Below are 251478 nucleotides of genomic sequence, written 5' to 3'. Positions count from 1 at the left end.
TTCATTTTAAATAGAAGTCAGTATTTGTGAGGAAAACCGAAGGGTCCCGTTGACAGAAGCGTTCATGGATGACAACTCCAGAGGTCTAGGGAGCGCACCTCAACCTTGCATTCAGAGCTAATCCAGATCCCGACAGCTGATTATATACACGGCATATAAGGAGTTTGGAGATCCCAGTTGCATTAACTTGATGGGTGTTACTGTAGGCCCAGGCATTCGCCTTGTCACGGCGACAAGGAGCGTGTCGGCCAAGGTAGGAATGAAAGGTAATGTCAAGACAATGTTGATGTTGAACCCACAACATTCAAATGGCATATATTGGGTCTCGGATTCGGCCCCAGCGAAGGGTACTTACCTCGCTCATCTCATCTTGCAGACGTCCTGTTGCAGGTTGTCATGGCCATGAGACAATGAGACGAGGGTATTCGGAATGTCAATTTGTATGCTAGGGAGCCAATTTTATGGATACTCCGTTCTACCTCTTGGCTCCAAATCCATAAAACAGCTACTATTGTTGTATTACATCCTGTCGCTGCCGTGAAGCTTCTCAAGTAGAATGTGCTGCGTTACTTACCAGCAGCCATTTCGTCCTAAGAACCCGGGTTTCAAGCGGGATCCATCAATGATGGATGCCATGTCTAAACACCTGGAATGGCCTCTCATAGTTGCAGTACGTGACATTTACGTCAAGAAATGGAGGAGACGATAGAACGGCAAAGGTGATCTGGCCCTCGTAGCTAAGTTTATGTAAATATACTAAATTAACATCCGAGGATATTCAAGATATGAGGCCTCTTTTATATACTATTCTATCATTATTATCACATCTCCATAGTTAGGTTTAGTAAAGAATAAGCTCGTGTATCTCGCGTCTCGTTTTTTTTCCTTGGCCGACGTGTATAGTTAGCAATGTCGATGTTGTGATGTCTATTATCTCGTTACTCACGAGGTCAAGACTTGGTGTTGGACCGCTCGCTGAAGCATCTGCGCATGTCAGTCAGTCGTCTCAAGGTTAAAAACTATGTTTTTAATATCCATAGTTGTACTAACCTGTGGTAGATGGTGCTTCTTCGTTGAAGTAAATGCATCTCTCTATACGGAGGCTCTGCACTGCCAGGAAGTAATTCCATTGCTGGTGGTTCAAGAACCTAGGACTTTCTAAAGGAGAGCGCAGGCAAATTACTCGTATCAATATAAGATATCCAACTCGACTAGAACATGGTAAATGCATAAGAGTTTGGTTACTGAGCAAATGCCCCGTACACGCAGGAGGAGCGGCATTGTCCTAGGAACGAAGGGATGTACTTAAGATCCAAGTAACGCTTATTCCAATGTCTATGACATCTACTAATTATCACCAAGGCTCGAATAGTTGCGAGAGTGAGCTCATTCGTAACGCAACATTCGCGAAGCCCTCAGGAGTTGGCCGTCTTCCAATTATTCATGTCCATTCAACCAGCCTTTCTTTTGTGGAAACACAAGCGAAGAGCAACACGCCTGCTACAACTAGTCTCTACAGAGTAACAAGGCAGTTCCCGGTTACCATTGGCGAGAAATAGCAAATAGAACTGCGCGAGCTTCACTGCTTCACTCAACTTAGGAACAAATGCTTGGCACCACCGTGACAACCAATGCCCTTCCCTGGCAATATAGAATCTAGCAAGCTTCAAACATTATGTTTGAAGAAAATGAGCCGAATTCATCCTATGTGGTCTGCGTACTCTAACGCAGTGAACCTGTTGTTACCCACACGCTCGACGATCCAGGATTCAATGAGGGTAATACCACTAACTAGGTATGCAACTCACAGTGAGCTCAGTGGCTCTCCCTGGAACTGTTTCATTCATTAAAGAGAGGGATTTCGGTGAAAATGTGATAAAACGGCATCCACAGATCCTCGAGGATTACTATTGTTCCTTTAGTGGCTTGGACGTTCTCAGCTTGGCCATTACACCAACATACTCACGGTCTCACTGACAGATTGTGGCGTATTGAATGAGTGCAACTTTGAAACCAGAATAGACCACAATTCCTTTCAGGTCCGAGTCGGTAAGTCATCTACATTTTATAGATCATTTTGTTTCGTATCTCGATATGTGAGGAAACTTGCCAGCCCGCCTCGTTCTCAGCCCATGTGTAGGGTAGCACATACACCACGGGCAAGCAAAAATCAAGATGATGGTTCTAAAGTAGCAATTCTTTCATGATATTATTTTACTATTCTTGGACGAATTCATATCAATATTCGAACAATGCTTTATAGAAATGAGTCTATCTTCATTACTGTTCTGGCGTCCTGGTCGTTTCTCGACCTGCGTGCCATGTTCGTTCCAAGATCGACTTTCAATAGGATTCAAGACCCACGAATTGCAAGACTGTCCAAAAACGGCGCGGACGCGAAGTTTACAGTGACAGGCCTCAATGGCGATTGGGGAGCACCAGTAGCTCAGATTGTGGTCCCCATGGATCCGTCGCACCATCGAAGCTGCGGAAACTGCCGTGGCCACACCTCATATCATGAGACCTCACGATGGCCGGCGAGCAACGCTTCATACCGATCGTGAAATTGGCCTGTTTCTCGCCGGCGGGGAAACCAGCCCACCAAACATTGTTTCCCTGGAAGAAGAGGGATGACAACAGCGCCCGGGGCTGACTAGGTACCAACGCCACCCCTTCCTTGTCTCTGAAGAGGGGCATTCATGGGCTCACATGTTGTCTCCCATCACTACTGCGCACTACGGAACTGGGTTCACTTATTCTGAGCTGAAGACGTGGGGAGGCAACTAGGGCTGAGCTGAGGGGGAACCAGTCAAACAACGCAATTGATGATGTTGGGGTTAGTAATTCATCAAAGAGACAGGGACCTCGCGTCCAAGGCCGCGTGGTGGTGGCGCTTGTTGCGTGGGGACTTTTCCAGTTGCAGCGGGATTTGTCTTGCCATTCATCGCCTGAAGATGCTGCATGAGATGATGCAGGCCCGGCGGCCACTCAAAAAAGAGGCGCCCGATGCGATGGAAAAATACCAATCCAGTTAGAAAGGAAGAAGATATGCAAAGTGATGGACTAGGGGCGGGGGTCACAGAGGCACGTCTTGGACGATATGACGATATCGTGAGATTGTTTACTGGTGAAAGTGGTGTCATGAGGTTGGGTACGTAACCCTTCTCTGATCAAATATTGGGACTGGGGGGTAGCTTATACGAATAATAATCAATCGGTGGAGTAACGAGATGAGATACACGTCTTCTTTCGTGGGGAGATATTACATGGTACCACGTAAAAAGAGTCAATGGGGATAAATGATATTGAGATGGATCTATCCGACAAGAGACATGTATATCCTTGGACCTTGTTGTTGGTGGTGAAGGATTAGGAACAGGCCTCCAACACTCTAACCCTCCTTCTTCACTCACCTTGGAGCATACCGTGCTTCGACGCTCAGATTCCAATGCCGAGTAAAAAGAGGGAAATGAAATACAACTGTGACAGTTGAGACAAAAATGCAGCCATCGTCACTCGCGTCTTCAAGCCTCAACTAACTCCGTGTATGCACTGCACCGCACAGCCGGGATCGCGCGCCTACAGCTACAGTAGCGTAGCCGCCTCCCATGTGCTCTGGCTTCCCTCCAGGGGTTGGTTCCAAGGTGAAGAGGGCCTGTCTTCCAGGGGGGTCCTCATCGGTCAAGGACGGGAAGCCCGGATGGTCACCCGGTGGCCGTTGGTCGTTTGGATAATGCTGCATGTGCAGGATCAGGATCACTGACAAAAAGATGGTTCTGGACTGCCGAAGCTGAAAGGATTTCCCCATGGCAGTTCAGTTTGGTTGGCCTCACTGCACACGCCCTCTCCCACTTTCACCCCCGGCAGGAGTGCCTGCTTTTGGATATCGGATGCGCTGCTTGCTGCGGACGCGGGTGCGCTTCTTTTTGTCTTCGATATTATTTGCTTTTTGCTTCCATGCGTACGCACACGCACACGCACACGCATACGCGCGGGATGTTGAAAGGTCTCTCGGTGTATCGGTGACTTACGGGGAGGGGGGGGCTCAGCTGAGCTTGAAAGTGGGTGTCGTGCCCGGAGGAGGCATTTCGGTTCGGAGGGAGGGCGGGGCATCGGTCGACCCGACCGGGATGCCGAAGACGGTCCGTAATCCGGAGGAGGTTAGAGGAAGGCGACGGTGACGTCGACGTTGGCATCTCGTTCCTTTGTTTTACCATGGAAGAACCGTAGAATAGAAGAAATCGATCCGGTTCGGCGATTTCGGTGTTACCGTCAGCTACGGGCAGGATATGGCGGGGCTTGATGGAGGGGATTGGATGAACCCCGCCTTGAAGAAACAGGCTGTATCATGATTTGTTTAGGGTTCGAGGTAGAAATAGACAGTTGGAAGTATCAAACATCAAAGGGAAAGCTGTGATAGCTACGAGAAGCTTGTAAACAACCTCGTTGTACTGACAAACTGAGCAATATGGCACCTATCGGCGTAGCCATGATTGGCGGCGGCCTGTTTGCCAAGCAGGAACACATGGTGCGAGACCTCAGTGAAGAGAATACGGGAGAATATACTAAACGTCTTTAGCCTGCCCTCATGAAGTGCGACAACTTTGCCCTCAAGGCCATCTACTCCCGCTCCCTCAAGTCGGCCCAAGAAACGGCAGCCCTCAACACCCGGGAGTCAACACCGGACCTCTACTCGGCCGACGCCGGGCCGGGCAAGTCCTACGATGACCTCCTCGCCCGCGACGACATCGCCGCCATCATCCTAGCCCTCCCGATCATGAGTCAACCCGCCCACATCGAGGCGGCACTCACAGCCGGCAAGCACGTCCTCGCCGAGAAGCCTCTCGCACCGACAGTCGAGGCGGGGAAGAAGCTTCTCGAGTTCTACCGTCGCACCGCAGAGGCCAACGGCGCGACGTTTGCCATTGCCGAAAACTTTCGCTTCAAGCCCTCGTTCGAGTACGCGGCCGTCGAGGCGGCCAAGCTGGGTAGCGTCCAGCAGTTCAACGTGAGGGTGCTGGGCTACATGGGGGCCGACACGCAGTGGTACGCAACCGCGTGGCGGGCAAAGCCAGAGTACCAGGGCGGGTTCCTGCTCGACGGCGGAGTGCACTTTGCGGCGGCCACGAGGATGCTGCTCACCACGCGCGCCGCGGACGTGAGGGCGCAGACGGCGCTGACCCAGCCTCACCTGCCGCCCATCGACACGGTCAACGCCGTCGTACGGCTCGAGTCCGGAGTTAGCGGTGTCTACCAGCAGTCGGCGGGTTCGAGGTTGAGCGCATTCGACTTTGACTTTTCCTACGAAAAGGGCACGGTGAGTGTGTCTGGGGACAAGGTGACGGTTACGCCCCTGGAGGGTGAGGCGGTCGTCAAGGAGTTTGAGAGGACCAGTGGTGTAAGCGAAGAGGTTGAGGCGTGGGGAAAGGCGTTGGTGGCAGGGAAGCCAGATGAGAGGCAAAGTGTGGAGAAGGCATTGGGAGATTTGGAGTTTTTGGAGCAAATGTTTGAGAGCGGTTCCAATGGGGGTGAAACCAAAAAGTATGAGCTCCAGTGAGAGTCTTTTGAATACGCAAAATGGCTGGATGGTGTATGCTTGTTGGTAGGCCTCAACTCAAGACCCGTCATCCTGGTTCATCGTTCCTCTAGTAAAGGACATCTCACTCACAGCTTCGACTTGGCCACATTAGCTTCCTCATCCACAACAAGCAGCTTCTCTAGCTCCCGCCGCAGCGTGTCTGCCATGCCCGCCTTGAGCGGCCTGCCCGACTCACGATCGACATAGACCTGCACAAACTCTCCGACCGCCTTGACCTCGTCGACGCCCTTCTCAAAGAGGGCCATCTCGTACGTGACGCTCGACCGCCCGAGCTTGTTGACGCGCAGAGTCAGCTCCGCAACGGCAGGGTACGCGATGGATGCAAAGTAGTCCGTGTGGGTGTGCACGCACAGGCCAAACTCCTTTGCCGTTGGGGGATGAAGCTTGCAGTTCTCGATGAGATAGGCGTTGAGAACCGAGTCAAACCTGGTTTCTTTAGCAGCTTTTCTCTCGCCTGCCTTTCCCTGGAAGGACCACGAGACCAGGCCAGGGATCGTCACTTACAGAAAGTTGTAGACGGAATTGTTCATGTGGTCATACATATCATTGTCGTTCCTATTGGTAAAGGGAGTCAGTCTATTGAAACTCGTCTCCCAGACCCTTCATTCCTCTGGGGCTTTTTCACGATGCTACTCTGGCAACATTCCGGAGATGCCAACCACTAGGTCAAGATCATGATTGTTCCATGCATGCAAGGAAAAGTGCAAAGATGCTCTAGAGCAGGAGGCGTAAACTCACCATCGCGTGCGGTACTCGAGCATGAAGCGGTAGTCCTCTCTCCTGCGGGCCTTGAGCTGCGCCGGCGATGCTGCTGTTGGAGCCATTCCTGCAGAGGCTGTGACCGATGACCTTGAAAAGCTGGCAAGTCCCGTTCTAGGCCCGTCGGATCTGACAATGTCCGATGATAATGTTGACCAAACGTCCGGTGGTGCCGTCTTGGCTCTTAGCCAGAGAGGCGTGAAGTTAATCGACGATACAAAGTAAAACAAACACCAAGAGACAGAGATCCCAAGGACGACGCGAGGGATCTAGATGTTTATCATTTGAGATTGAGAATTGTGATAGATGATCAATTTGAAAGGAGTGAAGGGGTAACCGAGCAGAGATGCCTGCTAAAGACAAGAGTACCTAAAGACAACAGAGACGATGCGCGTATAGTAGCGAAACAGAAACTTGGAAAGGATGAGGTTGGCCATGAGCGGGAATTCCGAGGTTCTGGACATGTGCCCCGAAAGGGGAAAGCCGAGGCTCATGGATTGAAGCTTCTTGAAAGCTTGGATGAGATGCGGATTTACAGCGGGTTAGCGGCAGGCATTTCCTCCTCCACCCACTGACCTTCCCCCTACAGAGCCTCGGGGGGCTAGGCCGGGCATGGCGGGAGGGAGCCTTCGCCTGGGGAGGCGGGCTGCTGGGAGCGCCCGATCCAGCGGTAGGGCGCTGCATGGCCAGCGCTACAGCACGCCATCAGTGGGCTCGGCGGGGGATCTTCCAGCGGGGGCAAGGCCTAAAACACATCTGCCGGGCCAGCGACGGCGATAGGCCTCAGCGTCTGGCTTGTTTCAGAGAGCGGCATGACTCCTCTGGCAGAAAAAAACTGTCATCCAATCTTTTCTCTGGCAGATCCAAAATACGTACCCGTGACCGCCCGTATCTACCGGGTGTTTATTCCCGAAAAGGGTTCAGGCACTGGTTCTGCCACATCCCACCGCCTACTTTTCTGCCGTAACCTAACCCACAAACTGCGATATCTGATTATCACCAACAATTTGCGCCCCAGGACAGGACGAGACCGATATCCGCAGGGCAGAGTTGTCGGGCCCACGAATTTCACATTCAGGGCAGATCTGTCTTTATTGTTTCTTACATTTTGACTTTGGCGCAGCACTCCCTTTGCGCCTTTCGCCCGCATATCTCCCGTCGTTGCCTGCCGCAGAGCGCCGGCGTCCCTCGTTTCGTCCCCCGCTGTGGAATGAGGGCTGCTGTTGTCCGCCTCGGCCCGTTGTCGTCCACTCTACACAGATCAAGGCATCTTCCCAGAGACTCGTTTCTTGCTCGACGCGGCGCGCGCCCCATCGCAATGGTCTCGTCCTCCCCCAAGCCCTCGTCGCCCTTGGACGAGCTGGATGTCGCAGCCGTCGTGCAGGGCTTTGATGCCCAGGGCGAGCAGGGTCTGAACCAGAGTCTCAGACCGACCCCGGCTCCGAACCACCCAGACTCCGAAAAGTCCCAGTCCCAGACAACCACCAACGGAACCACCAACGGCAACGCTCAGAACACCAGACGGCCCAAGCAAAAGAAGCCGCAAAAGGTCCCGCCTACCGTCTCAGACCCCGACCGGCCCCTCATCACTCCCGTCGGAGACCCGTGGCCCCGACCATACCATTTCGAAGGTGATGGTCTGCGCCGCGTTGCCCCATACCACTTCACCTACAACACCCATTGTAAGGAGCGATGGCGTAACCGGCCCCTCCTTGAGATCTACGAGGCCGAGTTCCGGGACCGACCCATTCAGTACTACTACGATTCCATGGTTCGCGGCACCATCTTTGTCAACGGTCGCCGTGTTGGCCCTGACTATGTTCTCCGAAACGGAGATCTCATCTCTCATACACTCCACCGTCATGAGCCACCCGTTACAGAGGATCCTCTCCAGGTTATCCACGAGGATGAGGACATGATTGTCATCAACAAGCCGGCCGGCGTGCCTGTTCACCCAGCTGGCCGTTACAACTACAACTCGGTCATTGAGATTATGAAGTCTGAACGCGGACAGGGGTTTCTGCCCTATCTCTGCAACCGCCTGGACCGTCTCACAAGTGGCATCATGTTTATCGCAAAGAATCCTCCCGCCGCTGAGGCGCTCGGCATCAAGATCAAGCAGCGAACAGTGAGAAAGGAGTACATTGCACGTGTTATGGGCAAGTTCCCAGACGGCGAAGTTGTCTGTGACCAGCCCATTCTGCAGATCTCACCAAAGTTGGGTCTTAACCGGGTTCGCGCAAATGGAAAGACTGCCCGAACAGTGTTTAAACGCCTAGCCTATTACCCCCCTCCGGACGGAGAAGAGACAGAGGGAGATGGGCGACCCAAGACACCAGAGGAGGAACTGGACGAGAAGCATCACCCTTGGATCAACAAGAGGGGTTATTCTATCGTCCGATGTCTTCCAGTTACGGGTCGGACTCACCAGCTTCGTGTACACCTTCAACACTTGGGACACCCTATCCAGAACGATCCCATCTACGCCAATAGGCGAGTCTGGGGCTTCGATCTAGGGCAGAACGATGCGGATGGAACACTCAACACTGACGAAGACGTCGTGAGTCGCTTGTCTCGTATGGGCAAGGACGAGGTTGCAGATGCAGTAGCCTACTACGATACCATGGTGGACAAGTATGAGCAGCGGCGGGCTGAGAAGATGACGGGCGAGCTCTGCGACGTATGCCAAACGCCTCTGTACTCAGACCCTGGCAGCCATGAATTATCGTTGTGGCTCCACAGTCTTCGATATGAAGATGCGGGCGGAAGCTGGTCGTATGTCAGCCCGCTGCCTCGGTGGGCGCTCCCGCCAGAGGGCATGAGTGGGCCAACGACGGTTGGCGGGATGGAGGAGCTGGTGGAGGCGGTAAAGGACGAGAATCCCGAGATATCATGACAAGACAATTGTCTTTAGGGCCATCCATGCAAACAACCTTACGGAACTACAAGGCAGGGCAGCGCCACCAGATAGACCACGAGGACGCAATCTCGTAGACGCGGAGCTGAGCTCCACCCCTGACAAGACTTGTCGGGATACGGGGTACTCTATCGGTTGGGGACTCGCTCGCTCGCAGCCAAGACCCCATCCATGATGGACTAGAGGACGAAATCCGATCCTGGCTCCAGGAACCGTGGACCGGGTTGCCCAGTGGATGCGTGTAAGCCCCTGCAAGCGCCGCAGGATACGTGAGCGGAGCAGACGACGGCTCTGCCCCATCGCCAAGCTATCTAGTTTTGCGCAAGCATTCTTGCCCTTGAGCCCTAGGGTGTTGAAGGTTGAGATAGGGCAGACGGGCAGTCGGACAAGAGTTGGTAATCAAAAGCCTGGGCGGATAATTGTGGCTTCGGATTTGAGCTGGTCCCGCGCTCGCGGTAATCGGGGAGCGAGGTAGACAACTTGAGACACGGCAGTGGGACTGGTGATGGCAGCAAAGGGCAGATCTTAGGCCAGATGGACGTGAGAGGCGCATTGTGAAGCAAGCCAACAGAGATGAATGCCGCTGGCCCGGAAATGCTATGCTCCGCGAAGGCGTCTAACCTCGCGGAGCGGGACCAAGCCCCGTCAGAGAAGAGACAGAAGGAGGCATCTCCAGGATCTGAATGGATTGGGCATGTCCAGATGAAGAAATACTACGGGGCCATTTGAGAGAGAGATCAAATCTCCAAACCCACCGGGACGGAGCCCGCGTGGCCCAACGCATTCCACAGTGACCGTGAGCCAAGGCCAAGACAATCCGGGCCGGACACGGATGGGGCATGGACGGGAACCCATGGGAGATTTGACGAGCGAGCGAGCAAAAGGGCATTTGCCAAGACCACGATGGACACGACCGACGATGCCATGAGGATCAATTCAATAGACCAGAACCGGGCGGACGCATCCGCGGGCGGCCGTCTTGGCCTAGAGACTTGCTGGCGTTGAAGCAGAACGGGGGTTTCTTTTAGGTCGAGACTTGAGGCTGGACCCTTGATGATCACTGACTGGGGGGGAGACAGACTGGACTGGATTAGACTGGCTAGATTCCGAGTGAGATGTGAAAGGGACAGTCAAAAACGTCCAATCAACCCTGAAGCTGAGCCATCACGCTGCATGAGGCATTGGTCATGGGGTTGGTTATTGCGCACGAAGCAGGGCCATATCATGACTGTCTACAGACTGTGATTTTAAAAACAAGCAAGGGCAAAGGTTCCCAAAATGGGCAATAGACCCTGAGAGCAAGGGCCCCGTCTAAAACAAAACAAATCAGAAACTTGGTAGCACATGGGTTTAATCAAGCCAGGCAGGCAGAGAGGCAAGGGGCCCATGGAATTGTGGCGGGCGATCAATGGACCACGCTTCCCAAGCACGCAAGCCCATCAAGCCCTCCGAGTGGTCCCAAGGATTCTTTTTCCTGTTGGAGTCTTATTTCCTGGGGTAAGATACAAGTTCAGCGAGAGAAAGAATTGTTTGCTTTTTTCTTTCTGACTCCACGGATCCGCCGCGCGCGTGCGAGAAATGTGGACTTTTTTTTCTTTTCTCGGGCAGGGCACCGCGCGCACCACCCACCCACCCTTGTTCGCAGAAAGCCGATTTCGTCAACGGCAGCCATCTGGGCAGGTTACCACGTTGCCGGGTCGCCTCTATGTTTGAGGATTGTGTGTCTTGTGTGCGTGTGTGTGTGTGTTGGTGGCGCATCTCATCACGGAGGTTTCAGCTCTGTCTGGTTGGGCATCTAATAGCCCCTGTCTCTTGGTTGACTATTCAAGAGGACATTCACCTCTTTACAAAGACATGGAGGGCAGACGAGGGGGCGATAGAAGCCAGCCATGGGAACAAGGGACCCTACAAGCGAACGTCATGATGTACGGATTTATCCATGGAAGCGGCATTGGACACGGCAGAGATAGACTTAAAAAGGTACGGAGAGCCGTCCTGACCTACCTCAGCTGAACCTCGCAGAAAATGGCTGCTCGAGGCGACCGAAATTACCGAAATCTGGTAAAGCATCCATCCTCCACCTTCTCCCGTGCGTTTCGGAGAGGGCGTCGGATTACTATTCATTTCCATCAAAAAGGGTGCTTGCTCCGTCCCGTGATGGATGACGCCGCACCCAAACATGACGCGCCATGAATGGACAGTTTGCCGTCCCGACAACTTGACGGGAAAAAGTAAATCAAGCAGAAGCAAGCCTGAGCGGGCGCCCCCAAGCCCCTTTGGCGAACAAAAAGAACATTCTACTCAAGCGCAGCCATCATGCATGGAAACAAACTTCCCAATCAGCGTGAGAGGCGGTGGGGGGTTGAATTTTCTCTTTCCATCGAAAAAAACGGGGGCTACAAGACGGTTACCTCCCCACGATGGACGATGGATGATGGATGATAATGGTTGAGGCTTTGCCTGCAACAGTAAACTCGAGTCCGGTGCCGTCTTCGCCATGTGCGATGCCGGCCACCCGCCGGATCTCCGACCCAGTCGCCACGAGGACCAAAGACGTAGTGCAGTGGAAGCTGGATAATTCCGAGCTTCGTCCAGCGTCGTTCTGAAGGAGGGGGGCGCACATGGCTGATGGTAGGATGGAGGTGTTTCGGGGACTTCTGTTGTATGGATGAATGGATGGATGGAGGGATGGATGGATGGATGGATGGACGGCGGGGGGCCTACTGTACCAAGGGAGGAGGCAATCCCTTCGGATCACTGCCATGCGTTATCAAGAGGAGGAGGAGGAGGAAAAAAAGCCTGCTTCAGGAAATGGGCGCGGCAGAGCGCTCGCGCGTGCATGAGGCAGGGGAAAGACAAAAAAAGATGGATGGATGGATGGGCCATGACTGGCTGTCACTCTGTACGTATGATGATGCCTGATCTGCAAGGAGATGCGGCTGGGATATCTCTGGCGCGCCTGTCCCTCTTTCTCTTTCGCGGGGAATCCGAAGAGGGGATGCCATGGGAGATTTTCCCCATCCCCTCCTTGGATCCCAATGCCATGTGCAAAGGCAACAGTTAGACCGCCAGATGTGCAGTGATGATGACATGGGGGAGGGGAGGAGAAAGATCGACGTCCTGGGACTGGCTGCCTTTGCCGGGGGACCGTGTTCATGCTGGAGAGTAAGGTAAAACCATGGAAGATTGTTATCCGTAGGTAGTTACTTGCATCTTTGACCAGACCAGACAGACCGCAACGCTCCCACGTTTCTGCTGGTGAGATGGCCGATGTGTTGCATGTATCTCTGACTTGCAAAGCGCCTCACGCCTCACGCCTACGCGCGCATGGCTTTACGCCCTACACGCTAACGAGTACAGTACCGCCTGGTGTTTCCTACTGCAACTCAACTCCCCTAGGGCTCTCTCTCTCTTGCTCATCAATGCTACTGCTCGCAAGGCCCTCTTCCATGCTCCCCGCTATGCCCTCGAGGGAATGGTCGACCTGCTATTCCCCCTGGTCCAACGTGCTCCACCAGCTAATTCTCATCCCAAAACTCCACTCTTTTCTCCTCCCCTCCTACAAGGATAGGCCGTCGACCGCACAGCGCGCTACTCGAAAGCCACTCTTTGGTAGAGACACGGCCCTCCTTCTTTTCTGACGACCGACCCACGCCCTCCTCGACTACGCCGGATATCGGCTAGGTCTCCTGCAAGCGGCCCAAGGCCAAAGTTTATTCTCGCAGCGCTCTCTCACACCTCCAAGAGGGGGGCCGCGACGGTGTCATGGCATTGCCCTGGAGTTCTCCGCTAGGCGCTGTAACCCGTCGACCATGGATCCTGATGGGCTTCTAGGGCTACGGCCTGCCAGCCCCGGTCTACCTCCAGGGCAGCCCTCCGCACGCCCCCCGGGAAGGCCATCAGAAATCTGAGACATTGCACGCCCTTTTCTGCCCTTCTTTCTGGTTGCTGTTTCTTTTGTCTCCACCGCCCAAGTGACATGTAGCTTACAGTATTGGGTTAATTGTCGGCTTCTACAGAGAAGCAATCGAGAAGCGGCGAACTGAACTCTCTCTCTGACTGCGGTAAAGGACGGACATGCGCGGAGGCCTTGTACCTGGCCGTACTGCATACGGTGACAGGAGAGGCCATGGCCTGCAACCAACGTGCCTTGTCTACACCTACGGTACAGCGAGCGAGGGGAGCGAGAGCCCAGGACGAGGATGCGATACCCACTTCGCCCACGAAGCCTCCAGTATCCGTGGTCCGTCGAGCGGAGCCTCTCTTCTGGAGATGCGAGAGGAAGGGAAGGGTCCGTGAGCTTCAGTGGGGACTCGACTCTGCTCAACCTCTGGAGCCATGATCCATGGAGGATGACCCAAGTCCCGCCATGCCCATGGTCCGGATACATCCCCAGCCAGAGGACAAGCATTGTATCAAGACGCGGCCAGGCCAGGCCAGACCAGGCGCAGCCAATTCACCTGGGCATAACAGAGCAGGTCTAAAAGAGGGCAGGACAGGCAAGGCAAGGGCAAGGACAGGGCTGTTGAGTACAGAAAACAATCAATGGCTTCAGAGACACTCAAGCAAAGACGACAAGAGCTGAAGTCTACTGCTCTGTCGCCTCCCCGTCCGGGCTTGATCCGGGAGACAGGACGACGCATCCACAGAGATACAAGCCACCCCCGAAGGTTGCAAGAAGGTTGGTCCAGGTTTCTGGTCTGGCTTCAAGGGACACACCACAGACACCAGACACATGGGGAGACAGTACAAGCTCGACGTATCTGGTACACTGCCGTGGCGCACCGGACCGCGCTCGCTCAACCAGACTGAGGGGACCCACGCTGGACCTAGCCTTGCCCCCGATGGGCGATGGCGCATGGCCATGGCACACTACTGGGGTATACCCATGGATCCAAGGGTCTCCGAGGATGGTCCACCACCACGAGAGTGCCGTAGGTACTCCAACGACCAGAGACTACACACCAGAGGCGCGGAGGAGGGAGACGAGGCCAAAATGCTATAACTAACACCCCTGGCCCGTCGAGGAGCCCAGGTCGATCAACTAGCTGGGCCGATCTCCATGCGAACACTTGCTCCAAGGCTCTTGCTCCACAGCTACGAATACCCTGCCTGCATCATCTAAATACTCCAACCTGGGACCTTTGTTCTTCTCTTTGCTTTTTCGCCAGGAGATCTCTTGGAGACTTGACATCTCTTGTACACAACACACCTTGCACACCTACCATCACCATCACCAACACCAACACCAACAAGCCTTGGCTTATATCTAGTCGTCTGTCCCCGGGACTTGATATGACCCGGCAGATCCCCATGTCCTTTCGTCGAACAACCTCAGACCTCTCCTCCCCCGTCGGCGACTCTTCACCAACACACTACCACAACACCAGCAACACCGACAACATGGTTCGCTCATCTTCAGCAGAGCCCGCCAAGACCACCAAGCGGAAGGGTATGTCGATTGACCTCTGCTCGTTGCTTTTGGTGTCAAGCAAAAGCAACGAGGGACAATCACCATTGATCAGCACTAACACGAACCCCAATTGCAGGCACCCGAAGCGTCTCTACCCTCACACCCTCACAACTCGCCCGCAAGCGAGCCAACGACCGCGAGGCTCAACGAGCTATCCGCGCCAGGACCAAGGAGCATATTGAGCGTCTGGAGCGCGAGCTGGAGGATCTCAAGAGCAAGCAGAGCCGCGACCAGACTGTTCAAGAGCTTCTGCGCCGGAATAAGGCGCTCGAGGAGGAGCTTATGCGACTCAAGGAGACCATGGGCGTGTCCATGACCTCGTCTCCCTACTCCGCACCAGGTATGAGAGAGAGGTCGCGGGTGTATGGGCATGCGCTGACAGCAGCAGTCTACGATGACAACCTCAGCTCCGGCAGCGGCGCCATCCCCAGCCCTCGCGGTTCACCCTTCCCCTCTGGCGACTACAACTCCCTCCCCGACTATGGACAGCAATATGTCCCCCTCCCCAATAACTGCGAGTCATGGGCCAACACAGTTCCCTGCCCCGTCCCCTCCAACGTCTCCAGCCCCTCATCATCAGCCGACGACTACAGCGCAGGCTACATCCCCACGAGCGTGCCGGCTTCGATGCTGCCGTCCAACAACACAAGCACATCCAGCATCAACGCAGTAGGCCACAAGGACGTGATCAAGATGGAGTACGAAGAAGTGGACCATCACGGTACGATCCCCCAAGGACTACCTGATGTGCGCCTAGGAGAGGAGGCTAATCACGCTCAGTGTCTAGACGCCGGGTTCCGCCTCAGCAATCCCTCGCTTCCGCCCGCCACCCCCCATACCTACATGCAGCAGCAACACCACCACCACCACCAGCATCAGCAGGCCGCGTGGAACATGTATCCGGTCTACTACCCCCAGGCGCAGTCCTCGGTTCACTGAAGGGCCACCACACGCCGAGCTCCCCCGGCAGCTGGCCGGTGCCGGTCCTGACGACAGCGCCGGCCTGCCGCTTCGACGAGCTCCTGGTGGGCTTCCTTCAGGACTGCCGCCGCATGACAACCGCCGAGTCCATCTACCAGACGCTGGGGCCGGCCGCCGTGGACGTGCGGTCTCTGTTCCGGAGCCACGACGCTCAGGGACAGCTTCCGTGCTCGCCTCACCCCATCACTGACCTGATCCGCAGCCTGGTGGACATTGCGGGCATGACGAGGCTCACCGAGAGGATTGCGATTTTTGCGCCTCTGCAGACATTGGTCTGCTGGCTGGCTCACCCCACGGCCGAGAGGCGAGCACGCGTGGGCGACGACTACGTACCGCAAGAGAAGCAGCTCTCGATCCGGCACCCTCAATGGGTCGACCTCGTCCTCTGGGGCGGACTGCGCGAGGCCATGATAGACCAGCAAGAGGTGTACGCCACGGAAGAGTTTCAGCGGGTCTACTTTGACTCATTGCGCCTCATCAACTGGCCCTACCAGCCGCTCGACGGGCTAGTGACGGATCCCCAGACGGGCCATGTTGGGCTCACGGATGCCCTCATGGCGCACGCCATGAACGGGGCCAACTGGCGGCTGAGCGAGGCGTTTGCCCAGCGGTACCCTGAGCTTGTCGAGCTTGTCGAGGTGGAGAGTCAATGACTCTTTTGACTCGTGATCCGATCTTTCTCTTCTCACGACATGTTTCTTTTTTTGAATCTTGACATTCTATCTCTCTTGATAATGACGGATCACATGCCTCGGCAGACTCTGTGGGAGAACACGGCACCACATTGTCGATCAAAGGAGGCTGGACTCTCCACCGCGGCAAGCCTCTTCTTGTTTAGTTGATGAAGCATCCACATAACAATTTCCTTTCTGTCAAGAGGCCTGAGCAACAAGAGGCCTCTACTGAAAAGCATCCAATACTATATCATATCATATCACGAAACTAGATAGAGGAGGAAGACCCACTACTTACTACCACTACCAACATCAACACACATCATCACACACTCTCTCACCGAGAACACACGGGAACACACACACACACTTTTAACGGCCGGAAACATGTATTGCATCTTACATCTCATGCCACTTTTATGCTATGGAGTTTTCTAGTTTTGGCGCGTCTTTGATCTACCGGGACGGGGCGTGCATTGGGAAACAACACTACGGGAACGGAACTATGGGACCCTTTGGGGGAAATTGGCGATACGGGGTTTTCTTAGAGAATTGGATACTTTGTTACTCTTACGAATCCATTATTTTGTTGATTACGAACTTTGTTGGTTCTTACTGGGGGAAACACCAAAAAAACAAGGGTAGACCGACAAATGAGTAAAAAAATAAAAATATCATGGGTACTCAATCAATACCGGAATCTTGACCCGGGTCCATCCATCCTCCTCCCCCCTTGACGTGAATCTCGGTGATGACATTCCAACAGGCGGAACTCGAGCCAATTGGTGAACATTGTAGGCAAGGTGTAATATCAAGACCAGAGAGAACGAGACTCTCTAGACCCAACTGCATTTTCAACCCCGGTCTCTTTCATCTCGATCGTCTACCGTTGGCCGAAAGGACAGGGATTCTACTGAAGAGGGGGATCCCCCGCCGTCTGAACTTGTTTCTGCTTCTTTGCTGTACAGTAGCAGCAACTTGTAATTGTCTCCACTCCGGCAGACCGGGATGTTTACAGTAGCAAAATTGTTAAACTAGACAGGATAAGGAAAGGTAGAGCGAAAGCAAAAAGACGCTAGGGCTCGTGGATTGCACGAGCTTGGAGGACCGGGGGGATGATCAAGAGGGAGGGGATGGACATCAAGAGTGGGGATAACTATTGTTATTGCCCTTTGAATCAAGGGAGAAATCATTGGGGGCTAGTTTCTACAGTCAAAAGTATTAGATAACAAGAGGGTAATGTGAAGCTGTACTACGTACCAAGGGAACAACACACGTAAGAGTCAAGAAGTTTTGGGAACCCCCATCTACGACGCTGCAATGTTACCCACGAACACCTTCCTTCGAAGCTTCCATTCCTTTCGCCCCCCCCCCCCCTTTTTTTTTTTTTTACGTGTTCGATAAACGTTTTTTGTCTCTGATGTTCGCCTCTCACATGGCAAAAAAAAGAGAGATCGATGACAGGAAGCGTGTGCGCACGCGCGCGTGGCGAATATCAGCACGTGGCCATGCCGGATCTGAAGATCATGACATTTGTGCCACCCTTTTTACAAAGAGACGGTGACACATCTGAGGGTGTTGATACGATCCCGCCTTTTCTTCGGGTACCCCAATTGAAACGAGGGAGAATCGAGAGACACGATGCAGAGAGACAAAATGTTCAGGGCGTTGAGACAACACCTTCTCGGGATGGACGCAAAAAGCAAGACGCCCAACTGTCGGCGCGACAGTTGTTGCACCTCCCAAAAGTAATAAAAAAACGGAACTTGGAGAAAAGCTGGGGGTTCGGGCAACCTAGAGGAATTAATGCCCCGATGGGGTAGTGTACGGCGTCAAGGGTTTCCAACGTTGTTGGCTGATTGACTCCTTCTGGGCGTTTACCGTATACGGTAGAACAAAGCTGAGCTTGTCCAAGCCATTGCCATCTAATAAACGGCATCTGCCGTTTTGACTGTACTTTGATAGAGTACTCCGCGTATACAGCAGAGCGCCGTAGACACAAGAGCCAACGCGGGAAGCGCCATGGCGTTATTGTCTCTCTAGATTATCTCGACACCCAGAGTGAGAAAAAAAAACGCAAAGTAACGCCGGCGGCAACGGCCCTGTTGTCGTTGACCTGTTTGTCACTCACTCACTCATTCGGCGGTAATAGTCGGTCTAACATTTCAACAACACACACCGTTTCTTCGTGTATGCAGACATTCAATATGCAAGAGCCATTTTCCACCAGACACATTCTCTGTCAAGCACAAGATAGGGGATCACCGAGAGGAATCGGGCAGGACAGTAACGAGGGAGAATAAAAAAATCAGACCGTCAACTGAGCATTCTCTTGCAGCAACGCTCGGTGCCATGTGCGTATGTGGCTTACAGGGAAGCACACGAGCATTTTGTGAGTTTGCGTTCTTTTTTGTTTCGAGAGAGAGAGACAGAAGAGATGTCAACCTGCATAATCGCGGTGAAAGATTCCGGGTACGTACACAGCAAGGGCTAGAAAACCTAGAAGGAGCCTGGAAAAAAAAAGGGTATTGGGGGGCGTGTGAGATTTTTTTGCTTTTTTGTCCAGTTTGAGGATCGAAGCCAATGCAAGGCGAATCTGCAAGTTAACGACGCGCGAGGATGGCATCGGCACGTGTTGTGTGGACTGAAGAACGGTAAAAAAAGGGGGGGGGGGGGGGGGGGGAGGGGCGTGTGTGACTTTTTCATCGCAATAGATTCATCCTGGTTGGACCATGTGTGTGGGAACAAGAAGCAAAAGAAAAAAAGAGACTCCAAAAGAGTTGATGAGGAAGGGTCGTAGAGTTTGACGCTAGAAGGATTGCTGATGCTTCCATGGAGAGGAGAAACGAGGGAGAAAGCGTCATTGAGCAAGGAGGGCGGGGAACGGGCTGAGTGAGACATTGGCTCAAGCTACGTCAGGAAGAAGAAGAAGGAGAAGAAGGCAGACAAGATGATGATCGAGAAGAACAGCAACAGAGAAAATGGTGATGGTGTGCTCATCAGCGTGGTTTTCCGCCGTCTTGCCCTTTTAGGCCATCGTGAGGATGCAGACACACAGACGCTTCTTCTGCCTCTATATTTTGTATCTCTGTCTGTCTCCCTCTGCAATTACCAATGTAGAAAAAAATGTCGGGCAAAGACGGACGAGACGGGGATAGACGGCAAACGGCAACGGGCCCAAGATTCGCCGAATCAGGGGGGCGTGAAGTCGGTGATTCCCCGACACAGCAAACCCAGACCGGGGTGATTCTATATGTTTTGTATCTCAGACGCCATCCCATCGAAAAGGACAAGACAGAGACTAGACAGAAAAGAGAAAGACGGCCCATTTGTCGATCATCGGCCCAGAGCCGACATGCAGTAGCATCAGTTGCAATGACAACGACACAACAACAACTAACGTCAAACACCCCCTCAGAGAGAAGGGAAAGCAAGTCATCCGTACTGTAGGATTCAAGATGGGGATCTCCTCTGGTGCTGAACAGTTGGGATCATCCCTGGCCGACTTGTGTCCCCCCCCCTCTCCACTGACCGGGCTCAGAGAAGGCGTGGCTTACAGGGATTGCCTCTCCAGGGATGCCGTCGATCACGGCGCTAGGCAGGGGACGAGTTCACTGTCTGAGGGGGGTACCCGTTTCTGTCTCGCACGCGTCAGGCAGAATCACGGTGAAGAAGGATGAGAGTAAGATGCATTGAGCGAGGGATTGACAATCTCTCACAATAAGCATGTGAAGTCTTCATCTGCCGAACCCGCCCCCGGTTGAGCGGCCGATTTGATGAACCCTTTCCCTTCTCAATGCGTCTGACGCAAGACTCATCAGGGGTCAGAGGGGAAACGCCAGCGTCCTGCAAGCCATGGCAGCAGGTGCTGAATCTGGCAAAGGGGAGCAAAGAGTTGCGGTAGAGTAGCAGTGAGCAGGCGTGTGGACCGATTTCTCGGAGAGGGACCCAATAAGGGACTCGGGTCAGGGCTCCAACGACGTAAAAGCCACGAGGCAGTCATGGAGCAGAAGAGGGTCAGGTCAGTGACAGAAGACACCGAGAGAGACAAGAGAGTTGACAAGGTCCTGTTCAGCTCGGGCACAGACAATTGGGTCATGGGGTACTCTGCAGCAGCCCCTTCATCTCCATCTCCATCTCCATCTGCATGCATGCATGGAAAAGTCCGTGGAAAAATCCATTTGCATCAACCCCCAAATATCCGCTACGTAAAAGCTTGAGATAGAAAATCCTCCATTGGTCGTCATCTGATCCCGCGAGATGAGGTGCTTTGCGCCCGGTGAGGCTTGAGAGTGACGGTGACGGGTGGCTTCAAGCTTGTTCGAGAAGGAAAGCCCAAGACAGAGTTTCTTCTGTTGCTTCTCCCTTCCTTCGCCATGTCCATGTCCATGTCCTTGGGTTGCGCTCACACCCTCGCCATCCTCTCTCCCAGCACGTGGCCAAGCGACGCTTGGCTGCAAGCCACGAGTTTATTGCTGCGAGGACACGGAGAGAAGGGGACTCAAGTACAGGATACAAGTGCAACACTAAGGTCAACATGGCACCTCGTAGTGTTAGACTTCAGGTCCGCAACATCATGTCTGTCTCTCTGCCACCACACCCAGCGGCAAGCCATGTGGACGTGACACGCGTGTGTGTGCTGCGCTGCGTTGCGTTCGCGCTGGGCAGACCCGGCTTGGTCTATTGCTTGCTTGGAGCAAGCTTCTCACGCACGGCACGGTGACGGTGACGGTGAGTGTCGAGGTGTGGTCGGTGACGTGACCCCTTTGGCTCGGGGGAAGGTCCAGGCGGTCAAGGGGGCACGGAGCAGATAGAGCGTAGCACGGAAGACGGTGAGTTTTCCGAACCGTCGCCGTTTGATTTGGAGCCTGAATTTGAATTCCGAAACTCGTCCAGATGGCTTTCCCGGTTCCCGGGTTTGTCAAGTCACCTTGGACGGATTAGCCGCCAAAGGCTTCGAGGCTAACAGTCATGGCTGGAGATCTCTCCTCTCAAGCTTCCCCGGTTGCGAGGCGAGGGAGGACATGAATTGATGATTCTCCTCCAGGCGCCTCCTAGACTTTGACTCGGGGCAGAAGCCTCATGCTGGCAATTCGAGATTGGGCAAGGCTCTCCAGTATCCGAGAACCCGATCACCAAGACGCCCGCCTGCCTCTTGAGATCATCTCAGGTGGATTCCTCATGCCCCAGCCTGGATACAGAATCCACTCTGTCTGTGGCTGAAACCCTCTTCACACCCCATCCTCAACGGGGACGAAGCAACACAGGCAACGCAGGGCATGCTCAAGAACCGCATAGCCGGGAAGCTGGAGAGCCTTGTGCAACCTCACTATGCCACAAGATGTGAGAGCCGGGTCGGCGGGTTGGACAGCTAGCGGTTTCATTCAGGGCGCCTCTGCGCCAGCCCAGCCCGGAGCAGTCCCCGACCAACTGACTGATACCATGCCATGCCGGCTCAGTGAGAACTTCAAGTCAAGTCGGCTCGGGTAGCATCATCGCGGGTCTCTTCCCGGAGCCAGGCCAGGGCGCCCGCGATCCGGGGTTCATCCTGATTTAGCCTTGGGACGCTGTGATTTTGTGATCTATCACGTCTCTTCGCTCCTCATGGCTTTCAGCGAGACCTCTTGGCGCCGCGACGGACTCGGGCGCGAGGACCAGCAGGTGGGACTCTAGCATGAGATGGGATGGCCAATGCATGGGGGTTTTGCGAGCTGACTCCGAGCTGCCGGGGGTTGGTGTCTGTCCGAAGGTGAGGTGAGAGTGAGACCGATACAGAAACGATGGATTGGATTGACTGAATGAGCCTCGTTGGGTTTCATTCCGTGGCCGCTTCCGTGACCCGACCCTGCCTTGCTAGCTTCGAGTGACACTCTTGTAAAACGTTTGGATCCATGGCCATGCCATGCCATGCCATGCAGAGAAGCCAGCAAGGTTTGGATCGACCGCCGGAGCCACGCGCTGGGCGGGACGGCGTCCAAATGAATGCCCGTCGGCGATCAAATCAGGGCTGTCCAATGCCTCGCCTGGCTCTGCCCGGTGCCGTCATTTGCCCGGAGTGTGTTGCGCATGTCACTCGGCGGCCCCTCCGCTTTGGATACTTTGGGCTGATCCGGCCGTTTCTTCCTCCGTCGACAGGTGAGCACTTGAGTGCAATTCCGTAGTGGCTTCGGTAATTCCTCCGTTCAGGAAGGATGAAGCGCAGAGACACGGCTCGGTAGGGCGCTTCTGGCTTGTGGTGGCGCCTAGGCCACCGCCGTCGCGTTTCCGGGCACACAGCCAGAGGCGTGGAATGCACGTTGCAGGACGTCGACAAATGGCGGTAATCAGTAATGCCTGATACCACCCATGGCTGCCATTCAACTTGACCCTTCCCTTCGTGTAGGGGTCTTGGCAGACGTGGCCCATCAAATTCCCATGACACGCCAGGGATCAAGGAGCAAGGGAAGCTGTGAAGGCGGACGACCCAGGGTATGTACATACATATGTACACATTGAATCAAGCTAAGGCAAATGAAACCATGGGCTCTTAGTTTCCAAACTAGTCGGTGCCGCGGGGGATCTGGACTTGGTCTAGCTCGCGTCGTATCTGAACCAAGGATCCAAGGATCAAGGGGCTGCTTTGACTTGCCGCCGGCTGGGACTCTTCCGGTTTGCCTGTGGCTACTTTGAGGTGCACTCCAACGTCGAAGAAGGTGTACCGTGCTGTGTTGGTGTTCGTTGCTCCTTCGCTTCGCTTCCCTTCCACCTTCGCGTAGACGTTGATGATGATGTAGAGTCTTGGCAAACGTAGCCACGTCGTCTGATCTGCGACATTGACCGGGCAGAGGGAAACACAATCGATGCAGAATCGTGATTCAAGCATACGCATATCGTCAATCACGGATTCATCTCTCTTTGCTTTTTCTGCTGCCATTTCGTTTCGCATTTCGCCGCATGAACTGGTGGGCCCGGAATCTACGGACCAGCTCCGCGACCTCCGGGCTGTTGTCCGTCTCTTTCGGACACGGCGCCGCTGGGCTAGATTTCCGGGTCTATCCGGCCAAGACCAGACCCAGGTCACAAACTCCTCCAAGAAGTCGATGGCGAGATGGCCTCACGCTTCACGATTGCGGTTACACGAGCCTCAGCCGGCTCCCGGCGCAGCGGGACTGCCCTTGGTGATCCGGCTCCTTGGGTAGCCCTTCCCGCCCCAGCTACCATGGCCTTGGGAGCGGAACCTGTTGGTGTGGGAGGGATTCACGTAACGGTCGACGGCGGCGGAGACGGTTGGTTCCAGCTGTGATTGTTTGCTCCCTCGCCAAGTCTTTGTGTTCTCCGTGTTGGTCACAAGCCTGAAGAGCAACTGACCAGTGTGGGTGATGGTCGCTGAGCCAAGCTGATGCGAAGAAAATAGGCGCGATATGATATCCCACGTTTCGATACTGGAGTTGCCCTTGTCAAACTCATGCCAAGCTCTTGACAAGTTCTACCCCACGACTCCGGATTATTCCCACTTTCCTCTTGACGTTAGCACGTGATCTATCACCTGACTATCACCTGACTTTCACCTTCAACTTCAACATCAACCTTCACCGTGATTTACAGCTCGTTCCACTTTAGCACGAACTGACGAACATAAACGCCATTCTCCTATCCGACATTCCGCGTAATCTTCCTTCCCCGCTTCCTTCTGTTGTTTCCTTGCTCTTGGTTTGCCTGGCGGAATTTCGTGCCGACGAAGCGACAAGCCTGACAAGGGGTAAAGGAAGGAAAACTTCTGATTGGTCGAGTGGCCGGTTAATCGTCGCTAGAAATCGTGAGAGCTGCGGCATCGTGGGGCTTCACCTCCAACTTGATGCTCTTCTGGCATCATGAGACGAGATTCTTGGGTTCAATTGGCAAATGATTTGCCTGAATCGACGATTAATACAGGCCGGGCATGCATCTTGTTCCGGCAGAACCGTCAGCCAAGCGGCTGCGGGGTTGGTATTTAACCTGGTGCCTTCTCCAGAGAGATTTGAAGGAGGGCATGCCTCCTTCGTGGACCAGATTGCAGGTCCTCAAGAATTGACTGATATTCGCCGTTGAACCTTTTCTTTCGTGACCGAGACCGTTTTACTGGTGAAAATGGCCGATTTCGACGTCGAAGCGGTCCTCAAGAAGCTCACGCTCGCAGACAAGGTCGCTCTGCTTGCAGGTTTGTGACGCAACACCATAGACAGCAACCCAACTAACTCTCCCCCAAGGTGTCGACTTTTGGCACACCAAGGCCCTTCCTGACCATGGAGTACCCTCCATCCGTCTCTCAGATGGTCCCAACGGCGTGAGAGGCACCAAGTTCTTCAACGGCATCCCCGCAGCATGCTTCCCCTGTGGTACCGGCCTTGGTGCTACTTTTAACCAGGAGCTGCTCGAGGAGGCAGGAAAGAAGATGGGTGAAGAGGCCATCGGAAAGAGTGCACATGTCATTCTGGGCCCAACCATCAACATGCAACGTTCTCCCCTCGGCGGACGTGGCTTTGAGTCTATCGGCGAAGACCCCTTCCTCGCTGGTCTCGGAGCTGCTGCCATCATCAGGGGTATCCAGAGCACAGGTGTTCAGGCTACTGTCAAGCACTTTGTCTGCAACGATCAAGAACACAAGCGCATGAATGTCCAGGCCATCGTCACGGAGCGTGCCCTCCGCGAAATCTATGCCCTTCCCTTTCAACTTACTGTGCGAGACGCCAAGCCCGGCGCCTTCATGACTTCATACAACGGCGTGAACGGAGTCTCGTGCAGCGAGAACCCCAAGCTGCTCAAAGATCTTCTCCGAGGGGAATGGGGTTGGGAGGGTCTTGTCATGAGCGATTGGTATGGAACTTACAGCGTCTCTGATGCCATCAAAGCTGGTCTGGACCTTGAGATGCCTGGTCCTAGTCGCTGGCGAGGTGATGTCCTCAGCTTTGCTGCTTCCACCGAGAAAGTCTGGGCACACGAAATTGACGAGCGTGCCCGAACAGTGCTCAAGTTCGTCAAGAAGTGCGCTGCTTCTGGTATCCCTGAGAACGGGCCGGAGAAGACGCTCAACACCCCCGAGACAGCGGCTCTTCTGCGCAAGATCGGAAACGAGAGCATCGTCCTTCTCAAGAACGAGAAGAATACTCTTCCCCTCTCAAAGGACAAGAAGACACTCGTCATTGGTCCCAACGCCAAGATCTCAACCTACCACGGTGGTGGTTCTGCCTCACTCGCTGCTTACTACGCCGTCACGCCTTATGATGGCATCACTGAGAAGCTTGGCAGTGCGCCAGCCTACACCGTTGGCGCATACACCCACAAGCTGCTGCCACTTCTTGGAGACCAGACCAAGGGTCCCGATGGCAACTCTGGCATGAGCTGGAAGGTGTTTAACCAGCCTCCAAGCATGCCTGGTCGTGAGCCCGTCCAGGAGCTCTGGCTGACCAAGACGGAGATGCACCTAGTCGACTTTTACAGCGATAAGGTCGATGACCTGTGGTACGCCGACCTCGAGGGCACGCTCCAAGTCCAAGAGGATGCGACTTATGAGTTTGGCGTCATCGTATCCGGAACCGCCAAGCTCTATGTCAACGGCGAGCTCGTTGTCGACAATGCCACCAAGCAGTACCCCGGCGAGGCCTTCTTCGGTACCGCCACCCGCGAGGAGCTCGGTCGCATGGACCTCAAGAAGGGCGAGAAGTATCAAGTCAAGGTCGAGTTCGCCTCCGCGCCTAGCTTCACCCTCAAGTTTGACAGACGCGTCGAGGGGCACGGCTCCCTTCGCGTGGGTGCCTGCAAGGTGATTGACGCCCAGAAGGAGATTGAGCGTTCCGTCGCTCTCGCCAAGGAGCACGACCAGGTCATCATCTGCGGCGGTCTGAACGCGGACTGGGAGACTGAGGGCTCGGACCGCGCGAGCATGAAGCTCCCTGGCGTTCTGGACGAACTCATCACCGCTGTCTCGGCTGCGAACCCCAACACCACTGTCGTCATGCAGACTGGAACTCCTGAGGAGATGCCCTGGCTCGATGATGTTCCTGCTGTTATCCAGGCCTGGTACGGCGGCAACGAGACGGGTAACTCGATAGCAGATATCCTCTTTGGAGACGCCAATCCCTCGGGCAAGCTGTCCCTCAGCTTCCCCAAACGTCTCAATGACGTCCCAGCCTTCCTCAACTTCCGTACCGAGGCAAACCGGACGCTCTATGGTGAAGACATCTACCTGGGATACCGATACTACGAGTTTGCCGACCGCGAGGTCAACTTCCCCTTCGGCCACGGTCTCTCCTACACAACCTTTGCCTTCTCAGACCTCTCCGTCTCTTCCACCGAGGGCAAGCTCACCGCAAGCTTCAAGGTCCGCAACACAGGCTCCATCCGCGGCGCCGAAGTCGCGCAGCTATACGTGAAGCCGCTGGAGGCAGCCAAGGTGAACCGGCCCGTCAAGGAGCTCAAGGGCTTCGCCAAGGTTGAGCTCGACGCGGGCGCCGAGCAGGCAGTGACTATCTCTGAGCTGGAGAAGTACGCCGCCGCTTACTTTGACGAGGAGAAGGACCAATGGTGCGTCGAGGCTGGCGAGTACGAGGTTATCATCAGCGACAGCAGCGTCGTTGGTGACAAGGCGCTCAAGGGGACGTTCAAGGTTGACGAGACATACTGGTGGTCTGGTATATGATGACGGAGCTTTTACGCCTGTTAATGATAGATTCCTGGATAGTTATGAAGTACTTGATTTGATACAGCATCTCGCCATCCCGTCGTGCTCTCAAAGGATAAAGTTGTGGTCTTTATTGTTGCTCTCCACAGCTCGTATGTTACTCCTCATGATACGGCATATTGGAAACTGGTCAGTAAAACTCTACTAAGTTCCTAATACACAGCTCGAATGTCCCAGACAAAGATACATGGACGCCTTCGTTGACGAGATTCTCGGTTTCTTCTATTTGACCTCAATCGCCCTCATACATGGCGTGTCCATGGGCAGCGACAAGATAACTGCCTGATTTCCTGGCGATACCAATGCGTCGAGTAGTAAGAATTCTGGCCATTCGCCCTCTCTGGGGCTTCATTGACCTTCCTATTAGCTTTTGATGAATGCGGCTGGTTGATGCTAGGGATTGGTTGGATCCAAGTAATGATGCATTGGATGATTCCATCCGACTCATGAAATGAATCGCCACTTGTGTGTAGACTGAGAGGGATGCAACCATAGGCTGCCATGAGTCTTGATTGCCAAGTCTCCAGTAAACAATCTGGAGCTCCGAGCGAGTCGTCGAAGCTTCATGTTATTAGGGCTGTTTCGATACGCTGGGTCCGAAACCCCATGAGCGAATTGAAGCAGTCTGCTTAAAGCCCAGGGAGTTCGCCTCAGTTGTCCGTGACTTGACCTCACTTATGAGGGGGAAACACCTTGTCATCAACAAGAAACTGATCAACACGCCTCTTCCGGCCTTGAGCCCCAACTTCACTCAAGTTGATCTCCTTGGCAGAGCCATTAGAAGCTTCATCAGGCAAAGCATGAACACGGCCACCAACTCTGGCCAACAAGAAGCGCATCCTCTCGAGCTCCTTTTCGACGGGGCCGTTTCGCGTGAGCAGGTTCTCCTGGATACCGGCTCCGTTGTCGCTCGTCTGCAAGGGCTCAACGACGGATTTTAGGCGGCTGAGTCTCGCTACTTGCTCTTTCAATTGCTTGCGCTGCTGATTGAGTTCGGATAGCTGAGCGACGGCATCGGTGTAGCGCTTGGCTTCTGTTGGGTAGTCGTTGACATCCTTATCTGAGGGCCAAGTTGGCGGAAGAGATTCAATAGCTTTATCTCCAGCTTCATTCATGTTAGTACTTGAACCCTACAATAGATGCAGTGAAACTCACTTAGATCAAGTTCTCTGCCAATACCGCCCTCGACATCAGCCACTCCTCCGACCCTACGCGCAGCATCTTTTGTGTAAATATCATCAATCTGCTCAGCAATATTGCGAGTAGCCTGCGGAGCATAGACGCGACGGCAATGCTGCTGAATAGTGTGGTTGAGATTGAGCAACGCTTCTTGAAGGACGCGCTCAGGTATAGCTTCACTCGACGCGTCGTTAGCCGCCTGCCATGTGCGAGACGGCGCGAGAGGCTGTGCGAGCAGCGTTGTCTGGTTGACGAGGAAGGATTGCTTCAGCGACGGGATCGTCGGGGCAGATGCACGGCTAGACATGATGGATTTTTATCAAGATGTGTACGTTCCTTTGGTGTGAGGATATCTCGGTCTTGATGCTTGGTGTTGTGGTGATGTTGTTGCGGATGTCACATGACCGCGCTGAGCAGCATTCTTTCAGGCCGATGCCCCTGTAAAACTCGCTACAGCGCTCCACCGTAGATCCAACATCAATCATACAAATCGGGCTCTCAGCCAACGACATGTCAATGGCCTTTTACAACGTCAACATGACTTTGTTGCCATCATATCCAGCTCAAGCCCGGGAAATATCCTCTGGCTTGTCTCCGATTAAAGACCAGTTTGTATCGCCAAGAGACTCCTCCTGCAGAGGATGCAGTAGCGGCAACAGAGCAAACACCATGAACAGCCAGAATACCTCATCGGGCTTGGCCCTGGGGTAGAATTCCGCGATTGCCAACTCGCGGTCTGCAAATGGTCAGCCTCAAAGTCCATGACTGCTTTGAATAGCCGAATCCTCATGGCCAATGTCTTTAGATTGGCTATAGATCTGGCACGCGTTAGCGAGACATTCAACACACCATTGAGATCTGTCCAACGATGCCCGACTCCGGAGAATATCGACACTGGCTTGATAGCCTATGCCTGCCAAAGTCACACAATAGCGGAACACCTCGAGGTCAGCTCCAAGTCACACATTCCGATAGGGGCCTCAATGCAGTGTGACAAGGTTCTTTTTCGTAGCCTTGTGGGTTCCTCCATGACCAGGAGGGGGGGTTCAACTCGTGTGTGCAACAACCTGGCGCTTTTCAGCCGTTGCTAACTAGTGCCCTTCAACCTTGCAAAGGAGAGACGAGAGTCCCATATCTAGTGGATTCATCAAGCGAGGTCCATCGGAAATTGCATGGTTATTTCTGTCACCTATCGACTCTGATAGGTTGACAGCGTGCGACGAGAAGCGAACTGGGCGGAATATCACCGCGGCTTGTCCTCGAGGGCGTTCGCCTACTTCAAGAAACCTGGAGTAGAATGCACGTGCTATGCGAGTGCGAAGCGAAGTTGCATCTTGGCTGAGCCTGTCTACACCATTAAGAGAGCGAAAAGGTGTGGTGGGGCAATTATTCCTCAATCAACACCCCGAGGTTATTGTCCAAAGGCTGGGCTGGGCTTGCTTGGCTTGTTCAATTTGAAAGGGGGCTTTTCCTATTGGGTTCCTGCATGAATGAATCCATCATGCTATCGAATCTTTCCTTTGTGCATTTTCGCGGATGCGAATGCGAAATTGGGTCGTCATTGACTTTGACCTTCTATACCATACAACGTCCTTCAACACCGGGAATATCACCAAAGGATTCTTGACTGCGACCCTGACATGCATCACATACAAATGGGGAAGTCGATTCGAAGCTGTCAGTGAAACGGTGCCATTTCTTCTTACACGGGGAAAGCCATTCGAGTTAAGATCAAGGATTCTTTTTTCTCTCTTCGCAGTGGTTGTCAGTTGCAGCCACTTCTCAACACTGCAGCAAACACCAACACGAGAGAAACCCGGGAGGAGCAACGCCCGGCATGGTATAAGGCCATCGCCATTGTCCTCGGCCGTGAATCGCAGTCTCTTTGTGGCATGTTCAAAAGGGCACGCCTTGGTTTCTCTGTTCTTTGATATCTCGGCTTCCGCTGCTACACAGCATCTTCTCTTTCAACCCGGGCACAAACTTCCCTTGTGTTGCCTGTTACTGCATTTCAAGAGATCTTGATACCTGTCATGGCTCTCAACGGGTCTGGTACCTTTCATCGCACTCGCGAGCACGAAGGAGAGGATCGTTCGCAGATCACGCAAAACATCTTGGACGAATCGTGGAAGAAATGGCCCAACGAAGCCGCTGTAAGTGCCTCCCGCAATCCTTATAACACTCCCGTTCATGTACTGATGTCTCTAGTTTGACCACCTTGAAGAACATCGCGGTCCCCTCCGCCTCAACCTCAAAGGCTCCATCCCCTCATGGGCTGCTGGCGCTCTCTTCCGCACCGGCCCCGGCCAAAGCCGTGTCGAGAACACAATCCGCGGCACGCACTTTACCACACACTGGTTTGACGGCTTTGCCCAAACGCATCGCTTCGACATCGTTGTCCCTGATGACGGCGGTGATGTCCAGGTGTGGTACTCTTCCAGACGCCAAGCCGAGTCGTGGGTCGAGAGCGTCAAGAAGAAGGGATGGCGAGCCGGCATAACGTTCGGACAAAAGGCAGATCCCTGTGTGGGCATCTTTGCCAAGTTCATGAGCCACTTTGAGCCCAAGTATGGAAACAACAATGTCACCGTATTGCCCAATGTCCCAGGCCTATCCAACGCCGGGAACTCCAAGGCTCAGGAGAACTGGCACATCACCGGCCAAGGCAAGCACAAGGCTGATGCGCCCCAAAAGAATGGCCCCGCAAACGGAAACGGGGCTACGCCTCCTGCAGCTCCTCTCGGCCATCGTGCGAATCTATCCAATGTCTTCACTGCAACCGACTTTGCCGGCATCCGTCGCATCGATCCCACCACCCTCGAGCCCCTCGGCCTCGCTATGCAGAGCGCCCTCGACCCTCTCCTCAGCGGACCCTGTTCATGCGCCCACGCCCAGCGCGATCCTATAACCGGAGACTTCTTCAACTACAACCTCGACTTTGGTCGATACCCGACCTACCGCATCTTCCGAGTCGATGCAGCCTCGGGTAAGACGGAGATCCTCGCTACGGTGACGGACCCGAACGTCCCGCCTGCGTATCTGCACAGCTTCTTTCTCACGGAGAACTATGTCGTCATTTGTATCCCATCATCGCACTATGCGTGGAGTGGACTGAAGATGTTGTGGAAGAGCAACATCCTCGATTCTATTCTCCCATTTGACGAGGGCAAGAAATGCAAGTGGCTCATTGTTGATCGACGGCATGGAAAGGGGCTTGTGGCTACTTTTTCGACGCCTGCTGCCTTCTTCTTCCACTCAGTCAACGCTTTCGAAGAACATGTCAAAGATGAAAATGGCAAGGAGCACACTGAGCTCTGCTTTGACCTGTCCAAGTATCAAAACATGGACATCATCAAGGGATTCTACTACGATGTAATCCTCGACCGCAACGACGCCACAAAGAAGTACTGGTTTGAGGGCAAGCGATACGAGAATTCGTTCCCTATCTTTACCAGATACCGCTTCAGAATGCCTACAGGGGGGGCGGACATGACATTTTCGGCCACGGCGAAGGAGGACCTCTGCATCCCAACGCCCCACGCCGGCGAGCTCTCAACCATCCATCCTCTCCGTTTGGGGAAGCCTTATCGCTTTGTCTACGGTGCGACTCTGCGTGGCCTCGGCACCATTGTTGATGCGCTGGTCAAGACGGATGTGACTACAAGGGAGGCGCTGATCTGGAGTGGACCAGAAGGGCATACACCAGGAGAACCTGTTTTTGTTCCACGGCCTGGGGCAGAGGATGAGGATGATGGCGTAGTTCTAAGCGTGGTTGTTGATGGCGTTACAGAGACCACCTATCTCTTGTGCTTGGATGGTAAGACGATGGAGGAGCTGGGGAGAGCCGAGGCAGACTTTGCCATCGGGATGGGATTCCATGGCGTTCATATTCCAGTTGCACAGTGAAAGGGTCACGATTTGAATGATTCGCCTGGTGGAAGCAAGCGTGTATACTGTCACCCCTGAATTGGGGGCACGGAGGATTATCTGGCATGGAGGACGTTTCGGGAGTAGGCGAGCGTATATCATGAGACGGTCGTTTATCTGTAGTGTACGAAATGGAGGGCTTATCTAAGCAAAGACAAGCACACGGCCCCTCATACATGTACGCTCGAGCGTACAAATAAGGTCACGTGATATACTGTACGCTCGAGGCGTACAAATAAGATCGGTTATATAAGAGGCATATATGGCCTGATTGCAAAGGGGCCACACATCGCAGATTAGCCCCTTATTTAGCGATTAATAGCTTCTACGGTATTAATTCTCGTTGCCGCGCCTTGCTTCTGCTATAATGGATCTAATTGGCGACTCTTATGGCTTCCCTAGGGATATTTTTCCTCCTGAAGGCGAATTTAGCTCACGAGAGGAACTGGTAATAGCAATTAACGCCTAGGTAACGCCACGAGGCTATGCCTTTATCTCCTAAAGGTCTTATAAGACTACTAATAGGAGAGTTAGGGTTACCTTTATATATGACCGCGGAGGAGGGCATGCCCCTTCTATATTCCCTAAGAAATAGATACGTAAGACCGCATTATGTTATATGGGATACCTCTTCTCTATGATAGCAAAGGAGAGCCTATGCGGGACTCAATAGAGTCTAAGGCATCGTCCTAGCCTTGGCTTTGATTAATATAATTACGAACTAAGTTTCCACTAAGTGGCATATCTAGTATATCGTCAATTATTACGCTCAGATAAATCAATAGTCCACTAACTCGCTAACGCCGGTATTACGCCTAAGGAGATTAGATCCTATTTATGTACGACTTTAGATATACTTACCACATAGTAAGATATCTATAACTATATTGCATAGGGCAAGCGAGATCTTACCAAGGGTCAGAGTAACATATATGCCCTTGCTAATTAGCTTAATAGCGAGGGCTTCTAGAGCGAGATTCGCCTCGATAAGGGTAGCAGGGTTATAATAGTATTATTTGCATATCCGCAGTTACTAGAATACCTTAAATTATATCCCGAAGTGCTTCTATTAGATTGTATATATAAGACTAATAAGTATAAGATGCCCCTTCTCGATATAGTTAGTATTGATGCTTATTAATGATCCTTCTGTGTTGTATTTGCCTTCCTTAGCGGCGAGGAAGAGAATGACTTTATCTGGGCTCTTGAATAGTTAAGGCATATATATAAGCTTCACAGGGTAGCTATTCCTTCTGTGATACTCATAGATCGCTGCCTTGCTTGTATAAATGCTATTTCCTCTTCTTCTTGCTTCCCTAAGTTAGCCTTACTCTTATGCCTATGGCATATTAATAAGGCCGTCCTGATATATTGTATGCCTGTATTTACTCGAGATAAGGGCAACCCTAAGGGGCAAGAAGAGTAGAAGCAATTCTATGACCTATGGCATGAGATCGTTGCCTCGCTAACCGAAGATATATATAACGAGAGACTCGAGAAGTAGAAGAAGTATTACCTTCCTATACATATTAAAGAGGTAGGCTATATCATAGAGACCTAGCTAGATCCCTATAAGCAGAGATTCGTTAAGGCTTAGGTTCACCAATATCTTCACTTCGAGCAATTTATTACCTCTCGGGCCAAGGGCATTTATTAGCTTATTAAGAGTTATTTAAAATACTCTTAAGTTAATCTCTTTGAGGCCTGGAGGATTATTAAGCTTATTCTATTAAATTAGCTTTCCGAGCTTAAGGCCAACCAGGCTAAGCAGCAGATTACCATACCTCTCGATATATCTAGGGTGTTATATGGCAATATCCGCGGCTGGATCTCACACGAAGCCCTGCGGAAGGTTGATAGCTAATGGGCACGGCTATTGAAGGAGCTTCCCGCGTATACAGGGGTCTTCGCGAAGACTCTCAGTCTACCTTACGCTCATAACCTTTAGCCTTTACTAGCGCAAGGTCTGCCCCTTTAATTATACTATTTCCATTTATATTAGCACCTCCAACGCTTAGGAACCCCCCAGCTTATTATCGAGCCTCGCAAGCTATTTGATCGCCTAGTAGCTAATTCGATACTGCTACCGTTAAGCACGTAGCGTAAGCCTTCTGCATTCGAGGCCATTGAGAAGGCATTGAGTTGGGGGAGAGGCGTGCTAGGCCGTTTTGGGCCATTGGGCAATTTCCTGTACGTAGAAAAGGGCCAAGGCCGCGGCCCTGACCATCATCACCATCATCTTCTTCAAGGATCGGATCAAGAACGGGGAGCTTAAGGGCTCTTTTCTTGAGAAGATCTTCATCACTATCAATTGATCATTTGCCCTTATTATTTCATATGGTATTCAATTCACGAGAAAGTACGTGAAATCTCTTTTTCGAAAGTCATCAGAAGAAAGTCATACAAGAAGTTTTGGCTGTGGTTGGTGTGTTCTGTTTCTCCAACAAATCTGGTGCCCCCACACAGGATCTTTCGATACTCTTGCTTCTGCAATCACTAGGATACGTCACTCGAAGGCGATTCAATTGATCAGACAAGAGAGTGCACTTCTATGCTGCCAATCGATGAACTATAAACACAACCACCACCATCAGGCCAGAAGAGAACGAAACGCCAAAAACCATCACGAGCAAGAAAAGGGTGGGAATCAGAGAGACCCCGAGAAGTCGTTCAGTCAAGAAGGGAGACCGATTACGAATGTACCTTGCTCTCCCTTGACCCCGGATTTCGAGACATCATTTGATCAAATTCCCTTGAAGAGTCGAGGCCAAGATGGACCCCTGGAATACCCCACAAAAGGCGAATACAGGGAGACGGAGGTATCCGCCCACTACGGATGAGGAGAGGAACGACAGCAGTGGCGCATGGTTAAAACGGAAAACCGTATTTCCCAACAAGACCAGTGGTTCAGCCTCACTTGAGATGCCTGGAGGACTCCTAACCAAGCGGCAATGGAAGGTCTTGGTGATAGGAATTCTCATTTGGATGGTCACGAAGAGCGAGGCTCTTACTGCCCTTATCCTCATCCTCACGACATTTGAGGAAGCCTCTGTGGCCAACCTATTCTGCACCATGACGACCGAGAATCTCAAAGCAAGAAACCAGCCTTACCAGGAATCAACTGATCAAACACCTACTACCACGACCACTGTCACCCCAACTGCAAAGATGGCCCAGAACGACAAAAGCGCTGACCTCGGAAAGAGGTCTAGCAACATCCAAGGCCAGAACCCAGAGACAGGAGGCAACAAGGCCGCCGAAGGCAATGACGAGGTCAACAAACTCCTTCTTGAGATCCTAACCAAGGGATCAAATGGTCCCTCTTTTGCTGTCCCTCTTAACCCCCTCCCCCTCTTTAAGGGAAAGGATGTGACTGAGTACCTCCGAAACTTCAACCAGCAGGCGGAACTCACGAATGTCTCTGAGGATAAGAAAGTGGCTCTCTTTGAGTCATACACTGATCAGGAGATCAAGAGGGAGGCCCGACAAGCCATGGATGGACTTGACTGGGAAGCTGCCCAAGAGAGCCTGAAGGAAGCCTTCGCGAATGAAGATTCTGATCAATCAGAGACTATTGAGGAGAAACTGGAAATACTCAACGAAACCCGTCTGAAGGCAGACTTCCATGCTATCATCAAATGGCTGAACGAGCACCAATACCTCTTCCGGCAGATCGACGGCAACTGGAAGACATCCAAGAGCCAATCCAGAGCGGTTTACAAAGCACTCCCTGAGGAGATCATTGAGGGCATTTGCGAAAGACACGACAAGAACGTCCGCGAGCTCACGGCTATGGAGTACCATGCGCTCACCCAAATGATCAAACGATACTGCGAAAATAAGATCGAGATTCGGAAGACTCATCGCCCCCGGAGCGAAGAGGATACCCACCGGGTCACCTGGGCCCCGACTCCTCCTAGGAGCCCGAGCCCTTCCGTGAAGACAACCAAGACCCCAAAGATCCTCAAGAAGGAATCCGACGAAGCAGCAACCTCGAAGATCGACCAGTTGACTGCGCAGCTTGGCCAACTTGCAATCAATGTGGCAAAGGGGCAAGAATCCCAACTGCAACTAGCTCAGATCCTCGAGAGAGAACACAATAGGCAGGCAGCCTCGGGAGCGCCCCAGGCTTTCAGGACAAACGCGGTATCACTTGATCAGATGCACGACAGCCAGAACTTCTACACGACTGCAGCGTACGGATCTGGGCGAGGCAGCTACCAGAACGACATGGCATGCTGGTATTGCAGCGGAAAAAACCACTTCCCAAGCAACTGCGCAGACCTTACCTACGATAAGAACAACGGGATCGCAAGTTATGACCCACAAGGTGGCGCGGCTCTCCTAGGAAGGTCTGACAAGATGTTGCCGCCGAACCTGGTCTACGCCTTTAGGAGGTTTGGGATCCGCAAGTTAGTTCACAACTGGCTAAGCCGCTTCCCAAAATCGGATATGTTTCCCTTGGTCAGGAGGATGGAACAATGCAACCGCGCGGGAATCAACTTCCAACTGACCCAACAAGAGAATATTGTGATCGACGATTGGATCAGGAAGAACCCTGAGGCCATGAACCTCTACCGACCGGCGTATAAGTCCCCAGCAGGGTTTGATCGATTGCCCACGGACGTCACAAAGGGAAACCGGGACATCCTGGACAGCCAGAACCCACCGACAGGAGCCTCCACCAATGTCATTTTAGTCAATGAGGAAACCACGCCTTCTGATCGCGCCGGAGAACTCCAGACGATCACTACGACCACTGTGGCTGTCAACGCCAACGCAAGGAAGAGGGTCCACGTTGAGGACATCGCTGAAGCCCAAGAAGCGGCGCAGCCTATCCGGAGGTCTATATCGACAGAGAAAACACCTATGACAAATAAGGAAAAGAACGAGAGATTTCAGACACTTGAAGAGAAGCAGGCCTCTATCCTACGAGAGCTAAGAGATGAGTATCGAACTAAGAAGATTTCAGTTGCAGCTGACAAGCTTTTTACGTTACTGCCACAACTCGGAAGAGAGGTGGCGGAAGATTGTCAAGACATTGCTGATAGCGTCGAACAGATCACCTACGTCGAACCCGCCCCGCACACTGCTGGAGAGACGCGAGGATCATCTGATCAGAAGCCTCAGGGCATGAACGCGATCCAGATCGGCGAACAAGACTGGGGGGAGTCATACTGGGCAGAGATCAGCGAGAGAGCCGGAGTGAACGCAATCCTCATTGACGACGAGCCTCGAATCGAGCGAACCGACGAAGTCACAAAGGATCTTCAACTCGGCGACTACATTGTCACCACCAATGTAGGCACAAAGGATGAGGAAACCGGGACTGTGGAAGTGCGTCAGGATGAGGCAGAGGCCATAGGAGGGAGCGAGACCACCACCAAGCACGACGAATCGACTGATCAGATGACCAACACCGTCGAACTGTCGCTAGAAGGTCAGGGCAAGGCTGTTGCACAGTCACAAGAGCTGCCCCGAATTCTAGTCCGACTCGACAATGCGGAGGGCAAGGTCATTGAGGCCATGGTGGACACCGGTTCTGAGGGGAACATTATCTCGGAAGAACTCGCGAGGGCGTGTGGCCTCAAGGTTACGACTACGAGGGCTTCTACGACCTCCTTTTCCCAAGACAAGGTCACCATGCTCGGCCAAGCAACCGTCCGGCTATACCTTGGAAACGTATGGATCCAGCAAAGGATGTATGTGGCGCCCTCCAAGGGGATCTCAATTCCCTTCATTCTCGGCATGCCATTCATCCGCTCGGCAAGGGTATCATTTGATCACTCGACTAGGGATGGCTCTATGCTTCTTCGTTGCCAACTGGGCAGCACACGAGTGGTTACCCCTGCTGCCGGCTCTATTAAATGGGAAGCGCCAAACTACGGTATGGACAATGGCATGTCGTTAAAATAAACGTCAACCTTCTATCCAAACCTGAGGTTGACTGGGAGAGTGGTTTGGGACCTGACGACGTCCCGACGTCACTACGGTGGTTGAGTCGGGAGTCGGGGGAGGAGGTGATCGGTATCGTCAAAACAGAGACGATCAGGCAGTACCACGTGGCCCTTCAAGATGCGAACCGTTTGATCAAAAGATGGGCGACAAAGAAACATGAGATACGGAAGGGAAAAGACCCACCCGACCGGAGCAAGTTGAAGGAGATTTTGGTCAACACTCTTTACAAAAGGAAGGGTATCAAGATCCACCCGAGGGACGATGTCCCATCGGACGGCTCTACCCCAGAGGGCGACCCTGAGTGGAAAGCCAAGAAGTGGGAAAGAGTGAAAGAGAAGCTTCAAGAAGATTCGAAGTACCGAGATTGGATCACGCCAAAGTTCTCAGATATCAAGCGAGGAACCCGGATTTACAAGGAGCGACTCCAGGGACTGATTGATCAAGTGGATGGCACCCTCACACGCGAAGAATTGGACGTATTCCTCGAGATTATGTACAATAGAGAGGCGGCACTTGCATGGGAATTTTCAGAATGCGGGAAACTCGACCCACTCGTCGCACCGCCACAGGTCATCAGGGTGGTCGAACACAAGGCCTGGCAAGCAAAAGGCATACCTATTCCCAAGGGATGCGAGAAAGAAGTCATCAAACTTCTGAGAACCCGGATGGAGAGAGGAATCCTCGAAGAAGGCCATGGCCCCTACAGGAACCCGTTCTTTCTTGTTCAGAAAAAGGATGGTCAGTTTCGATTGATCAATTCGGCCACATTGATGAACAAGCACACAATCAGGGATAGCCTCATTCCTCCGGGCTGTGACGAGTTCTCTGCGGACTTTGCCATGTGCAAGATGCTATCACTTCTGGACTTCTTCTCAGGATATGATCAGATGGAGCTGGCAGAGGTCAGCAGGGACCTGACTAGCTTCATGACACCAATTGGGCTACTAAGGATGTGCACGTTGCCGCAGGGAGCCACGAATTCAGTCGCCCAGTTCACCCGGAACATTCTTCGAATCCTGAGAGACCTCATTCCTGACGTATGTCGATCCTTCCTAGACGATATTTGCGTCAGGGGACCCACGACGGACTACGACGGGGAGGAGGCAGCGCCAGGAATACGCCGTTTCGTTCTAGAGCATTTGATCAACCTCGACAAGGTGCTGGTGAACATTGAGCTATCCGGTTGCACAGTTGCAGGCCAGAAGTCTCAATTTTGCAGGACGACAGCGGTAGTGACTGGATACCTCTGTGGAACTTACGGGAGGAAACCGGAGGAAAAGAAAGTTGTGAAGATTTTGGAGTGGAAGGTTTGCCTTGATGTAGGGGAAGTAAGATCCTTCCTAGGCATCGTTGGGTACTATCGTCAATGGATCAAATGGTTCGCGTGGATTGCGAAAGCCTTGACGGATCTACTGAAGAAGGACGCTGAGTTTGTCTGGGGAGCGGACCAAAAAGAGGCCATGGAGACGTTGAAGAAGAAGATCACGGCACCGCCGATTCTTATTACTCTCAACTACTCCGAAGAAGCTGGGGAGGTGATCCTTATGGTCGACGCAAGCCTCCTGGGCTGGGGAGGCGTTCTGATGCAGTTGATCGATGGAAAACGGAAGCCGATTCGATTCGAATCCGGATTGTGGAACCCAGCCGAGACCAAGTACGACGCAACGAAGAGGGAATGCAGGGCAGTCCTTTACGCATTTCGCCGCCTCAGAGGCATGATATACGGCATCCCCTTCGTCCTCGAGACCGATTCGCAAGTGCTGGTCCACCAAATCAACGGCAAGGCAGACGACGTCCCCGGATCCCTAGTTCTGAGATGGATCAGCTACCTTCTTTTGTTCGATTTCACGGTTAGACATGTACCTGGAAAGAAGAACCGCGTGGCGGATGGGTTATCACGAAAACACGCGGGACCATCTGATCAAATGGATGCCCAGGTTGAAGGGGATATTGAGGACTTCATTGACCTCCATCTCAACTCAGTCCACGTCAACAACGAGCCCAGCGTCTTAGATGGCACCTACTCGCAGGGGCACAAGGACATAGCCAAATACCTCTGCACGTTCGAGAAACCTGAGGGGCTAACACGCTCGCAATTGCAATGGTTCAAGAGAAAAGCCCTTACATTCTTTGTCCAAGGGCGACGACTCTGGAAACGAGCCAAAAGGGACTACGACTCACCCCTACTAGTGGTCGATGATCTACCAACGCAGAGGAAGTTGATCAAATCATACCACATCGATAGCGGCCACAAAGGGAGAGAGGTGACCTACAACCTCACGAAGAGGAGATACTTCTGGAATGGCATGTGGAGCCAGATCTCGGAAGCGGTGCGGTGCTGTCCGACTTGTCAGGTACACGCCCCTTGGAGGCCATTGGAAGCCGTCCAGTTCACCCAACCATTTGATCCTATGATCAAGGTTCATTTCGACTGCCAATACATGCCCCTTGACCAAGGATTCAAGTACCTAGCAGAAGCAAGGTGCGACATGACAGGATGGGTGGAAGCAATTCCCTTGAAAAAGATCTCGGCTGCGGCGCTAAAACGCTTCGCAACCAACCTTATTTACCGATTTGGCATGATTTCTGCGGCTGTTGTGGATGGTGGTCCCGAATTTAAGAAGGAGTTCCCACCCTTGCTTGAAGAATTGGGAGTACAAAAGATCCAAATATCTCCATACAACGCTAAGGCCAACGGCATCAACGAACGAGGACATTACTCCCTTTCGATGGCTTTGAGGAAGTTGAAGAAGAAGGGGAAGGCAAACTGGTACAACAACCTGGAGAAAGCACTGTTTGCCGACAGAACAGCTGCGAAGGCACCACATGGACACTCCCCTTTCTACCTTATCCACGGCTGGGAGCCAGCGTACCCTCTGGAGGTTGATGTTCCTACTTGGCGATTGATCAATTGGGATGACGTGGCTACAACAGAAGACCTCGTCCTAGCGAGGATCAGGGTCCTCGAAAGGAAAGGCAAAGACGTAGAGGCAGCACGACAGAAGATCGGGGCATTCCGGGCGAAGGTCGCGAAGAAACAGAACGAGAAGAATGTTCACAGGCTGAGAAAGACCCCCCTGAAGGTCGGGGACTTGGTATTGAGATTCGATGTTCCCCGATCAATTGATATGTCGACAAAGATGAAGATGGCGCGCAAATGGTACGGTCCGTTTCGCATCTTCAAACATCACGACGGAGCGAATTACTATAAGCTGGAGACGCTTGATGGCTATGGGGTCACTAAATCTATCCACGGAGATCACCTGAAGAAGTTCGTGAAGGACGAGAACGGTTGGTGGGAAGGAGAATCAGACGAAGAGGAAGCCCTCAAGAAGCTCCAGGAGGAGAAGGAGAATTCCAAGGGATGCGAAAGGGAGGAGAATACACGAGTGACAAGGAGCATGAAGAATTCGACTGATCAAATGGTTGATCAAGAAAACGATAGCGAAAGCGACAGCACAGACAGTGGGGAGGAAGATCTTGGTGAGAAGAGTGAGATACAGTACCCGAAGAGACAGACTCCAGTGCGCATGGAAGTTCAACTCCCTGGCCTCACTGCTGAGCAAGCTGCTCAGTATGAGAGTCTCTAAGGAGAAACGGCGAGATGGGCAGCTGGCACTAGAAACCTGTGAGGATCCTTAGGTTTCTAGTGGGGGAGGAGGAGAGGAAGGAGAAATTTTGTACCACAACACAACCACCGGAAATTTTCAACAAAACCGGACATTTCATTTTACGAGGGACACGCAGAACATTTGATCAGACACCAGGGACACCGCCCAAGACACAGGGGACGCTGTCCAGGACAGGCTGGACACAACAAGAGACAGCCACGACACCATCCACGACATTTCAGACACAACACTCAAATTTGCCGTTTCTCAGAAAACAGGCTTAACACAAGGGCAACAGAAAGCAGCCAGGAATAGACGAGGGTCCCGACAAGAACATTGGAAGCAGCTGGAAACAATTGATCAATTAAAAAGCAACTACGGACGCAAAACCAGGCCTCGCCATGAGGTGGGCCGAAACAACAAAAACGCCATGCCACGCCCACTCAGAATCCACAATCACTCGAAACGCATCGCCTCCCAAAAACCAGTCTCATCAGCCCTCTCCTCAAGGGCAGGTCCTCGCAACTCATCAAGAAGTTGACGGTCCGTTTCGGCAGACCCATCAATTGAAGGGTACTCGCAGGAAATACGAGGACAAGACATTGGATTCAATTGATCAATTGAAACCTCATCCGGTGGATTCGCTGGAGTCTCCTTTCCCAGAAGCGGCCATTCCAGAGGACCCTCCGTAGCGGACTTCGGTTGGTATCCAGTCATGAACTCCCACTCGCAGGGCTTTTGGTGCCAAACGCAGTTGGCGCACTTCCCATTCATGAAGCCCTTAATAGAGACACAAGTCGAGAAGGGATATAAGATGTGCTCCTTGTTCCAGCTGATGTTCGTCAAGTACGACTGACAGCAATGGCGACAAAGAATGGGGTTGCGGTGACCGAGAAGGGCGATTCCAAGAGCCTTTCGGTGCTCAGGGCGTGAGATCAATTGCTTGAAGAACCAACCGCGAGGATGGGCGAAATCAGCGGGGATGTAGATGGGCTGAAGAGGACGCTTGGAGATCAGGGAGACGAGCTCCCCTATGACCTTGTCGGGAGTACCGCAGCGTTCGAAGAACATTTTTGCATGCGCCTTTGGGTTCTCACCCGGGCTATCGTTGAAAGCGAGCTCCACGTACAAAGGATAACCATCCCGGTCGAGAGCGAAGCGAGAACAGATCCAGACCTTCAGACACTCGCGGATCTGTTTGATCATTTGGTCAGAAAGAGCATCAAGGGCAGAAAGGATTTGAGAACGAGCCTGGGGAAGACGGGCGTTCTTTGCCTCCTGAGGGGTGATCTTGAAACCTCCGCGATCGCTCCATTGCGAAGAGGTGCCCTTCTGGAAGTCGGAATGCGAAATCTGAGTCTCGGCGACAGCCTGAATGTTGGGAAGAAGATTCCGCCGCTTGGTGGCGAGAACCTCATGAGGAAGCGGCACAGACATGATGAATCAATTGATCAGAAAGCGCAGAGGGGTGTGAAGTTGAAGAGGAAGAGGAGGGAAGAATGAGGAGCACGGAAGGTTAAGTATGTGAGAAGGAAGAAAGACGCGTTGGAAAGGAGTGGCCTGTTCGGGTGACCTCCACGCGTGAGACTGTGAATCACGACCAACCTTCGCGGGCAACAAAAGAACCGTTCAGCACCGAAGCAGTTGAACGGCCGACCTTCTCTTTTCACACCCACCGCACAGGTAGCACTCTGCCTCTTCTCTTTGTGCAGACAAAGCCTGAACTCACTTTGTTCCCTCCCGCCTCTTCACAAACCAACTGATCAAACCACAAATGCCCTTTTGTTCGTTTCGCACAACCATAATCGACGCTTGAACAGACGAGAATCCTTTGTCTGATGACCCTCGGATCAGGACGAATCCAGTGACCAGTTTCATTGCGACCCCTACACCTCTTCGAAGATCACCACTATAAAGAGCATCGAGTCCTTCCACATTTGATCAGACAAGACGACACCACAACTACATCACATACCCGCCACGAAGACGAAAAAGAACCGCGATACCCTGATCTATACCCCACGAGTCATCAAGATGCCACCAAAGACCGCATTCTTTGCCCCCAAGGGCCCTCGCAGGTACATGAGCACACGGCCGAAGCAAGCTTACCTGGTTGCCCGGGTCAAAGGCGTTGGCGGGCAAGGAAGCTTCCTTGAGAAGGACGAGACCATCGCTGACACAATTCCCGAATTATACGACAACGAACAACCACCATTCTTCCAGCCTCGTGAGGAATGGGACCACTGGGACCCGGCAACCTTCGAGTACCCTTGCACAACGGACGATCGGCAATTGATCAATCGAAAGCTGGGTAAGACTGAGCTCCAGCGAAGCTACTTCGAGAACCCAACCTTCGATATCTCCTGGGCGGACCACGTTGAAAGCCTTTGGTGTCTGCACCAGGATCTGGCTTGCGACGACAAGATGCTGCTTAATATCTCGATTGGAGGAGTACTGCGGATGCTCGCGAATGGGCTTGAGAAGGTCGTTACAGTCACCAGGTGCGAGATTGAGATCCCCGGGAAGGAGTCAAAGTGCAATTCCCATTGGAATACCCCTACGCCATACCTGCCAGATCATTACGACCGGATTAAAGCCTACTTCGACATGGGGTTCTACGGGCCCAGGAGATGGCGTGAGTCCCTTATCGGGAAGAGATTCTTCGCTGGCTTTGTCCGACACCGATACAATAGCCACTTCACAACCTTCATTTGGGATAGGAAGAAGGCAGACCTCTACCACTTTGATACCCTACCAGATGATCAGATGATTCGAGCGAAGAACGTCTCCCTTGCCTGGAGAGAGCACCTTGCAGTGGCCGGACAACCTTACGACTTCAACTTTCACGCAATCCCACTGACTCCGCAACGGGGAGCCTGGGAGTGTGGCCTTTTATCTTCGTTTTGTCTCTTTCAGACCCTTAGAGGGTTAGTAGGATTGAGTGCAGACGCACTTGCCCAACTTTGCCCCCCCACGACCCTGGAGATCGACGGAGAGGAGAACGAACCAGTGGGATCATTTGATCTATTGGTCCGTGACTGGATGCTAGACTCCTGGACCCGCGTGGGAAAGTCCAAGGATATCGCATACGACGACAATGTGGAAGTGATCAAGGGTATTTTTCAGACCATGATCATTGACGAGATCGGGATCCAAGACGGCTACTATTTGCACAGAACCGGAAGAGGACCTTTTGCGAAGCACCAATCGACCTACGCAGACGAAGTCAAGTACAAACCAAGCTTCCCCGACGAATTGAGAGCCACAGAATGGCTCTACACTGACATGGGAGGTTACATGCCCGCAGAGCCGGAATCCATCGGTACTGTTAGCAACTGGACGATTGATCGCTTGATCCCAGCCCCAACGATAAATCCTGGCGACAAGGCACTTCTTCCGCGAGGACCTGGGCCATTATCAGCCATTGTCATGGCTCCGGTCCTTGCAGACATGCCTGATGATCTGATCAGATGGTACAAGCGCCAGGACTTCGAAATCAAGGACAATGTGCCAATTTTTGAAGGCGGGGAACTCATCTCGTCGGATTCTTCGTCGAGTTCTGAAGTACCCGACCCGGGGTCGAAGGCAGCGGTGAAGAAGCCAGTGAACCCAGTGTCGAACCGCAAGAAGCAATTGATCAAACTCCCACGATTCCCCCCGTCAACAGCGTCAACGGCGACAGGCAAGCCTGTCACCCCGGCACCTCCCGAGAAGACGAAGGACCCCTGGACTCCGAGCGGGCCTCTGAAGTCCCTCTCGCTGGGCACCCCGAAGCGCCCACGCCCCTCCTCGAAGAGTAGCTCTGAGTACGTGCAGTCGAGCTCGTCGTCAAGCTCTGGAGGAAAGGAATCTAAGCCAGGGGCTCAGGGAGGCGACGAACCAGTTGATCAAACGATGACAGGTTATGGTTGGGGCGAGTGCAAGGACGGGCGGCCCTACGTTGCTGATATTGTACCTGACATTCGGGGCGCCGAACAGTTTACTTGCTCGACTTTGGAGAGCGATGATGAATGCACTCCGGCAAAGAGAACAGTGGGCCCGGCCACGAAGATCATGTCGACATTTCCAGGGTTGAAAGGCTGGCTTGGGGAGGTAGGAAGCCGGCCTACGCAGCGACTGCTGACTGGGAACTACGCAACTTACGTGCCAGCGGGTCTTGTGAGACCGTCCCAGTGGGATGACATTATACGAGCAGCCGCGCAGCCATGGGCCCCTGCCACGGCTTCGAAGGAGAGCAGGGACGAGAGAATGAAGAAGCGGCAGAGAAGCCGAGGCGAATGATCAAATGGTTCATGAGCACTCTAGTGGGTAGGAAATCGAGTTGGGGAGGTCACGGGCCAAAACAGGCGAAAGAAGTGTCTGGGATTGACGAGGCTTTTGGGAACCGTGAGGACAGGTGTCAAAGCCTCGTGGGGAGCTGTGAGTTGGGGGAGAGGCGTGCTAGGCCGTTTTGGGCCATTGGGCAATTTCCTGTACGTAGAAAAGGGCCAAGGCCGCGGCCCTGACCATCATCACCATCATCTTCTTCAAGGATCGGATCAAGAACGGGGAGCTTAAGGGCTCTTTTCTTGAGAAGATCTTCATCACTATCAATTGATCATTTGCCCTTATTATTTCATATGGTATTCAATTCACGAGAAAGTACGTGAAATCTCTTTTTCGAAAGTCATCAGAAGAAAGTCATACAAGAAGTTTTGGCTGTGGTTGGTGTGTTCTGTTTCTCCAACAAATTATATATCTTCACGATAGTATTTAATATGGAAATAGAGAACTCTTACTAAAGGAAAAGGCTCTGCTTTATATACTATACGCATTGAGGCGATTCACTTATACCGCGATAGCTATAGTAATATGAGGGGGCATTATCTATTCTTTACGGCCACGGGCAGACTCGTGCCTTGCTAATAGATAATATATCGTGTATTGAATAAGTATATATATGAAGAATTATCCCTTTCCTTTAATTATATATATAAATAGTGTTGTTATTAATTAAAAAGGGATCGTTATGGCATATACACATATGCCTCTTATATAACCGATCTTATTTATATGCCTCGAGCGTATAGTATATCACGTGACCTTATTTGTACGCTCGAGCGTACATGTATGAGGGGCCCAAGCACACAATGCTTGAAAAAGGTCAAGTAGCTAGTATTACCCAGAGAATTGAAAGTAATGAAATATAACAAATATGTACATATCCAAACCCCCCTCTACATCTCGAAAACACCATGAGCACAATATCAAGATCCCCCACCAAATCCTTCGTACGAAATACGAAAAACCCCACAAACTCTCCTCTCACCCTTCCAAAACCACCGGAAAATGAAATTCATCTTGCACTTTCCAAGCCTTGCCCCGCGAAATGCAACGTGGTGGCTTTTTCCAAAGGTGTGGATTATGGCCTGATGTTTTGACGCTCTACCCCTGCCCGGATATAATCCACGTCTCAAGGATTTATTCCCCCTGGGAAATGTATAGATAAGATCTCATGACGCAGGAGAGTAGCATCACGGAGTTGTACCTCCTTTTTTTTATTGCTGTTCAAAGATCAATGCACGACACGCATGGTCAGCACATGGCTTCTCCAGGTGGGGTGATTGACAAGGCGCCGCGAGTCTGGAATCGCGAGATGCCGACCGGGGAAGGCATCCAGGCCTGCCGATTGGAAAGAGGATGGCAAGGCAAGGGGATGTGACTTTATTCAAGGTTGAGATGGCGATGGTTAAACATGAGTTAGGCTGACGCTTGTTAAGGGGAGGATGAGCGGTGACGGGGATACTCTGTGATGACACAAGAGTCAAAACTCGTGATATTGGGTCGAGACACGAGATCTGTGGGCTATTCACGGTGAGCACGTCAGGCATCGGTGACTGGAGAACCAAGGATTCGGCACCCTAGAACTCCGCGGACATGAGGCTGAACGTGAGCCATCGTCTCGGTGCTCGGACATGAGAACCCTCCCCGAACCCGGAGATGCTCATCTGATAACCAGCTTATCAATCAGCAAACACATCACATGTATCACATGTTGTGGCGACATTCTCTTGCGTTGTTGAAACATTTGACATTTCATGCTCCCGTGGCTAATAGTTACAGTTGGTTCACAACAACTTCTCTCATTTCCCCCTCTCAACTGCACGCTGTCCCCGTAAAATGCATTCGTCTCAACCGTTCCCCCCGGTTCCCCTGTAGAGCCGATCACTCCTTGTGTGATTCAAGCAAAAGTAAACATTTGAACCCCTGACTCCCAAAGTAAAAGTTCCCAAGTGTGCGCGAGAAAAAGAAGGAGAGATGAGATGGGGGCCTCCATCTGATGCAGCCGATGTGCACTATTCGCCTGGCCGGCGAGTTCCCTCTCCTATGTGTAGTCTCATGCTACTTTTTTTTCATCCAGCCTCAGTGAGGGTATCATTCCAGTAGTTCCCAATCGTAGCGACGACGGCGACATGTGATATATGTTGGGTCGTATGTGCGCGCATGTACGCTTAGGCGGTGGCGGCGGCAGGCTCGGCAGTGGGCATCTTCATGCCGGTGCCGCTGAGGTTGCTGATCTTGGCGTTGGGGTTCTTGGTGTAGTAGTCTGAGATGGCAGACTTGATGGCATCCTCAGCCAACATAGAGCAGTGGACTATATATCAGAGTCAGTGAGCTGTGAGTGAGATATGCCGCAATTGAGCGACAACGTGAGTGATATGAGGGTATACATACGCTTGACGGGGGGTAAGCAGAGCTCCTTGGCAATCTCAGTGTTCTTGACCTTGCCAGCCTCATCCAGGCTCATGCCACGGACGAGCTCAGTGAGGTAGGAGCTGGAAGCGATAGCCGAACCGCAGCCGAAGGTCTTGAACTTGACGTCCGAGATCTTCTGGGTCTCGGGGTCGACACGGATCTGAAGCTTCATGACATCGCCGCAGGCGGGGGCGCCGACGAGGCCAGTGCCGACATCAAGATCCTTCTTGTTCATGGATCCGACATTTCGGGGTCGCGAGTAGTGGTCGAGCACCTTCTCATGGTAGGAGCGAGAGGCGTTGACGGCGACGGCGGGAGCGAGCTGTCGCGCAGGAAGGGCAGGGCGGACGAGGGGAGCAGCGAAAGCAGCCCGCCGCGAGACAGCGCGAAGTCCTCGAGAGAACATTGTGAATATATGAGTATGTGGGTGAGTGTGCGAACGGGATATGTGCCGAGAATTGACAGAGGAGAGCTGCGCTTGATCCGACGGAAAGGAGTCGAGGGAGTAGCTGCAGTAGTGTAGTCTGTGAATTAGGATCGGAGTGAATTCGACGAGTTGTCGTTGATATGGTCGGTGCAAAGTTGGTGATGCAGGATCCAAGTTTGTCGGGAGGCGAAAGGGCAAAAAGGCGATGACGGAGGGAGGAATTTCAGCTTCTCAGAAGGCGTCCGGCTTTGCTCAAAAAAAGAATGCGGGACTTGCACAGGATGGCGATTTCGGCCAATGCATCGCGGTGGTGTGGGTCTTTACTCAGCCAATCACCAAGCTTCGATTGCTCGGCCATTACGTCTTTGCTGGCTCGGTCCTCCTCGGAGAAGAGAGCCAGAGGAAAGGTAACGACCCACATCGCGCTTCCCCTCTCCTCTTTCCTCTCCCAGTTGTTTTACTCTAAGAGGAATAGTCTTGCGGCAATGTCAGTCTTTTCTCCATTTAGTTAGACCTCCAGTATCTGATTGGAGGGGAAGGGGCAAGCGTGGCGGGGAACACGGACCCAGCCTGCATCTGATAAGATGGGCTGTGGGAATATTGTGGATGCAAACATTTGTCATGACTTGCTAGACGAATCACCGCCCGTCGCAGCTTCGGAGCACCGCATCCCTGGCCGTCCTCAGAAACCCGCTATTCACCGGTATCTTGCGCCGTGGTCCCTCCAACCCTAACGATGATGATCGGTCGCGGATCTGGCCAAATGGAAGTCGGCGATAGTTAATAGAGACGGTCACGTTCAATGCCAATGTCCCAAGTGTAAGCGACCTCGGTACTCGTTCTCCGAGGAGTTGTGCTCTTCAATAACGGTTACACACCTTTATCAGATAGATAAGCCCTACCTCTACAGATACAGATTGATAAGTCGGCATCCATCCCGTCCTCCGTCCGCGGGGGAACGACCACGTCCGCGGGGAACGGAGACACGGTATTGCTCCGGGGGCAGGGGAGATGCAGACGACACAAAAACTAGGATTTAATGATTATATTCAGAGATGAGGCTCGATTTTTTTTTCCCTCTGTTCCCTGTCCCAAGGTTCAACGACAGGCCTCGTCGGTGGATCTCGGCCGTTCGGCGCAGCGAATTCGCCGGTCGCCCAATTCACGGAGTCGGTGTTACGGCGCCGGACATAACACGGAAGCCACGGATGACAAAGTCAATGGCGAATACAACAATTACGTTGCGTGGCCAATGCTCGAATTTACCGAAGGATGACATCCTTTTCACATGAACAAAAACCGTTGCAAACCTGGTCTTTTTCCCATAAAAAAGGTCGGTAAATACTAGCGTTCGGTCTTGGCTCGCCGGACCCTCGGGGATACCCCCAGACGATGGAATTCGGGGCTATCCTCCGGCCAGCCGGCATTTGTCCTAGAGACAAGCCTTTCCCTGTCCGGATCCATGCAAACGCAGATGGGGTATCATGCAGTTATCCCTGGAGCTCCTAGTCTGACAGCCAAAGATTTGAAATACTAGCCTGCAGGTTTGTTTCGCTTGACTATTCGCTTCAACGGACTATTCTCAAATGTTGGGCCGAATCCGTGCCTTGGCTAAAACATATCGCTCTTCTCCGCTTGGCGCATCTCAACCCGAACTTTAAAGTCCAGCGGCTTCACGAACCAGTAGTTTTGCGTGTGCCACTTCTCCCGCTGTAGCGATGGATCAAGCCCAAAGTCAAAGTCTCGAACAATTCGGGGGATGAGCTTGGACATTTCAAGCATCGAAACATGTCGCCCAATGCATGTTCGAGAGCCCAGTCCGAACTGTGCGAAATGTCAGAAGGATCATCAATGCATGTAGTTGGGGCTCTTACAGGCATATAATAACGGTTCATTATGGATAGTCTTGCTGCATCGTCCACTAACCATCGATCGGGGTTGAATGTCTCGGCATCATCACCAAAGACTCGATGATCGCGGTGTGCTACCCAAGTGTTGATGCCAACTGTGGTCTATATCATGATTGACTCGTTAGTCTCTTCTCATACAGTACCAGATCGTCGCGTTGACTCACGCCTTCTGGGAAGAATCGTCCGGAAATCGTTGCTCCTCCTTCAGGGACCACGCGCTCCAGTGGTAGTCCCGTGGCGGGATGCATCCGCAACGCCTCCTTGATGACGGCTTGAAGATATGGCAGCTGCTGGCTCTCCTTGAATGTTGGCGATTTAGACAGGCCTCCCTTGGCAGTTAGGCCATCAATCTCGTCCCTCAGCTTCTGCAGACAGGCAGGGTGCTTAAGTAGATAGTAGAGGACTGCTGAAAGGCTGATAGCCGTGGTATCAGAACCTGCCACCATATTTGATGTACACCCAGCCAGTACATGAAAAGACGTAAAGACATCCGGGTCGGCTGCATGCTTTGCCAAAAACTTGGTGAGAAAGTCTTCCATGGTGACTGCGCTCTCTTCAGCCACAGGCTTGGGAGTGACCTGCGCTTCACGGATTCTCTCGTTAGTAAAGCTCAAAACATAAGCTCTTCCGGCACCTTTCGCGCCTGCAAGGTAATTTTTCAGAGGGAATAGATATCGGTGCAAGCTTGGGAAGATGCCAACGAGCGTAGCATAGCCCAGGTGCTCTTCCAACGCGCTGATGACACCTCGAATATCGTCACCACGATCTAAAAAGCCAAGTCTTTTGGCATAAGTGATCAAGCCGATGACATCAAACGCGTAGCACTGGAACCAATGTCTCATGTCCACAAGCATATTGGACCTTGACATCTCTGCGAGTCGCTGTGTGAAGAGGTCGGAGCATTCGTCTACAAAGGGCTCGTAGTGAACCAGAGACGACATTGCATAGGTCGCTTGATAGAGTCTTCGGTTTTGGGCGTGGCGCTTGATTGACTGATCACTGAAGATGGCCCATTGCCCAGGGCTTGCCCATGATGAATACCATGATGACTTGGGGAAGTGGTTGCCGAGGCCGTAGATGATCTTGGCTGCTTCTGGGTCGTTGAAGCTGTAGCGGTTTGGGCCGTAGCGGACAATTGTTCCTGTAGCAAACTCTCAGCGTCGAAGGCTGAGATGAAAGTCCAAGTGAGCCTACCGTATTTCTTGTGTAATTCCACATTTACATCCTGAAAAGACCCTTTCCGGACGTTCCAGAAATACCAGCCATCGGTAAATCGTGCCAGAAACGGACCTGGCACAGTCCGAAGCGGGGATCGGATAAACTGAACAAGGAAGCGGACAAGAAACGCGATGAAAAGGACGGAGAGTACATATATCGAGATTGAGGACTCCATAGTAGCAGTCAAGTTGAAGGGCCAAGACCAGATAGACCAGAGCAGAGTTCAGTTCAGTTCGTTATTGAAGATACGATGACGTTCACAACTTGTATCAACGCATTCGGTACAATTTACCAATCATGGCCTTGCCGATCTCCTCTGCCGAATACTTTGGAGGTGGTGATCCCGGAGTGTTCCCTCGAGCTCCTGCGGGGTTGGCTGCCACTTCGGAGAGAAACGCGGGGGGTAGCTCAGCGTCTGACCAACAGGAACAAAATGATATGAAATGAAAAGAGATTGCTCAGTTCTTGAACATGTTTCCTTGTTATAATGCTTGCTTGACCCCGCAAATTCGTGGCGTTTTTTCTACGATCGGCTCGGGAAGTGGACGAGAATCTGGGGTATCCGGGGCATTTGTGGACATTGACCCGAGTTCACAATAGCCCATACTTACTTACGTTGTGTTGGCTCATCCGATGAAACCTTCTATTCCCATGAGGCCTTCAGAAACAATTATAATAATTCATGTTTCTTTAGCTCGTCGAGATTTACTTACTTTATTTCTTGCCCAGTTGTTGCGACGGAATGAGATTGTCCGCCTCAACATCACCAGGCTTGTAACTTACTCTCTCACACAAACAGCCTTGTTATCTACACAAGATTGCAAAGCAACTTTATGTGATTTTTAGGGAATACAGCACAATAGTTCCCACATGGCTTCAGAAAGACCTAATTTAGTTTTTCTAGTCATGCAAGACCCTTACTATAGAAACTGCAGCAGTGCCAAGAGCCAGGTAGTGAAGCTAATAAGGCGTTTCGGCTTACACGAGCATAATCTCAAACTTCTGCATTCTTGTTCCACGAGAATTAAATCAGCTAAGCTATCATTAAAATTTCACTTATGGCTGCGAGCGGCGCTGGGCTTGTGTCATTACGATTGTAATGTAATGGAGCAGATAAACTCGAGCAGGGATACTATCCACTGTGGCCTGCGAAAGACTGTTACTACGCAAACTAAACAAGATTCCAACATAGCCATAAAGTGGTGGCCATAAAGTGGTGGCCATAAAGTTATGACTTACTAAATGTCTGGTAGTCGGGTGCAATTGGCCTCCCATCTGACATACCAAAGACTTGACTTACTTGAGAACATCTCGAATGGCTTGGCCCAGCATCCTCCAAGATATGTTACTTTGAGTGGAGATTCCCTTTCTTAATTGCATACATAAAATATCATGCTCCTGAAAGATTTCTCGAAAACCCATATCGAAATTACTTATGATCTTCTCCCCTTTCCCCCCCTTCCTATCATTGTTCCTTTGTGTTCGTGGATGTTTTAGCACTTTCTGAGTGATAAAGTACAACTCAAGCTCCACCCAATGTTATTCATTGAAGAAAAAAAAGTGTTCAAAATCAGATGAGCTATCCTTGCCACCAAGAAGCTTAAATACCCGATATGACTTCTCAACATCATGCATTTGGAATCAATTCGACGCTCATAAGCCTGGAAGAGCCGGTCACCCTGGGGTGCTAACCTACCCCAGACCAGTCAGGGTCGGCTGCCGCAGCCATGCGTGAGCTGACTGACCAGCGAGAAAAACGCACACTTCCAGTTGGACTTTTTCCATTCATGTGATACATGACACGTAAAATGTAACCCTTCAGGAGGACAAGACCTCATGAGCGAATGTTCCAGTGCCATCTTGCATACAGAGATCTGGTACGCCACACCCGCGCCACAGGTCGATGCAGGTTCGTGGCTAAAATGCCCCGCCTTTACTAACACTTCCCCAGGCAGAACCGAGCTCCAGTGACGTGTGCTACCGCCCATCGCTGAGCTTCCCTCGTGGCTAAGGATTGATTCCATTCAACATCGCCTACTTCACAGAGGATAACTGAAAAATTTCTTCTTTCCTCCTGTCACTCCTCTACCCCAAGCTGCAGAGAGAATAACCAGAGAAGCCCGCCTATCATGGCTTGCCCTCATCTCGAGTCGATCGGTACGTGAGCTCCTGAAAATGACCCCGCCATTTGATCTGCCGTTGATCGAGGCAGCTCTTTAGCGAGCTTCACGAACAACCTAGAGTTGGGATGAAGACGACTAACATTACCTCTAGGGCTCAACCCCCCTACGCCAGCTCAATCTGTCTATCGCGAAGACTGTACTCAGTGTTTTGACTCGATTGTAAGACCTCCCACTCATAGCTTTACGTCGATCCTTTGCTTCGGTTCCCATCTTGTCCAACGCCTGCTCACCTCAGAATCTGCAATAGGATGACCCCGCCGGCCTCGATGTCTGCCTCCAGTGCTTCAACGGCGGCTGCGCTGGCGACCGCATGCACAATAGACTCCACGCTGCCTTGAAAAGCCACCCTCTCACCCTCAATATCCGCCGAACTCGAAAAGTCGTCGAACGAGATGAGCCACCTGCCAAAATGTCCAAGCTGGCCATCGCTGCCGAGACCGAGGAGGATCGATATGACACTGCCTTGTCCGTCAAGTGTCTCGAATGCAATACCGAGCTCGACCGAACAAACCCGAAGCTCGCCCCCATGGTTGACAGCATTCTCAAGGCCAACACCTTTTCCCGAAAGGAGGAGGTCAAGGCTTGGGAACAGGAGTTGACTAGTTGCGAGCATATCCTGATGCTTCAGCAGCACCCTTCGCGAAAGATTGAACAAGGTGCCTTGGGCCATTGCTACGCATGCGACTTGAATGAGAACCTCTGGCTGTGCCTGGAGTGTGGCAACCTGGGATGTGGTCGCAAGCAGATGGGCGGTGTTGATGGAAACTCGCATGCTCTGGCTCACTCGAACGAAGCTGGTCACGGAGTTGCTGTCAAGCTCGGATCCATCACTCCAGAGGGTACCGCAGACATCTACTGCTACAAGTGCGACGACGAGCGAGTCGATGACAACCTGGGCGAACATCTGGCCCACTGGGGCATTGTACTAGCGGAGCGCCAGAAGACCGAGAAGAGCTTGACAGAGATGCAAATTGAGCAAAACCTCAAGTGGGACTTTAGCATGACGACCGAGGATGGCAAGGAGCTCGTCCCCCTTTTCGGCCCTAGCCTGACTGGCTTGAAGAACCTGGGAAACAGCTGTTATCTCGCCAGTATCACTCAGTGTCTTTTCGACATGCCCTCATTCCAGGAGAGATATTTCCGACCTAACGATGACCTTCCCATCGTACAGGATCCTGCAGAAGACCTTGAGACTCAGCTACGAAAGTTAGCCGATGGACTTTTGTCTGGCAGATACTCCAAGCCCGATTCCGACGTTGGGGGAGATGGCATCACCCACCAGAAGGGATTGGCGCCGGCCATGTTCAAGCATCTCATCGGCCGAGGACATGAGGAATTCTCCACCATGCGACAACAGGATGCATTTGAGTTACTGCAGCATCTCTTCAAGCTCATCACCCGATCTCAACACCAAGGTGGTCTCAAGGATCCTACAGAACCATTCCGTTTTGCCCTTGAGCAGCGTCTTCAGTGTTTGGGCTGCAAAAAGGTTAGGTATAGCAGCACTGAGCAAGACAACATCTTTATTGATGTTCCTCTGGAAAAGCTCCCCGCCGAGGAGGGCTCAGATGGCCCAGCAGCTTATAAGCCCGTGACCTTGAAGGAGTGTTTGGACAACTTTACGGCTACCGAGAAGGTCGAACTGACCTGCTCTGCTTGTGGAAGCAAGGATGGCTTTGTCAAGCGATACCTTTTCAAGACCTTCCCTGATACCCTGGTTGTCAACGCTCGAAAGATGACGGTGGTCAACTGGGTTCCGATCAAGGTGGATGTGCCAGTCATCGTGCCCGATGAGCCTTTCCCCTTGGATAGCTATCTATCACAGGGGCTCCAACCCGGAGAAGAGCAGCTGCCTGATGAACCAGAGGCCAAAGCACCAGCCTTTGAACCCGATGCGACAGCGCTGGCACAACTGGAGGCCATGGGCTTCCCTCGTAACCGATGTGAGCGTGCTCTGCATGCTACCGGAAACTCGGATGCCAACGCCGCCATGGAGTGGCTCTTTGGGCATATGGAGGACCCCGATATTGACGCTCCTCTGGATCTTGGTGGACAATCTGCCGGAGGTGATACTGCTGATCCTGAAAAGATTGAGATGCTTGGAGCCATGGGCTTCGGCGCTCCTCAGGCTAAGAAGGCACTGAAGGAGACAGGCGGTGACGTCGAGCGCGCTGTTGAGTGGCTCTTCAGCCACCCAGATGATCAGGGAACCTTTGACGATGACGCGCCTGCTGAAGGGGCCACATCGGCGTCAAAGGAGCCTGCCGGAAGTGCAACACTGCCAGCAACTTTCCAGCTTCGGTCGATTGTGTGCCACAAGGGCACAAGTATCCATGCTGGGTGAGTGATGACTTGTGCACACACCTAGAGAAGACTAGCTAACTGCATCTAGACACTATGTCGCCTTTATCCGCAAGGCGTTGGGTGACGCCAACACCCCAACCTGGGTGCTCTTCAACGATGAGAAGGTGGTGGAAGCGCACGACGTTGAGGAGATGCGCAAGTTTGCCTACGTGTACTTTTTCAAGCGGGTCTAGTCGAGACGTAGTATCATGAGAATTGGGTGATGATTGTGACGAGGCGTAGACGGTTTTGCTGATAGGCTGGATGGTTGCATCGAGACGGTGAATGGCGTGTTGGTGATGAAGGGACAAGAGTCAGGATGAGGTTCATGGCATCAAAATTTGAGATGACCATATTTAGACAGACTTGTAGAAGCAAGAAAGACAATTCGCGAGGATAGTTGATATTTGCTGTGTGGATTAGACGGCAGAATATCCTTATTATCTCATATCGTACATCTATCGCTGCCGTTGAATGTTTGTATAAAAAGCCATAACGTCCCTCGCGCCTTGAAACGCCTTCCAGGCCACTCCCTGGAGTATACCAAAATCCTTTGAGCCAATTGTATCCCCCTCTTAATTCGGGAGCATCCTCCTCATTACTTGGATACATCGTACCTCGCTATTCCGTAAAGCGATAGCTCACCAAGGTATCAACGCGATGGTTGGCAGTGCTGAATCCCCTCAGCTGCACCTTTTCGCCGTTCTCAATCTCCTTTGCGTCCGAGTCACCCCACTCGACGGGCACCTCACTATCGGCGTCGGCGTAGACGAGCACGTTGAAGGTGCAGTCGCCGTTGAGCTGGGGGAGGAAGGTGACGGAAGCGGTGATCTGGCGGAAGATGGCGGCGATCTCGGACTGGATCTCGGTCTCGGTCTTTTCGGCGGCGAGGGGGGTAGCGCCAGCAGAGGCTGCGTTTTCTTGATCGGCCGAGGAGGACTTGGATTTGGACTTGGATTTTGTCGGCTTAAAGATTTGGACCTGGAGATGGGTTAGATGTGTTGGGGATAGGGGGTATAGGTGTCGTACGTCGAATTGCCAGCGCTCAACGTGTTCGCCTGTGTCTTTGTCTGTAATGACGATGACGAGCTTGGAGATCTTGCCGCCGACCATCCACTTGTCGAGCTGGGACATGATCTTTTTGATGTAGGCCTTTACTTGGTCATCGGCCGAGACTTGTTCGGGTCAGTTGGAGCGGGACGAGTAGGATATCGAGGAAGCTGTACCTAGCATGTTGAGGCCATATTTCTTGACGCTGGCAAGAGTTAGTCTGAGTAAAGAATAAGGGGTAGAGGAGGACGCACGCTGTAAAGTCTTCGGCTGGGTAGACTCCTCGTTGGAAGCTGCAAGCTGGTTAACGAAAGAACCAGGTATCGTTGTAAGGTTATGCGCATACAGGATGGTATGAATTGAGTATTGGAACTATTACCAAGCCGCAAAGTTAGTGATGCGCATTGCTAAATGTGACCTTTATGCAGACGTACGAATTCGGCAACCAGTCGGGCGCTACCCTTGAGGGAGAGCTTGTGGACTTTGGACTTGTCCTTGTCCTTGCTCTTGGACGCTTCCTTTGATGACATTTTTTCTGCGTTGTAGAGGGAAGTGTCGGTATCAAGGGCGTCAAGCTGGGCGGTTTCTTTGGGTTGATGGCGGGTTGGAGTTTGGGGATGGTCGGCTTTGTTTACTTGCGGTTGCGGGGTGGAAAAGGGACCAGATGGTCTGTGCGGCGGGGTTCACCGAGCTCACCGAGATTCACCTTGAAACAGGAGACATGAGTGTGAATTTGAGCAATTACAGATGCAGCATTAACTAGACCTTGCCGAGTAGTATACGCTAGGAGGCCACTGAGGCAGATGCGGCCAGTAATAATCCCAACCATATTCACCATAATCAACAAACCGGCCATAGTACTCCTCCATTGGATCAATGCTGCTCGTTGCAACAGAAGTCGACCACGAATCATCCCAATCCTGCTCTTGATTTCTGTCGCGGATGACCCACAGGGCCCATGACCTGAAGAACAGCCCAATGCTGAGAAAGAAGGGAATCAATTGCGCCAGTGTCTCAAATTCAGTGACATTGTCGATGTGATTCCAGTAAATGGGGAGTTCGATGGCGAGAACCAAAAGGGTAAAGACAACAAGGCCTGATACTACACGAAGAATGCGAAGACGCTTGATGTGCTTTCTTCTAGAGACGGTCAGTGGGGCTAGCTATCAAGTGTGAGTATGAATGTCCTCACCTGATCCTCCGTTGAGTAGTGCTCGAAGTGTCCGGAGCATCGCAACATGAACCTAGAAAGATGAAGCCCGCGAGCATTACAAGAATGCCAATGTAAAATATGGCACTTGCAATGACATAGCCCCTATTCTCCAAGTCCACCTTTCCAAGCACAAAGACAACCTCCCAACAATCACGATCCAACCGCGGCAGAAACGTCGTATAATACCATGCCCCCATGGCTGTGTTGCCCGCCAGGATCGTCACTGTCATCAAGTTGTAAAACACCCCATGATCCTCCTCTGATAGAAAGAAGGGGTCTAGATGAGGCTGACACCTCGTGACAAGCTGCCAGGTGCGTAACGGTATGAGAAATAGGAAGAAGCCCATGGCGAAGAGAAGAAGGAAGTACACATCGAGAGGATGGAGTTTCCCCTGTGCCGCGCCAATGATGAGGGCTGTCAGTGCCGCAGCGGAGGAGAATACGCTGATGAAGCGCATGTCCATGAGGTGTTCTTCCGAGAGGAGCTCGATTATGAGGGAGCCGAGCCATTGGATATAGAATGCAGTGCGGATGCCAACGCCATATAGTTCTGGCCGGCCTGGAAGTAAGCAAAGATTTGAAATATTCTCATCCATGGGATATAAAGAGCAGCTGCATCAACTTGAGACAAAGAACCCAGGCCAGGGTGCAGATGGCTGGGGTCTGGTATACACTTGTATGTCATCTTCCGTATTGGCGACATATTGCAAGCTCTCATATGCGCTGCTATGCTGCAGAGAGCAAGATAGACATGTGCATGGCAGCTTCCACGACTGACGGGCCGATGCGATTCAGAGGCAGTCCGACACTAAATGCCAATAGAGCACTTGCTCGCGAGAGGCGTACATGAACAACTGCGGCGCTATCACTTGGTGGGGCCAGAGTCTCCAGAACCGAGCTTCTTGTTTGAGGTGCGTGAAAGCCTAGAACCCTGAGCCTTCATCCTGATAATCTCGTTAACAAAGCGGGCGAAGGTCTGCCGTTCCCAGAGTCGACGTTCCAGCGGGAAGATGCATTCACGGAGAGGCCTTGTGACAGCTCCCTAGGTATGACACCATGCCATTCTCGGGTGCCGACTTAAGTGACAGATACGGGGCATTGTTACGCATTCGAGAGCCCCAGAGTTGCGGATTCTCGTCGTTGAAGTTGTAGGTTCCTAGACTCAAGACACAACAGGGCACACGTGTCGCGGAGTGCGTGAACTGTGAACCCAAGCCGGTCGCGTCGTGGGGTACGGTGAGAGTAGAGCAAGGCAGCCGATGTAGCATCTGTGAGAACAGGCAAGTCTTTGCTTAGACAAGTCAACGATGTCTGACTATTCTTGTCGATATCCAAGTCTGGCACTCCGGGAGAGGAGGACGGCGAGGAGGTACGTACCTGTCCGATCGGCGGTGGAAAGTGGGCCCAGATAACGGCTCGCTTATCGATAAGAAACTTTTTTTCTGCCGCTCCAAGAACAATCCCACGCAGTTTTTCGCGGCGCATCCTTCTCTGCGACAACTCGACCGCCTTTCAATAGATTCCTCCACCAAAGGAATTTACCCTCTTTAACAATGGCTGCAACAAAGCATCTCCTCGCCGAGAGCGAGGAGAACGGCGTCGACCGCCCCTCCAAGAAGACCAAGATCGCCGACGCCGACGAGAAGGCCCGCTTGAAGAAGGAGAAGAAGGAGCGCAAGGAGAAGAAGCGCAAGACAGAGGAGGAGGCTGCTGAGGCTAGCGCCGAGAAGGCTGAAGACTCCGAGGCTGAGCGCGCTGCTGAGAAGGAGCGCAAGAAGGCCAAGAAGGAGAAGAAGAAGGAGAAGAAGCTCAAGGCTGCTGAGGCTGAGGTTGAGGAGTCTACTGAGCAGAATGGCGATGTCTCTGAGGAGGCTCCCAAGGAGAAGAAGTCTAAGAAGGACAAGAAGAAGTCCAAGTCTTCTTCTGTGTCGAATGGCGACGCCTCCGGCAAGGGCGCCTACTCTCAGACCATCAGCCTCTCCAGCGTTCCCCAAGCCGACATTGACAACTTCCTCTCCACCAACCAAATCGTCATCACCGACCCCAAGTCCGAAACCGTCTCCCTCCGACCTGTCCTGGAGTTCTCCCACCTCCCCGCCACGAACCTCCTCGAGAAGAAGCCTTCGCCTTTCGCCAACTACAAGACCCCCACCCCCATCCAGGCCGCTTCATGGCCCTTTACTCTGTCTGCCCGTGACGTGATAGGAGTTGCTGAGACGGGTTCCGGCAAGACCATGGCCTTTGCGCTGCCTTGTGTTGAGGCTGTTTCGGCAATTGGCGGAAAGAGCACCAAGGCGGTTATTGTTTCGCCTACGCGAGAGCTTGCCATGCAGACCCATACTCAGATGGCTCAGGTCGCTGCTTTGAACGGTCTCAAGTGCGTGTGTCTCTTTGGAGGTGCCTCCAAGGATGACCAGCGTGCGCAGCTTCGTCGTGGTGCCGACATTATCGTCGCTACTCCCGGCCGTCTCAAGGACTTTATGTCTGATGACACCGTGGATCTTAGCCAAGCGGCCTTTGTCGTCCTCGATGAGGCTGACCGTATGCTTGACAAGGGTTTCGAGGAGGATATCAAGCAGATTCTGGGCAGCTGCCCTCCTCGTGAGCAGCGCCAGACGCTCATGTTCACTGCGACATGGCCCCAGTCGGTGCAGGCTCTTGCTTCATCCTTCATGGTCAGCCCCGTCAAGATCACCATTGGATCCAGTGGCAAGGAGACCGCGGGTGGAGCCGTCGAGTTGCAAGCCAACGCACGAATCTCACAAAGCGTCGAGGTTCTTGAGCCCAGAGAGAAGGAGTTCCGACTTTTGCAGCTCCTCAAGGAGCACCAGCAGGGCAAGCAGAAGAACGACCGTATCCTGGTGTTCTGCCTGTACAAGAAGGAAGCCACCCGTGTGGAGAACTTCCTGAGCCGCAAGGGAGTCCGCGTTTGTGGCATTCACGGTGATCTGCGACAAGAGCAGCGGACAAAGAGTCTCGAGGCGTTCAAGACTGGTGTGACTCCTGTTCTTGTTGCTACTGATGTTGCGGCCCGAGGTCTGGATATCCCCGAGGTCAAGCTGGTTATCAATGTTACAGTATGTTTTCTTTTTACACGTCTGCTAGCGGTTCTAACAGTTTTAGTTCCCCTTGACCATCGAAGATTACGTCCACCGTATTGGACGAACTGGCCGAGCTGGCAAGACTGGTCAGGCCATCACCTTTTTCACAGTGGAGGACAAGTCGCACTCTGGCTCGTAAGTATATGTACCCTCACATGTCGACCAATGACTTACACTCTGCAGTCTTGTCAACATCCTCCGAGGTGCCAACCAGCCCGTGCCTGAGGACCTCCTCAAGTTCGGAACCACCGTCAAGAAGAAGGCCCACGACATGTACGGTGCCTTCTTCAAGGACGTCGACATGAACCAAAAGGCCACCAAGATCACGTTTGATTAAGTTTATTTACGAAGCAACTATTGTTTGGTGGCCTTGCGACCACGGATAGAGTGCAGACACTCGAGGATAAAACGGCGCTCAAAGAACAAACTGCGATGATTAGATGTGTCCAAAAGTGTTTTTTTTTGTATGGGCTGTAGACATACATGAGGAGCAATAATGGGACAGCCGAGGCGGCGACTTTGATGAGAGATTTGATGGGTTGGTCTTCTGCGCTGTCGAGGACCTTGAGTTGCTTAAGAAGTATAGCCGTAGCAAGGGAGAAGGTCACTGAACCCTCCGGGAGCAATGTCTTGATTTCGAAATCGGTCCCGTGTTTCTTGAAGTATCGCTTGATGAATGCGCCGCTCCAGACGATGCGGCATGCCATGTTGATGATGTTGGCTAGCACGAGGCCGACGGCACCAAGAGGGAATACCCACATGAAGAGAAATGCCGAGGCAGCAAAGGCGACGGAGAATACGCCCATCCAACCAGATTGCTGGTGAACTTCTGCTTCTGTGGCGACGGATGCAACGAATGACTCTGTGAGGCCGTTGAGGGCGAGGAAGGGGATGTAGAAGCAATATGCTGCGAGTACGTCGCCAGCCCCTGAGCCGATCCATCGCTTGCCGGCCACGATGGCGAGGAGAGGTGGAGCGGCAAATGGCCCGATGTTGATGATGATAGATGAGAGAAGGATGTAGAGTCGGAGAAGAGTGCGGAGGTTCTGCTTTGCTTCATTCACAGCTGGCGAGGGCTTTGTAGATTGCTTTTCACCATCTCCAGTGGGAGGGCTTGCTGTAGGAGATGACAGGAGGCGGGAGAAGTAACTGCGGCTGCTCTCCTCTACCGGTTGAAAGAGTAGACGTGCTAGAAGACCGCCGTAGTTGTTGGCGAGGGCATATGCGCCTTGGACCTCGGCGGTGGCGAGCAGAGAAACGAGGAATGTGTCGCCTTGTGTTAGGAGATGCTTCACCACGCTCTGAGCCATCATGCTCCCAGCAAGACTCATAGTTTGCCGGTCAAAGTAGGATCCCCAGAAGCGGCCATCCTTGGTTGAAACAGCCTGGGGAAGAATAGAGAAGCCGATTGTAGAAGCAAGTTGATATCCAGAGATGAGGTAGACGAGGAGAAGAGATGCGCCATAAGTCATCTGGCCGAGGGCAAAGGGGAGAACACCAACATCTTTCTGCTGCTTCGATGCCCAAACAGCAGAACCAAAAACAACAATGCATCGTAGAAACGTGGCGATGGACTCTGCGGCTGCTCTCGTGCCAAACTGGAGACGCATCTGCATAAGGACAAAGCAAGGCTCAGAGAGAAGCTCAACCATTGCCGCCAGACCGTAGAGATACAGCGACTCGACGAGATACGGCGTTGAAACAGCTGCACCGCTCGGAAACGCGAGGTACATCCATCCTAGGACGAGACTCACAACGCTTCCTAGGCCAATGGCGAGATATCCGAGGTTCACGACAGCCTGGCTCTCCACCTTTGCTGTGTCGCTGGCTTTTGTGGTACTTGCCACTGTGCCTTGCCGTTGAATAGCCACGCGGAGACTCTCACGTGCGAAAAAGAGGACAGAGAGGTAGTAGACCTCCAACTGGGTTGATAGGCCTAGGAGTGGCGCGGTGAGGTAGCGCAGAAGGAGCTGGTTAGCGACAAAGGTGATGAGGCGCGATGCAAGCTGGAGGATGATGAGGAGAGAAGCGCCCTTGAGCATGGACGCGCTCTGAGGAGGCGAACCCGCATCTTGGGACTTTGTAGATGGTGACATCTTGAGCCTATGGTGAAAGGTGGCCGTGATGATGAGTTGAGGTTTGATGTCTTGAACACGTGGAGGCGCGATGGCTGTGGCGATGGATCCATGGTGTTTTGGGGCTTCAGTGAGTGACCGCTAATTTACAGGGCTTCCCCTTCTAAATTTTAGTGGGCTGCCATCCATGTCGCCGGGTCCATGTTCAACCTCAACCATGATGAAAATAACCCATAGACAATATCCTATGGCCTCTAGTTTTGATTTACATGAGATGTCTCTGTAATGTGTCACTCAAAGATACTTAGAGCATCCTCAGAAGCCAAATCCAAGTGGCATGAGTCTGTCTTAATAACCCGGGCGGGTTAAACGAACCGTCGAGTTACATAATGCCTTTGTGCTTCACCCGGTTACCCAAGAAGTCACCACCCGTGAATTTGATGTTTATGGTCTTGTGTCAATGGGACTTTTGTCAACTGAGTTCTAAGAATGTTGCAATCACTCCTAGGCAGAGAGGTTCATAAGCTCTAGCGGTCTATCGCGTGTGGCTTACGCCATGCATTGAGGCTCAACGCTCACCAGGGATAGGTAGACGACCCATTTTCTGGCCTCACTACAGGGATTGGTTTGACTTCAAGTATTAATTCCGTCGCATGTTTCTCTCACAAAGTATCTGACTGACGACGAGGCATATAAACCAGAACTCGCCTGACCATATTACCAATGCTCAAAGAACAGCAGAGTCAAAGCCTCTCTCGCTTCTGGTTAAGCGTTGTTTGCTGTTGGGAGACGTCAGACTGAAGGATCGGCGGTCTAAGCCATGATTTCCGTTCTTGGGGGCGGAAACCCCATAAATAGCACTCGACAACGCCACAGAGATGTTGAATTGCTTTCTGAATGGGTGAGTTGGTACTTGATCATGTCTCGTGACGTATTGATCTAGATTATCTAGACGCGTTGAAACAAAAAAGGACCCTTGAGTTATGGGCAAACACCAAAGCTGACGAGGTGAGATGAACATGGATCGTCGGTCGATGTCAGCGGCGATCCACCCTCTCGGGAACGATGGGCGATTTTTTACAAATGGAAATGGTCAGCGAGGATGAAGCAGATGGTCTCTTATTGTTTTGAATACCCTGGGCAAGGTTCGTGTAGTGTAACATAGGCTGAAACTCATCGTTATGAACCCATGATTGAGATCGGCATATTATCGACTTGACCTTATGAACTTCTTCTTCCTGTGATGCTATGCCTATCTATTGGAATGAATTCGATCTAGATTAGAGGTAAACAGGCAAACAAATTATCTATTTTTATATATCTTTCCATTCGCCTCTCGTCACGCACCTCAGCCTCTTTCTTTGTCGACCCTTAAACCCACAACGCGGAAACTCAGCCTTACATGTCCCCGATGGTCTCAAACCCCTGTCCAAGTTCCCTGTCATTTCCATTCCTAGACCTCTTTACTCAGCAAATCCTCCCTCCGCCTCAGAACTTGATTCGTTGAATTGTGTACTGACGAAAGCGGGCTTGTCAGAGCTCTCTCTCCCTTGCAGTAAAGACCAAGAGCTTGGGGCAAGACATTGTGTTTCTGTTTTTCCTCATCCGTCGTCTTTTTTCACTCCCCTTCTTGTTCTCATTCCTTTGAGTTGCTCCGTCACCCCCTGCTTGCGCCACACTTAGCAAACTGAATTGAGCGATCCCTGCGATTCCCACACCTTCGCAAAAGAAGTCTGACATGGGACCAACGCCTCAGCTTCGACTCGACGAAACTTGATGTGTGTTTGTAACAAAAAGAGGGCCTACTCTCTTTCACAATGGCCGATCCCTCAAGGCCTCTCACCTCTCCCGACGACACCGTCCCCCCATCACTGTCGTCAGCTTCGAGGAGGGTGGCGTCCCCGAGACAGGCGGCTCTGAATCTGTTTCGCGGAAACAGTGGATATCAGCGCATGCCTTCGGGCGGTGACCACGAGATGGTCGATCTCGACGATTCCGGCCCCTCGTCATACGCATCCGGACTCGGCATCTCAATGAGATCGGGCCCGCCTCCGGCTTCAAGATCAAGTCCACCAGAGACACCTCTTTCGCACCACGGTCTTCTTGGTTCAACTTCTTCAGCTGTCGCTTCACCGAATTATCCCCCAGAACCATATCTAAGTCCCAATATGGTGAAGACCAGCAATCAACAAGGTACGCCGGAGCCATTTTCAGAGATTTGGACTCCGGCTGTTCCTCACCCAGCTTCATCACTCAGTGGAAATACGGCAGAGGAATCTCATAATCTCAAGGATTCACCTAATACGGCCCGTGGTTTCAACTCGCCGGCTTCAAACTTGGATGGGGAAAGGACGCCGACTATTGTAGGACCGAGGGGGGAGGTGATAGATGACGACTTTGACGACGATACGTTTTATAAGAAATTTGGTAAGAGAGATTCAAGTGTTGCGCTCACACAAGGCTCACCAAACCAGGCGAACCTCCAAGTCACTGCTCCTCCGACCAAGACATTCACCAAAGTAGAAGGAGATGGCTCTCTATTACGATCTACGTTCTTTCACTTTACTCCACCATCATGAGCAGCATCTGGCTTGTCACAGCTATTGTACAGCCCAGATGGGGTCACGGCATCTCATCGAAACATGGCCTTGTGCCCTCGACAGCGACAACTGTTGCCGCGCTTCTCGCAAAAACGATTGAAATGTCTTTTGTGACAGTTTTTGTCTCCTGCCTGGGTCAAGTTCTCACACGAAGGGCGTTTATCCGCAAGGCTCAAGGAATGACACTCGCAGAAATGACAATGCGAAATTGGGTCATTCAACCAGGCTCTCTCATCACTCACTTTGAGACCCTCCCTTCTTCGTCAATGACTATCCTCGGTATGCTGTCTCTGACGGCAACGTTCGCTGCAGCATTCTACACTACCGCCTCCGACGCCATGGTCTCTCCGAAGCTCAAGTCCGGGGGCTGGGAAACTAAGGAGCTATCGGGCTATGTGCGCGCGTCGTATGCCAACGCACAATACGTCTCTCACGACTGTCCCTATCTCTTCAACATTGACAAGACCGATATCCACGCGGCCGAGTCCTGTATGAATGTGCAGTTTTCGGGCCAGTCGTACCGCAATCTCTTGAGTTTTATGGGCACATGGACAAACATCAACCAGAACAGCACCAGCGTTGGAAATGATCTATCGAAACGACCGACGGGTACGACGCTTCTCTTTGACAACACGACTATGATGTCGACTTGGATCGAGAGGGAGCATAGCAACGTGACGGCGCAGTTTGAAGAGACGGGGAGAATCATTAATAATGTCACACTCGCTCTGCCTCACCCCGGCGTTTACGGCGCTGCGACCCTGCCAAAGAATGGCATCCTTCAGCCAGATGACCTCGCCGGAGTTGGAGAATACGCCGTCAGAGCTGGAGTTGTCTCACCTTCAGTCAACGTTCTGTGTGTCGACGCGGACAAGAAGGACCTTGCCCCGCTCGTCTATACGGAATGGCCTAATGCACTGGTCAACGAAACGGATGTGGGCGATCAAGTTACGGGGTGGGATGGTTGGGCTGGTGAAGTACCTCAACCGACCAAGAAGGGAGGAAAGCCGGAGTATCTCAACCGAACGGTCCTTGATGACATTTTCAAATGGGGGCCAAAGTACGAGCGAAGGCCTCCAGTGTTTCAACTCGTATGTTGCTATCCACCTTTCGATGATACGACTTCCACGGCTAACTTCTGCAGTACCCCTACGACTACAACCTTCTCTCCAACGGCACCGTTTACGAAGGTGACGCCATCTACATGCTGGGGAAGTCGGCCGGAAACAAGAACTACACGATCTGCCAGCTACGCTCCTGGGTCTCTCCCAACTGCTCCACGCAGTTCAACATCTCTGGCACAGCTGGAGCTAACATGGAGGCGCACTGCGAGGATGACGAGGACGAAAATGCCTACCGTCGATCATTCCCGCCTGACCAGGGTTGGTCTCTTCCTTCTCTGGACTGGAAGGTGAGTTTTACTTGGCATGAGGCCAGCAAGATGCTAACATAAACAGTGGCTCGCTGATCAATGGCGATTATCCATGGACCTCAACGGCGGTGCCATTAACAACAACGCCTCCAATGCCCGTATCCTGACCCAGCTTGCCCTTCACGAGCCCAAGCTTCCATCGAACCTACCCTCAATGGCTGAGGCTGTCGCCGTTTACTCAAGCGCCCTCATCATGATTAGCGCCATCGATACCCCCTTCCGACACTACTGGGACTACAAAGCGCCCAATAACTGGGTCGAGGACGGCCCAGGGTTCCTGCAAACATTCAACGCATCGCTCATCACGCAACAGTACACGTCAGGCCATACAAACGACTGGCAAAATATCTTTTACGTGGTCCTCGTGCTCGTCTTCGCCATCAATCTCTTCTGTCTATTCTACTTCATCATGCGGTCTGGTTTGGTGACCGACTTTACCGAGCCGCAAAACATGTTCTCTTTGGCCGTCAACAGCCCACCGAGTTATGCGCTCAACGGCAGTTGCGGAGGAGGACCTGAGAAGAGGCATCTTGTGGTGCCATGGAAGGTGGCATTTGCTCCAAGTGCGAACCACTACTTCTTTCAGGATACAGCAGGTGGCAAAGAGCCATCGCAAGGGTTGAGCACGGCGAGGGAGTATGGCCAGCCAAGAGCGAGCAGTTACAAGAGACTGAGTTCAAGCAAGGGATGGCTATAGGAGTTTTTCTGGGAAGCATTGTTGGGCGTTTGGGTGTTTGAACATGGTGTTGTTGGGTAAGGATTCAGGGTAGTCGCTGTCTGTAGCTCTCCTCGCAGAAGGTGCCGTAATGAATGGTGGCTACTTCCTCAGGAGATCAACTCTTGTTGGCCTCCTATTCCTGAGATTCCCTCCTCTTCCATCTCTTGAACTTGAATCTTTCATCAACCCAACATTCTTCATCGCTTGAACTTGATTGCTCCATCAACTCAACATCAATCCAACATTTTCTTTCTATCACAAGAACCACAACATCATACATCATGTCCGACGTCCAAGGTTTCCCCCCATCCGCGAGTGACTACGTCCTGTCCGATGAGATGTTCAACGACGACATCCAAAAGGCAACCAATCCCAAAGACCGCGCCAGGCGTCAAGAGGCAGTGCGAAGAGTCATCGGGGCTTTTAACAGGGCGAAGCGTAGCATGTCACTCTGGAGCGTTTCGATGCTGTGGAACTACCTCCGGACTACCGACTGGGTCTGCAGCGAGAGGCATGTTTCGAAACACCCCGAAGGAAGGTTCTTGCTTGAGCAAGATGCGTCAACAAGGTGGCCCATGGACTGGTACGGCCGCCTCTTTGTCATCCAGGCAACCTGCCACAAGACGGAACAGCTCGACAGGATTCACAGAGAACATGCCAGTCATTGGGGCTGCGCGTACCACAAGGGCCGGCCGTTCTACCCTGACCTCTACCGTGACAACAGCAGAAATAGTCGCCGTTCTGGTTCTCCCGAGCATTCTATCGCCCCGTCTACGTTGACCCAGGACTCTGTCTCCTCTCTGGAACTCGACCGGGGTAGAAGTCCGCCTCGCGCCAGATCTCAGTCTTCAACCCCTACTCTAGCCAACTACGACATCATAGACCCTCACCATCTTGAAGTGGCAATACCTCCTTCTGCAGTGAACCGACCAACACGATCTGATCGGAGCAGCCCTGAGGGCCCGCCTGCCAAGGTTAACCGGGTTATGTCTCCCCTCAAGCAACAAACACAACCAGTTCACACGAGCCGCAAGGCCTCCCCACGGCCTGGTCACTCCAGCTCAGCCTCGTCTGATTCTATCCTCAAACGAACCCAACCTACCAGCACCAACCCTGAGGTCCCACAACCAGGCTACACCGGCGATGGGGTTGTGAATCATGATCCCCCCAAACCGTTTCTCAGTACATTTCCGGACCTGTCTATCCCAGCCACTTTCCAGACCAGCCAGGTAGGCCCACCTGCTCGCACCGGCCCTGAGATCTCACATCCTATCCAGGCTGATCCGACTGTCCCTCCTCTAAAGAGCCAAACAGCCGGTCCAGCTTGCACCAGCTCCGAGGCCACCTCGATTCCTGCCCGCGTCAACCCAGCATTGCCTCCTCACGATCTGTCCAACCAACCAAGAGGCATTCCTCCAGAAGGCATTCACCCCTTTGGGCACACCATGAGTCACGACGGAAGAATTATTCCTGCAGGCATGCCTCTGCCAACTTCTCGCTCCGTCGGCCAGCCTATGCATTTTTTTAACCATCACACTGGGCGCACCATGGGTCCTGGCGAATGGCCTCACCATGTAATTCCAGACATACATCTGCCAGCCTGGAACTCTCACCCCCTCACCCATCCTATGCCTCTGGCACCCCCTCAGCCCTTCGCCCATCCTATGCATGCTCATGGTCCTCACAGCATTGTTGCAAATCCTCAAAGCCCACGACCGCGTTCTCCTCGCCCCATCGTCCAGCCTATGCCTGTTCGTGGCCGCCGTCACAGCATTATTACAAATCCCCACAGCCTACGACCACGTTCTCCTCGCCATGGCATCCCGCACTGGTCTGGTCGTAATATTGGGCCTGTCAGTACAGTGCCGGATCTACAATCCTGCATGATCCAGGCCATGCAAGCTGCACAACAGGCAATCGAACTATCCCAAAGGTCACTGCATCACGTCCGGAGATTGGAAGACTTTTCGAACACCATGTCGGACTATGTCCAGCAGTCGGTGATTCATGCCCACCGATCAAAAAACTACATGGATGAGTCTGCGGCCGTTACGAAGGGGATACAGGAAGAGATCCGCGGATCAATGGCCAACAACGAGGCAGCCGTGACCACAGCGAACCGGGCCTTGAGTCTTGTTGAGAGACTGCGTCAATATTTTTCAATTGAACCATGAGAATGAGGCGATGCGAAAGTGGTCTGCTCATGGAACCTCAGTCATGTACAAAAGTGTGGAACATTTCGGTGCATCCGAGGCTCAAATTGCCTGGAGTGGAATCAAGTCTTTGTAAAGCGTGTATTGTCATTAGCGATTTGAGATAGAAGAATAGCCATAATGTACTGTTGGCCGTGGGCTAGCGCTCATTTCATCCTGCCTTTGGCCTTTGTCCTCCTGGAGCTCTCAGTCGCCAGCCTCCATGATCCCTTTCCCTTTGAATCGTTATCGTAGATTTCATGCCATCAACTGTGCCTAGTAGCACAGACTCGTCTTAAATGTAGCTAAGCTCTTCGAGATGCTCTCACGCAGTTCCCTGCATCGTTGGGCAGGGTTGGGGCTGGGCCTGAGCCTGGTTTGTGTTGACGCTCTCGGGTCTGACTGCTCCTTGGACAACACGGGGCAGGTTGACGGCATCGACGCGACTGGCCTCTTGTTTGATTTCATCCTCGTTCTGTCGTGGTGGAGCTGGTGTGGCGACTTGGCCAGTTGCCTGGGCGTTCTGGGCTGGCTTCGGAGGTTGTTTGCCAGAGGGAGCGCCTGCGCCTCCAGTGGGCTTCAATGGAAGGGGACCTCGATCATGTCTTGGAGCCAATCCCATCGCATGAGTGCTGCGAGACATGGACGCCTGACTCTCGCCTTCAGACTTGACGGGAGTCTTGCCGAGGAAGAGGAGATACTCCTTGTTGGGATCGTCAATCTTGGGGTACGTGAGCTTGTCCATGTTGAAGAGAACACCCCAGTGAGTCGAGAACTCATAGAGAAGTCTGACAACCCAATCTTCAGGTCCCCAGATGGCATGACAGACAAACAGATGAGGATAATACAACCGTCCATGTCCACGGGTAGGTATCTGACCTTTGAGGCTGCGGTACAGGGCGTAGTTGGACGGGTTGCGGGCGCTTCTGATCCATTCGCCGCGACGGATGTACGTGTAGAGTTCCTGGCGGGTCGACGGGGACATTGAGGATTTGATTTTGCCGTAGGCTTTCAGGACCTTTTTGACGCATTCGCGGCGCCATTGCTGGGCGCTGGGACGGGGAGCCATCATGCCGATCTTGGGCTCGAAGTGCTTCATGTTGAGGGGTTCCTCGCCTGCGGGGGAGGCGTCGGTTTTCTGCGCCATTGTGGGTAATGTTGGCTTTGATCTTGTTGATCGATGGTGGGAAGGGGAGATTAGAGGATGAGATGTGGGTGTTGAGGTGAATTGGAGAGAGAGATGGAAAGAGGGCTTTTGAGGCGAGTGCTCAACAGGGCCTCTGAATCACCATCACTGATGCTTTTCAGCGTGCAAGAGATATTGAGCAAGGTTGAGCAATGGAATTGCCCTTGGTCGCATAGCATAATGCGAATCGCGACTGATCCAGAGCACGAATAGCAAAGCATTTCTGAAGTCATGACAAGAGAGCCCGAATAATACCGTGGGCGCAGTGGCGGATTTTTGGCAATTAAGACTTCCGATTCGAGATTCACTTTTTACACGTATTAACTCAGACAAGACTGGATGATGTCCGTATATGTTGGTGTCGTGCAAGGCCTTGGCGAGCACTTACACCAGAGTGTGCCAAGGACTTGGCAGGGCGATCACCACGCTACAACCCGGCGGATCAGGTGTAACAAAAGCTTGAAGAAACAACGTCAAGTATGCTCAAATGAGAAACCAAGTTCAGAGTTTGTTTGGTACCTACAAGTTGTACAAATTCCGACTCAGGCCTGGATTGGACGCTAGCGAGGCATTTTTATGGTGTAACTTGGCGATATGGTCTGAGTGGGCATGGCTGAGAGACAGTGCTGCAGCCCAGGGAGACCATGAAACAATCCCAGTGTATGAGTGTTTAGTTGGAGCTATCCGTCAACTCACGTCAAGGTGCTGTCCCTCAAGTCAGAGCAGGTACTCTAAGCTCCAGGGCAGCTGAGCAACGTCGACACTGTCAATGCCTTGATTTCCAAGGGGATCACATCTAGGAACGGGGAATTCGCGTACCAAAGAGGAGATTCAAGGGGGGGATGGGGAATTCCACTCCACCATCGATAAATCGAGCGAACAACCTCGCCACCGCGTTCCGATTCCAAACACAGTCAACCAACGGAATTGGCTCGACGTTGCAAGTAGATGAACGGTAAACTCTATGATGGCGGAGAAGTTTCTCTTTGTTTCATAGTCATGGCTCCATAGTTACCAGCGTCAAAAGGACTTATAATGTAATCAAGTCAAGTCAGGGGCTGAGTGCGATGGATGGCCGAGCCAAGGCGGGAAGAAGTTTCACGCAGCTCTCACTCAGCAGTAGTTACCTCAGTGTCTTTTTGGATGAGAGAGTGGCCGTCTAGTACTGGCCCTGTTGATATGATCTTATCAGCGGGGTAATGAAGCCGCTCCAATCGTTGGGCGGATACAGTAGGGGGTAGCTTCGTCACCCCGATGATGAGATTCTAACAGGAGCGATGCTCTACAACTCTCTTTGACCGAGTTAGCCACTGGCGAGAATAGCTTCATGCGAGCCCTGTGCTCATCTTTGCTCGGTTATGCATCCACGAAACCATCGGGGCAGCTTCATCACCTCGATGACGAGATTTTAACAGGACCTGTTCTCCTGGTGAGCTGGAGTGGAGTTGGGGTGATATGTATCCAGGCAGGCAATGATGAGGCCTCTGATAATTCGGAGCCCGCGTGCTTACCAAGTTCTTCTCATACATGGGCCTCCAGATGATTTCACGGATGCAGCGGGTGATGAAGTCCATGTGACGAGAAGAACTTGACAAGCACACGAGACTCCCAATTCTCCGAGGCCTCGTAATTGCCTGCCTGGGTATCAGCCTAACTCCACCTCAGCTCTCAAGCAAGGGGTCGTATACCTTGACAGTCCAGACTGCGGAGTGTGGAGGTGTTGGGGATAGCGTCCGAGGCAACACCGAAGCTGTCGTCCCATTCCCATGCGCGGCTCCGCAAGTTGACAGAGCTACAATCATGTCAAGCATGACGAGATGTCTTGAAACAACATGGAGTATCACTTCAGTGGTGGTTTGTGGTCAACGGGCCGACCTCGAGAAGGAGGGTTGGAGAACTCAACAACACCATAAACTCCCATCATGCAACACTTCTCCAACAGACATCTAGTAGGTTGCCCTCCTCAGTTTCGAGTGCCGGTCTAGACGGGCCTGACCCCACAATGCCGCCGAGCCTCAAGGACAAGGAGGTCCTTGATCGGATGGTTTATCAAGATGCTGTTGACCTCGGAGAACGGGACCCACGAGTAAGAGACTGTCATAGGCTACGAGACCCTTGCGCCCGTCGAAACGGTGCGCCCTCGGAGCCTCCGTCCCACACTCGAGAGGAACAAAAAGAGTCGTCATTGGTGTTTTGACGACATGTCGGCCCGACATGTGATTGGAAGGGGGTGATTTTGAGTTTCGCGATCGCCAAGTTTTCGATCCATCGTTCAAAATTTTTGGAGAGAATGCAACCCAACCTACAGAACTTGGAGATCCTCTGTGTTTTCCCCTCTTCTTTCATCTCCAGGATAATAACAGGTTGCGGGGGATAAGACAGCCCATGGGGAAAAAATCAAGGTCTGGGGATGTAAAGTGTCAAAGGGTGTTGGTCGAGGTTAGGATGCTCCCTTGATCGGGATGGCCTAGGTACTATCTCGCCACTTACGCCAACACTTTTTGACACAGAGGATGTCATTTCTCAACGGCCGTGATGAGACGGATGCTTCGATTGTGCTTGAAGCATCAATGTTGAAGTTGGCTTCTAGAGTTTCTTCGAATGTCTTGCATGCCCTGTAAATCAAACGTCTATCGTTGATCTGTCTCAACAATGCCATTGTCTTAGGAAGTGTCTCTTCACCATGAGAGTCAATCCCAAGTTAGAGTTGACGCCATGGATAAGGGTTTCTCTCGGGTACTCCAAATCCAATGCCTCCTCTCTCTTCCCGCCACCACACAAAAAACAAGAATCTTACAAACCTGATGGGTGTAGACAAACTCCCGCTGACTGGACAGCAAAGCGCTCGACAGGGCCTACCACACGAAAAAGCTAAATGAAAATATGACCTAGTGGACGTGGCCGTAAAAGGGCCGAAACGGTCGTTGGTCCTCGCGCGACGCTATTCCGGAGGGTTTTGGCCTGAGCGGTTAGACTGACATGCATACTCTCATACTCTCACAACTAATTCATCACTTGGACATGTTGGAAAGCATCAAATTGCTCATGAGAGTGGCAAATTAAGTAGTTCATAGTTCAATGCCAAGGACAAGATTCTCCCACAGACGATACTACAACTTGGCGTTTGCCCAGCCGGCCTGGCCCGGGGGAGGTGGGATCTCGGGAGACCCGCATCTCGCCCCGACATCTCGACTGTGGGGATCTTCATTACATGGTCATGGGTTTTATCATGATGGAGATCCTTACTTGACCTCGTGGTTAGGAGCATTCTGTTTCATCTGCCGAGGCTTTTCTTCATCCGAGTTATCCGTGAAAGGTCATGCATTGGAGCTGAGACCAAGGATTAAGCAATGCTTCTCATACATGCAAACATCAAGTATTGTTGAGTCTGTATTCTATCATGTATCTCCCATATGTTGAGTGTAGTATGGCACAACACCCTCTTTCTCCAAAGAGGCGAGACAATTCAACTCTCAAAACCATCAACAACCCATTCAAAACATCAGATCAATCCTCCTAGTTCACCACCGCTAGGCAATATCACGGCGAGGCGTCAAAGGAAACGCCCGCGTGGAGCACTCCAAGTTTGACAATGTGACACTCTCCTAACCCTTGAATCCCCCACAAAACACCCTTCCCCGTATCCATCCTCTGTCAGGCCATCTAAAAAAGCCAATGTCATCGGTGGCGATCCCCCAGTCCTGGTGGTGGTGCGGCTGCTCCGCATCTCCAAATTCCCCCTAGTCGCGGTCAGCCCGGGGTCGAGAGTCTGGAGCTCCCCGAGCTTTAGCTTCCCCCCTCGTTGTAAGCGATGGGGGAAATTCGTGTAAGAAACGTCATGTTGGAGTGGGTTCTTTTTACTTGCAGACCGTTGGTCATCTGGCAAGCTCAACTTTAAGCCTTTTACTTTAAAAGCACGAGCTTCCCTCCTCGAAATCATGTCGTTTTTTTTCTCATCAGGCTTATACCCAATAACCATTGAGCTCTTTGCTCTCTTCTCTACTATTCACAAACTCAACTCGCCAAGAGTCGATCTTCATCAAGACTCAGGGGTAGATCCCAATTCAGCCCAACGGCTCCTCAACACAGCTCCTCACTAGGAACAAGAGCAATCGCCATGAATACTATTCGAAGAGCTTCCCTCAACAAGCCCACGGAGGAGGGCAAGGCATGGCCTGCCATCGCCATTGGCATGTTTGTTGCCTTTGGTGGTGTCCTCTACGGGTATGTCCATGAACTGAACTCATACATCTTCAATACTGACTGGACCTAGTTATGATACTGGTACCATCTCTGGTATCCTTGCCATGCCCTACTGGCAACGCCTCTTCAGCACCGGTTGGAGAGATTCGGACGGCGACCTCAACATCACCACATCCCAAGAGTCTGGCATCGTCTCCATTCTCTCCGCGGGCACCTTCTTCGGCGCTCTCTCTTCTCCCTTCATGACTGATTACATCGGTCGTCGCCCCGGTTTGATGATTGCCACCTGGGTCTTCAACATAGGTGTGGCGCTTCAAACTGCTGCCACTGCTATCCCCATGTTCCTTGCTGGGCGATTCTTTGCCGGCTTCGGTGTTGGTCAAATCTCTGCCATCATCCCCCTCTACCAGTCCGAGACAGCCCCCAAGTGGATTCGCGGCGCCATCGTAGGAGCCTACCAATGGGCCATCACCATCGGTCTCCTCCTCGCCGCCATCGTCAACAACGCCACATCCAAGCGCAACGACACAGGCTCCTACCGCATCCCCATCGCTGTCCAATTCGCCTACTCCCTCGTGCTCTTCGGTGGAATGTGCATCCTCCCCGAGACGCCCCGCTTCCTCATCAAGCAAGACCGACACGACGAGGCCGCCAAGGCCCTGGGCAGGATTCGAAGGCTGCCTCAGGAGCATCCTGCTATTCAGGCTGAGCTTACGGAAGTGAGGGCGAACCACGAGTATGAAAAGACTCTTGGAAAGGCTTCTTATCTTGACTGCTTCCGACCTCCTATTCTGAAGCGCCAGTTTACTGGTATGGCTCTGCAGGCTCTTCAGCAACTTACTGGCATCAACTTTATCGTATGTCCCCTAATTCACTTCATCTGTACATAACTAACAAGAGTCCAGTTCTACTATGGTACCAAGTACTTTGAGAACTCTGGTATCTCGAGCGGCTTCGTCATTTCCATGATTACATCAGCCATCAACGTCGCCTCCACCATCCCCGGCATGTACGCCATCGACAAATGGGGTCGTCGCCCTCTTCTCTTCTGGGGCGCCATCGGCATGTGTGTCTCCCAATTCATCGTCGCCATGGCGGGTACATTCTCTACCGGTCAGAATGACAACGGCACAATCTTTGTCAAGAACCTCGCTGGACAAAGGGCCGCCGTGTCGTTCGTGTGCATCTACATCTTCTTCTTCGCTTCCACATGGGGTCCCCTTGCTTGGGTCGTCACCGGCGAGATCTTCCCTCTCAAGACCCGTGCCAGGTCTCTCAGTATGACTACTGCGACTAACTGGCTCCTCAACTGGGCGATTGCCTACTCAACCCCCTACCTCGTCGACTTTGGTCCCGGCAAGGCCAACCTCCAGAGCAAGATCTTCTTTATCTGGTTCGGCTGCTGCTTCATCTGCATCGCCTTTGTCTACTTCTTCATCTACGAGACCAAGGGTCTCTCCCTCGAAGAGGTTGACCAGCTTTACGACGAGGTCAGCGTGGCGCGCAAGTCGACACAGTGGAAGCCCACGGAATCCTGGGAGCACCGCCAGAGCGTGTCTGGACCCGGTGGAAAGATGTTTGGAAATGAGCACGGAGAGGTCACACACGATGAGAAGAACGAGAGTGTTTGAGATCAATAAGCAAGAGCATACGAGTCATGTATTCATAAGTTTACCGATATCCGGTTGAGGATCGGCGAAAGCGACCGAGAACCCCACAATACCCGGCCCCACACGGCCCGGGATCCTGTACATAATATCCCGAAATAGTCCAAATCTTCATTTACAGCGTAAAAGTCCTACGTCCCTCTCCCTTGATGAACCTATTCTTCTCCTTATCCCCGATGAGCGTAGCATCCTTGGCACTATCATCCACATCCAGGACCTGTGTGGCACACTTTGCCGACTTGCCCTTGTTCTCCACGTCGACCTTGTCGTTGTCCTTGCCGTAGGGGATGGGTCGGATCACCTTGAGGTTAAGGGAGCTGCCGTCCTCGTCGTCGTCGCCGAGGCTCTTGTGGAAGATGCGGATACCGGCGACCACGACGGCGTTCCAGGGGTCCTTCTCGGCCTCGTCACCCTCGTTGGTGTCAGAGTCGGAGGAAGAGTCGCTGGACTCCTCCGAGTCGGAGGGAATGTCTCCGGTGTACGTGTCAATGGCGATCTGGAGTTCCCGTTCGGAAAAGTCACGGAGGGAGCCGACGGTAGAGGCCGCGCCGTCATCGGTGTCGCTCTCCTCTTCCGATTCGGGCTCCGACTCCTCGGCCTTCTCCTTCTCGTCATCTCCCTCTGCCGCCTCTTCCTCGGCCTTCTCCTCCCCTTCCTTGGTCTCCTCTTCACCCTCAGCCTTCTTCTCGTCCTTCTCCTCGACATCATCGTCAGCAGTAGATTCGGGGGTCAGAGGCTCCTGTGGCTTCGACTCCTCCTCCTTAGACTCAACCTTCTCCTCAGAGCTGGGAGTGGCCTCAACCTTCTCAGTCTTTTCAGTAGACTCGGCTTCCTTCTCTTCCTTCTCCTTCTTCTCTGCGGCCTCCTTCTCCGCAGCCTCAGCAGCGACCTTGGCCTCCTCGGCAGCCTTCTCAGCTCGAGCAGCGGCCTTCTCAGCCTTTCTGGCCTCCTTCTTGAGCTTCTTCGCAGCCGCCTTAAGCTTAGCCTTCTCCCTCTTCTTCAGTCGTCTGTGCTCTGCCCACGCCCACTCCTTGGTGGCCAAGTAGTGAGCCGCCTCTCGGTCCTTGATGAGCTTCTTCCTGATTCTGTCCTTCTTCTTCTTCTTGAGCTCCGCCTCGTGCGCCTTGCGAGCTGCCTTTTCCTCGGCGGTCTCGACGAATCGGCCCTTGCAGTGGCCGAGGTCGTAGGTGAGACCGATCCGCAGGAGCTTCTCACGGCGAGACTTGGCGTTTTGCTTGATGACCTTTTCAATGGGGAAGAGTGACTCGTTGCGAGTGGCGTTGATCTTGACGCGGACTTCATAGTCGCCAGCCTCGAGTTCAAGCTCGACGTTGGCGGATCGTGTCATCCGGTAGGGTGTCTGGCTGCGGACAACATAGTCAGACTTGCCAGCCTTGTGAACACGGAAGGCCAGCTCAAAGCGGTACTGGCCCTCAAGACCTCGGAAGTATCGGTCGTCGAGCTGGGCCAGGACGATCACGACGGGGCCTGGCTTGGTGACAGTGAAGGAGAAGTGGGTGTCGTGGTAGTCGAGAGCCCAGGGGACGGAGAGAGTAGTCCAGACCTGAGTGACGCGCCACTCAGGGGTGAACAGACGGGTTCGATCGAAGGACTGGTACTTTCTAAGAAGGTCCTCGTACGAAATCCAAAAGTCTCCGTCATCGCCGAAGCGGTGGTCGAGCTTGGTAAGCCACTCGGGGGTCCATTCCTTGGATCCATCACCTGGAACTGTTAGCATCTTCTGGTAGCGAGGCATCGACGAGGTTACGTACTCCACGGGCCGTTCCATTCTCCCTTGCCCCAAGGGTTCTTGAGTTTGAGCAGACGTTTTCCGTCAATCTCGACAGCCTTCTGGATCGAGTAGGCGTGAAGCTCGATGATGCCCTTTCGGTCGCCCCAGCCATTGCCCCAGACGCCAGTCCAGCAGCTGAAGAGGAACTCTTTGTTCACCTTGAGGAGTTCCTCATTCCAGAAGTAATCCTGTCAAATTCGTTAGTTGATGTTGTGAAAACGCACGTGTGTTGGTCCCACCTTGTCTAATATATCATTGGCAAAGAGCTCACTGCTGACACCACCAGTGAGATCTTCAATACCCTCACCACCATAGCCACCTTCGATGGCGGCGTAGTCTCCGTGGGCCTTGGCATAGCACTTCTCGAGAAGGGGCAGCCAGGTCTCCTGGGGATGCTGACACTGTGCAAAGTAGAGAGAGCCGCTGTTGGACTGATAGATCCGGCGGTATGCCTCCTCTGGGTCAAGTCGCTCAACATTATCAAACAAGACTCGATCCAGATAGCTCTCGTCATAGTCGGGCTTGGTCAGATAGAGCTAAAATGTCTGTCAGTTGCTGTATCAAGCACAAGATGGAGACACGTACATAGTCATCGACAATCTCCGAGATCCACTCGCCGTCGCGGAAAAAGACGAAACCATAGACACCGACAGCTTGGTCATGAGCAACGCAAAGCCTCTCAATGAGACCAGGCTTGTTGCTCAGAGTGCAAAGAGCAGCCATGAGCCAGCAGTCACCATTACGGCCCTGCCTAATGTCACTCGTAGTAGGTCCATCAATGTAGAAGCAGGGCTTGTCAAAGATGTCACCGACACGCTTGACGCTCTGAGGCTGCATGTCAAGGCCAGGTGTGTAGTCCTCGACGTTTGAGAGCGATTGAAGGCAGTCATTCTGGCCAAACTTGAGATCGGCTTCAATGTCAAAGTGGGGGTCGCGATACTTCTTGTTGATGCGACGACACTCCTTGACAATCTTTTCAACCTTGGCACGGCACGTGGCCGCAGCCTCTTCATAAGAAGCATCTGTGGTGCTGGCGGTGACTCTGTTGCCTCTCTTGGCAGCAGCCTGGATGTAGGTGTTGGAGGGGATGACAGTCGTAGCTGTAAATCATCAGTTTACTGCTCAAATTGTTTATGGGGGCACAAAGACATACCCTTGCCCGGGTTCTTGGTGGTGAATTTGCCCCAGAACTTGTCAATCACATGCTGGGGTGTAACCTTTGAGCGGTCGACCGAGTCAACACCAGCAGCGATCTCTGCAACAGATCTGTTGGGCGACGATGACCTCGAAGAGGAAGAAGAGGAGGAAGACATCTTGTCCAATGTGGAGTCGACACCCTGTTGTGTAAAAGTACTAGGCAGGTCAAGAATTAACAACACCACACACAACTCTCACTTCAAAAACGAGAGTTCAATGGTGAGCTCTCAAGAATCTGAGAAACACAAGAAACGATCAAATGCAAAGGAAGAAGCCCGCCTTTTATCCCTCTCGTGTCCCCCTCTATCACATCCCCCATAATGCACGCCGAGCAAGCTTGCGTTTAAGCGCCGCTTCAGCTCGTCAGCCCGTCAGCAATTCCATCAGCCGCCAGCTCATCATCCCGGTCTCCATTTTGATACATCTGCCTCCTCCCTCACAAAAGTGCAAAGACCCCATGTCTCGGGGTCTATGGTTTGTGGTCGTCGTTCCCCTACATCTTGGACTCACAAAGTCGTACAGCCACACCGGTTCCCCCATCCTCAAGATGCATCTTGTAACCAGAATAGGCCGTCTCCTCCGGTGCTGCAACTGCAAATGCCCGAGACCTGAAGCAATAATCCTCCCCAACCTCTCTTCACATCAGCCAGCGGCAGCGCCCGGCCCCCAACTTCCTTGGCGTTTGGTCGAGATTCCCCCCCTGCCACCCGTCAGCCCACCCCGGGTTAGTTTGCAGCTCTGACCCCTCCTCCTCCCGAAACCTCGTAGGGCTGGGAACTTTGGTGGAGATGAAGTGGTTGGTGATCATGTTTGAGCCCGTTGCGGCTGACGACTTTTGTGACTTGGCACCATGCAAGGCCGGCCATGGCGACTATTCACGGCAGTCTATTGCCTTGGCTTCCAAGGATACAAACGTTGGCTGCGGGGTTGATGTTCGTCCTGTTTGAGCTCTATTTCGCGCTCATGCTGACGCGTAGCATTCTATCTGCATATTGATCCAACCACGACTGGGCCGTCTCTAGTCGTATTTTCAAACATGACTGCATTCGCAATGTGTAACACGGCTGCCTATGGTGACCTCTGCGGTTCAGATGCTTGATAGGCTGTAGTCATCCATACAACTACTTCAGCCACATGCTCTGTCCGTCTTCCTGAGTGTAGGGCACAACCTATCCCTTTTCAACCATCTAATGCCGTCTCCGGAACCAACTCCGAAGCCCGTTGCACAACCCAAATAGTCACGGTTCATGCTGTCTAGGCCGCTGTCACTCTTGTGGCACAGTGAAAGCGTTTCAACAGCCGATTGCTCTAAGCAAACAGAGCTATTTGAAGAGCCTTGGGGTCGTGCCGTGCCGTCCGCTGCAAGGTGATCGCCAAGATGTTCAGCTCATGCAGGAGGGCACCCAACAGAGGCACGTTTGGTCATTGTAATACCTCATCACCTGGTACCTCCTTGATATCATCCAAGGACAGCTCTTGATTACCAGCACACATTCGACACCACCATACAATCTGTACTAACCTCATAACTCCGCTGATCGCAGCCTCATCGAGATAACCTGACCTGAGCCCGAGCTCATTCCCATTCATGCCTTAGCATACAGTTCTGTTAGCCTGTCCAGTCCAGTCCTTACTCCATAAAGAAAAACAGTTTGCCATCCCAACGCCATTCCGTTGTACAGTGCCAGCATCGTAACACCTCATCTCATCTCATCTCATCTCATTCTTTGCTTGCTGATGCCACTTCGCTTCATTTTTTGTAATGCTTGTGTATCAAATCGTTCGTTTACAACTCTGCCGCAACCACAACTTCACCCCCAACCATCAGACCCACGCTCAACCTCAACTGCAACCGCAACCACAACCACCACATCTAGACAGCCTTTCAAAGACGAGGGGTCTGGGGACACCTTTACGCTCCCAAGGCTCCCCACCATGACTTCTCTCCCACTCATAAAAGTCTCTGTTGTCTGTCTGTCTGTCTGCTGCTCTGTGGAACGTTTTCTTCCGCATCGAACAGGGCCTCGAGTGAAACACCTGTCGTCCACAACACAAACAACATCCTATCCCCCAATTGTCATTGTCGTCGATCAATCTGGCCTTTAGCCCACCACTCCACTTCTCACGCACGCGTCCACTGATCTTTTTGCCGCCAGGCGACAACACAAGCTCTCCCGAGGCTTGACCTACCCGCTCTGGGGGCTTCTTTCTCTCGTCAAGCCTGAGTCTCTGCGCTTTTTCTTTTCCAAGCTCAACAACCAACACATCGCCTCGCGGGGTATATCCTTCGCAGGGTGCCGTAGAATTTTTTGAAAGTCGTTAAGAGCCACGTGACAGCGTCTGTCGTTCAAATCGTAGTAGTAGTCCTTGGGTGAATGATCCAAAGTTCCGTCCGAGGAAAGGTGCCAGATGCGGAGAACCGCCCAGAGACCCCCTAGTAACCAAGGATCCATGCAAACAAGTCTAGGTGAAAGATGGAAAAAGGAAATATCGTTGGTAGATGTCTTTTCCTGTCACCCAAGGCTTTCCTCGTTCTGGACTGTCTGAGGCAACAGTCACGTAGATGCCGCCCAGATAGCTTGGACGAGGACTCCGTGGGATATCCAGGTCAAACAAAGAACGAGGTTCAAAGATGAATTTAGACGGATCGAAGATGCCGTAAACCAGACCAACCAAATGGTGCCGGCTGGCATGCTTCAGATCGAAATAAACAAGAACCGGAACAAAGAAATAAGACGAGGGTAAGAGATAAAGGGATAATATGTTCACGTGTCGGCATCAAAAAGAATAAATAGGCAAGAAACACATCTGGCGGCATCCTCGGTTTAATGCCTCAATGAGAGACATCATGCCCGAGGGGCCGCCGTTGGGCCAGCCTTTTCAGGCACGACCCAAAACGACTCCGTATGGACTTAAGCCACGGGGGCAATAGGAGCAACAGGAGGAGCAGGGACGTTGCTCATGTCAACCTCGGGAGGGATCTCGCCAGGGGCGTTCTTCTGAGGGCAGTCCCGAGAGATGTGACCGGCCTCGCCGCACTGGTAGCAAGTCTTGCCAGCAGTGTTAAGAGGGCCACCGTTGGGAGCAGTGCAGTCCCGGGAGATGTGGCCAAGCTTGCCACAGGCGTAGCACTTCATGGCCTGAGCCTGGCAGTCACGGGCAAAGTGGTTGGGGCCACCGCACTTGTAGCAAGTAGCGGGACGAGGGCCACCAGCGAAACCACCACGGCCGTAACCACCGGCGAAGCCACCGCGGCCCATGGGGGCACCACGGCCAAGAGCAGGGCCAACAGGGTTGGGGCAGGCGCGCTGTTAATCCGCTGTTAGTATATGGAGCTTCGAGATATGGCGACAAGAGCATACAGCAAGGTGACCGGGCTGGCCGCAGTTGTAGCAGCGGCCGCTGGTGCCAGTACCGCTCAGGCGGAGAGTAGGGCAGTCAGCCTGGACGTGGCCCAGACCCTGGCAGTGGTAGCACTGCTTAGCCTCGGTGGTACGGGGAAGAGGGCAACCGTTGGACTCGTGGCCTAGAGAATATTAGATGCCAATGACAGTTGTCGAGGTCAAGATGCATACCAGGCTGCTTGCCTATGAGATGTAAGTTAGCGCCAATAATAGTCCAAGAGGGGGGTAAATCCTACAGTTGTAGCAAAGGCGCTCAGCAGAGGAGCAGACCTCGGCATAGTGGCCAACATTGCCACACTTGTAGCAAGCACGTCGAGAAAGAGAAGACATTTTGAGAGTATGTGTCTGGTATTTCGGTTAGTACAAAGGGCTCGTCGAGCATGTTGCAGTTGCAATGCGTGGTTGCGGCGCAGAAACCAGCCCCCTCCGGTTCGTCCCATGGTGGTTCGTATCCAAGTTGATATCCAGATCTCGATGCGCGATTATTAGGAACCTCGGTATCGGATCCTGGAAGACAGTCCATGGCGCTGACGTGAAGCCAAGCTCATATTGTCGATCAACCACGAATGCGATCCTTGGTGGTAATCCCAGGCGACAATCGCAAGCGCAATATGAGGAAGCGAGCGGCGAAGTGTCAGACCATGTTATCCAGTGCGGCAACGACGTTCGGGTAGAATATAATCGCATCGCATTTGTAACATCGAGACAACGGTTGATGACGGTGATGGCGCGATGCTTGGACGTTGGTGTTATCGGCCCTCTTTGATGGTTGATCTTGGTGCTAATGTCGAAACCCCGCACCTCATCTCGCTCGGAGGGGCAATCTGAGCATCAGGTCTCGCCGTGAAGGCGCGACGACGACATGCGACGCGACATGATCAAGCGCCAACGCGACGGACGATATCATGAAGATGTCGAGTCGCACACAGCGACAGCCAAGAGCGAGAGCCATGTGTAGGTGAACCGATGCTTGAAGCTTTCGAAAACGCGTGATTTCTTGTCGGTCGGAGGGGAAATTCGAGTCCAGACGAGTACACTCAGAATGCGACAAATAACCAAATCGAGTCGGTCGTTTTTTTTTTTCGGACGATAAAGATTCGAGAACAACCGTTGCGACAGGAAAGAGGTCGTCATCCAGAGGCTTGTCGCGCAACCAGAGGGGGACGAAGCGAAGGAGGGGCAGCAACACACGGCAACACAAAAAACGCAATGCAGTAGCAAAACCACGCTTTTACCGGTTGTCACATACCTTTATGGCCTGAAAAGGAGCTTGATGGTTAAAGAAGGGAAAAAAGAGTATAATAAATGTATATCCAAGCAGTGGATTATGGATGTTGAAGCTTATCCAAGGATGATGATGATAATGATAAACCAAGAGATTTGATTTTCCCTCGAGGGTGTGTTTTTCGTTCTTTGTTCCCAAATGGAAATTTATTTTTTGATTAAAAATTTTTCGCACGAAGGAAATGAGGGGACGACAGACACCACACACACACAAAATCAGCCAGGAGCCAGTGGACGGACGGAGCTGGAGCCCGCGAATGACTACGACTCTTTGACTGTGCCCGGCAAACTACCTAACAGACCCTACGGGCGACCAACGGATTCCATTGTGGGTAGATTGTGGGGAGGGGGCGACTCGGGCATCAGGCGCAAGCGCGTGGGAGGGGGAAGCAACCGGCGCGGGTTGGTTCTCTTTTCCCACTCATCCAGTGGATTTGCTCCTTCGGAATCACGCGCTGAAAGAGAGCACTGACTTTGGGGGGGAACATCCTATCCTCTTGGGACGGAATCACGGAAGCAGAGGGCGAAAGGGGAAGGCGATTCATCGAGTCAAGCCGGGGTCTGGAGTCCCCGTCCCGAGTCAAGGCAAAAACGGTCCAATCACTAATTGCCTAAAGGCGCCCTTGGCCTCAAACCTTCCCCCTTCCCTTGGGGGCATCTCGTGAGTCGTGGGTGTGTGTCTTGATTAGGGAAAGGTTGAGTTGAGTTGAGTGGTCTGAGGGGAGAGAGAATGGATGTTTTGTGTGAGGGTTATTTCTGCCGCTAGGGAGGATGGAAGCAGGAACAGTGTCTTGCCTTTTGACCGTGTTCCTGACATGGGTGGGTGATGTTTGACTCGGGATATTCACGTGATGAACCTTGGACTTGATCCAACCTCCATCGTTGATCTTGAATATCACACAGCTTACTTCTAACTCCGTCATTCTCATACCCAACGACTCAAAATAAATCCCATCTCTACATCACCCAAGGATATACCAAGACTCACATCCGGTCGCAGGGGCAAACCGCGTGATGTCTTCAGGATAACAATAGCCCGCAGCCCGGGCCATTTCCGTCACGTTGGATCCAGTCCCCCGAACCTCGATGGATGTTAATATCCCCTACCCGGCCCGGTCATAAAAAAAAGATAGGCTGATTTCCGGGCGCTCACCGATCGGGTTCCATCGTCACTGGATCCTCTCAGCTCAACCCCAGTCCTCGGCTCAGCCTGGGTGACCAGACGCTTACACGATACTGATACGAGTGGAATTCCTTTATAGAACAATGCCCTTGTTTATAATTGCTTTTGTTCTGTTAAATCATGTGGTATCTATTCGCCAAGTTTGGCTCGCAAGACTCCCTATCTATCTACGTATTTTTCTGGTCTCTAACATGTTGTGATGCTGTTTAAACTCGCTAACAAGCTGTCATATATGCCGTGTAAAATCATGTACGCTCAATCAAGAGCACCCTCGCTAGGGCTCCTAGAATCCAATCCCTCGCATGTCCCTCCAGTGCCCAGCATGACGCTTCCTTCAACCAGATTCCGTTCCACTGTACTTGCGCAAATAGCAGACCCCCGGGTCGACATTAAAGATTAGGATCGCTGGCTCATCGATTCTCTTATGCAGTTGGCATTCGAGCTACTCGTCCCACTTCTGAAGGATGCGGTGGGAGCGGCACGTCAGTCGTAGGCGCAGTTGATCGAGGAGCCGCCTCGACCACGTAAGAAATGCCGTCCTCGGACACGTAAGAAGGCGGCCGGGGTCCAGAATGAGCTCCAGGTCGCAGCTGAGAGAGATCAACGTCCTCATTACGTTGCCAGAATAAACGGTCGGGGTCGACTCGCTACACATGGTCAGCATCAACAAATTCACCGCAACTGCAGGATCAAGACATAAACATACCACTGTCTCTCGCCAACGGCCATAGGCTGGCGGCTGACACTTTGTCACTTCACTTTCTATGCCGACCGCTTCTTCGTCTCGAGCAAGGACAACCGGGATAGGCACAGGAGGCACGGCGTATCGTGGAGGTCCACGATAGCGTGGGGGTCGGTTTGCGCGCATGGCTGCTTCTCGGTTACTCTTTATAACGAGGATGCAGAGTCGAACAAGGCCGTGGAAGAAGAAGACGGTGGCAAAGAGGATGACCATGATGAGCATGATGGACATCTCACGAGTGTTGACCTTGTGGGTCATTGAGAGGGTGAGATCTGAGCAATTGATTAATACCCTTTCTCTGGTCATGGAAGTACAATTCATGAGGTGACTTACAAACAGTGACGAGAACAATGAGAAACAGACCAGACGCAAAGCATCGAAGAATCTGCGCTCGCATACGTCTTGACCGAATCCATGGCAGACAAAACATGAAATGCTTCGGATGCCGTGTCGCATTGTTCCTACGAGATCGGTGTCGAGATCGAGATCGATCATGGTGATGTCGTCGCCTTCGTCGTCGGCTAACAACAGATCCTCCAAGAATCTCAGCAAGTTGTGCCTCAATTGGGTCCATATGTTCACGACGATCCCTGCGCTCACGGCGTTCTCGACGTTCACGACGAGCCTGTCTCGATTCTGCTGAAGGCGTAGCCACGGGGTCTGGTATCGTAGGTGAAGATAGTTCCGATGGCTGGGTAAGTGGTAGCAGCGGCGCGGGAGAAGCAGTCGTGTTGCGAGTCTCATTTGTTAGTAACGCATTGTTGTTTCCCCATGGCCGGAGGAAGTTTACACCAAATACCCGAGAATATCGGTTCGTCTGATTCGGGTTCGAGTCTTGGGATTTGATGCTCTCGATTTCCGCCAGCTGAGGTTGCGCATTTGTCGATTGGGGTTGACCGCGACGGAACAGTCGAGAGAAGGGGTTATTCGTACGAGACTCTTGCATATCGGGCTGGCCTTCGATGTCGACATTGCTCCCGTTAGAGTCTCCCTGTCGCTCCATATGAGCCTGTCGAATGAGGTCGGAGCGCAGTCGCTCCATGGCAGGGCTATTCAAGTTCATCGTGTCTTGTAAACGCGAGGCCGCTACGTCTGGAACAAACGACTACGCGGACAATGTCGTGAGATTAATTCGATAGCAGACAGAGGTAACACTCTCAACGCAAAAGATGTTGTCGTAGCATCAGGGGTAGCATCTCGTTCATGGCTTGAGAGGGCAGGGGAACAAGATAAAGACGGTTCAAGAGCCCGTCTTGAACCTGGCCTGGGACACTATACACAGAGTGTGAACGAAGACGGCGATGATAACAACAAGAGAGACAAGAAATCAATAAAAAAGAGGGGACAAAAGTTGACGACCAGCGCCGGGTCGAGATGATCTAATTACCTAGTGGGCTCTCGAACGCCCCGTCGAAGGAGGTTCATGTGTTCGTACGAGACCACGGACCCTCCACCACCCCCCTAGCCAAGCCTAAACGACCCATGATAACGGGTCCCCCGACGAGAGGATCAGGGACCGTGCCAGGGCGAACCCAGGGATCGATGTCGCGATTCTGCGACATGGGGCCCTGTTTTAGAGGCTCAGAAGGTCTGAAGACGGAGTGACAAAAGCAAGGGCCATGACGGGCTTGAACAAGGAACGTCCCCGTTTTCTGAAATGTGATTGATTGCAGAGACTTTTCACTCTTGTTTGCTGTTCCATCGACTGGTTGCGGGAAACGACATGACTCTCTCTTCTTTATCCCTTGTCAGTTGCCCCTGGTTTTTTCTAACAGATAAACACGCCATGCCTGCAACCGGCCTAACATCAACGAACGGCGCGCACCGTAGGCAAGAAAACGTGGGATGTGGAGAACAATAGTCGAAGCTTTAACACATCCAGGGGCAGGTCTCCGGAGTAGGGGTGACAAAAAACGTGAGACTAACTGAGTAGCGTCAATACTGTCTTGATAGGCTTGAAGATATGCAGCATAGTACTTTAAGTCTTGCACATTCTTTTGATGTTCTTTGTAAGTAACATGTCTTTCATAAAGGTGGTCAACTGACGATTCAAGTCAACACTCTCGTTACGATCTGGTAGTGTCAGTCTCGCGTTTTTTGTTACCCACAGACACACCCAAAAACTAGTCTAGATCCGGTATCCGTGGCTCTGTTTGTCCGTCTCGGGTAAAGGCACGCCCTCATTTTCTTGCCGCGGCAATTGGCCAACCACGACCTGCAGAGGGAGCACCTGAAACCTGAGCTCTCACTTTTCCAGCTGGACAAAAGCAAACCACACGAGGAGCACGATTGGATGGTGATGAAGGGATAAGTTATCGAGGGGCGTCACAGTCTGTCGATGATACAAAAGACTATTGGAAGACGTCTATTCCCTTTGAATTTTACGTTCCCCTCGTGTTTTGCCGTGGCTTTTTCTCAAGGAGACGCAGGGACCTACTATCCATCAACTATTTGCAGATAGTGAGATTGGATTGCCTCGACGACGATGGACATGATGATTGCGACACCGTGCCCCCCAGCTCAAGCTCCTCATGTAATTACAAAGTCTTACATGTCTCATACTTGATACATCCACCTGAACGCCTCCAAGCCCTTCCCGATGCTTTCAGAAAGTAAAAACAAAACAAATTATACATGCAGGCTCCAATAAGTTGCGCTTTTCTAGCCCTCACGAAACACCTCTGTCCTGTCCGCCAAGACGACAAGTGTTGCCGCTCCCTGGCAATAGTTGACAGGTTAAGCCACGTCAAACTTGCTTCACGATCGAGTTTGCTGGAGATGTTGCCAAAAACGATTGCCCTTCGTTGGTTGGTTTATTGCCCCTCGACAAGGAGTTGTATCAAGGGCAGACCATCGTTGGCAAACCTTCGTGTTGTTGACACGCCATTATCTCGAAATAGTTCAGACACGGACAGTGGCAGAATTAGGATATGGCCCAGCACGTGTTGCCGGCTCATTTCAGCTCGCCAAGAAGCATCTTGCGGTCCGATGATGCAGAAAGCACTGAATTCTCCGTTAGCTCACAATTCACAGATTCTGCCGGCACAAGAGACTTACAGATGGGTTCCTTTCCTGGCGAGAATTCGGCGCAGTTTACAGTACCCTTGTGACCGGGAAGCTTGTAAGCGAGCTTGCCAGTCTCGCTCGACCACACCATGACTGTACCGTCACCTGATGCTGCTGCGATTCTCTTGCCCTCAGAGTCCCAGCTAGCACCCATTAGGTTCTTCTCCAGGCCCATTGTTGCACCATCAAAAGTCCGAATGTGTCTCTCTGTGGGAGCAAACGGTCGAATATCCCATGTCCGTACAGTCGAGTCCATGGCATAAGACACAAGTGACTGAGAGTCGGGTGAAACTCTCAGTGACATGATGGTATCCGAGTGTCCCAGCATCGAGTAGACCACCGCCTTCTTCCTCAAATCCCACACGCGAATGTCGTTGTCAATACCGCCTGCGTATATTTCGTTGCCAGCTTCCGAGACAGCCACGGCAGTGATTGGGAATTCGGTCTGAATGTAGTCGACAGCATTCTTCGATCGAGGATCCCAGATTCCGATGGTTGAATCATCGCTACCACTGACCAGTAGCTCCTCTCCTCGCCTGCTGATGCCCACTGTGTTGATGATTTCCTCGTGTCCAACGTATCGACGAATGCGTGTTCCAGATGTCAGATCCCAGCTCGCCAGGTGCATGTCGGCAGATGCGCTGTAGAGGATTTCCGAGTCGCGCGACCATTGTAGATCCAAAATCGCACCGCGGTGCCCGTTCAGTATTCCGTAGTTCTCGCAATCGCCATAGGTTCGCCAGAGCACTAGAGAGTCAGCCCATGTTCACGCGTCACGTCACTGCGCTCTTACTCAGAGATCTGTCCATTGATCCAGACGCAATCAGGTTTCCAGTAGGATCAAACTTGGCTGTAAAGATCTCGCCCGAATGTCCTGACAGCTCCATAACAGGAGCTTGAAGGGCACTGGTTCTTGGGGCCTATTCAAGTCAATATTTCACATCTCCACGGTTTCGAGATTTATCAACTCACACTCTGAACGAGGGCACTGCTCGACGCGTTAAGACGCGCAAGAGCGCCAGTCGAAGAGCTAACATTTTGTCGCTTCACGAGCGACTGAGACGAACCCGGATCGTCGTCGGCGGGACGCTTCTCTGCGGACATGTTGGGCTCGGTGGGGTTTCGAGGGTCAACTGTGATGCAATGCGACGCTGGTTATCCAAATGCGCTCGACGCTGGCAAACTTTTAGAGCTGTAAAGTGAGCTTGGAGCTGCCTCTTGCATGCAGCACGACGATGGTGGTGGGCATGGAAAGCAAATCGAGTAGCAACGATTGATTGGTGGCCGGGCCGAGAGTTGTTCCTGACATCGGCGCTTCAACACTCCGTCCACCGACTTCCAGGGTGACGTTGGGAACTGGCCTTCACTCCTGTACTGGTGGTCAAAGATTAACGATTCACGGTATTCCTTACGGCTTTGAGTCTGGCGTTGTCCTAGCTAGCTTCTCTTACTTTTGCATTGTCCATATCTCCTCCGCCTAACTACCGAGCTCGTCGCACGTCCTACATTCGGTGCGCCCCGCCAGATTCCATCCCCATCCGCAGCAATGTCGGCCAGCAAGGCGTCCCGCGTAGGCGAGGAGTATGTCGACCCTCGGCGCCATCTTTATCGCAATAATAACATGTATACTAACATCGTGGTAGAATCTGGAAGTACGCGAAAACCGAACGATCCTTGGCGCAAATGTTTGTCTGACTTGGAATCACAGAACCCGAATCGACAAGGTCAATGCTGAGCTGGTCACATTAACATACGGAACCATCGTCGCACAACTCTGCAAAGACTACGAGAGCGACTATGTTGAGGTCAACAAGCAGCTCGAAAAAATGGGCTACAATATTGGGCTGCGACTCATTGAAGACTACCTTGCCAAGTCCAATACCATGAAGCGATGCGCCAACTTCCGCGAGACGGCCGAGATGATTGCTCGCGTATGTGCGCATCATAAATATGGAAAAGAAGATATCTAACAGGATCTCAGGTCGGATTCAAAATCTTCCTCAACATTACACCCCAGGTTACAAATTGGACGAGCGACAACGACCAGTTCTCGCTTGTGTTTGAAGAGAACCCATTGGCCGACTTTGTCGAGCTTCCCGACGACGGACGAGCACAAGATCAACTCTGGTACTCCAACATCCTGTGTGGCGTACTCCGTGGGGCTCTAGAGATGGTGCAGATGCAAGTGGAGGCTCACTTTATCAGTGATATTCTCAGGGGCAACGACAGCACCGAGATGAGGGTTTCGCTGATTCGATACATCGACGATGAGCTGCCGCCTGAGGATGACTGAGCCTGTCAAGGACAGCCAAGACAATGATTGGATGGAAACCGCGCAGAAGACGATCGGCAGGTCAAGCCCTTTATTCATAACGGAACTATGGAGGTCATCTACGACAAGCCGCTACACAGCATCTATGACGATCTGGTGCCGATCAGGGCAATATTCTAAACAACCTGAGATGGATGGGCAAGATGCAATTTTGAGTGTAGAGCTAGGGATCATGGCACGTGTAGATACCCATAGAAGAGGCCGGCTGTCAGCCACGTGCGAGGCTAAGGAGAGGCGCATACCTCACCCTCGAGCGCTTCACGCTGGCGCATATCAAGATCAAGTTATTTGAAGTCATAGAACAACTTGATGGAATTCATTGCAATGCCGGAACAGGAAGAGCAATGCCAAGTCAAGTAGACAATTCAGCCTGGTGCGAGCAATCTCAACCCCGCCGGATAAACAGAAACAGTTGATGTCAGGTTGCTTCGGATTACACGGATAGATCGATAAGGACCCCCGCGAAAGGGGACCACGATACAACACAAGTGGGTTAGAGCAGCCCAACCGACGGGACGGGATGGATTGTCAGTGAGACAAGATTTGATAGTGGAGGTACATCTCAGAAAACGGACCCAGTGGAAACTCATGCCAGAATGACGGCCACTCAATGTGCCTGCCTCAGGCAACTGGGGCTACTTTTCACCTCCCTTTTCACCTGCAGTCTCAAGAATACGCACCCTGGTTTGAGATTTACGTACCTGCGCAAGCAGGCATGGCGTCCCAGCCGCATGGGAGACACCCGCCTAGAAGAGCCTAGAAGGCCAGGCTCCATCAGGGTCCTGTGGGGTGACGCGATTGCTGGAGCGTCAAGCCCCTGAAGAGCGGGCCTCTTCCCGTACCAAGCTCCCAGGGCCAAGCGCGCTGAATCCCGTGCATCTCCCACTGAAGCTCACTGGACTGGATGAGCCTCACAGGGCAGTCACGGTCGGGTCGGCGTCTAAAGCTCCTTCCATGCCGGCCGAACGCGGGTCTGGAGAGTCCTGGGGCTGATCCAGCCTCTTTTCTGCATGGGCTTGTATCAGCTTCAGCCTTGGAGTCTAAGCGATTGTCAATCCGCAAAACAATACTGAAAGAAAGGAATAAAATAAAAAGAGATTGATTGAAAGATACACATCAATGGCTTCAGAAAATGATTTTATTGTCTTCAATTCACCCAGAGATCTATCGGAAACCATCCCGATGTCTCCTCCCTTTAACTGCATCTTCTCCCTTAAACTCATGATCGACCCGACCCCTTAGCTGCAAGGACTCAGAGGCTTGTGGATCTGCCCCAGGCCCAAGGCTTCAGCAAGTCCAGCCTTGTCATTTCGCCTTTTGCCTTTTTGGCGCAAGTATTTGTGTACTTACTTGTAAATTGCTTGCGTCTAGCCGTTTAACGGAACGAGACGCATCACCACCGTTCCGGGTCAAGCCAACAATTAAAATGTAAAAAGTCGTTCAAGAGATGCCGTAGACAGGACGACCAAGAGAATCATCCAATTGGGAGGCCAAAATAGGGAGGGAATGGAAGGGAACAGCGAGCAAAAAAGTTTCTCGTCCTCCCACCGCCCCAACCCAACCAGCGACCACGTTTTTTCGCCCACAAGTGTCTTGCTCCCTCTCACACCCTCTCCCCGTTGATTACTCTCCTTCTTCCTCCTCCATCACCTCACTTTGCTCGGCTTAGTGCCGCCTCGGATTTTGCGACTTATCTGCGAGCGCGAACCTCCTCAAGTTCCCCTCGACCTCAGATCAGACAGACGAGACAAGGACGGCTTTGACTGGGTCTCTCGTCTCTTTCAGCCGCCCTCCACTCAGTGCCCGTCGGCAGCGTTTGAGCCTCTCCGTTTGCTCCAGTCAGTGCCGGTACGGTACCTTCGCGCTCAGGTACCTTACATACGGTAGCGAGGTACCTGTCCGACCTTGGGGGCGGTTCCGCTGGCTTCTCCGAGTTGCGCTACGGACCCAGAAGTACCTGCGATTCGCGTGCGTCTCCCGCCGGACCACAAGTACCCTCCCACCCCTGGCAATCGCCCGACCCCAGTCACGTTCTTTTTTTCTGGCAGAACCCAGCGCTGTCCTGCACTGAGCAACTGAGGCAGGCCATCGCCTCAGGCAAGGGACAAGCCCGGCGCCCACTTTCCACTCCCAGTTACCTCGACACTCCGCCAAATCCAACCTACACCACCACCCGACACCATACCTACTCATTCTCATACTCCCCCCCAACTCATCACCGCGACATCGACTCTCGGTCGACCATCGCATCGCCGTTGCGGCTTCGCTCTTTTTCATTTCTTCTCTCAGCTCGCCCTTCATCATCGACGATTGCCGACACGAGACACGATCCTCCCAATTCCCGCTTCCTCCCACTCGCCTCTCATCTCCCAGTCTCGCGATCCTCGCGACCCTCGCCCCCCGCCCGACCGCGCGCCTCACATCTTGGACCGCGTCCACGGGTCCTCAGCTTGGGACTCCTCCGCGCCTCGTGGGATCGCTGCCCGTCACGTCCACGTCGGGAGGCTGCCCAGCGCCGCTCCGCCTGGTGGCACGTCCCCGTGGCTACACGAGCCCCCGACTGCTGCTGCCGCCATCGTCGCCGCCGCAGCAGAGCCTTTAGGCCTCTCACTGCTTCTTCTCCTGTCGTCTCCTAACCTGCCATGGCCATGAATCCAAACGTTAACATGGCCAACATGAACCCCATGGGCGGCCCTGTTGGCGGTGCCCCCATGCCCATGATGAACAACGGCGCCATGAACCCCCAGGCTGCTGCTGCCGCTGCCGCCGCCGCCGCGTCTCGCCAGCAGCAAGCAAATGACAACCAGCGCAGTATTCTCAACACATACATCTACGAGTACTTTATCCGCATGGGAATGTACGACTGTGCCCGTTCGCTTCTGTCGAGCGACCAGCAGGTCAACGTGCTCAAGGATGGCGCGAACCGCCGTCGCGACGAGAACGGCAATCTCATCAACGGAGTCGGCGACGACCCCATGGACACCGACTCCAAGGACGATATCGACGCCAAGCTCCCCGACGATCTGCCTCCGCCGAAGCTCCCCATGCCCGCCTCCGATACCTCCTTCCTGTACGAGTGGTTCTCTGTCTTTTGGGACATTTACTACGCGCAGCGCGCCAAGAGCAACAACAACACCATTAACCAATATGTTGCGCACACCCAGGTATGCTTGTTTTCTTGAGTTGTCTCCGTCAGTTGCTGCCATACCGAGCATGCCATCGTTGGTTGTCTTGCCTCCTATCGAGAATTGAGTCAACCGCGCTGGCTGCTCGTGTCCCCCTAACATTTGGTAACCACTTTCGCTGGTGGCCAATGCTGACCCTCGGTGGCGATGTAGCAACAGTCCCGGCTAAAGCAGAATCATCAGCAGGAACTTCTGCGCCAGATGCGACCAGACATGGCCCAACAACAATACCAAATGATGCGAAACATGCAGAATGGCAACATGGCTGCCATGAACATGAAGCAGCCTCTTGTCCGCACCGCCATGGCTAACGCCAACAAGTAAGCATTTCTGTCTGTAGCTTGACAACTAAGCTGACTGTTTCACTTAGCCCTCAGATGCAGATGGTCCAGCAGGCCAAGCAAAACCAGATGCAACGAGACCCCTCCGGCATGGACGGCCGAGACAGACCCTCCTCTCCGGCTTCTGGGGAGAACGCTCCGTCGCCGTCCAAGAGACAACGTCTCGAAGGTGGCCAATTCAACCCTAACCAGCCCGGCATGATGCCTAACGGCCGTCCGGGTCAGGGTATGCCTGGACAGCAGATGCCCGGCGGTCCTAACGTCGCCGCCGCTCAGCAGATGCTTACCGCAAATGGCATCAACCCCAACACGCTACATCCGCAGCAGCTGCAGACATTTGTAAACGCCCCTCCCGCCGCCCAGCAAAAATCGATTGCCACTTACTCTCAGAACCTCCAGCAGCATCACGGAACCCAGATGGGAGGCAACAAGATGCCTAATGCCCCTCAGGGACAGGGATCACCGATGATGGCTCAGGGCCCCGACGGAACCGCTCTCAACGCATTCTACAACCCGGGTGAGATGGGTGGCCCAGGCGGCATGCGGCCGGGGCCCAACGGTCCTCAGACTGCCGGGGGCAGTAACCATGCCCTCCAGGACTATCAGATGCAGTTGATGCTCCTCGAGCAGCAGAATAAGAAGCGACTCATGATGGCTAGGCAGGAGCAGGATACTATCGGCAACGGTATGCCCAGAGAAGGCGGCCCCGGCCAACCAGGTGGCCCTCCAGGACCTAACGGACAATTCCCAGACACATCTCCTCAAGCCATGCGAGCCGGCGCCTCACCCAACCCTGCTGAGCAGATGAAGCGCGGTACACCCCAGATGAACAACTCTGGCATTCCTTCGCCCGTCCCCGAGGGCGGCCAGTCTCGTGGCTCTCCCAACCCGGCGATGAACTTTATGAACAACCACGTGGAACCTGGTATGGCACCTCACTTCTTTAAGGGAATGGAGGGCGGTATGGCTGGTCAACCACCTATGAACGGTAACATGCGACCTCCCAGCTCGCATCCTGGCCAGCCTTTCAATGGACAAATGACGCCGCAGATGATGGCACAGGCACGTCAACAAGCAGCCCAGCAGGGTCAGCCAGGACAAGGACCTCAGGGTCAGCAATGGCAACAGGGGCCAAATGGTCAGATGGTACCTCAGCAGATGCAACAGGCCAGCCCTCAAATTCAAGGAACGCCCCAACAGCGATCAATGCCTCCTCCTCAGGCACCACCGGCGAACGCCAACAACCGGACGACAGCTTCGCCTCAACAACCAGCGGCTGCTCCGCCTACCCCTAGTCAGACTAACAAGGCAGCACCCAAGAAGAAGGAATCCAAGGCGGCCAAGGACAAGGTAATTCGCTTTGACTCTATGCTTGTGATTTATACTGACAAATCTTGTAGCGTACTGCTGCTCAGAAGAAGTCGAATCCCAACCTCAACAACGCGGGTGCTACTCCCTCTGGTGACAACAATGACCAACAAGAGACGCCTACGCCTGCAACTCCCATCAACGCCAACGCCAACCTCAAGAACGGACAGGCTGGGAACAACCAGCCTACCACAGCACCTGCCCCTGCTCCTCCCGCAGCTGCAACCAGTGCTCCTCCAGCTCCGCCAGTGGCTCCTCAGGGCCACGACCCTAACCAAAACATGGCCATGGATAACACCTTTGGTGGCATGGTATGTGCAATGTTGCGAATAGTGTCAGATAAGATTGCTAACCATGAATGCAGTTTGATATGGGTCCTAGCATGGAGCTGGCAAATCCCATTGACGGCAGTAACGTGCTCAACGACTTTGACTTTGACTCGTTCCTCCACGATAATGACGGAGACAACGGGGCCTTTACCTTCCCGGAGGCGTTCTCGATGGACAACGAGATTGGAGCGGATTAATGGCACTTGCGAAAGAGTTGGGTCGGCATTACGCATCTTGGGTCACACTTAATCAGGCATCATTCGTCACGGCGTTTTATGTGGAAACTATATCATGGTCATGCGGCGATAGGTCTTGGAGGATTTCCCTCCTCCGTGGTGGCTTCAGGGGAAAAGAGCCTCTATTGTTTTTGTTTTGTGATTTGTTGTCAGTTGTTTACGTTGGCTGGGGTGGTAGTTGATGGATGGATGGATGGATGTATGTTGTGGTGGTGGTGGCGGAGGTGTTGTTGCCGTCAGTCGTTTCGTTGCTCAAGCTGGTTCCCTACTAAAGCTCGTTTCGACACCCCCTTTTGCGTTGGCTTTTCCTTTGGGACTCATTCACACGCTCCTCGCACGTCTCCTTTTCTTTCTACTTGTGTGGACCTTTTTTCTTGTCTCTTGTCACTGGTTTGATTTGTTTTTTTTTTTGGGTTCGTTTGGGGTGGTCTCTGTGAAGAAGAGCAAGAAAGCAAGAGATGAAGTCAGTTCAGTTGGTTGGGATTCATGGCTGAGAGCCATTTTGTGTAAAGTGTTGTTGGTTTATTACTGGGTGTATCGATGTTGGCGAAAAATCACATACCACGTTTGCATTTTATTAGTTGTTTTTCTCTCTATCGTTGAAGCAGGAATAAAAACTTCTAGTTTCACTACTTGTTCGTGATGCAGGTGAAGTATGCATGACGCATTGAGAGTCTGTCACTGATTCATGCTGTAATGACACCATCTCAATGAGTCAACGATTATGCCTCTGCTTAATTGCAGTCATAAATTTCGTGGTTTTTCTTTACCATCTACCTAGATATCTACACCAATTCCGTTGCGCCAGCGTTTTCATGTGGGGGGGTATCTATAAGATTCTAAGACAAAGAAAAGAAACATGACAAAAGCTGGTTATAAACAGAGGCGCTCAAAACACGGTAATCGTGAGCTCTTGCAAGAGACTTGTCAACGATGTACTGTGTACTCGTGGTAATACACGAGTGTGAAGAAGAATCAAGGAGGCGCAGCCGAAGCTAGCAAGAGAAGCAGAGACAATATCGGCCGACGTGCTCGTCTATGTGGTTTCGTAGACGGCGACGTAGGCAACTTCGAGCATGTTTTCGTAGCCATCCTGAGTAGCACCGTTGGGGTCACCCTATATCTTTGTTAGTGTAAGTCTTTCGGATGTGTCTTTGCTGAGAACTTACAGGCCAGTTACCGCCAACAGCAACGTTGAGAAGGATGTACATGGGAGAGTGAGCAAGAGTAGCCCAAGTTCCCTCGTCACCAAGTTGAGCACCAGTCAGGGAGTGGAAGGGAGCTCCGTCAAGCAGCCAGTGGATGCTCTCCTGCTGCCAGTTGCCAGCCCTCCTGTCCACGACGATGGACCAGGTGTGGAAGCTATTGTCGGGAATGGGAACAGCCTGTCCGAGGCCTTCGGGCTCGTTGCAAGGACCGCCGCCCTCGTGGCCGCAGTGGACAGTACCGTAGCCGGTGAGGTCACCGTTGACTCGCTCAAAGATGTCAAGCTCACCGCAGAGGGGCCACTGAGTACCCTTACGCATAGAATCGCCGAGCATCCAAAACGCAGGCCAGATACCCTGCTTGTTGGCAGCTTCACCGGTTCGCAGAGCAGCTTCGACACGCATGGCCTTGCCCTCGGGGGCATGCCATGCCTTCTTGGACTCGAGACGTCCAGACGACCACTCGCCGTTGGACTCCTTCCAGGGCACCAGCTGCAGTGTGTGACCACCCGAGAGTTGGATGTTGCGGTTGGACTCGGTGTACTCCTGAAGCTCGTTGTTGGTGTTGATGTTGAGAGCCACGTTCCAGTTGGACTGACTCGGGGCACAGCCCTGGCATCCGTTGAAGTCGTCCTGCCAGACCACCTTGAAACCAGGACGGTTGGGGCATTGAATGGCCGAGGCGAAAGGAAGGACGCTGGCGAGGAAGGGGAGGAAGTTTCGCATGTTGATTGTCGATCTTCGGCTTTTGTGGTGAAGGTCGTGTAAGTCGGGAATGACTTAAAGGTGAAACTAGCCCGTGCGGAAGAAGGTACAGATCGACTGTGTAAGAATGTCTTAAGAATAGACCAAAAGAAGCTAAATAGCCTGAAGAAAGAAGCAAAAGAGTCACAGCCCGTGAAAAGATGTCCAAGTTGTTGAATGAGGGTAAAACGCCTCCTGGGCTAAAAGGAAGGTAAACCGAAGAAGGCGGTTGGATATTTGTTTGCAAAAGAAAGGAAGGGAAGGGTCGAGATATGAATATCAAGACCTGGTCAAGGTAGGGAACGTATGAAAGGAAACAAATCACAAAAAAATGGGCTGGACTCGAATGGTGGTGAAGCGAAAGAGTGGCTGGCGGGGGAGGCACTGGTATGTGGATGTTTTTATATCTACGCTACAAAGATGGGAAACCTTGAAATCTACCAACAAGTCTTAACCCCCGAAGAGGAGTGGAGAAGGGAGATGGGCAAACGAGATGCAGGACCAGTCCAAGGTGTTTTGGCCTTGGTTATAGAGGCCCCCCGGCGCATAACACATCGCCCCCCGGAGCTAGACATGGGGGGGGAGGAAGAAGAAGGGACGATAACAAGGTCCCCCGGGAAGAGAAGGCATGAATGGATAAAAGTAAACTGCTACCCAAGCAAGTAGAAGTGGGAACGAACGTTCGAGGTCCAGAATGAAAAAGCCAAGCGCGGTAAACTCGTGCTTAGCGGGTGATGATCAGGGACCAGACCTCGGACTGTGATATGATACGTACGATACGCACGATACAACAACGGAGAATAGGCCTTTAATTCGTCAAGGGTGTCTTCCGGATTGGGCTTGTAAGAAACATCCCAGCGGGAACGGAGGTTCCGGGGGTGTGGACCGGAGTACACCAGTGTCTTTGGGAATAAAACCCGGGCATTGTGTGTGGCGACGCATGATTGGAGAACTGGCGCTTTCTCTTGGGAAATTTCAATCAGGGGCTGCATTCATGTAGGATTCGCCATGAGTGCACAGCAGTTGAAACGCCGCCAAGTGGGCAAACACAACGACTCAATTCATGCTCTCTTTTCTTCACTCTCTTGGCTGAAGCATATTACAATCTTGGCCTGATCTTGGCCTTGGAGACAAATGCGTAAAAGAGGCGTTCGCAGGGGAGCGCTTTACCGCCGCCACCCCGTTCCCCTCTGGAATGGGCCGCGCAATTAATTTGTCTGGACCTACAGGGACATGTCACTCCTCCACGATACCCATGATGTGAAACGGGACAAGAGTCTTGTCAAGTGTGCGCGGCTTAAAAAGGGGCGCCAGGGGTTGTGTTGGCTGATGTGCAGGCGCGGCTTCAATGGCATTGTCAAGCCAAGACCATCAAAACGTTTGATCATGGAGAGTCGAAGCGTAGATATGAATAGTTAGCTTAATCTATCCTTTCCTTCTTGAGCATCTGTTTCTTTAAATATTTTAAAGTCTTTATTTTTGGATCTGCTTTGTTCCTGTGCCTTTTATCGTATCAATCGATTCTATTCCCCTTTTAGAAAAGCGCCATCTCACTCGCCATGCACGCTCTTTGGCTCGAGGTTCCTCTACCCTACAGAAAATCGGGCATTTGACTTTTGTAGCGGTAGATCCTCCATGATTTATCCCGGTAAACTTTCTACATCGCCAAGAGAAAATAAATGAATCCTGTAGACGATCGACAGGTGTCAAAGTGGACCACGTTGAACTCTTTCTTTTGTGCTTAATCTATTGTATGTGTGATTGCTTCTTCAACAACTCACCCTCCCCGAATGTTTCACCACTAGTGTAAATGAGACTTGAAGCGGTGTAGCCAACCAGAAGCTCAATATACCCTGAGAAAAAAACCTCTTGTTTGACCATTGATGCTGGGTGAGTTGGCAGCCTTAACCCCCACCAAGAAACCTGAAACAATGCACCTCTCGCCACCTTGACTTGCAGCATTAAGCATGCTCTTTATCGCTTCGCACGTGTCCCGGTGAAAATGGTTCGAGACTCTTGGGTTTGTCTCTTTCAGGTTGGTCAAGTGTGATACCTGTTCCTCGGCACTGCAGCCAAGCCTTCACCGTATCCAACAGCTCACAGGTCGCCCTGTCATGTCGCTGCCACCTGAATTTGCCTTTGTACGTCGTAGGTTGAGTATCCCCGGGTCTTAGTCGTCAGACATTCGGATCGGGTCAAGCTCACCGAGTCTCTCGTTGAGCTGTACAATCGTCTTTTCAAAGACGCGAGCTGCATCCATCTGCAACCTCATCTCGTCGTCATCCTCGACACCGCCCCATCCGTTGACTCCAGTGTCTGTATCCGCGTCCGCATCCATGTCCATGTCAGTATCGCTTTCTGACTCTTCCTCTTCTTCGTCGTCCTCGGCGGGGTCGGTCATCATCTCAACCATCAAGACACGACACTGGTCGACAAGGCTTCGGCAGCGAATCATCTCTGTGGTTGTCATGCCCCCACGCAACCCATTCTCAAAACCGGGTAGTGACTCGTTAGTCTCAATGTCCTTCCCAACTAAAAGACTCGAGAAGCAGTGATCTAGCTTGCGAAGAAGCGCGAACGAGGCCTTGGGCGAAGGTGGAAACCCTCGTACGTATCGCGTAAAGTCGCTTGTGAGACGTAGCAAGAAAGGTATTTGAAGAGTTGCTGCCCAATGAATGTTAGCATGTTTCAAGCAGAATGACCAGTGAACTAACGTGTGCCCGATCGCCACAACACATTGATAACGCTGTCCAGATTTCGGCAGACCTCGCTGAATTTCTTATAGCCAATAACCGAGTCCCCAGCCGCAGGTGTGCTAAACTTCTTGACGTATCGTCTTGAGGCCAGCGTGAGTTGCTCTTCCGCGAATCTCCGAACTGTGTACTCCTTGCGGCCGTTAGGCACTAGAGCTTTGGTCCTTGGCGAAGGAAGACCGGGGATATTTGTCGCAAAGGATGATGCTGAAGAGGGAGCTGGAGAAGGAAGGCCGCCGACTTGCGGCGGCAAGAAACCACCTGGGCCGGGAGAGTTCATGTCGCTGGACATGATGTTGAGTGACGAGTATTAAGTAAGTGTGTCGAAGAAGAGAGGAAAAGTGAGAAGCCGCGATGTCGGTGTCAAGATTGAGATTATTAATGGATACGCGATTGATGTAAGAGGAGAGAGTTGGAGGGGAGCGGGAGGAAGGTGTTCCTTTAATGGTCCATCTTTCTTTGTCCTTGTGGTTTGGTTCAGAGTTTAAAGTTGGTTTTTGTGAAGCAAGGCGACCAGTTTTTACAGCGAAATTCGGTTGATTGGGAATATGTAGGTCACGATATCGGAAAACCGTCTTTCTAAAGAGTCGTAGTTCACGATCGCACCCCGCGAAGAGGATGACGGAGGCCTTGATGATGCTCAGTCATGGTGGGGTAAGCATGAGTGAAACGGTACGTCCTCCGGTGACTCCATCCAATGATATGGGTGATTAGGCGCTAATCATGTGACTTTAGCCGCTATCGCCCATAGCCGCGTTATCGGCCCTCCGCATTGGAAAAGCTTCAATCCAAGTGTATCCGAAAATTTCCCCCCATCGACGAACATCGAAGAATCTCCATCACCTCCGCGCGAATCCTCTCCGACACCGCAGTCGCGATAACCTTTGTCTCCTCGACACGTACCGACACACTTAATAAAAATGCCTCCCAAGCGAATCTACGTCGAGAAGGCCTCCCGCCGGGCCCCCAAGGGTGTCCTCGCCTCCACTTATGACGCTCTTACCTCTTCCGAGAACGCCGCCTTTGTCCGCAGCATTGCCATCTTTGGTGTAAGTTCTGGTTTCCCTCGCTGGAATATGAGAAAGCGACGAGAAGTAAGAGACTGACGCAATGGTTCAGGCCGCTGTGACATTCCTCTCTAGCTCTTGGGGCGAGATCCTCCTGCCTCCGTAAGTCGGCCCTAGCCCAACAGCTTCGTCAACGAGCAATATCTGACCCGAGCGCAGCCAGTAAATAGCTCGCACCAATTGCGCGATCGATGAATTAAAAGAGGCGGATGATCATGACATGGGGGTCGCGAGGAGACGTGCTCCCCCACCATGAGACAAATAATCAACAACATTGTACATTAGATGCAAACGGGGTGTCCGCTTAGACAGATGGGATTTCACGACGACCCTGTGCCTGTGCCTATCGGAAAGGGAAAAAGGGCATTCATGATATGAAGGGCAAGAGAAATCAACATGGCCATTGTGGCTGACTTTTTGGTTATGACACAAAACAAACAACAATTCTTCTCTTGCTTTTTTGCTTTGTGTTGGAAGTTTGTTCGCGACAAGCTTCACATGTTGCATCTTCACCGTGGTAACCTAACGGCGATGTCGGCCGTTGAGAGAGTTCGTGCCTGCCAAAACAACACTTTCTATGGGAGGCAGGGGCGATTCTGTCCCTCTTATCGCAATTACACTGCACCCTCACGCTGGCCATGGAAAACTGATTCTTTCAGCTTCATGTTCAATCCTCATCCTTGCAATAGATTTTGACGGCATCACACTTGATACTTTCTAGTATCACCAGGCGACCATCTTCAGCAGCGTTATCAATCAACAACAACACCTTGAAAGCTGTACTTGAAGACCCAACATGGCTACGCCGACGTCTCCTTCGATGCCCCCCTCGCGCAATATCATCTCTGATGGCTCAGACGATCGCAGCCGAATGGCTGGCAACACTTTCGCTCAACTTGTCTCGAAATTCGAAATCCTCGATGCCATGTCTTCGGCGAGTACGCGAAGGGATTCGCATGTTCCTCCTAGGGCCGTACCAGTTGCTGTCGCCGCTTCTCCAGCAATCACCGGACACAGTCCCATGAGATCATCAATTTTCAAGGCTAGAGACAGAAGCTCTACAGACTCTAGCCTCATATCTCCAGGCTGCTTCGTCCCTCCAAGACGAATCTCTCCTCGTCCTCGTCGTGCCCAAACGTTTGACAAGATGCCTGTTACTCCAGCCACAGTTGAGAGTACGAAACCAAGACAGAAGTCTGTGGCAGAGAGAAGAAAGATGTTTGAAACGCAAGAAGATGCCCCTGGTGAGCTATTGACGTTGACCCAACTCTTGGGCATTAATGTCACTGACTGCGACATAGCTTCCTCAACGCCTGTACGAGCATACGCCGGCGCTCGCTCAACTTCAAAACTGGCCCATTCCAAGAGCTGGAAATCCATCAAAACAAGCCGGTCTATTCCAGAATCACATCTCGAGAGCACGACTCCTCCCCCGCCTTCCAATGCGACTGACAAGGTACAACGACACATACCAAGTCACGATCAAGATTCGGCTTCAACACTTCTTCCAGCATCCTCGGCAGATGAGCACCCTTACCGTCATTCTCTTGCCCCTGAAGAGCCATTTGGCACATGGTCAAAGCCGATTATCCACCCGGACGAACGATGGATGGCCCTAAAGCGTGAGAGCTTTGCTGTAACCGCACTCGATACGAGTCCCAGCTACGTCAAGTCTCAGTACATTGAACCAGAACTGGACTCCCCTCGCTCCTCGTTGAAGAGCAATGGCAATTTCAATCCTGACCATCGCCGTGACGGACCGGAGAATGGGCAATCCATGGACCAGACCGTGCAGCATGGTTGGATACAGAATGCTCAGAAGATGGCACACTCCCTATCCAGCCCAGCATTAGCCGGAACAGCCAAGTCAGGATTGTCTCAGCCTCGGGAGAGTCCTCGAATTTCTGCAGACGCCATAAGTGCGTTCAGATCCTTCCAGTTTACGAGAACCGGTGCCTTCAGACGATCCAACTTGCCCCGGTCCAGAATATCAAGCCTTCGAAAGAAGTTTGACTTGCCCAAGAGCGAATCCGTTTCTTCTCTCCCGGCTCTTGCAGCAAAACGACGAGAAACTGACTCGAACAAAACTGAGAACTCCGACTGGCCATCAAAGCTCTCTCTCCCCAAGTCGGCTACTAATCCAAACCTTGGCACAATGGCTTCACTCGCGTCACGATCCAAGAGCTTCGCTCCTCGTTGGAGAGAGAAATCTGTCCGTCAACCACAAACCCCTCCCCAAAGGCGCAAAACGGAGCACAATGTTTCGCCATTGAAGCAGAAGATTGACCTGTTTGAATCCCTCGACCGCAAAAAGCCTGCCTCAAACCCAGCAAAACTGAATCCTGCAAAGAAGCGTTCTGTGTTTGGTAGCCCCCGAACAAACACATCTGGCTCAGGCCCGTTCAAGGGGCTTCGGAAAACTCTGCGTCGTATCTCTACTTCTTGTCGCAAAAGCACATCTGAATGGAGCACCACAAGCTCCAGACCTGGAAGTGGCTCTCAGCACAGCATACAAGACATTCCTGGGGATTCTATCAAGCATCGCGCCATTGCAGACTCTGAGCTAGACTCTCTTTCACCTGGCACTATTGAGTCCATTCCCGAGCGACCAGTCTTGGGTCAAACTCGCCTGGAGAACGAGATCTCTCCCCTTGATCTGGGTAAGAGATTCTCAGTGCAACGCACTACTGTGCCTCTTACGGCATACAACATTGATGGTGAGCCTGGCCTAAGTCCTGTGGCAGCGGCACCAGCCCCTTTGTTCTCAGAATCCCAAAGCAGCAGGTTCTTTAGGACAAAGATGCCCCTTATTCGAAGTTCGGACCGATTTTCCCTTCCGGAGTTTGGAAACCACTCCGAAGAAGCTGATGTTTTCGGGCCTACCCATTACCATCACCTTGGAAATCACGGTTTGCTGATCTCAAAGGTGCATTGCCGATTGGAGCAGCCCAAGCCGGTGCGTGCTAGTGAGTTGAGAAGACTGGTCGGAATATGCAAGCAAAAGGTTCGGAAGTTGTCGGCTGGTGGAAGTGAGTAGCTACAAAGACAAGGCGAGTTGATTGGGTATGGATGGCATTATGTAGGCGTGACTGTGATTCTGCGGTTGTACTGCACCGCTTATGTAGTAGATAATGAACTCTTACAATTAATGTCCCTGTTCTTTCATCCACATTGATGTTATGACTGACATTCACGATCATTGAGAGTAGTGATTCCATCAAGGATTGTATTGGCGCCTGCGCACTTTACTATGTATCTTTTTGACTAAAGCAACAAATGTTAAACTGCGATATCCCTCAAGTAAACATGAATGCATGTGCTTGCGAATGAGAACAAAGAACTAGAGATGCGACAAAGGTCGAGCATCAGGGGAATCAATCTGAGATTGTCGCATGTCATTAAAATGAACAAAAAAGAAGAAACTGTGAGGTCTTGGGACCTTCCGATACGCCGCGCTACTTGTTTGTGTCCGTTGAGTGTGCAACACGCCCAACGCCAGAACGAAAAAGACAGTGTGTGTGTGTGTGTGTGTGTGTGTGTGTGACAAAGCTCGTGGTAGACGAATCTACTAGACTCGTTCCTCGTGCTGCGTGAGGTTCCGATCGATACGAACATGAGAGTCCGAATCATACTTTCCGAGCTCCAGATCGACGGGGTTCATGCGGTCACGAGACGACATGCCAGCCTCGCAGCGAGCAAAGACAGCCGGAGCACGCTCGACGGTGGTTGCGGTGCGATGGGTGCTGAAGCTGGACGCCTTGAGGGGGACCAGGGAGCTTCCGGCGCCGCGTCCACTAAAGCTGGCGTTGTAGCGGACGCTCGAGTCGCCGGCGGACGAGTAGGAAAAGTTGGAGCCGTTTTGAGCCATGCGCTGGGCTGTGAGGGTGCCCATGGGGAGGATGATGGCGACAGAGGTGAGGGTCAGGGAGGCGGATTCGAAGTTGATCCAGTGGCCCCATTCCAAGCCTGCAAAGATGACTGTACGTTTGTTAGTTACTAAATCATACTGATTTAGGAAGCAAGTAGACTTACCGGGAACAATCATAAGGATTCCGTTGGTCATGACGAGCACCTCCATCGGGGTCAAGGCCTTGTAAGAAGGGAGAACACCACGGTTCGAGACGAGGTGCCAGATGAGCTTGATGTTGAAGATGACGCAGAACCAGCTGATGGACAAGACATTCATCACCACCATCCAGTGAATAAGCCATAAATTGTTTGACGCCGGGGCGAGGCTCAGGTTGGCCTTGTTCTGGTGGACGGTAAAAGCGATGCGGGAAGCGATAGTGAGAAGCGTGATGATGCCCGAGGACACGGCAATGACATACTTCCAAACATCGGGCCAGAGGGAGACCATGGTCCAGGCCTGGTTCATGAGTGCAAGCTCGATGATGATGACGAGGAGGAGCGACATGACATTGGCGGCGACGCTGCGAGCAAATTCACTCTGGGGAATGTGAGAGTAGTCCCTAGCCCAGAAGTGGTAGAAGTCGGTAAAGACGGAGGGCCAGTAGAGGCCCAGGAGGAGCATGCGGATGGCGCAGACGACGAGGCCCAAGACGTGAAGGATGTTGGAGGCTCTTTTGAACTTGGCCGCGGGGGTCATGATGAGAAGAGTGATGAGCATGATGACACAAGCGCCAAACTGAGTGCCGTAGTTGATGCAGATGCTGGTGATCTCGCGGCGGAATGCATCGAGCACGGGCATGGGGATCTGCACCTCTGTCTTGCCGTCAGCAAGGAAGAAGGTGACGTTTTGCGTATATGGGTCAAAGCCGTCCATGGTGTCTGTTGTTTGCTGATAAGAGTCGGTGATGTCGAAGCTTGGTGGTTTAGGTCCGAGTGATGATGGGGCATAGACTCTAATGAAGAAGCTCGGAGGGTGCACGACAAAGAAGGATGGTGTTGAAAGATATAAAGATCAAAGCTCAGGGGGTAGGGGTAGAAGTAGAGGGGGGCAGTGAGAAGGGAAATATCTCAAATTGTCAGACAGATAGGTCCAAACAATACCGGCTGAGGCGATTCAAGAGCTTGAAGCGGTATCATTCGGGCGTGGCAGCGGTCGTGGCATCTTGGTTGACGACGGATCACAAAAGCCAAGACGAGGGGGGGAGAGGTTCTTGTCCCGTTCAGGACAATCGCTAGCGAACATATTGTTAGCAAGCAGAAAACAGAGGTATATCAGATTCAGTTTCATCACATCTCCCAAGCAAAAAAATGGTGCATGCCAGGGTCGGCGGGGGTGAGGTTGGTCTTAGTATTGTTCCTGAGTTTGGTGGCGTTGCTTCTTAGTATTGTTCCCGTAGTGAGGCTTGCTGCGAGGCTTGAAACTAGCCCCTTTTGGTTCGATCGCGGGCTTAGAGATGGGACCGTGCATATCTTGACAGCCATGGTGCCTCAAACTGACAGGTCCAGAGCCTCTTGTGCCTCAACGGCCCTCTCGAGATGGGTGCGATGCGTGCTATTTGCAGCTTTGCTCCGTGCACGCCAACTGCCGAGATCAGTCCAAATCGGGGATCCTCCGTTGCTGGAGGTCTCGATCGCCCTGCCGCCTCTCCGACCGCCCTGCAAGTGCAAGCCCTATCGGACATGGGCTACGCCGACAGCTATCAACCTCTTCCATATCGCTTCAGCCCCCTTCGTCGACAAGATGCCATCTACCCGGTCATCACCAAGTCGGTTGAAATCAAGGTTTTTCGTAATTCGCCTCTTTCTTGTCGCAATCCGCCATTCGCTTGTCCTCCCCGATCATCTCCTATCTTGTCCGCCTCTCCCTCTCCCGCACCTCCGACATCCAGATCTCGTTTCAAGCCACCAGTCACTGTCACCTCAACAATGCGAAGCGCCTCTCCACAGGGGAGCCTCATGCATGACGCTGCGCGCGGCTCGCATGCATCACGGGGCCAGGCCCATCCCCTGTCCAATCTTTCGTACCAAGGCCTTTTTCAGATACCACTCACGCGCAAGTGATCTCGTCATCTTGGCAAACACAGCCGGAGTGATGCGCCCGCGCTCGACTGCCCGCCCAAGCATGAAGATGGCGTCACCAAGAGCTCTCTCTTCAGCTACTAGCGTGTAGAGCTGGTTGGCCACCACCGTCGGCGCTACAAGCAGCTCATCCACGTCCGGCACTGGGTGGCTCTGTGAACCTTCGATAACTCCGTCGGCCTTGTGAAGTGCCTCGCGTAGAATATTGGAATTTGATGTAAGCACATTCGCTAGCTGGTTCAGTTGCCCAGCCTCGGCCTGGAAGTTAGGTATAGTCGTCAGCATCGCCGTACGCTGTGCTTGTAATCCAGCCATGCTAGACTCATTTTGCTGCCGACTGCGCATCCTGATTGCATGTAGGGTTTGAGCTAACTGCCGGAGAAGGGCATCCTTCTCGGGATTGGGGGGTATGGGAGGGGCAGCGACTGTCGTACTTGGCAATGCCAATTCTAGAGGCTCATCGAGCAAATCAGGAGGAGGAGGGGGGTTAGCAGGGACAGGCGGCTGAGGAGGTGCCTGGTTCCATGCTGGGGGTTGCGGAGGTTGCTGGTATTGCTGCTGTTGCGGCGGCATCTGCCATTGTTGCTGTGGAGGGGTGTATGATTGGGCTTCGTTCATGTATGGCGGCTGGGCAACCCTTGTCGGCCCAGGAGGTGGCATATGATGAGGTTGATATTGTTCTGGAGGCCGCGCAAGTCTTGGATCTTGTCCATTCGCGCCCGCAGCCTGGGGCGGTAGAGGAGGCGCAGAATCGTACCGTGACATCCGATTAGACTGTGCAGGAGATTTGCCCGGGATGGGAGGCAGCGGTGGCCCAGTTTGATGAGGACTAGCTGGGGTAGGAGATGCATTCTGAGGGCCCTTGGGAGGTGGAGGAGGTGGGCGCGGCTGCTCTGGCGTATGCGGATCTTGGGTTGGTGGTCGAGATGTTGAGCTCATGCCTGGAGGCAGAGGCGGGACAGGGGGTGGTGCTGTGCCAGCCTGAGGAGCTTGTGGGCGTGCTTGCTGTCTTGATATGACAGGAGGCTCTTTTGCAAAGATGTCGGTCAAGATGGCAAGAAAGTCTTGAAGGTTACTCTTCTATAGTTCAAGTCAGCAGCTGCATCGTCTATCATGAGCGCAAGTTGGTTTGTAAGGCAACGTACATCCCAAAATTCAGCCCATCCCACAAGGTACGGGTGATATACGAGACCCTGGGGGTCAACATGTTGGCCTGGGCGGATCATCATAGTCTCGGTCGGCACAACGTAGATCATGGGTGGCTCGCGCGGATATGCATGGGGGACCCATATCGAGACCGGGAAACGGTAGGTGGTTCCGCGGAAGTTGACGGGTAGGGTTCCCGAGAGATGGAGGAGCAGGGCATTGGCGCCGTGCGAGAAGGCTAACGAGGTCAGTCCGGGCATGCGACAGGTCGAAGGCCGGCGCGGAGCTGGCAAACATAGCTCTCGAAGCTCGCGTGCGCTGGAGGAGACGTACTGTGCACATCGGTCCGAGGCGATAGCGTGGGATATCGGGTGAGGGCTTGTGCTACATCGTTGTAGGCGCGATTCACGTCGTGATATTCCTGTCAGGTCGCGTCGAGTGTCAGCCCTTGGACTTGGCGGTCCGGTTATGAAGGTGGCTCAGGTCATGAGCGGGGGAGCAGGAGATGCGAGGGAGGGAACAAACACTCGTGAGGACGCTGTAGAGCCAGTTCAGCACATGCTGCTGGACAGGCATCGTGACCCTGGCCCTGGATTATGTCGGCGCGTGGTGGGAGGTAGAGGTTGAAGGGAAAGGGAGCTATTCACACCTGACCTTGGAGGTCGTCGTCCTTGTCGTCGGGCGTTGGTGCGTGCGTCCTGTGGTGGTAGGAGCGACCTACGTAATTGAGTACGTACCGTGCACCTTCCTAACTAGAACCGAACCGCGGATAGTGGGGGTGGGGGTTGGAGTGCGGAGATGGAAGCGCTGGACCGAAATGCTTGGAGGGACCGTTTAATTATTTTTTATTGATCTGTGAGCTAATTAAATATGTAATCGAAGTCTAGATGAACCACTCGAGTTGCCAAAGTGGTTATCTAGTTTCCATCTCTGAAGTTGGCCTTTTGGTGTGGTCGTGATGTGAAGCATCGCGATAATGTCAACATCTAAAAAACTAGTAGTGAGCAGAAACTCAACTGTGACGTGACACACAAGCATCATCACTCAAATGTAAAGAAGTTTGCCGTCCACACATAGAAGCACTTATCATGGAGCCCAAAGAAGAGATTGCACATGGAACATCACGAAATGCTCATGCTCCAGGTTTCTTGTGTAAAGCTACAGGGTAGCCGCCTTGGCTAAAATGCGCTTTGGCTTAATGTCTCGCATGCAGGCCGCAGCATGTGAAAGTCATTGAGCCTAAAAGCCATACCTCGCTTTCCCTATAAGCGATGCTCTTCCGGATTTACCTCTTCCCTTTGCTCAAACCTCAATCTGATTTGTAAAGAAGTCTTTGTCATCGCGCCGAAGACGGAGTCACGCCACCACAAACCCCGTGGTCACACAACCTCCGTGGAAACCGGCCCCGGCCGGTCCGCGAAAACGGACGAGTTTCTCTCCTACTAGTGTCGCATTCTTCAAGGTGGCTGCTAGAAAAAAACCCATCAAGGTTTCGCGAACCAACCAGAGCAAATGGTTCCATTTTTTCTCTCTGTTTCTTGACCTGTCCACTCGACCGGACTGGCCAATCGCCGTCTTTGCTGAACCGTTTCGCCGCCAAACTAACACAGGATAGAGAGAGTCATTTATTAATAAAACGTCTTTTTTTTCTGCAACTCGTAGCCTTTTCCCCATATTCCCCCCCTCCCCGCCCGTTTCTTCCTTCTCCTCCATCATCTCTAGTCTTCGAGCTTGGCTTTACCAACTTCCCCAGACTTTTCTGAACCGGTCTCTGTCCTTGTCTCTCCGGGTGCGGCCCCACTCTTCCGACTCCGGGAACCGGATCTCCGGGTCTTTCTCTTCTCAACTTGTTTCGTCTTCGTACCCCCTCTTCTCTTCCTTGCAACTCGTATTTTCATTCAGCGAAAGAGGCAGCCGTCTCAAAATGTTGCCTCCCATCCCAGCCCTCGCCGACTATGGCATCTCTCCCACTCATGGGTTTCTTCCTGATGTCCTACCTTTGACTCGCTTGCCGGATCCTTACTACAACAAGTGGGAGGCCATCGCTGCCAACCTCACGGCCCTCATTCTTAGCCGCAGGTTGCGTGGTGTCATCGACAGGTTGCCAGTCCTCTCCACCATCGGCCTCGAACATGATGCCGAGTGGCGACGAGCCTATTCGCTCCTCGGCTTCATGGCCCACGGTTACATCTGGGGAGGCGATTCTCCAGCTGACCGTCTTCCGCCGTCCATCTCAGTACCTCTCCTCGAGATTTCAGAACATCTAGAAGTTCCTCCCGTTGCCACATATGCCGCAGTCTGTCTCTGGAACTTTAAGCCCCTCTTCGTTGACGAGGACATTGACAACCTCGAGAACCTCGCCACACTCACCACATTTACCGGTGGACTCGATGAATCATGGTTTTACCTCGTTTCGGTCGCCATCGAGGCCCGCGGTGCTCCGATCGTGCCTCTAATGCTAACGGCTATTGCGGCTGCCCGCCACGGCGACGCGGCTGCTGTGACCCGTTGTCTGCGCACATTTGCAGAGCGTCTGACGGACTTGACAACCATTCTCCAGAGGATGCACGAGAGCTGCGACCCGACAATCTTTTACCACCGAATTCGGCCTTTCCTGGCTGGTAGTAAGAATATGGCCGAGGCCGGACTCCCCCACGGCGTCATCTACGAGACTGGCTCCGGCAACGAGACATACCAACAATACAGCGGTGGCAGCAATGCCCAAAGCAGTTTGATCCAGTTCTTCGACATCATTCTTGGCATTGAGCACCGTCCTACCGGCGAGTCCCGTGATCCTTCTTCCGACTCTGACCGTGGCCGCTCTTCTCCCCGACACAACTTCATCATGGAGATGAGAAAATACATGCCCGGCCCTCACGCACAGTTCCTCAACGACGTGTCCCTAGTGGCCAACATCCGCGAGTTTGTCGAGGAGAACCAGTCTGATCGCCAGTTGTGTCTCGCGTATGATGCCTGCCTGGCCATGCTCAGCGCATTCCGCGACAAGCACATTGCCATCGTCACGCGTTACATCATCAACCCCTCCAAGCAAGTCCGCGCCCGAAGCCGATCACGAAGTCCTGAGGCCACTCGACAGAAACTCAACCTCGCCATCGCATCACGCAAGAACCAGCAGAACCAGAAGGGAACTGGTGGCACTGCTTTGATCCCCTTCTTGAAGCAGGCAAGGGATGAGACAGGAGAGCCTGCGGTTGAGGAGTGGACGAGGCGCTTCATGAAGAGGAAGCTTCAGACAGAGGGCAAGAACGATTTCTTCTTGGGCAAGACACCCCAGGGGCAACTTAGCCTGGATAAGGAGGACGTAGAAGTCAAGGGTCTTGCTGGATCATGGACCATGGACGATAATGTTGGCGGTATTTGTCTTTACTAGATCTGTTTAGACCTTGTCTTGAAAAAGAGCGTTGTCGGTATTGCATACACGGCTAGTTGTGCCACTAATAAGCAAGTTAAATAACACAGATAGTGCTGATGACAGGTTAGTGGCGTGATGGAGGCTACGACAAGTGTTTAGCATAAAACCCTTGTATAAAGTAAAGTAAATGTGACCCTGACCTGCTAAGCAGCCAGGTAATGGAAGTGGGACGCATGAATGTTCAAATCGCAGATATAGACGAACTCAATCAAACGTTTGAACAAGCTTGTCAAATCTTTTGTAGTCAGCTCAAAGGCCGAAGAGAAGAATACTAAAAGTATATACAGAAAAACAAGAAGATGGTCTATGTACAACAGGGCGGAACGCCAGGTTCAGGATGCCATGTCCTACAATGGACAAGCTTGCTCGTGAGATGACCCCCTTCCAGGAAAGCGTTTCAGCTCATGAACCCCCTCCCCTTCGTATCCAAACACTAAAAGGATCTACCTCTTAGTTGGGGACGCACTGAGCGTAGTACTCGTTGTGCTGGACGCAGGTGCTGCCGGAAGCACAAGGGAGGTTGCCGTTGGGGTAGGCGGACTTGGAACCGCCGCACTGGTACCAGGCAGCGACGGCGGACTGAGCGGTGGCGGGAGCCGACTTGGTGGCCGAGGCCTTGGCGGTGGCCTGAGCAGTCTGTTTAGTCTTCTTGGGAACGGAGCAGCCAGATCGGGTCTTGGAGGCACCGACCTTGGTGGTCTTGGGAGTCGCAGGCTCCTTCACGGGAGCTTGGGTCTGCTGGGGCTGGGAAGCAGAGTTCTGGACCTGAGTCTTCTGAGGGTTGGAAGCAGAGTTCTGGACCTGGGTCTTCTGAGGGTTAGAGGCAGAGCTCTGGACCTGGGTCTGGGGGTTGGAGGGCTGCTGGACCTTGGTGGAGGCAGGGGCCTGAGTCTTCTGGGACTGGACGGCAGCCTTGGAGGTGGAGGCCTTGCTACCGGTGCTGCCGGAGGAAGAGGTGTCGCCCTTGTAAGCAGGGAAGCTCGAGTCGTCGTTGCGCTTGCAGCCGCTGATGTCGGTGAGAGCCTTGGGGCACTGGACCTGCTCAAAGGTGAAGTCGGGGTTGTCGGCGTTCTGGAACCAGTCGAAACGCCAGTAGCAACCGTCCTTAAGGAGCTCGGGGAACTTGTCGCAGTCGCTGCGGGAAGAGATACCACCGTACTGAGCACCGCCGAGGCCGCTGCCGCCGAACTGGGAGGAGCAGCCGTCGAAGATACCGACACCACCACCGGGCATCTGGAGATCGAAGTGGTTCTCACCGAGGTCGCCTCCGGTGTTGGTGGACTGGACAACCATGGTCTTGCCCTTCACGGGACCAGTGGTGAAGGTGAGACTGTCAACTATGGTCAGTATCAAAAGCAGGACTACGAGGTGTAAGTGGCACTCACGCATAGCAAGCGCAGCACCAGGTAGCCTCGGAGCCTCCAGAGAGCTTGGTGGCAGCGAAGCCGTAGGCGAGGTTGTCGTTGACGGCGAAGGGAGAGTAGTTGGTGCAGGCGAAAGCAGAACCGCCATCACAACCGCTCTTGGCGTCGGCATCAGAGATGGGGTTGTCGTTCTTGTCACAGGTCAAGGCGGGAGCGCTGACCGAGGCCTTGCCGCTCCAAGAGCAAGAAGGCTTGCAGCAGTCCCAGTATCGAGTCGAGTGGCCGTTTCCAGAAGCGGCGTGCACGGCGAGAGGGCCGACCAGGGCAATAAGAGTAGAGGATCGCATGGTTTCAAACAGCGGTTAATGAGAGACTGGTAGTTGAAAAGAGTGTATAGCTAAGAGAACGGTAGAAGAAAGAACGAAGACTGAATGAGAATGAAGTGCTCGAGTGTCCAAGCATCATCTGGAGATGCAGCCACCATCTTATATACTTGCTGCACACGAACCATCCCACAGGGTTAGGCCTTTCTGCTGCGGCACCCGTCGCAGAGTCCAAAGCATCATGAGCATATTCTTCGAAGTGGTCTGTCAGTCTAGGGCGACAGGCATGCTTGCGAGAGTCGGTAGAGGTCAGGGATCATGGAAGTCAAAGAACAAGAGCTGATGATCGTGCAATGTCACGACCCAGTGAGCATATTGGGGCGGGCTAGGAAACGGAAGCAGATCCTCCACTAATAGGGCAACTCGGAGCTCGTCTGACGGGCCGGGGATGCGTGGGCTGGACCGCACGAGTGAGAAATGAAGGCCAGGCGGCTCTGGTTTCAGGAACAGTTGTGGGGATACTCGGCCGTGGCTCCGAAATTGAGTCCCGATAAACAGGGGTTGATCGGGGTACGACTAGGGTTTCGAAAGTCAGATTATTCGATCCAGACAGGTTTGCCGAGACTAGCAGCGGTGGCAGAGCTGCACGATACAGGTGAGCAACGAGAACCGTGCCGTTTGCCGTGGCTGTTGAAGTTGAGATGAAATGAACCCTGCCCCTTCTAGAATCCACGGTGGTTAGCGCTGGATCGCAGTCGTACCCGCGCGGAGCTTTGCTCTCGGATGGTACTCTGGCATGTCACTCCGGAGCTGAACCGACTGGGGAAACGTCTTGAACAGTTTCATATGAACAAAAGGACGCATAACACGGCAGAGCGTGCCGATGGTCAGCGTGCCGATAGTCCGTAGCTGGGTTGTGTAGTATGTTGAGGTTGCGATAACCACCAAGCAAGCATTGACGTGAATGCGACCAAGTGCCGGCGATTGAGTGACGGGCCATCTCGCGCGTATCCCCTTTCCCCCTATATTTCATGTTAATTAGCTCGTCGCCGCTCGCCTGCATCCCAAGCCTTTCCTTGTTGGTCCCTTGAGAGGGAATGAGCTGATTTCCCAAAGAAGCGTCTTACAAAAAGCATGGATGTTACTCCATTGGGACCAGCTGGGGCGAGATGGAGTTTTGGGAAATCTGGGTGCCTAGGATGTGAGGCAGAAAGAATTAGCCACAGAGAGCAGAGCTCCAGCCACAGGCCCCTGACTCATCAATGTGGCGCTTTCCGATTTCAAAGCTGTTTCTCCTGATGGAAGAGACTAAGCCACTTTAGGATTAGCCTTTTTCAGGCGCGTCTCGTCGCCTCAACCTGAGGCTGCTCAACTGCTCAAGGTTCGGCCTCACGCAAATTCATCACCACTCCACCACGTCTCCCTCATCTTGCGCCTCCGCATCTCTCGCTTCATCGCCTACCCGGAGTGCGTCGTCGAACCATCGAATTAATCGCCGGATGATCACGGGGTGCATCAGGCGCCAGGTCCCCAACTGACCGCCCTGACATTCGCCATCGCATTCGCCAGCGCTCGCTGAATAGTCTTTGTTCTCTGCGCTTCATCGCCGGAGCAACCGAACCCTCGTCGCCAGATCGCAACACCAACGAATAGATATCGATAGCCATAGGCATTGCCGACATCATGGCTGACTACGAGGAGGAGCTCTCCGATTACGACAACTACGACGACCAGGAGGAGGGCATCACCCCCGAGGATTGCTGGACCGTCATTTCATCCTTCTTCGAGTCCAAGGGTCTTGTGTCGCAGCAGACAGACTCTTTCGACGAGTTTACGCAAACGACCATTCAGGATCTCGTCAATGAGTATTCTGTCATCTCCCTAGACCAGCCCAACCCTCCTTCGCCCCCTGGAGTGTCGATCGCTTTGCGCCGATATGAGATCAAGTTCGGCAGTGTCATGGTCTCGCGACCAACCATCAGCGAGACTGACGGAACCGTTACCTCGCTGCTACCTTACGAATGCCGTGACCGAAACCTGACCTACGCGAGTCCTCTCTATATTAAGATTACGAAGAAGGTGTCCGTGGCTGTCGAGAAGGAGGTTCCTCTGCACGAGATGGACGAGGATCAGCAGGCAGAGTACAAGCGAACTGGTGAAAACCCCACCAAGCTTGTCTGGGAGCTCGAAGAGAGTGGTGACGATGAGGGAAAGGCCGACGATAGTTGGAAGGATATGGTCTTTGTCGGCAAGCTTCCTATCATGGTCAAGTCCAAGATCTGCCACTTGAGCAGCGAGCACGATGATAACCTCTTCCTCGTCAACGAGTGTCCATACGATCAGGGTGGATACTTTGTCATCAACGGCAGTGAAAAGGTACTCATCGCCCAGGAACGATCTGCTGCCAACATCGTCCAAGTCTTCAAGAAGGCTCAGCCCAGTCCTTACACATACACCGCCGAGATTCGAAGTGCGCTTGAGAAGGGTTCACGTCTTATCTCGAGTATGATGCTGAAGCTCTATGGCAAGGGAGACTCTGCACGAGGAGGTTTCGGTCAGACCATTCACACCACTCTGCCATTCGTCAAGGCGGATCTTCCTGTTGCCATTGTCTTCCGAGCTCTCGGTGTTGTCTCTGACGAGGATATTCTCAACCACATCTGCTACGATCGAACCGATAGCCAGATGCTTGAGATGTTGCGTCCCTGTATCGAGGAGGCCTTCTGTGTTCAGGACCGAGAGGTTGCGCTCGACTTTATCGGAAAGCGTGGAAACCGTGACCAGGCTGGTCTCGGTCGCGAGAAGCGTGTGCGTGTCGCCAAGGACATTCTCCAGAAGGAGACCCTACCACACATTTCCCAGTCGGAGGGTAGTGAGACCCGTAAGGCTTTCTTCCTGGGCTACATGGTGCACAAGCTTCTGCAGTGCGCCCTGGGCCGTCGTGAGCCCGATGATCGTGATCACTTTGGAAAGAAGCGTCTGGATCTTGCTGGTCCTCTGCTGGCCAAGCTGTTCCGTGGCATCGTGCGAAGGATGAACACGGAGCTTTCCAACTACCTCAAGCGATGTGTCGAAGGCAACAGACACTTCAACTTGGCTGTTGGTATCAAGCCCGGAACCCTGTCTAACGGTTTGAAGTACTCGCTGGCTACCGGAAACTGGGGAGACCAGAAGAAGGCTGCAAGCTCTACTGCTGGTGTCTCTCAGGTGTTGAACAGATACACCTTTGCATCCACTCTTTCGCATTTGCGACGAACCAACACCCCTATTGGACGAGATGGAAAGCTCGCCAAGCCCCGTCAGCTACACAACACCCATTGGGGCCTGGTCTGTCCAGCCGAGACACCCGAGGGTCAGGCTTGTGGTCTGGTCAAGAACTTGTCCCTGATGTGCTACGTCAGTGTCGGTTCTCCCTCCGAGCCTCTGATTGAGTTCATGATCAACCGAGGTATGGAAGTCGTGGAGGAGTACGAGCCCCTGAGATACCCACATGCCACCAAGATCTTTGTCAATGGTGTCTGGTGTGGTGTCCACTCGGACCCTAAGCATCTCGTCAGCCAGGTTCTGGACACACGACGAAAGTCGTACCTGCAGTATGAGGTGTCGCTTGTTCGTGACATTCGAGATCGAGAGTTCAAGGTCTTCTCCGACGCTGGCCGAGTCATGAGGCCGGTCTTTACGGTCCAGCAGGAGGATGACCACGAGTCTGGTATCGCCAAGGGAGCTTTGGTTCTGACCAAGGACCTTGTCAACAAGCTTGCTAAGGAGCAGGCGGAGCCACCAGAGGACCCATCAATGAAGATTGGATGGGAGGGTCTGATCCGAGCCGGAACTATCGAGTACCTCGATGCTGAGGAAGAGGAGACGGCTATGATTTGCATGACTCCTGAGGATCTTGACCTCTATCGCATGCAAAAGGCTGGTTACGTCGTAGATGACGATAACACGGACGACCCCAACAGGAGATTGAAGACCAAGACGAACCCCACAACTCACATGTACACTCATTGTGAGATTCACCCCAGTATGATTCTTGGCATTTGTGCCAGTATCATTCCCTTCCCCGATCACAACCAGGTATGTGCCCTTGTTTCAACGTGATGCTAGCACAGCTAATAATATGTAGTCACCTCGTAACACCTACCAATCTGCCATGGGTAAACAGGCCATGGGTTTCTTCCTGACAAACTACTCTCGACGTATGGATACCATGGCCAATATTCTTTACTACCCGCAAAAACCTCTGGCGACAACACGATCCATGGAGTTCCTCAAGTTCCGTGAATTGCCAGCCGGTCAGAACGCCATCGTCGCTATCGCTTGCTACTCTGGTTATAACCAGGAAGATTCCGTCATTATGAACCAGAGTAGTATCGATCGAGGCCTGTTCCGCAGTCTGTTCTTCCGATCCTACTCTGACCAGGAGAAGAAGGTCGGCCTCAACTACACGGAAGTGTTTGAGAAGCCCTTCCAGCAGTCGACGCTTCGTATGAAGCACGGTACCTACGACAAGCTGGACGAGGATGGTATCGTGGCCCCCGGTGTGCGAGTGTCAGGTGAAGACATCATCATCGGAAAGACCGCGCCGATTGATCAAGAAAACCAGGATCTGGGTACCAGGACAACGGTGCACCAGCGTCGTGATATCTCCACGCCGCTGCGAAGTACCGAGAACGGTATCGTCGATTCGGTCATTGTGACTGTCAATGCCGACAACGTCAAGTACGTCAAGGTCCGTGTGAGGACGACCAAGATTCCTCAGATTGGTGACAAGTTTGCCTCTCGTCACGGACAGAAGGGTACCATTGGTGTTACCTACCGACAGGAGGATATGCCCTTTAGCAGGGAGGGTGTGACACCAGACATTATCATTAACCCACACGCCATTCCGTCGCGAATGACAATTGCCCATTTGATTGAATGCCTCCTCAGTAAGGTGTCAACGCTCGAAGGCATGGAGGGTGATGCCACACCTTTTACAGACGTCACTGTCGACTCCGTTTCGGAGCTGCTCCGAAAGCACGGCTACCAGTCTCGAGGTTTCGAAATCATGTACAACGGCCATACTGGACGCAAGCTTCGAGCACAGGTGTTCTTCGGACCTACCTACTATCAGCGACTTCGTCACATGGTAGACGACAAGATCCACGCCCGAGCTCGTGGTCCCGTTCAGATCATGACTCGACAGCCTGTCGAAGGTCGTGCCCGAGATGGTGGTCTCCGATTCGGAGAGATGGAACGTGATTGTATGATTGCCCACGGTGCAGCCGCTTTCCTTAAGGAGCGTCTGTTTGAAGTTTCGGATGCCTTCCGAGTCCACGTCTGTGAGGTTTGTGGACTCATGACACCGATTGCGTAAGTCTTGCGACTCCGATAACGATGAACCAAAGCTAACATGATATAGCAACCTTTCCAAGCAGTCGTTCGAATGCCGACCTTGCAAGAACAAGACCAAGATTGCACAGATCCATATTCCTTACGCTGCCAAGCTGCTCTTCCAGGAGCTGCAGTCCATGAACATTGCGGCAAGAATGTTTACCAGTCGCTCCGGAGTTTCAATTCGTTAAGTGAGATTGATTGGAAGGGAGGCGTTTTTCGAAAAAGGAGAAAAAGAGAATGAGGCTACATGGATATCTAGAATGGAGAAGCCTGAACGGCAGCTGAGGCGGATGCCAATACCAACCGTCCTTGCCGATAGCCAGTTAACGCTTTGTAATGTTGAGACGGGGGTTTGGCCATGTACAAAACTAGCACGTCGTTCAAGATTAGGATAGTACAATACCGAGATGCTTTATTGCGATCACGTTTGAAGGTGAAATGGAATGTCTTGGAGGGGAGGGTATCTTTTGGTCTACAGTACGTTGTGTATCATGATGCTCATGTTATCGATTCGGTAAACCCTTCTCTGCGGCTGCTATCGAGTCATGCACCGTCTGCTCCCGCTTATACTCTGCCTCCAGCTGCCTCTGCATATCAAAGTCCAACTGTCGTTCGCGCTTGACTCTCTGCTGCTCCATATCTCGGATTACACCCTCGTGCATGGCCTGTTGTGTGGGTTAGTTTCGGAGTCTTCGGTTTCAACGGTCGAGAATCGGTCGCTTGGGGTCAATTGACCCGGATGATAGACGTACATCCTTCTCAAACTTTTGCTGGAAGTGGACGATGACAATCGTGCCGGCCGCGAAGAGCGACGTGGCCGCCAGTGTGAGCTTGGAGGCGCGGGACATGGCGCCGGGTCGTTTCGACACAGGCTGAGTGAGTATTCGGGAGTCGTAAAGGGAGTCGGAGGTGGTCTTCGATCGATCGGGTAGGCGGTTAAGTTGATCTGAATATCTGGCCACCGAATTGGCTCGTCGGAGGGGAATTAAGCCGACTTTCTGAAAACCCGAGAAAAGAAGGATATAATCGTGAAGCCTGAGAAGAAGGGACTTGTCGGCCCATGACGTGAAAGCGCATGGCGGCGGCAGCGCGGCTACAGGCGCCATGCATGGCTGCGCTAAGCGCCAACCGGGGTACTTTCATCCGCTGTAGCTCCCTGTGCTGCAGCACTCAGAAACGCGCCAGAGGTACCTGGGCGGTACTTGGCACCGTCCGGCAAGGCAGCTGGGGCGGCGGGCACCTGCCCAAGCTCAGACGTAATCCTCCTTGGAAGGTACCTGGGCAAGCCAAGTCCAATCCCTCCAACCTTAGCATCAACAGCTTCCATCGCAAACCGCATCGGCATTCGCATCTCCTCCGCACCGACCTCGCATACGCACCACCCGATCGTCCTTTCGCATACCTTTCTCCTATATCATCATGGTTAGCTGGTCGGCTTCGCACCGCATGGCATTTCGCTAACCCGCCTTGGTAGTCTGCCCAGAACTCGGCCGGCATTCAGACGCTCCTCGACGTATGTTTGGTCTCTGCTAGGTGCTCCTCGTCGTGTAGCTGATTTGTGTTGATTAGGCCGAGCGAGAAGCCTCCAAGATTGTCCAGAAGGGTGAGCTTAAACTTTCTACCTGTTGTATAACCTCCTGCTAACACAACGATAACAGCCCGAGAGTGTAAGCTATTCCGACACCTACGATCCCATGACGAGTCCATCTAACACGCATCATCACCCAGTCCGCACCAAGCGCATCCGTGAGGCTCGCGATGAGGCCAAGCAGGAGATAGCCGACTACAAGAACAACAAGGAAGACGAGTACAAGAAGTTCGAGGCCGAGGTACATACATCCTACACCGTCCCCGACCGCGTCGAGATAGCTGACTGAGCGTGTGCAGCACAGCAAGGGTAACCAGCAGGCCGAGGACGAGGCCAACAAGGAGGCCGACGCTCAGATCAAGACCATCCAGGAGGCCGGCAAGAAGGGCCAGGCCCAGGTCGTCAAGAACCTCCTCAACGCCGTTTTCGAGGTCCAGCCCGTTGCCCCCACCAAGGCCTGAACGACCCGGCGAGATGTCGATGTTTGATGGGGAAATGGCGAGAGCGACACTCGATCCGTTGGCTTCGTGATTTGCACATGATAGAGGAGAAGGATTGGTACAAGAGAGCAAGGCCATACTGGTCACCCTGCGGCGTCTCACCGAGGACGCCTTTTTGATTATATTAAGTTTACTGAACAAACTCGACTAGAGTGCTCAACATATCCCTCAGATCCTGGTTTTCCTCTGCCGTGTCAAGTCCATCCAGCTGCTCCTTTAGCGTCACGCCGATGACGGATACCTTCTCATCGCGCTCAGCCAGGAGTTGTCGAATCTTACGTGCTGCTCCTGTGTCCTCTGCCACCAACCAAGCCAAGACGACGTCAATCGTCTGCAGTGTGAAAAGCCCGGCGTCAATCCTCCGGGATAGCCACTCAATCTCGGCTGTTTCACGACCCTCCTTGGATGCCACAGCCCTCTCAGCCTCATTTTGCTGCTCAGCTAATGAGATCCGAGCGACGTAATCTCTCCGGAACTTGACGAGCTTTGATATCTTCTCATAGTCCTTTTCCACAAACTTTGCCAGTGTCCGTATCCGCTCTGCAGAGTTGGCTGGTAGTAGCCGCAGCATGGATGCAAAGATCTCGACGAGGTGCTCTGCTAGACGGTGATCGTTGGTCTTCATGAAAAGTGTGAAGAGAGTCTTGAGACCAGCAGCTTCAACAATCTTCTGGCAGACTTCTGTGCCAGTGTTGCCTCCCGCCGCATGATTTAGGAGTCGTAGTGCTGGGGGTTTGCTCTTCTTTCCCTCCTTGAGCATGATGAGGCATAGCTCAACTCCCTCGGCCTCGATGAACTTGGCCTTGCCTGAAACTTCGTCCACGAGAGATGTCAAGGAAGCAAAGATGTTCTCCATGTACTCTTCCTCCTCGCCTCCCTTGTCTGGGTCCCGTCTTCGGTAGGGGGCTGCGAGTTGGAGTAGGAGGTCGATGGCATCGAGACGGATGAGCTGTGAGCGGTTGGCGACGGCCATTTGAGCAATGATGGCGAGGATCTCGGCTGCATATTGCTTGTTTTGCGAGACTGGGCTCTCCTTTCGCTGGATGCGCTGGAGCAACCATAGCAGTAGCTTCTCATCTTGGCCGACACGTTCTGTGACAGATTGCTTAGAGCATAGGTTCTCAATGACGCCGAGGGCATGGTAGATGCCGTTCCGATCTGACTCGTCGTCCTCGTTTAGGCGGGAGAAGTTGGATACCAAAAGACCAAGGACATCCGCCTCCATCATGGCATCTACCAAGCCGTTCCAATGCTCGTCCTCGGCGTCAACGTCCTCGTCCGTCAGCTCGCCCATGATCTCGATAGCATCGATGGCAATATCTGTGTTCTCGTGCGCCAGTAGGCTGACTAGACTGGCGACGCATCCCGTCTTGACAAACTCGGGGTACAGCTCAGGGTGCTCGGATAGAAGGGAGAGGCCCTTGATGTCGGCGTCGAGATCAGCTTCGCTGCTGATGAACTTTTGTGGTTCGTCCTCAAACTTGGCGCGAAGCTCGGCGTTCTTGTTGATGCGCTTCTCAAAGTTGAGTGCTGTCTTGCGCAGCCAGGCAGCATCAATCTTTTCGGGTGCGGCGCCAGCATCAGCTTCGTCTACGTAGTCGAGGATCTGTTCTTCCTGTTGTGTGATTCCTCCTCCAAAGAAACGACCCTCGTCATCGTCAGGTGGTAGCTCGGGGCCAAAGTCTTCATCGTCGCCGGGAGGGAGTGCTGGTCCTGCCTCTGTATCGTCATCGTCTTGCGGCGCATCGTCGACTCGGGCATGTCGGTTTGAGCTGTCAGCGTTGAGCTTTGCAGACTTGTAGATCTCATCTTTGGACAATCCATGTTAGCGACACGTGTTCTGCGACTCTAAGATTCGAAAAAAGCAGAAAGAAAAGCATCAACTTACTTGGATCTCGAATGGGATCAAGCTTGCGCTTCCCTGAAATGCCTGAGCTCTAGAAGCTGGTTAGCAACAAAACAGATGGAAATAGTTGCTTTTAAACAAACCTTGAAGATATCGTCGACGCTCGCCATGGTCAAAGATGCAACCTGGCACAAATTTCTTTGTTACTGAGAAGCAAAGGCAATGATGCACTGTTCGCGATCGTGGTATGAGACGACGCGCTTCTGCTCCAAAGCTGTGCCAAGCTCAGCCTGCATCTTATGACCCCGATTGATGCATTCCAAGTCGGTTAAAGGCAATGCAAAAGACCCGGAATGAAGAATTCGCGACTAAGACAAAAGGGGCAAGGGCTGATACATTCCGCACAGTGCTCCCGGCGAACTCGCTCGCAGCCAGTCATGAGTTGATACTTGGCCGAAGCGCACAGACAAGTACCTCCTTTTCGAAACGCCAGCCTTGCAGCCCAGGCTAAGCTGAAATCGGCCGAGACATCCACTGGCTGTCACAAGTTGGAGAGAGGGGAGTCACGGTCATGTACCGATACACTTCAACCACCAACCACAGATGCAGGTACGGCTCCTCCCTCCCCTGACATGGATGGGCGATATGGATTGGTCTTTACTGCGTTTCGTTCCGTCTGAGACCAACTTGTTCATGCTGCACCTTCTTCTCCTCGATATCTAGACGTCGACATACGCTGCTGCATTCCAACGACTGAAGAGCGACGCGGCCACGATGCGCAGCTGCCATTGACCCATCCATCGAGAATACTTGCACAACCGAGCGACAAGGACCCTTCTGAACCCCCCTGTACCGACCGCCCAAGTCACTGCGCCGTACTGAAAGCGGGCCTGCCATTAGCCCACGGTCCACGCTCGACCGCCTCAAAAGTCTCCACGACTAACTTACCACCATCACTGGGACGGGGGCTTCCACTAGCTGTCCCCTAGTCGCCAGAGCCAGTCAATCAACCCACCGATTCGAGCTCGTTGGCCGACTGATAGACGGGAAAGGGGGGAAATTGTTCGCTTGGGATTGGATCCAGTCGCATCGCCGGATCCGACTCGGGGCTTTTGAAAGAGGATGCCCGACGGCCAGATCTCGTCTTCTCACTCTCGCCATCACCATCACCGTAACCAGTCCACCGCGTCAACGTCGTCCCGCTCATCTGTTGCCGTGGCTGCAGTTGCTGTCGCAGTTTCGCCGTCGTGGCTTCGATCTTCCACCTCCACAAACACTGACTCGCGACACCAGCATCAGCATCGGCAATATCACGACCCCTCGAGGCCCGCGCCCTCGTTTTCGCCCTCGCTAAACGCGCAGCCTCACGTACCCGCGACTGCACGCCTTCCCCGGACTTCGTCGCTTCTTCCGCCGCCTAACATCACACCCGCTTCGAGATCCAACCCTCACGAGCAGTCGAATCATCTGTCACCGATTTCTGCTGGACAAGAAGTCCCCCACAACGCTGCCGAGAGCTCGTGGCTTCTCAACCGCTGGTCGACTTCGACTGTGTCTAGCCGTGCCTCGGCTGCACCTCACCGCGCGCCCGCTTCTCGATTCGGTAGTCGCTCCAGTATCGATGCGACGAGCCCCAGTAGCCGTTCTTCACCGTCATCCAAGCCATCGCCCCGGAAATTACAGAAGAATCGACGACCTAGCGCTTCATCCGTCAACGCCGACGTTTCCGTCCCTAAACCTCAAGAACAGAGCACTCAGTTACCGCAAGCGCTCCCGCCAATTGTCACCCTATCACCTTTAGAGCCTCCTGCGCTCAGCGAACTCCTCGCGGTCAAACCCAAAGGGACTGGCCCTGGTTCACCTGAGCCTGGGCGATCGACCATCGCCCGCGAGAGTCAGTCCCTGATAAGTCCTGGAACGACCGACTCTCCAATCAAGTCTGTGACATCGACACCAGCAAGTGCGCGCTCTATGGCTTCATTTAGACCCACCATGCCTTACGACCAGGACCACGAGGCATATGCGCCTCACCGAGGCCATTCTCGGAGCCGCTCTGGGAAGAGCAGCCATGATAAAGGACGTGGACCAAAGCCTCCGTCGCAGAAGGCAATGCTATCTCGCGCCCTGCAAAAGGCCAACACTGCAGTTCAACTAGATAATGCGCAGAATTTTGAAGGCGCCCGGGAGGCGTATGCGGAGGCTTGTGATCTTTTGCAGCAAGTACTGCAGAAGACGACAGCAGATGAAGACAAACGAAAGCTTGAAGCTATTGTAAGTTGGTCAGCTGTAGGCTTAAAGCAGTACTAACACGTAACAGCGACGAACTTACACGAGCCGTATTGAGGAATTGGATCAAATGACGCCTTGGCAGCCAGAGGAGGAGTCCAAAGCCCTACCAGCTCGCCCCGAGAGCCTGGCACAACACTCGGAATCCGAGTCTGTACTAAATCTCGACGAAGATGACGACAATGACGCGACGCTTTTTGAGACATCAACTATTACGAGAGTTATCAGAGATGACAGCCGCAGTCCTCAACCCCCATATCCAGCTTACTCACCACCCCAAGACAATGGTGGATATAGAAGGAGGAGCATACAGAAGCCGAAGCCGATAGTCACTACTCTTACACCGGAACCTGGACTCCTTCAGTCTTCCTTCTCGCGGTCCCCTATTCGGCTCCGGACGCCTGACCATCTTCTTTTGCAAAGAAATGCAGACCCATACATGCCAGCTCCATTGTCACCACGCCGTCCGATGTCACCAGTCAAGCCGGAAGCAGATGAAATGGATGAGCCTATTCGATCTGATTTCTCCATGGTCCCAGATGCTCCGATCAATCCAGTCGAAAACGCGGTACCTCAAACTCATTTCCGAGACGACAGTTTGAACTCGTGGCTCGACCCTATTGACGAGTCGGGAGGCTCAACCTCTTCCTCTGTTCACTCTCGCACATCTTCGCTTGGTTTTAGGAGAAAGCATATACGGGGTGTTAGCGGTGAAACTGAGGCTGAATTCGACACTGCACTGGACGCAGCTATTGAAGCGGCATATGATGACGGCTATGAGCCGATGAGCCCAATGGATTACGGACGACGACCTTCAGCTGAAGCGAGCGAGGAAGCAGTAGTTAATGCCTTGCGCAAAGTTGAATTGGCGCGCCAGCGGGTTCGGGAGATGGAGGAAGAAGAGTACGGGATGGCCCTGGAGATGGGACGACGAGCACAGCAACAGCAGCAGCAGCAGCAGCAACCTCTCCCCTCGGATGATCATGGTATGTCTCGGGACTTCTACGACGATAATTCATCAGACGATGAAGAGAGGATACTGGAAGAAATTACCCGCGACTATGGCCTTGGGCCGTATGTTGCGAGTCAACGGCAGCCACCAGTCCCTCGCGAATCCGATTCGAGCGGCGTCACCTCGCGCACCTGGCATAGTTCACAGGGATCGAACCCTCCGACAGCAGCGACATCATTGTCTACGGTTACGGAACTGCCACCAGCCTTTACAAATATCTCGCAGGCGCCTGCTGCACCGCCACCAACGCAGTCGCTCCCTGAGCTACCCCAACGGCCCGGTTCATCTGCTCAGAGTGTGCGGAATCGTCGCATGTCTGGACAGAATGCTAAGCAGCTCAAGATCGAGACTTCCAAGCTGGTGGCTCCTCTCCAGAACCACCCCGAGGATCTGGCACAGGCCAAGTCTGCTCCTATGGAAGGCCAGGAGTCACACTTTCCCGCTGATACGGGTATGAGAGTGACAAGCGCGCCTCATAGACCTTCATCGCCCCCCTTATTCGAGGCCAGTCCTACCGATGTATCGGCAACTAAACCCACACCATCACCTTTCGGCCAACCGGAACAAGCTGAGGGAGATGAAGCTGCTCCGGCACAGCATACTGGATCTCCATCCGCGACACGGTTGAGGAAGAACTTTTCTTCGTCGAGTTTGAGAAGCATGAAGAGCCGCAACATGTCGGTCACTCACCTCGAAGATGGCTCTGACATGTCTCCTGGAACCCCAGGAAGCAACCCTTTTGGCAGTCTCCATGCTCCCTCTGTCCCGGCACTCCCTACTCCCCTTATGACCACGTTCCGAGAACGATCAGACACCAATGCTGCTGGACTCTCTCTGTTCGACGATCACTTTTACTCCCCGACGAGCCCTGGGTCACCGAACGAGCTCTACCCGGACCCGCCTGTCCCTCTTGAGCCCTGCCCGACGGACTTTATGCTTCGGCCGTTCTGGTTGATGCGATGTCTCTATCAAACCCTGGCTCATCCACGTGGTGGCTATCTTAGTCACAAGCTCTTCGTACCAAGGGATGTGTGGCGAGTAAAGGGAGTCAAGCTTAAGAATATTGAGGAGAAGGTGGCAAATTGCGATTTCCTCACAGCTGCTCTTCTCAAGATTGAGAGGGTCGACACGTGCGATGCTGATGCAGTGCTCGAAGAAATGCAGTCTCTGGAGGGTATTCTAGAACAAGTCCAGACTGCCTTGAGCCGCAAGCTTGGCAATGAGGTTGGCGTACAGAGTTCCGGAACCCTGTTCAAGGATGCGACGAATGGCGATGACAGCGCAGCACCTGGCGTGCCACGATCTTCCAGCGTTTCAGGGAAATCATCATTCTCTTGGCGGCGTCTTCGTTCCAAGAACTCTGCCGTTGGGCTTGGTGGCTCATACACAAGCCGCCTGGTGGCAACAGACACGGGCAAGGATGTGCCAAGCATCGCCAGCCTACCCATGACACCGAACCCGACGAGTCGCCCGGCTAAGAGGGATCTGACACAAGCCCAATTTACGGGCCCGAATGCGATGTACATGAGCTCGCTTGCTCGCCTCTTTGATGCGGCCCAGGCTATTGGTAAGTTGATTGGCTTTTTGGAAACACTAGCAGACGCTAACCGCTACATAGATCAAATCGCAAGACAAGTAGAAGATCCTGGGTTACGACACGCAGACAAGACGCAGGTTGGACTCGAGTTGTGCACACGGCACGCTGCAGAGTTCTTTGGGTTCTACATTTGCCGGTTTGTCCTGGCAGATCTGGGGTTGCTACTAGACAAGTTCATTAAGCGTGGCAGCGAATGGGTTCTCACATGAGGCGAACAAAGAGATGGATGGGTTATGCAAGGAGTTGGACGAGGTGCATGGAGGCATTACGCATTCGTTTTTGAACCAGGCGGAGTACTTAGAAGTTACTATGTATCCCACATGGTGGGAAAGGCTCGATACCCAAGCGATATACATGTTTCGGTTTGTTGAATGCTGGTCTCCATTAAGCATTGATGACTTTTCGGTTCGAGTGAAGCGAGTTTCTGACTATGTCAACCGAGAGTTTATCATACGAGGTGAACAAGAAGTCTTAGTCGACGTATTATTCGTTGCATCTCTTTGTTCTACTGGCTTATATCAAGTGTATTAAGTTTCGTCGTGTTTCAACGCAACCGCTGATGCAACCTTGGTGCCTTTCTTGGCGCCCGGGAAATTGATAAAGTGTACTGCCATGTTAGGAATAGCGTCTTTCATCCCCAGTCCCACCGTTTAACTGAATAAAGCCAAGTGGGATGAATTGAGATACGTACCTCCACCAAGCCGGAAGGATTTCGTGCATCATGGGGAAAAAAAGTCTGGAGAAGGATTAATTGCATCTCCCTCAATTGTCGACCAATTCTCGCCGCGTCAACTGCCCGCCTCTGCTCGCGGACCGGCTTCGACGAAACCTTTACCGAACGATTCGCCAAATGTGCCCGGGAAAAGTCTAGATGAGCCTGGCTTGGAGCGCTGGCCGCGCCTGGAGTCGGCAATGTCTCTCGCAAGCTAGACGGCCGACTTGGCCTGCCCAGCTCCTCCTCTCGCGAATACCACCGTTCCGAGCGTACGCTGCTCCCCCAGCCGCAGCAAAGACTCCGCCGTCTGAGCTCGAGGCTCGTATCGCTGCCATCCCGATCGAGCGGTATCGCAACTTTTGCATCGTTGCGCATATTGACCATGGCAAGAGTACGCTGAGCGATCGGTTGTTGGAGTATACGGGCACGATATCGGCTAGCGATGCGAATAAGCAGATTCTGGATAAGCTTGATGTGGAGAGGGAGCGTGGTATTACTGTCAAGGCGCAGACTTGTACCATGATTCATAACCACGAGGGCGAGGACTACCTTTTACATCTTGTCGATACTCCCGGCCACGTCGATTTCCGCGCTGAAGTCACTCGATCATATGCCAGTTGCGGTGGTGCCTTGCTGCTTGTGGATGCGACGCAGGGTATCCAGGCGCAGACTGTGTCCAACTTTCACCTTGCGTTTGCGCAGGACCTCGCCTTGGTTCCCGTGGTCAACAAGATCGATATGCCGGCTGCGGATATACCCCGTGTGCTTGAGCAGATGCAGAACAGCTTCGAGTTGGATCCTAAGGATGCCATCATGCTGAGCGCAAAGACGGGCAAAGGTGTGCCGAATGTGCTGCCTGCTGTCATTGAGCGGATTCCCCATCCTGTGGGTGATGAGAAGAAGCCATTGAAGATGCTGCTCGTGGATTCATGGTATGACAACTTCCGAGGTGTTGTCTTGCTGGTGAGACTCTTTGACGGAACCATCAAGACCGGCGACAATGTTATATCTCTTGGTACGGGCATGAAGTACACAGTTGGACAGGTGGGCATCCAATATCCTCACGCCACGCCGACAAAGGTCCTCCGCGCTGGTCAAGTCGGATACGTCTACTTCAACCCCGGAATGAAGAAGATCCAAGATGCCAAGCTCGGCGACACCTTTACCTTTGTTGGCGCTGAAGACAATGTTGAGCCCTGTCCTGGCTTCGAGGAGCCCAAGCCCATGGTCTTCGTCGCTGCGTTCCCCACAGATCAGAGCGACTACAGTCGATTGGCGGACAGTATCAACCAGCTTGTGCTCAATGACCGCAGCGTCACGTTGCAGAAGGACTTTTCTGAGGCGCTGGGATCGGGTTGGCGTTTGGGATTTCTGGGAAGCTTGCACTGCTCCGTGTTTCAAGACCGTTTGAGACAGGAACATGGAAAGAGCGTCATCCTCACGGAACCGACTGTGCCGTCCAAGATCATCTGGCCCGATGGTTCCGAAGAGGTTGTGCAGAATCCTGCCTTGTTCCCTGATGTGAGCCATCCCCGGATCAGGGGTGCTCAGCTGTTTGAGCCGTAAGTCTACATCACGTTACCGGGACTTTTCAATATTGATTTGAATGCAGTTTTGTCACGGCTACTATCACCATGCCTGAGGAGTATCTCGGTCGAGTCATTGAGCTGTGCGAGGCCAATCGTGGAGAACAAAAGAGCCTCGAGTTCTTTCACACGACGCAGGTCATCCTGCAGTATGAGATTCCGGCAGCTCAACTAGTTGATGATCTTTTTGGAAAGCTCAAGAGCGCAACGTATGTTTTCAACCCCCCCTTTATTGACATATTTTCTGACGCACGATTAAACAGCAAGGGATATGCTACTCTGGATTATGAGGATTCGGGCTGGCGACAAAGTCACCTGGTCAAGCTCCAGCTTCTTGTGAATAGGCAGCCAGTCGATGCTATCTGCCGTGTTGTGCACTCATCGCAGGTTGACCGTCTTGGACGCCAGTGGGTGACCAAGTTCAAAGAGCATGTCGACCGTCAACATTTCGGTAAGTCTATCCCCAACCCTAAACGTAATCTCTTGATTATTTTGCATGTTTGCTAACGTCGCCTGCAGAGGTCGTCATCCAAGCCACGGCTGGAAACAGAATCGTGGCAAGAGAAACAATCAAGCCCTTCCGCAAGGACGTGCTCGCCAAGCTCCATGCCGCTGATGTCTCCCGAAGACGCAAGCTGCTGGAGAAGCAGAAGGAAGGTAGAAAGAGGCTGCGTGCCGTTGGAAATGTCGTCATCGATCAGTCGGCATTTCAGAGCTTCATGTCTAGATGAGTGTTGGAAAAAAGCGTGTACAATATGGTGTATCATATCCTGGCATATAAGAGGAGCATGTTTAGATGGTTTTTGAAAAATAGGAGATACCCAGCTCATCACGTCTATTCAGGTGCATATATCTTGTCTAGGATTCTATCCAAGTCTCCATCTAGAGGTCTGCCCGATGAATCAAGCAACATGAGAATTCCGGCAAAATCACTAATTGACTCCATCAACCTCGACGTCCTCGTCAGGAAGACCATCTCCAAGAAGAACCGGGTCTGTCCATGACAAACCCATTCCACCAGAGAGAGTGGCCTCGCTCTGCTTGACCTTCAATCTCCCATCCTCACCCCGCTCAGCCTCAAAGTCAAACACCCTGTAGTCGCTGTTGAAGAACCAGTAGCCCACGACGCCGACGCGAAGGAAGCCAGAGTGAGAGACTACAAAGATGATCTTTTCGGGACGACTGTGCAAGTCCTCGAGGGCACGGTGGCCACGGGCGAGGATGTCACGCTTGGTGTGGGCGTATCGCTGAGCTGCGGGGGATGTCTTGTCTGGCCAGAGAGCATCAACAGTATCAAAATTGACCCTAGCAAAGTCGGGCGAGACTGAGTCTATAGGACTTCCAGTATCACAAGGCTTGTCCGAGTTTTCTGTTGATGAAAATTCTATGAGTCACTGGATTCACGGTGCGGAGAGAGAACTCACCCTGCCAATCAGCGCTACCCTCAATCTTGACGCCGCGGTCGACGAGCCAGTCGAGAGAGAGCATGGCCGTCTGAAGAGTACGACGCATGGGGCTCACGATGATGGCGACATCTTGATATTCAAGGGTTGAGTCGGAAAAGGTAGAGATGAGGTTCTTGCGGAGGGCGGAGCACTGCTCGACGCCTAGGTCAGTGAGGGGGGGATCATGAATGCTGTAGTCCTGTGGGATATGTTAGAAAAGTACGTATCTATAGAGAGAGGAGAACGTATTGTGAAGGTTGTGAAGGGCCTGCGCGTGGCGGATGAGGACAATGGTGGGTGGCATCTTGAGTGGTGGTGATGTGTAGTTGGAGGAAGTGAGAGTGAGCGAGGTCCCACTTTTGGGAGGCGTTGACCGCATGTTGCATCACGAGGAAAATGACAAAGCTAAGAATGGGCGAGTGAGGAGTATTCACATAATTGACGTGGTTTTAGATATGTATGACTGGGCATGTTTGCGTGTTTGAGTCACCATGGTCTTGCTGTAGGTTGTCTGAAGGCAGGACAATTGGCAGGTCTGACTGATCGCCTTTGTTTGGGGGGAGAAGGTCTCATGTGTCTAGTAGGTAGCTGAGGATTGTTCCTGTAAGAGGTGCATACGAATAATAATATCTAGAAATATAGCAGGATCTCGCTCGGTTGATAATCATGGCCTTTGGGTAGGTACCTAGTAGTCTTACGCATGGTCCCGCAAGGCAGCACAGCTAACAAAGAAAGTAGTCAAAAGAGCCCTTTGTGCTTTTCGCCATAGCTACGTTGATCAAACCAGCTAGTGAGAAACAAATAAAATATGAAATACATTATGAGGCAGACATCGCTAGCGGGTATGTGAATGGCACCTGTGAATATTTCCATGTTATGTTGCCCTTCTCACGCCGTCTAGTTGAAATAAAAAACAACACTCATAATGCCCAAAGTGAAGCTATTTTAAACGCCAAGTCTAATGAATCTAGATCTCACATGGAAAACAGCCACAGAGAAAGAGGCGTCTGTCAATGGTAGAGTGGCGTGGCTAAGATCGACCCGCCGAGATGGCTCCATTCGATAATATCCGACGATTCCGAGCATAACGATGGATAGTAAATGGTTAAAAAGAGATTAAATGAGCCAAAATAAGGATATGTACAGGAGGACACGACAAGTCATGAACTGTGGCATTCTATTGTGTAATCATGCCTGAAGATGGTACAGCCTCGCCCACTCTTCCACCAAGGGGGTTGAGAAATGCTACCCAGAGGGGGATGAAGCGCCTCCAACTCTGCTCAAGTATTCGTGCTTCTGAAGATGGAATTTTGCAAGAGAATAGTACACTTATAGAAGAAGATGTTATAGTAGGAGATCATTCAAATGGTTCTCTACGAACTATTTTACTGCTCTTGTGATACCTTCACCCATTGAGCAAACTCAAAACCCCCTCGTGCAAGGAACAAAACAAGTTCAGCTACCAAGCGGTAACGGCTTCATGCCCGATTAAGTAGACGCTATCGAAAATCCTTTATCCAGGGGTCTACCAACAAACTCGTGTCTGTGAGATTATCCCATGTGGTTTCCGCATGCTGTGGGGTTGTAAAGCTCCATTTCTCTCCCATGCTAACCTGTTCGTGATTGGGATACCCGCTTGGCAAAGCAAGACTATCTAGAAACTATCGAAAGAGCTAACCTAGTTGAATGACCAACGGCTTACACGGTTGTTTCTTGGCAGGGGGAATGGAGTATAAGGTGCAATCATCTCCTGTTGATGTGATCATTGTTTGCTCAACCACATTCTTTTCTCTGACCGTATTCACTCTTTCAAAATGATGTCGCGAAGCCTTCTTGTCGCCTTTGCCGCCCTGTCCTCGTTGGCAGAGGCGCATAATTGCAGACCTACCGCTGTGTCCACCACTCTCATCACCACCACCGCTGCCCCAACCACTACAACCGCAGAGGCCACCACCAGCACCACCATCAGCGTCTGCACAGCGACCGAGACGCCCTCCCTCCTCGTCAAGAACGGCAACTTTGAAGGCCCACCCCCGAGCACCGAACACTGGAGCCTCCTGCACAAGGATGGCTCGTGGATTAGTGTTGGCGGCATCTCCAACGACTGGAGCTACTCCCTCGGCTTTGGCACTGGCTCCTTCACCGACGACTACGTCTACCAGGAAATTGACGCAGGCTGCCTTATTCCCGATACAGAGTACGAGCTCTCGGGATGGGTTGGCTTCAACAAGGCTTCCCCGGTTGGCGAGAGCGGCTGCCACGACGCGCGCCTGGCCTGCTCCTTCGGCGAGGATGGAGCCTTTGCGGGATTGGGCGATAAGCTTCAGGCATCGGACGCTGTCAATGGGGCCAGTGGATTTAAACGAATTACTGCGACTTGCCAGTGGACTGAGGAGCAGCTTGCGCAGGGACTTGCTCGTGTCTTGTTCAACTTTCGGTGCACGCAGAACTTTGGCTGGATTGACAACATCAAGTTTGACTTTAAGACACATGATCCCGAGAGACGCTGAGGGGAGAACTTCACTTGGGGTAGCGTGCTCCTTCAGCATTCTCCTAGGTGTGTTTGTTGGATGCATCTTGAGACTACCTAGTAATACCACCTTTGTCTTTCGTCTATGCCGAATCTACCCCGTGCTGGCTCACTCGGCTTTGTCGGCCTTCAATTGACATATACCCTGCATTTAATTGCGACCTTGTATTCTTCAAGCAGTGACACTGGATCAGTAGATGGCAGGGAGCTCTTGTCCTCCCACACCAATTGCTGGGCACATTCGCACTACAGGTTGGCGACCAAGACATGGAGAACAACATCAAGACATTAAATTTTACCAGTAGACCTACCTAGTTGTACCATCCTGCCCAAGTTACAAATTGCCAATTGAACTGCCCGAGCCCTCTCGAGTATCTTATCCTCACCCCGATAACCTGTTGCTTTACCATACCTACCCAAGAACCTTGACGCCAAGAATCGTCCAACTCGAACTGAGCAAGACCATCACTGGACAATATGCACAATGTCATACGTCTGATGGTCAGGGTCACTCTCCACCACCTTGATCCACTCATCCTTCTTGTTCTTCTCCTTGTGCTCCTGGAACTGAACCTCATCGCTGCCACGCTTGAGGCAGGGAGCAGTGTCTGAGCCATGGTTGTTAGTCGGCCAGTAGTCGGGGTCCTCTCTTAGACGCTTGACCAACGAGGCGTGAAGGACCGCTTTCTGGGGAATGTCTCGCGCCGCACCCTTGTTGAGGGGGAAGCGGACGTTGACCCAGCCCGCTTGCTCCAGCTCCCAACGAGTGATGAAGGGGAGGTATTCTACAGAGGTTAGTGTTGTGAACTCAAAGACATGGTGGTAAGGCTTACCCATAAACTTCCACATCAAGACCTTGAAGAAGCCAGTGCCGTAGCCAAAAGCAAGCGAGTCATGCATGAACCCTTTGAGGGCCTGTTCCTTGTTCTCCTTGTTGTTGATGTGCGCCTTGAACTTTTCCAGGCTGTCGCACCACTTGACGGCGGCCTCGGGCTCCTTCTCACCCACGAGCTCAACCTCGCGGATCATCCAGGCGAGGGGGATGTCACTCATCTGCAGGCGGTCGTCGTTGATGTTCTTGCTGGGCTCCTTGGCCTTGCGAGAGGTCCAGAAGTTCTTGACGCGCTGCCAGAAGGACATGTCTTCCGCCTTGTTGTTATCAAGGGGGTTGTCCTCAGTTGAGGGCCAGCCGCCACCTACATCACCATGGCAGCCAGCGAACCAGACTTCCTTGATGTCCTCATCGTCATGGTTGTGCTTGGATACGCGGATGTCTTGGGCCAGGAGGGCTGGCTTGAACTTGACACGTCGCTCATCGACGGCGACGGCATGACGCACATAGCGAGCTGTGCCTGTGACGGGAACTGGGACTGGAGTCTTGCGCTCGAGAGGAGCGACAGAGTTGACGCAGTCCCAGATGCCAAGGAAGAAGACCTTGATGTTTTGGTCTTCTTCCTGGTCACCATCACCATCATCATCGTCGCAGGGCTTGGCCTTTTCCTTGCGGCAAAAGGTCTGGCTAAACGCCGTGATCTCGTTCAGGGCAACCTCAGTGGTGTGACTTCTGTGTACCTTGGTGTTGCCAGCGAGCAGGGGATCGGCGTCCGACCCTGTGTCTGTGTCACCGTGGTCCTCCTCACACCTCCCCTGTGCGTCAACGCGGTCCTGGATGTCACCAGACAGGTAGCGCTGGTAGAGACGGAACGCGAAGGGGACCATCTCCTCGTTGCCCTTGCACAGGAGGCCGACCTTGTTGACCATGCGCGCCAGGAACTTTGCCGTAAAGGCGCCGCGGCTAAAGCCAAAGATGTAGATCTTGGCGTCCTGCGAGGGTCAGTATACGGTATTGTGAAGTGGAAGGATACTCACAGATTCGTAGTAACGCATCAAGAAGCGGTACCCGGCAATGACATGGGCGTCAAACGTCATACCGAATCCCTGATCGAGGGTCTGCGAGATGGAGCTTTTCATCTCCCCAAAGTACGACTTGTTGACGGATGTCTCCCCGATGTCATATGTGCCAATACCAGCTGATTGAAGCGTTAGAGCCTGCATTCTGATTGGAAAGGGTGTTGAACTCACTCTGGTAGTAATGGTATTGTCCTGGGTGGTTGCGATCCAACTTGCTGAGGATCTTGACAACATTGGTGTCGGCATTGGAGCCACTGAAGGTGTTTCCCGTGCCATCAAAGCAGAGAATGAGCTTCTTGGGCTCTGAAGCCTCGGTATTCTCCATGTAAGGCATATTGAAGCAAAGAGAACGCGAGTGAGGATAGAAGGACAAGAATCTGGGGGGAGGATATCGTCTCGCTCAGCGTCGGGGCTAGTTAAGAGATTTCGGCTCATCGACATCCTTTATCAAACCAATGCACATGTCGTGGAACACAATGACAGGCCGTCTGGCATTCTGACGGTATGTACAGCGTCCAATCGGGGAAGCGAATTGGTGTCTAGGTGGTGAGAGAGGCGTACAAGGGGTGACACTCAGCCAGCCACGAGGCGTCTCCCTACCGCTCCAAGCGGGCAGAAAGAGACACGGCACATCAAAGCGCGGGGATGATCTTTTGCCGTTTTTTCTACTCTGGCTGTTTCTCGCTTGGGTGCTCAGCAGCTCGTTTTTGAGGCCAATTGGATGACATTACAGGTCACAAAGCTCAGCAAGCCACAAAGCCTTGAAAGCGGGGAAAATCTCATCGTTTACGGGACGAGCTGAGCTGAAGTATATGTATGCGGGCGGGGAAAGAGAAGGAGGAAAGACAAGGGACTTCTGCGGTGACACGGGCTGCGACCTACCTTGAAGGTTGCGAATAACCTCAGCGAGGTACAGTACATACCTCCTGTAGGGCAAATCCACTGCGGGCGCTTGGCCAGATTTTGACAGCGGGGAAACACTCGAGATGGATGGATGCGAATGCAAGATGCCGTCTTTAGCGGAGACAAGCAGCAGGGATCGACGGCGGCTAAAAATCCCTATCGTCAAGGTCTTGATCGGGGTTGAATGTCTTGCATGTGTCAACAGCTGAAGGTTTGCCAAGGATTGTTGCGTTTATTTTCCTGTTTGTCTACGGCGAGGCATTCCAGCTAATTATCAGATGATTATAGACTCCAATTTCCTTGTGAAGATGGGAAATGGTCAAGAAACTGATGGTGATTGTTTGAGCGGTCAATTGCTGCTTGGTTCAGTGTTTGGTGGGAAAGGAAAACACGTGATGCCTATCTCAAACATGGCGGCGATGTAGGTCTTGGAACCCCCTCACTCTCAACGTCTCTCCTCTTCTCTCTCCCTACCTACTCATCCTCCAGGTGGCACGGCCGGTCTCTTTGACATGGTACAATCGGCTTAACCGATTCAGATGGATCCTCGTCGGCATATGCATCTTTTCCTGCATGATCCAATCATTGCTCCTGCAATGTCACCTTGTCTGACCTGTTTGGTCCATCTGCCTCTGTATCACCAAGCCTCAACTCCGACCGGTCAGCACTTTCTGAGACAAAGTTACCCCCTCGGCAGATGCTGATCTCCCACTAATTCGCCGCCGGTATGTGATGACCATCCGGATCCCCCGCCTCCAACCTCCCGGAACGGGCCGTCTGCGTCCACGGTGGCGGTCTCCATCAAGATGACCTCAAGTCTTGGAAGATAGTCCGGCTCCCCTCGAGTTACGACATGTCAACAATGCGGCGCATGTGAAACATGGCCTCTCAGCTCTTCTGTTGTTGCCCAGCCCGTGCCCAACGAATCATGGCCCCGGCGAATCAAATCAACCTCGACGCGACGCCATTCAGCTCTGAATTGTTGAATCGTGGATCGTCCCAGCGATGCTTCAGCGCGCTCCGCATGAGCCCTCGTATCACCAGTAGCCACTCGCCTCCGGCATGCGAGCTTGGGAATGAGAGTCCCTCTGATCTGAGGACCCCGCGGAGAGAAGAGGGGTCATGGTTGGCGTCCTTGTGGTATAAATGGGCGAGTTGAAGGAGCTTAAGTCTGGCAGAATCAGGACTTAGTTCCCATCTTCTCATACACTATACACTCCTTTCCCTACTCCCAAAAATCAAGTCCTGAAGCTTCATCATGTCGTTCAACGAAAAGTTTCAGGCTGGAGAGTCGTACGGTGACGCCAGGACAGGCTCAACCAGCCTCTTGGATGATCCCATCAAGCTCGCCACAGATATCATCAAGGAATATGGTGGTATTCGAAGCCAGGCCTCCATCCCAGAACTCGCCGAGCTCATCAAGGAGCTAACCATCGAGAAGGGAAAGCCCCTAGATGACAAGAAGGGGTAAGCTTTGATACTCACACCGGCATGAACACTGCTAACACCTCCAAGAACTACAGAGCTCCTCATCGGCATCCTTACCTCCCTCCCCCGTACCTCCAAGGCGAGGACCCAGCTCACCAACAAGCTCATCGACACCCTCTGGGGCAACCTCCAGCACCCTCCCCTGAGCTACGTTGGCGGTGACGTCAAGTACGAGGTTGTCAACTCGAACGAGCCCGCACACAAGCACAACTGTGAGCTCTACGACACCATTGAGTTCAAGGCCCCAGACAGCGATGTCATCCTGCGAGAGCAGGTCCCTCAGGCTCCTGATGGTCTCCACCAGTACCGTATGCCTGACGGTAGCTTCAACAACATTCTTGAGCCCAACCTGGGTCGTGCTGGTACACCCTACGCCAAGTCAGTCAGGTCTGAGAAGCGTCTTCACGGCGTGAAGCCTGACCCTGGTCTGCTCTTCGACCTTCTTCTTGCTCGTGATGACAAGAACTTTACCGAGAACCCGGCTGGTATCTCCTCCATGCTTTTCTACCATGCTGCCATTATCATCCACGACATCTTCCGCACTAGCCGGACAGACCCTAACAAGTCTGATACCTCATCGTATCTCGACTTGGCCCCTCTGTACGGTTCGTCCCTCAAGGACCAACTTGAGATCCGTACCATGAAGGAGGGTAAGCTGAAGCCTGATACCTTCCACGAGAAGCGTCTCCTCGGACAGCCTGCTGGTGTCAATGTCATGCTGGTCCTCTACAGCCGTTTCCACAACTATGTTGCCGATATCTTGCTCAAGATCAACGAGAACGGTCGCTTCACCCTGCAATGCCCTGCCAATGCCTCAGCAGAGGACAAGGCCAAGGCTGTTGCCAAGCAGGACCACGACCTTTTCAACGTGGCCCGTCTCATCACTGGTGGACTGTACATCAACATCTGCCTCCATGACTACCTGCGAGCCATCACCAACACTCATCACTCCAAGAGTGACTGGACCCTGGACCCCCGAGTTGCTATTGACAAGCAATTCGATGGTGAGGGTGTTCCCCGAGGTGTTGGCAATCAGGTCAGTGTCGAGTTCAACCTCTTGTATCGGTTCCACTCGTGCATCTCCAAGAGGGATGAGGGCTGGATCAACAACTTCTTCCTTAAGCTCTTCCCCGGTCGCAAGGCCGAAGACCTCCAGGATGTAAGCTGGAACGAGCTCGGCCAGGCCCTCTTCAACTTTGAGCGCAGCATCCCCAAGGACCCCAGCGTCCGCACCTTTGACGGCCTTCAGCGTCAGGAGAACGGCACCTTCAAGGATGAGGACCTTGTTCGCATCCTCAAGGATGCCATGGAAGACCCTGCTGGTACCTTTGGTGCCCGCATGGTTCCCAAGGCACTCAAGGTCGTTGAGGTCCTGGGTATAATCCAGGGCCGCAAGTGGCAGGTCGCTTCTCTTAACGAGTTCCGAGAGTTCTTTGGACTTAAGAAGTACGACCAGTTCAGCGAGATCAACTCGAACCCTGAGATTGCCAACATCCTCGAGAAGCTGTACACAGACCCTGACATGGTTGAGCTGTACCCTGGCCTGATGATTGAGGACATCAAGCCTGCTCGCAACCCAGGCAGCGGTATCATGCCTACCTACTCTGTTGGCCGAGCTGTGCTGTCTGATGCTGTCACACTTGTCCGCTCAGACAGATTCAACACCATCGACTACACAGTCTCCAACCTGACAGCCTGGGGTTACAATGAGGTCCAGCAGGACTACAAGACTCTTGGTGGCTCGATGCTGTACAAGCTTATCCAGCGTGGTGTCCCCAACTGGTTCCCCTTCAACTCGGTTGCCGTCATGCAGCCGATGTACACCAAGAAGGCCAACATTGCCATCGCTAAGGAGATTGGCACCTATGACCAGTTCAGTGAGGCCGACCCCAAGCCCCCTGCCAAGCCCATTGTCGTCACAACCAACGAGGCTATCAAGAAGACTCTCAGCAACCCCAAGCAGTTTGTCGTGCCTTGGCTCCAGGCCCTCAACACTCTGTTCCCTGGCAAGAAGGACTATGGCTGGTTCATGCTTGCGGGTGATGAGGCCAAGAACTTCAAGCACCGTGCCGACTTCCAAAAGGCCATGGGCAAGATTCCCAACCTCCACGCTGCTGTGCACAACATGATTGAGCGTGTTGGTGCCAAGCTCATTGAGAAGGAGACCTTCAAGCTCAAGGCTGGTCTCGAGCAAATTGACATCATCCGCGATGTTGCCATCCCTCTCAACACACAGCTTCTGGCTGACCTGTTCTACTTTGACTTGCGGACTGATGAGAACCCTGACGGAACTCTTGGCGTTGCCGAGCTGTACCGACACCTTCTCAACATCCGCGTCTGGGGCGTCAACAACAACGACCCCGGCCAGGCATGGAACCGCCGCCGCTGGGCCCAGGAGGGTGTCACTGCCGTTTACAACTCGTCCAAGAAGCTCGTCGACGAGGCTGTCCTCGGCCGCGGCATGGGTCTGGGCATCGCCTCGGCCATCTCGAGCAAGGTTGGTCGCAAGTCGTACCTTAAGAAGGACTCTCTGCGTTCCTGCGGCCTGAAGCTCGTCGAGGAGCTGCTGGCTCAGGGAAACAACGCCGACCAGGTCACAGACAACATGTGGCTCACTGCCTTTGGTGGCATTGGTGTGCCGGTTACTTCAGTAAGTACCCTTGAACTTTTTCACCATGATCAAGTACTGACCTCCCTGCTTTAGTTCTACGAGGTGCTCGCATTCTTCCTGCGACCCGAGAATGCTGCCGTCTGGGCTGAGGTGCAGGCGATTGCCCAGAAGGGAGATGATGCCACCCTCCACGCCTACGTCACCGAGGCTCAGCGTCTGACGAGCTCTCAGCGCAACGTGCGCATTGCCACGGCGCCAGCCGAGCTCGAGGGCAAGCCTGTTCAGCCCGGCACTCCTGTTGTCATGATGCTTGTAAGTCCATGTTTTCCCACCAAAAGCAAGAAAATCACTGACTGTATTACAGGGTATGGCTGGCCGCAACGACAAGGAGGTTCCCGACGCCGGCAAGTTCGACGCCCAGCGCAAGACGGATGCCGTGACGGCCTTCAGCTACGGACAGCACGAGTGCATCGCCAAGGATATGGCCCTTGCTTACGTCACCGGCCTCATCAAGCTGGTGGCTGACCTCAAGCAACTCCGACCTGCACCAGGTCAGATGGGCGAGGTCAAGACCATCCAAGTCGGCACTGAGAAGGCCTACCTCAACGATAGCTGGTCGTACCTCGGCTTCGATGCCAGCAGTAAGTTACACAGTACATCTGGATTGAATAGCGAGCTAACAGTCGAACAGCCTGGAAGGTTCACTTCGACGGCCATGGAAAGGGTACCTTTGAGGGTGACAGGGCCCCTACAGCGACGACACCGCTGCAGCAGTACTACTACATGCTCCAGAAGCGCAAGGAGGAGATCCTTGGCTAAGCTAGTTTCTTGCGTGAGAATGGAATTGACACCGAGAGATGGGCTTCCAATTGTCTGTAAACCTTGGCTACTATACCGATGAATAAACCATACTTTGCCGAGACACCCGAGAAGATGCAATGAATACGTGATGACATTACCGTGACCCAAAAAGAGTGGGTTTTAGGTGGGCGTGTTGGCACCTGGTCAGAGGTGGATTTAGGTCTGCGAATAGAAGAGAGAGTTTATAGGAGCGGGATTAAAGAGTTATACCACTTGACCAGGTGCCCGCTGAGCACTCATGTGCTTTTAGGTGGGAGATGAAAGGGTAACCTTACTTATAAAGCTCTAGACTGGACATGGTAGCCTGGCAAAAGAGTGGTTTTTAGGTCTGCGGAAAGAAGATAGAGTTTATAGGGGCGGAAGTAAGGAGGAGTTAACCACTCGACTAGGTGAGCACGCGGATGTGCTTTTAGGATGGGAGGGATAGGGTTGAAGTTTATTATAAGACTCTCCCAGGCAGTCAATGGTGTTGTCTGAACTCTATCCACGTCCGAATTCTTGAAGAATCTTTGGAACTCTCACTGTCAGCCAATCACAAACCTCGGTTCCGTGGTCTAGTTGGTTATGGCATCTCGTTAACACCGAGAAGGTCCCCGGTTCGATCCCGGGCGGAACCACTCTTTTTGCCCTTGGATGCTCTGGAGATTCATTTTTAGTGAAAGGTGATCCTAAACTTGTTCGGTATAGATACGTTAGTCCGCTCAGCATGTGGTGTAATCTTTAGACGCTGTCCACTGAGCCCTTCGAGACGTTTTTGGTCAGCTTGGGTGGGTTGTTCAAGGGGCTCCTCAATGGCGCCGTGGGGGCGGCCGTGGAGCACCAACCCCAATGCTTCTCCCACGCACAGCCAGGGAACAATTCACTGCCACCATGGTCTCGGCACGTCTGAGGCTATTTGATAGTGTAAGATTCGTGTGTGAGAAGGAAATGGGGCAAAGTTCTTGACCACGGTTTAAGGGTGTCTCTATACGAGTCGTTGGCTGCTTTCCATCGTCGCTTGCTAGGACGCGAAAATACCTTAGCCAAGTAGTCTATATTTCTAACTATATAGGTGGCTACGGAAGAAGCCATGGCGACTTGGCCTCAGACCACGACTGCAACTTCCGTCACCATCAAAGGATTACAAGCTCCTGCGAGTCTCCTTCTTTTCAAGTCCTCTGGACGCAATTAGGGTCCTATGGCTTCTTGATTCGACCATAATTAGAAGCTCCCTCAAGCCTGACGCTCTAAACCTGGACGAACCACATTCGGACGACCCTGCCAATTCCTGTATTGGTATTGGGTGGTGAATTCTTCGGGGATGAAGATCGTGGTGATGAACGAAAGAGAACTGCTATAGCAAGAACCCCGACACTCACGTAGTTGCGGACAACATCCGCCACGGCAAGTGCCCAAAGCGACTTGGAGCAGTGCATCCGTTGCGGCATGGTTCCTTCGAGCCTTTGAGGCCGGGATGAGAGTCGGATGGTCTTGACCTTTGTGCGTTTGTCTCCTTTCCACTTGTAGATGTTGATGTGATCTTGGAGGAGATTGAGTGCCCCAGGTGCCTGGACCTGGACTTGATGGAGAAGTTCACTCGACTCTCTGCTAGGCCTTGTTGGTGGTCGACTCTTGACGCTCATATACAACCATCTGCCCCCGAATGCTAGAACATCACACTAAGCTTTGGCTTAGAAGCACTCTCTTCTTCTATGAAACCTCAATCATTCTACGCACTTATCGACGAGGCCTGGAGAGCGCGCGATAACCATCTATATCGCTCAAAGATGCCGATAGTAACTCTCTCTTCTTGGAAGAAGAGTTTAGAGGAGGTGATTGTGTGGTGTACTTCATCCTCAATGACTCTGATTGTAAGTGTTGATTAACTGACTACTACTATCTAGCCCTGTGTATCTGAGACCACTAAAGGTACGTGCCCGTCCAAGTACCGATGGTTGACGCCGAACAAGGCCGAACCTCTAATTGTCTGAGACTCCTGTGAAGAGGAGACGCCTCCGTAGGTCCAGAGACGGCTCATTGCGTAGATAGGAAGAGATAAAACAGGGATCGGTAGGCAAGGGGCTATAGGGAGGCAATCAACTCTTCTTCTTACACGCACACACCCAACTGTGGATCCATGGTGAAGCTTCTCTTTGGCGACCGAGTCAGAATGAGGCACTGAGCTCATCCGTAAATTCACTTCATCTTACAGACTCACGCTTTTCTTGGCATACACCCTCCGCGACCTTTTTGCCTTGAGCCCCTGGATGACGACAACAATCACCAACGCGAAGGAGGGGACGGCATTGAAGAAGATGAGAATGCCACAGATTATCTGCATGATGGATGCCTTGCAGACTTTGCGTATGGGCCGATCCCCTACTATCACGTCGGGTCCTTTAACGCTCTGGGTTGATAGTGAGAGGATGCGGGACATGGAAGTCGACTGAGCCATGTCGAGAGTGAAAGCCATTTGCCTCAAAGATTTGAAGGCAGAAACAAAATGACTAAATGGGGAAGAGAAAGCTTATACTTTAGCTGTATTTTCGTTGTTTTCATGCTTCGTAAACTCCCTTGGTTCTTTGTTCTATGTCGAGAACATGGAACAACAGCTAAACAGTTTAATAATACAACAGAGATGAACAATAAAAAGAACTTGTTCTTTTAATTGGAACTTAGTAGCATAAACATAGCCGAGATTAAGTCATACTGAATTTGTTGTAATTTATGATCGGCGTTTGCTTGGAGGGCCCCCTATTTCATCATGGTGGTCGGGTGATGCACAGAGCGAATATGGGACGGCAAGGGTTTACTTCTACAGTTGCCTTGAGATGGGATAATAAATTTTTATATATTTATAGAAACAGAGCGCTCTTTATGTACCATGTCATGATATACCTATGGACCTGAAACCTGCTGGGCTTCCATCCCAGTGCTCACCTAATCTCGAGATCTACGCCTACAGCACCAGATGATGAAACACACAACCACAAACAATAGGAAGCTCAAGAAGACGATAGCGAAAACCTTGTCTGGAGTGAGCAACTTGTTCACCTTATCAACAGTCTCCTCCCTGGCCAAAATAGCCGTCATGGCAGCGGCTTCTTGGAGGGCAGACCAGTCGCCGGAGTTGTAGCCGCGAGGAGCCATGGTGTTTTACTTTCTGTTTTGGGTCAAGAGTTATGACTGGTATAAATCTGTGGATGTGCTTGAGAGGGTTGATCTAAGTCTGGGCTGTTGTGTTCGAGCAGTGGACATGGGGAGTGTGAGCTGGATACTTATAGAGACACTGCAAGACCCGTTCTGTATTCTTCTCTTGGTAGTTTGAATATATCCTTTGTGGTAGTGTTTTATGTTTAGTTTGGATGTTGAACATTGTATGAATCCTTTGAAATGACTCTGTGAACAAGGATAAGACTGGTTGCCATTACTTGCCTATGATGGCTGTAATGCTGCATCTGAATGAATCTAGATTCTTCCGCCGAGACCGCGATGCCTTAACAGGGTTTGACATCACTCTGGCTAAGACTGGAAACTGCCAGACTAGCGGCAATAGCAAGCAAAAGTAGCGATCGGTGTTGCGGTCATTAATACAGCCAAGTCATTCATCCTCCATTTTAATCTTGGGCGTGAAATATCATTAATCCCGAAGCACGACAGAATCACGTTGACTAAAGTCTTGGGACACGGGTTGATAGCTGTAGATTTTAAGTTCTTGACTCTACTACTTGCAAGGTAGCCATCTACAATCTTGCATATATCAGATCATCTACGGACCAGACGTCTTAACCCCTCTGTGTCCAGTCTCTGTTCTGAATCTTTCGGCCTCGAAAAGTTCGTCTGAGGCATCCCTCTGAAACAAGCAAGATGAGTACGAGAACAAGAAGCCCAGCCATGGCATATAGGAAAATAAACGGGCCGGACTTGTACCTGTCGGCATCGGATTCCTGCCCTTGCTGAGTTTCATTGCTGGCCAAGGCGCTGACTGCTTCGTGAACAGAGGGCCAGGGGGTAGGGATAGGGCTGGCAAAGGTCGGGGGAGCCATGTTGTAACTCGTCTTCTTGTTGTCGGTCGAGAAACGGAAGCAGGAAGACGGTTCAGAGGGATCTGATGCAGACGTGAGTAGCCGATTCAAGCTTGAGAGTTTGAGTACAAAATCTGCTGATTGTGCTGGTGTTGTGCTGACAAGTGAACAAGCGAGAGAGACGGGGATATTTGTAGGAAATCTGTTCAACACACCGATTCTTTGCTCTTTGTGGGCTGTTTCGTTGTCTTCTTTTGGTGTTCAACTTGTGCCTTTGTTTGTTCACACTGCGCTTTGTATCTATGGAACAGAACAGGAATCATCAAAACAGACAAAAAAGGGTACTAAGTAACTCATTAATCAAAGCAAAACGCTGGAGAGGGGATTAGAGAAGGATGCTGAGGGAGGACAGGTTGAGAGGTGTCATGTGGCGGGGGACAACAGGGCTAGTCATGGTTTCCTTTGTCTACCTAGGTCAGAGTCTCTACCAGCGAAAGAAAGCGGAAGTCTTTGTCAGCAGACAATGAGATATGACAAGGCTTTTTTTTAAGTCTGTAGGCAAACTGCTGGGAAATTAGTTAGTGACTCACGCGAAAGCAACAATGCCCTGGTTGAGGTGAATGTGAATGCGAGCAAAGCCTCTTCTTTCAGCATGAATAACGCAATGTCGAGTCTGAAAACAAGAAGAGTTTCTCAGACGAGTTTACGCCCTATCGCTAAACCTTTTTGATACTGCTAGAGCACTTAAAAGCACGCCTGTTACTGGGGGGCACATATGACGTGCATTATAGCGGCATCGTGTTCAAGTCTGCAGTCTTGACACAACCACATCAACGCTTGATCGATTCAAAGGACAAGGTAAGAGTTTATAGATGTAAGCGATATGGACTGTTTAGTCCACCTCTTCTAGGCATCCGAACGTGTGGACTGGAGATACTCCATCAAAAAGGCGATCCGTCTGGCCATCAATGTCGCATTCTTGAAAGGATCACTGACACCATGTCCGCCTGTGCGATCCTCGTACAAAAACACATTTGATGCCCCTACATCCTTCAACTTCGCAACAAGCTTCCGCGCATGACCTGCACCGACTCGATCATCCTTTGTCGAGACGGTGACGAGAAAGGGGGGATACTCTACCCCTTCGCGAATGTTGTGGAAAGGCGAGTAGGCTCTGAGAACCTTGGCCATTTCAGCATCTTGAGGGTCTCCGTACTCGTATATCCACGCAGCTCCCATCCCCATCAGAGGGTATCTCAACATGTCCGTTAGAGGCACGTCGCTCACGATGGCGCCAAAGAGGTCCGGTCGCTGTGTGCCCATGACAGCAGCTAGCAAGCCGCCGTTGGATCCGCCGACAACGCCAATATGTTTTGGGGTAGTCATCCCATCCTTGACGAGTGTCTCAGCAACGGCGATGAAGTCGTCGTACGAGTTTTGTCGCTTCTCCTGTCGTGCTGCTTGATGCCATTCCTCGCCTCGTTCGCCGCCGCCCCGAATGAATGGAATCACCAACGACCCGCCACTCTCTAGCCAGGGGACCAGTGAGATGCCGCCCAAAATCATGTCCAGGTATGACAACGGGACAGAAAGCCCAAAGGCGCCATACCCAATCATCATGACCGGCTGCTTGCCTTGTGGATGTTTCGACTCCTTGGGCGAGAGGACAAGATAGTCGATTGAAGTGCCGTCCTTGCTTGAAGTGCTCTTCTGACCAAGTTGAAAGGCCTCGGCATTGAAAACCGATGGCTGGGTGTACAAAGACTCCTTGGTCTCGCCGCGTTCCAGCCAGGTAGTCGATGGAGAGAGCAAGCCAGACTCGGTCACGACTGTGTCGTTGCTGTAAGGGTCACCGCTAGTCGCAGCCGCATGAGACCCGATACTCGTCTCTATGCTTCGAATGATTCTCCATTCATTGGCGTCGTATTCCAGAGTCAAGCGACGCTCTGACTGTCTCTTGTTCATTGTCAAGTAAACCCTTGTCTTGCTTGCCTGGATTCCATCAACAAACAGATGAGCATTAACCTCGTCTGGCTCTGGAATGTAAACAATCGAGGTCCTTTCGTGGGCTGGTGTGTCTGGCACCGTGTTGTACGCAATGACGGAACCAACTGGGACCTCTCGACCACAGACGGTCGCCTTCTCACCCAGCACGGCCACCACATGCTTAGATGTGGTTTTGGGTGGTAGCGACATGGACTGTTTCTTTGGTAGATCAAGCTCTTCCACAGTCCCATTAAGGGAAACAATGCTGTAGACAAGGGTGGAGTAGTCCACGGCGCAGGTGATGAGGGCACGGCCACTGTTGGTTTGGCCCACCGAGGAGATGAGAGAGAGTGCACTGGTTGAGGGTATTTCTTTGACAGCCTTGGCCTCCTTCAAGTCGGTACCTCGCTTCCAGATGTACGAAGTGGTTCCCCAACCCGCTGCCGTAGTCGGACTGCCGTAGAGGTTGTGGTTGATCAAGACGTGATCGATGTCCAGCCAGGCAACAGCGATACGGCCCAGCCCTGTGCGAAACCCGTCTTCAACGAATTTGCCTTGTTTGGTATCAAGCTCACGCAACTCGACCAAGTCAGAGCCTCCATCGGACAAGAGGACAAGGAGGCGCGAGGCATTAGGCCCAAAGATACGACTCTTAAAGTCAAAGTCGAAAAACTCGAGCTCTCTACTCTCCTCCTGGCCCAGTTTGTCGACGTCGAGGACAAGTCGCCAGTTGCCCAGTGATCCATTAGGCTGTCTCTCAGAGACTTCGAGAATGCCACGTTTGTTGGTGGAGTCCTTCCTCAGTCGAAAGAGGTTACCGGCGATCCAGTAGCTCGGGCGATTGACGTCAGTTGAAGATAGGGCCACTAGCTTCTCCTGGATACTCTTGGTGTGCGGCAACGAGTCTAGCTTGCGCATGGCGAGCTCATTCTGGCTGTCGACCCACTCCAGGGCCTCAGGAGACTCTTGTGTCTCGAGCCACTCGTAATCACTGTCCGACTTGATGGGCCTGCCGGATGATTGCTGTTAGTTGTCGTGGCCCATCTTTCAGCCTAAGGGTGAAGGAACTTACATGTTTGTAACAGGGGCAGACTGAACGTAAATGGAGATTTCTTTGCTTGACGCTTCGAAGTGCAATCACTGGGATGTTTGTGAAAGGGAGAAGAACAATCAGAGAAAGGGCTTGTTGGAGGCTTTTATGCAAAAAGGAGGATTCCAGATGATGGACATTCCCCTCCTCCGAGAACTCATCTCACATGGTTTATCCCTGTCCATGGTGATCTCAAGCAGCCAAGGATGAGCTCGCGCTTGTGCTGACCCGATTAGGAAGTGGAGGAGTGGAGTGAAGGATCGAAGAAGCTGGGGTCCCGATGGATTGACTGAGGTTCCGGGTGGGGCCGGAGCCGGGTTAAGGTGAGGCTCCGTTCCCGGACTTCAATGAATGCATCCGGTCTTACGTTGCCCGAGTCGTCAGCCTACCTCTTTGTCTACCTGCCTAGCCCTGATGACTTACTCAAGACAACTATGGCATTGGGACATTTACCCTTAGCCAACCATGTATGGTCCCGCCCCCCATCGGCCTAAGAAGACCAACTTCCGACGAAGCCGTACTGGCTGTGAATCATGTCGTAGCATTAAGAAGAAGGTACGGATACACACGGTTTCTCGGTTGTTTTATTGGTTCATGTTGCTTACTTGGATCGTCACACTAGTGTGATGAAGGCAAACCGACATGCCAACGCTGCGAGACAAAGGGAACAGTTTGCTCATACGACAGCACCCCGTTGCAGTTCCGCGATGCCAACGCTTGGGCGGCGCAAAAGGTCAAACAAGTCAGAGGCAACAGGGTTCAAGGTATCTGTCCGCCATTCACCCAGAATCGAATTTTCCCGAATGAAAGCACTGGCGCAACTGGGCACCAGGTTGCAGACCCTGTCCTAGAATCTCAGCCTGAGACTCGCCAGTCTGCACCAAATCACGATCTAGCCCAGATGCCACATCTCAACAGGTCTCAATTGAAGGCTGTGAAGAAGACCGATAAGCAGTCATCCCGATACCTTGCACTTCATCCGAGGCCAAGCCTCCTCGGGGGGTCCAAGGAGGAGTTATACATGACTCATTTTGCCATCCATGTGTGCGACATCCTACCATCAAGCCTCGAGGCTGTGAGCTCTGCTGCCAAAGGAAAGACTGTTCTTCACAATGCCGCTATGGCTATCGGAGCGGCCAATTTGGCCAACTTACAGGGAGGCTACACCCGTCACAAAAGCACCGGGCTGCAGATATGGATCCCCAATCCTCGTCACAGGCTTGATGCACTGAACTATGCTGGAAAGGTATTATCATTGGCAACAAGAGGCCCGAGTGTAGGAGTCGATGTACTTGTGTCAGCCCACATCCTACTATCGTTCGTTGAGTTGGAACTGGGGACCTTTGACGGGCTACATCGATATCTCGGCATTCTGGACGATCTCATCTACAAGACAAAAGACAAGCTCCTTGGCTATGAAAAGGGCCAGGATTTGTTGGTTGCTGCAGTTAATTCTCGCACTACACAGAGGTACATAGTTGGACCTTGGAGCACCTCGACAGCTCCTTCAGAGAGAGAAACCTTTTGGCTTGGACTGGAACGTCAAGTGTTGTCTGACTCGGTCTCTTTCCAAAAAGCGGGCTCTGACGCATACCTTCTTATACAGCGCATCTATTTGATCGTCACGATGCAGCATAACCGGAAAAGGCCAAGCCCCGTGATGGAGGCCTTGATCAAGCAATTCTTGCCGCTCATAGCACCCGACCTGGTGCCACGCCACGGCGAGCAACTATCAGAGCTGACCCTCACACAAGCACACGAACGGTCAATCGCAGAGATCAGACACTTGTCGAGGTTGCTCTCAGTTTTGAAGCCTCCTTCGGAATCTCTTTCCAAACCGGGCTATTTTGCAGAGCCTGAGGCTATTCGTTTCGAGAGTCACAAACGCGCAATGCATGCTGCAGATTATGTCTTCTTCCAGATTCTATGTGACGAAAATCTGGTACGAAATCGCGCTCAACCGCTAGGGCCCTGTACTCTGGCGAGCGATGACTGGGTGATTAATGACCAGGCGTCACATTGGCTTCAAATCCTGATGCGAATCACCCGAGGGTTGGATATCGCCAAGTGTGCTCACCGAAACATGTACCGGAGAGGCATTTGCTCTATACTTTTCCTAGTAGGGCTCCTGCGTCAAGATATGAACGTCTTTGATCTTCTGGAAGAGGTCCTTGACAAGATATTGGCCCGAGGAAGCGGCTGGGAAGATGCTACTTTCCCGACCCTTCTGGCACGACCCACGATCCAGGTAGTTCGGGATCAGCTGAAGCTGGGGAGGGTAATTCTCTTGGCATCGACAACGACCGAGGACTTTGACAAGTCTCGCACGATTGTCTCTAATCGATTGGGGCAGGTCCTGTTGGTACACGGGATCGAAGCCAACGGGGAGCTGTTTGACGACGCGGTGCCGTTGGGTGATGAGTAGTTTTTCAATTACCCAACAGCAGAGAAGTATTAAATCTGCTGATTTTCTCGTCAGTGTGTATCCTAGAAGGCCATGGAAGCAAATCTCAAGGCGGCTACATATGGTTCGCCAAGGCGTTTTCTCGATCAACAACTGCCACACAAAACAATAGCGATCTGCCCGCAGCTGCAAACAAAATCTCTCCTTCTAACATCACTGAAGCCACAGAAAATCTTCCAAAATGAGTTCAGAATCCATCTACACGTCGCTGAGTGACCCCGACACTATCAGAATACTCGAGATCGGCCTGCTTCACCCGGGTAGCAATCAGCTAAGCGGGCGCCTCACTATCGAAAGCTTGCACGATCAGCCCGATTATGTCGCCTTGTCTTATGTTTGGGGAACTTCATCATCTGATGACCCGTTGATTGACATCAATGGTCATTCATTTCAAGTCACACAATCGCTCTTTCAAGCTATCAAAGCCTTGGTATCCGACACCAAAATCAGGATCTGGATTGACCAGATCTGCATCAACCAGAATGACAACACGGAGAAGGCACACCAAGTACAGCTCATGTCCAAGATATATAGCCAGGCTCGGCTGGTTGTAGGCTGGCTCGGCCATGAAGCCGACGAAAGCAACCTTGCCATGGCGTCCCTCAGCTACGTCAATCGCCTTTCAAGAGAGATAATGGACGAGGATTCCAAGCAGAGTCCGCCGCCCTATGAGTTGAGAAATGACAAGGATTCTTATTCCGAAATCTACCACGATATAATAGACCCTACAGGAGGAAAGCTAGGGACCGCCTGCCATACTCTTGTTCAACGACCGTGGTTTTGCAGGCTGTGGATCGTCCAGGAGGTGGCTCTGGCTAAAGAACTCGAGCTTCGCTGCGGCTCATCATCGATTTCTGGAGAGGAGTTCTTTAGAGCAATCCAAGTACTGTCTTCTGGAGTCACAGATCCCGCTATGACTGTTATCGGACTCATTTATGAGAACGCCCGGAAGCTAGGACAGCTTCGAGCACAAACATTCACCAGGCCTTGTCAGTCCTTTCCTCATCTCCTCCAGAAGATTTGCACCTGGGAATGTGAGAATCCCCAAGACCGCCTGAACGGTCTTTTCGGGGTTGCTTTTCGGCATGATCCAGTTAGCGCGTGGTTCAAACCTAGTTCCTCCATGTCTGGGCCCGAGCTATTCACCATGTTTGCGACAGAACACATACGCGTTACTGGAAATCTGGACATATTGCATTTCACTGGATGTGAGAATGCTTCCACTCAAGTTGAACAAGAGGCAGACGTTTTACGGCCCTTCCCCGTTATAACCCCATTGAATGATCTCGCTTCTTGGGTGCCAGACTGGCGAGTGAAAATGCGGCCATTGCCACTATTGACCAGCGTTCAAGACAACATCTGGGTGAATTTCTCTGCTACGGCTTCTGAACCAGATTATTCCCTCGATCGAACTTCTCAGACGCTTCATGTCCGCGCCATCGAGGTTGACAAGGTCAAGATGAGAGGTCTACAGTATCATCCGTTTAGCAGCCATTCGGCTGATTTTGTCGATGGGTGTTTTCTCGAGTGGCTGGAACTAGTCAAGAACTACATCGGTAGTACTCAGACTGAGTCTATGTTCCCTTTTACTATGACGATGGATAGAAAGGTGGCCATACCAGGACGGTCCCCGAACTGCTTCGACCCCAACACCATCCTGGACCATCTTGAACGTCATGCCCAAGAGGTGGCGTCTGGAAAATATCATGAGAAAAATAAAGACTGCTGGAGAGAGACGATTGGACCGGTAATCGAGTTTCGGTATCTTGCCGAGGAGCTTTGTCGCTACCGCGTCTTATTCGTTACTGAAAGTGGGAGGCTGGGCTTAGGAAGTAGTCAGATTGAGGAGGGGGACTCAATCTATCTTATTCACGGGCTCAAGACACCATTCATAGTAGATTCAGGCTCAAAGGAGGATCGTTTGCGGGGAGAGTGCTATGTGCATGGGTTGATGGATGGGGAGGTTCAGTGGTCGGATGAGGACACTACGTTGCATCTGCATTGACTTTGTGGATAGTACGATTTCGTATGGGAACATGCGTTATTTCTGAATGTTTAAATCTTATTCTTGCGCTATCTGCATCGTGTTCTATGTCTAGGCAAGAGGATTGAACCACTTGTCTGTAGTGCACGCCAAGGTAAGGGGGCCAATTTTCCGCACATGTCCGCAACTCCGCATCTCTTCTTTGTTGAAACTCCGCAGAGATTCAACGTTGAATCAAGGGTCAGGCTCTATAATAAGCCTATGTCGATACCCCGGAGTCTTGTTGCAGCCCGCAACCCGAGCCGGCTCCATCTGCCTTACGCACCATGGCCCCAGAACTGAATCAATAGTCTACGGTGTCGGGATAGCTATAGGCTGGCTTGAATTTGTCAGATCGGAGTCTAATTGATACCGTATGGTGTGTGCAGCTACCCATGGCATCCTGCACAGCTGTGCATAGATGCCAAACTCCGCAGCCCAGTCGTCCCACGTCCGCCACTAGCTGATCTCTCTCGACTGCGTTTAGTAGTGGCCCTAAACCTAAAAATCTGGGTCTTTTCTATACGGCTTTATATTTATAGTTAAGTATCGTTCGTCGATGGAAGGCAAGAAACCGTTCAAGGAACTCTCATTCCCTCGCATCTACTTCCAGCCAACCTTATTCTTCCTTTCCCACCATGGCCCCAGAAATCCCATCTGAGCACCGCGTCCTTGTTCTGGCAGAGGCCGGAAAACCACTGAGTCTCGAAGTGCGACCCACACCCAAAGCCGGCCCTGGGAGCGTACTCGTCCGCGTCCTCGCCGTGTCACTCAGAGCCAACTCCCCGAGAGTCTACCAAGACCCCCAGAGCGGTCATCCACTACCCACTCCGTTTATCCCTGGATTCATGGCCATCGCCCGCGTTGCCGAGACTGGGCCTGATACTACACGTCTCCAACCAGGGGACCTCGTCCTCTTTGACCCCTATATCCTCGGCCGTGACGACCCAAACGCAAAGTACATTAGTGGACTTATGGAAGGTTTCAACGAAGGAAGTAGAAAGCTTGCACGTGGAGAATGGCGAGATTCGACACTTGCCGAGTACGCCAAGTTGCCTCTGGAGAACTGCCATCCTCTGGATGAGAAGAGACTCCTGGGTGATGTCAAGGATGGCGGGCTTGGATACACCCCGGATGATCTCACTCATTTCTTTAGCATGCTGATCCCGTTCGGTGGTCTTGCTGACGTCGATGTCAAGGCCGGAGATACGGCTATCATTGCACCCGCAACGGGTCGATATGGCAGCGCCGCGGTGCATGTAGCGCTAGCCATGGGAGCTCGAGTAATTGCCATTGGTCGCAATGCTACTGTACTCTCTCAGCTGGACAGCATCACTCCCACAAGGCTGAAGACCGTTCAGATCACTGGAGATATCGACAAGGACACCAAGGCACTCGGCGAGGCGGCTGGCCCCGGTGGTGTGGATGTCTTCTGGGACATGTCACCCCCAGGAGCTGGAAAGTCAACGCATTTTGCCAGCAGCTTGAACGTCTTGAAAGAGGGTGCTCGTGTTAGTCTCCTGGGAAGCGTCTCATCGGGTGTCAGTTTCGATTACATGCAAATCATGTTCAAGGCGTTGACTATCAAGGGGACTTGGATGTGCACAAGAGAGCAGACAAGGAGGCTCATTAGCATGGTCGAAACGGGTGTTCTGCCGCTGGGATCTCGAGCTGGCATGGGGCCTGTGAGTAAGTTTGGATTGGAAGAGTGGAAGGAAGCATTGGATCTGGCTGCTGAGAGGATCGAGCCCGGAGAGATTGTCGTTGTCCCATAGATTGATGTCTGGGTCAGGGTGATGATTTGGTACCTATATCTCAGTAGAATCGAAGTTGGGTGACATTTCTCTTAGAGTGGTACTTGATAATGCCTATGAAACTGTCTACTAAGACGACCCCATCTTTCTCCCAATTGCCTGAAACCATCTTTGGGCTCGCTCGAGAGTGGCATAGTCCGAGATAACGCGCTGTTGCTGGAATTCTCTCGCCTTGGTTATGAAGCGGACCAGTTGGTCTATTAGTTGGTTGGTGTCAGGTTCCGGAAGGTCTTTGAGGGCGACCGCTTCTGCGATGTAATGTAGGAATCGCATGAATGGAGGACCTTGGTTCTTTGCTGGATATGGCTGGAATCCCCCGTTAACCAGACGGCCAAAGATCATGCTGTGTAATTGGTAGTTGTCAACTTTCGAGCGCTGATCTCGGCTGTCCCACAAGATGCAAATCTCTCCTCCTGGCTTTGGAAGCCCGAACGCCTCAACCATGTAATCGGCAAGCAACCCCAATTCCCACCGGAAATAGATCATGCCAGCGATCTCCTCAAGCTCATCTGCGTCCGGGGTTCTTTCTATTGCCTCTCGTAGCATGCCCTGCACCAAGGGGCCCCAACCGCTGTTCTCATCGCCGGGACAGGTCTGAAGAAATAGATGTGCCATAGAAGACACGCGATTCCGACAAATGTTGCCTGTATTCTCATCGATGAAAAAGGTTCCTCCGGAAATCTTTGCTAGTTCCGATAGTTCGGGAACCCTCACGAAAGCTTCACTGCTCGGATGGGTGTCTGCGTTCAATCTCTCCTCAAAGGGCCCGTTCTTACAGACGTCGAGGATAGATTGGCAAAGCTCGTTGTATGTCTCGATTTGTTGAGAGGTGGGTTCCTCTGGTTGGAGTGATTCCTCCTCTGTGCCCCCAGATCGATCGTCGAGGAGTGGGCTTGACGTTGACGTTAGCGTTTTAATGATGGCGCGCGCGAAAACCATTCCTGGGCAACGTCCCTGCCATGAGGTTGATATGTCGTCTGCCTGTGTGGCGGTGGCCATAGTTACGGTGATCAGTATGGCGGAATCTGGATGATGAAATAAGAGAATGTGAATCGGGCGTGATGCTGCCAGAGAGAGCCTTGTTGAGGAAGAAGAAGGTGATGACGGAGAGCGGCGCGAGGCATTCGTTTTATAGATCACATCTAGATCATGTGATGAGATTCTTGACTCAGTTCGGCCAGTGTAAAAGGTTTGAGTTTGAGTTTTGTTGAGTAGGTCTCAGCAAGGCCAGCTGCATCCCCGAGACACGCCATAGACGTGGGTCAGGAAAAACAGGACGCGTGTGAATAGCCTCCTCTACGGGTACCTATGAAGGTAGAATAAGAATGCAATAATAGGCAGTTGGAAATAATCTAATATCTTGATGAGATTAGGATATCACTTTCATAGATTTTTAGCAAGTTGCTTGTAAGTCTTGGAGGGCTTGAAAACTTTTTGCCGTTCTGGCCCTTGCTGAAGCGGAGTGTTGGTCATCTAAGCCCGAATGAGACGTGTGCGAAAGCTGTTAACAAGAGCAGACTTTTTTCTATTATGATTCCTTTGATGTCTCTATTTCTATCTAGTTGCCAATTGTTGCTGATTGTGTTCTAGTAAGAACATGTTGACAGGGGTCCACCTAAAGAAGAGACCTAAGCAGCAGAGATAAATCGCGAATGTAAACTAAATAAAGTTTTACTTTTGTGATAACTAAATGCTCCATGCTGGAATTCAAACATCCTCTATTCTCGTTGAATATCGTGGTGTCTAAAATCCCTATAAGTTGCAGGTGAGCCATCTAGAGAACGATACTTGACAGGTATGAAAGCTGATGGCTCATGTGTCGAGGTGATGACTAGTACCCTGTTCTGTCGCCCCTCACAGCATCTACAGGCTCGACCACACCAGATGGAAGAACAGGATTGAAGACGAAACCGCCTTTCATCTCGTATGGAATCTTGACAGCCTCTTCCTGAATCCTCGCCGACGATTGCTGAAACCTCGCCGTGACATTTGCTAGGTTCTCAGCAACCAGGTTTCCATTCCTCTTGACAAAACTCCCACCAATCATGACATCCCTCACATCGCCAACGTTGGAATGCAGTATGATGGCCGCAACTGGATCTCTCCATCCAACCATGTTTGCCGACTTTCCGTCAAAGGTGACTATATCAGCCTTGGCTCCAACTTGGAGGATACCGAGGTCAGGACGACGAAGAGCCTGAGCACCTGCTCGCGTGGCTAGGTGGAACGCTTGGTTAACCGACATTGGGCTATAGCGAGGGATCTTCCACTCGTCGAGCGTCTTTCTAAAAGATCGTAGTCTTACGCTCTGCAGCCACATCCTAGCCTGAGTGACAATGTCTCCAGAGTACGTGGCGTGGGTGTCGACTCCTAGAGCTGCCTGGTCCATTATCAGGTCGCTCTCCTGGTTTGTGTGTCCAAAGTGCATCTCGGACTCTGGCGTGATGGAGACGTAGTGGTTGTGTTCCTTGAGGAGCTGATATTCGGCCGGGGTGATGAAGGTGCCGTGGGAAAAAACGATCGGAAAGCTTTGGTTCAATATTCCCAGGCCTTGAAATAGGGATGGGCTGTGGCGGATGTTCCACTGCCCGTCTAGCCAGTGTGTTGTCAACACCGAGAGGTTGCCGGTCCTTGAACCTTGTTAGTGGAATGTAGAGAAGAATACACAAAGCACCTACTTGAGTAAATCAAGGACCGCTTCTAGGGATGGCTCATCAACTCCCGTCCAAGTGTCAAACGCCATGCCCATCTGGACCAGACCTGTTGACAGCCGCTGATCCAAGGCCAGCTCACGGACATGTGCGGCTCGTTCTGGGATGGTAAAGTTGCCGGTAGGGTCGAAGCCGTAGCCGAACCAGACTCGGGCACCGCTGTCCAAGTACGCAGTTAGAGCAGCTTCGGCGACTTGCCGGGAGTTAATGTTGTGTGAGTGGTCAAGCAGTGACGTGACACCTGCGTTGAGCGCTTCCCAGAGACCAACCACTTGAGACAGGTAAAAGTCTTGGGGAGTGAATAGATCAGGGACTCGAGAGAGGGGACTGTATCGAACAAAGTACTCGGACAGGGTAATGTTGGAAGCGATCGTTCGGTAGGTCGTCTGCCAAGTGTGTCGATGCGTGTCAATGAAGCCGGGCGAGATGATCAAGTCTGCACACGGAACTATTTCTGTCCCCAAAGGTATCTCGACAGAGTCTTTTTTGTTATCGTTAAATATTGCCGTGATGGTGTCTCCGGTGACCAAGATGGAGGTGTTGTACAGAGGCTTGGGTGTCTCAGTCTTGTTGTCAAAGCCAATAACGGTTCCGCCCTGGAACAATGTCGACGCTGCCTCGGTTCCTCTGGCTACACCGAGGAGGAGGATCGAAGTAATGAAATATCTCATGATGATCTGGTTTAGAGGCAAATGGGCAGGATGGTGAATAAGGATGAAGTCTGTGATGGAGAGAAGCTGCCTTGACGGGTATTTATATTCGGCAGCGCAAGGCCAAGACCAAGGTCAGATGGCATAATAAACATCTGTTAATCCTGGCATCATGCAAGAAAAGATCACGGAAGCGTCAAATTACACGCCCCCCTCTGGAGTTTTTGACAGCCCGACCCGCGCGGGACGGCAACAGGAGCTCGCCATCACCCGACAACTCTCTTGGCATTACCCAAGGAAACGATTACTCACTCATACAAGGGGGCTAAAATCTTTCAAAATTGTGCGGAAAGGCTGAATACCGATTCTCCCCTGAATGAGGTCCGTTTATCCCCTGATTTCTTTCTACCTGTCGCCGCCGTCCATCGTCCAGAACCAACCTTCAGGCAGTTTGACTGATACGAAATGACAGGTCTTGGTCGAGATGCCTCGGGCTAGGCCTAGAGAGAGGATGTTTATGTCGATGAAACCTGTTTACGGGAAGCGCCTTATGCCCTAGAGACTTGGACCGAGTATGTCGTCTGTTCAAGGTTTGTGATTTATCCGATCGCGCGCGGATCGTGACTAAGAGCTGGCATTCGCGCGAGATACGGTCAAGTAGGAACCTTGACTAAGCGGCGTTTGGGTCATCGTCGATCCGAAGGGCGGGGATATTTGTATCATGGGTACTTGGATGCCTGTGTTGATGCCGTCGTATGTTATTGAATGTGTTTTTTTGTGCTCTTGTGGCTAATAGCTTCTTATAATGACTGCGGACAAATATAATACTGCGTCGTATATTAATAATTGTATCTTTTGCTCTTGTCGCTGACGGTCTCTTGCGGACGCGTTATTGAAGACGATAGTCACAATAACACTTAAATGCTTCTATTTCTTTGCATTTGTAACCACATCTCGTCGATATGTACAGGCTCAGAGGAGCAAAATATGACAGGGGTGAAGCAAGCCTCCATGTATCGCTTTTCTCCAAAAATTATCAGGTCGTGCTCAGCAAAGTCTCGAAGATCCATACATCCTCTAGGCAACCGACTGAATGGCCTTGTCGCTTGTATGATGACTCGCCACGTCATGAGGGACCCAATCGTGGGGGAGACGACCAGACCATACATCGATATCCTTGGCTCGAACAAACTAGAGCGAATGAGTCAGAAACAGTCGCCGGTTATTGGGTCGAAAGAGAAAAGCCTCACCTTGGTGCCGAATGCAAGCTTCCATCCAATGATAGGAATGATAAAGATGGGAATGCCGATATAAGAGGCGATGAAATCAGTGGTGGACCAGTTCCCCTTGAGGAAGACGGGGAATCCAGCCACCAGCGTGATAATGATCGATCCGATGGCTCCATACCAGGCCGTGTAGGGCATCCATGGGGCCTTCCACGGGAGAGTGTCACGGCTGACACCCTGGACCTTGAGGGCGTGGTGGAACCGGATATAGCAAACACAGAGCGTTCCCCAAGCGATGAGGCCTGCGACTGTGCTGAGGTTGAGAAGCCAGGTGAAAGCTTGGGCAGCACCGCCACTACCAAGACCTAGAGAGGTTAGCAAGGACACTTGGCGTATAAGGTTTAAACATACTGAGATAGGCCAGAGGCCCAAAGAGCCAGGAAGTAATGACTGCGACCCAGGGGACACCGCTCGATGTCGTGCGGCCAAAGAATTGAGGCAGCTGCCTATCCGTCGTCATGGCGAGAATGATACGGGATCCTACCCAGCAGTAAGAGCTGCCAGCAGACCAGGCAGACACCAAGATGCAGGCGTTGACGATGGAGGGGAGGGCGGTAATGCCGGCCTCTCGGATGGCGATGACCCAGGGCGAGCTGTTGGCATTTCCAGTGCCAGAGACGAGGTCTGCGTTTCGAGGATCGACAATTAATCCAATCAAGAACGCGCCGAGGATATAGAAGAAGCCGATTCGATATGTGACTCGGTTTGCCGCCTTGGGGATCGACTTGTGCGGGTTGACGGACTCGGCGGCAGTAATGACGACTGTTTCAACGCTCACAAACGAGAACGAAGCATTGACAAACGCTGAGAGGAAGCCCAGAAAGTGACCGGCCGAGCCAGTGATGCCGTTGTAGTTCACCCATGCACCAGGGTCACGCCAGTACCGGAAACCAATGGACTCGTGGTTGGGACCTCCTCCGGCTGTGATGACAATGGCGACGATGACGAGGCCGATGAAGCAGAGAACCTTGATGGCACCAGCAACTACTTCCGTCTCTCCGAAGAATCGCACGTTCATGAGGTTGATGGCGAGAATCAGAACGAGACTGACTGTGATTACAACAGCAGGGTTGAGATCTGTCCAGTAGCCCACGAGCACCGCAGCAGCTGAGCATTCTGAGGCGAGAGCGATGGTATAGCAGTAGCCATAAGAGATTGCCAGAGAGAAGCCGACAGCAGGGTCAATGAAGCGGGTTGCCCAGTGAGGAAAAGAACCAGCCGTGGGAAGCTAGATGCAGTGTTAGCTATCGACATTGAGAAAGGGAGCAGTTTGGAATTACCAGGGTGGCTAGCTCTGAGATGCTCTGCATGACACACCAGAGGACAGAACCAACGACGATATACGCGAGCAGCAAACCTGCTGGTCCAGCCGTGGCATAGGCAGATCCTGCTCCGATGAAAAGACCAGTTCCAATGCCACTGCAAAGACCAATCCAGGTGATGTGGTAATCCTTCAGCCGTCGCTGCGTAGGTCCATGACCGCCATGATTAAGCACAGGCTTTTCATCCTCTGCAAAATCCTGAGTGTCATCCACTCGGGGAGCGGTTTCGACAATGTCGTCTTGTTGTTGAGCCCCCATGATGATCTTACAGTGTCGTACAAGACATCAACAGAATAGAGAAAGCCAAGACGCGAAGTTGGCTCTATATCTACCACGCGTCCAGGCCGATTGCGCAATTCGAGGTTTTCACCACCAAACCATTTTTTTATGTAATGGCTCCAGACCATCGACAGATGAATGGGGCAGATGGCCGGGGTGGTTTGCGGGTTCTGGCTTGGTGTCTATTGCAAGTGGAACTCTAAATCTTGCAACAGACAGGGGCCGGACCGGGCCATGACACAGAGAACAGACCTTATCTTTTTTTTTTCTTCTCTTGATCGTTGTGGGTTTTGTGGATGCTGTGGCGAAAATCGGGGACCCCGAATACAGCTTTGACCAGGACGTGGAGTAGGCGTATAGAGCGTATAGAGTCGAGGCTCGGTGAAGAAAGACCGCCAATAATGAATTATTGCGAATGTAGTTCCTAGGTGAAAGGTTACGTTAGCTTTGGCTTTGAGGGGTAACATGATTGGTGATTGTTTCAAGCACATTAGCAACATTCTGTCCAAATCTTGGTGGCTGCTGGACTTGCAGACTCGCGATCTACATCCACGCAGCCAATCAGGATGTGGCATAGTCATGAGCCAACCAGTGACGTCTCTTGGCGAAGCTGTTCGTCCAATGACACAGTTCAGGGTGAAAGTATCTGAAAATTGTTGGAAATATCGGGTCGGTGTATTCGAGTCTGAAGATAGTGCAACCATGCCCAGAGCGAGACTCAAGTCCACATGCTGGTTGAGTGCAAAGTTGGCATGCCGCCAAATCATCCGCTATGAAGTTCCCCCAGATCCCCCCTCCTTTAGTAGCTCCGGCGATATAACGCCTTCTCCGCCTAAGCTCAGATGGAATGGCCTCCTAGCCTGAACTCGTGCCTCTTCTGTCGATGATGCCCTCACAGACGACGTCTCATCGTTACCTCGATTTTCGACAGCTCCCACCAGACCGCATACCTGACTTCGTGACATGATTTCGTCCAAATCCTTGAGCTGGGCTCCTATCTGGGTCAGGGCATCGGCATCAAAGTCGTCCGTCCAAGTCGGCGTCGAGTAGATGAATACCATCAGGAGACAAAGACCAACGGCCTGTAGACCGACGAGAACGGTGATGACGATCAAACCGGCCAGACTTTTCTTGGGTTTGGATACCATATGGCCTGGGTGGGAGTACAGGGACCGATCAGCGGCAGTTGTAAGGAGGGCCTCGTTGGCAAAGTACATTGCAATGTTGAGAGCATTCTGTGTCGTGTTGTCTGAGCCGAAAAACGTAAAGTAGCGTGCCAGGAGGTCCAACACATTGGTATCCCGGTCTCGCTGGAGACTCCAGTCATCGCAGATTGAGACAGGGGCGGGGAACTCCAAAGAAGTTAGACGGGTGAATGGCAACCTCACCTGGTCGCATATCTGTCGGGCTGTCTGATTATTGGATTCTTCTGCTGATACATTGGCCAGACGAAAGAAGGATGTATTGCCGAATATGGCCAGTCCTGCTGTCATGAGAGGGCCAGGCGTTGGCTCCGAGGTCTCGAGCCTGTACCATGTTTAGTCTTGTCTTCTACATGTTAATAGCTCAAGAACACCTACACAGAGCTGTTGTAAATGTATTCATTAAAGTCTCGGGCAATCTCCTCTTTTGAGGGCCAGACGTCCAGGAGAGGTCCAGGCTTGTAGCCGTTGTGGTGGTTAGGAAGCTCAAACCAACCCCTTCTCGAAACACTCTCGCACCGAATGGTGAAGTTATCCGAACCGTCGTAAGGGTCAGGGTTCGATGAGGACACTCGAAGCCACAGGGTCTCTTTGATTTCTTGTTTATCGCGACTGATCGCCCAGGGGGTGTTGTCCTGGTCCCCATCCACACAGACCTCGACCTTTGTATAGGGGAGCGACAAGGAGGCTGTGAAGGGCCAAGTCCCTTTACAGCCGCTGGAGCTTGAATTGCCCTTGGTACATGTGGCCTTGGAATCCATTCTGACTGCATGTTGTCGGAGCATCCCGGTCGAAGTGCCATTGGGAACTGACGAGGCGAAGAAAAGTGGCTCGGGGTCGTCGTCGTGCTCCAACCTTTCCAATCCCAAAGCCCATTCGAAGTCCCCTCTCTCACGGCTTTGGGCCGAGGAGTATCCGGTTTCAGGAAACCAATAAGGGATGTCGGACCAGAGGTATTTTTGTGTATCTTTCGTGTGCACGCTGATTATCTTCTCGGAAGTTCGTTGGATAATCCACATCCTCCGAGTCTGGGCCAGGGCTTCTGGGTCGGCATCGTTGCCAACGATCCACGTATCACGATCACCGGAATAACATGTATTTGGCGTGCATGTCACGATGGTTATGGTTTCATCTCGAACAAGGATAGACTGCAGAGGCGGCTGGACAGCGGCTTCGAATGCATGGTTAGCGATAGGGTGACCACACGGAAATATACTCACTCACTGATGAAAATCAGAACACCTGCCAACCTGAGGTATGTGGATGATGAATTCCAATATTTTGGTAATGTGGTCAGGGATTTCCAGACGTGTCGAACGTTGAGCCACTGTCTGTCTGCTAGTGTAAACATCTGCAACAGGCTGAGATGCTGGCTCGGCCTGCGACGCTGCGTGTATACAACGGCCCCGTGAGCAAGCAGGGTCGAGACGATGGGGATGCCAAGGGTGGCAGCAATTTGTGTGAGGACATAGACGGCGACGCGCAGTCTCTCGAGATTCGCAACATCCTTGGGCGTGTATCCTTCGGCCTGGTTAATGTAGGAATGCAGGTTGATGGGTCGGAACATCAAGATGGCGGTGAAGATCCAGGGCAGAACGAGGAGGGGAAAGTAAAAGGCAAATATCCATGCCGACCGCTGGCGATAGCGGAGGAGTTGCTCATCCTTGGCCAAGCCTGTTTGCCGACGAGGCGCGTCGTTTGTTACGGTGCGCACTGAATGGAGCTCAAAGTTGTCGCTGGGCGGCCCCATGGTGAAGATGGGCGAGTTGAACCAGCCAGGCGTAAGAGAGATACTGTTGTTTGCCGCGCGACGATGCCGTCAATCGATAGATACCGTATGTTTGTTGCGCAGTCACTAAAATGACATAGGCAACTGATTGTTGCTCTCGCGCTGAAGAAGCGAGTTTGCGTCGGACCATGCATAGTGGGCGGGGCTCCTTTATCTCTGCCTCAGTCTGGACGTCGCCTGATTTACCGACTTTGAGTCTTGGCGTTTGATTGTAATTTAACCAGTGTTGCATTTGGAGAGAGTGAGTGAATTCAGCCGCTCGCGAATAAACAACGCCTATCCCTATCGATGGTCCCACGTGACAACCAACGGTTTCAGCCTGGTCTTTGGCGACAACCAACCTGGGACATGGCCACTGTGCTGTGTTCATGATGTAGGGATTTGATTTAAGTTGATTTTTTTTGTAAGAATTCTTCCAGCTTCCATTTGGGTTACCCGCGTATTCAAAAGGCCACTGATTGCCAACGTTGCACGGAACCAATGCTCAACTAGGGAGTAGTACGATGACAACTGGGAGAGTTACTTGTACAGGGATGACTGATGTGTCATATCTAAGTAATGAGCAGCTTCGGAAAGCCGGGCCGCAGGTTAGCCAAAACAGCCCAGGTGTTGGATTACAATAATCGAGTTCCTCCAAGACGAGAGACAAAATGGTAACACTCAACACTTGGCATTCCATAAATATATCTACTGTTCTAGAAATTGTGTTAACGTCCAGTAGAGCTTTTGAATAGTTAAATATAATTTACACCCAAGTAAGCGACTATGACGTAGCTGTGGCTCTTTCTTGAAGATGGTCTGGTACTGGAAGTATGAACGGTGTTGGTTGTTTCCATGTTGCATTCGGATGGAGGGATGCATGCTAAACTCACGAACCATGTCCGGTTGGAGTCCTTGAAAACTCTGTTAGAATCTTATCATGTTTAGATGAAATGAGCGTAGGTCTCTATCTTGGTTACATTAAATCTGTCCTTATTCAGGACACTAACTCAGCTATTTGGCACTCTTGCTGATTGTTGCCTATAACACCTGCCATGATGACAAACTCCCCTCATTCTATCTCTTCCTTCGACACCAATCGACTCCTACCATCCTGGCACTCCATCATCACCTTGGCCTTCCTTCCTACTTCCTGAATATCATCAGGGGTAGCGGCCTCTCGCAATCTTTCCCTCAGCTCTCCATCAGGAGCATGCGAAAGAGCCGCCAACATGCTACTCTTCCACGCCGGTCTCTTGAGAGAGTTCGTCTCCCAGATTGACACAACAGCAAATAAAACCCCCAGCAAGTGCACAACTGCCGGAAAGACAAGAAACTCCCATCGGACCCGATTGATGACCATCATCACAGTAGCTTCTCCATAGACGGGGGATGACGCCAGTCCTCGGTCACGCATCCACTTGGTCAAACTCAACTCCACCTTTTTGACGCTCGCAGAAACGTTCCCCGCTTCTCCCAGACCAAACACCATTGCAGGCGGCAGGCTCAACCCGAAGGAAGGGTAGATGAAGCTTGTAGTGCCATTCCACCGTGTGGAGCCACGGCCGTCGAACCCCTCTAATCCCTTTCTGATATTGTCAAACAGTAGGACTATGCTTGGCTGGGTTATGTTGAAGGTGTCCTTGGCCAAGCTCTTGTTGTGTTCGTCAGGGACGAAAAGTTGGAGGTCCGTCAGGTTGACGTAGTAAGGGAACAAGTCCAGAGTGTTGTTGAGGTACTGGAGGTATTCGATATCTGACGGGGAGGGTGGATTATGAGAGTTGGAAGTCTTCTCCGTCCACGAATTGACTACCTGTTCCTTAAGAACTCCTTGCTCAAGGCTCGTTTCGTATTCATTGACGCAAAAGTAGAGACCGCATTCTTGTGTCGTAACTTGTGTGTCTTGCCACGTCGTTTCATTCTCCCTCCACCTTTTATCAGCTTGTAGGAACTGAATAGCCAGAACCAGGGTCGAGGAGTTGGAAAAATTGATGGTACGTCCAGGGTTTGTCGTAAATGTGACGGACAGATATGTGTCAGGGCATCGAACATCCCCAGAGCCACATTTCCTCTTTCCGTCATAGTTTGTCAGACTCAGTCCAAGCTCAGGAATCTCGTGCCTTGTCCATGCAATTGGTTCCCTCTGAATCACATTCAGGTGCGCAAATAAATCCTTGCTACTGACCTCTGGGAGTGTCTCGTTCTTCCGAAGTTGCCAGCCTCCAGGCACGCCGTACCCCGCGGGGAACGTGTAGTTTCCCGAAGTTCTCACGGCGTGTTTAGAAAGGCTGATACACCTGGAACATATCGCGAGAGATGTGAATGGGGCCCACGAACAATTGCCCGATGCGCACGAAAAGGCGGGCCAGAGGTTCCGCGGTGTGACAAAAGAGGAAAAGCCGTTCCAGACGGACCCTGTGAGGCCCATATCTTCGGGAGTGCTGAGCCTATCGTCTGGTCTGAAGAACATCTCTTTGCCGTCTGGGCCGGGGAAGGGTATCTGCCGCGCCGGAGCACCGGGGTTTACGTTCCAGTATCCAGCATCCAAAATAGACGACCTCCCAATGACAGGTCCAGCCTCTGATGGCCGGTTTGAATCTAATTCAATTGCCGATAATTGGTTATAGTTAGTGTTGTCCAGGACCACGGATACATCTTTGAGTGTTAGAACTGCCTGGATGAAAGGCTCGTAGGCTAGAAGAACTATCACAGTGAAAGCGCCGACTGAGGCCCAGTGACTAAGATGAATCAGAGTTAGTCGCATGAACCTGTTCCACTGGGAGAAGATAGAAAGATACTCACGGATGCCGTATCATGCTTCTCAATAGGCGTATGCTTCCCCAAGCACCTCGGCTTGCCGCATCGAACCGATCAAAATCAATCAGCGGACCAACAAACCGTCCGGCCCAGTTCCACTTGCCCTGAGAGAGACAAGTGCTTACAACGAACGCGAGGCTGGCCCTTGAGGTACCTGCAAGGATAGAAACGATGGCACTTGGTGAGAGGCCAGCCCATGTCGATACCGGCTGTCCGTCAGAGATGGACAACAGAGCGACGAGCGCACCCAAGGATGCGAGACTAAGGGTCAGTGCGCTCAACTCAAGCCACCACGAGATGTGCAATTTTTGGGTGTTGGCATTCTTTTTCTTTTCGAGAGATGCAGTTCTTGAGCTGCAAGATGTTTGAGCAAGGGGCTCGCCTTGACTCTCATCCAAGAGAGGCTGGAGCGAAGGCTTTTGGGGCTGGGTTGATTCCGCCATGACCACAATAGGACAGAAAGAGTTTGGTTGAGAAATAATGGCGGGCGGAATTGAACAGCTTGAAATTACAAGAAGATGACCACGCCTCCTCTATAAGCCTATCGGTCGTGACACGAGTCTACCCGATCAGTACCTGGTCGAGAATTACGAGCTGCATCAACAGCGCCACTTCTTTGTGAAACAATAAGCTTCTTTCAATTGGAACATCCCAAGAAGGTCGTTTCACCACAAAGGCTTAGCCGTACGGTGGCACCCGAGAAAGTGGCTTGCAAGGGCTGAGCGCTGTAACTGATAAGCCTCCTCGTGTCTTCGGTCAAGAACCAACACGCGAGGATTCTTGTACCATCACGCACAAGGCATAATATCATCAGTTCAAGCTCGTGTGCTCTGTAAACTTGACGAGGACGATGAGGCTGAGTGACACAAGGCAAAGATCGGGGCTATGCCATGGAGCAAATAGACGGAGGAGAGCCTGAAGCCAACCAACCCGCGCTATGGCGATTATCCGTTCATTGTTAAACCAACCGGTGGCGTGTGCGTGATGAAGTGAGGGAGCATTGTTTCTTCCTTGCGCGGGGACTGGTTCACTTGTTTTCGAACTGTTGCTTGCCGGCATCGTGATTGCGCATTAATACCACTCAAAATAAATGGGGAGAACATGCTGTGGTTTCCATGGATGTTGAGAACCGGGTGACGGCATCGAAGTGAGGGAATGTGAGGGGCAGGGTCTTGCTGGAGAGCCTTATCGAGGGAGAATAGGGGTTGAGATGGTTGCGGGAGAGCAGGATATGTATCTGGTGAGCTTCTCTTGAGTAGAGTTTTGTTAAATGAGAGAGTAAGGAAGATTAAGGGGAAACTTTCTTGGGCCGAGAGAGGGGAGGCGTTCTTACATACCTAGATCAGATCTTGGTCATGTGATGAGGCCATTCTGGCTCCCATACCAATACTTGTCCAGGGCAACTGCTGCATTCCCCAGGTGCCAATATCACAGAAGTTCAACACGAATTGACGGTATTAGATGTTGATACCTTCATGTATCAATAATTGTATATTTTACTAGTATGGATCGGATTCTTTTTCAGAGACTACATCGATATTGAAAAAAAAGGAGAGATCCGGAATACCCGATGGAGGTTGTAAGTTTTTGCTCACAGTGAAACGTTCAGGTTGTAGAGTGCTCATATAAAGTATCGACCATGGCCATGAACAAAAGGTCTAAAGTATAAGTAGGACAGGCAGAATGAAACAAAGCAATCCCCAAAGAGCTCAACATTTGAACCATAGTCTACCCCTATTTCTCAACCTCAACATAGCACAGCACCCATCCAAACTGAACAGTATTCGTACTCAATAGCGCAGGTCGATTAATAGTAAACTCCCTGCTACCAGGATCCAGGCCATGCTCGTCCTTGTACATCTGACATGTGATGTCCTGAATGTCGGGTTCGATGGCGCCGCCGGGGAGCGTTACGGCGATGCTCTCGAGGCGGAGCTCGCTGATGGCCAGGTCGTAGTGAGTGAGCTGGCCGAAGGGTACGGTGACTGTCTTTTCTGTGTGTTGACCGCCGGATGGACCTGTGATGGCGAGGATGTTGGCGACGCCCATGTTTCCGGCTGAGGCGGTAGATGCGAGGGCAGCAACGGCTGTGAAGAGGGAGTTGGTGAAGCGCATGATGGTTGAGTGGAAGGTCTTGATGAGTTGTGTTATAGTTTGGTCAAGGTTATTCGAGTAAGCCTGCTTGATTCAACATCAATCCACAGTCCCCAAGACGTCCTTTATATATTCCTACAGGTCGCCGCATATGCCTCTTCCTAGAACCTCGTATAGCTCTCACCTAATTATAGTAATCCAGTGACGCAGATATATCACTCGCCCCCATTCCGTGGGGAATGACGCGCTCCATCAGACCTGTCAGCTCTTGGCTCGCTCTCCACTTACATGAATCATATGACACGCAGGGAATCTGTCGATCCTAGATCTAACTTCCCCACATTAGGTCAGATCAGAAAACTCCGACGGGCCCATAAGGGCGAATGATGCGACGTAGGATTGCAACATCCCATCGGGATATAATTGGCTTGGTAACTTGCTCAGAGTCAGCTCAGTTGGAGGCCTCAAGCTCGTATAGATCCCCTTCCGTAAAGTTCTTTAGAATACCACTGCTGGGTGTCATGCGTTGAGATAGGGGTATAAATGTGACCTGCTCGGGAAGCCGGTAAAACCTCTTCGAAATCGAGGCCAACTTGACTTCCTCCTTGCACCACAGCACTGGTCTTACACTTGTTCCTTTACCCTCATCAATCGTTATTTGAAGCAGAGGCGTCCAAAAGCATGTATCGCGGGGTCTGGACGTTATTCCTCCTAGCATCATACGAGCCCGCCTGCACGTTTCGTCTACGAGAAGGATTTGTTTTCTCACAGGTGGCTTTATTCCTTCTCGTATCCAACATTCGAAGGTTCTCGGCAGTTGTTAAGAAACGGTGCAAATAAACAGTATGTCATTATCTTGCGACACCATGGTATATTTATTCCAACTTTTGTCTCATAAAGCCATTTCTCCTCAAAGGCAACCCATGCCACGTACCACCTCGTACCAACCGTCCATGTCTAGTCGATTTTCTCAAGCCATGATAAGACACTGAACCTCTTGCCCTCTTCACATTTCCACCAGTACGCCTCGTCAGATCTCCACCAGTATGGCTCGTATTCATGCAGCATCCCAGGCGATGTAGCGCCGCTCAGAGCTGCCGCGGAGATGCAGGCCCATTGCAAGTCAATCATGGCCTTGAAGCTGGCGGCTTCTCTCCTTGCCATCCGGATGTCGATGCGCTTCCCCGATGGAATTGACAACCCTGGTGGAACGTTTTGGGCTGCCACTGGCAATTGCGAGGCATGGAGTTGGTTCATGACATGGACCATCTTGGTCCAGTCATTCTTCTTCCCCCCAAGCTCCGCGTGCACCATTGGCTTGGTGTTCTCCAGTTTCGGCATCCAGTGAAACTCGAGAACGACGACAGACTCGCGGTGGCTCAGGTGCTGAACTCTGATGCCTTTAAACGCACATAAGCCACGTGCCCAAAGTTCATGAAGCTTTTCGTTGAGACAAAGCATATTCCAAATTCTGTCCGCGTCACGAATGTGTTTATCGTGTTGATGCATCCAGTCGGTTCCCATGAGGGCGTTTATTGATGGACGCAACAACAGAGTCTTCTTCATGGCTGCCTTGCTGTGGCCCCACGAAGGAGGGAGTATATGGCATACTCTCGGGTTGGGATTTCCTGTGAAGACGCAGACGTTTCCATCTCGCTGGAGACACAGGTTCTTCTCGGGCTGGCTGGCTGGGTCATCGTTGCGGCTTTGAGAAATGAGGGACTGTTCCAAGACTAAAACCTGTTAGTTTTTGAACATACTATTCAAAGGTATTCAACCAGCAGGACTCACAGTGTCGAACTAATGGAGGGAACGTTGTCAGACCAAGATGCAGGAACTCCTCTGTCTGGTCCACTGGCGACAGGATCCGACCCGGCTGGAAAACAGACATCGGTGCCATCATAAGGAGGGCGAGATGGACTGTACTGAGTCGAAAAAATTCTCCCACGGTCCATGTCCGGATCTTAGACTGAATCTCTTTAGCGTATTCGAGTCGCTGGTTCGCGCGGTGCAGGTTCTTTGAGCGAGCCATGATGTCTTGGACTTGGAAGCGTGGGAGAATAGGTCGGGGTGATAGAAAGGGTCAGAGTTGAGTGAGCCGGTCTGGGATCGTCGAGAAGAACATCTTGTTATTTATACCTGCGAGTCAAAGTCGCCATTTTATCAGCTCATAACAAACGTAGAGGATGGGGCGCCTGAATGGGTTCCTGAATGTTCTACAAACGCAACAAAAGACCTTGTTACGGACACCGAGAGAATCCTAAATTAGTGCTCGAAACTCTTGTTCAGTCATTCGCGTTCGGACCTGGCTAAATTACCTTTGTCGGAAACCTCATGACGGCCTAGGCAGCGATTCATGTCGATGATGGACGAAAGTCTGATCAAAGATCGTGTCGTTCTCTCGGCGCGATTCATTGGGCAGGTAATATTGCACATATTCGACTTACTGGAGGCTTGGACTCTTATTTGCGAAGGAACTCGAAAGACTTGGATGTCTGTATTTCTCCCTGAAACTAGTCAACTACAACCACCATCTTCCCACCTGTGTGCCCGCTCTCCATAGCCTGATGAGCAGCCCGAATGTCTTCAAAGGCAAAGACTTTCCACGGCTTGGCGTCAATCTTGCCCTCCGCCACCTTTTCCAGGACACTCTTCAAGGGTACATCAGACACAGGAAAGTCTTTGTTCCCAAACACAAAGCTGCCAAAGAAGCTAAAGTGAACGCCACTCGCCATCTGTAAGAGTGGGTTAAAGCCTCGTGATTCCTCAGGTCCTGCTGGTCCTTTGATCGGGTCGAGCCCTCCGAGCCAGCCGGCTAGACAGAGCCGACCGTCACGGCGGACAAGTCGCAGTGAGTCAACAACAGTGCTGTTGCCTACCAATTCCAACACGCAGTCGAACTTGTTGAAGTCACCGCCCTCGCTAAGACGTTCGCTGAGGTTGGGTGCTTCGACAACGCATTCAGTGACTCCGAGATCTTTGAGTGTCGCAAACTTGGCTTCACTGCGACTTGTGGCTGTGACAATGGCACCCGCTTCGACAGCTAGGTTAACAGCCGCTCGGCCAAAAGAGGAGGTAGCACCTCTGATGAGGATCCTTTGCCTTCGTTGAAGGTTCAGGTTTCGGAAGAGGCAAGTCCAGGCCGTTGCGTAGCTCTCCGGAAGAGCAGCAGCATCAGCCCAAGAGATGGGCAGCTCTTCATCAGGGTTTCCCAGAGCAACAATGTTGGCAGTATTTGCAACCGTATACTCTGCGTAGCTGCCTGGAATCGTGCGACCAAGTCCTCCCATGAGCGCTGCCACAGGTGTCCCAGGGGCAAACTCGCCACCCGGACACTCTTCAATGATCCCAACGCATTCGATGCCGCTGATAGGAACTGATTCAGCCCATTCTCCGCGACGCATGTGCATCTCGGCATGGTTGATGCCAAAGGCCTTGATGCGGATGAGGGCTGTGCCTGGTACTGTGGCAGACGGTTTCGGGACTTGCTTGATGACGAGGTTTTCGACGGGACCAAACTCGGAGATGACGATAGCTTTCATGGTGGTCGACATTCTGGTGATTGTGAGATGCTGTTGCTGGTTTAGTGATGAACTGTGACTGATGGTTGTGTGCTGTGAATGTCAACCAGAGGAAGGGGATGTAGCATACCTATATAGAACTTGGCATTGCCAATCGTCAACCATCTTTCTGTACCACTGTGGTCACTTCAGCTGCGGGTGAATTACAAAACTTTCCGACATTTGAGTTCATGGCATACCCAAGACGCTCACATCAGCGTCGGTTTCTATCAAGGATGGTGTGCCAGCCATCTCAAGTTGCCGGGAGGATGCTACTATCGCAGCAATAAAGATGATTCCAAAGGATGCCAAGCTCAGGGCGCGCCTTTGAGGCTCTGGCCTGACAAATTCAAATCAATATTGACTGTCGGGACAGTTACGTAGCTGGTCCGCGATGCTTGTTGGCTCGTATTGTGCAACCAATCATGGCTCGCCGGATTGATGCAATCTTGACACTTACGGCATGATGACCCAAGGGCCTTTGTAGGTGCTGCAGGTTGATTGTGTCTGTTTCCTTTGTCCGCGGAGGAGTTGTTTAGCATGATGCAATTTGTCTTCGGGAAATTGTCCGTTGTTATTCCCGTCATGGTTAATGCTACGGATGTCGGTTGGGAGTCCCGAGTCAACGCCAAGGATGCTGACTCAGCTATCTTGGTGATCCGGGGTCTCATACATGTACGGGTAGCCGTACAAATAAGATCACGTGATATTTTATACGGCTACCCGTACACATAAGAATCTAATGACTCAGCCCTAGATAAGCCAATCAAAAGCCAGGTTCTATCAGCCACCAGAGCCACACTTAGCCACAGGACCTTGAGCTTATTGCAAGGTGGTTGCAAGCGGCCTTTGCAAGCCGTTGCAAGCTGCCTTTGCAAGCCGTTGCAAGCTGCCTTTGCAAGCCGTTGCTCTGCCCGGCTTCAGCGCATTCAAGGCCTATATTTCAGTGGAATTAAGGCCTATAATTTAGCACGCTCAGGGCCTTCAGCGCAACTTGTAGGGGCTTACATAATAGATCTTGTTTGTACGCCTAGCCGTGTGATGATCACGTGATCTTATTTGTACGGCTACCCGTACATGTATGAGACCCCTGGTGATCCAGATCGGATACCGGTTTCAACTTTTCCGATGCCAAGGCTCGGGGTGAAATTGGTGGTTTTACTGACATATGTTGATTGTGTTTATTTGTTTGAAATAGAGAATAGTTGTAATAATGATCCTAAAGCCTTGTAACTCGTGGATGACTCTTGAACACCGACGATCCGTCCTGTATCCGTTCAGGCTATTTGACTCGGCCCTCGGCGCTCGCTGGCCTCTCCCTCTCCACTCTTTGATACCGTATCCGTACAAAATAATCGGAAATGTTTATCCCCGCAATCCTTTATTTCCCATTGATTATGAATCCGATCTCCAGTTCTGTTGCAGCAACGAACCCTTCGTTGCACATAGCAAGACAGGTTTCAGCACGTTACGAGGAGAGCTTTCGCACCGTAAAGCGTTGAAATGGATGACATCACTACCTCGCGTGGCCAATCGGCTTCGCGTTCCGTCTCTGAAACTCAACGGGTATGCGCCCTGACCAAGCCACCAGCCCAGTAACTGACACAGCCAAGGTCGATGAGACATCCCCGGGAAACAACCGTGACGAAAAGGCTGTGTATACCGAGGCAGAGACCGCGTCTCAAGCAAATCGTCGGCAAGATGTGGAACAGCAATACCAAGACCCAGGCCCTGCACCAGACGGAGGATGGATAGCTTGGATGGTCGGTGAGTTGACACTCACGCACAACATCACGGAGCTCATATCCTGACAGACCGAAAGTCGTGAGCGGCCATTTCGTCGTCATGAATAGCTGGCAAGTATACTCTCCCATCTTGTGTCACGCATCTAACCTCTCCCAGGGGCATCATCAACTCGTTCGGCGTCTTCCAACCATACTACGCCCAAATGCTCAACCGCGCCCCCTCCGATATATCCTGGATCGGCTCCTTCGAAGTCTTTTTCCTCTTCTTTGTCGGAACCTTTACCGGCCGCATGACGGACGCGGGATACTTTCGACAGCTCTTCGCTCTAGGCTTCCTCCTCGTTATCGTCGGTTGCTTCGCTACCTCCTTCTGCAAGACGTACTGGCAATTCTTCCTCGCTCAAGGAATCTGCATGGGTCTAGGCAACGGCTTCATCTTTTGTCCCTCGATGGCTACCATATCGACATACTTTGAGAAGCGCCGTGCTCTAGCCATGGGGGTCGCTGCCGCCGGGAGTGCTACTGGAGGTTTGGTCTACCCGAGTATCATGAGGCAGCTCCTACCTTCGGTTGGATTTCCTTGGGCCATCCGTGCCATTGCCTTTGTCCAGCTTGGAACTCTGGGAGTAGCAGCTTGCTTCCTCAAGTCTCGGATCCCACCCCGTAGGTCGGGGCCATTGGTTGAATGGTCTGCGTTTAAGGAACTTGAATACTCCTTCTACGTCCTTGGTTCTTTCATGGTGGGTTCTCTCTCCCCTATCAACTTAAATATCCAAGGGCTGACTAACAAATCCAGGCTTTCTGGGGAGTGTACTTTGCCTTCTACTACCTCGCAGCTTATGCTCGAGACGTCCTCGGCGTCAGCTTCACCAAATCCCTCGACGTCCTCCTAGTCCTTAACGGAACTGGCGCAATCGGCCGTGTCATACCAAACTACATCGCAGACCGCTACGGATGCCTCACAGTCCAGATCCCGTTGGCTCTCGTAACCGGGGTAATGATGTACTGCTGGGCAGCCATAAAGTCCACCACAGGCCTATTCATCTGGGCCGCCATCTACGGGATATGGACTGGAGGTGTGCAAAGCATGTTCCCCGTCGGCCTCAGCAGCATGACATCCGATCCTAGCAGGCAGGGCACCAGGCTTGGCATGGCTTTTACGATTGTTAGCTTCGCGACGCTGACGGGCCAGCCAATCGCTGGGGCTATTATCAAAGCGCAGGGTGGTCAGTACGTCGGGGCCCAGGCTTTTGCGGGGAGCTGCTTGATTCTTGGCAGCTGTTCCTTTGTTATCGCCAAAGGCATCAGGGCTAAGAAGCTAGATCAGGGTTGGAAGGCAAAGGTGTAAGCAAGGGGGTACAGTTCTTTGTTCTCTCTCGCTGCTAGGGCTCTAGTTAGAAATCAGCCCAGTCCCGTCAAATTGAAAAGATGTCTCCTCTCCGTTTGTCATTCAGAAACCACAAAAGCTGGTTTCTCGGATACTTCAAACATTGGAGGGTTTTGTCGCCGTTTGGCCGAGTATTTATAATGGACAGTGACACCGCATTGCCACAAACAAACAGGGACTACAAGGTGAACTAGGCAGTTCTCTATCAAAATACATCTAACCCTAACCAGAATGCCATCGATATTCTCAACACTCGGCGCCGCCCGAAGAGACCAAGCGCAAAGCCAGATTGCACTGTCCCGGTTCTCGGTGGTATTCCGAGCAAGGGTGGGAATCCCGACCTAAGAGGAACTCCAAGCATAGCCGGAATGAAGGAATGGCTTCATCGTATTGGTCACTCGGTATGTCCTTTTCGAAAACCTCGGAGCTACTCTGACCAAGAACAAAGACAGCTGACATCGACCGCCTCAACGTCATCCATGTCGCCGGTACCAAGGGAAAAGGCAGCACCTGCGCCTTCATCGAATCATTCCTCAGAGCTTACGGGAAACGAGCCGGCTTCCCACGCAAGACGGGCATCTACACATCGCCGCATCTCATATATCCTGAGGAGAGAATCCGCCTCGATTTCCAACCCATTGACCAGAACCTTTTCGCAAGATACTTCTTCGAGGTGTGGAATGCACTGACTGGAAGTTCAGAAACCTTGCCACGTTACCTTCAGCTTCTCGCCCTGGTCTCTTTCCATACCTTTATCAGAGAGGGCGTTGAAGCAGCCATCGTTGAGACTCATCACGGAGGCGAGTACGACGCTACCAACGTCATCGAGCACCCCATCTTGTCCGTCATCACTACACTCGGGATGGACCATGTGAAGCAGCTGGGGCCTACCATTGAGGACATTGCCTGGCACAAAGCAGGCATCTTCAAAACCGGATCCCCTGCACTCTCGTCTCTCCAAGAAGCTTCTGCGGCCGAGGTTCTTAGGAGTCGCTCATCAGAGAAAGGGGTTAACCTTGAGTTTGTCGAGTTGAACTCGACTCTCCCGGAAGATGCACCCCAACTGAGGCACTATGTACAGCGTATTAATTGCTCTGTTGCACTGGCAGCTGCTGATCGTTTTCTCCGGGAAAAGAACGCTGGACCATTGTCATCCTCGGATAAAGCCCAGGGAATAAGTCAGTTTTCGTGGCCGGGTCGGTTCCAGCATATGGTACAGGATAAGTTCAACTGGTTTCTTGACGGTGCCCATAATGAGATGAGTGTTGTCAAAGCTGCTGAGTGGTTCATTGATAACACACAGGGCCAAAGGTGCCGTGTCTTGATGGCTGCTGCCAGTATCACGCTGACCCCTAGACAGAGCCGCCCCTACGCGTATGTTGATCTTTGGTCAAGTCTCAAACCAGAGGGATGAAGTATCAGTGCTCAAGCGCTTGGCCAAAGTTCTCTGCCGCGTCCAAATTCACCACGTCATCTTCACTCTGTACGATCCAAGGCAGGGGTTCGATGCTGAACCCACCCCAGGTCAGAGCCAACCTCTTCCTTGTGAAACCATGATCTAATTACCGAGTAGCCATAATTTCTGGTCCCGAAATCGTATCTCAGAGGGCATGTGGTGAAGCATGGAGGAGGTTGCACCAGAATTCCCGTGTCATCTATACACCTAGCGTCAGCCATGCCCTAGCTACTGCTAGGAATCTTGGGGTAGCATCTGGAGTAATGCAGACACTTATCACAGGAAGTCAGCATCTTGTCGGTGCCGCACTGTTTTGCCTCAATGGTGGCGCTTTGGCTTAGGAGGCCCGAACCACCCCGCGGGGAGACATAGTCACTGATACGACACCACCCTTCAACAAACACCCGACAAGCCGTCATCGTATAGGGGTTAGTACATCAGTTTGTGGTCTCTTGAAGCACTGAAAACGCAAGTTCGAGTCTTGCTGACGGCAAGCCATTTCTTTTTGCCATTTCTTCTTATTTCAGGGGCGTTCAGCCTGCATCGGTCATGAATCATGATGATGTGACCACGAACACGCCATGCATCAGCAGTGTCCCCGGCCAGGATTCTGAAAGTGCGTTGATGGGTAGGCAAGACAACGCTGCCAGGCCGGGTTTCTGTCAGAAGGCCGTTGGTCTGTCAAATCGAATGGGATCACCTAGCCCCGTTGACCCATCAAGTCGAATGGATGGTTGGGTACATTATATTTAAAGATAGATTAGATTCATTAACCTTTTTGACTTGCTACATCATCTCATCCATGTCGTGGCGGGTTGTTCATCCCAAATCCCGTCGATGTGGTGAATTGAATGGCTGCTTCACGGGGTGAACTGGGCCACTGGAACGGCCACCCTCAAGGACATTGGCGTTGGGACGTAAATGCCCCTACACTCCCTCTTCCTAGTCTCGGGACGTTTCTGGGAGCCATTCGCAGCCAGTCAGGGCAGTCCAGAAGCCCTTCGAGGGGAAATCCGGGCGGTTTGTGTGCGGAAAACTAACGGGGTGGAACACCCCCAGCCCAGCGGACACCAAGGCTGGCGACAAATACCAGATGACACTACCAATCCAAGTCAGCAAAACAATCATAGTCAACGGTGCTGTGACGGCTAAATGTGTTTGGCAACCAGAATCCCATCAACATTTTCAAAGTTTAAAGTGCTCGTGGTATTCAAGACCCATTCTATTGACATCCCCAAGGTGGTCTCTTAGGACTTGAAAGAAAAAGGCCGTCACTAGTCCCCCTTCTTCTATTTCTGACTTCTCCAGCACCAGTAGGACGGCGCCTCTTCAACAGGTAGCTCTTGATAGGACAGCACGGACAAGCTCAACGGTCCTGCGGTCCCGTTTCAACGTTTCAGGAGATTCCAATGATATTGATATTCAAAATAAATCGATAACGAGGTCGTCTTCCTTGCTGTCGTTCTCGTAGGTGATGTAACGTTGGTAGGGGGGGCTGGGAACGGGGATGTTTCTCGCGGGGGGCACAAGAGCTCGAGGGCTTCTCTGATTTCAAAGATGTCTGGGAAGCTGTGTTAGCAGATGACGAGATCAGGCAAAGAAGGGAAGGTCCGCCACTATCTGGGGCTTACAGGGAGGAGTAGATTGGCCAGTGATGTTGGTGCACTTCCTCAGAAAGTCAATTTGTCTTGGTCTCTCCCTGAATCGTTTCGCCTAGCTGTAGGAAGCTGACGAGCTTTTCAAAGGTTCATTGACAAGTGTGAAACTAGATACGGTTAGAAATGTCTCTCTAACTTCAGATGCAATGGATGCAGATGGGCGGCCAGGTTGTAGAGTCTTCGAAGACAGAATTTTCCAAGGTGACTAGTAAGGGCCTCTCGTCCTCTCGTCGCACAAGAATAAATCAAACAATATCCTCTTTTTCAAGAACAAAGGGTAGCCTGCTAGAAGCAAACGTGATGATCCTCACCAAACCATCCGCACTGATGAAGTCCAAATCAGCCCTTTGATGACTCAGCTTCGAGATTTCCCGCGCACCTCGTCGGGGCCACGGTAGCACACACTGCCTTTCCGGTCAGGTCGAAGATACTTTTGTTATACCTAGTTTGATAGTCTTTTGTCAAGCCATTTTGTTGCTCTTTGATTTGACTGACATTCGTTGTCAAAGGGAGAGTACTTTTCCCGGCCCAGCTTCTACATCTCGTCTTCCCCTGAGCCTTGGTCAATGGTGCTCGTACGAGCAACTGCGAAAACATCCAAGCACCACCACCACTTTGAGTCCAACACTCTCTTCAAACGCAAAGCTCATCTGTGAGTCCGACTTTCTGTTTCAATCATCGCTTTGTCCTTAAGGCCCAGATTCGCCATGCTTTCAGGGGGCGAGGATGGTGTCCACCGGTTGCTTAGAACGACTGCAGATTCTCCAAGGCTCAGGTCTACAATTCAGGTCTCTTCATTTTTCCCTTAGATTTCCCAAAGATTGTACTGACTTTTGGTTCTCCTCAGGGAGTCAGATTACCAAGAATCGTGCCAAAACCTCTCCCTCGAGCCCACACCTTGCCTCCCAGGGCACGACCTCCTCAACGTTCTGTCACTCTACGAAGCCCTCGAGGGCATTATCTGACACCCATCTCCGTTTCTCAAGCCTTTTGCTATATCTCAGACAGTTTCTCCTTGTAGAAGTCTCTCGGCAGAAAAAGAGTAACTGGTACAACGGCCCTGCAGCACAGATTGGAAGACTCAAAGCTTAGGAAAGCCACGGCGTTGGGATAATGTAGTCAGAAGTAATTTGATTTTATATTCTACTTCTGCTCTAACGCATGGCTACATGAGAACTTCAGTGGTCCCTGAGAGCGAGGGGGCCCCCCCTTGGAGAACTATGAGAGCCAGGGGCGTTCTTGGACTGGAACTCGGGCACTGCTGGCTTGACGGGTATCTGGTGAACTGCAGGGAGGTATCAAGATATTAAACAGCATGAGCCTCTTTTTTCATGGAGTTGTTCTACATAGAGTACATAGTCTGCCTCAAGATCTAGATCCGAATACCGTAGTCCCAAACCCCCTTGGCCCGCCGACTCTGAAAATCCCACCAGACAGCCCCGGAAGGGTTTCTCCGGTAGGCAGCCATTTTCCAGCAGCACGCTGCGTCGGATCTTTGACAGACAAAAAGTCAGGTGACCGTGATCGCGTCTCCATGGAGACGCGTGATGTTCGTATCATTTGCCACAGTTCAGACTACGCGTGGCGGCATCTAGAGAAACACGTCTACAAGGCATCACGAGCAGAGACGAGAAGGTTTACAGAGCGAAATTTCATTCTGTACTGTGGATGTTACAAAAAAGCTATCCTGCCCTTAGGGCAGTGGCCCTCGACCGGCCTCGAGTCAGATTCCTTTCCATGCTGCTGCTTCCATCACCCGCAGTCAGTGACCATGTTCCCACCCTCATCAGCTGTGCTGATTGTTGAGTGACAGTTCCTTGAGTCCTCCATTGAATGGATCATCTCGTCAGTTGTGAAATGATGGTGCAAAAAGTGAGTGGCGTGTCAAGTGTTCCCCGTAGAACCGACCCTCTACGTGCGTCCAGGCCACTTGGATCGCACTTGAACTCGGATGAGTTCTTCAGAGGGCGATGTTGGTGTAGCCGCGTTCCTTGGGGGGGGCGGCAAACTTGAGGCCAAACTTGAGGAAGTAGAGCTTCCAGCCCTCGAGAGAATTGACGTCGGCCTGGGTGAGGCGACCCGTCTTGGCATTCAGGAGAATCTTGTCGACGATCTTCTTCGCCTTGCGAATCATGACACCCAGGAGCAGGTGAACCACGGTGGGATAGAAGACGTTGATCAAGTGCACAACAGTGAATCCCAGCAGGAGACAGCCGAAGGAACCCTCGGGGGTGACAAATCCAGAAGCGAAGCAGACGATAGCGCTGTAGTCAGAGTTAGGACAGCCATTCCCGACGAAAAGAAGCACGGTTGATACTTACATGCCAGTGCCAAGGTTGAAGTAGTCGATGACAGGCTTGGTGATCTCGTGGTGGTCCTCAATGATGGAGATGATGCGGCCCAGAATGTTGAGCTGACGGGTGGCGTCAAGGGAGCTCTTGATGTAGAGTCTCTCCTGAACGCGACCCATGTAGCGAGCCAGATACCAGAAAGCTAAAGAGAGTACAGTTAGCAACGTGCCATGAAACAGACGCAAGGTGAGGAGTGGCTTACTGCGAGAGACGCCAGGCTGGCTGGCAGAGATCATAGCACGAGCGTAAGTCTCGAAAGCGACGAGATGAGCAACCATGAAAACCTTTGCAAACCCGTGGCGGGACTCGAAGTCGGCCATGAGGTCAGGGCCAAGGCTGACGATCTCAACGTCGGTTCCCTCGATGACCATGCCGCGGGCGAAGGCTTCGCCGTTGTTGCGGCGGGTGTCGACAAGATCCTCATGATGAGCATGGGTGTAGCGCACAAGGGCGCGCTCGCGCTCGTACTGGGTCATCAAATCCATGGTGATGAGGAGTCTCTTGAATCTTGAAGGGAAGAGAAACAAACAGTCAAGCGACTTGGGAAAATCAAAGAGAGGATGCGGGTGATAGCAGATGCTCAAAGGGCTTTGTGATGATGCGTGCTGGGGAACGATGCGCTTCGCGACAAACTCTTCGACGAAGAAAAGAATGCTTTGAAGAAAAGGATACTTGAAATAGTCTTGACGACTCTTTCGAAGAAGTGAGGGTGCGGTTGCAAAAGGGAAAAAGTGAGGGTGAGTGGGAAGATTCTCCTGGGGAAGAAGAGAGAGAAGCGGGGAGAGTTTTGTTTTTCTGAGCTGGCTCTGTTTATATGCCCGCGTGGGAACGCTTGACACTGACGGCTGGCACTGGCAGGATTTGGGAACTTATCAGCCAATCTCGAGCGTGTCCCTCTTTGGAACAGTTCCAGGGAGTTCGGCCACTACGGACGGTTAGGCCCAGGGGTTTGATATTGGATTTTCAGTGGTCTTTTGCAGCTGCACTACCCGTATGCCGACAGCCAGAGCAGTACCTAGCCTCTAAATGAAGCCCTGGTGATGCATCATGCTCCCTAACTTGCTTGTGCATCGTTGATTGTTCCGACGTATTACACCCTCCCAAGTTCTCGAGTCCTCGAGTCCAATACACCTCGACAGAAGTCATTTCTTTGTTCTATTCACTTCTCTGCATGCCTGTGAGCGTCATCTAACACTCTGCGTTGCAAGGTAGTCGTGGTGCATCGAAACCCTTCATCCCCGACCAGGTGCAGCACCCGTCAGTCCGCTTCAGCTCTCTTCCACGACTCCAATCTCGTCCCAGACACCACTACGCTCCTCCAGAAGGACCTCTTCAAGCTCTACATATACATACTTGTCTGTCATTGACAGTGCTTCCGACTGAGTCCAGCGAAACCTGCCGATCTAGACGGTCGCTACCTTGAAACTCGACCTCTGCACATCGCCCGCGCAAGCTACCCAGGTATAGCATCTCTCAGGGACAGAGATAGATGCTTTTTACTGCTCCTTTGAGTCTCTGGCTAACTAGCATCCTGGTTTCGCTTTGAAGAAATCGTTTCGCTACAAGCTCCGGTGCTGCTGGCTGTACTCCAGACCGACATTTCTCTCCCTCGCCCTCTCCCATGAAGATCCGACCGTTCAATCATCACATTATCTCAAAGAAAAGCTTCTCAACTACTTCTTTCCATCAGGGGTAAGTTCCCCTGTTCCATCAGGAGGGACTATGAAGCAACCGTACTGACTTACACTACCAAACAGTTCCTACGATCGACACCATGAGAAGATTCCAATTCCCTCGAGCCAGACCGTGGCATTCTTCGATCGTCTCCAACTTCCTGCTCAAGATTTCTTCCTTTGCTCTGGGAACCGTTGTCGGCGGAAAGGGGGTCGAAGACCTTTGGTACATCAGACACCATGCCAGCCCCAAATACTACTTGCTCCCCGTCCCCCAGAGCTCTCGCCGGATACCTGTCAGAGCCAGTATGGCAGCTATAGCTTCCTCGTAGTACAAGAGTATGTGGGCGTTCTTCTGTGAGCTGGTTCGAAACGTGCGTCCAAAGGCTATCCTGGTCCCATTCGACGCTTTCCATTGCCGACGTGGACGAAGGGCAGTCAAACTACCACCAGGTATTTCAGGGGCAGGTCAAGGGCATCTTCAGGAGTCAGCTTTGATCTTCTTAATATTCTTGCTTGGCATCTATAAGTATATTTGAGTTGGAGTGGAAGGCATGTCTTACACAGCAAGTAACAGCCGACCTCACACTTCTGAAGCTTTGCTAACGACTATGCAGTTACCAATCCCATACCTTTCCTCTCTCGAGCGTTCCAAGATTCCAAAGCTACATTCGATACGGTTTAATAGACTTGAGTCGTCAGGATTGCTCTTCCGTCGACGGGGAAGGGGGAGAAGAGATGCTAGTTGACGAATCTCAGGGTAGGCACGGCGGGATCTTGGGAGTCAGGTCTAGAAGAAGAGCTTCTCTACATCAACATATGCGGTTCCTTAATCATATACTACAATTTTGAGGATTTACGGAGGGTAGAGCAGACGAGAACAGGTTTGACAGTGTAGAATCAAGCTGGTCAGCACCATTCGAGCTGCGAGCTGCGAGCTGAAGCAGACGAGGTCTCAGCTACCCCTGAAATCCACCTGGAAAATCAAAATCAATTTTGAACTTCATAAATAGTTGATTTCTATTATCGTCTTCGAGCGTAATTTTCTGTTTTTTTTATGTTGGAATTCCATGTCTCCTCGTACGCCTATCCTGATTCATCGTAAGTGGCTCTGCAGATGGTTTTCGCGGGGCGCAGCGGCATCGGCTTTCGACAGATATGTTGCGTCACAGCATGGATTTCCCGGTAATTTACAGGGGCCGCGTCCACTGAAAGGCTGTTTCCCCCACTGCCTGTCGTAAACCGTATTGCTGCAGTTTGCGTTGCCAACATCTCCCTCACCCACCACAATCATGACCAGTCCTAGCATGACAGCCGCTATTTTCAAGTCGATTCAAATGGTGTGAGCTTGGTACGCCTTGAGTATGTATAGCTGACCTGTGGACAGAAATCCAACATGTCCTGCAACGAGCCTCCAAGTGCAAACCGCCAGCCGCAGAAGCAAAAGAATCCAACATGAAGCCGTCGACACTCTCCCTCCTCTGGCTTCCTCTAGTCTCTTCATACTTTCCCCCAACTGTCCCAGTCCTCCGTCCTCCAAAGTTCTCATCAGATGGAAACCTCGCCGGCTCCTTGGCCAAAAGCCTCAGGGATCTCGTGCAGTCAGGCGAGCCGTGGAACGCTTCGACAAATACCTTCTCCATCAAGATGACCAGCAAGGAAGAGACTCTCTCCAGATTCTACCATACCTCTGATAATGTCAACAAGACTGGCCTCAGCAAAGTGACCAGCGGTTCCATCTACCGCGTGGCCAGCGTCACAAGAGTCTTCACCATCCTGGCTCTCATACTCCGCTTCGAAATATGTGCCAGAGTTAGCCAGGTTCAAGCAATACAAGCGCATCAGGCTCATTGTGTTGGCTAGTCAGCTTAGTGGTGTTCCTTGTGAAGGCAGCCAGTCCTGCTCTGCTGCTTCGACTCGTTCCAGCCCCTAGTTGACTAACACGTTGTAGGACACGCTTTCGACCTAGCTACAGGACTTGAATCGAAAACTCTCCAAGCTCTAGGCTTCCCAGAAGCACCTCTAACCCTTGATTCTTCTGTCTGTGGCCCTACTGACACTGGACTGTGTAGTCGCGCTGGTCAGTAGGGTCTGTTGTCAGCCATCTCTACGCTTCTTCTAATAGTATCTAGACAGAATTCTTCGAATCCCCCAAGGACAACAACCTAACCTGGCAGCCGGGCCAGAGAATATCCTACTCTAACGGCTGCTCCATCGTCCTGGGCTTTGTTCTAGACAAGATGACTTCGATGAAGTTCAAAGACATCACCTACGAGAAGATTTTCAACCTCCTGGACCTCTCCCCGGCCACTGGCCTCAAGCTTCAAGACCCGCTACGGGCAGTACTACTCCCTCACGGTGGGTTCGAGCTGGTGTCTGTTCCCCTAGGTAGGGAACTATGATCAGTGAGCTAAATCCTCTCTCTTCTATGAATCAACTACTAACTGCTTTCGAAGAATAGCTGGGTTGTACACAACCCCTGAAGACCTCGCGAAGTTCGTTCGAAGAATCCTCTACCACAACCTCCTTTCCGTCCCCCGAACCGACCTCTGGCTCAAGCCTACCTCTTTCCCCTCGACCGCTAAAGATGCAGCTGGCATGCCCTGGGAGACCTACCGAGTTTCAGATCTGACAGCCTCTCCTCGGCCTGTCGACGGTTACTCCAAACGGCGATGGCGACCTGTACGCTGCCTACATCGTCATTATCCCCGAGTATGATTTAAGAGTCACGATCCACGTCTCAGGGCCAGGCAGCTACGCAGTTGGAAGAGTTCTACTGAATCTCATGGTTCAGGAGGTAGTGCGTTACTTCAAGAACCTAGCTCGCGAGCAGGCACACAGCAATACACCGTGCAATACACGAACGACAAAGACTCCCTGGCTCTCACTGCTACTCAAGGTCATGGAATCAAGATCACAGAGTCGACAAGTGAGGCCAAGTCTATGCCGAAGGCTTAGGCAGCGATGAGTAGCAGCAACGATCCCAACGTCGACGCACGCGCCTGTCCAGTCGGCGAGAACGAGCGTTGGAGTGTACTATTCGAGTCTATCACCAACTGGAGGTCTGTGACTGATATTTTCAAAGATTACTACGGCAACTGGTTCTCAGTTGACCAGTTCCGGTATCAGGGGTCGCCGATGGACGAGATTGACTTTGTCACCGAGGATAGAGTGATCAAGGGGCTCAAGGTCCCAGGCATGAGGCAGGAGCTTTCAAAGAAATCTCAGAATATATTAGAAGCTGTATATGAGTGCATGCAAGAGACAGTAGGGGCACAATTCAGTGTAGAGCCAAACATCATGGTGATTTTTTCAAAGTGCGCACCACGGGCACCACGCACCACGACGTTGATTTCTCTAGATTGCTTCCGTGCATTTCAAAGGGCATAGTGAGAATTGCATCATACAATAGATACAAAGGATCTAGCATCCGGCTGTTTGTCCATCAAGGTCAGCTGCCATTGTCGAGTCCCCTGACTGAATAGCTTGCAGTGCACGCGGGAGCAAACGACAGTGGATATTCGGCCAGTGCTGTTCAGGCACCGACTCACCTATACGGTGACTGTAATCTGCGGCACTGTGACTGGCCCGTTGCCTGGCAGCACGAACTTGGAATTGTTCTGCGCCGGATTTCAACTTCTGCTCGTCAACCCCTCCTCTACCAAACACCAACGGCATTCGATATCAAAGCATTGTATTTGAGCATTCTCTACGACTTTAAGCCTTCCGCATCTCCAGGTATGATATTCTTTCAGGTTCCGAAGGTATCATACTCATCTTCCTCTTCAGTTTCTTCAGTTGCGCAAGCATCCCCGAGTCTCCTTCAGTTCACCAGCTTCTCCTATCGACACCAACCACCATTCTACTACCGGTACAGTCACTCCTCACTCCTCATTGCATCCTAAGCTCAGATAGCTAACAAGTCTCTCCTGCAGAAAATGTGCTGGTTTGACGTTGCCCCCTCCAGAATGGTCTGCGGCCACCGCGGCCCAGACGAACTCCTCCGCATGCGTTGGTGCTGCGATACCAAGCCCTGCGGTGATTATCACCTGAACTACTTTGGGCTCACTCGAAAGCGAGACCCCTGCGTCGACTGCATTCTCGACCGAAGCTGGGTTCTGGTGAGCGGTCGTTGGCGCAAGTTTTCCATTCTGATGTGAGAGGAGAACATGGCCAGGGAGAGTTGACCTACGCCTCATCTTTGCAAGCAATGGAGGATACTTGATCACAATGGACATGCCATGGATTTTAATGGGCTTTGAGGCATGATTTCAAATTACTTCTTTTATGAAGCCAAATGGTATTACTGGCACTGGCACTATTATTCTGTAGCTGGTAGCCAAGCATCTTCTGAGTCACACTCCACCACCATGCGCCACACCATGATGCACTGCCAAATCTCGTGATGTAGATACAATTTCCTGTCCAATCCAACATGCTTCGTTTGATTTTCTAATTCTTCTCAAAAGGAATGAGGAGCCTATTTTTTGTCGCTTGGTAGTAAGTGCTCATTAGTATGCTGTCTCTGCGCCTCTTTTTCATCCGCCCTCTGCTTCGCCTGCGTTCCGCAATACAAGTGTAAGTGCAAAGACACAACACCAAGAATTAGACAACAATTACATCTCCAATCTCTACCTTCATCAACCTTCCCTCTATCAATCCCAAATAAAAGGAGTTGAGCATTGTTCCCTGCACGTCTATAATACGACGCTGCCAGCCAATCAACGCTGTGGACACGTCGGTGGGTCGAGAGATCGTCGGTACAAGTCTCACCCACACCAACGTCCATCCATCAACGTCGCCCCCCGACGAGCGAAAACCCGCCTCAACGCAAAGTCCCAATGTCCCCTCGACCATGTCTCCGTCCTTGGGCTCGACTGTCCTCCGCCTCCTAGCCATCTCGTCAGCCTGGACGCCTCCGACCCAAGCCCAAGCCCAGAACCAAGAGTCCAATCGCGCCGACTCGTCGACGTCCACCACCGTTTCGTCCTGCGATGCCCGAACCATCAACTACATCACCCATACCCTCCCGCAGTCCTGTCTGACGAGCTCCTGGTCGAGCGCAACCGCCTCGGCAGCCAATGCGACCGCCGATACTCCGTCCAACGTGACCAGCAGCGATGCGCCGCAGTCCTCCAGCGCAGACGCCGAGTCCCAATCGCCCACCCCCGCCGCCACCGCCGAGGGCGAAAAAGATGCCGCAGGCGAGGAACCATCAAAACCCTTCATGTCCTTTGAGGACTGGAAGGAGATGATGCTTCGGAAGACAGGTCAGGACCCCCAGGACCTGCGATCTCGAAACAACCAGCCTCGTCGCGCAGAGGACAGGATACCCCCGGACATGGGCCACGCCGGCCTCGGCGAGGAGGACGAGATATCTCTCAACTTTGACAGCTACCTTGATAACGCCGGGGAGCAGAAAAATCGCCCCTCTAGCGGCGACGTCGAGATTCCCAGGAGGGACGGCGCAGGCAAGGAGGTCGTGTACGAGATCCACAAGACCAAAGACGCCGGCAAGACATGCAAGGAGCGCTTCTCCTACTCGTCGTTTGACGCCGGCGCAACCGTTCTCAAGTCGAGCCCCGGCGCAAAGAACGCCAAGGCCATCCTCGTCGAGAACAAGGACTCGTACATGCTCCTCGAGTGCTCGGCCCCTCAAAAGTTCGTCATCGTCGAGCTCAGCGAGGAAGTCCTCATCGACACCGTCGTCATTGCAAACTTTGAGTTCTTCTCCAGCATGGTCCGCCTATTCCGTGTCAGTGTTAGTGACCGCTATCCCGTTAAGCCCGACAAGTGGAAGGAGCTCGGTTCTTTCGAGGCGAGGAACTCGCGAGATATCCAACCCTTCCTGGTGGAGAATCCGCAGATCTGGGCCAAGTATGTCCGCATCGAGTTCCTGACTCAGTATGGCAACGAGTATTATTGCCCGGTGTCATTGATCCGTATCCACGGTTCTCGAATGCTTGAGTCGTGGTTACGTGATGATGAGAATCATGACGATCATGAAGAGCCTCAGCAGCTACCCAGTCCAGAGGATGAATCTGCAAAGCCCCAGGAGATTGAGAAGCCTCAGGAATCCATCGTGCCAACATCGACTGAAAAGATGCCGTATTGTGAAGTCGAGGACCCCACGATGCTGTTCCTGGCCCCATTGGTCTGCCCTGCCTCGTTCAACGCAACGACAGGAGTTCCCAGCCAGCCTGATACCAGTTCTATCGAGGGAATTAGCGCAAGCTCTCAGAACGTATCAACGGAGGATAGGGAAAGGAGTGGTGCCTCGACACCTCACGTCCGTAGGGCCGAATACCCAGCGACGGAAGATGCCACATCCTCGTCATCTTCATCAACCGCATCCCCAAGCGCAACACCAGCCATTTCACCAACCAGCCCTTCTTCCATCTCTTCATCGAGCGCCAGTACCGGCTCAAACTCGACAGCTCCAGCAACAAGCGCCAAGGCAGCTTCAACCTCATCCACCTCGACCTCTAGTTCGGCCTCCACATCCATCGCAAAACCCTCACCAGCAAACACGGCCAACCCCAAAAACCGCACAACCGCCACGACATCGAATTCTCCCGCATCCCCCACTGTCCAGGAAGGCTTTTTCAAAGCCATCTCCAAGCGTCTTCACCAAGTCGAATCCAACCTCACACTCTCCCTCAAGTATGTCGAGGACCAGGCTCGCCATATGTCCGACACCCTCCACCGCACGGAGCAAAAGCAAATCTCCAAAGCGACCCTATTCCTGGACAACCTCAACCAGACTGTCCTTGCCGAACTGCGGTCCGTCCGGGAGCAGTACGACCAGATATGGCAGTCTACTGTCATCGCACTGGAAAGCCAGCGCGAGCAGTCGAACCGCGAGATCGTTGCTCTCAGCACCCGTCTGAACCTTCTCGCCGACGAGGTCGTCTTCCAGAAGCGCATGGCCATAGTGCAAGCTGTGCTTCTTCTGTCCTGCCTGCTGCTCGTCATCTTCTCTCGGGGTGTATCTCTCCCTTACCTTGCGCCCTTCATGGACCAGGCCAGCTTGGCCTCGTATGACGCCTCAGCTTCGTCACCAGGTCGTGTTCGCGCTCTGTATGGGAATTCATACGATACCGATGGGGAAGATCCGTCTCTGTTGACGCCTGGGTCGAAAAGAGGCTACATGCCCCTGTCGTCATCAGCTAGAGACGTGTCTTCTGCTGATCTTCGTCGTCGCACTTCGTTCGTCGACGACTCTCGTCTTGAATGTGAGCAGCTCTCGCCGCCTCCAACACCCGGGCCTGCTGATGGTTATACCTCCTCGACGGATGCCCCTCTCTCATCTCATGAATCCCAGCCTGCTGTCCTCAGGCGCTCCCCTGCCATGCATCCAAACAGCTCACGTAAACCCTTACCTGCTTTACCTGAGAATCCCTCATCCCCATAAATCGCGGCTGGCCGCATAGATAGTAATGGCGTATTTTCTTCGGCTACTAGATTGTTAGAGGTACTTTTCACAACGTGAAATGCTTCGTAGTGACGTGACAGGGACGCCAGCTGCCAAGCACTGACATGCACACACATGCATCACTGCCAAACTCTTGTTGACCCATATCATTGATTCCATATAGCTACGAAGAGCTACTTCTTCCTGTGACTATTCGAGACGACCAACCGAGATAATGCAGACCAGGCCATAGCCTTCAAACCCTGGAAAAGCCTCCGAAATCGAATTCTGTGCGTCAAGCCAATGGGCGTAGTGCCAATGTGCCTCAACGACCACTCAAGGAGCAAAATGACTTTTGAAAAAAATCAAAAATCAAAATGACTTCTGAAGAGGAAGAGTGATGTGATCCAAGCCTCAACGACGCATGTTGAGGTCGCGGGCGTAGTAAGGCCCGATGGTAGTCTCGTGCATCTCCTCCAAGACGGCGAGACGAGTACCCCGGTCGTACTGAGAGCGACGACGGCGCTGCTCGTCGCGGTAGTGCTGGCCAGCGTTGGGAGTGAAGAGCCCTGTGGCAAGTGGAGTCAGCATATGAAACAAGACTGGGATAGAAAAACACTTACCGACATGCTCAGCATTCTCGCAAGATCGCTTCATCTTAGAGTGGTTGTCAGGACCGGGGAACGGCTCCTCACGGCCAATCAACTGCTGATCCTCGCAATGCTCAGTGTAGAACAACTAGGCACGTTAGAGAAGGAACAGAAAATGGTGGAGGAAACAGCTTACCTTAGGACGGTAGTGTTCCGCCTCCAACATCACCGACGAGTTTCTGAACTTCTGAACAAGGCAGTCCTTGCCTTGAATGGCTAATTCGTGTCAGTTGCTGCCGCTTCATCAAAAAGAATGTAAACTTACTGGCATAAGACACCTCAGCCACCTTGTCGGAACGGAAAAGGTTCCTATCGGGTTATTAGATATGATGGGACCAGACTCACTATTCAGATACTTACCAGCGCTTGTTGGCGCGGTGCTCAACAAACTGCGTCACCAAGTCAGTTGTGCCTACACGTAGGCTCCATCATGGACGTTTGACATACAGGAATGATGTACTCCGCCTAAGGTCATCAGCATGGAACATGAATAAGAGTGTGTCGGAACTTACCTTGGCGAAATTGATGAATGCATATCCGACACTAAAAAGAATCAGCACTGATCATGTCCACAAAACAGAAGTAACTTACTTGCAGTCATTCGCGAAATCGATTCTCAAATACATGAAATCGTATTTCCCAAAGCTCGACTCATCAACGAAACGCTTGAGCATGGGCTGATCGACCTTGTTGGGAATGTTGCGCAGCATGATCTGTTCACACATCAGCATCTGAAGGAGTCTGCGAGACAACGTGAGGAAACTTACGGTCGTGCGACAGTCGCGACCAGAGATGACTTCCTGGAGGTCAACATGGTTCGTGCTGTTAGCGTTACGACCAGAGCGGTGGGGACGAGGCTGACGACGAGGATCCCATCGCGTGAGCATTCCATTATGATACGCGTGATTGTAGTTATAATGGTTCCCGTTGCGGTAACGGGAAGGCGAGTGGATGTTGGCACCATGACGAGAAGTCATAGCAGGCGAGGGAGGAGCCTGGTAAACAGGACCGACAAGGTGCATGCCCTGCATCCCATACTGCATGCTGGCCGGAGCAGTTGGGATGAGGTAGGGAGCATGAGCAGCGCGGTTTCCACCTCCAGCTCCCTGTTGGCGGTTGGCGACATGGACAAGAGCGAGTCCATGCATGGCGGGATCGTTTCCACCATTGGGCTTGGGCCCAATAGGCGCGGTAACCTCCAGGTGGAGTCCCTGAGAAGCAGCGTTAGGTATCGTCTGCATATTTTGAATCATTGGGACGAAAGGAATACTTACGTGCGGAGTGACACCGTTGAAAGTTCGAACAGCGTTGATGGCGTCCGCGACCTTGCAAAACTGGCCGATGGCTCGGAAAGATCCATCAGTATACCCGAGCTGCTTGACGAGTCCAAACAGCTGGCCATGCGCATTCAGGATGGCCTTGGCTACCTCAACAACCTGGGCATGATCGGCGGCAGCACCGAAAGGGGGAGAGGCGTAAATGGCAACTTGACCCAGGTGAGTCAGTCGCTGATCGCCGGCATATTCGTAGCCGTTCTGAGAGACTATGTTAGCTTATTGTCGAGTGAAAGCATTTGGTAAGAAGACTAACCTCGGTCATGTTTCCGTGAAGAAAACCGTTGGTCCACCCGTGTCGCTGACGAAGGGCGGTAGAGGCCCAGCCAGCGTCGCGCAGGTCCTCGAAGCTGACATACACCTTGCATTCAGTGGTCGAAAGGGTTCGACCGCCATGGAGCTGGACTCCATCTTCCTTGGCCTTTTCCTGACGGTATGTTAGATTCTTCGTTCACTCGTCGGCAGGAGATGGTACTTACGGTAAGGAAGCTTCCGACTTCAGCGACGGTGACGGTGACACCCTCGCCAGAGACCTCGATCAGACGAGAGATTCCCAGGTCAGTGCTGAGAAAATCATCACGCTGGGAAAAGGTGGGAGTGGGCTGAAAAGCCGAGGCCATGGGCGAAAGACCGACGTTGTTAGACTGTCCGGGGACAGTCGACGGTCCCGCGAAGGGATCCTCTTCGACGTGACGGTAGAAACGCGTTTGAACAGTAGCGGTACCGGAAGAAGCGTCAGCGAAGCCGTTGGGGAGGTCGACGGCACGACCCTTGCCCTTGGCAGCGTTGGAAGCTCCCTCGTCGGTGGAGTACATGGCAACGCGAGTGGCCTCAGACGAGGTGGGAGAGACCTGGAACGAATCAACTGGATCATTGTCCGAAGGAGGCGAGATGGCCTTCTCGAAGGCGGGATCAAGGCGATGAGCCATGTTGCCTTGGTTCGCGATGATACGAGATATGAACAAAATGACCAAGTGCTAGATCAAAGAGCAGGTGTTGCTGTATGCGATGCTCCCGAAAGGAAGCTGAGAGAGAAAGAAATACGATCAAGATCAAGATCAAAGAAACAAAGATCCCGGGTTCACTCCCATGCGGGTATGGTGAACCAGGAAGATGTTGTTGATGTTTGATGTGTGGGTGAGGGAGGGAGGGTGAGGGTGGAAGGGAAGAAAATCTCGGAGGGGAATCAGGTTGGGGAGGTGATGGGAGAGAATGTTGTGGAAGGGGAGCGAGGGTTGTTGGGAATTTTTGCCCTGACCGGAGCAAGAACTGCGGGAAGGGAAGGGGCGGCTCACGAGCGTGGATGCTTTGTCACGGCCACGTTCGGACGGTCCGTTGCCAGGTTATCAGACGGAAGGAGCCACGCCCATTGGATAATAAGGACAAAACCGACCGAGTCCAGTGCGAGACAGACGTACAGCATAGAGTTTACAGGGGTGATGCGTCTTGGCACGCATTTATTTTGATATAGGGAGGGCGACTGCTATCCTGGTCCGCTGGGACGAGGTCTACCGGCCTTGCACGTCCCCTGAGGTCACTGTAATTCCCTGAGATTCCATTGAAGCATCCCGCCTAATTAATTTTGATCCATTTGATTTGAATTGCGATTTTGTGTGCTCGCCTCGCTTGGTGGCGAGGAGGTGATACATCGTGGGTTGATATCAAGGTGCAGCTGGGCCGTCAGGGTCACGGCTACGGGTGCCGATTCATCCACGCCAGGCGCGCCCCAACCTGACGCACGCCCTCCCAGATGAGCCCTCGCATCGAGTCACCTCATGCCCGTGATCCTAAAATCTTGGTGTTGATGATGATTGATATTTCGTAGAGTGTGTCACCTGGGCATGGACATTTACATATAATGCACTCGAAGATGTTTGAAAACTATGTCACAGTAGAAGCATCTCTTCCTTCATGGATTAATTCTACATTGATACCGGATGCATGCCAATCCATTAGACGTGTCGTGCTGTCTTGGTTCTTCTCAAATGTGCTGTGCTGGCGTGGCCGACGGGACGGGAGGGCATTCAGGATCCGTCGGCCCCTCCAAACCGCTGCCATCACTGTTAGTCCCCTGAAGTTTTGGCACCAAGCCGCGTCCCGTTCGTCAATGATTCAGGCCCCATTCTTTATTATTTGAAACATACGGTCAACGCCCTTGGTGTTCCAAATCAAGCCCCTTTGTCCACGTTTGCTTCGTTTGATTTCCAGCGCGTCCCCCTTTGACGGTATTCTTCCTCGACCTGCATGAAGCTTTGAATAAGGTTCATGCACGCAAGCAAACATCTGTCTAGCTGTTCCAACGTCCCCGATCTGCCCCACTGGATCTATGTGCCAGGGACGGATCACCATCCATGCATCCCCGGGTGGGGAGTGAAGGTTCACAAGTACCGGGCGGCGGGAACGAAGCCGGGTCTGATTCCATCGTCGCTTTGTTCACATTTTCCACCTACCAGGTCTTGTGCCAGCTAATCTGGCAGACAGGAATACTGATCAAACCTGACTCTTGCAGTAGAATTATGTAGGAGGCTCCAGCATGCTCAGCCCATCAGGTCGGTCATTAATTCCCCAGTACCCTTCTGCTGCTCTCTACTGATGGTTCTCCCCAGTTATGAAGCCTTTGAAGCGTTGCTACAATACTCGTGGCATTTCAGTCATCGATCGAAGACATCCAACATTGTCCACGGCCCTCCCAGCCCCTCAGGGGCTGTCTCACCAGAAATATCGACGGAATTGTTCCATGTTCATTGCCTCTCCAGCGCGCTTGATGAGGTCCAAGCCGTGAGGTTGCTCTTTGAAAGGAAGAAGGTTGGTGCTGGATGGTTCGCCTACCTGGAGAAACCTTCGTCAGGCACCAGCCTACTCGTTCATCTACCCAGACTATCCAAACTGCTGACTTTAGTATCATATTAGCATCGCAGAGTCCATCGATCTCGCTCTACACTCTTCCAAGCCTTCTTTGACAACCGAACCGAACCTTCCACCTTCCATCGAACTATCGATCCCCATTTCCGAGCCAGACTGTTGTTGAACAGCAGCGATCCTTACCTGAAGAGGATGACTAGACAAGATCAAGGAAACGCACAAAAGACTTTGAGACCATATGAAGTCAGTTGAATTAAAAACACTGAAGACTGGCGAACTGACAGGCCCAGGGGAAGAAGCTTGAGCCTCGAGACAAAGCGCCTCTCACAGAAGACGCTATGAGAAGCAAAGACTCTCGAGTGGTACACCTTTTGAATTCATCACTCACGACGATCGTTCCCTCGTCTGAGAAAGAACATTCTCGGGAGGTACCACGCTCGAATGAATCCTCTCAAAGGGTTCTACTTTCGAGAGGGGGCATTCTTAGTGGACAGCGCCCTTCTGAATGGTTTCTCGGCGCTTTCAGGGACAGGGAAAGATCAGAGTCTCTACAGACAGGATATGTTACATTTCATTCTTGTTTCTAACTTCAGGGGACATGGCTAAGTATGCTTCGAGAGGTCACCAACTACCAGTGATCTTGTGGTTCTCCTCTGGGAGTCGCCTACAGCAAGGTTTCGTGTTGGTTGCTGCGCTGGAGTCTCCCATACTGAAGAACCACCTGTGAGTAGCATAGGAGTTTCCTAGATTCTATCATACTGACATACTTTGCAGACTACGGTGCCCTTCCTCACGAGAAAACGATCCTCCCACGGCCGTTCCATGTCTCCATTTTATCCTCCCAAGAAGCCTACAGTCAAGTGTTCGGGTACCCAGTGGAACCACCAACTCCAAGGTGCCGTTTGGTGGCGTGGTAAAGAGCAAACGTATCGTCAGAAACAGCCCAAGGGAAAGTTTGCCATGCTCTTGTACCTGTAAACTTCGCTGAAGGTGTGCTCGATAATTCAACCTCTGGTTTCAAAATTGGGCAAAAATCAACTTCCCTGGAGGCAATCCACGATTATGTTTCCGACCCAGAAGCCGCTCAGATGTTCGGTGGATCGGCAACTTCAGAGAGGGAGACGATCCACAATGCTCAATCTTTGCTGTGCCAGGCATCAATTCCGGTTCCTGGTTACACACAGCCTGCTTGTCTTCTGTCCCTCCCCAAGAGTGTCCAAACCTCATACTTCCGATTCCGTAGTTCTATATCCATTCAGCCTCCCAAGTCCTACCGAATACTTTGGTTTATTAAATAGAATGTCCAAAGCGGCATCACTTAGACGTGCCTTGAAGGGTTGGAAATACAGTGTTCAGCGTGTTCCTCTTCAACACGAACAACCCCTTTTTTCCCTCTGCATTGCCATACGCCCCGAACTCTTTTTAAGTCTAGTTCTAGCCTAAGATTATTTTTCTCATGGTGCTCTAGATCCTGCGCATGTGTGTTATGTAACGCGCCTTGAGTGAAGCTCCTGGCAGCCAGCATCATGCCGATTGCGTACACGGAAAGGTCACCCTCCTCCTAAGATTGGGAGGCATTTTCCTGTGGTGTTTTGTCTCAATGATCATAATTTTGGCTTATTTCCTACAGTCCGATTCGGACGAGCTGGGGAAACCCTGTCATACTGCGACTTTGCGATGCTGCTGTGGATGATTGTCAGTGGATTTGGCTACCCTACACCTTCGCAAGTGCTCGAGGTTCCAGGCTTGGAGGCGCGTTTTCTACATATTCCTGATCCCCTGAAAGGCCAAAGGTGATTCTTAATGGTCCTGCGCGTTTGTTACTTTATCTTGATACCGTTCCTGACTTTGCATCGTGCTAGGTTCGTCGATTGAGCTGGTCTTGATGAATTCCAGAACATAGCACACAAACTCCCCAATATGATTGCACGTCGATTTTTTGACATCATTATGGAAGACTTAGAGTATTTCCTAAAGGAAACAGCGCCAAAAATCAAGCAAACAATTTCTATATTGCATTTTCTGGCGACACACTGAGCCCGTCGTCGCTTTCATCCAGCACGCAAGTCGGCATGTCGTCGTGTGTGGACCGTGGCTGGTGTCTTCAGCCCCGCGTGGCTCACGCGCTAGAGAGCTCTCTCGTCAGGCCCGCGCGCTGTCGTCTCATGCAGGCGCAGCTTGAGTGGGGCACTCGAAGCCTCGAGGGGAGCTTCAGGCAGCTTGCGACACGCGACGTCAAACGACACCCAACCCCATCGCCAATAGCTCCGCGCATCACCAGGTAGTAGGCATGCCGCGACGTCCACCTGCCGTGGATGACTATGCATCTGCGGTGCCTCATGTACGACTTTCCGCGGCTGGCGCTCGTTTCTGGGCTGTACGCTAACCTCCTGTCTCTAGGTCATCCTCGCGTCTTCCGATGCCGAGTTCCTCGACCAGCTCATCCCCGTCCTTAAGGATGCTGCGCACTCGAACCGGACTCCTCTCCTGAATCAGTGCTTGGTCCGCTATCACCAGGATCGTGAAGCCGAGATCGAACGTATTGGCTTAACCCGCCATGAGGAGTTCCTTGACTCGATCAACCACCTTCAGAATGTCCGCGAGGAGACAGTAACTCTGACCCATGACATCCTGAACCTCAACGAGTCGATCGCCGATAGTACAAAGAAGCTGGCAACCCAGAAAGAAGCCCTCGTGAATACATCCTCCGTTCGCCAGAACATCGCCGATGCCACCAATGCCTTGAACGACTCCCTGACCATCCTCCGTGCTGTCAACAATGCGCACGACCTCATCCGTCGCAAAAAGTACTATCCTGCTCTAAAATCGCTCGAAGATCTACAAAATGAACACCTCGTACCCATCATCCAAAACCGCTACTCCACTCAACATCGGCTGGCCGATGTCATCCAAAAATCTATCCCCGCCTCCCAGAAGGCCATCTCCGAGGCTGTAATGACGGATCTCAACACATGGCTGTTCCGTATACGAGAGACGTCCCAGTTCCTCGGCGAAGTGGCATTCTACCACACTGAGATGAGGAGGACACGGCAAAAGAAGAGGATAGAGGAGGACCCATTCCTGGCCAACTTTAAGCTGAACTCGGCCATTGAACTTGTCAGCGACGAGAACGAGGACTTTGACGTGTTGGACAATGAAGAGTTGCAGGTTGACTTTACGCCTTTGTTCGAGGCCCTCCATATCCATGAGGCCCTTGGCCAGCTCGAAAAGTTCCGCTCAGAATATGGTGCAACCCGACGGCAGCAAAAGGACCTGTTGCTTCCCAGCTCGATTGAGCTACTAGCGGAGGATGAGTCGTCCCTGAGCAGCTTGCTAGAGGGAATATCGGGGTTCGCCATTATCGAAAAGGCAACAATGCGACGAGTGCCGCATCTACGATCTGCAGCTGACGTGAGTAACCGGCGCATTTGGTCGAGCTGTCGCTAACATGTAACACTACAGGTCGAGGAGTTATGGGAGTCTATGTGCACTGCGGTCATCAACTTGACCTCGAAGTCTCTGAATGATGTTACTGACGCGGAGGCACTGATAAAGATCAAGACCATCATTGCCCTCTTCATCCAAACAATGGAGGTAAGATGCCGTCAACCCGCCACTGAGGGACTTGTCCCTGGTGACCTTCATGAGGCTGACATGACTTAGGGCTGGGGATACACAGTGGCCATGCTAGACAACTTCCTCCTCAAGCTGTTCGACAAGTACGCTGAGCTCTTGAAACGACGGTTCAGTGTGGACTTCCAGGAGGTAAGTCGACTGGCCCATTCCCTTGCTACTATCCGCTCACAGATTCTATAGATCGTGTCTACCGATGACTATATGCCCATGGCCATCAACACACCCGAGGAGTACGAGAAAGTGGTCAATGTCAGCTGGTTCACTCAGGAAAAGCCAGCAGACCAGCTCACGTATGTGCCCTCCCCTCACTTACACACGATTTACTGACTAGCTAGATTCCCCTGCGTGCTCCCCTTCTCCCAGATGTACCCCCTGTGCTGCATAGATATCCGGAATTTCCTAAACCAATTCTACTTCTTTTCCGACGATCACTTCCAACACCCCAATGTTATTGATGAGACACTCAAAAAGGTGAGTTGGCTAATGCACTGAAGTGACCTGATACTGATGCCTGTCAGTCCTTGGACGAACTTCTTACAGAAAAGGTCTGTAAGTCGTTGGTTGAGCGTCTGAGCTCCCAATACTTGGGCCAGATCGTGCAGATCCTCATCAACCTAGAGCACTTTGAGATTGCCTGTCAAGAGCTCGAGCAGCTGCTCATCCGGGCACGCTCCTCGACCTCAGCAGGTGGTCCGGTGAAACTGAATGCCACCGAGTCCTTCAGGAATAATAAGAAGACTGCTGAAAAGCGAATCTTCGAGCTCGTCAACTCCAAGATTGACGATCTCGTTGATACTGCGGAATACGAATGGTATGTTTCCGAGATTATCATGGATGACGGTTCTAATGTGCTTCATAGGACGGCAACGACGGTTGAACCGGAGCCAAGCAACTACATGCAGACGCTGACTCGGTACTTGTCTAACATCATGAACTCGACCCTACTTGGTCTCCCTAGAGAGATCAAGGAGCTCATCTACTTTGACGCACTGAGCCACACAGCCAACAAGATTCTGGTATGCTGATCCTGTGCCAACCCTGAGATTCCCCTCAATGCTCACACTTTGAAAGGCCCTTCCGCTTTCACCCGATGTCAAGCACATCAACCCCAACGGTGTGGCAGCCCTCGCACAAGATGTAGAATATCTTGTACAGTTCGTCGACAGCCTCGAGAACGGACAGATGCTGCGGGAGAACCTGGACGAACTCCAACAGACCATCAACCTTCTCCAGACGGACAACCAGGACGAGTTCTTTGACATTTCTACACGCAACAAGAAGTATGGACGCGTGGACGCCCTTAACGGGCCTATGCTTCTAGAAAAGTACGATTTCCCTGAAAATCTTGCAATCACAAGTTACCCAAGTTACTGACAAACTACAGATTGACACCCATCGCGGCCAGTCCCGTTAGAAGCGCACCCCTGGCCAACTTTTCTTCACGATTCGGCATGAACAGGTAAACAAGCATGTAGTACCACGAATGTATAAATGCAAAACAATTCAGCCTCTGCCATCCCACTACCGGGTCGGCTGCTGAAAGTCTTTGTTGTTCAATTGCAATGAGCGAGTGTTTCTTACTGTAATGTGCAGTCCACCAGGTCTACCTGGGAAGCTAATTGTGTTTGCATATAAAGCATAAATTCCGTTACGCCAGACATCCTTTCCATCGTGAACCCTGAGCCGGGCCGAGCGATTGCTCAAATTTGTACACCCAAGTATCATTGCCTCATTTCCTTTCCTCTAAGGATCAAGCGCTTGAGATAGGGACGCATAACATGTTTGAGTGTTTACTCAAACTCTTCCGAGGACATGGGAGCCTGCGCCTTGTTAGTGACGAACAGTAAACTCGAGACTGGAGATCATACCTGCTGGGGAGGCATGGCCGAGTATGGATACATTCCCTCCATCTCTCCGTACATGCCTGGGGGCTGGGTCTGTCCGTAGGCGGCCTGAGGAGCTGGGACAGCCTGACCCGGGTACATGTTAGGCTGGTTGCGGTAGTCCTGCTCAGTAAGACCGTGTCCGCTCATGTAGTCGGGAGCACCCATGGGATGAGGCTGGTTAGGAGCCTGGGGCATGTTGGCGTGCTGGCCGGGCATCTGTCCTTGGCCGGGAGCGGCGGGAACAGCCTGGGGAGCGGCAGCTGTCTGGGTAGTCCGCTTCGCGTGAGAGGAAGCCTCCTCGCGGGGCACAATGTCGATGAGGAAGTCGAACATGTCGGACTTGGCTAGGGCGGACGCGATATCGGAGCGCTGCAGAGTGCGGCGCTTGTTCTCCTCGGCGTGGATCCAGGCGCGCATGGTGAGCTCGGTGATGAAGATGTCGCAACCCTTGGCAAAGAGGATGGGAGCCTCAGCGGAGATCATCTTGACCTCGGGGTCAGCCTTCATGACCTTCTTGATGCGCGCCAGCGGGAGCTGGTGGATCTTGTAGTCGTGGGTGTCATTCTCGAGGTGCGAGATGGTATGCTGCCAGTAGGTGGTCAGGATGTCCTTGTACTGGCCGGTGAGACCCTGATGAGCCTGCAATCGTTGCGTGGTCAGCTTTGCGCGCGCTTGGAGACGGTATGCGACATACATTGGCCCAAGGTCCGGTGTACAGCTCCGAGGGCGCGAAACCCTGGGATGCAAGCTATAGAAGGACAAGCTGTCAGCGCATGGAATTGGAGCTATCGCGAGACGCGGCGAGGTACGCGCGCGATCGTGAATCGAAGGGGAATCTAAGCTAGACGTACAGCAGCACATGCGCCTGCGCGTCACGACAAGGTCAGCCATCTAAAGACGCGGTCAAGAGGGAGGGGCTCCATGTTTATTCGCCGGCGCGCGTTTGACTTACTATAGTGACCGCCCTGACTGGGGTCGTAGACAGGGCGTTGGCGATTCTGCTGAGCGCCTTGGGGGTTCTGAGGATCCATTTTTATGAAGCTGTTTTGAACTGGTAAGTAAACGAGAAAAAAACACTTGGACACGACCTGGGGGGGGGATTTGGTGTTGGTACCTAAACAAACAGCTGAGACGGTGGTTGGGGTTGGCGGAGGGCGATGAGCCATGACGATTGGGCGTCAGAAGGTTGGAGTGATGGGGCGCCAACATGGTAAGCGGGCCTTGGAAGGGGGGACAAATTAGTGTGGGCACTGATACGGCTGCGTTGACTGTCTGGATGGCTCTAATTATGTCACCCATGCTGCTCCGAATGTGGCTGGTGCATCACCGCCCGTGCCACACTTCCCTTCTCCACCAACCTCCGTCTCCATATTTTTTTTTCTGCCGTCAACTATTTCTTGCGCCAGCCTTCTCTCCTCGACCTGCTTCCTTTCTTTCCCTCTTGGTCGACAGCAGATCATGACAGACATCTTGGATGCTCAGGTCGATGAACTGCTGCGCAAGGCTGAGCAGCGCCTGAGAGATGGCCCTGCTGCGTCTGCCGACCTCGTCCCGGCTGCTGCTCGGGGGGTGAAGCCCGACACAGTCAAGGTCGTGCAGCAGCCTGCCAGCGAGAGCAGCAGCAGCAGCAGCAAGAAGAACGACCTGTCTGTTCGAGCACCCCCTCAGCCGCAAGCGGGACTGATGTCAAAGGAAAAGGTAAGATTCCTACTTCTCTCTACTCCCTTCCACTCTTGCGCTTCATGATGAAAGTAAATCCCAAATTTTCTCTTGACATGGGACAGTATCCGTTTTGGATCAAAGGACCGTGACCACATGATATCTTATTTCATAGTTACTCTGACATTTACCTGGCGCAAACAATTGGCAATCACACGAGGACACCTCTTCAGAACCTCCAAGCTAACATGTTTTTGCGATTAGACCACCGCCGGAGCCAACTGGTTCGACCTCCCAAAGACGGTCCTCACCCCCGAGTTCAAGCGGGACTGGCAGCTCCTCCGCATGCGAGGCATCCTGGACCCCAAGCACCAGAAGAAGGCCCTCCGCGCGAGCGCCCCCGAGTATTCCCAGGTCGGCGAGATCATCGCCGGACCCACCGAGTTCTACAGCGCCAGGTTGACGCGCAAGGAGAGGAAGGCGACCATGATGGAGGAGGTTATGAGCACCTATGACAAGGACAAGTTCACCACAAAGTACGCTGGCATTCAGAAGCAAAAGACCAGCGGAAAGAAGGCATTTTACAAGAAGCTAGTGGCTCAGCGCCGTAAACGTAATTAAAACTTCAAGATCAAAAAAATCTTCGAAACCACTCGTGTGCATCTGGCCCAGACGTGAGATGTTGTCTTCAGGCTCTTTCAGTGCCGGACACAGTGACACGCAGTGATCTCAATGCCATCCCCTAAACATCATGTCGCCTTGTCCATCTTTGTAGAACAGACTCGCCTTCAAGGACTTGTCCAGACTTTGCAGCAAATCTCGAACTTTTCGTTCCTAAACGCGCGCTTAAGCGCGTGTGTCGGTTGTGTGCGGTTGTGGTCCGTGCGCAAAAGTTCACCCGACGTTTTCAAGGTCGGTTACATCTCGAACCAAATCTCGAGCCTCACATCATCGACGCCTAGGGACCGGCAAGATGATGCGCCAAAGTCTTAGACCCTTACGGGTCCTCTCGGTAAGCCTCAAAATATGTCGTGAGAAGTCAATTGGCACATATACTAACGCTCAAGCAGGCCGAAGTGCCATGGATCGCCCGCCGAACGAAGGCCTCACTGTACGTCTACCGAATCGAATACTCCGTTCCTCGAACCGAAACCTCGCATTCTCCGAGCCCACGCTGATAAATACATATAGAGCAAAACCTGGAGATCTTGTCCCCAACAAGATTGAGAACCAGACCCCCGTGGAACCACGATACCCGCGATCCCTCGAGGCCCTGCACCTCAAGCCTCTGAAGCGAGAGGCCGAGCACGGAATCCCCTCATGCGACCTTCAGCTTCGCTCCTACAGCGTCCAGCCCCTCGAGTTCTTTTCCGACTTTGCCCTTCGAGCGGCCTACTACCTCGGCCTCCCCGCCTACGGACCCGTCCCCCTCCCCCGCATCACGGAGCGCTGGACAGTCCCGCGAAGCAACTTCATCTTCAAGAAGTCGCAGGAGAACTTTGAGCGAAAGACCCTCCGAAGACTAATCCAGATCCGCGACGGAAACCCGGAGACGGTGCAGATCTGGCTCGCCTACCTGCGCAAGCACCAATACTACGGCGTGGGTATGAAGGCCAACGTGTGGGAGTTTAGCGAGCTCGGCGTCGGCAAGAAGATGGATGCCCTGCCTGAGGCGGATCAGGGACAGATCGAGGCCAAGTGGGCGCATCTCGGACAGACAAAGACGATTGGTACGGTAGAGAAGGTTGAGGAGCTGCTCAGCCAGAGGCGATTCCGGGAGGCGGCGGGCTTGAGGGTGCCGCCTACAACGGAGTCATAAAAGAGAGGGAGGGTTATGATGTCCTTGCTGCTCCGGGAAGAGTGGCCATCTTTGCCGGAGGGGAGGGAGCAATGTTTGGATGTGATGTACAATAGGCCATAGAAGGCTTGAACCATGTAAAATCAACAATTGGCAAAGATGAATTGTAAACAACTTGACTGTGTAGATCAACTCCCAGAAGCTCCTCGTAAAGTCCTGGGGTGGTTGCTGTAAGTGTCTGATTCTGTCTGACCAAGCGTGACAACAGAAGGGTTTCAACCACGACTATACCAGCCATGCGAGGAATTAAACTAAACTATATTTGAATTGCCTTGTTTCGATCAATATGTCTGTTAGTCCAAGATAGCAATCCTCCTTGAATGGTTTTGTGACTCGAATGTCATAGTCGGCATACACCCCGCTAAGTGCATACAAACTTGATCTCAACAACCTCACCCCAGTTCCCCATCACTCACACCCCCAATCCCCTCCCCCTCAACCGATCTCGCCCTAAAAACAATGCCAAAAGTAAATCCCAGGGTGATATTCTCAGGCATCCAGCCCACGGGCGTGCCACACCTCGGCAACTACGTCGGCGCCCTCCGGCAGTGGGTACAACTCCAGCGCAGCGAGGAAGCGAGCACAAAGCTCATCTACTCGGTCGTGGACCTGCACGCCATCACCATGCCTCAGCCTCCGGAACAGCTGAGGAGTAGGAAGAGAGAGGCATTGGCTGCATTGCTGGCTATTGGGATTGATCCGGAGAGGGCGACGTTGTTTTACCAGTCTTCGGTGAGTTGCGGAATCTGTTGCTTCGTGTTAGAGGGCCATTGAGAGTTTAGACTCTTGGCTATGCTGAAACTCAATCCCCTAAAGTATCGCTGGTGTTTGATTCCTTATTAACCGAGTGTATAGGTCCCAGCACACTCAGAGCTCATGTGGATTCTCAGCTGTACAGCCTCTGTAGGATATCTCTCTCGAATGACACAGTGGAAGGTATAAAACATCATCTTGTATATCCAACAAAGACTAACAAGTCCAAGAGCAAGTTGAACCTTGACCAAAAGTCATCTATCGAGGATCGACAAGCTGGATCCCGCCTCAAGCTCGGCCTCTTCTCATACCCAGTCCTCCAGGCCGCAGACATTCTCGTCCACAGGTACTGTTATTATACGAGGCTATCTTGAACTTGACCACTAACACGTTCTCTAGAGCAACTCATGTACCTGTTGGTCATGATCAGCAGCAGCACCTAGAGTTTGCCCGTGAATGTGCCACAAACTTCAACCACGCCTACGGGAACCATCTCGTTGCCCCCCAAACCCTCATCCGTAAGTTCTCGGCACTGCTGTCTGCCCAATACTCACCATATATAGCCCCTGTCCACCGCGTCATGTCTTTGACAGACCCAACCTCAAAAATGTCCAAGTCTCACAAGGCTGAGAAGTCACGGATCGTTATCACCGATGCGCCCAAGGACATCAAGGCCAAGATTTCTTCTGCAAAGACGGACTCGATCCCAGGTATCTCATATGATCCTGCTACTAGGCCGGGCATCTCCAACCTGCTGGATATCCTATCCATATTCGACGCCGAAGGGAGACAGGCGGCGCAGCTGGCTGAGGCTTACAGTGATCTCAGCCCCAAACAGCTCAAGGAGATGGTATCAGATGCCGTTGTTACCGGGTTGGACGGCATCCATGATCGTTACCTCGAGCTGGTGGGTAAGGGAGACGAGTATCTCGACAGCATCGAGGCAGTAGGCGCCCGCAAGGCACGAGAGAGCGCCGAAGAGACGATGCAGCTGGTCCGAGGAGCCATTGGATTCTAAGAGCCACGACGACTTTTATTCTGTACACTACACCACGACTCCTACATTGTACTCCTCCACGCCATAGAAAGATGGTGCTGTAAGAATAGAGCTCGTGTACGAGCAATGCCAAGATAGATGAACCACATACTCCCCGACTTTGGTACTTTTGTCTTCCAACTAAACTTCCTTGACTCCACGCCTTATGAAGCATAAGCAAAGCTAGATCCTTTTGCCGATAGCCAAAACTCCCTCACAACCTGATTCGTTGCCCTAGCTCCTCTAAGACTTCATATCCACTCATTAGCTGCAATCCGACGCCAGAGGTGCACATCAACTTACCTGATGACCTTCTTCAAGAACATCGACTTCTCCTGGGGTGTGATCCGAGTGCTGGGAAACGACTCGTGTCCCAGACCGGCCTCGAGCCAGCTCTTGGCCATGGGGCAACGAACAACAAGCTTCTTCAGGGGCTCGCTCAGCTTATCAAGTTCGCTCCTGGAAGCGTTGCCACCAATGTTTCTTGTGAGACTCTGAGCGAGGAGGGGACCGAGCATCTGCATGGCTTGCTGTGCGATGTCGTTCAATTCTTGCGAATCACACTTGAGGTCGACAAAAACGGCCTATTCATGTTAGTTGTGCAGTTACACAGTGATAGTCGGGGGATTGTATACCCAAAATACTGCTGCGCTAGCCTTTGGCAGCGGCTCCTTTCCATCCAGCACTTGAAGAGTAAAGAGGAAGAAGAACTCGGCGGCGTTTTGAGGTTCTAGCCGAAGAAGGATGACAGGACTCTTGGAGAGCAATCGAGTTACGAATTCGATTCCGTTTTGAGAAAGCTCCGGGTCGGCTTCTGGGTCTATCAAGTGATTCATATTAGTTGAAGTCGTTGCCATGTATAAGTGAACTTACTGGGGAGTTGTTTGAGGAGTCCCACAACCCAGAGAAGAACAGAGTTGAGCATCGCGTGCTGACTCTGAAGTCCATCGTGCTCTAAGGAACTAACAAACGAGCAAGCGGTGCTGACGAGCAAACCGACCCTTGGTGTCTCGAGTCCCTGGTTTGTCAAGTATTGTGCAACGCTGTGAGGCGGTAGCACAAACGGACCAGGCTCTACCTCAGAGAAGCCACTGCGCAGCACGGTGCAGATGATCTCGACAACCTCTCCACTAGTGTTAAAGGCCCTTTGAATCTGACCGATCATAGTCATGATGCTCTCCTGGAGGTGAGATAGCTGTGGATCAGCCTTACTTGCCCTGGCCTGCTCACCATCCAAATCAACTGACACGTCAGGAGCCTGAAGCCCCCTGCCAATACTAGCAAGACATCTCAAAGCCTTCAAGGCCGTGTGGAGTGCAGGGCTCTCATCGGAGGCAGCATATGAGCAAGTAGGTGGCACGAAACAGGGGGCAACTCCAGAATCAGGAGAGTGTAGCAGCTCCAGTGAACGTTGCACGTCAGCCTGGACGAAGCTCAGGAGTCGAGCACAAGATGAATATCTCGAGTTCGAGTCGGGAATCGCCTGAATGACCGACGCAATGCCACCGGAAATTTTCTCACTAGCTCCGCAGTCAAGCCGACCCCCGGAGACGAGGTTCTGGTACTCGTTGAGGAAGCCATCAGCCTCGGTGTGAAGGTGACCTCGACAGGAGGAGCAAAGCCTGTAGATAGACTTTGCCGCAGCACTCGCCATGGGATGTTCTCCGACAACGACGAAAAGCAGGTTGAGAGCAGGGGGCAGATGCGAAATGTTTCGCTCGAAATATTCCGTATAGTGCTCGATCAAGGCAACACAGGTCTGCCGTGCCTTAGGTGGAATGTCTGCTTGACCGGGGCGCAATGCTGAGAACAGGGGAGATGTAAAGACGGATGCAAGAGCGCCATCGCAGCGAGTATCCTCGCCAACACAGTCAGCGAGTCCACCGAGGCAAAAGGCGGCAGCCTCCAGTTGAAGCCAGGATGAGCTTGACAGAGCCTTGAGTACCAGATCCGCGAATGTCACCAAGAGCTGTGGTCCTGCCAGGGAATAGACAGACTGAAGGAGATCAATAACATCTTTCCGGGCATCGTTGAAGCCGATCCTCTCGTTGGAGTCCCAAGAGACAAATTCTTCATGAGGCGGGTAGACCACCTTCTGCCATGCATTGGACACAGCCTGAAGGACATGGGAGAGGGCCTGGGGAACCCATGTATTAGCTGCTCCTTCGTCCGAGTACATGGAGTCAGTCATTGTTTCTGCATATGTAGACCAGAACTCTAGAGCAGGCATAAAGATCTTGTCCTCGGCAACCGGGTACCCCTGGGCAGCAAGGAGACCACACAGGTTGGACAGCAGGTTCTGACTTCGACGGTCGTTCAGCTGCATAAGCTTCTCTACCTTGGCATCACCGAAGGCGAGGAGAAGCTGACCGAACTGAACCGAGTCAAAGTCAAAATCCCCTTGCATGAGCGCTTGATAGCGGTTCTGGAACCAAGAGCTGTCAAAGAGTTCAGCCAAGTTCTCAATGTGGGCGTCGGTCAAGAACATGGAACAATTCGACAGCAAATCTACCATAAGCTCAACGGATGCATCGTAGAGCTCGTCTACTGTCAACGAGCTGATGACAGCTGTGACGAGTGGTCCGATGGGCTCTGAGAGTCTCGTGTCCCGAGATGAAACTCTTTGTGCGAACCAGACCCAGGACTAGATGATGTTAGCAAGCGACGGGGAAAGAAATATCTGCGGCTCACCTGAAGGCACTTGATCGAGTCTTGGTGGGCGGCTTGAGAGGTGGACTGGGGTGACATTCCACGGCTCATCAAGGCCACGGCAGCCGGTATGTTCTCCAGGATGGCATCGTATAGGCCCATGCTACTAAATGTCAGAAACAGAAGGCATACAAGGTAGTAGGGCACAAACTTGTTGGCAGAGTTCAAGTCGAACTTTGCAATATCCTCTAGTACGTTGCTCAGCACCCATAGTGCAGCTTGTGTCTGAGTAGAGTCAAGGCTCTCAATAAGGGCGGATGATCCGGGAGCATCATCAAGAGCATCTGGTCGTAACGGCTGACTGGATGCAAGACAGAGGCAGAGATGGTGGGTGAAGCGACGCCATACTCGGTGGAAGTGAAGGAAGAAGGTTGCAAGAGCCGAAGAGAGTTTTCTTATAACCAAGGGCCCTGTTCCATTCCGTAGTGAGTCCAAATACCATCCTATTAGAACTAGTAGGAGTTCAACTGCGTCGTCAGATGTGAGTGAGGAGCTAGAAGAAAGTCAGCGGATCAGAGGAGGTCCCGTCGGTGTCTTGGTCGTACCTCTCATTGTTGAGCTTGATGATGATGGTGAGAGCACCAAAGAACTTGACCTTCTCGTCAGACCTCCCTAGCAAGTCTCGGGCTATCCCCCAAGCTTGAGGTGAGCTTTGTAACCGGGACAAAGTTGCTTGCGTTCGTGCAATGGTCTCTGGAGAGTTTGGCTGGTAGAGTGAGAGGATGAGCTACAACCGTGTTAGCACTGTATCCTACATTCGGCCCTTGAGAACTAGAAATCTGTTATCCAATTAGGATCGAGACTTACGGCTTCCACCTCCGGTATAGAGGTGGGGAGTGGTTGCTCCTCCATGATCTGGAGATGCAGTAGAGCGAGGGGGCTGTTTGAAGACGAGTTCTTCTAAGAAGGACCTTGCCGGCAAGTTGGCAAGGACGGTAGCTCGGGATTAAAAGTGCCTAATAAATATATTTAGTTAGAAAACTCTTTTGCTGCATATGCTTTCTGTGAGAACACTCAGGGCTCATCCTACCTAATGGCAGTTTACGAGGACTCAATGTGGTGTCCCAAGGCTTTGGCTTTTGTGCTTCTATTCATGCCTATCAATCCATGTCAGCTGATTCCTAGGAGTACTGCATAGTGTGAAAGTGAGAATGACCTTGCCGGTGAGCGCTTTGTAACACCAAACAAAACCTCTTCGTCCCGACTTTTTTCTCCATGCACGTTAATGCGGGTGAACAAAGGAGACCACAGAAGCAAGCAATACTTACCAATTGCCGTCAACTCTATATTTGCTTGCACAGGAAACTCGTGTAAAGCGTGGATAGTTGAGGATAAGATCCGCGGTCTCTATTTGGGGGTAGAGAATGGGGGTTGTTGGGGTGGCTGCACAGGTCCTTTGAGGAAAATCTGGCGCAAATAGGAAGCTAGTGTGGTCCAGACGGGTATCATAAGACGTCCTAGACAGTTGAACTCGAAATGTCTAAAGACCAGTAATTCCGGGAGAAAGGCAGAGAGTGGCAGTTGGCAAAGCCGGCGAATCTCAAGCAGTGGTGAGATATTCAGAATGGAACCCAAGGTGTTGAAAGACACGGGTACCTGGCTCCCAAATGTGGGTACCTATCGGCCCTGTCACGGTACGAAAAGGTATTGGTGAATTATGCGGATCCGACAAAGTACCCGGCGTCAAGGTCACTGTACCGACGTTGGAGATTCAATGTCGCCAGAAGCACTCCACTTGAGAGCTGCAATGGAGCTGTTCTTTCAGTGGTTGATGGCCTCAATGCTGGGGCATCTCGTTCCAGTCGAGTTTGTAGATATGGGGGTCACTCCCGGCTTGCCTCGGGTTGCGGCCATTCCAAAGATCCGCTCTTGCCCCTCAACCCCTCCACATCCCACATCTTGACGCCCACGCCAGTTGCCCGCCCGTGCATCATCGTCAAGTGTCTCGTGAGGCTTGACGACCCTACTTCTTTCATCATTTCGTGGATGGAATCTAATGCTTGACTGGCCTTGACGACTACCTGCTCACCTCTCATCTCGCATCTCTATTGTTAATCATATTGAAATCTACTCGAATTTTGCATCTAAACCCATTTGCTCATCAAGGTATGACCCTGTCTGCATTCAATATTGAAGCATGCAACTCTCCCAAGCAATGACTCCATTCCCATCTGCCCTGCCCTGCCCCTCATCCCTGGACCTCCCTCACCATCTTGTGCCACGCAACACAGCGCATTTGTGTGACCTGACTCTTGCTTCTCCCTCCCCAATTTGCATTTTTGCCCATTGCTTCCTGCCTTTTTATTTCAATCTCAACACATTCGCCCCGTCTTCCTTCCCGCCCACATTCCGCATCAGTTGATCGTGACTTGCCACTCTCGACTTGCCTCACCTTGACTTGACCTTGCCTCACTTTCAACCTCATCCCGATACCATATTTCAACTGATTCCCAGTTCGAGAGCAACTTCTAAAAACCCAACCAGTTTTCATATTTCGAGAACATCGTTCCTCAACCTGTAATCGTTCCGGTTCGAGTGATTCTCCTCCCTGGCGTTTGCGTTGCGTGCGTCTGATAGTCAATGCTACTCCAGTCCACGACCTCGCTCCTTCGTTCAACAGCACCACGGCGATTGGCCTCATTATCACTCCTCTCTGACCGTCGCTTTCTTTCCTCCAAAGCAATGGCAAAGATCGACACTACCTCCAGGCTCACCAGCCTGCGGGGTTTCATGAAGGAGCGCAATGTTCAAGTTTATAGTGAGTTTTCCCTATCAAAATATGTTTTTATTCATTGGCAAGACGGCATGACTGACACCCCCCAGTTATCCCCTCCGAAGACAGTCACTCTTCTGAATACATTGCAGACTGCGATGCCCGGCGCGAGCACATCTCAGGCTTCACAGGCTCGGCTGGCTGTGCAGTTGTCACACTCGAGACCGCCGCACTCGCCACTGATGGACGCTACTTTAACCAGGCTGCGGCGCAGCTTGACAGCAACTGGACCCTTCTCAAGCAGGGTCTTCAAGACGTCCCCACCTGGCAAGAATGGTCCGCCGAGCAGTCCTCAGGGGGTAAGAATGTAGGAGTCGATCCATCCCTCATCTCTGGAGCCACCGCCAAGAACCTCGCCGAAAAGATCCGCAAAAGCGGCGGTGCTGAGCTGGTCCCCATCGAAGGAAACCTCGTTGATCTTGTCTGGGGAAAGGAACGTCCAGCCCGGCCTTCTGAGAAGGTTATTGTTCAACCCGATGAGCTAGCTGGAGAGTCTGTCACCAACAAACTTACAAAACTCCGTCAAGAGCTGGAGAAGAAGCGTTCGCCCGGTTTCCTCGTTTCCATGCTGGACGAAATTGCCTGGCTGTTCAACCTGCGTGGAAATGACATCCCCTTCAACCCCGTCTTCTTTTCCTACGCCATCGTCACTCCTGATGTTGCCACCCTTTACATTGACGACTCGAAGCTGGATGACAAGTGCCGTTCTCATCTCTCTGCTAACAAGGTTGAGATCAAACCCTACGATTCCATTCTGGATGATGCTCGCAAGCTTCACGCCTCAGTTAGTGAAAAGGGAAAGTCCGAGAACGCTGCCCCCACTGGAAACTTCCTCATCTCTAACAAGGGCTCATGGGCTTTGAAGCGGGCTCTTGGCGGTGACTCGTCGGTTGATGAGATTAGAAGCCCTGTCGGTGATGCCAAGGCTATCAAGAGCGAGGCTGAGCTCGTGGGCATGAGGGCCTGCCATGTGAGGGACGGCGCTGCGCTGATTCAGTACTTTGCCTGGCTTGAAGATCAACTCGTGAACAAAAAGGCCACTCTTGATGAAGTAGAAGCCGCTGACAAGCTCGAGGAGCTCCGCTCCCAAAAGAGCGACTTTGTCGGTCTTTCATTCCCAACCATTTCCTCCACTGGTGCCAAGTGAGTTCATGCCAAGCAACAATTCGCTGATGGACCAATGACTGTAGTCATTACATGACTTGGCTCTGTTTTTACTTGGGAGGCATTGTACTAACCAGTGCCCTCTGCAGTGCCGCAATTATTCACTACGGCCCTGAGCGTGGGAGCTGTGCCACCATCGACCCTGAGGCCATCTACCTCTGTGACTCGGGAGCCCAATATCACGACGGCACAACCGACACGACTCGGACGCTCCATTTTGGAACGCCCACTGAGGCTGAGAGAGAGGCATACACTCTAGTTTTGAAGGGTCACATTGCTCTGGACCAAGCAGTTTTCCCTAAGGGGACTACCGGCTTTGCGCTCGATGGATTGGCTCGTCAGCACCTCTGGGTAAGCACAGCAAGACGGTTGATATAAATGATAGCGCTGATACCCAGAACAGAAGAATGGCTTGGACTACAGACATGGCACCGGCCACGGAGTTGGATCATTCTTGAATGTCCACGAGGGTCCCATTGGCATCGGCACTAGAGTCCAGTTCGCAGAGGTGGCCCTCGCTCCAGGCAATGTGTTGTCCAACGAGCCCGGATACTACGAAGACGGAAAGTACGGTATTCGAATTGAGAATATCGTTGTCGTCAAGGAGATCAAGACCAAGCACAAGTTCGGGGACAAGCCCTTCCTGGGTTTCGAGCACGTAACCATGGTGCCGTACTGCCGGAACCTCATCGACACGAAGCTGCTCACGAGCGAAGAGAAGGAGTGGCTCAACGCTTACAATGCCAAGGTTGTGGACAAGACGCAGGGTTACTTTGAGGGCGACGACGTTACTCTTGCTTGGCTGAAGCGGGAGACGGCGCAAGTTGAGTGATGTTGAGGAGTCGATCCGAGCGACACTATAGACGTACAAACGCAGCCAAGATGAATGTTACAAGGAATGACGACGTCCACAATGGGTCCTTCTTGCTCCTGGCCCATAGGGCACTTCGGTTCAAGTACTTGTCGATGCCGAGAGTGCGGGTAATGTCCAGTCCGTAGCGGGAAGCGATCTAGCGGTGTCAGGGATTGTGGGCTGAGTGAACAAGTGGCGGTTGTTAAGCTTACATGGATAGACAAGGCGACCAAGCCTGTGAGGAGGGCGAGGGTTTTAGAGAAGAGGCCAACCAGGACACCAATTCCGAATCCTACAGTACATGTGAGCTTACGGCGTGTTGGGGGACAAGTTCCAAGGCAACGAACCTGCGACACTTCCGCTAGAGAGCTGGCGAACGGTATCTGGTGAGATATCCAGAGAAGGCTTTCGGCGTCGAGACGGACCAGTAGCCAACGTTGGAGCATCGCAGCGGATGACAGGACGAGTCGCAACGAAAGCTCCGACACAAGCAGCCGGGCCAACGCCAACAGTCATAGCCCGAAGGGCGACTCGTGAGTTGAATGTTCGATACATGGTCGTCCTGGTGAGTTTTGAACCTGGTTGAAAGGAATTGAGTTTATAGCAAGAGTGAAAGTGAGCTATGACAACCTGGAAGTCGGAGCTGGAGCTGTAGTCCGGCCGGCGGTCGACTTCATTACGTCAGTGACATTGAGCTAGCTGCACAAGCTCCCAGCCAATAGATGAGCAGCGTGGGGAGAACAAAAGAATGTGAGCTCCTCCTCCTGATGCGCCAAAGATACCTCGGCAACCGAATTGACTGGCAATGCTTTATTGCAGATATTACAGATCAAGATAAAAGCACTCATCCGCTCAAAGTGCTACAACCAATGCACTCAACATACCAAGCAAATCAACAGGAAACCACAAGCCCGTAGGTATTTGTCCTCGAGAGCGCCCAACGCCGTCCATGTCCCATCCTATCCCCTCTCCATTGTCGCATTACACCGTATCAGTTTTCGTCCCTTCTTAACCCAGACCTCCCCAGATACCGCGTATCCGTCTCGCCAACTGGATATCCTTCTGCATAATGGTCACGCGCTTCGCGTGGATGGCGCATAGGTTGGTGTCTTCGAACAGGTGCACCATGTAGGCCTCGGCAGCTTCTTGGAGGGCCATGATGGCTTGGCTTTGCCAGCGCATGCCTTCGCCTCGTGGTCGTACGGTCAAAGCGATTTCTCGAACCTGGGAGTGAAGGGTTAGTTTCAGGGGCGCAGTTCCAGGCACGAATGCCACTCACTAGGCGCGCAAAAGGTAGTTTTCGGAGGAGGAGCTTTGCATTGCTCTGGTAATGTCGGATTTCGCGAAGGGCGACAGTGCCAGGACGGTAGCGACGCTTTGCGCGAACGGGGACGGGATCGCCAGCTTGAATCTCTGTCAGCAAGTGTCTTGACGACGATTATAACCTTTCGTACCTTGAACATCGCTTGTCCGTGACGGTCGGCCTCGGCCCGCACCAGAAGCTCTCGAAGCTTTCTTCGGAGGCATTGTGAGGAGCGTGTAGGAGAAGGTCGGTCTTGGTTTGAAGCTCCAACAGCTTGTTGATCGAACACCGTAAAGGACCGGAAGCGAGTGGTAAAGTCTCGAGCAAAATACGAGTAGTTTCTGAAATTCGATCGCTCGAAACAAATAATTATTTGAGGTTTTATTGGGACAAAGAGAGAGTTGAAAGGAATGGAAACGAGTGTGTGCGATTCGCAAAGGTGGAAAGGACCAACCGCGTAAACTATGTAGGAAGGGGCGCGCGAGAGCGCGTGCTTCTCCCAGCCCCGCGATTTTCCAGTTTAATTGATTTCCCTTTCAGCCACTCACAGCGCACTAGCCACATAACTCCCCAGCCACCTTTTTTTAGAGAGCAAAAAAGGTACATCGGCCAAAGTACTCCGTACCTGCTGTGTTTGTCATTCCGGAGGTGGAGGTGAGGTGCCCCACGCTAAGACGGGATTGCCTCGAGCCCGCCGATGTCCCTGGATCCATCCATCGGTTGCCGGCGCCTGGATATCCCGCCTTACGTGTCTCATCCTCTATTCTGTCATCTTCCGCATATCGCATTCTCTCTCCAGCTTTGCATCATTCTTACCCGGAGAATTTCATGGACGCCTAATGTTTTTCCTCTGCACCTGAAATTCATGGTTCCTGTCTATCCCTTGCGTTAGCATCCACGGACGTTGTCCTCCAGCTCCGATCATCGCCTTTCGCTGTCCCACCTGCCCGCGCAGCAGCAGCAACACACCCTCTAGAAACGTCCTTGATACGAAAACTCTCCCCCTCCTCAACAACGTTTTTTCAAACGCTCGCCCCCAATGGATCAAGTCATGGATGGAGGCCGTCTGCCTCTTGAGGCGTGGTTTTGGGAAATGCCGACGTGTACTCGGTGGTGGACCACTGCGACTGTTCTGACAAGCGCCTTGGTTCAGTGCCAGATGGTGACACCTTTCCAACTCTTCTACAGCTTCCGCGCTGTATTTGTGAAATCACAGGTTAGTTTCAATCTTCTCTATGCAGTAGCTCCCTATCTATGTTGCTTCTCTCTTTATCCTTCGCTTCCCCGAGAGTTGGGTCCTCATATACTCTTGCTGACATATCCTCTTTTGTAGTATTGGCGGCTCTTGACAACATTCCTATACTTCGGCCCCTTTTCGCTCGATCTCCTCTTCCACGTCTACTTCCTCCAACGCTATGCACGACTTCTTGAAGAGTCATCCGGGCGTTCGCCCGCGCACTTCTCATGGCTGCTCCTCTATGCGATGGCTAGCCTAATCGCCTTGTCGCCACTCGTCTCGATGCCCTTCCTCGGCCACCCGCTCTCATCCACGCTCGTATACATCTGGTCCCGGCGGAATCCCGATACCAGACTTAGCTTTCTGGGTCTGCTCGTCTTTACCGCCCCGTACCTCCCGTGGGTGTTGATGGGCTTCAGCCTTGTCCTTCACGGCACTGTTCCCAAGGATGAGATCATGGGTGTTGTGATTGGACACGTCTGGTACTTTTTCAGCGACGTTTACCCCCCACTGCACAACGGTTCCCGTCCTCTGGACCCTCCAAGCTGGTGGAGGCGTCTGTTCGAGCCGCGTGCCCGTAACGACGTGGATGAGGGTACTGACAATGACATCTTGGTCGCTGGAGCGAGGGACGTGGCGCCCCGTGACTTGTGAGCCAGAGGCGACAAGGTTGACAAGGGTGGCATATGCAAGCACATTCACGGTGGCTCAATGGACCACATTGGCGTACATGCTCGCATTATTTCTATTCGGTTTGGCATTGAGGGTAGGCGTTATGATAGAGAGACCAGGACAGGAAACTCTTTTCATGGTAGGGGGATTGGGTTCATGGCGTTGGTGAATTGAAATGACACGGCTGCATTCGCCGTTTAGCGCTGATATACTGATTATTCAATGTCTATCTGTTATCGTGGTCTTGCAGCGATGATGTGAACGGGCGGGGCACAACACAGGTTATTGTATACCCAACAAGAATGCAGGCTCTTGGCGGCTGTTAGCTGTAGAGCCTCATAATAGCCTACTTTATATCACTAAATTGTAGCAGAGTCTAGAACTGCACTCCTGTCTGTATGCGGCCTGTGGCTGTGATGTCAGCGCAGCAAAGAAACCCTTGCAAAAGCGCTGACGTCGCTAGCTTTGCCGACATTCCAGGTTGACCCCGCCACCATGGAACCTTCGCTACCTGCCCGAACTGGGTCTTTGCGAATGGTACCCAAGTAAAAGGCCTGGCCTGGCCTGGCTGACCCCAATCGGAAGCTTGTAGCGAAAAAGACTTGACCTGCTGACGCGAGCCACTTGGCTTATACATATCACGGCATTTGCTCCCGGAACAGAACTCTTCTCTGTACAACATCCCCTCTTCAGACAATCCATCTACAGTCATTATGCGAGCCTACTTTTACGACGGTCTTCCTGTACGCGATCCCCTATACCAAAGCGAACAAAGCTAACAATCATTGCAGGGCGACCAACGCCTCCCCCACGACTCGGGCAAGCCCGTCAACGTCGACGACCTCCTCGCCATCGGCGTCTACTACTACCACCTCCCTGAGCTCGAGTCGGTCGACAACCTAGCCCGCGACCGAGGCTACAAGAACCGCGACGAGATCACCGTCTCTCCCAAGACCATGGGCGACGTCTACGAGTCAAAGGTCAAGATGTTCTTTGCTGAGCACCTGCACGAGGATGAGGAGATCCGCTACATCCGTGGTGGACGTGGATACTTTGACGTTCGCAGCAAGGACGACGATTGGGTTCGTGTTCTGCTTGAGAAGGATGACTTGCTCATTCTTCCTGCTGGCATCTACCACCGCTTCACCACCGACGAGACCAACGTACGTTCTCCAGACACTCTTGACCGATTCAGACACTCATTTGCTTGTGATAGTACGTCCACGCGATGCGCCTGTTCAAGGAGGATCCCAAGTGGACAGCCCTGAACCGCGGCCCCGAGGTGGACAACAACGGCCACCGGCAGGAATACGTCAAGACGTTCCTGGCTGAGCCTGCCCAGTGAGAGGCCCCACGTGGGAACCGAGCCAGCCTTTCATTCTTTTACGAGAAGACCAATCCCAGGCCAGTTTTTTTGGCAAACCCCGTCCAGATTATGAAAAAAAAAAAAAAAAGAGACATTTTTTGACTACTTCAACATCGTCATGTCTATACGATTACGAAGCCCTCAATCACTGAGGGGCTTTGCGCCATGATGGAGAGCGCACGGTTGGCGTGATTTGAAAGGTGTTTTACGTCATTTACAAGTGGTGTCAGAAGCGCAGGCCAATTTGCAAACAAAAAAGTACATGGTTTTGCAGCCAAGCAACATGAAACCACCTTTGAGGAAGACATTTCAAGATATTCTCCAGCTTGGATAACCATTCCTCAGGTTTCTTGCCGCGCCGTTTTTTGGATTCCGTTGGAGTCGAGACTTAGCGGGAGTTTTTGAAGATATCCAGTCTAGGTAGCCAACTATATCCTGTCTCTACCAGCCTCAAGGCTTTGATCCTTGGTCTTTCGATTATCGTGTGAATTAGAAGAGAACTGCTTGAGCAGCGGGCGTCAGTTATCTCATCATGGTCAGCAAGTAATCGGGCTCACGGCATTGGCCCTGCAATGCGGAGTTGCGGGGGACGGTCTAAGTGAAGCCGCCACAGGTGAGATAGGTGAGATGGGTGCTTATCATTCTAGACTGTAAGCAGATTTTGTATTCTGATGAACCCAGACTTTGTTGCCATCATCCTACTATTTCTTCCGGAGCCTTTCGGAGGTGGTCCCGGTCCGCCCGGTTTCGGGTCTTGATTCCAAGGACCGGGATGCCGGAGAGACGTGGACCGAACGTCGGCCGCCGATCAACTGGGCTGCAAGAACGAATCAAAAGCAATTATTTGTAGTTCAGAACGATAATGAACTCAATTAATGTTCCTGGTCATATGATGTACCAATCATGTAGTCAAGCGTGATGTTACGGCCGCAATTGCAGTCTCTTCTCCAGGAACCTTCATTTTGTGTGGGGCGTGAGAACCGATACGTACAGACACTTGGACCTTCAACCCCGCCACCGCTACAAGTCATCTCAAAACCAAAACCTGGGGTTTAGGCCTTGAACGGGCGGTGTCATCAACTTAATCCTCCTTCTTCAACACCATCCATACTCCCAAAGATCAACAATTCAACCTTTGTATAAACGTAAAGGAAACCAACCATGGATACGAGAACAGAAGCGTCTGATGTTACCGAGGCATCAGCAAGATCGCGGGTGCCACAGCTCCCGGCGAGTTGTGATCCTCCCCAAGGCAGCGCCCCCCCAAGGCAGCTGGTCTGGGTTGTATGTTGCCATTGAGACGATCCCTCGATTCAAACCAGATGCTTACAGTTGATAGATATTCGGGGGCACTGGTCAGATGGGCCGCTCACTCGTCAAGTGTGCTCTATCCCACGGAGATCAGGTCACCTCTGTCGGGCGCGTCTTTGAGACGAGCCCCCGCGACATGGAAAACATCCACGAGAACTGTCTCGGTGCGCTGTGCGACGTCCGCGCCCGCGAGTCCGTGACTCGCGTCGTCGAGCGCACGCTTCAGCACTTTGGGCGCATCGACGTCGTCGTCAACTGCTCTGGGTACGGCGTCATCGGCGCGTGTGAGGATCAAGATGAGCATGATATCCGGAACCAGTTTGAGACCAACTTTATGGGGACGCTTCACATCATTCATGCTACGTTGCCTTACTTCCGGAGGCAGGGTGCAGGACGATATCTCATCTTCAGCTCAACTTCGGGTGCATTGGGTGTTCCAGGTCTGGGTCCATACTGCGCTACAAAATACGCAGTTGAGGGACTCATCGAAGCGATGCTATACGAAACGGATGCTTTCAATATCAAAGCGACTCTCATCGAGCCGGGCCACGTGAGACCTGAAGAGCCCGAGATGCAGGACACGGCGCTCCCGACATCGTGGGGCCACTTCCTCGTCAAGCCGCCGAGCGAAACGTACGGACACCCGACATCGCCGGCCCTACACGCGCGGCGCATTGTGCAGTGGCTCGGTGACAAGCATCGGCCCACGAGCGCAGTCAAGTGCGCCGAGCTCGTGTGGCAGCTCGGACATTGCTCGTATCCACCACTGCGGCTGCTGCTGGGGAGCTACGCTATCGAAAGCATCCGGGACCGCATGCGCTCAGTTACAGAAGAGCTGGAGGATTGGAAGCATCTCAACTTTCCAGTTCCAGATGACGACAAGGAAGTCGGTGAAGAGTCGTCGGCCCAGCCTGAAGTTGAGGCTGCTGCATCTGCCGCTACTTGAAATTGCCCGGAAGCCACGGCAGGACACATATGCGGTTTGCTCAGCAAGGGAAACCACGCCAGAGTCTTTCATACCAAGTGGGCGACCTAGGGAATCGCCCTTGGCTTGGTTTGATTTCTACACGAATTCTTTACGAGCTTCCAGGGCTAATTTTGGCTCAACCTGTCAGATGCGCATCTGGGGGGCACCGAGGTGAGATCCTACCCACTGAAAAGGTTCAACCCCTGGCTGCATGACTAAGCGCAACGCGCCCCGTTGCTCCACGTCTCCCTATCTTTCTTTGAACCCCTCGACCTGTGGCATCTTGCTCTGGCCAGGCGAAGGGAGAAGAAAATCGATTTACAGCAAGGGACAAGGACGAGGAGCCCTCATTGCGTTTTCCACTTTGTTTCTTCTTTGAACGCGACTCGATCCTCAAGCCGAAACTCGATCACAATCCCCATCCTTCGGCCACGATCCATCTCACCCTTCGACGGCTCAACCCGACGCTTCCCGTTACATCCCAGCGCTGATCACGAATTCGTTTTGCTCCCCGCACACTAGTTCACGATGACGGATAAGAAGAACGAGGACTATGTCGTTCGCATGGGCGACGACTATGGAAAGAAGGAGAAGGATGCCTTCCTGGCTCGGTCCCCGACCCGTTCCGCCTATGGCTCGAATATGCATGGGAACAGTCTGGAGCAACTCGAGAAGAGCCCGCCCTTGTCCATCGTGGCGTACTGCTTCTCGTCGATCAGTATGACCGTGGTGAACAAGTATGTCGTTTCCGGTAGCTTCTGGAACCTCAACTTTTTCTACTTGACCGTTCAGGTATGCTTGGTATACATCGTTGGGGTTTGAAGTGTTGTTCTGACTGTTGGGTTACGTATAGGCCATCGTGTGCATTGCTACCATTACTCTGTGCAAGCAGCTAGGCCTGATCAAGGTCCTGGCTCCTTTTGATCCTGACAGGGCAAAGAAGTGTATGTTCCCAGCTTCAGCCCGTTGCTACCATTGCTAACAACACGAAGGGTTTCCTATCTCGCTCCTCCTGGTTGGAATGATTTACACCAGCACCAAATCGCTTCAATTCCTTTCGGTTCCCGTTTATACAATCTTCAAGAACTTGACGATTATCGTCATTGCCTATGGCGAGGTGCTTTGGTTCGGCGGCAGCGTTACCCCAATGGCCCTCCTCTCTTTTGGTCTCATGGTTCTGAGCTCTGTCGTGGCAGCTTGGGCTGATATCCAGAGCGCCATTGCCGGCGACTTTGGCACTAGCAACTCGGCTGATGCCATGTCCACCCTCAACGCCGGATACGCCTGGATGGGTATGAACGTCTTTTGCAGCGCTGCTTATGTGCTCGGCATGCGCAAGGTTATCAAGAAGATGAACTTTAAGGATTGGGATAGTATGTTGCACATGACGCCTTGATTCTCAGTTTGCTGACCTTTTTCTAGCCATGTACTACAACAACCTTCTCACGATTCCCGTTCTTGTGGTTTGCTCGTTAATCAGCGAGGATTGGTCTGCGTTTAACTTTGCTCGCAACTTTCCCGAGGAGACTCGCAACAAGATCATTATCGGCATGATTTACTCCGGTCTCGCCGCTATCTTTATCTCTTATTGCTCAGCTTGGTGCATCCGAGTTACGTCTTCGACTACCTACTCTATGGTGGGTGCCCTCAACAAGCTACCCATCGCTATTAGTGGTCTTGTATTCTTCTCGGCCCCCGTCACAGTGGGCAGCGTGTCAGCTATCTTTATCGGTTTCGTCAGCGGTATTGTCTACGCCTGGGCTCGTGTACGACAGTCAGTCTCATCCCGGAACTCGCTACCTACAGTGCGACCAACCATGAGCGCCAGTGCTAAGAGCGCCCGCGATGCCAACTCTTAGACGTTTTGCTTTGGCCAGTCAGCGAAAGATGTTGGGGAGACTGGCGGGAGTTTTTACGACAAGGGAAAATAGAATAAAAGATGTAATTGGTGCTGAAAGACATGGGTTCCTGTGCGTGTACAGTATTTTAATGAGCACAGGCACAGAGGGGGTTCTCTTGTATTGACTTAGACAATGGCGTGGCTGGAGTACAAGGGCGAGTGGGATTCATATATACTTTGCTCTAGGTCGTTTGGTTGATGGTTCAATGTACGGCATGAAGCAGTCACTGTTGTAAAGCAATCACAGGAGTGTAAACTTGTCGTTAGCCCGGGCCTTGTTGAGGGGTCTATCAAGCTTGTGAGATTTCAAGTGCCCGGCTAGGGCCAAAAGTGCAGTGAAGCTAAGGCTGTGTAACTCGAGACGCCCTGGTGACATGTGAACGAGAAGGGGCCCGACCTGAGTTAAAACTGCAGTGAAGTTTAAGCGACAGAATGGAACGCAATGAATCTCAGAATCCCTGCCGGAATCCCCGCTATGCCGTGGATTGATTTGTTTGGCTGGTGAACCTCGATTTCTGGCTGATCGAGGTCAACCTGACCACCTTGCCTTTCTCCATAGCCTGGGAAGGTCAGAGTCTAAAAGGAGTCACAGATGCCCCTATTTATCTCATCACGATGATTTGCCCAGGGAAAGCCTCTTACAAGATAAATGCCCGGCTGTAGTTAAAACTCGAGTGGAGGCTGAGGCTACGCCATGATCGCGGCTCAACTTAGGACACCCTGGTCAACGAGAAGGGTCCGGCTTAGGTTAAAATCGCAGTGAAGGCCAAGCACATGTGGCAAAGTCCTGATGAACGAGAGGTGTCCGCTGGGGTTAAAACTGCAGTGAAGGCTGAGGCACAACTCGAGACGCCCTGATGGTATGTGTAAGAGAAGGGGCCCGTCTTGGGTTAAAATTGCAGTGAAGAGTGAGGCCTTCCGGTACCAAAATGGGATGGGTAGAGCGACAGTGTCTTCTTCATACCACCTGGCTGTTAAACCTTTGAGCTGATTGAGGCCAATGGGCGGCGCACCTTGCCTTTCCCCATAGACTAGTGAGAGGCCACAGTCCAAACTCCAAAGAGGACCACAGATGCCCCTGTTGACCTCGTCACGATGACTTCCCTAGAGGGGTCTCCTACATGATTGCGACTCGGTTCAAGACGTCCTGGTGACCAAGAAACGCCTGGCTGGTGTTGAAATTGCAGTAAAGGCTCATCAGACATTAATACCAATAAAAAAGGGAACCAGGTTTAAGCCTATCAACAGCAAGCCATCATCGGGCATGCAGGCTATCTTTTTTCCCTTCTTTTTTGTTTTATTGCCATGGCGTCTAAGGGATATCCTCCTATACAATTGCAGCTCAACACGACACGTCCTGATGTGAACGAGAAAGGGGCGCGGCTGGTGTTAAAATTGCAGTGAAGGGTTAGGGAGCTGAAGATCACCTCCCTGTTCGCGGCTCTGCTGGAGACATGGTGAACGGGAAGGGCACGGTTTGGGTTAAAGTTGCAGTGAAGGCTCACACTAAAGATAGAGGTTAGAAACAGATACTGACTGATAAAAAGGAAACCAAGTTTGACCCATCAACAGCAATCCATCATCGTGCATATAAGCTGTCTTTTTTTCTTTATTTTTCGTTTTACTGCGACGGCTTCTAAAGGAAGTCTCTTTTATGATTGCAGCTCAACACGAGACGCCCTAGTGTGAACGAGAAGGGGCCCGCCCTGGGCTAAAATTGCAGTGAAGAGCGAGGCCCTCCTCACGTTTACAAACTACTTTATTTAGCTATTGAACCTCGATATATGCTGTAATTGATTGAGATTAACCTGCGCACGTTGCCTTTCTCCCTAGACTGGCGGGAGGTCAAACTCCAAAGAGGGCCAGAGATGCCCCTGTTTATCTTATCACTATAACTTGCTTAGAGGACCTCCTCTATGATTACGACTTCACGCGAGGTGTGGTGGTGAGTGAGAAGTGCCTATGGGGTTAAAACCGCAGTGAAGGCTGAGGTTGCGACTGTGGCTCGACTCGAGACGTCCTGATGGTGTCTGAGCTAGAAGGGGCCTCGGGTGTCACAAAAAACACAGGACTCGTCCCCACCTATTTACTGCAGTTTTGAATGGGAGCCATTCCTGTGTTTTTTGTGACCCCCTAGCGAGGCCATCCTAAGTCCCCTATTTATCTCCTCACCATGACTTACCTAGAGGGGGCCTCCTCTATGATTGCGACTCGGCTCGAGACGACGACCTGGTGAACGAGAAGAGTCCGGCTGGGGCCAAAATTGCAGTCAAGATATAAACATCCATCCACACCGCACCGACTCAGCAAATCCGGTATAGGTCTTGGTAGTCGAGAAGGGCCCGGCTGGGGTTAAAATTGCAGTGAAAAGGTACTATTTGGATCCGACCAACGCATGGAGGTGGATCTCCCTCGGGATTGTGCAGTTTCTTCTTTTGTCTCACCCAACGGTTTTTGTGGTCTTGCCGCCTTGTTGTAGAAATCGTTTCATATCCCGGCTCTCTCCTTTCAAACTCGGCAGTTGGCCAGATACCAACCTGGCAAGTTCCCTAAATGCCTATACCCCGTAGCAAAAATCCCGACTCTTCATTGCTCTCCCTTATCTCCCTGCAGAATAGAAACATCTCGTAAATACCATTTTGAACGATCGGGAGATTGAGTTGAAGAAGCTGTTGAGGCGGCTGCAGATTATGTGTAACAGTCTGCATGTGAAAAACGTCTTGTATCACGTAACCGTCCACGAGTCTTTCAATAAAGATAAGTAAACCGTTCAATATCAATTCAAATCACAAACATGTGCTTAACTTCCAGACCTTGAGAGGATTACAATAAGACGGCCTCGTGATCACTTTTATCTATAAGACCACGCGTAAAATAGGCAGGGAAGATCATTAGATGCATCACCCCGCCATGTTGCACACGTGAATGAAGCATGCCTCCCCACGTGGGGCTCGGGACGTCACAAGTTGTTGTTCCCCATCCAAGCTTTTTTTTTCGCATTCTCCAACAGAAATGTTGGGGATAAAAAGATTATGACGTCTAGAGTTCCCTTCCCTTCGTCCCTTGCACCCATCGTTGAGCTGCTGTCTCCCCTTTAACCCACCCCCAAAGAGCTTGTCTCGGTAGTTGTTGAAGCCATGGTATAAGGGATATACCATCGCGATCCCTTTTTCTCAATTCCTTTTTTTCCTATCATCATCTCTTGTCTTGAGCGTTTGTGCCCGCGACAGAATGCTGCTCTTCTTACATAGGCGTAAGTTTGGAAGCTTCATGATAACCTCCAAAGCTATCCGTCTCTAACTTTCAACTCGCATTTAGCTTTCGTGGCCTTGGCTAATAGCCTCGGTGCATCTCCCGATGAGCGTAAGTTGATCCTCTTCTTCATCCTTTACACAGGCTTCTTCAACAATGTCGTCGCTAATACCTCCACTCTCAGTCAAGCTAGTCTCCTCCTTTCTCCTATCCTACCCCTTCGCCGCTCTTCTAAAGCGAATCCCCGACTCGAGACCAGATGCCAAGAATATCTTCATCGTCAGGTACAACCATCAATACCTCTCACATACACACCCAGGCTAACACACCCCAGCATCTCCCTCTTCTACCTCGTCGGCCTCTTCGACCTCTGGGACGGCATCCGCACCCTCCTCATCAGCGCCGGCGGCACCTACTGCATCGCAAAGTTCCTCCGCACGAGCCCTTATATGCCATGGATCGGCTTCGCCTTTGTCATGGGCCACATGTCGGTCAACCACATCCACCGCCAGATCACCGACGACCCCTCGAGCGTCGACGTCACAGGTGCCCAGATGGTGCTCCTCATGAAGCTGAGCGCCTTTTGCTGGAACGTTGCAGACGGGCAACTCCCTGATGATCAGCTGTCCGACTCTCAGAAGAGGAACAGGCTTAAGGAGCTTCCTCCTCTGCTGGACTATGCTGGTTGGGTTCTCTTCTTCCCCGCCCTCTTCGCCGGTCCGTCTTTTGACTATACCGACTACCGACAATGGCTCGACACAACCATGTTTGACGTCTCCAACGTGGATCCAGCCAAGAAGCCCCCCGTCAGGAAGAAGCGAAAGATTCCTCGAAGCGGTGGCCCTGCAGCTTGGAAGGCCGTGAGCGGCCTCGTCCTCATCGGTCTCTTCATGGGCTTCAGCGGTTCCTACTACCCCGGCATGCTAACAGCCGACTCATTCGTCCAGTACGGCCTCCTCCGCCGAGTCTGGTCCATGTACATGGTCAGCTTCACAGCACGCCTCAAGTACTACGGTGTCTGGTACCTCACAGAAGGCTCCTGCATCCTCGCTGGTCTGGGCTACAACGGCGTGGATCCTGTTACGGGCAAGATCTCATGGAACCGTCTGCAGAACATTGACCCCTGGGCTGTCGAGACGGCTCAGAACCCGCGAGGATACCTCGGCGGGTGGAACATGAACACCAACAACTGGCTCAGGAACTACGTCTATCTGCGCGTTACGCCCCGTGGTAAGAAGCCCGGCTTCCGTGCTAGTCTCATGACGTTTGGAACCAGTGCCCTGTGGCATGGCTTCTACCCAGGCTACTATCTGAGCTTTGTCCTCGCGAGCTTCATCCAGACAGCCGCAAAGCGTGAGTCTCTCAAAATCTACAATCACATCAACAGCTAACATCCTCTAGACTTCCGCCGTCACGTCCGCCCCTTCTTCCTCGACCCCGTGACTGGAAACCCCACTCCCAAGAAGAAGTACTACGACTACGCATCCTACCTCGCCACCCAACTCACCTTCACCTTTGTCACGGCACCCTTCCTAGTCCTCTCCCTCAAGGGCTCTCTCCTAGCCTGGTCCCGTGTCTACTTCTACGCCATCATCTGGACCGCTCTGTCTCTCGTCTTCTTCCACTCCCCCGGCAAGCTCGCCCTCAAGAAGCAGCTCGAGAAGCGCCAGGGCAGAGCGAGTGCTAAGCTGGTCCGCTCTCTCAGCACGGATAGCCTGACGGGCAAGGAGCCCATCTTAGGCATCTCTAAGGATCCTGAGGGCGACATCAACGAGGCCGTCGAAGAGATTCGGGCCGAGGTTGAGTCCAGGCAGAAGAAGCTTAGGGCTGACTTTGAAGCCCATCAACTAAAGGCCAACGGGATCAACGGGAACGGCATCAATGGGAACGGGACCAAGGCTCATACCGAGTAATCATCTCAGGTGCGGTGTGGCGCACATCTCATCTCCACGAAGCAATCAATCCGGTGTTATCATGGTGTCTGTTTCAGGTCTTGGGAAGTTAGCTTGTAAGCGAATGTAAGACATCAACGATGGGATGAATCAGTCAATCTTTAGTCTCAAGTAGGTTTTGTAGATTCTACATGATATTCATTAGTCTATCTCTGGGATAAGCCATGGCGGCTCTCCTGTGACGCCCGAGTGCAAGTGCTAGTGCTCAGGGCCTGGTATGGTGTGGTAATTACATGGTATCGTAAGAATGAGCGTCTTCATGCTGTCAGTCCTTTTTCTCCCGCTCAGCATTGCTGCCAGATCCAACTATAGTACAGGTATACGGACGGATTGATCCATATATGATATGATTGGTAGATTGGTGGTACAAGAGCCCATGTATGTTGTTTGTGTAAAAGAGAAAAGGGTTGCAGTGTTGCAAGTCTCGAGTAAATGAGATCCAAAGGGACGGTGTGTCGTGTAAGGGAGTCTTGGGCAAGGGAATTCAAAAAGGGCAAAATCGTATGTCGTTGAAACGTTGAGACATGAAAAGTAAAACAAAATTCAAAAACATCGTGTCTCGTCGAAGGTGTTTGTTCAGAATAAAATCGTTGGTCGTTGAAGCTTTTTGACAAGGTGCGTAAAAGATCGTGAGACTTGAAGGATCAAAGTTGATCGATAAGCAAAAACAAAGTATCGTCGTGATGTGTCGTCAATCGTTGAGATGCCGTGAAGTTCCATAGTGGGTTTCAATGTCAGGGATCTTGTCCCGACTCAGGTCATCAGAACGTGATGTCTTGTTGGTTGTTGAATATTAATGGCCCCAGTGAGCTCTGACGCCTGTCACGATGAGGGCGATGATGGCGCCGACCATCAGCACGCCGATGATGGACATGCCACGGTTGACCTTTCTCCACCAGATTGCGCTGGCGAAGACGTGGTCCTCTTCGGGGGTCGTCTGGCCAGATGGGTTGCGTCGCACCTCCAGTTTAGATGTGCTGTGGTTGCGTTCAGTATCTTCCGACTGAACTGGCTTAAGAGGCATGCATGCGGCAAACATCCACGCTGTGACAGTTAGTGATTGCTCAAGAGATGATACCAACAAACTCACCCAAAGGAAAAATGAATCCCACTACAAACATGGTGACCTGGGCATTTCGTCGTCCAGTCAACTCGCTCCGAGCTTCCCAGTCTGAGGTAGGTGGCTGCCAGATGCTGTGTTGAAAGGGTCGTCGATCACGGGCCAGGTGAGGCGACCAGATGCTCGAGGTCTGCTTCTTCAAGTTGCGAACAACCGTCATAACTGGGTGAGTCGGCGGTGCAGGAGTAATATCCATGGAGCCTGCCTCAGATCTCCGGTGAGGGACAGGCTCTCGAGGTCGGCGCCGAGGGTTATGGATGTGAGTGGCATTGGCATCCTGGCTTGGTGTTCTGCTGAGGAAAGAAGCAGGAGGCTGGCTATCACTGAACTCAGAGTACATTGATTCCATGGAAGGCTGAGCAGCAAGCCACTTTCGTTCGCCACTACCATAGTAAACCCTGGAAGAGTCAGTCACAAGTTCATCAGTCGTTCGTATCTGTACTCACTTCGCCCAGGTTGGAACAGCAGCATTGAAGCTAGCAGTTGATCGAAGACTCCGATCCGAGGCATAACTCATCAAGAACTTTCCCATCCGTGTCCGTGAGGAGCGATGATGAAGTACTTCCAGGTCCGCGAGACCATCACCATCCTCGTCATGGTCGCGAATAAGACGGATGGTTCCCGTCATAGGGTCGCGAGACAATCCCCGAACATATGCAGCTGCAGGGGGCTCCAGTGAGCTGTTTCTTGAGTGATGAGAGGATGCTTCGATGTGCTCCTCGAGGCCAGCAAGTGAAGAAGCCATGCTCAAGACGTACTTGCTGTGGCTGCTACCCAGGCCGCTGCCACGTCTTCCAGGGACGGAAGAGAGAGATAGAGCTCGAGATGCCGGCTCGCTACCTCCCTCGCTTTCTGACATGACAGTTGAGAGCTGACCGCTCCATTGGTGGGAGCGAGGAGTGTTGATGTTGGGGCTCTTAGCGGTGGCAGGGTCATACCAGCTTGGGCCAGTGTGGTGAAGAATGGTGGCAGGTCCAACAAAGAGGCCACGAGTGGCTTCTTGAGTGAAGATTGTCGACAGCGAGGTCAGCGATGCCGATCGAAGAGTCTCACGGGACCGAGTCTTGACGAGACCAAAAGTGTCTGAGGACCGCCTCTTCCTGGTTCGCAGAGGAGGGACTACGAGACTCTCTTGAGAGTACTCTGGCCTTACGCGGGTCCTGACAGCAACAACGGATGAAGAGGCTGAGTGACCATGAACTACGTAGTTCGCGTCGCTGTCCCTTGTTTGGGGACGAGTATTGTCATGCAAGGAGGGATCCACTGATGAAGGATCGCCGATTAGTTCAATGTTGGAATGAATAGACGATGCTGGCAAGCTGGTCAAATCGGCAACAGCCACTGGGGAGCTCTGGCCATAGACTTTATAGTTGGTCCTGTCAGACAGGGTTGATCTTGATTGCTCGGAAAGAGTCGACTGAAACGACGTCTTTTGGTTGAGCAACTGTGAAGACGGGCCAACTCCTGGGTCTGAGAACTCAATCTCAGGTAGAGGGGGGAGAGGCAGTTCAGGAGCTGGTCCCGGAATCTGCAACTGTGACTGTTTCACATCAGGTGTGGTTGGCACCTTGCGCAAACCCCCAAACATGCGGTAGTTCCATGGCGAGGAATTGTCAGAACTAGCGAGAGCTTGTGGCGGCGAAAAGGCAATTGGCGACTTGAGACTTCGCTCTGTAAGAGGCGTCAAGGGAGAACTTGGGCGACTGACATGGTCTTCACTGAATTGACCCAAGGATCCTCGACCAAACGATGCCCGACCAAAGGAACTGCTGCCGGCTGTGAAAGATCGAGACCAGAAAGAGTCGACTCTCGATGAAGTTGAAGCCTCTTGAGGATGTACAGAAAAGGTCTTGTCGGCGTGTACATTGATCACCTTCCGGCGAGATGGGGGTCGAGGAGAAGTCGAGGGTTCGCGGGAGCGCGGATGTGAAACATCGGAAGTCTCGTCGTCGGCATCGTTGTGTGGTGTCCAGGGAGAAGGGCTCAGCTCGATGTCAGAGGAAGGATACTGAGGATAACGGCTCAATGGCGAAGGCGACAGTGCAGCCTTTCGAGTCCTGCCCCGCTGCAGGGATGGCGAAGGCGTTTCAAAGAGTGGACTTGAGGAATGTATCGGGTCGCAGCAGATTTGACTAAGCTCCGGATCGGTCTCGGTACTCGCATCGGCGTAGGAGATGGGCCGGGACGTGGTGCCGTCGGAAGCGATTCGGGGCGGACTGTAAGGAACGATTCGAATCTGGAGACGGTTGTTTTCGGAGTCGGTGCGCTCGTGTAAGGCCCGTCTCGGCGGAGAGCAAGACGGGGAGACCGACATGCTCTACGCACAGGGCGGCAATGGCCGTTCTATCCACAACATGAGGAGATAAAGAAGAAGCTGCTAATCTTGTCCCCAGAATGGGCAAGATCAATTGATCTCTGGAAGAATTATCGTTGAGGCGTAGACGTCGATTCTGTCGGAGCCGGGGTGGGTCAGGGGTTCGGAGGTCGTGAGAAGGGCCACGGCCGGGACGGGAGGTCGACGGAGGAATTAAGAGCCACAGAGAGAAGATGGCATTAATAGAGCACCAAAATTTTGGAAAAGTGTCGAGCAAGTAATAGTCGGAGTAACCCAATACCAGATATCCAAACTATCGTGAAGTTGAATCTGGGTCGTGAAATCTCGTCGGTGGGAAGAAGCACTGGACTGGTGGTGTAAAAGATGAGGCCAAAAAGGGAAAGAACCAAGAAGAGAAAAGAATAATCAATGAAGCATCAAACGTATAGAGGGAGAAGCAAAGAGTGCGAGAAAGATCAAAAGATTGAATGAGTGACTGGCCAGTGGCCGATTATAGCGAGCGAATGTACGGAGAGAGGATGACTGGAAACGATTGACGGAAGGAGAAAGACGAGAGATCCATGGATGGGATCATGGGGAAGGAGCGGGCGGGTAGGTAGCTTCAAGAGAGAAAAGGGCAAGACAGGTCGCCTCCACATGCGACCACGGTCCACGGGCGGCAGGAGCAGCGGCCAGAGTAGGTAGGTACCTTTCCTTGGCTTAGGTTGCAGTGACCTGAACAAGCTACAGAGGAGGCTGTCAAGCGATCCCTTAGGCGGACGGCCGAGACGCACAAGCACAAGCACAAGCACGAAGCACAAGCAGCCCTGGGGCACACACAGACGATGGCTGGAAAGCGAAAGCTTCCCCTTACAGGCTGTGTGGAACAGAACCTACCTGAGATCCGGGCCTGTCTACAGCAGCAGACGACGGCGCCGCTATTGGATCCTCCCCCCTGGGAGCCGGTGACGTGGAGTGCAATCGACCGACGTGAACCAGTTGTTGGAAGCGCCATGGAGGCGATTCTGCAGCTAGCGGCGATGGGATATTACCTTGGCTGCAACAGGGTTCCCTCCTGCAGGCGCGGCGGCGGGCGATGGGGACCGTTGGACCAGGGGGAGACGGGGAGCTAGGGTGCCTGAGATAGGGGTGGTGGTTCTGACATCTCGGTCCAAGGTGTCTTGAAGACACCGCAACTTGGGACGGGGGCTGGGCGAGATCTGAAGAGATTTTTTCCCTTTTTTCCAAAAGGAAGGTCATTGTAGAATGGGGGGGGGTAACAAATCAGTCAAGCTTCAAATCTCAGGGGAAGAGGGCAATGGAAATGGTTGTGTCCACGACGAGTTCTGATTTGTCCCCTCAGAGACTGCACCTCTAAAGGTTGTGGGCAAATCTGTCTGAACTGATTGGGTTATCGGGACACTATTGGCGGGGACGGATGCTCTGCCTCGACGCCCAATAGCACATGGTTCCCTGCAAACACCAGCCCGCAGCTCGTAAGATGTCGCTGACTGTCTTTCTGGAACAGTGAGAAAAAGGCCAGGCCAGGCTCTGAGAAGAGTTGAAATTAACTGGGACCACCTCGGCCAGGTGGCAAGCCTTCAATGGGTGCACGGGGGAGCCTGGGCACAGAATGACGATGTGCCGGCATCAATACATGATCCCATCATGGGCATCAACTACCGTCAGCCATTCAATCTCACAAAAGCCGGGATAAACTCTTGCGTCTGTTCTTTTCTTGGAACGAAAAAGAAGCAGTTTCGAAAGTCGAGGGCCGTCGAAATTGGCCGCCTCTGCTGTCTCTGCTTCTGGCGCTTGTTTTACCTCAATGTTGCAAACTCGTCAAAGCGACCAGGTACATATCCTGCCTATCAGATTTGGTGCAGACACATGTACATGGTCCTCGCGGCGTCTGTTCCAATCCACCAGCCGAGTGAGGGCGCCTCTCGAAACCGAGACCTGCAGAAACACCTAAATGTGACCTTTTTTTGTTTCTCTCCACCAGGTCGCATTCTGTCCTCTGCGTACAGGTCATCGACAGCCATTCCTCGCTGGCGATTTACAACTTTTCAAGACGTCTCTGTTCTTTTTTAAGCTCTGCTTAGCTTGGCGCCGCGGACGAGATCTTCCACTGAGGCTCCGCTGATGTTCTTTGTCAGACGTGTCAGGCTCGCGTCTCCGTGTTTATTAAGTCGCGTCTCTCCCTCTATTTTAGTGTCCCATGGGGCGCTCCAATCCTCGGTCTAGGGCGCAGACGGGCGAGACTGTTGATTGTCGGACTATCGCTGGCTAGTGTCGGCAGCTTACCGACGAGCTTTTGTCTCGGTCTTGTCTTTCAATGTCTCAAGCATGAAGATTTGACCGCAAAGCCAACAGAAGGTCCCTTCTCAGATGAGATGGATCTGTTCTCTTATACAATAATCTCCATGCCGTCATGCTTCTCGGCATGCTCGGTGTAGCTGGTCTAAGCAACAAGTCCTCTCGACGATTCCTTTCCTCATGCTCTTACGTATCGGTCAGTGACCACGGAACAGTCTCTCCTTGGTGCCGGGGCCCGCTGAACCTAATGCAGGTACCGTCACTCGCCGTCTCTCGCCTTGATTCATGCCCTTGCCTGAGCTGAGGTAAGGGGATATCGTCAATGTCTGTGGTGGCTGAGCAGACAGACGGACAAGTATGCGGCTACACTAGTCATGCACGACTGTCGATGAACATTATGTCCCGTTCACAAATTCATCTCCCAACTGACCATCTCGGGATATTGCAAAACATTCGTGTCCTGCTTTCATTAGGTCCCTTATGAGAACATATTATAACTCACATCTCCACATCATTTCGCTTCCCAGGGCTTTTATGTACCTTGTAGCTCACCGCATGCGGAAGCTGCGCATGCCCCCCATAGCTCGTATGCACGTTGAAATGAAGGACGAACAACGCCAGGGGGAGAAGAAGAAGAAGAGGAAAAGTGCCCAGTTATCCCTCACTAGCTCCCGTAAAGACCCTGTACATTTTTTTCACAGTGGGATGGCCTTTTTTCCCCGTGGATGTCATTATTCCCATGGGGCAGAAGAATGCCAGTCTACTTGCTTGGGTAAGCAAGCATTAGAGGCAAAATAGATGGATCCAATTCTGAGGACAATGGCATCCAACCAAGTTGTGGCTGGTGAGGACAATCTGTGCTTTTTGGATGCTGGTCCTCTTTTTTTTCTTAGCCTGGCGGTTTCGTTTCTTTGAATGGCTTCTCTTTGACAAAAGAGTGCGGTAATGCTGACTGTTTTTCTCTCTTGTTTGCCCCATTGACATTCTTCCAACCGGTTCTTCTTTTAGCCAGGCACTTCTTCTTCTCTCTTCTCTTCTCTCAAACTTGAGCCTGTTCCTCTTCATCCTTCACCAACGACCGCTTGAAAAATAAAAGCAGGCCCTTCTCACAAGAGTATCCAATGTCTACCTCGATTTCGGCGGGGTTCGCACCGCCTCACGCCGTGGCCTTGTTGGTGAGCCTCACCTGTCCCTAGTCCCAACCACAATCCATCCACCTCCACGGATTCTCACAACCCCCTGGTTCATATCACTCTCTACCTCCCCGGAATCAAGAGATCACATCTTGCGTCTCATGTAGTGTTGACTTGCATCATCTGAACCATTAAAATACAGGTCGTCTACTGTCTCGTCTATGTCATCCCACTCTACTTCTCGGCGGCCACAAGGCCCTCGCCAACCCGCTCCAGGGATGCCCCCGAGGCGATCCGCGCCCGCATCTTTGTCGTCTCGCTTTCGACGGCCATATGCTCCCTCGTGACGCTGTACCTGCTCTCGTCCCACGCCGCCATCGCCATCCCCAACCCCTTGCATTTCATGGGCTACTGGCCCGTCGGCCTCGTCGACGCTGCCCGGGCCCTCTGGCTCACAGCCTTGCTCTTCGCCGGCCCCCTGTATGAGTCTCTCTTCGTCGACGGAGCCGCCAGGCAATGGCTTCATCTCCAGCCTCTCAGGGACCTCTGGACTGATTGGCCCACCTGGAGGAACATGGTAGCGGTACGTCAACTTGACTTTGTCCCCTTGATATCCCCCATGCTGCCCCTGTCAATCCTCAAACAATCCCCGCAGTCGTCTCAACTTCAGCCTCCTCTTCACACCGCTTCTTGTACCTTGTTCTAGCCTGGTTTTTTCGTCTCAATACTGATTTACCGAAAGGGCCCAATCACCGAAGAATGTCTGTTCCGTTCGGCTGGAGTACCCCTACTTCTTCGTTCCGGAGCCAGCCTTACAGGCACCATCTTCCTCTCACCTCTCGTCTTTGGACTGGCTCATCTTCACCACTTTTATGAGTTCCGAATCACTCATCCTCATACTCCTCTTCCCGTGGCCATTCTCCGATCCCTCTTCCAGCTGACTTACACCACGTTGTTTGGTGCTTATGCCACCTTCTTGTTCCTGAGGACCGGCAGCCTTCTGGCTGTTGTTCTTATCCATGCTTTCTGTAACTGCATGGGCTTGCCTCGTTTCTGGGGGCAGGTTGACCCATATTGGCTAGCAGAAGATGATCCAGCTCGGAAGCGATACACGGCCGTCTATTACGTGCTCCTGGTGGCTGGTTTGGTAGCCTGGTTGCAGAACTTGTACTCGTTGACCGAGACTCCCATGGCTCTGGCCGAGTTCTGAGATGACTTCCGCCATGACGCACCCTTAGATCGCTCGCACGACTAGAAGTAAATAAAGAATCTCCCTTCATAGACTACGCTATGGCCGTCTTCCCCAGACTCGGCGTTCCAGACGTGTAGTCAAGGCTCACGGCACCGTTAGTCCAACGCTCGCTCTTGTCTGTGCGCGTAATGAGCAACGAAACTCTAACATTGACATCTGCCGGTCATGTGTACATTCCAGAAGCTGACAAGAACCGTGCGAGTGTTTCGTAATTAAGTGAATTGGAGTGTTTCTTAAGACTAATAATACATGGCTATGTACCTCTCTGAGACCGAGGGAGCGATCCAGGCATCGACAAGTCGTCACTATTGTCACTTCTCGTCCCTCGGCGATGACGGAGTGATGCTCGGTCCCTACTACCAGCATCACTTCCAAACACCTCGTCTCGCAAGTCTCGACCAACATCCTTACCCTTTGACCGACCCATGGAAGCACTCCCCTCGGCCAGCCCGTCATCCGGGCCTCGGGTGTTCTTCTTTCGCGGCCACATACTAGGAAGGGCAATCTCCTGAAACCGTGGCTCAACGGCTCGCTCATCAAACCACCGGTGGAGGCGGGCTTCGACAAGCTGGGCAATCTTGGGGACGTCCTGAAGTCGAGAACGGCTGCCGAGAAGACTCCGAATGGAAAAGTCTAGCCGGTAGTCGTCGAGGAAGTTAAAGATCATCCTGGTCGGCTGAGAGGGGTTGCTGGGGATGAAGGATATTGAGAGTGTGCCACTGAATCTAACCACTGAGACGGCCAGTGCGACAGGAAGTACCGCCGATAATTTCTTGGGATAATTAAGTAAGAGTTTCGTTTCCACGGCAAGGGTGAGCATGTCGCTCAGATCAACATCCATCCGTGCTTGAAGGCGCGTGCCATCTCTGGCTGCCGTAGCCGGGTCAAACCTCTTTCCGATACCAAGACTCATTCCATCTTCATCGACTGGGATGATGCGACAGTTGCTGAAGATGGGAAAGTCCTCACCCAAGCTCAGCTCCGTAACCCTGATCTCATCAACAAAGTCCGGGCGCGAGGTCCCATTCAGCGCCTTGCTTAGTGAGCCGAGAATGGCATCATCATGTTGTGCATCGCTGCGGAACTGAGCAATAGTCTGCGCAATGAGGACATTGAACCAGTCGAGACTCTCGGGCTGATGGCTATCGACATTGTAGTACGTCTTGCTGAGAATGGACCCAATGGTAAGCACAGGAGGGTTTCTGAGCACACTCGACTTCTTGCGGCTCAACTCTCTTTCTTGACGACTGCCAGAGCTGCGCAGACTAAGCAACGAGCGCTTATGAGCAAGCGTCCTTGACCGTCGTTCAGTTGCCCTCAAGGAAGCGGTGACGTCGGGTGAAGGAGGGTCACCAAAGATGAAGAACTTGATGAATGCAGCCAGCACAAGAACGACCGATATTTGTCCGACTATAAAGCCTTGGGTGAAGGATAGACTGGTCATAGAATGTCAGATCGGGTAAATGACATGATGCAGGGTACGTTGATACTCACGTCCGTTCGGGCGACTGGGGACAGGTATCACCCATGATTGAGGATGGAGGGGAGGATCAATGGGCTTCTGAGAGGTTCAAGGGCCCTTGATGAATAGCCTCGAGGAAATTACAACGCGATCAATAGAAACCGTCCAACATGATGACGGTGTTGCCATTCAAGCTTTTGATGTCACCGAGCACTCATGATGAAGAGGTTGGCTGCATGTGGAGCTCCTTCTCAGCTTGCCGGGGGAAATCGGAGTTATGTAGGTACCGAGGTGGCCATGCTGTTACTGAGCTCACTTCATGACGACTGCTCTCCAGCCTCCCTGCAAGCAAGAACCATCTTCGATTTCCCCAACAAACAATCACAACACGTTCAAATAACATAAATTGTTGCATATCTGTTTCATTGAACACGAGAATCGAAAAATCAAGGAATATCTATCTGCGCAGCCCTAGGGTGCTGCAACAACCGCCATCATGGACGTCTCCCAGGCCGTTTCCGGGTACATCAATAAGATCATTGCCACGACTGATACGTCGTCTGCCAAGATGAAGATCCTCCTTCTTGATAGGGAAACTGTTTCTATCGTCTCTACCGCAATCACGCAATCTTCCCTTCTCAGCCACGAGGTCTACCTCATCGACCGTCTGGACGCTGCAAACCGCGAGAGGATGCGACATCTACGCTGTCTCTGTATCGTGCGGCCATCACCCGAAACCATCCAGCTGCTCATAGACGAGCTGCGAGACCCCAAGTATGGAGAGTACCAACTGTTTTTCACAAACGTGATTAAGAAGTCAGCACTGGAACGCTTGGCCGAGTCGGATGATCACGAGGTGGTCAAGTTGATTCAGGAGTACTATCTTGATTTCACCGTCATCAACCCCGATCTTTTTTCCATCGGCCTCACACTTCCCCATCGCCGCATCTGGGCCGGCAGCCCTGATACATGGAATCCCGACTCTCTACAGCGCTGCGCCGAGGGTCTCCTAGGAGTGCTACTATCGCTGAAGAAGAAGCCTCTCATTCGATACCAAAAGACAAGCCCCATCGCCAAGAAACTGGCATCCGAGGTCCGGTATCTAATGACCCAGGAGGACCAACTATTTGAGTTCCGTCCAGTTGACACGCCCCCTATCCTTCTTGTGCTGGATCGCCGAGAGGATCCTGTGACGCCGTTACTTACACAGTGGACATACCAGGCCATGGTGCATCACCTCCTAGGCATCCAGAACGGCCGTGTCGACTTGAGCGACGTTCCCGATGTTGGTCCGGATCTGAAGGAGATTGTTCTGTCCCAGGATCAGGATCCTTTCTTCAAGAAGAACATGTTTCTCAACTTTGGCGACCTGGGAGGCAACATCAAGGAGTACGTTGGCCAGTTCCAGTCCAAGACCAAGAACAACGAAAACATCGAGTCAATATCCGATATGAAACGATTTATTGAGGAGTATCCCGAGTTCCGCAAGCTCTCTGGCAATGTTAGCAAACATGTCACGCTGGTTTCGGAACTCAGTCGGAGGGTAGCAGCGGAGAACTTGCTCGAAGTCAGTGAGCTGGAACAGAGCCTGGCCTGTAACGAGAACCATGGAACTGACGTCAAGGTAATATTATATCACTGATGCGAGAGTCCGACATCGCTAATCCAGTAACAGAACATCCAACGGCTCATCCAGTCTCCCAACGTCACTTCAGAAAGCAAGGTCGGCCTAGTGGCCCTATATGCTCTTCGATATCAGAAGCATCCCTCAAACTCCCTTGCCATGCTCACAGACCTCCTCGTTGCAGCCGGCGGTGTGACCCCCAGACAGGCGGAGCTTGTGGACAAGTTGGCAGCATACCACTCATCACTTCACGCGTCTCAGTCCCAAAGTGGAATCTCGGAAATCTTTGAGTCGGCTGGTATCTTTTCTGGAGCGTCGAGCCGTTTCAAGGGTCTCAAGGGCGTCGAGAACGTCTACACGCAGCACAGCCCACTTCTTGAGAGCACCCTCCAGAACATGATCAAGGGCAGGTTAAAGGAACAGCAGTATCCGTTCGTAGAGGGTGGAGGTACGACCAAGGACAAGCCTCAGGACATTATCGTGTTCATTGCCGGCGGAGCTACGTATGAGGAGGCAAAGATGATTTCAGGGCTAAATGCGACGAGCCCCGGTGTGCGAATCTTGCTTGGCGGTACAACAATCCACAACTCAGCCTCGTTCTTGGAAGAGGTTGATGATGCTGTCACGTCATGGCCAGAGGCTCGAGGAAGGCGATAAACAGTTAGAGGGTGTATTCTTTTATGACAGCGATGGGTTTCAAGCTCTCTTTTTAGTCTAGAATCGGGTCTGAAAAGCTCTGAGATGTCTACAGAGACGAGAGAGCCTGGTTTTGGTGTTTAGGTACTTAGGTTGGTAATTGAACTCGATAACGTCATATTTTGGTTAGTCGCAACTCCATTAATGACAACTGATTTTCAACATTGGATGGCGAAAGGCGAATTTTGCATCCCAAGCGACGACATGCAATGCGTTCCCTATTAAGACCAAGGCCAACCGTCTGGCGACGTCAATGGCAGATTGGAAGACGACGGCATCTTGCGACTGTCTCTGGCGACTCAAGGTGAGTTTGAATATTGCTCTGTCGCTTATCGCAATCTTGTCTAACAGCCCGCCATAGGCCTTTTGACGTGGTGGTAATTGGAGGTGGCCATGCTGGAGCCGAAGCATGCGCCGCGGCCGCACGAGCCGGAGCCCGGACGGCCTTGATCACACCGAAGGTTGACAACCTGGGGACATGTTCGTGCAACCCGAGTTTCGGAGGAATTGGCAAGGGAACCATCATCCGGGAGATTGATGCGCTTGATGGTCTGGCGGGGAGGATCATTGACAAGGCGGGCGTCCAGTTTCACGTATTGAACCGACGGAAAGGAGCAGCGGTTTGGGTTTGTGACACTGCCTACCTTGACAAGATTGACAAGCTAATGGGTATTGCTACAGGGACCTCGTGCGCAGATCGATCGAGACTTGTACAAGAAATACATGAGGGAGGAACTCTCTTCATACCCGAACCTATCCATCGTCCTCGACAGCGTCTCCGATATCGTCCTATCAGACCAAGAGCCCGTAGATGGTGCTTCAAGTCGTATCGCCGGTGTGCGACTCGAGTCGGGCCAGGTCCTCCCCACGAGCAAAGTCATCATCACGACGGGAACATTTCTCGGTGGCGAAATACATATTGGTCTCGAGTGCTATCCCGCTGGTCGTATTGGAGAGGCTGCTACCTTTGGCCTAAGCAAGTCACTACGGGATGCGGGTTTTCAGCTGGGACGTCTTAAGACGGGTACACCTCCGAGAATCGCCAGAGACAGCATCAAGTTTGACATTTTGGAGAAGCAGTATGGAGATGATCCTCCTTCTCCGTTTAGCTACCTCAATGATACGGTGGCGGTGGAGGAGCAGCTTACTTGCGGTGTGACTTATACGAATGAGAAGACGCACCAGATTGTTCGGGATAACCTCGAAAAGACGATTCACATCCGCGAGACCATCAAGGGACCTCGATACTGCCCTTCTCTGGAATCCAAGGTTATCCGTTTCGCAGACAAGGATCGACATATCGTCTGGCTTGAGCCTGAGGGTTTCGACAGCCCCATCGTTTACCCGAACGGGTTGTCAATGACAATTCCTGCGGAGGCTCAGGAACAAGCACTCCGCACGATCCCAGGTCTGGAGGATTCCAAGATGCTCCAGCCCGGATATGGAGTTGAGTACGACTACATCGATCCTCGCGGTCTGAGGTCAACGTTGGAAACAAAGGCCATTAGCGGTCTGTACCTGGCTGGACAAATCAACGGAACCACAGGCTACGAGGAGGCTGCAGGCCAGGGAGTTCTCGCGGGTATCAACGCAGGTCGTGCAGCCAAGGGTCTCCCAGGCGTGTCCCTGTCAAGAGGCGATGGATATATTGGCATCATGGTTGACGACCTCATCACAAAAGGCGTCACTGAGCCATACCGCATGTTCACTTCACGAAGCGAGTTCCGAATGGCTGCCCGAGCTGACAACGCCGACTTCCGACTCACATCCAAGGGTCATGAGTGGGGTGTCATCTCGGACAAGCGATGGAGTGTATACAGTGATGAGCGTCAGCAAATGGACGATCTCACAAAGGCTCTTCGGTCTGTATCCCTCAGTCCTGCGCAGTGGATTGAAAAGGGCTTCCATCTCAAGCGCAACACGGCCCGACGTGATGGTCTCGACATGCTCCGCCTCTCAAGTTCCAACACACGCATCGAGCTTGAGCAGCTAGTATCCGTCGTGCCCGATATCATGAACTACTCGCCGCGTGTACGCAGCCGTGTTGCCATTGAAGCCTTTTACGCCCCCTATATCAAGATGCAAGAAGCGGAACGCAGTCAGTTCACTAATGACGAGCGTGTCCGCATCCCCACGAGTCTCGACTACGATGAGATTCCCGGTCTCGCCATCTCAGAGAAGGAGGCTCTCAAAGTCGCCAGGCCAGAGACTCTTGCCCAGGCTCGAAGAGTCGAGGGTGTGACTCCATCAGGAAGTCTAAGACTCTTAGCCTACGTCAGACGAAACCCATACCGAGAGAGTTTAGGCGAGGTCCCTTGAACACGGGGAAATAAAAGGGAAATAAAACAAGCTTTGAGTTTTTACCCCTTGTATGAAGAACATGTACGAATATCTAAAATAGAAAGGAAAGCGTTTGGGCTAAGGCGGCGTTTATATCTTGCAGGGGGAGATCACAAAGTCAATCTAGTCAAGGGAACCGGTTGGTGTTTGTGAAATAAGCTTATCTCCAACGGACATGAACCATATTTTGACATGTCTTTTTTTGATCTCGTAGGGCTGCATGTTTTTTGACGTTGGGACTAGTTGGGATAACTTCACTAGTTCAAAGCATACCAAAACAGTCTCCAAGCATGAGTTTAGTTTGAAACCATGCCTGAGCTTAACTTGACAGGGCGTTGGAAAATCATTTCATCAGGGGGCATTTATTATACATATGTTTATGTTGACTAGGGAGGGGGTTGTAATATCACACCACCACCGTTTACTCACCCGTCTTTTTCAGCTCTTGGCTAGTGAGGTTTTTTTTTAGTCTCATCAACGGTGCCTTGTCCCGTGGTGACTCGAATTACCAAGTCTGGACATTTTGCTTTTTTAAATTTCCGAAAGCCAAGATTCTCAAGGCTTGGGCTTGTTGAGGATCTTAACAGCGTCCTTTGTATAAATGTAACTCGCTCCGCTCCAGATGGTCGTACCAGCAACAACATATCTATCACTGTCAGTTTCAGCAACACAGGTTAGAATTATTTGGACTTACTGCATTATCGTCAATGCGGGTGTTAGATCTGTTCCCACGAGTGGTGCGGCTGTCGTGACTCCGACGAGAGCAAGTTGCAAAAAGGTGTTGTACTTGCTGATGGTTGTAGGACGCACTTCAGCCGAGGGAAGTGAGAAATCCCAGTATCTGGCAAATGTCTTTGGAGGTGGGAGTGAAATCCAGCGGTAGTAGATGGCTGAGATGGCGAGTCCTACATCTCGACCGAGAATGACGGTAGCGACCCAGACTATGCAAGTGTCAGTTTGTTTCGTTTCAATGATATGTGATGTATGATATAGCATACTCGGCAGGGCTCCCTTGATAGCGAGACACACGGTCAATATCGTCATGAGCGTCTTATCCGCCATGGGGTCGATAACAGTCCCCACGACCGTCTTGCTGTTCCACCGTCGTGCGATCCATCCATCCAGCAGGTCTGTAACTCCAGCATAGGCAAACAGTCCCACAGCCCAGGCGTGTTGATCATGTAGTACGAGATATCCAATTGCGGGGGCAGCAATGAGTCGTGTAAACGTGAGGATGTTGGGGATCGTGTAGATGTCTTCGTGGAGGACGGCCGGGCGTTTCGTTGGAGGAGGAGTCTTGTTCTGGAGGGGTGCTGGTCTATCAACAAGTTAGTCTGACATCTCTATTAACAGACATAAAACTTACTCAACACTCTCCTTGGTCTTTTGCTCCAACCAAGCTTGCGACTTTGTAAAGAACAACCTCCTCGGCCCTGACGTCGTCGCAAACCTCAACCCAACAGGCGAGCACCTACCAACCGTCGCCGCCCGCCCAGCCAGCCTCGCAGACAGCAGCATCTAGACGTCTACACCGTCAAGAACAAAACAGTCAAAAGGATTGTAATTGGAGAGAAGGGCGAGTTCGGTTGCCCAATTCCGAACCGACCGATCTTCTTCCTGTAACTGTTTTTTTTGCGCATCTGTCGATTGGCTACGTAAAAAACTCCTAACTCCCCCCGTTAGCGGCCTTGTCCACCCCGGACAGTTGTGTACGTACCTCTACGTCCGCTGTCAAGAAAGCACGTGCTCTCCAATCGCATCTTTTTCGAGCCCCACGGCCAAAATACAAATACCTTCTCGGCACTCGCCGGACGGGGTGTGGGGTCCTCCCACCAAGTCCGCGGGAACCACGGCACAGGGATCCGGGTAGCCATCTCTCCCACTCCCGGAGCCGAGATGGGATATTTTTTTTCTGTGCCGCACACGGAGACCCCTTTTGTTTTAAAACCGAACGCGGCGGTCCCCCTTCTTTCTCCAGAGATTTGCAACTGCTCGAGCCAAGAGATGGTTTTGGCTAGGGTCAACGTCACCTCTTTTTCCTTTTCGTATAGAGTCGAGATTAGCAAAGGTGAACTGACAGGCACCGTGCACGGGAGCAATATGAGAGTGATGGTTGCACACACCACCATGTTGGGTATTCCTTGGGTATTCACCACTTGCAAACAGGTAAAACATCAAGATTATGATCAAAAACGTTTGCATTCCGTACTTGATCCATTTCCCTTCTAGAAGGTTACTACCGGACATTTATCCCAACACATAACCGAGGATTGGCAGAGCATAACCTTATTGGGACACAAACCCCCAACTTGGCACATCAGACATCCGCTGCCCAGAGTTAATCAATGATTGGCTTGCATAGGTTCGCAAGGTTATCGATTTGACATGGAGTCCAGGGGCCTGTTTCACATTTCATCACGCCTCTAGCTGATTACTAACAACTGCCTACGACAAGGTTGCGGAACACACGGGTAGCCTGTAGGGAACTCTGAAACTTTGAATCCATCTCCAAGTCATGGGCGCCACTTGGATCTACTACGTAGTAGTCTAGTGCCAGCACTCCCATGATTTTTTGGATCTTCTTTATTAATTTGATTGATACCTAATACTAAACTGGGCTTTTAGAAGAGATTTGAGTTATCCATATTTGAAGTGTCAATGCCCGAAATCTCGGGCATATAGGAAAATGTTGGGAGGTGCGGATTGGGAGGCAATGTTACATATGCCTGTTGTTGTGAGTGATGGTGTTGTTGCTGCTGCTGCTGTTGCTGTTGCAAATGCTGCAGGTGTGTTGGCGACATGAGCTGTTGTGGTTCGTGTTGTTGAGGTGGTGGTTGTTGATGTGGATGATGTTGATGATGTTGATGGTGATGCTGCTGCTGTTGTTGTTGCATGTGGATAGGCGGCAGCTGGCCTTGTGCGTAATAGTAGCCCATGTGGTAATTCGACATCATTGGGGGCACTTGTTGCATAGATGTGTTGTAACCATAGTCCACGAGCACTTGGTTCTGGTAGCGCTCGTCAGTCGCCGTGTCGGTGCCATCGATGGGCGCACGGAAGTTTTGCGACATGAGGAGCTCGCTGCGAGGGATGAGGTTCCGGAGGTCCGGATGCTGAGAAGGACAGGTGAGGCGGCCTGACTTGACATCCTCGCATGTGTAGTAGCTCACCAGGTGGTGGGGGACACCCTGGAAGGTTATGCTGATTGTCTTCTTGACCAGGCCCGACTGCTTGAAGTCGTACGAGTCCACCAGAGAGCCGATCAGAGCACGGTCGTCGTCTCTAGTCTCGCATCGCGACTCGGTCTTTGTGATGCCGTTGCTCATCTTCTTGGGCTTCTTGAGGGCGCGCTTCTTCTCGCCTGGGCCAAAGGGCCGCTCGAGCTCGCGGTAGACGAGGAAGTTGTCTAGTATGCGGCTTGGGCTCCATGAGACTCCGTCTGTCCAGCGCTTGATTCCTGAGGCGTGCTCCTCGTAAATGAATACATTCCCGCTTCTGATGAGCTCTTGTCGTTCTCGATCTTGTGGTCGTCGTGGGACGTGATTGCGTGCACCTGACAGACAGGCCTCGAAGATGATGAGGGCATCGAGAGTTGAGTGGATGTACCCCACGTATGTGGGTAGCAGTGTACTGCTCATTGTGGAGAGGACTGGACGAGGACAAGATGGAGTAGAGGAGAGAGAAGGAGAAGAGGTAAAAGGCAGGGCGCCTTGGGGGGGGTGTAGCAATATGAGGGTAGAGCACTGTTGTGCTGTACTACTTCAGTCGTCTGTCGCTGGGTATTGGGTTCAGGTAATTGAAATAAGAGTTCAAATAGAGCTGTTCCAATTATCTCTGGAGAGAAGTTGGGAAGAGAGTTGAGTTTGGAGGTTGGATGTAATGGAGTTGGTGTGGGGAAGAGAGGAAGGGGGGTCCGTACCTTATATAGACTGTGACTGCCGCAAGTCGACTTGAGGAGGAGATAAAAAAACACCACACCCGCAATGCGCCATGAAAGCAACTTCCCAACGATTTCTTTTTTTCACGGTTGAGAAATACTGAGTCACAGCGGCCTATATGTCATCTGATCTTTGTTCCTGCATGTCTGCATCTTGATCTCGGCCACGAGGTTACTGAGATGCAGCTTGGGCTGCGGTCCGAAGCAAAAAGTGTGTTTGCTGCGCGAATAGCTCCGGGAGCCATGATGGAGACGATGATGGTGGATGGATTGGCAGCCCGGGACCTTGCTTTGCTTGGCCTGGGACTTGACTTACTGGGACGGGACTGCGGCGGCTCTTGTGGGGCGGCGCTCAGAGAGTACCTACCTACCTCCACTCCACAGCCCAAGCCAGCCCAGGCGTAGGTAGGCGTGTGCCAGTGGTGGACGGGAATTGATTTGGGCTGTTCAGATGTACCGAACGAGCCAGCGAACATGGAGCGATCCATCCATCCATCCATCGTTCGTCCGTCCGTCGCCGCGATATTCGTTCAGTGTCCTCTCTATCCTCCCCCTCCCCTAGACTGCTTGCGGCCTTGGTCTTTACGTATCCGTGCTCTCTCTCCTCGAGGGTCCTTGTTGCGCGCGCGTAGTCTATTCGGACTAGGCCAGGCAAAGTGGTGCCTTTGCCTTGCCTTGCCTTGCCCTTTCCCTCTCTCTTGTTGCACCCCCGCCTCTCTCCTCCTCCTCATCATCTCCTTCCCCCTCTCTTTCGGGTTTCTAATTCTCACCGTGACCTCGCTTTTAGACCTAGGGGGTGGAGAGTGAATCTCGTTCTCGCCTTTTTTTTTTTTTTTTTTGGTAACTGGACTCGCGTCGTCTTCATGGATCCTTTCCCTTCTACTACCCATCGGCCCTCATCCTTTCCCATCTCGCAGTACCGACGACAAGGTACTTGGCAGGTCCCGGCGTGCCAATTCTGGTGGGACTGCACCCCCAGATGAGGGACCGCTAAGCCTTTCTGGGTGACAATGCGTGGCTGCTGTGGCTGGAGCTTGGCGTTTCCTCCTCTGCACACTCCCCCCTGCGTCTGAGATGCACGCCCCTCCTTGATGCACCTCTGGCGCACCGCGAGAGCTCCTGTCTGCAGTGGCTTTGCGCCTCTACGCGTTCGTTTCACCCCCATCAGTTCAGGGCCTTTGCTCTTACACGGACGGCAGCTTTGGGATTTTGATTTGATTCATTCGCAACCCCAAGGTCATGTTCATCTCGGTCAGATGTGTCACGCTTCTTTTACTTATCATGTTCCGCTTAGCAATTCGGCCGAGAGATGAGACGAAAGAAAGGATTTTCTCAACATTTGAACAAAAGCTGTTTCCGGCCATTATCGCTTTGACCTGTGACTTATCCCTCTCCCTCTCCCTCTCTCTTTCTGTCCTCCCATAGATCCACCCAAAAAGGGCCAAAGCACACCCCCAACCAAAAGAGAACCTCGTCTTGTCACTGCCGAGCCTCGTCGACTCCTGGTCGGCTCTTTTTCTTGCCTGGGGTGCCCTGGACGCCACAATTCCAAGGCACGCCATCGCCGTGACCTCCGCGCGCACCAGCAGCACCAGTACCAGCAGCCCCGTCTCCCATGGATTGCTATGACCATGATGGATTTGGAAAACGGGCACCAAGCAAGCAGGCATGGCAGCATGGCAGGGCATGGTATAGCACAGCACAGCAAACAAGCCCGGGTGGCCGTCGGCGCCGAAGAGGGCTGTGAGAGAATGGCCGCGTCGTCCTCGCACTTTGCACATCACACATCACGCATCCCATCGTCGTCGTCGTTTCTGACAAACACGATCAGAATGTCCCAAAAAGGTGGCTGGCGCCCACCCATGAAATCCCCCGCCCGGAGCCCCGGAGACGGCCGAGGCGTCCGACGCCGGTCTTCAACACCACCCCGACCGTGACGCTGTCTCGGGTTAGAATCCCCTAATCTTTTTTCATCTTCGTTTTTTTCTCTGTAGCAAAATGGCTCGTGCTCCTCCTGCCATCGTTTGTGACGACCTGGGGTTCCCGAATTTGTCATGGGTCATGGGTCAACGAGGGTCAGACAGGCGTCACAGATGAATACGTGCGTACGTAGCTATGTAGCAGTAGCTGGAAGCCCGGACAGTCTAGTAGCCCAGTCCCGTTGACGAAAGCATCCATCGTCGGTCCGTAGGGCTCGATCTCCATCTCCCCGATTTCAGAGTTTCACAACGGTCTCTGTTTCCCTACTTTATTCCCATTTGCTTTTTGATCGTGTAAAATATAATTATTATCAAACATTTTGACAGTTGATTCATTTTAATTATGTCCAGTATTGAACACACAAGCAGCAACTACTAAGTAATAATCCTGGGCACCGTTGGGTTCTCAAAAGTGAGGGAGGGGGAGGGCGCATCAGGTTCCAAGCACGTGCGTGAGACGACAGACAAGACTCTAGCTCAATTCACCCCAAGATGATCAAGGAGCCTTATGCAGATTGCGCCTCATCAAACAGATGGAGACGTACGTACGTACGACTTTCGACAGAGATGGGGGCAGATGCTGGGCTGGGCTCGAATCGACTGCCAAAAGTTCCCAGTCCTTCCATGTCCATGGGATGGGATGTTCCC

General features: G+C 52.3%; 78 protein-coding genes across 78 annotated transcripts; 39 read left to right on the top strand and 39 right to left on the bottom strand.

Annotated features, from left to right (window-relative positions):
• The first annotated feature begins 4435 nt into the window (after positions 1-4435).
• NECHADRAFT_70521 (uncharacterized protein) lies at positions 4436-6196 on the top strand. Its single transcript, XM_003045288.1, has 3 exons — positions 4436-4528; positions 4580-5602; positions 5691-6196. Exons 1-2 carry the CDS (start codon positions 4469-4471, stop codon positions 5555-5557), a joined length of 1038 nt encoding a protein of 345 aa, XP_003045334.1. The 5' UTR covers positions 4436-4468; the 3' UTR covers positions 5558-5602; positions 5691-6196.
• A 1480-nt stretch (positions 6197-7676) lies between these two features.
• NECHADRAFT_81985 (pseudouridine synthase) lies at positions 7677-9254 on the top strand (the record flags this gene model as incomplete). The annotated part of the gene is made up of 1 exon (XM_003045287.1): positions 7677-9254. The coding sequence occupies one exon, from the start codon at positions 7677-7679 to the stop codon at positions 9252-9254; it is 1578 nt and encodes a 525-aa protein (XP_003045333.1).
• Positions 9255-14678: 5424 nt separating this feature from the next.
• On the top strand, positions 14679-16382 carry NECHADRAFT_94645 (uncharacterized protein; the record flags this gene model as incomplete). Its single annotated transcript, XM_003045286.1, has 3 exons — positions 14679-14727; positions 14825-15469; positions 15529-16382. The coding sequence occupies 3 exons, from the start codon at positions 14679-14681 to the stop codon at positions 16380-16382; spliced, it is 1548 nt and encodes a 515-aa protein (XP_003045332.1).
• A 6559-nt stretch (positions 16383-22941) lies between these two features.
• Positions 22942-23316, bottom strand: NECHADRAFT_81983 (uncharacterized protein; the record flags this gene model as incomplete). The annotated part of the gene is made up of 1 exon (XM_003044885.1): positions 22942-23316. The coding sequence occupies one exon, from the start codon at positions 23314-23316 to the stop codon at positions 22942-22944; it is 375 nt and encodes a 124-aa protein (XP_003044931.1).
• A 1193-nt stretch (positions 23317-24509) lies between these two features.
• Positions 24510-27121, top strand: NECHADRAFT_70519 (glycoside hydrolase family 3; the record flags this gene model as incomplete). Its single annotated transcript, XM_003045285.1, has 2 exons — positions 24510-24579; positions 24629-27121. The coding sequence occupies 2 exons, from the start codon at positions 24510-24512 to the stop codon at positions 27055-27057; spliced, it is 2499 nt and encodes an 832-aa protein (XP_003045331.1). The 3' UTR covers positions 27058-27121.
• Positions 27122-27770: 649 nt separating this feature from the next.
• Positions 27771-28585, bottom strand: NECHADRAFT_81981 (uncharacterized protein; the record flags this gene model as incomplete). Its single annotated transcript, XM_003044884.1, has 2 exons — positions 27771-28204; positions 28255-28585. 2 exons carry the CDS (start codon positions 28583-28585, stop codon positions 27771-27773), a joined length of 765 nt encoding a protein of 254 aa, XP_003044930.1.
• A 1726-nt stretch (positions 28586-30311) lies between these two features.
• On the top strand, positions 30312-32184 carry NECHADRAFT_94642 (uncharacterized protein; the record flags this gene model as incomplete). The annotated part of the gene is made up of 3 exons (XM_003045284.1): positions 30312-30431; positions 30487-30879; positions 30973-32184. 3 exons carry the CDS (start codon positions 30312-30314, stop codon positions 32182-32184), a joined length of 1725 nt encoding a protein of 574 aa, XP_003045330.1.
• Positions 32185-42230: 10046 nt separating this feature from the next.
• Positions 42231-43211, bottom strand: NECHADRAFT_81978 (uncharacterized protein; the record flags this gene model as incomplete). The annotated part of the gene is made up of 1 exon (XM_003044883.1): positions 42231-43211. One exon carries the CDS (start codon positions 43209-43211, stop codon positions 42231-42233), a length of 981 nt encoding a protein of 326 aa, XP_003044929.1.
• A 597-nt stretch (positions 43212-43808) lies between these two features.
• Positions 43809-46387, top strand: NECHADRAFT_101017 (uncharacterized protein; the record flags this gene model as incomplete). The annotated part of the gene is made up of 1 exon (XM_003045283.1): positions 43809-46387. The coding sequence occupies one exon, from the start codon at positions 43809-43811 to the stop codon at positions 46053-46055; it is 2247 nt and encodes a 748-aa protein (XP_003045329.1). The 3' UTR covers positions 46056-46387.
• A 1437-nt stretch (positions 46388-47824) lies between these two features.
• On the bottom strand, positions 47825-49130 carry NECHADRAFT_62259 (uncharacterized protein). Its single transcript, XM_003044882.1, has 2 exons — positions 48489-49130; positions 47825-48408 (listed from the first exon to the last, which is right to left on the bottom strand). Exons 1-2 carry the CDS (start codon positions 48913-48915, stop codon positions 48266-48268), a joined length of 570 nt encoding a protein of 189 aa, XP_003044928.1. The 5' UTR covers positions 48916-49130; the 3' UTR covers positions 47825-48265.
• A 1417-nt stretch (positions 49131-50547) lies between these two features.
• NECHADRAFT_43561 (uncharacterized protein) lies at positions 50548-52239 on the bottom strand (the record flags this gene model as incomplete). Its single annotated transcript, XM_003044881.1, has 5 exons — positions 50548-50760; positions 50811-50948; positions 50990-51005; positions 51102-51987; positions 52041-52239. 5 exons carry the CDS (start codon positions 52237-52239, stop codon positions 50548-50550), a joined length of 1452 nt encoding a protein of 483 aa, XP_003044927.1.
• Positions 52240-54095: 1856 nt separating this feature from the next.
• NECHADRAFT_104852 (uncharacterized protein) lies at positions 54096-57023 on the top strand. The gene is made up of 4 exons (XM_003045282.1): positions 54096-54221; positions 54339-54406; positions 54495-56587; positions 56640-57023. Exons 1-4 carry the CDS (start codon positions 54194-54196, stop codon positions 56782-56784), a joined length of 2334 nt encoding a protein of 777 aa, XP_003045328.1. The 5' UTR covers positions 54096-54193; the 3' UTR covers positions 56785-57023.
• Positions 57024-57211: 188 nt separating this feature from the next.
• On the bottom strand, positions 57212-58170 carry NECHADRAFT_94638 (uncharacterized protein; the record flags this gene model as incomplete). Its single annotated transcript, XM_003044880.1, has 6 exons — positions 57212-57571; positions 57620-57765; positions 57817-57845; positions 57895-57933; positions 57987-58012; positions 58075-58170. The coding sequence occupies 6 exons, from the start codon at positions 58168-58170 to the stop codon at positions 57212-57214; spliced, it is 696 nt and encodes a 231-aa protein (XP_003044926.1).
• Positions 58171-58395: 225 nt separating this feature from the next.
• On the bottom strand, positions 58396-59449 carry NECHADRAFT_43997 (uncharacterized protein; the record flags this gene model as incomplete). The annotated part of the gene is made up of 2 exons (XM_003044879.1): positions 58396-58773; positions 58949-59449. 2 exons carry the CDS (start codon positions 59447-59449, stop codon positions 58396-58398), a joined length of 879 nt encoding a protein of 292 aa, XP_003044925.1.
• A 957-nt stretch (positions 59450-60406) lies between these two features.
• Positions 60407-62291, top strand: NECHADRAFT_43102 (uncharacterized protein; the record flags this gene model as incomplete). Its single annotated transcript, XM_003045281.1, has 3 exons — positions 60407-61930; positions 61977-62089; positions 62138-62291. 3 exons carry the CDS (start codon positions 60407-60409, stop codon positions 62289-62291), a joined length of 1791 nt encoding a protein of 596 aa, XP_003045327.1.
• Positions 62278-64050, bottom strand: NECHADRAFT_43948 (uncharacterized protein; the record flags this gene model as incomplete). Its single annotated transcript, XM_003044878.1, has 1 exon — positions 62278-64050. One exon carries the CDS (start codon positions 64048-64050, stop codon positions 62278-62280), a length of 1773 nt encoding a protein of 590 aa, XP_003044924.1.
• A 1931-nt stretch (positions 64051-65981) lies between these two features.
• NECHADRAFT_42798 (uncharacterized protein) lies at positions 65982-68758 on the top strand (the record flags this gene model as incomplete). Its single annotated transcript, XM_003045280.1, has 4 exons — positions 65982-66456; positions 66504-67720; positions 67774-68040; positions 68087-68758. The coding sequence occupies 4 exons, from the start codon at positions 65982-65984 to the stop codon at positions 68756-68758; spliced, it is 2631 nt and encodes an 876-aa protein (XP_003045326.1).
• A 2538-nt stretch (positions 68759-71296) lies between these two features.
• NECHADRAFT_81969 (uncharacterized protein) lies at positions 71297-72118 on the bottom strand (the record flags this gene model as incomplete). Its single annotated transcript, XM_003044877.1, has 1 exon — positions 71297-72118. The coding sequence occupies one exon, from the start codon at positions 72116-72118 to the stop codon at positions 71297-71299; it is 822 nt and encodes a 273-aa protein (XP_003044923.1).
• A 4017-nt stretch (positions 72119-76135) lies between these two features.
• NECHADRAFT_70512 (uncharacterized protein) lies at positions 76136-78161 on the top strand. Its single transcript, XM_003045279.1, has 3 exons — positions 76136-76381; positions 76431-77217; positions 77266-78161. Exons 1-3 carry the CDS (start codon positions 76275-76277, stop codon positions 77989-77991), a joined length of 1620 nt encoding a protein of 539 aa, XP_003045325.1. The 5' UTR covers positions 76136-76274; the 3' UTR covers positions 77992-78161.
• Positions 78162-79006: 845 nt separating this feature from the next.
• NECHADRAFT_11769 (uncharacterized protein) lies at positions 79007-81045 on the bottom strand (the record flags this gene model as incomplete). Its single annotated transcript, XM_003044876.1, has 5 exons — positions 79007-79749; positions 79800-80007; positions 80059-80355; positions 80405-80919; positions 80973-81045. Coding segments are annotated over 5 exons (1836 nt in total), but the record flags the coding sequence as incomplete, so codon positions are not given.
• A 6264-nt stretch (positions 81046-87309) lies between these two features.
• Positions 87310-88692, bottom strand: NECHADRAFT_42842 (uncharacterized protein; the record flags this gene model as incomplete). The annotated part of the gene is made up of 3 exons (XM_003044875.1): positions 87310-87534; positions 87594-87901; positions 87963-88692. The coding sequence occupies 3 exons, from the start codon at positions 88690-88692 to the stop codon at positions 87310-87312; spliced, it is 1263 nt and encodes a 420-aa protein (XP_003044921.1).
• A 1890-nt stretch (positions 88693-90582) lies between these two features.
• On the bottom strand, positions 90583-91799 carry NECHADRAFT_43255 (uncharacterized protein; the record flags this gene model as incomplete). Its single annotated transcript, XM_003044874.1, has 4 exons — positions 90583-90632; positions 90687-91442; positions 91489-91615; positions 91668-91799. 4 exons carry the CDS (start codon positions 91797-91799, stop codon positions 90583-90585), a joined length of 1065 nt encoding a protein of 354 aa, XP_003044920.1.
• A 442-nt stretch (positions 91800-92241) lies between these two features.
• On the top strand, positions 92242-92988 carry NECHADRAFT_44127 (uncharacterized protein; the record flags this gene model as incomplete). Its single annotated transcript, XM_003045278.1, has 3 exons — positions 92242-92276; positions 92404-92626; positions 92677-92988. 3 exons carry the CDS (start codon positions 92242-92244, stop codon positions 92986-92988), a joined length of 570 nt encoding a protein of 189 aa, XP_003045324.1.
• A 2705-nt stretch (positions 92989-95693) lies between these two features.
• On the top strand, positions 95694-98447 carry NECHADRAFT_81962 (uncharacterized protein; the record flags this gene model as incomplete). The annotated part of the gene is made up of 5 exons (XM_003045277.1): positions 95694-96191; positions 96366-96532; positions 96583-97903; positions 97954-98232; positions 98286-98447. 5 exons carry the CDS (start codon positions 95694-95696, stop codon positions 98445-98447), a joined length of 2427 nt encoding a protein of 808 aa, XP_003045323.1.
• A 1075-nt stretch (positions 98448-99522) lies between these two features.
• On the bottom strand, positions 99523-100417 carry NECHADRAFT_44066 (uncharacterized protein; the record flags this gene model as incomplete). Its single annotated transcript, XM_003044873.1, has 2 exons — positions 99523-99603; positions 99656-100417. The coding sequence occupies 2 exons, from the start codon at positions 100415-100417 to the stop codon at positions 99523-99525; spliced, it is 843 nt and encodes a 280-aa protein (XP_003044919.1).
• A 2188-nt stretch (positions 100418-102605) lies between these two features.
• On the bottom strand, positions 102606-103468 carry NECHADRAFT_44088 (uncharacterized protein; the record flags this gene model as incomplete). Its single annotated transcript, XM_003044872.1, has 2 exons — positions 102606-103099; positions 103150-103468. The coding sequence occupies 2 exons, from the start codon at positions 103466-103468 to the stop codon at positions 102606-102608; spliced, it is 813 nt and encodes a 270-aa protein (XP_003044918.1).
• A 1658-nt stretch (positions 103469-105126) lies between these two features.
• NECHADRAFT_94627 (uncharacterized protein) lies at positions 105127-107292 on the top strand (the record flags this gene model as incomplete). The annotated part of the gene is made up of 3 exons (XM_003045276.1): positions 105127-105499; positions 105557-107124; positions 107182-107292. The coding sequence occupies 3 exons, from the start codon at positions 105127-105129 to the stop codon at positions 107290-107292; spliced, it is 2052 nt and encodes a 683-aa protein (XP_003045322.1).
• A 531-nt stretch (positions 107293-107823) lies between these two features.
• On the bottom strand, positions 107824-109038 carry NECHADRAFT_81958 (uncharacterized protein; the record flags this gene model as incomplete). Its single annotated transcript, XM_003044871.1, has 2 exons — positions 107824-108233; positions 108288-109038. 2 exons carry the CDS (start codon positions 109036-109038, stop codon positions 107824-107826), a joined length of 1161 nt encoding a protein of 386 aa, XP_003044917.1.
• A 451-nt stretch (positions 109039-109489) lies between these two features.
• NECHADRAFT_62245 (uncharacterized protein) lies at positions 109490-111989 on the bottom strand. The gene is made up of 4 exons (XM_003044870.1): positions 111915-111989; positions 111723-111810; positions 111389-111627; positions 109490-111323 (listed from the first exon to the last, which is right to left on the bottom strand). Exons 1-4 carry the CDS (start codon positions 111963-111965, stop codon positions 110151-110153), a joined length of 1551 nt encoding a protein of 516 aa, XP_003044916.1. The 5' UTR covers positions 111966-111989; the 3' UTR covers positions 109490-110150.
• A 1324-nt stretch (positions 111990-113313) lies between these two features.
• NECHADRAFT_70501 (uncharacterized protein) lies at positions 113314-115047 on the top strand (the record flags this gene model as incomplete). The annotated part of the gene is made up of 1 exon (XM_003045275.1): positions 113314-115047. The coding sequence occupies one exon, from the start codon at positions 113314-113316 to the stop codon at positions 114778-114780; it is 1467 nt and encodes a 488-aa protein (XP_003045321.1). The 3' UTR covers positions 114781-115047.
• Positions 115048-115272: 225 nt separating this feature from the next.
• Positions 115273-116533, bottom strand: NECHADRAFT_94623 (uncharacterized protein; the record flags this gene model as incomplete). The annotated part of the gene is made up of 2 exons (XM_003044869.1): positions 115273-116152; positions 116208-116533. The coding sequence occupies 2 exons, from the start codon at positions 116531-116533 to the stop codon at positions 115273-115275; spliced, it is 1206 nt and encodes a 401-aa protein (XP_003044915.1).
• A 1644-nt stretch (positions 116534-118177) lies between these two features.
• NECHADRAFT_70495 (uncharacterized protein) lies at positions 118178-122308 on the top strand. The gene is made up of 3 exons (XM_003045274.1): positions 118178-120586; positions 120636-121864; positions 121914-122308. Exons 1-3 carry the CDS (start codon positions 118193-118195, stop codon positions 122074-122076), a joined length of 3786 nt encoding a protein of 1261 aa, XP_003045320.1. The 5' UTR covers positions 118178-118192; the 3' UTR covers positions 122077-122308.
• Positions 122309-123362: 1054 nt separating this feature from the next.
• NECHADRAFT_43033 (uncharacterized protein) lies at positions 123363-123937 on the top strand (the record flags this gene model as incomplete). The annotated part of the gene is made up of 4 exons (XM_003045273.1): positions 123363-123401; positions 123458-123491; positions 123617-123717; positions 123776-123937. Coding segments are annotated over 4 exons (336 nt in total), but the record flags the coding sequence as incomplete, so codon positions are not given.
• A 261-nt stretch (positions 123938-124198) lies between these two features.
• NECHADRAFT_94621 (uncharacterized protein) lies at positions 124199-125992 on the bottom strand (the record flags this gene model as incomplete). Its single annotated transcript, XM_003044868.1, has 4 exons — positions 124199-124229; positions 124285-125785; positions 125865-125913; positions 125966-125992. The coding sequence occupies 4 exons, from the start codon at positions 125990-125992 to the stop codon at positions 124199-124201; spliced, it is 1608 nt and encodes a 535-aa protein (XP_003044914.1).
• Positions 125993-126944: 952 nt separating this feature from the next.
• Positions 126945-131088, top strand: NECHADRAFT_104843 (uncharacterized protein; the record flags this gene model as incomplete). Its single annotated transcript, XM_003045272.1, has 4 exons — positions 126945-126993; positions 127048-128093; positions 128140-130687; positions 130739-131088. 4 exons carry the CDS (start codon positions 126945-126947, stop codon positions 130924-130926), a joined length of 3831 nt encoding a protein of 1276 aa, XP_003045318.1. The 3' UTR covers positions 130927-131088.
• Positions 131089-131588: 500 nt separating this feature from the next.
• On the top strand, positions 131589-133749 carry NECHADRAFT_94619 (uncharacterized protein; the record flags this gene model as incomplete). The annotated part of the gene is made up of 6 exons (XM_003045271.1): positions 131589-131631; positions 131701-132994; positions 133045-133227; positions 133282-133469; positions 133538-133695; positions 133732-133749. 6 exons carry the CDS (start codon positions 131589-131591, stop codon positions 133747-133749), a joined length of 1884 nt encoding a protein of 627 aa, XP_003045317.1.
• Positions 133750-133950: 201 nt separating this feature from the next.
• NECHADRAFT_43252 (uncharacterized protein) lies at positions 133951-134767 on the bottom strand (the record flags this gene model as incomplete). Its single annotated transcript, XM_003044867.1, has 3 exons — positions 133951-134387; positions 134443-134654; positions 134709-134767. 3 exons carry the CDS (start codon positions 134765-134767, stop codon positions 133951-133953), a joined length of 708 nt encoding a protein of 235 aa, XP_003044913.1.
• Positions 134768-136277: 1510 nt separating this feature from the next.
• NECHADRAFT_81949 (uncharacterized protein) lies at positions 136278-136973 on the top strand (the record flags this gene model as incomplete). The annotated part of the gene is made up of 1 exon (XM_003045270.1): positions 136278-136973. The coding sequence occupies one exon, from the start codon at positions 136278-136280 to the stop codon at positions 136971-136973; it is 696 nt and encodes a 231-aa protein (XP_003045316.1).
• A 485-nt stretch (positions 136974-137458) lies between these two features.
• On the bottom strand, positions 137459-139238 carry NECHADRAFT_81948 (uncharacterized protein; the record flags this gene model as incomplete). Its single annotated transcript, XM_003044866.1, has 3 exons — positions 137459-138817; positions 138863-139023; positions 139076-139238. 3 exons carry the CDS (start codon positions 139236-139238, stop codon positions 137459-137461), a joined length of 1683 nt encoding a protein of 560 aa, XP_003044912.1.
• Positions 139239-141065: 1827 nt separating this feature from the next.
• On the top strand, positions 141066-144825 carry NECHADRAFT_70489 (uncharacterized protein; the record flags this gene model as incomplete). The annotated part of the gene is made up of 5 exons (XM_003045269.1): positions 141066-141274; positions 141323-143945; positions 144000-144218; positions 144271-144547; positions 144598-144825. 5 exons carry the CDS (start codon positions 141066-141068, stop codon positions 144723-144725), a joined length of 3456 nt encoding a protein of 1151 aa, XP_003045315.1. The 3' UTR covers positions 144726-144825.
• A 662-nt stretch (positions 144826-145487) lies between these two features.
• Positions 145488-147201, bottom strand: NECHADRAFT_81946 (uncharacterized protein; the record flags this gene model as incomplete). The annotated part of the gene is made up of 6 exons (XM_003044865.1): positions 145488-145658; positions 146126-146412; positions 146484-146611; positions 146696-146828; positions 146870-146924; positions 146965-147201. The coding sequence occupies 6 exons, from the start codon at positions 147199-147201 to the stop codon at positions 145488-145490; spliced, it is 1011 nt and encodes a 336-aa protein (XP_003044911.1).
• Positions 147202-149677: 2476 nt separating this feature from the next.
• On the bottom strand, positions 149678-151675 carry NECHADRAFT_81945 (uncharacterized protein; the record flags this gene model as incomplete). Its single annotated transcript, XM_003044864.1, has 1 exon — positions 149678-151675. One exon carries the CDS (start codon positions 151673-151675, stop codon positions 149678-149680), a length of 1998 nt encoding a protein of 665 aa, XP_003044910.1.
• A 637-nt stretch (positions 151676-152312) lies between these two features.
• On the top strand, positions 152313-154272 carry NECHADRAFT_81944 (uncharacterized protein; the record flags this gene model as incomplete). Its single annotated transcript, XM_003045268.1, has 2 exons — positions 152313-152402; positions 152470-154272. The coding sequence occupies 2 exons, from the start codon at positions 152313-152315 to the stop codon at positions 154270-154272; spliced, it is 1893 nt and encodes a 630-aa protein (XP_003045314.1).
• A 220-nt stretch (positions 154273-154492) lies between these two features.
• NECHADRAFT_23734 (uncharacterized protein) lies at positions 154493-156118 on the top strand (the record flags this gene model as incomplete). Its single annotated transcript, XM_003045267.1, has 2 exons — positions 154493-155194; positions 155330-156118. Coding segments are annotated over 2 exons (1491 nt in total), but the record flags the coding sequence as incomplete, so codon positions are not given.
• An 854-nt stretch (positions 156119-156972) lies between these two features.
• NECHADRAFT_81942 (uncharacterized protein) lies at positions 156973-158109 on the top strand (the record flags this gene model as incomplete). Its single annotated transcript, XM_003045266.1, has 1 exon — positions 156973-158109. One exon carries the CDS (start codon positions 156973-156975, stop codon positions 158107-158109), a length of 1137 nt encoding a protein of 378 aa, XP_003045312.1.
• Positions 158110-158348: 239 nt separating this feature from the next.
• NECHADRAFT_81941 (uncharacterized protein) lies at positions 158349-159147 on the bottom strand (the record flags this gene model as incomplete). The annotated part of the gene is made up of 2 exons (XM_003044863.1): positions 158349-158396; positions 158473-159147. 2 exons carry the CDS (start codon positions 159145-159147, stop codon positions 158349-158351), a joined length of 723 nt encoding a protein of 240 aa, XP_003044909.1.
• An 832-nt stretch (positions 159148-159979) lies between these two features.
• NECHADRAFT_44083 (uncharacterized protein) lies at positions 159980-161530 on the bottom strand (the record flags this gene model as incomplete). The annotated part of the gene is made up of 2 exons (XM_003044862.1): positions 159980-160778; positions 160827-161530. The coding sequence occupies 2 exons, from the start codon at positions 161528-161530 to the stop codon at positions 159980-159982; spliced, it is 1503 nt and encodes a 500-aa protein (XP_003044908.1).
• A 1056-nt stretch (positions 161531-162586) lies between these two features.
• On the bottom strand, positions 162587-164375 carry NECHADRAFT_94613 (uncharacterized protein; the record flags this gene model as incomplete). The annotated part of the gene is made up of 4 exons (XM_003044861.1): positions 162587-162700; positions 162760-163100; positions 163147-164023; positions 164076-164375. The coding sequence occupies 4 exons, from the start codon at positions 164373-164375 to the stop codon at positions 162587-162589; spliced, it is 1632 nt and encodes a 543-aa protein (XP_003044907.1).
• Positions 164376-165166: 791 nt separating this feature from the next.
• NECHADRAFT_81938 (uncharacterized protein) lies at positions 165167-167348 on the bottom strand (the record flags this gene model as incomplete). The annotated part of the gene is made up of 3 exons (XM_003044860.1): positions 165167-165923; positions 165977-166769; positions 166823-167348. The coding sequence occupies 3 exons, from the start codon at positions 167346-167348 to the stop codon at positions 165167-165169; spliced, it is 2076 nt and encodes a 691-aa protein (XP_003044906.1).
• A 1090-nt stretch (positions 167349-168438) lies between these two features.
• NECHADRAFT_94612 (uncharacterized protein) lies at positions 168439-170783 on the bottom strand (the record flags this gene model as incomplete). The annotated part of the gene is made up of 3 exons (XM_003044859.1): positions 168439-170104; positions 170169-170464; positions 170760-170783. The coding sequence occupies 3 exons, from the start codon at positions 170781-170783 to the stop codon at positions 168439-168441; spliced, it is 1986 nt and encodes a 661-aa protein (XP_003044905.1).
• A 1134-nt stretch (positions 170784-171917) lies between these two features.
• Positions 171918-172298, bottom strand: NECHADRAFT_106217 (uncharacterized protein; the record flags this gene model as incomplete). Its single annotated transcript, XM_003044858.1, has 1 exon — positions 171918-172298. One exon carries the CDS (start codon positions 172296-172298, stop codon positions 171918-171920), a length of 381 nt encoding a protein of 126 aa, XP_003044904.1.
• A 936-nt stretch (positions 172299-173234) lies between these two features.
• On the bottom strand, positions 173235-174309 carry NECHADRAFT_81935 (uncharacterized protein; the record flags this gene model as incomplete). The annotated part of the gene is made up of 2 exons (XM_003044857.1): positions 173235-174010; positions 174069-174309. 2 exons carry the CDS (start codon positions 174307-174309, stop codon positions 173235-173237), a joined length of 1017 nt encoding a protein of 338 aa, XP_003044903.1.
• A 481-nt stretch (positions 174310-174790) lies between these two features.
• Positions 174791-176302, bottom strand: NECHADRAFT_81934 (uncharacterized protein; the record flags this gene model as incomplete). Its single annotated transcript, XM_003044856.1, has 4 exons — positions 174791-175871; positions 175929-175975; positions 176051-176177; positions 176298-176302. The coding sequence occupies 4 exons, from the start codon at positions 176300-176302 to the stop codon at positions 174791-174793; spliced, it is 1260 nt and encodes a 419-aa protein (XP_003044902.1).
• A 1103-nt stretch (positions 176303-177405) lies between these two features.
• NECHADRAFT_44133 (uncharacterized protein) lies at positions 177406-178930 on the top strand (the record flags this gene model as incomplete). The annotated part of the gene is made up of 4 exons (XM_003045265.1): positions 177406-177604; positions 177660-177714; positions 177740-178322; positions 178379-178930. 4 exons carry the CDS (start codon positions 177406-177408, stop codon positions 178928-178930), a joined length of 1389 nt encoding a protein of 462 aa, XP_003045311.1.
• A 395-nt stretch (positions 178931-179325) lies between these two features.
• On the top strand, positions 179326-180254 carry NECHADRAFT_4290 (uncharacterized protein; the record flags this gene model as incomplete). The annotated part of the gene is made up of 2 exons (XM_003045264.1): positions 179326-179370; positions 179418-180254. Coding segments are annotated over 2 exons (882 nt in total), but the record flags the coding sequence as incomplete, so codon positions are not given.
• A 3789-nt stretch (positions 180255-184043) lies between these two features.
• NECHADRAFT_81932 (uncharacterized protein) lies at positions 184044-184919 on the bottom strand (the record flags this gene model as incomplete). Its single annotated transcript, XM_003044855.1, has 3 exons — positions 184044-184347; positions 184405-184576; positions 184637-184919. The coding sequence occupies 3 exons, from the start codon at positions 184917-184919 to the stop codon at positions 184044-184046; spliced, it is 759 nt and encodes a 252-aa protein (XP_003044901.1).
• Positions 184920-191082: 6163 nt separating this feature from the next.
• NECHADRAFT_21098 (uncharacterized protein) lies at positions 191083-193521 on the top strand (the record flags this gene model as incomplete). The annotated part of the gene is made up of 1 exon (XM_003045263.2): positions 191083-193521. A coding segment is annotated over one exon (2439 nt), but the record flags the coding sequence as incomplete, so codon positions are not given.
• Positions 193522-193935: 414 nt separating this feature from the next.
• On the bottom strand, positions 193936-196434 carry NECHADRAFT_81930 (uncharacterized protein; the record flags this gene model as incomplete). Its single annotated transcript, XM_003044854.1, has 12 exons — positions 193936-194090; positions 194145-194259; positions 194308-194387; positions 194437-194480; positions 194532-194560; positions 194619-194636; positions 194684-194714; positions 194763-194884; positions 194939-195382; positions 195446-195706; positions 195762-195932; positions 195985-196434. 12 exons carry the CDS (start codon positions 196432-196434, stop codon positions 193936-193938), a joined length of 1920 nt encoding a protein of 639 aa, XP_003044900.1.
• A 4223-nt stretch (positions 196435-200657) lies between these two features.
• On the top strand, positions 200658-203377 carry NECHADRAFT_70485 (uncharacterized protein; the record flags this gene model as incomplete). The annotated part of the gene is made up of 9 exons (XM_003045262.1): positions 200658-200708; positions 200768-201778; positions 201830-201961; positions 202031-202132; positions 202184-202293; positions 202339-202474; positions 202522-202814; positions 202863-203019; positions 203075-203377. The coding sequence occupies 9 exons, from the start codon at positions 200658-200660 to the stop codon at positions 203375-203377; spliced, it is 2295 nt and encodes a 764-aa protein (XP_003045308.1).
• Positions 203378-203478: 101 nt separating this feature from the next.
• On the bottom strand, positions 203479-205031 carry NECHADRAFT_62225 (uncharacterized protein). Its single transcript, XM_003044853.1, has 6 exons — positions 205004-205031; positions 204842-204930; positions 204741-204754; positions 204584-204637; positions 203872-204528; positions 203479-203823 (listed from the first exon to the last, which is right to left on the bottom strand). The coding sequence occupies exons 2-6, from the start codon at positions 204918-204920 to the stop codon at positions 203794-203796; spliced, it is 834 nt and encodes a 277-aa protein (XP_003044899.1). The 5' UTR covers positions 204921-204930; positions 205004-205031; the 3' UTR covers positions 203479-203793.
• Positions 205032-205347: 316 nt separating this feature from the next.
• NECHADRAFT_94607 (uncharacterized protein) lies at positions 205348-206169 on the top strand (the record flags this gene model as incomplete). The annotated part of the gene is made up of 2 exons (XM_003045261.1): positions 205348-205587; positions 205813-206169. 2 exons carry the CDS (start codon positions 205348-205350, stop codon positions 206167-206169), a joined length of 597 nt encoding a protein of 198 aa, XP_003045307.1.
• A 326-nt stretch (positions 206170-206495) lies between these two features.
• Positions 206496-207518, top strand: NECHADRAFT_62223 (uncharacterized protein). The gene is made up of 3 exons (XM_003045260.1): positions 206496-206560; positions 206619-206659; positions 206740-207518. Exons 1-3 carry the CDS (start codon positions 206522-206524, stop codon positions 207365-207367), a joined length of 708 nt encoding a protein of 235 aa, XP_003045306.1. The 5' UTR covers positions 206496-206521; the 3' UTR covers positions 207368-207518.
• A 347-nt stretch (positions 207519-207865) lies between these two features.
• On the top strand, positions 207866-209177 carry NECHADRAFT_43562 (tryptophan--tRNA ligase; the record flags this gene model as incomplete). The annotated part of the gene is made up of 5 exons (XM_003045259.1): positions 207866-208138; positions 208262-208309; positions 208375-208510; positions 208561-208677; positions 208723-209177. 5 exons carry the CDS (start codon positions 207866-207868, stop codon positions 209175-209177), a joined length of 1029 nt encoding a protein of 342 aa, XP_003045305.1.
• A 182-nt stretch (positions 209178-209359) lies between these two features.
• NECHADRAFT_43042 (uncharacterized protein) lies at positions 209360-212756 on the bottom strand (the record flags this gene model as incomplete). The annotated part of the gene is made up of 8 exons (XM_003044852.1): positions 209360-209444; positions 209499-209779; positions 209831-210015; positions 210069-211839; positions 211887-212007; positions 212056-212397; positions 212450-212631; positions 212712-212756. The coding sequence occupies 8 exons, from the start codon at positions 212754-212756 to the stop codon at positions 209360-209362; spliced, it is 3012 nt and encodes a 1003-aa protein (XP_003044898.1).
• A 1630-nt stretch (positions 212757-214386) lies between these two features.
• NECHADRAFT_70478 (uncharacterized protein) lies at positions 214387-216751 on the top strand. The gene is made up of 5 exons (XM_003045258.1): positions 214387-214433; positions 214497-214662; positions 214728-215820; positions 215931-216192; positions 216245-216751. The coding sequence occupies exons 2-5, from the start codon at positions 214587-214589 to the stop codon at positions 216671-216673; spliced, it is 1860 nt and encodes a 619-aa protein (XP_003045304.1). The 5' UTR covers positions 214387-214433; positions 214497-214586; the 3' UTR covers positions 216674-216751.
• A 951-nt stretch (positions 216752-217702) lies between these two features.
• HTR2102 (uncharacterized protein) lies at positions 217703-218111 on the bottom strand (the record flags this gene model as incomplete). The annotated part of the gene is made up of 2 exons (XM_003044851.1): positions 217703-217918; positions 217974-218111. Coding segments are annotated over 2 exons (354 nt in total), but the record flags the coding sequence as incomplete, so codon positions are not given.
• A 937-nt stretch (positions 218112-219048) lies between these two features.
• Positions 219049-219888, top strand: NECHADRAFT_43283 (uncharacterized protein; the record flags this gene model as incomplete). Its single annotated transcript, XM_003045257.1, has 2 exons — positions 219049-219213; positions 219331-219888. The coding sequence occupies 2 exons, from the start codon at positions 219049-219051 to the stop codon at positions 219886-219888; spliced, it is 723 nt and encodes a 240-aa protein (XP_003045303.1).
• Positions 219889-220558: 670 nt separating this feature from the next.
• On the top strand, positions 220559-221801 carry NECHADRAFT_70472 (uncharacterized protein). The gene is made up of 3 exons (XM_003045256.1): positions 220559-220649; positions 220698-221069; positions 221123-221801. The coding sequence occupies exons 1-3, from the start codon at positions 220620-220622 to the stop codon at positions 221249-221251; spliced, it is 531 nt and encodes a 176-aa protein (XP_003045302.1). The 5' UTR covers positions 220559-220619; the 3' UTR covers positions 221252-221801.
• Positions 221802-222433: 632 nt separating this feature from the next.
• NECHADRAFT_43846 (uncharacterized protein) lies at positions 222434-223529 on the top strand (the record flags this gene model as incomplete). The annotated part of the gene is made up of 2 exons (XM_003045255.1): positions 222434-222556; positions 222612-223529. The coding sequence occupies 2 exons, from the start codon at positions 222434-222436 to the stop codon at positions 223527-223529; spliced, it is 1041 nt and encodes a 346-aa protein (XP_003045301.1).
• A 549-nt stretch (positions 223530-224078) lies between these two features.
• NECHADRAFT_43433 (uncharacterized protein) lies at positions 224079-225409 on the top strand (the record flags this gene model as incomplete). Its single annotated transcript, XM_003045254.1, has 4 exons — positions 224079-224342; positions 224404-224494; positions 224543-224923; positions 224973-225409. The coding sequence occupies 4 exons, from the start codon at positions 224079-224081 to the stop codon at positions 225407-225409; spliced, it is 1173 nt and encodes a 390-aa protein (XP_003045300.1).
• A 3449-nt stretch (positions 225410-228858) lies between these two features.
• Positions 228859-230803, top strand: NECHADRAFT_70470 (uncharacterized protein; the record flags this gene model as incomplete). Its single annotated transcript, XM_003045253.1, has 3 exons — positions 228859-228986; positions 229037-230055; positions 230104-230803. The coding sequence occupies 3 exons, from the start codon at positions 228859-228861 to the stop codon at positions 230613-230615; spliced, it is 1659 nt and encodes a 552-aa protein (XP_003045299.1). The 3' UTR covers positions 230616-230803.
• Positions 230804-231447: 644 nt separating this feature from the next.
• NECHADRAFT_100997 (uncharacterized protein) lies at positions 231448-234571 on the bottom strand (the record flags this gene model as incomplete). The annotated part of the gene is made up of 3 exons (XM_003044850.1): positions 232221-234571; positions 231745-232172; positions 231448-231698 (listed from the first exon to the last, which is right to left on the bottom strand). Exons 1-3 carry the CDS (start codon positions 234086-234088, stop codon positions 231448-231450), a joined length of 2547 nt encoding a protein of 848 aa, XP_003044896.1. The 5' UTR covers positions 234089-234571.
• Positions 234572-234669: 98 nt separating this feature from the next.
• Positions 234670-235221, top strand: NECHADRAFT_81917 (uncharacterized protein; the record flags this gene model as incomplete). Its single annotated transcript, XM_003045252.1, has 2 exons — positions 234670-234700; positions 234839-235221. 2 exons carry the CDS (start codon positions 234670-234672, stop codon positions 235219-235221), a joined length of 414 nt encoding a protein of 137 aa, XP_003045298.1.
• Positions 235222-237528: 2307 nt separating this feature from the next.
• On the top strand, positions 237529-238750 carry NECHADRAFT_44179 (uncharacterized protein; the record flags this gene model as incomplete). Its single annotated transcript, XM_003045251.1, has 3 exons — positions 237529-237582; positions 237743-238123; positions 238283-238750. 3 exons carry the CDS (start codon positions 237529-237531, stop codon positions 238748-238750), a joined length of 903 nt encoding a protein of 300 aa, XP_003045297.1.
• Positions 238751-239045: 295 nt separating this feature from the next.
• On the bottom strand, positions 239046-240321 carry NECHADRAFT_81915 (uncharacterized protein; the record flags this gene model as incomplete). The annotated part of the gene is made up of 2 exons (XM_003044849.1): positions 239046-240228; positions 240287-240321. 2 exons carry the CDS (start codon positions 240319-240321, stop codon positions 239046-239048), a joined length of 1218 nt encoding a protein of 405 aa, XP_003044895.1.
• A 429-nt stretch (positions 240322-240750) lies between these two features.
• On the top strand, positions 240751-244893 carry NECHADRAFT_100996 (uncharacterized protein; the record flags this gene model as incomplete). Its single annotated transcript, XM_003045250.1, has 5 exons — positions 240751-241878; positions 241930-242428; positions 242801-242878; positions 242926-243200; positions 243256-244893. 5 exons carry the CDS (start codon positions 240751-240753, stop codon positions 244891-244893), a joined length of 3618 nt encoding a protein of 1205 aa, XP_003045296.1.
• Positions 244894-245469: 576 nt separating this feature from the next.
• NECHADRAFT_42829 (uncharacterized protein) lies at positions 245470-246237 on the bottom strand (the record flags this gene model as incomplete). The annotated part of the gene is made up of 3 exons (XM_003044848.1): positions 245470-245560; positions 245609-245855; positions 245913-246237. Coding segments are annotated over 3 exons (663 nt in total), but the record flags the coding sequence as incomplete, so codon positions are not given.
• Positions 246238-247535: 1298 nt separating this feature from the next.
• NECHADRAFT_81912 (uncharacterized protein) lies at positions 247536-248552 on the bottom strand (the record flags this gene model as incomplete). Its single annotated transcript, XM_003044847.1, has 1 exon — positions 247536-248552. The coding sequence occupies one exon, from the start codon at positions 248550-248552 to the stop codon at positions 247536-247538; it is 1017 nt and encodes a 338-aa protein (XP_003044893.1).
• Between the last annotated feature and the right edge of the window lie 2926 nt (positions 248553-251478).

Source organism: Fusarium vanettenii (assembly GCF_000151355.1).
Source record: "Fusarium vanettenii 77-13-4 chromosome 6 genomic scaffold NECHAsca_20_chr6_4_0, whole genome shotgun sequence".
In the NCBI taxonomy this organism is placed as follows: domain Eukaryota; kingdom Fungi; phylum Ascomycota; class Sordariomycetes; order Hypocreales; family Nectriaceae; genus Fusarium; species Fusarium vanettenii.
This window is presented reverse-complemented; position numbering and strand designations above follow the sequence as displayed.

Excerpts from the sequence above, each read along its gene's own strand:
- NECHADRAFT_70521 (XM_003045288.1), top strand. The coding sequence starts at position 4,469 with ATGGCACCTATCGGCGTAGCCATGATTGGCGGCGGCCTGTTTGCCAAG. Across the intron at positions 4,529-4,579 it reads TTGCCAAGCAGGAACACATG|CCTGCCCTCATGAAGTGCGA; the intron begins GTGCGAGACCTC and ends AAACGTCTTTAG.
- NECHADRAFT_62259 (XM_003044882.1), bottom strand. The coding sequence starts at position 48,915 with ATGTTCTCTCGAGGACTTCGCGCTGTCTCGCGGCGGGCTGCTTTCGCT. Across the intron at positions 48,409-48,488 it reads CTGCTTACCCCCCGTCAAGC|TCCACTGCTCTATGTTGGCT; the intron begins GTATGTATACCC and ends TCTGATATATAG.
- NECHADRAFT_104852 (XM_003045282.1), top strand. The coding sequence starts at position 54,194 with ATGGCTTGCCCTCATCTCGAGTCGATCG. Across the intron at positions 54,222-54,338 it reads CCCTCATCTCGAGTCGATCG|GGCTCAACCCCCCTACGCCA; the intron begins GTACGTGAGCTC and ends CATTACCTCTAG. Across the intron at positions 54,407-54,494 it reads CTCAGTGTTTTGACTCGATT|GATGACCCCGCCGGCCTCGA; the intron begins GTAAGACCTCCC and ends AATCTGCAATAG.
- NECHADRAFT_70512 (XM_003045279.1), top strand. The coding sequence starts at position 76,275 with ATGAATACTATTCGAAGAGCTTCCCTCAACAAGCCCACGGAGGAGGGC. Across the intron at positions 76,382-76,430 it reads TTTGGTGGTGTCCTCTACGG|TTATGATACTGGTACCATCT; the intron begins GTATGTCCATGA and ends GACTGGACCTAG. Across the intron at positions 77,218-77,265 it reads TTACTGGCATCAACTTTATC|TTCTACTATGGTACCAAGTA; the intron begins GTATGTCCCCTA and ends ACAAGAGTCCAG.
- NECHADRAFT_62245 (XM_003044870.1), bottom strand. The coding sequence starts at position 111,965 with ATGCCTGTCCAGCAGCATGTGCTGAACTGGCTCTACAGCGTCCTCACG. Across the intron at positions 111,811-111,914 it reads TCTACAGCGTCCTCACGAGT|GAATATCACGACGTGAATCG; the intron begins GTTTGTTCCCTC and ends GCGACCTGACAG. Across the intron at positions 111,628-111,722 it reads GCCTCGGACCGATGTGCACA|CCTTCTCGCACGGCGCCAAT; the intron begins GTACGTCTCCTC and ends TGACCTCGTTAG.
- NECHADRAFT_70495 (XM_003045274.1), top strand. The coding sequence starts at position 118,193 with ATGGCTGACTACGAGGAGGAGCTCTCCGATTACGACAACTACGACGAC. Across the intron at positions 120,587-120,635 it reads CCTTCCCCGATCACAACCAG|TCACCTCGTAACACCTACCA; the intron begins GTATGTGCCCTT and ends AATAATATGTAG. Across the intron at positions 121,865-121,913 it reads GGACTCATGACACCGATTGC|CAACCTTTCCAAGCAGTCGT; the intron begins GTAAGTCTTGCG and ends AACATGATATAG.
- NECHADRAFT_62225 (XM_003044853.1), bottom strand. The coding sequence starts at position 204,920 with ATGGATCCTCAGAACCCCCAAGGCGCTCAGCAGAATCGCCAACGCCCT. Across the intron at positions 204,529-204,583 it reads ACACCGGACCTTGGGCCAAT|GCTCATCAGGGTCTCACCGG; the intron begins GTATGTCGCATA and ends CAACGATTGCAG. Across the intron at positions 203,824-203,871 it reads CGGCCATGCCTCCCCAGCAG|GCTCCCATGTCCTCGGAAGA; the intron begins GTATGATCTCCA and ends AACAAGGCGCAG.
- NECHADRAFT_62223 (XM_003045260.1), top strand. The coding sequence starts at position 206,522 with ATGATGCGCCAAAGTCTTAGACCCTTACGGGTCCTCTCG. Across the intron at positions 206,561-206,618 it reads GACCCTTACGGGTCCTCTCG|GCCGAAGTGCCATGGATCGC; the intron begins GTAAGCCTCAAA and ends ACGCTCAAGCAG. Across the intron at positions 206,660-206,739 it reads CGCCGAACGAAGGCCTCACT|AGCAAAACCTGGAGATCTTG; the intron begins GTACGTCTACCG and ends AAATACATATAG.
- NECHADRAFT_70478 (XM_003045258.1), top strand. The coding sequence starts at position 214,587 with ATGGCAAAGATCGACACTACCTCCAGGCTCACCAGCCTGCGGGGTTTC. Across the intron at positions 215,821-215,930 it reads ATTTCCTCCACTGGTGCCAA|TGCCGCAATTATTCACTACG; the intron begins GTGAGTTCATGC and ends TGCCCTCTGCAG. Across the intron at positions 216,193-216,244 it reads TGGCTCGTCAGCACCTCTGG|AAGAATGGCTTGGACTACAG; the intron begins GTAAGCACAGCA and ends TACCCAGAACAG.
- NECHADRAFT_70472 (XM_003045256.1), top strand. The coding sequence starts at position 220,620 with ATGCGAGCCTACTTTTACGACGGTCTTCCT. Across the intron at positions 220,650-220,697 it reads ACTTTTACGACGGTCTTCCT|GGCGACCAACGCCTCCCCCA; the intron begins GTACGCGATCCC and ends CAATCATTGCAG. Across the intron at positions 221,070-221,122 it reads TCACCACCGACGAGACCAAC|TACGTCCACGCGATGCGCCT; the intron begins GTACGTTCTCCA and ends TGCTTGTGATAG.